We start from the raw sequence: 252,011 nt of genomic DNA, 5'->3' as shown, positions 1-252,011 counted from the left end.
AGGCTCTTTCTCCCGGCCAATCTCTGGCTATTGCCAAGGCCTGATTCAATCTGATCATTTAGGATAAAGTCACGAGTCTCCTCATTACAGTTCAGGTTGATTTGTATAAATTTCTCTGCAGCTTCAGGGCTGTGGACTGCAAAGGAATCATAGAATCATTGAATGGTTTGGGTTGGAAGGGACCTTAAAGATCATCCAGTTCCAACCTCCCTGCCATGGGCAGGGACACCTTCCACTAGACCAGGATGCTCCAAGCCCTGTCCAACCTGGCCTTGAACACGTCCAGGGATGGGGCATCCACAACTGCTTTGGGTAACCGGTACCAGGACCTCACCAGCATCACAGTAAAGAATTTTTTCCTAATATCTAACCCAAACCTACCTATTTTTAGCTTGAATCCATTCCCCCTTATCCTGTCACTACACGTTCTTGTAAAAAGTCCCTCTCCCTCTTTCTTGTAGACTTCCTTCAGGTACTGGAAGGCCACGATTAGGTCAACCCTAAGCCATCTCTTTTCCAGGCTGAACAAACCCAATTGTCTCAGCCATTCCTCCTAGGAGAGGTGCTCCATCCCTCTAATCATCTTGGTGGTCCTCCTTTGGACTCATTCAAACAGGTTGATTTCCTTCAAGGGCTGGATGGTCTTTAAAGATCCTTTCCAACTCAAACTATTCTATGACTCTATGAAAGAAGAGGAACAGCAGGATTGAGAATTGATGACTGAATGGCATCAACGTAAAGAGTAGAACCTTCTCTGTGCAAAATGTTTCTAAGAACACAGTCTTTAAAGCTGCCCTCCACTTAGTGCTTGGGTCATCTCAGTCAGATTAGTCCAGTCTTCAGGGGACAGGCTCATTAGTGTGGTGCTGCATGCAAGACTCATGCTGATAAGCAAACAAATGTAGGTCAGAGGGGCTGAGGATAAGCAAATATTATCCAAACATGAGTCCAGACCAGTCATTCAATGTTTCTTCCCTAGGCTGAGTGCGGGAAGGCCTGACACATCTTCATAGGGTCTGTATTTTCAAATGTCAACACTAAACATTCATCTTTCCTAGCCCAGGTCCAGCTTAGTGGCTTTGGATTCCAGGAGGAGGTGCTGTGGCTGCTCGGAGTGAACTCTGATTAGCCCAACAAGCAAGCCACCAACTCCACTTGTCATAAAGGCCTCATCTGTGTGAAACCGAATTGGTCCTGTAGGTATTTGTAGGTTTGAGTGGAGAAATGATTACCAGAAAGCAGACCAAAGAGGAAATGCATGTGCTGAGGAGGAGCATGAGGGTTTCCCAAGGACCGCTAAATTCCAGAGACCAGTGGTTCCGCTGAATCTGCAAGAGCTGATAAAATCCAGGCGCCGAGTGTCTGCTCAATCTGTGCAAAGCCACAAGTGAATGCTGGGATCAACCACAGCCTGTGTGACTGAGGGGCAGTGGCTCCTACATGCAGGCACAATCTGCAGGAATATGTGTGTATCCATTGAAATAAGTGACTTTGAGGGACTTTCTAAACACCTGTTTGGAAGATGCTGGTGCCAGCACAACCCTCTACCGGTGTTGTCCTCCAGCTGTTTCTCCAACTGGGTAACTGAGTAATTGCATGAGTGAACTATGAGGGAAAAAGTGAATGTTTGTGTATTATCTGCTATTAAAACTAACAGCTTCCTAGAGTGAAAACCTTGAGTGTCTTCTGCCTGTCTCATCCTAAACTCTTGTTGCACAGCCAAAGAATTTTTAAGCAATCAGAGAAATTAATCTCTTATTTCCATTTTCTCCAAGAGTCCCTCTGTCTTCCTTTGATTTCTGCATAGGATCTGCTGTCTTCTTTTCCTCGACAGTCTCTCTCACAGCTGCAGTAGTCATAGATCCAAAAATGGAGGCCGGTCTGAAGACTCCCCCAAAGGTGTGAACCTTAGTAAGGTAAAAGCCAAAAAGTGCCAGTACTCTTAGATATCTGTATTTGCCTCCAGTGGCCTCAGTCTTAGCCATCTCTACGTGGTTAAGCCACTATTTCTAGCAAAGTTTTCTGTCTTCCCCCTCAGGTTCCAGACCAGATTTTCCTGCTTCTTTCCTGGCTGACTGAATAGAGACATCAGTACACTCTTCCAACACCACTTCTGTTTGTTTCTCACAGCTCTCTGCTAGTCTCCTACACAGCTGGTAGAGCTGTAGTAGTTCACTCGGTAGCAAAGGTTATTTCGGGTACTTTCTCTGAAGCAAATAGTAGGAGTGGTAGTCAGCATAAATGTTTAATAGGCCCTGAGAGCTAAGACTTTTAGATGAAGCTCCTTTTGAAGCTACATTTACAGCCTCTGCTCTCCCAGGCTTTGTATAATGAAAGCACCCCGGGCCACTGTGGTGTGGTTTTGGCATGCGCTGAAGTTCCCCCCAAGCACCTTGGATGGTTGTAAGCCTCAGAACCCCTTGACTCTCACTTCAAACACAGCCTTTGCCTCACCTTCTCTACCTTCTTAATTTCCTGTAAATCCAGAGCTCCATGCAGGAGCATCTGGCTCTGATCTTTGATACCCTCCCTCAAACACGGCCCCTCCCTCATTTTTTTTCTCTGCCAAATCAAGCCTAAACACCCACAAATTTACTTTCATCATGTTCCATGTGCCCGGAGTGGAAAATCACTTGGCTATAAATCTGGTGTCCTTGTTTTACATATTCAACATAGGTTAGAAGAAGGGTGCTTGGGAAAGAGTTTGGTTCTCCAAGCTGGTTGTAAGACCGAATTAAAGAAAACATGCTTCCTGCGTCTTGAGTTTTCTCTCAGAGTTGTGGTCTGGCTTTTCTAATTGCTACTATCTGCTTGTGCAGCGGTGCCAGTGGGGGCTGTGCTCCTTTAATTCGTCCTTTTGTACTAAAAGGAAGCCCTAGGTTTTCTGAACTCCTCAAATAACGGTGAATATTTCGTATGAAGGATGGCCATCTCAGTGGAGAGAGGAAGGACGATGCACAGGCTCCTGAGGTTCAAAACCTGTGGTTGACTTTACCAGGGCTTCTGGGGCTGGGTCCAGCCTTTCCCATAAGAAGCCACACAGCTTCTGGAGAGTCAAGATTGCTTCCTGATGGTGAGATCCTTGTGGAGCTTCTTCTCCCTTTGGCTCTGAGCTGCATCCCATAACGTGTGTCCTGTGGAGGTGTTGGACTGCGGCTGTCAGGATTCAGGAAAGATGGCACCATCTGCAGTACGTGGCTTGGGGATGTTTGGTATTGAATATTCAATTATTTCATGCAAAGGAGGGGAATTATGAAACTGTTACAGCAACTGGAGCACCGCAGGGAAGTACAGTGCCAGCATATGACACCCAGTAAGGGCTGGGGTCATGAATGGAGGCTCAGACTAAGATCCTCCAGGGTCTGCAGAACTGCTGGGTTGGACCGGGCAACAAAAGTGCAGGAGATCCCAGAGCTGGGTCTTGATGAAACTCCGTTTGAGTCTGCCAGTGAAGTCAGTAACCCAGCCCTCAACCCAGCCTGAGGATTTGTGAAGGCAATGGAAACAACAGAGGTTCCAAGAAACAGCGGGACAGGCATCTGTAGCTCAAATCCAAGGTCAAAGTTTAAGTAGTTGTGCATGCTGTGTGAGCAAAACAAACCAACTACATCTGGTGCTTCAGAGAAGATGCAAGAACTGCAGCAGTTTCATCCCTTGAGGGATTTGTATGTTCCAGAGGATTCCTGTGCTCATGACAGCGATGACAGTATTATAAAGAATTTTTCATACTGGCAACAGAGTGTAGCAGCCCCAAAGGGGAAGAAGGATATCCATTTACTGTGAACTGTATGTGTAAGTACATGTATAAACATGGGACCAGGAACATATTTAATTTTTATTTGTGCCCCTTAAAAGGGGAACAGGCAAATCCACCTTTCTTGGAGGAGTTAAGAAAATGCAGGACTCTCGCACAGAAGGACAAACTGCGGGACTAAAATTCATCAACACCGCTGCTACCAATAACAAATTTGTAATGGTGGAGCATGGGGGGATCTTCAGAAAGTAAAAAGCCCTTTGTCTCATCAAGAGGATATATCCAATTTTTGTACCCATTTGCCTTTGCATTTGAGTCGCAGGGCACCACCACAAGCTGAAATTGAGCACATTCCTATAGAAAAAGCCTTGGCGTTAGGCCACGGCTGTAACGACTTCTAAAAATCTGTTTGAGAGGCCATGTTAACTAAAACTGATCATAAATCACTCTTTGCCATTGCCAGTGGGGATCTGGCAAACACCTTCCTGCAAACAGAACGTCTCTTTCTCTAGCTACAGTTGTATAACTTGCAAATTGAATGCGAACCTGAGAAAGATTTAGTAGTTGCAGGCATACTCTCTAGAGCCTTTGACAAAAATTCTGTGGAACAGAGTCCCAGGCTAGATTATGGATATGTCAATTGGGAAAAACAAAACAGAAAAACCCAGCCTTGTCGGTTCTCAAATGAAATGCAGAATTTTATTGCTGGTGGTTTGCTGAGGACGAGACACTGCAGGATGTAATTAAGGTTCTAGTAGAAAATGATTTGCACAGCTTATTCTGTCCCTGTTTCAGTTTAAAACGATTTAGATACCACTTCTCCGAGGCACGAAGAAAACTGATCCTTGAAGTGTTGCAGGAAAATAAAGACACAGAAAGCCATTTAGAGCCTGAAGGCAGCGCAAGACATCTCTGCCTCCCTCAACAGTCAGAAATACAAGTGATGTGAAATGGAGGAGTGTGTGCTGGTAGAAAACACTCACCCTCTGGAAGGAAGTTAAGGCAGTAGGCTGGCATCAGCTCGGTGTGGGAATCCCGAGCAACCATTTTCATACTGCAGGGTAGTCTTGGAGGGAAGGCACTACGGCTTTGTAAGGGAGCAGGTCACCTGTATCTGCTAACAGTGGATTTCATGTACATAACAATATGTCTGTCAATGGGCTGCAGTTCAGTACAAGCTTATGCATATGGCAGCTAATCTCAGGTGCCTAAATTTACAATGCTGGTGGAAAATGATGCCGACATACTGCCAGGAAGGGGGCAGTGTCAATCTGTTGCACTCCTGGCACTACTTAGTTGCAGTGGATTGTCACGTCTGTGCCGGCAGAAACTGATATTACAGTAAGGGTGGGTTGGTTGAGATAAAAAACTACCAGAAAAAGCGGAACAAAAATGTGGTATGGTTTTGTAGCCTGGGATTGGCAGTGTTTCACAAGCGATATAGATGCATAGTAACAGCGAGAAACAAAAGTTACAGATGGGGCTTGCTCCGTGGAGACTTTGTGATCACGTGAAGGGGTTGTTGTAGGCAGTGTGTGCTGTGCAGAAATAGATTCAGGTTTCCCAAATTCCAGAGGGCGATGGGAGCATGTAAATTGCTGCCTTTCACGGTGGTGGTGTCGTCTCAGAGCGGCTGTAGTGCAGAAAGGCAATCAGCTAGAAATAGTGGGCTGTTTCCTAAGCATGGTATGGGTTTTCCAGAGGACGGCGTCCATTAGTTGGGTGTAGTTGAACTTGTCTCCCCAGGGAAGCTTTGGGGATCTCAGAAGCTCTCAAAGGAGGTGCCATTGTGCAGAGGCTCACACTGAACAGCACCGATCAGCTAGAGCTCAGATAGTGACCAATGCAGAGCTCTTTGTGGTTCCTGGTTAGGAGTAATTCCTGAACAACACAGAACGCGGGAGTTCTCACTCGCTTTTCCAATTGGCAACAAATGGCGTGTTCATGTACCAAGTGCTGAGTGGTGAGAGGGCTCAAGTTCCTCCTAAAGTCCCAGAACTTGTCACTACCAGTGTCACTGCTGCAGCTACTCTGTTTCCTGAAGACCATCCTCACTGGAGAATTCCTAGATGTTTGTGACTCCGTAGACGTTAAGCCATTGAAGTTGTTAAATCAGTGAAGCGTGGAACTGTAATTGTGAACATCTTTGTTACAACTACTTTTTTTGCAGAGCTACACAAAATTCGTGCTTTTCTGTATCTTAGCATTGCTTGAATGTAATAGAATTTCCTCCTGCTAATAAACTGAGGCATTAAGATTCTAATTTAGGGATGGGATAAAATGAGTTGTGCTGTGATTTCTAATCATGGGAGAACTCTTCTAATGTGCACATGTTCAGTGTTTGTCGTATAAAAATGGTTTCTTAACAATGCCCATTGCAGCTAATTTGTAACTACACAGTGTAAACATTGATTTCTAAAGTTTTTTTAATAGATCCCCAAGCTACTTAATTATCACTTACTGACCCTTGTTTTCTAATGGTGATTAGTTTAGTTTCCTCAAACTTTATAAGAGCTGGGTCTCAAGTGGCAGTAATATGGACAACTTCTTATTCCATATTTAATAGGATTGGAAGGTCTCCAAAACATTACTAGCTCATGTCTTCCCAGGAGCAGGCTCTTACCTTCACAGTGATACCCCTCTTAGCTGGACATCTTGAATGTTCTTCCTGGTTCAGCTAAAGCTCGTATTAAAATTGGAGAGAAGCAAATTCAAATCAGAACTTCTCCAGGGTTTAAAACCCACTAAGTCTCTTGCCTGTAGTAGGTTTCTTTCAGGTCTGGCACATCTTTCGGTCTACGAACTTGGATTCTGCAGTACCTGTGTCTACATGAATTGAGGGGAGAGAGCAACCTGGATTCTGACAACGATTTGCCCTATGGAAGGTCTGCAGGGTAACTTAATCCCCATCACAGTTTCACTGACCTGAACAGTCAGCAGAGCTGAACTTCTCTTGGACACTGAGTCTTCCACTCTGCATCCCCCTACACTATTTAAATGACGTTGGCTGTAAGGTCAGAGCATCACTTCTCACTCTGATGTTCTCATAGAGCAGAGGGTTAAAGAGCAGTTCAGGGTTACTTTGGTTACTTTGAATGAGCTGTCACCAACCGGGAAGCAGATGATTGTAGAAAAAGTTGATCAGCCTCTATCTGCATTTGGAAAAAGTAAAAGGTGAGACATGTGAAGGGAGATTGGAAGGGGATAAGGAAATTATAGAAGGGTGACCACAGACACCAGAAACTTCTAGGGCTTTCAAGGCTGTTGCAGAACTGTAAGGTACATTCCTTACTACCTTTGTTTTGCTGTAAAGTGTATCAGGCACTAAGCTGCAACTCAAACAAATGAACTCGGAGTTCCCCAGTCACTACCTTCCTACAAAAATAATAGCTGTACTTTACCTGTCAGTCAGGTAAACTGTACTGCTACTACAGCTTATATTTTTATGTTATTTACAGGTGAACAATTAACAGCTATTGAAGATCCGAGGAGCAAGAGATGCATGCATTCAAAAGAGATTTGAAACAATTGGCACAGAGTTCAACAGACAGCTTGTACTCCTCTACAGCACTCTGGGACATCTTGTAACAGGACTGTGAAGAACATCCTTGGACTAGGAATCCACGCCCTTGGACCTTGTGCTGCAAGCAGCTGTGTTTAGTATAGAGCATCCACAAGGTTAAAAGCATTTGACTTAGTCCTCAAAGCAAGGTAAATCCTATCCTGATAGGCATATGTTGAGATTAGGAGAGAAGTAGGAAGCATAAGGAAAAGTGCTAATTAAAGTAAGGGGCATAAAAGAGAAAAGGCAGAGACTGACTTTTACTCTATAGGGGTAGCAAATTCGAGAAAGGCTTTTACTGATCAGAAAGAAGAGCTTCTGGAAAAGACTTCCAAAAGCAGTAGTTAGTTTTCTTGTCACCTCCCATTGTCAGTGAACCAGATCTGCCTTAAAAGGGATACTGGTTCAGACACACTCACCAGTCTGAAACAAGCAGTGAAACTTCTCTTCTTATCAAATACAATATCACTGAAAAGTCAGAAAATAGGACTGAAAGATGCATTGGCATGCCTTCTACTCCATCCTTCTATCAGGTAGCATGGCTGTATCTGTCATTCTTGGCCAACATTTGCCCTTTTTCTTAAAGACATGCAGTGATGGAGCCTTCTCAGACTTGTAGCAACTTTTGGCTCATTTTGTGCTTGCTTCCCTTGCAAGTTCAAGTCCTGCTCTCCAATGCTGACCTTGTAACTCCCGTGTAGCCAGTCCTACCCCTGTCTACCACATTTGAATAGCTGATTTTTCCTAAGTAACTGTAGAATTTTGCATGTCTTTTTTGAAGAATATCTTTTTTTTTTCCCCTCAGACTTTCTCAGATAATCAAAGATGTTTTGAATACAAGTCTGTTTTCAAGCGTATTTTCAGCCCCTCCCAAAAAGGTGCCATCTGAAAGTTTAATAAGCTCAGCCTCTGTTTTCCTTTGCTCTTTTCATTAACAAAAATATTGAATAATACAAGTTCTGGGAGAGTTTTCTACGAAAATCTCACTTGATGCGCCTTTCCTGTTTGATGAAGAAGTAGCAGTCACTTCACTGGATGTGAAATTTCCCTCTCCTCCCACTGACAGTCAAGAACAATAATTTTCACAGATTGTGAAACATTCCAAGTTTAAAATATTTTACAAAGAAAAGTCTCCAAAGGCTGGGGAAGCATACAATATGCCTAACAGCAGAATTTATTCATAGATTGTAGAAGATCCATGCTCTAGCCATAAAATCCATAAACATTTAAAGGGAGATGATCTGCTCAAGGAAATTCTTTAAGTATTTATGGTACCCTGCCAGACATCCACCAGGCCAAGACACCTCCTGGCCTTAAAGCTGGAGTGTTACAGAAATAGTCTCAGCAGATTGCTGGAAAAAAGATTTCTTTTCCGACAAAACCCAAACCTGTGGATCTAAGCATTTTGGAACAGGTACGACCTCTACAGAAAGCCTGGAAATTCCTTAAAGGTTTTATTTCTTTGAGAACAGCTCTCGTGGTTTGCCACCTTTGACTTTTGAGTCACACAGTGATCTCATAACTGGTGGTACATCAATCTGCACGTAGTTAAGTCCTTCTCAGTCATGCTTCCAGGGGTGCTTAGACATTCAAATGACCAACAGGAGTGCTTGAATTTTTCAGGGGAATCATGTCTTGAACCTTCAGGATTTAAGCCAACCTCTAACTTCTTGGTATCAGAGAGAGTGCTCTGCAGAAGGCAGATTATTCCAAATGGTTCTGCTGCTGTTCGAAGAGACCTCAACAGCTTGGAGAAATGGGTCAAAGGGAGTCTCATGAAGCTCTACAAAGGGAATTGCCAAGCTCTGTCCCTGGGCAGGCACAACCCTGAGTCACCAGAACACACCAGAGACTGAGAGGCCGGAAAGCAGCTTTGCAGAGAAGGACCTGTGGGTCCTGGTGGACACCAAGTTGAACGCAAGCCAGGAGTGTGTCCTTGTGGCAATGAAAGCCAACATTCTGGAAAAAACATCACCAGCAGGCCAAGGGGGCGGTGGTCCTTCCCCTCTGCTCAGCACTGATGAGGCACATCTGGAGTGGTGCCCAGTCCTTGGCTCCTCAGTACAAAACATACATGGGCTACTGGAACAATTCCAGCAAAAAAGTAGTTACAGGCTTGGAGCACTTCTTACATGGGGAAAGGCTGAGAGGGCTGGGCCTGCCCAGCCTGGAGAACAGAAGGCTCGAGGGGATCTTATCAATGTGTGTAAACGCCTGATGGCAACAAAGAGGACAGAGCCAGACTCTTCTCCATGGTACAGAGTGAAAGGACAAGAGGCAACAGGCACAAGCTGAAACACAAAAATTTTTGTCTGAACATGAGAGGAAAACAATTATCTTTTTTTTATTGTGATGAGGGGTTGAATACTGGAACAGGTTGTCCAGAGAGGTTACAGAGAAGTCTCTGTCTGTGAAGATGTTAAAAGATCTGACTGGATACAGCCCTAAGCAACCTGCTCTAGTTGATGCTGCTTTGACCAGGGTTGAACCAAGCAATTTTCAGAGGTCTCTTGCCACCCCAATGATTTTGTGATTCTTGGGGACAGTTACACGTTCCTCCAGAGCACTCATGTGTGGCATCATAAGCAAAGCACTGAATTGAGCCCCAGCTTGCACAGAAGTCCAAAGAAGGGAATTTACATTTTGATGTAAGGGAATGAGAGAAAGGTGTCTGTTCCTTGAGTCTCTCACACTTAGCAGAGACACTTCTATGTGTGCCAACTGATGCCAAATTAGCATTTTACGCATAACTCACTCTGGAAAGGCAAAAGGAGGCAGTGAAGAAAGCCCTGTGTGATATAAGTACAGACCTTTCCATACATACAGGTCTGGATACATAATCAAGAAAGCTCTCACTCCGTTATACACTTCATCCTTTATTATCCTAGTTAGTGTTTTCCTATCATTATGGTTTTAATTACAGGCATAGATGGGTATGTAAATCATCCCCCATCTGACCTAATGAGGAAGCAAATGCATTTTCTTTCCCATAGTGGGAAAGGACACAGATGAAGCTACTGCCCCAAGCCACAGCCCTGACACAAGGTGCCATTAATTCAAACGACCTGTTTGAAAAACAGGGCATGGGGAGCTGTGGAGCTGTCACCTGGAAGGTCCATGGGAAGAGCTGGGAACACTGCCTAGTGAGGAACACGAGACAGAGCTTGCTCCAAAAGGCAGACTCCTATTTCCATACAGGGAAACCACCTGTGCATTCCCACAGCGTGTAGTGAAACGGGACTGGAACAGAAGACAGAAGCTGCGTATCAAGAAACACTTTGCTAGTGCAACTGATTTCTTCTCCCCATAGAAACAACCCAGCAGAGCCTCAAAAGCTAGGTAATGAGCAAAGAGCATGCTGGATTTTTCTGTGAGGTGCATGAACATTGTGTATTTTGCTCAGCTTCTCAGGTCAGCCTTTCCCTGTTCTGTCCGTATCTTTTTTCCAAAGTTGTACAGTCTTTGCATGCACTGCAGTGACACTTCTGTGGATACAGTCTGTCAGATAGGCCCCAGTATGTGGTTAAAGGCTGTTTTCCCAAGGCACCTATAGGCTCCTTAAAAAGAAATATTTATTTAGTTCACAACTAGATCAGAGGGCATTGCCTATTGCTCAAATATAGGATTCCTCTCCTACTGTGGGGTGCAGAACCTGGTGCTCTGTATTCAGGTTGTTTTGTGACAGAACTGCTTGGGTTGCCCTGTGACAAAAGGAGGGGCATTTTAACGTGCACATACAGTCTGATCAGTATTTCCATACTGCTTCTCTGTATCTCAGAGCAGTAATGGTCCAGTCTTTCCACACTAACATCCAGTAATTCTGGACTGAGTTTGAGGGCTGGCCTGTTCCTGGGATGTAACTGGTGCTGTGTGAGGGAGAGCAGCAAAACTGGCCATTGTATCACAGCATCTGGACGCCGTATAAGGTTCCTGTTGTCAACACCTGGCCTGTGTAACCAGGTGGTTTGGACTGGGATTGCAAAGAGCTGCCATGATGTTGGTGTCTGCAAGTTCTGGCTGCACAGGTATCAGGCTCTGAGTGCCACCTTCTGTGGAGCTCAACTGGCTTTCTGTGAGGGCTTTTCCAGCAGAATCCAAGACGTGGTGACAGCAGCTGCCTGCCACCGTGGCACACAGACAGCTCTCTCCCTGGTACACCCGGCTGCTGAGCTCTCTGAATCCCAGCCCTGCCATCCCCACAGGACCTCTGCAGTAAAATAAAATGGCCTGCAGGTCTGGGGTGAGGCTGCTGGAGCTTCTGTTATCCCAGATCTGAGACTCCAGGAAGAAGGAAGAATTTCTGCTTCCCAGCACAGTGTTTCTAATTAGTCTAGTCTCAGGCAAATAATTTTTGGATGAACTGACATCCTTCAGCAGGACAATAATATGTTAAATGTGCTCCTTTTGGGCCCCTGTGCTTTGAGCATTAGTCCCTCCTGCCTTGAAAGAAGAGATGTCTGTATTTACAGGTTTATCTAGACAGCATGGTATCCACGTGGAATAGCCTACACTGAAACTCTAAAATGTGCCAAACTCCCTGCCTTTTTTCCCCCTTAAGCCATAGGGTGTTTCTGATTTGTTCTTTACTGCACCCTCTTTGAGAGGGGGGAATGTTGTGCTGCTGAAGTGGCAGCCTTGGGCAAGATGTGGTATGTTATTTCTCTTACTAGCTCTGGGGTTCAGTGCCAGCATCAGTGTACTTTGCCTTACTCTCCTCCCCTGCCCTTTTCTCCCTCCCAAAAAGTGAGGAGAAAACGCTGCCCCTGTCATTAACCCACATCCATTCAGGACAGTGGGGGTCCTGCCTCAGTCTCCAGCAGAAGTGGGAGCAAGCCCCTGCTGTTGGAGCATCTTCAGCTGAAGCCCTACTGAGGTGCCCCTCCTGCTGCTGAAGTGTAAATCCCCAGTAGCTCTTTTAACCACCCTTCTCATGCTACTTGAAAAATAACATTCTCTTGTCATTAACGCTGATCTATAGCCGCATTAATGTGTGAAATCACTGGGTGTGAAAATAGTGTACTAACCACTACTTAATGTAATATTACCACAGTAATGTCTCTAAAAATATCTTGTCCACTTGATTGCTTTCATTGTGAACTAGAGATAATGTACCACTTACAGCTGATGATTAAAATTCATAAAGCTTTGGTTCTTAATTACAGCAACTTGCAATCAAAGTGAAATGTCAGATCCTGAATGTTGTTTATCTGTATACAAATTCTCAAAACCAAGAAAATATAAGGATCGTCTACACAACAAAGCTGAGCTGCTTTGCTTTAAGGTTAAGTGAAATAAATACGCATGTGAGTATTACACTGAGACGGGCTGGAATCAGTGAGTGTGAGATCTTTGACAGTGGCAGAGCTAACCTCGTATGAAACACACATCTTTGGAAAATATATTGATGGAGATGGGAATGTAAACTTCATGGAAAACTCTTGTGGGTGGATGGAAGTAACTGTTCGATGCGCCGCGAATAGAAATTTTGCAATTCGGGCTCAAGGTTAAACCGAAGACAGAGACATCTGAAAATGCAGAGGTGGATTCCCACTGCCATGGGGAACTGCTGTGGTGGCTGACAGGAGAGGGTAGGGTCCTTGGTTTCCAATGTCAAAATGACCTAACTCTAATCATGCTCTTGGTCAACAGAGAGCACTGCACAACAAAATCACATTCTTCTGGGTGCCCTTAGCACTGCATTTCCAGAGCTATGTTGGTTTTCTTTTTCTTTTAAAGTTAATGCTAAACCCTAAGGGTTTACAGTGCTCTGAGATGTATCTTACCCTAAATTTACTAACATACACTCTCAGCCCTAACTCCATATCAACATAGCTCCTTCCCTTGCATTTTTGTTGTTGTTGTTGTTGTTTGTTTGCTTGGGTTTTTTTGTACTGGTATGTGAGATACAGGCACAGCTAAGTGTAGAAACTACAGTTCTATTCCATTTATAGTCCTGCTGGCATTCTTCATTTGTTGTATCTGTCCTGTGCCAGTCTGGAAAAATCCAAAGCAGAGGGAGCCAATTTCTCATCATTTTCCAATGCCAGTAAAACATAACATTAAAACAATAGGATCACTTCCTTTCTTAATCAGAGTAGCTCCATGTCTTTCTTTTGATTAAATGTCACTTTGAAGGAGATCTGACCCATTGTTTGTAAACTTCTTTAGAAAAGCTAAATTGTTTTTTTTTTCCCCACAGGGCACTCCCACTATCTACACACTGATTATTGTTTTTGCCAGTAGATTAAAAAAAGAAATATTTGCATAAAGGGGAAATCAAACCTTGACAATGCTATTCAATTTCCCAAGGCTTTTCCTACCACCTGTCCCTTCGGGTGTTACTCTTCCTGGTGGTTTGGTCATCTTTGTAGTGACACTGATGAGGAAAGTGCTCGATTTTAGAGCTGATCCACTGCACCCAAGTGTTATTGCCTTGCCAGTTTTTCTCATAGACATTTGCTGTTTGCCTACCTCTGTTCCAGCTGCACTGGTGAATGTTTTAGAAACACCAACACCATTTTCCCACACTGGCCGCATCACGCAGCTCTGATTCACTGTGACTTGTCCTGGCACGGAGTTGTCCTGCTGACTCTCGTGGCTCGTGACAATTTTGTGGCTGCCTGCTGGTGTTTACACCGCTTGCACATCTTGAACAGCACGGTGAGTTTGCAGTGGGAAGGATTTCTATGGCTATGTGGCTTGGTGAGTTCCTTGGTGCGTCCTCTCTAGTGCCTCAGCCATCAGCAATTCCTGACAGCTCCACACTTCTGGAGTGTCCCGCTGCTACCAAAGCTCTCCTGATGGACTGCTGCTACAACAAAAGCTGTTCTCCACATGCTCCTGCTCCTCTGCTCCTGTTTCATGGGTGCCATTCAGAAGACAGGCTCAGCCACAAGCAAAGCAGAAGCCTCTGACCAAGCAGAGGCAACCTAAGTCCCCTTCCCTCCCCACTTCTGCCCCTTCCCAGCTTCAGGCTAACCCCTTTGCCTAGGGCATGGTGTGAGCTTGCTGGGAGGTTGGTTCTTTGTGGCAGCTTCAAAAGGCCTCACACCAAGTCATGCTTGGAGCTCTCCCCTACTTAGTACCTGATCCCCTTTTCAGTGTTTCAGGTGTATGTGGCACAGTCCAGGACAAAAAAAGGAACATTCTCATAATGAAAAAAAATGCTGTCTTGTTCCTCCTCTTGACATCTTAGACAGAAAAACAGCAGGAAATTTGATGCAAGGGTCCTGTTGGTCTTTATGTTGCAGGTAACTTGGCCCCTCGCATCTCAAGCAATGGGTTTGCAATATATTACTCCCTGCAAAATGTGTAAGACAGTTACGCATACATTGTAGTGCCAGTGTCTAGTGGTTTATGTTAAGTGGCTTGCAGCTGCAGGCAGCCTCTGTAGGTACCTCCTAGTCTGCTTCCAGAGCTCCCAGTTTGCTTCCAGAGCCTGAACAAGCTCATTTGCAGGCAACTGAGGCATCCCTCCCTTCCGTGGCACTGTATCCCTCTCAGCTTACTTTTCAGTCCCACTGTTGGGACTGCTGACGGTCCCTGGGAGGGTTAGATGCTTCTCTTGGGAGCTCACAGCTCACAGTGAGGATGTGAAAGGAGATGCCCTTAGCTAAACTGTGTCTGTGTGGAGCGCAGAGGTACAGATGAATGCCCCAGTTTTCACGGTGCAGTTGCAGCAGGCAGAACGTGGCACAGCAGTGCAGAGACAGGTAACCAGGAGCTGCCTGGCTTGGGGGAGGAATCCAGGATTTTCTGAGCAGCCCAAGCCCACTGGGGAATGTGTCCTCAAGAGACAATGTCTGACAGCTATCCCACTCGCACGAAACATGTCGAGGAACTCAACGCGAGCACAGTGGGCTCGGTTTGCATTTCGCCTGTTGCCTCCTCACACTTCCCAAATGCTGCAAAAAAGGCCCAAGCATCAAAGGGAAGGCAGCCCCTGGCAGCCGTGCTCTGTGCCACTGGAAGTCCTGCAGGTTCCTGCTGCCATATGCTGCAGGTTGCTCGGGGAGGGAAGGCTCTCTTGTGCCTCTCACATTAGCCTTTTATTCCGTGTAACAGGTTCGGGGCTGGTAATGACAACTTTGCACCTACGGGTGAGACAGTTAATTTAGACTGGGCACCTGTTGCTCCCTTGTCCTCTTTGGCTGAGGATAAATCTCCTTTAAATACTGCATTTGTTGCCTGCTCTGTGAGCAAGAAATCAGACTGTGCAAAGGAGGCGAAGAGGTACAACATGTAAAAAACATGTCCTCCCACTCTCCCTTTTCCACAGGATAGGCGATGTTTGACTTCGCACTCGAGGAAGCAGCTGAGAAATCCTTCAGATGGTTAAACACTTCAAATGGTTTGGATGGGTAAACGTCCTAGATTTTAAAAATTTCATGGAAGTGCTTGAGTTACAAAGTGGACCATGAAATGTTTATGGAAATGTTCTTACCCTCCTGCTACTGACATCAGAACAAAATAATGTAGTAAGGAAGAGGAGGTGAGAATTTTAGGGTAACTGGAAAGTAAATGGGTGATGCTAGGTTTCAAAATGAACTCCTCATCCTTAGAAAGGAGATGCTACACTTGCCTGGTTTCCCTTGTTTCAGAGAATATCTAATTTCTGTGAAAATTTGCCCTTTTGATTAGAAAGCATTTATATTTCGAGTGATGCTTTCTCTCTCAGAGGGCTGCAGTTCTGGTGACCCTGAGCTGAGGCTTGGGCTAATCAACAGTCACCAAGGAATCCAAAGGGAATATTGCCAGTGCTGGTAAATTACCACTTAGTAAAAGGAAAATGTGTATTCTGGAATGCACAGTGCTGCTCCTCAGTGATGTTTGGCTTCAGCTTCTCATTCAGCAGCATGAAGCGAGCAATTCTTCTTTCACTCTGCAGTGAATATGATGTTGGTGAAAGGTCCTGGCCCGAGCGCCCTGGGAATTGAGCCCTGTGCAAGCCCTCAGCAGAGAGGGAAAGGATCCTGGCTACAGGCTGTTCTTCTCATCCGGTTTCAATGATGGAAGAGGAAACAGAGTTTACACAAAACCCAGCCCAACCCCCAGAAACATCTTGCTTTGTTTATGTTCCGAGCTAAGCCTGCGACTCTCGCTGTTTGGAAGAGCTATCCAGACATTTCTCCATCTGACTGACTTCACATCTATTCCTTGATCTCATCGAGAGATCTGGCTTTTAGCTCCCGCTCATGACGTCCCACTTTTCTCTCTCTCTCTCTCTCTCTCCCCCTCGCTCTGCTCTCCAGCGTCTGAAAGATCCCTGTATAACGTGATTATGCAACCATGCAAATGGACACGGTTCTTTTCATTTACTGCTAACCCCGCTTTGGGTCTCCTGTTACGAAAATAAAATTGTCTGTGAGGGACACGCCGTAGAAGGTAGAGGGGAAGGGAGTTTTATGAGTCTGGGTTTGAATGCTTGAAGGTGGTATGAGAGATGGAAACAGACTATTTGAAGTAAACCAGTGTGCCACCATCTCTCCACAGGAACCACCATCAGTTAATAGACTCAGACAGCTCTCCTCTGAATCCTTTCCCCCTAGGAAATGGCAGATACCCGCTTTCCTGGTTGTTTTCCTCAGCTGGAGGTCTCCCCCCCCACTCCAGCCCAACCCGGGCTGCAGGGAAATCAGCGGTGCTGCTCTCCCCGAAGGCCAATTTGCACCCTCCCACTGTAAACAGGCAGCTGCTTCTCCACTTCGCACCCAGGCGGGAGGGCCTCGGGGGGCTGTTAAACACACTCTGCTACCGCTGCCGCTGCCGCTGCTGCTGTGCCCGGCGCTTGGCCAAGTGCTTCCAGGACCTGGCCAAGGGCGACTGAGGAGGAGGAGGAGGAAGAGGAAGAGGAGTGTGGGAGTCCCTTACACGGGGAGGAAGTAAAAAAATGCCCAAAGCTTGTACTACTTGGTTAAAGATTCAAGACACCTCGGTCACTCCGTGTTATCCCTGTTAGTGAACTCTCTCCACTGCGGTAGGAGTACGACCTGTTCAGTTCTGGTGGCCTTTTTTATCACGGCACCCCAGCCCCCTGCCAGGGCTTCATGGCCCTTCCCCACGGGATGATCCCATGGATTGTCCCTGCACTACAAGCGCTAAGAGCAAAGGTATGGGGCAGGCTGAGGTCTGCCACTGATTCGGGCTGCGAGCTTCTGTCCGTCCTCCCCCATCAGCCCCTTCCTCACTGCCTGGCGCTGGTGCCGGGGATACACTATCTCCCTCCGAGTCTCTCCTGAACAGCTGTTTCTCCATCTCACTGCCCCTGGAGAAGGGTCTCATCTACCCAGAAAACTCGCCTTATGGAGTAGACAGGGCTCTCTCCCACAATGGGGCAGCACTTTGCAGCTACCGGGTTCTGGGAAGCAGCGGGAGGGAGGGAAGGAGGGAAGGCGGGACGAAATCCGTGATCCCGCAGCGGCGCTGCAGGGCGGGGGTGGGGACGGCAGACACAGAGAGGGCACAGAGCAGGGGTCCCCGGGCACGGCGGGGCACAGGGGTCCCGGAGGGATTTTGGGATGGGGGTGCTGGGCGGTGCCCGCCCGGACGGCAGAGGGCGGGCGCGGGCCCGGCGGCGCTGCCCGCGGGACCGGGAGCGCCTCGTCCTTCCCTCCCTTTTCCCACCTTTCCCCCCCCCCTTTCCTTTTTTTTGTTTTCCTTTTTTCTTAAAAAAATTTTTTTTTTCCTCCCAGTTTTTCCCTTTTTTATTCCTTTCCTTCGGGGGTACGCGCCGTTGTCGCTGCCTCTCCCCTCGAGTTGCATCCCTCTCCCTCTGCCCTCCTCTCCCATCTCCTCCCGCTCCCTCCATCAGCCTTGTGTAGCCTGGCGTGTTTCTCTGTTCCTCTCGGCGCCACGCAGCCCTCCCCCTGTGCAGCTCTCTCCATGAAATGGAGCTAAACAATTGCACCGGAGCAGCTTTTTTTTCTGTTCCTGCCCAACGCCTGTGTGCCGAGGCGCTACTGCTCTTGCGGTATTTCGGGTGCGTTCGTGCTGGAAATGCTAGGACAATAACAAAACTGTGGATTTCTGCCTGTGCCTTTTTGGATCATAATGAGATTTGAAATCCAGCGTGAACGAGATGTGATGGATGGCTGTGCTGATATTTTGAGCCGGTTTAGTTCAGAGTCATCCAGAGATGCCCAGGCCGAATAAAGGAGAGCATGGCCCTGAATGTTACCTGCCATCTAAGCCCCAAGAGGACATACCAAAGTGGCTGAAGCGACAGCACCATTTCTATTGGTTTTTTTTTTTTTCCTTTTCAGAGATAAATACGGTTCTGCAAGCACAGAACCTCTAGCAATTGAATCCCCATTCCTGAAATACAAAAAGAAGATGCATGTCTTCATCTGCAGGGTACCTGAAATGATGGTATCTGTGATCCGTGCACACTGCCCCATTACTGTGGTTTTAGCTGAGGCTGCCTCTGTCTCCCCTTGTCCCCTGATCTGCCCCCTTGAAATCCCTGCTTGAGCACCTTTAGGTCCAACCCCTGTCACACACGGGGGGCGGGGGGGATGCACAGCCCTGCTCCCTTCTCCTGGTAAAAAGGACCTTTGAGACTGGGAGCTGTGCTGCCCTGTAATTAATGTACACTCAGCCTCAAATATGCAGTGACAACAACTTAAATGTCGACATTCCTAGTTAATCCCTTGCTAACAAAATGTGCCTGGAAAGAGATGGTTCTGCATAATCTCCAGTGAACAAGATCTTATTTTAGCAGTACAAGCACTTGGGAGATTTCCCCAGTTTGACCAATGAAACCAAAAGATTGGCTTTGATAATCACAGCTGTAAATGATGCGTTTGATCCTCTCAGTGAGGAAAACGGGCTGCATGTGGCAGAGCATACAAACCCTCCTCTGCCTGAGCCCTCCTCCAGAGCAGCAGCAGGCTGGTCTTCCTGGGTGGTGCCTGTATGACAAGGGATGTGATTTCTGCTCTCTGATGTTCCCTGCTCTCCTCTCTGTTCAGCGAGATGTCCACAGACTCTTCCCGAGACACGTTTTTCAGACCGAACAGGGAGCAGCGTTAATAAGGATGTTATAGGGAAAATTTTACTTTAATACCCTTGTAGGAGGATTGGAGCAGGGACCATAGACATGTGGTGTTTGGATTCCTCTCTTTCTGTGTTGAGGCCAGCCTCACACTTATCCTGGGGAGCTCAGGCAGACCCGGAGCGGTGTTCCTGTTGTCTCCCTGTGGCTATTTTAAGCCTTCAGCGTAGGCGAAAGGCAGAGCACCCAAGGTGAGGAGATGAACCTCCCCACTGTTCAAAGCAGTCTGATGTTTCCAGCACCCTGGCTCCCTGCAGGCAGGATTCCTGCACTTCCAAGGCTGGCATCCTCAGACACAGGCCAGTAGCTTCCTCCCCAGCAGGCTGTGGAACCCGGGGGGCACCAACACAGGGTTTCTTGCCTAGGGTGGATCAGTGCCTGAGCTCTAGGCCCAGCACAGAAACACAGCAGGAAAGGTGGTGGGCTGTTCTCCTGGGAATCATCCCAATATAACACACAGTCCTTGCATCCCCAGGTTACTTGTGCCTGTGGTGTGCAAGCATGTGTTGGGGAATTTACCATTCTGCCTGTGCTTTTAAATCACTGGGTTCCTGCACACCAGCACCACCTTACACTCAGTGATAAAATTAGATCCACTTCTTCCTTTTGCATTTTATGGGGTCTTTTCCTTTTTAAGTCCTTGCCACTTGCTTTCTGAAGGGTGTCTGAGGGGTGCTCTCCCCACCATTATTTCGGTCTCTCATTTCAGCCCGACCGTGTTCACGCTCTCATCCTCACACCACCTCTCTTTCATTCTGCTTTGTTCTTCCACCACCACCTGTCACCTTCCCTACTCTGCTATCTTCTAGAGACCTATCTATCTCTTTGTGCTCTGTTCCTAATCAATCCCTTCCATTATTGTCTAGAACATCTTCCTCTCCCTCTTTTCCACTGCCCAGCACTTGCCCATGCCTCAGCCATCCCTCCCCAGCTCCCCACCACGGAAACACCCCTCACCGAGGTCGCAGTTGCTCTGTGCCTGTTGCACACCACAGCTGGGCAGCAACACCCCCTTTTGCAGCACTGTGGCGCTGCTCATGTTCCCGTGGTGACCTGAGTGGACAGGCTGTGCACTCACAGCCACCCCTGTGCAGCCACAGCTCAGGATAAGAGGATAGTCCGCGGGAAGGCTGCTCACCCAACCCTGTACTTGCTTGTCCTCCAGCATCTCCTGCTCGTGGCACTTGGAGACAGGCTACAGAGCTGGCCTGAGCTGTGATCTGGCCAGCACAGCTGTGCTGATGGGTGGAGCTGCCTGCTTTTCTGAGCATCCCTCATGCAACCTCTCTTTCCCTGAAAGGAGTCCTTCCTCATGGATGTATCTGCCCTGGTATTCCCTACTGCTACTCCATAGGTGCTCCTGGGGGCTGTAGTTGTTGCCCCTCCCCACTGCCCCTACTCACAGCTGCTTCCTCTGCCTTGTCTGCTCAGGGGCCCTGAGCACTGCTGGAGCTGCCACGCTGCTGGTCCCCTGGATCCCGCTGGGATGGAAATGCAAGGGCCTTCTTCAGCTTAAGCCAACGTGGAAAGGTGTGACTTCTGGGCTAGGATGGGCTCCCTAATTATTTAGTAACGAGTCTAAGATGTTTGAATCCAAATAACTGCTGGAGATGGCTTTGTGTAGCCCTGAGCCACCCCCTTTACCAACTTGCTGCGCCGAAACAAGTGTGCAGCACACAGATCCTGGAGATGATTGGATGTTTATTGAACCCTCCATTCTTCTTCAGAACCTGTAATGTTTCCATCTTTCCCTTATTCTCGTCTCCCTTCCCATCTACTTGTGACTGTTTCCTATTTTTACTCTTGACAAAGGGTTGTGGGCTTAGAGGCTGCTCTTGTTGCTGCAGATGTAAAATGCCTGCTGTGTGGTGTTTGCAATGGAAGAACCGCTCCTGGAAATTAACTACTTCACAGACCTGACTAATTAACTCTGCAGCCGCAGAGCTGTGGAGGAGTGTCAGTGTAGCTTCACTGCGGAGGGTGCTGGGCTGGGGGAGAGGGAGGGAAGGGAGGGAGAGAGACCTCTGTCTGTGATCCCAGCTCTCCATGCCACGGGAAGCAAGTAATTTCCCGCCTCTGTCCCTCTCTTCCCATGCCCTTGCTCTGTTCTTCAGTTCATTTGCTCAGGGCAGGAGCTGTTTCTCATTTCGCCTGTTCAGTGCCTTGTACAGGGAGGCCTTGACCTTGGTGGGGGCACTAATGGCTCCTGTTGTGGAAACAGTAAGTACTGGAGGGACAAAGAGTTATGGAGTCAGACAGCTCCAGGTGTCAGTTTGTTCCCTTCTGGGTGTTCTCCCTGTGCTATCCCTGCCTCCAGGAGAACTGCTGCATGGCTTTCAGAAGCACAGGTTGATTCCTCCATGGCAGCACCACATTCCATCTCTTCTCCTTCCCTCAGGCCCAAATCCAGACCTCCCTGGAACTAGTAAAGAGATTCCTGCAGAAACACACTGGAAGTGGACCAGGCTCTTACACCCTACAGAGCATAGTTTTGACATCAACCCACGTCTTTGGAGTATGTATGTGAGGTCACCTATACTATTTCAAGGCTAGATTTTTGATAGAAAAGGTTTCCCTCCATGCATCCTCCCATGGAGGTTTGGTGGGTCCACACTACCTGCCCTGGCTCACTCTTCCTTCTGTGCATGTCTCTGGAGCTCCTCAGGGAGCTCTGCTGGGCATCTGTGCATCTGTGGATGGGATGAGCCCTCTGCCCAGGGGCCTGCTGAGAGACTGCCAGGAGCCTCCCTGACCCACGGGAGGGCCACCTCCTCTTTCTGCCAGCTGCCAGCCCCCAAGCAGGCAGCACAGTAACCACGGCTTTTCCTTGCTGGGATGGTGGTTAGGATTGGGGATTGCTGAGTAATGCACAGCTCGGGTGGGTTTCTGAGGCTTGGGGCAGGCAGAGTGTGCAAACTAGAAAAACCCCGTTCCACCAAGCCCCAGTGGGTTGAAGTGGTGACAGCTGGTGCTGTTTGGGATCAGGGATCATGCCTGATGTTGTGGCTGTGTGTGCTCCCAGCTGACACTCAGGATTGAGCAGTGCTGGGACCGCATCCAGTGTGCGCCGAGGCAGAGGCACTCAGGCTGCAGACCTAGAATGAGGAAAGGAAGCAGAATAATTGCTGGACGAGGAAGGAGATATATTCAGCTCCTCGATTTAGGCATGCCTTCCCGCAGGATTGCCGGGCTGTGCTTGCCAAATGTAAGCTCTGGCCACCAGGGACAACAGAGAAGGAGCTTTTCTGGCAGCTCATGGAAACTCGAGGAGAAGGCTCAGAGCCAGGCAGTGCCCACTGAGGGGAGCAGTGACTGCCAGGCTGGGATTATGTGGGTGTGAGTGCTGAGGCATACCTGGCCCTGGGGCAGGTGACAAAGCACACCTGGAATCACTTTGGGATGAACTCTCTGCATTCCCTGGTCAGAAGCAAATCTCCTGGTGTCACTCAATTCCTCCTTTTGCTCCCCCTGGATACTGCAAACATTGTCACACAGGGATGCAAAAGGTGATGCAAGGATGTCCCAGCAGTGAAGACCCAAGTCACTGTGCCCATGCAGCATCATGGAGCCCTGTAGGTTTCAGAGCTCTGGCTTTGATCCCACAAGGCCGTGGCACCTTTTTGAAGCTGTGCACAAAGTAATGAGGGTAAGGTTGTTACAGAAGTCACACTGCTGAGCTGAGGAAGCAGGACTAGCGCTGAACCCAAGCCAGCTCATGTCCCACCAGCTCTGCTGTGCCTGTGTGCTCTCTTACAGATTTAGTGGCAGCAGAGCTCTGTGCTCTGTACTGCACAGGTTGTCAGGGTCACCAAGGCAGCAAACACTGTGGGACCATGCAGATTGGCTCTTCAGGGCATTGGCTGACCTGCCACATGCATGAGGTGCAGCTTTCATAAGGACTGCCTTGTCACCCGGTGTCATCCCCATCACTGTAGAGCTGTATCCAACCGTGATTCCCGAGTACCTTCAGATCTGCCCCTGGTTTGGCAGTCCTGCCTTGCTTCATAAGGATCACTCTGGTTATTGCTGTGATTGGTGTCTGTGAACTTGCAGAGAACCCAAAGACAAATGAAAGTTATGGAGTGTTGAAAGTCTCCTCTTTGTAACTTCATCCTGCAAGAATGTAAGTGTTTGTCAGAGCAGATGATCAGAGGTCAACTATGAGGGCAGAGCCAGAGCTGAGGAGATTTAAGGATTAACCTAGCAAAACCACTATCTGTGGTTCAAAACTTGTGCTTTCAAGTTCTGCCAGGATACCAAGGCTGGAGGTGATGTCAGTCTCCTGTACCTGGCTCACACATGACTTGGAGGCTGCACTCCTCTCCACACCAGATCTGCCAGAGGTCTGGAGAACCAGCTACTGCACTGGTCCTTACCATGCCCATGCAGCCAAGCTCTTTCTATTGTCCAGAGCTCAGAACCGTGCATTATGCCAGTCTGAGCTTACCCCACAGCACCTCTGCAGCCACCTAGATGGTCTGGATACCAGCTCATGCTGAATCTGGAGCAGGCAGCTCAGAAGAACAACAGCAGAGAGCCACTACTGCAGCAGGTTGGGTTTTTTTCCCCAGCAACTGCAATTGTTAATTTGCTTGATAATAGCAACAGATATTGGGCAGGGGAAAATCGGCAATCAAACACCAATTAGCAGTTCAAACTTTCAGCTCCCCCACTGTCCCTCAGTGATGGCACCCACCCTCTATGTCCTCTTTCTCTGGGTCCTGTATGGACCACAGCTGTATGCCCCATCTTTGCTAAGTTTCTTTGGACCAACACACAGGTACATGCCAGTCCTCTGCCTCATCCCAGTCCCTGATCTGTTGTGCTGGGCTGATTTGTGCCCCTGAGCTCACCCTGCAGCACTGTAATGTCTCGGGCTCCTGGGTGGAAGGTTGGGCTGGGGATCATTGGGGCTGGTGAGAGGGGACACAAGGGACCCTCCTACAGCACAAATTTCACTTGCAGGTGACTTGAGCACTCTACCCCAGCTCTGAGAACAGCTGGCTTAGTGTTTGAGCGTGACTGCTGGAAAAGTAGTGTCTGCCTACCAGGTGTAATTCAGGTTCATCCACCTGAACCCAAGGTGAACCTCTGCCTGCTGTGCACGACAAGCAGCCAGAATGCTGCAAGCACCGGGACACCACATCCCAAACCCCCAGGACACCACACCCGAGACCCCCAGGACACCCCTGCCTTGCAGAGCCAGGCTCAGGCAGCTGTGTCAGTGCTGGGTGCAGGCAGGGGAAGGCAGCCAGCTGTGCCCCCGGGCTGAGGGCTGGGAGGGGAGCACTGTCAGCTCCAGCCCTGGCTCCACCAGCAGCAGCGAGAGGGGTGTGTGTGCAGCTGCAGCGTTGGGCAAGAGATGCTAATGGGAAACAGAAACAATTCAAACTGCACAGTGGTGGGAGAAACACTAACAACGTTATGGCTTGGAGCTTTTAACAGCCCTGCTAGTGAAATAACTGCCGGTGAAATTACAGTTTTTTTCCCTTTTCTTTTTTTCATTAGGACACAGAAGTTTTCCAGCTTGTTATACCAGGGCCAACAATATCCTTCAGTGTCAACAGGGGCTTGGGTGAGCCAACATTTTTTCTGCTAAGCAAGAAGAGCAGCACGTTGTATCCCTTCCCACTGAGCTAGTCACTAGGAGCACCGCCTGTCTCAGTCCACGGGCAGGCAGAGGTTCAGGGTTGTCCCTGGCATGGCAGCAGCAGCTCCCAGGGCAGCGCTGTCCCCCTTTCCCTGCAGAAGTCCTCAAGGCAAGCACATTGCAAATGTCACCCTTTGGAGAGAGAGGCTGTGAGGGCTGGGGCGAGTCTTTTCTTTCCTCTGGGAGGTGGCAGAGCACATTCTGGATAATCATTTCATGCTGCTTGGGAGTGGTGCATAGTTTGGTTTCTCTTTGGTTGTGTTAATTGTGTGGTAAGGTGCCTAGAGCCTTCTATTGGCATCTTTATTTATTTAAATACAAATGAAGAAGGCATTAAATCAATTGTTCTTTTTTTCTTTGCTCTCTCTTGCCTTATCATTGTTTCTATCACGTACTCTTAGCTGTGCTGGGCTTTTGCTTTTTCAGCTGAATCAGTGAGATCACTAAGTGAGAGTCCCAGGCTGAATTTCCTGCAGACTCAGGCAGGGTGCCCTGAGCAAGCACACCTTATGGCTCTGGCTTTCCCCTACTGCTATTTCACTCACATTTCAGGGCACTTCCTAACCTTACTTACTGGCCAAAACTTTGGTCTGTGACCCCTTGCACGCCCAACCCTCCTGCAATGCAAAAATTAAAAAAAAAGCTGCACAGTATGGCATTCATTGAGAGTAGAATACATTCCTGTTACTCCTTCAGTTACTCTTCCTTTCATCTGGACGAGCTAAATCTATGTGACTCTGTCAACCCCTCTACTGTTTTAACCTCTAAGTCCTATAGCTAGGAGCAAAAGCCAGTATTCCTGGATTAGATAATTCTCTTGCTACTTAGCAAGTAGTTTTTAACCAAATGGTGAACTAGGAGTTGAGGCCCTCTCTCCTCGCCAAACTCCATAAAATATAATTACTCCTGGAGTTCAAGTGGTGGCATGTTTTGTGAGAGATCTGGAAGCCTAGTATGCAGCTTTCAGATAGACGCTGTAATTGTGCTCATGATTACCCCCCCTCCTTTTTTGTTCCCAACGATTTATTAAATTTGAAAATTTAATATTGAAAATCTGCTGGGAAACTACGGTGTCTGTCGAACAATCTGCTCACCGTGGTCTGCCATAGACCAAAACACCTGTGGCACTGATTTTGGGGCACTCGCTGTGTCTGTGGGCTGGTGAAATCAGAAACGAAACCAGAACCGAGGGCTGAGGTGTCTGCATCTCTCCTCGCGTGGCAGTAGCAGGAAGAAGGCAGACTAGAAGGTCCTCCCCAGAGGTACAGCTCAGTCTGCACCACGCAGAGATCAGAGCAAGGGACACTTCACCAGGGACTGTGTTCCCTCTGCTCCAAGTCTTGTTTTCTTTTAAACTTTGACTCTTCTTTGTCTCTGGCAATATCTACTGCAGAGGGATGCTGGCCTCATTGCTTGCCCTAAATTCTGTTGTACTTACCTCATTACTCTCCTAATGACAAGCTGACAAATGCTTTTGCTTGATTTACTGGCGGTGTTACAGGTGTGTGGAACACTTGTCAGTACCTTGCTACTACATGCCTAATTTTTCAAACGGCTGGGTGTGCTAGCTTCCTTTGCAAAATGTCCCTGCACATTTACCTGGTGTTATTCCTCTCTGCTGTGGGCTTCATCACATACCTGCACCCACAGCTATGCCCTAGAATTGGACAGAATCATAGAATCTTAGTTTGAGTCGTAAGGGAGCTTAAAGATCTAGTTCCAAACCCTCCTGCTGTGGGCAGGGACACCTTCCACTAGATCAGGTTGCTCAAAGTCCCATCCAACCTGGCCTTGAACACTTCCAGGGATGGGGCATCCACAGCCCCTCTGGGCAATCTGTTCCAGTGCCTCACCAGCCTCACTCTACCCCTCCAAAAAAATAAATCACGCCCTACATGCAGGTATTGATGTAACTGGATTCCAATAAGGAGAAGTGAACAGAGAAATGGCAGGATGCAGCAGCCCTCCAGCTGGTTGTGGGTTCACTGGACCAAGGAGAGCCTGGCACCCGCCCTGGGGCAGGCAGCAGGGCAAGGGGTGTCCCCGCTCACACCCTTGCCAGGTGCGTGTTTCCACCCCACCTTTCACCTCTCAGCTCTTGGTGGTTTTAAGGACATTTTCACTGATCAAACCCCAGGAAACAGACCCTTCCACCACTCACAGCAGCGCATCCCTGAGATCAAACAAGATTTTTGGGGGGCGCGGGAGCGCGGCAGGTGAGAGGTCTCCAGGCACCGCACAGCGATGGAGCGGGAACCGCTCGGGAAGGGAGGAACTCCCAACATTTTGCGCGCACATTTCTCCACCAGTTGGGCAGAGCTCTCCTGCTCTTCTCCTGGCTGTGTTGCTAGGAGAGGAGCGCTCTGCCCTCCTCATGGCTATGAATAGCTCTCGGTTGTTTATCCAGCTCAGCTCCGCCTGCTGGTTACAACCACAGCCGGCACCACCTCACGGCATGACACCACCGGGAAACAATGCAACTGCCAGGGAACAGCCCCCTCCGGCTCAGGACGCTTCAGGATACCTCTGGTGCACCGCTCCAGAGCCACCCTTCTCCTGCTCTTACCACACTCCTCGGCGCATCCTCTGCCTCCAGCAGAGCGGGCTAAGCCCAGCGGGACGGTGCAGTGTCACCCCCAGAGAGCAATGCCGAGAGCCAGGACCCGAAAATCAGGGCAGCAGCTCAGAAATCCGGCTTCAACACATACACACGGATCACTCCAGGGTCCTGTTCTGCTGTTCCAGTGTTGGAGCCTTTCACGAGCTGGAAAAGTTACTTTTCCTTTTTTAGTGAAGGCTGAGATTCTTGCATAAGCCCATGAATCTAAGACCAGGGACTTCAAAAAAAGTAACAGATGGCTTGAAAATTGGCAATAATGGGATTCCTGAGATTTTCTTGAGAATATTTTGTCTGAGGTCTGACCAGGAATGAAACATCTATAGCAATGAAATTAGATGGGCTGTATTGACAATGGGAAATACTACTGGGGTTGAGCAAAAGTCTCTCCAGAGTGCTGCAAAATGTGCCCAAGCACAGCATTTCGGAACACTTACTCCAAGGCACAGGGGGACAGGCAGCAAGCACAGGCAGCAAGCACAACCAGTCTGCACATTATGAGGCAGGATGTGCGTGTACAAGCAACCAGAGAGAGCCGTGCAAGTTCAGAGCAGCAGAGCAGACACAAAACCGCAGCTTTCGGAGCAGCCTGGGCACTCAACTGAGAAGAATAAATACTGGGCAAGACACAGCAACATAGGTCAGAAGAGATATGGATGGCTGCTGCCCAGGTACAGATGAACCACCTCTCCTTTTCCAGCATCGTGAGCTTCCACATGTGCCTGCTTACTTGGACATCTCGTCTTTTTCCACCTTGGAATTTTGTTGGGATGAAACCTTGATACTGCATATGCTTTTCCACGTGCCCAGCAGGCCTTTCAGATAGTTGGGCTGCTGAACATCCAGAAATTCAGGATAGGTTGACTGCACACTGGGGAGGTGAACTGTATAGCATTCATGTACTATGTCTAATGAATCCCAAAATTGTCAGACCTGCTGTGCATATGCTGTGCAGGTGATTTGCATATGTAGAGTTTGCCCAGCCTGCTCTAAAGGTGTCTGCTCTGCGCTGCCCATGTAGAACATCTATATGGTGCAGATGTATGTACTCCCACTTGGGAAACAGGACAAACACAGAGGGGGTTCTTGCACATTCTTGATGTATTTGTAAAGGAGGGAAGAGCGTCAGTGCAGCAGGCAAGGAAACTTATGTATATTGGGATGTATGGAGACTAGACTGTCCTATCCCATGCTGCCTATTTTACAGCAGTCACCTGTATATAAGTGGAGTTGGGCTCCTGTTATTTAAGGAATCATGCAGGCACACAGTGAAAAGATGTTATTTTTTTCTGCTGGCCCTCCAACTGCCCCCACCCCAGAATCCAAACTAACAGAAGTGCAAGAAAGGAGCATTGCAGTTCTTACTTGAGAGACGATGAGACAAATAAAAGGAAGCTCCTCCTACAGCAGGACACAGGTGAATTTTAGACTCGTGAGTGCAAAATATGATCCTGCAAATCCTTGTTCAGCTCATGCCTGGTGCTGGGGATGCCCAGACCCCTCAGGCCCACCAGATGAGGACCCAGCTCTGCTCCACACCTACCTCTTTACAAGGTTAAGCACAGCAGCAGCAGCAGGAAAAGCTGGACAGGAAATGCCTCCCTGCCCAGGGGAGCATAACTCCAGGATGGGCTCTGTGCAAGCTCCCACAGAGGATGACACTTCCTTTTAAGGTGCAGTGTCCAAAGGGGTTAAAGCACCCACTGAGGATATATGGAAGCCCCAGACTGTGCTGCCTCCTTTCCCCCAGGGCTTTCCTGTCTGCATCTCCCATGGATGTGCTCCAGCTCCCAAGGTGCCTGCTGTTTTGGAGAGAGAGGGCATGCTCACCTCTTCTGCCAAAGGCATCATGATTTTCTTAAAAGAGTTGTGGCTTCCCTGGGCACACATACACACCCAGGAGAGGAAGCATCTGCAGGAATCACCAGCCTGGCTGCTTGGGGTCTTGGCAGAGAGGAGGGGGAGGTCCACACTCCAGTCCACTCTCTAGTGACCACTTCTGACTTTCACCTAATGTCTCTTTAACACAAAATTCATAAACAGGAGTTGGGCAAAGGGACTCGTGTTTTCCCTCATACATGAAGTGCCATGAGATCAATGAGATTAAACATGTGCTTACATGCTGTCCTGAAGTGGGGCCATGAGGAGAGCAATGGGAAAGTAAACAGAAGGGAAACGTTATGGAAATGAAGAAAGAGGGAAAATCCACTCTGCCAAGAGCAGCAGCTCTCAGCAGTTGCAAGAAGATATGGCCTCAGCCAGAGCTGATTAGCCATTAGGAAGTCCAGGGACTGGAAAAGAAGACCAAGCCATCTTCATCAAGGTTGAAAAGCATCCCAAAAGAGTGAGATTTGGAGCAGTGAAGAAAGGCTATCCATTTGGTGCAGCCATTCCCAGAGGAAGTTAAGTTTCGCTCAGGTTGGTTTACCCCATTAAGAGAATGTGGATCCCTGAGATGATCAGGATTCAACTTGTGACAATACAGGTCTGAAACTCTGAGCTGGATGTCAGGCTCAGGAGATGTGTCAGAGCCTTTCTGCAGAACCCTGTACACCAGTGGGCATGGCTGCAGCCCTACATCCCATTGCGGAGGCTGTGGGAGGTGAAGCTGGATGTGATGACCACTCTGTGCATAACCTGGCTTTGCTTTCAACAGGCTGAGTGTGACAGGCATCCTCTTTTGAGGACCTGCAGTGGCAGCTCCCAGCACTTTCCAAGGCAGGGGTTCACCGACACCTTGGCCAAAGCTTTGGTGAGAGTGCACTCGACCAAATCCCAAGTGCGTGAATGGCACAAATGGCTTGATTCGGTTTTTCTGCCTGTCAAATTCTAGACTACATTCTTCCAGCTTTTCACATTCTCCACATTGCCTTTGGACCTTTCACATGGGTCTCTTGGTGCTACCCTGCTCTTCCAGCTGGAAAATTTGTAGGTATATCGCTGGTTTTCCAGCCTTCTCTTCTGGCTTTGCTCTTCCACTTCTCCTTTCTCCCTAGTCAATCTTGGTTGCAGTCTCCCTTCGCTGCTTGACCTTTATTTCTCTTTCCTGGGAAGCACCACCTCATTTGCATCTGTCCTAGTATCCCAGCTACAAATGAGACCTGATTAAGACTTCCTATAGCGAAACTGTGACTTGTATAAAATTTTTGAGTTTTGGGGGAATTGTAGTAGCTCTATTTTTGGGAAGTGGCTTTTCTGTTGAGCACTTGAGTTAAAAAATGTGCATTCTCCCTTCTGCTACATGTTCAGAAGACGACCTCGAGTAGGTCACTTCATCTGCCTGAATCTGTTTTACCAGTTGTTAAATTTAGATAAAAATACTTGCCTGGGTTAGTAAAATATCTTTGAGATCATCGGACAACAAAAGCTATGCGAGTGGTGATTATTACGATTATTGTAATTGCTTTTATTAAATGAAACCAGCTGATGCTTGTGCAACACTCTTCTGGACTCCGCAGACCTTTTTGGTTGAGACTCAGAGAAAAAAAACCAACAAACTTTTGTTGTGCCTGGACAGGGATGTGTTTTTTGAGACTGAGTTTTGTGGTTTCGTTACGAAACGTATGACAGCGGGTCATGTGGTTTGCTTTCTGGGCCGACTGAACCCTGCTGAACCCGTACGTAAGGCAGCACAGTTTAATGATTCACGCCGGCTATGTTTTGGTTTAGCTTTTGCTGGATGGACGCCACGCAAACCTGCATGGCCAGGGAACCCTTTCGGATGAAGTCACTGAAAAAAACTAAAGCTCAAATCTCTGCAAGCCTGGGCCCAACATGGCCCTGCTGTTGGGCAAGACCCTTTCTGGGTGTCTTGGGTTGTAAGAGCCTTTCATACCTTGGGAACAGCTACACTTTCCCACTGGAGAACTGGGCTCTCCAGATGTTTACAGCAATGGGGGGGGGTGTGCTGCAAAAATTTTTGGGAGGCCACGAGGGCTTGGGGTTGTTTTTTTTTTGTGATTCTTCCCTCGCCCTTCTCCCCTGCCTCCCGCCACCGTGTTGCTGCGAAGTGGGCTCACGGCCGCAGGGTGAAGCTGACCCCGAGGCCCTTGGCGCTGGGTGCCCACCATGCGGCTATCTGCACGCCCTTGGAGCGGGGGAAGTGGGGCGAATTCCCGGCTGGCTCCCGGGGGAGCCGGCGCGCCGGGGAAGCCATGGCGAGGGTGGGACGCGGCGGGACCCGTGCTCTTCGCCAGGCGGGCTCGGCGCTCGCCTCCCTGCCAGAGGCAAGGCTGGAATGCCCCGATCCCTCCCGGCGAGGGGGAAAGCGGGGCGCTTTCCACGCTGCCGGGGAGGCGGCGGCGGGAGCCCTTCTCCCTGCCCCGCGCCTGTCACCGGAGTTGGGAGTTCGCATGGAGGAGGCCGGCGGAGGAGGAGGAGGGAGGCGGGAGGCGGGAGGAGGAGGAGGAGGGAGGGGGCCGCCTTGTTTGTGGCTTGTCAGCAGCCGCTGGAGACAAGCCTCCATGTGTGAAAGCCGCTTGGCATGAATGCCTGGGCCGTACCAAGCGCCGCGGCGCCCGCGGGGGGAGGCGGCCCCGCCGCCCCGCCGCCCCGCGCAGACAAAAGGCCCGGCACGGCGCTCCCGTGAGTTGCCCCGGTGCTGCCGTAGCGCCCGCCCGGCGCAGCGCCCGCTCCCCGCCGCCCCCGCCATGCCGCCCCGCAACCTCGCCGCCTGAGGCAGGTAAAGCGCCGGCCCGCGGGGCGGGGGGGACGGCGGGGCGAGGGGACGGGAGGACGTGGCCGCTCCCCCCGGCGGGGCTCTCGGCGTGTGCGGGGCGGGGGCGGGCGGTGGGTGCTGCCCGGCGTCCCCCCGGAGCGGGGGCGCGCAAAGTTTCGCGGCGGCCGTGCCTCAGTTTCTCTCTCCCACCCACCCCCCTTCTCCCTCGCCTCAGTTTCCCCCCGGGAGTAACCGCGGTGGGATCCCGGGACCGAGCGCGGAAGGGACAAAAAAAAAGCGCTTTCTTCCACCTGTTGGCTTCTGTCCCGGCGGGTTTTGCGGGGTGGCGGGTTTTTGGCTGGGGGGGGGGAAGGAGCCGCTGCCCCGCGCCGGGGTGAAGCCCCGCGGGGAGGGTGGGAAGCCGAGGTCTTTTGTGATCCCTCCATCCCGCTCCCTCCGGAGCGCCGCGGGGATGGGAGATGGGTTTTTTTTTTTTCCCCCTCCTGGATGTCGGGAGATTAGATGAGATGTATTTACAGTTGCCGTTTATCAGCAAGTAAATACCGAGCTCGGCGTGAGAGCAGCAGTGTGAAGGCTGCTTGCTCGCTCGCTTGCCGGAGGTTTTGTAGCTGTTAACCTAGTGTTGGTGAGGTGATAACGTGCAAGAGCAAAAAAAATAAATAAAAATAAAAGGCAGAGGGGAGAGAAGCGCTGATCCTCATTCCCGGGCTCGTCACAGCATCGGCATTGGGTTTGGTTAAAATTTGGGGGATATTTTTTTCCTTTAGGCTTGAGGCACAGAAAGCCTCCTGAAACGCTAGGTGTATCCTCACGAGGTCTTTTAAGTTTGTCGTGTGCCATCATTCAGGTTTCATTGATTCTTGTTGTTTTTTAAAAAAAGAATAACCTACAAGAATCTGAGCTGCACAAATGTTCGTCATCCTAATGTCCTGACACAACCTATGCGAGGCAAGAGCCGAAAGAGGGGGAGAGAGTGAGGATATGTGCTTTCCCAGTCAAGGCTGGGAGGAGAGCATCATGTGTTGAAGAATATGAGCAGGAATGGGAGATGGGGGAGGGAGTCTAAATTGTCCTGAGACCCTATTCAATCCAGCAAGGAAGATGGAGGATCTTGCTGCTGCAAAAAAATGTACAGCAGAAATCTCAGCCAGCTTCTCTCCGACTTGTTACCTCCCTTCAAAAAATAAATAAATAAGCAGAAAAAGAATCAAAGCAAACCCCTATGATTTGCTGTAACATTTTCCATGATACCTTTATCCTGCATGCTTTACAGTCAGAGAGTCCAGTGATGGAGGTATGCGAGAAGCAGGGAGAGAGACTCTGAGGTTTATAGTCACAGGAGGGGGAGAAGTATCAGATCATGTTTGAAAGGAGACTTGTCAGGCAGTGAGGTAGGGACGAAAAATGCCTGTTCCAGGCAGCTGGACCTGGGGAGGAGAAGGAGGCGGCTCCAGTAGCTAAGGTTCTGATGCTGGGTGGAAAACCTGCGGAAAGGGGATGTAGACAGATGAGGGAGTGGGGAGGAAGGATGTCCAAGGAAGACCTTGGACCGTCTCCTTGGAGGGCTTTGAAAAGAGGGGGAATTTTGAACTGAATCAGGACACGAGCAAGGCTGAGTGTGGTAGCTCAGCTGAGTGTGATGTAGCAGGACTTTTCTGCATGGAAGAAGGCAGAGGTTGAGTTTTCTGACCTGACAGTGTTTGGGGCATTTGGTAGGGGGAGGAGATTTTTGTAGCCAGCTCCAGGGGTGTACGCGACTTGGGCAAGGATTGCAGCTGAGGGATGGGGAGAGAACATGTGGTTTGACTTTTCCATAGGTGGTTTCTCTGGTAAAGGGGCCTTCTGTTAAATTGTCTTTGTAAGTTTCTGTTAATTTTGCTGGAATCTGACAATAGCAAGGAGAAAATATGTGAAATTGTGAACATAAGTGTGGGGATGAAAAAACCCTTCATCATGGATACTTCCACGCGCCCAGCACCTCCACACGTGTGGAAACAGCAAGTTTGAGCAAACACACCTGCCTGTGTAGCACATCCTTCCTCCCGAGGGGGAACGTGCACATGTTGTAAACGTGGTTCCTGCACAGACACGACCCAATCCTGGTGTTTTCCTCAGTTTACAGAAGAGCTTGTTCCATCAGCCCGGTGGCGGTGGTGTTTGACAGCCAACTTTGCGATGGCGCGAGTTGCAACGTGAGGTTGCTACAACTGGAAACCAGTGTGTGTGCGCGCCATGTTTTAGTTTTCCCGTCCACGGCAGTGTTCCCATGATGGAGCAGGCACATACCACAGGTGTCGCGTGCACAAGTGACACCACAAAAATGCTACACACGTGCAGAGGATGGATCTCGGGTCAGACGTGCTCCCAGTTGCTCTCTTTGAGAAGGAGCTGAAGCAGCACCAGCTCGTTGCAGACAGAGCTCACACGCTGCTCCCACACACGCAGATCACACACGTGCATGCTCCACCTTTCCTCTCCAGGATCACCTGTTTGAATTCCAGCTGGGCTGGCAGCACAGGGAAGTTTTGCACTCCCGTGGTTGGGGATTCGATGGCCTTTCTGTTCCAGCTTGGCGCTGGATGGGCTTGAGCCACAAAAGCTTAACAACAGGGAACACTAATGAGCCCCTGCTTGGCATGCTGAGAAGAAAGCCCAAGGGCTGAGTGGGCATAAAAACAGTGGCGTGGAGCCCCTTGGCCAGAGCCTGAGCCTCAGCATGAAGGCTGGGGAGGGAGCAGAGTCTCTGGAGTCGGGAACAAGACGGCAGTGCTGCAGCAAAGGCATGAGAGGAGACCATGTTGGGGGGAGGAGAGCAGGCTGCTGTTTCCACATCATCTGAAAACTCAACCTGCTGTCAGGACAGAAGGAAGGCTTGTGCATATTTTATGTCACTTTCCTCCTTCTAGGACAAGCTGCTGATCTGATCAGCTACACGCTTTAAAATCCTTCAACGCGCCGCTCAGCAAGTATGACTCGAGGCCAATAACCAGCCTTGGCCTCCTGCCTCCGCTCCTTTGTGGCCGTCCCATGCCGCCCTTCCCCGGAGAACGTGCGCACAATTAAACCCTGCGTGCCACTTCTCAACTACGGCATGGGATGTGACTGGCTGCATGGAGACGGGGACAGAAAATGGCAACGTGTCAGGGCCGGGGGGGGGGGTGGAGGAGGGGAGGGGAGTTGGCCATTTCTTGCGCTGTTTGCTGATGTCTAGAAGGAGGCTAAGTGGGTAAATTGGTTTTCCTTTGAGCTGGTGGTGCGTTGCTCCAGTCAGCTGCTCTCGCCTCTGAGGTCTTCAGTGGCAGCACGGGAGTTGGTGGGGCCGGCAGTAAACAAAACGTATTTCACTCCTTCAGCCTGAATATCCTAGGGGGTTGTCAGGAAAGAGGATTTCTCCTCAGTACTGAATAATGCTTCTGCGTGGCAGAGCCACTCGAGCCACTGGCATTGCCCCTACCCTCTGGAGGTGTGAGCACCACCAGTGCTCCCTGCCCTGCACCTGAGGGTGCAGGCAGCTTGGGCACCGTAGTTCTGACAACAGTCTCACACACACAAACACGTTATTCCTGTGTCCTGTAAGCAAACTGACTGCCCTAAACACCATTTTGGGACACATGGGGAAGCAAATATTTTTGTGTGTGATACAGAGTTATGCACCTGAGTTAATGTGCTTTATCCTTCGCTGGTCCCATTTGAGAAATGGCCATCTCGGACACGGAGGTCTCACAGAACCTGAGATCCTGACACTGATTTGACGGCCCGAGGCAAATTGCTTTAAGGCTCAGCTTGATCTTCCTGCTGAAATCTTTGGTGGGGGTTACGCCTGCCCAGCTCCCTGGAAAGGAGCAGCACACGGGATGGGTTGGGTACGTCTGTGCTCCTGTGCAGACACTCCGGCGGGCTCGCACACCATCCCACGAACAAAGCGTGTGGTTTTGCGCTGAGCGTGACTCATGCCACGATAAATTTTGCTGGAAGTATGCGCACACTCGGTGCTCTGTTGGACAGTGGATTGTGTTTTGTCCTTCCAGCAGAAAACAGTGGAACTTGCCAGTGACATGGGCTGTACATGTATTCCCATAACAACAATATTATAAACATATGGTAAACCTGGTGTAACAACTGCCGTCCGCGTCTCCACGCAAAACAAGGAGCCGGTGAACAAAAACTCGAGGCTGTCTGGGGCTGTGTCTCCCCAGACTCTGATCTCATCAGCTTTCCCAAGCTAACCTCAACCTGGTCACTTCTTGGATTGTAAACTTGGGAGGGGGGAGGAGGGGGAGTGTGAGACCAGTTTGCAGGAATGGCTGTTTGTGATTCAGTCCACTTCCCTGTGACTCAGAACTGAACCATCCCTTGGTAGGGTATTTGGGGATAGAAAGCTTCAGATGTCGCCCATTAGTCTAGTTCTTAGAAGAAGTTCTGCAGTACCAGGTCTTGCTTACAACTGGATTTTTCCTCAGCATCTTTTGTGAAAACAAGAGCCTAAAAACTACTTCTGACTACTAAAGACGCCATGGTAAATTTTTGCCAAAAGAAGAAGGGGGAGTGGTCTTAGCCCTGGGCACTTTGCCAGATTTGAGCTCAGGAAATTGCAGTCTATCTAGGTAGAACTCCCTATAGTTTAAATGAAAAAAAGTATTCATCTCTTACTGTCTTAAAGGGTAAGTGCTGTGTTTCTCTGGGAGCTTTAAACAGGCAGCACATTCTGGCTGGAGAGGTGGTTACAGTTGCTTGCTGGGAGAAGAATTTTTTTATGCAAAAAAACTGGGGCCTTTTTTGCATTTTTGGGATGCTTCTAATTGCAAAATGCTGCATACATTTTAGGTTATTGCAAAGCTCGAGTGAGTATGCGGATCAACATATAAATGTGAGTCCAAGGGAATAATGCTGGTGTGGTGTTTGCACAGGGAGCAGGCGCAGCCAGCAAATACACACGTCTTTTCTGTGGCAGAAAATAAGGACCAGTTTTCCAGTCTTGCGCGTGTGCATCTGGGGGCTGGATTTTGTATGTTTAGCAGCAATTGCTTTTGTAAGCTGCTGCTAAGGCACGTAACTGGCTGTGTGCAATTGCAGTAATGGAATGTGAAAATGCAACTACACACGGACCTGTAATCTTGCATGCAAAATACTGCTGGTCTAGTTCTCCAGGTACAAAAAACGGCCTCATGTTGTACTTGCCTTTCCATTTAGCTGTGTTCACCTGCGTTTTTCAGGTGGAAGCTGTGTGTCTGGGGTGCTGAATGATTATCCTTTCTATTTTTGTTCCAAGAAGGGGGAAATTAAATCATTACTAGTTATCGTGGTAGTGCGTGTGTCGTGATAAGCACAGGGTGGAGTTGGTCAGGGGGTTGCAATGAAAATTCCATAACTCTTTGAAATCCTGGGGAAATGCATGGGCAAAGAAGGAGAGCAAAGAGGTGACCTTCTGTTCCCCCTACAGATGTGTATTGAACCATTTAGTTGGTCAATGGTGTCAGGACATGGCCTTACCTTACCTCCAGTACTTTCAGAGCCCCCCAAAACAGACCATGCGTTTGGGCACAGGTGGATGCAGGGCTGAATATCAACACTGGGAAGGGTCTCTTTGGATATTCCAGTCCAGAGCTGCGCAAACCCCTGAAGTGTGAAACAGGTTTCCTCCTCTTCCTCACTCAGTGGATGTGCCTCAGCCCTGCCCTGGCAAGGCAAGGGCAGCTGGGGGGGACATGGGAGAATAGCTCACTTTCTCTGCCACTTCACTCTCCAGCTTCTCTGGTGACAGTGATAACAAAGGGCTGCTCAGCATTAGGTGATATGGATCTCTCTCAGCCCACTAAACCTGAGTCCTGCAGGCTTCTCACTAGCCCTTGGGGCTTGGGTGTCACTGCACACTTGAAGCCTCCAGGGTGGCCTGAGACAGTTGCCCTGGAGACTGAAGGCTGAACCTTCTCCGCAAGCTCCGGAAGCGTGGATTTCTTCTTACCGAAGACCGTGATTTGATTTTTTTGTTTTGGGGTTGTTTCTCGCCGTCCTGGGTCCTTGACTGCAGTCACTTCCATCTTGCGTGCTGCTCTTTGTAATCGAATCTACCGATGTATATTTAATCCACTTGGCACCATGGCTGGTAACCAGGCACTGCTTCCCAGCCTTCTGTCGCTTGTTTTCACAATTGCCGTCTGAAGTTGGGGTGGGTGCCTGTCGCTCAGCTCCGTGCCCAATCGCTAGACTGTCTTGGAAGACCTGTGCCTGACAGTCAGGCCCGCAGCTGGTGCAGCTCCCGTCCTGCAGTCTGGACGTCAGCCAGGTGTGTAGGACTTGGGTCATGGAAGCTAAGCCTGTTGGGTTTAATTCTCCTCTCTGCCGCTGATTCGCGTTGTGTGATCACGGGCGAGTCCTTTAACCTCAGATGGCCTCGGCTGAGTTATCTGCTACAGAAAGGTGTTGTAATGCTTAATTATTGCCAGCTCCTCAGAAACCTCCCGGCGGGGAAAAAATGCATTTTATTCAGAAATGTCTCTGACCTTCCTGGCCTTTCTAAGCAGCCTTGGTGGTGCTAGGAAATATTCTTTTTCCTCTCTCGGTAATGTTTCTTCAATTTTTCATCTGTACATTCATCCACTCTCTCAGCTGCATGTAAAAATGCCAAGCTGTCTGAAATCATGGAAATATTTTTATAAACTTGACAGCCGTGACAAACATTCCTCCTTGGCAATAAACAAACAAGGTACACAACCTACCATTAACATCAGTTTATAGCAGAGAGACCTTCGTCACTCATTGATGAGGGAATCCTAGACAATTCCTGTGCTAGCAAGCCATAAAGTAGTGTTGTCTGAGATTAGGAAAATACTGGATCCTTTGGGTTCCTGTGTGCAGTGAGTAACTGGGAAGCTCTTGTTTGCCCAGGTGTATGTGTGAGTTCAAGCAGGCACCAGGTATTTGGTTTATTCAGGGCTCTTACAAACTATGTTTGGCTTGGGTGTACGTGTTGTTGGGGTCTTGGTGTTTGTTTGTACGCACAAAAAGCTTGTTTTTCGTAGTGGCATTTGAAACATAAAGGTGGCACAAATTGAACTAGGTAAATATTAGACACCTAAAAAAAAAGAAAAAAGCTGCAAGTGAAAGGCGTTAGTGAGCACTGCAGGAGCGGAGCCCCCGTTGTGCAGCCTCCCACACACCCCCCTTCCATTTTCTTTACAGCTGAATCTGAGCTGGTAGGGGTGGCAAGTACCTGAACCCACACTGTAACATCTTCTCCCTGCGGGCAGTTCTCCACATAAGCACTCAGACAGTGCTTGTTTTGGTGTGTTCTAGGTTAATTTACTTTGAGCACCTCTAAACCCAGATCTCCAGAGACATTGGTGGTGATGTCAAAAAAGAGTAGGTACCCCTCTTTTTCTCGTGTTACTTTGGGTTATCTCTTGTTCTTCTAGCAGGCTGTCTTTCTACCATGTTTGGGTAGTGGATTCTCTCTGGTGTGCTCAGGAGAAGAAAGTCTAGACTGTTCTTCACCTGTATCTTTGATGGAAGACTTAAATCAGGGAGCTAAGCTTCTTTATACCACCTCGCTCATTCATTCACTGCCTCTCTCAGTCTCTGTGCCTTAGTTCCTTCCTTCTTAAAATGAGGATGACAACCTTCACACTGCTTCCACAAAACCTTTGAAAACTAAGGAGAAAAACATGCAAGGCATTTGTCTTCCTTCTCCAGGAAACCATAAATCCCTCCTCTCCTCTCTTCCCTCTCCCTTCTCCCTTTCCCCCTTCCTTCCCTCTCCTCTTTCCCCTTTTCCTCTCATTTTAAGAGTTATTATTATGTTCTGTCCCTCTAGGTCTCCTCTACTTCCACCGCTCTTGCAATCTGTCTCTCTCTGCTGTTTCCATATCCCCTTCTATTTGCAGCTCTCTTCCTTCTGTTCATGTCATTTTCTTCTCTCACCCTGTATCTCCTACCCTCCCCCACTATTCATGCGCCGCACACTCTATCTCTGGTTTATCCTCCAAATTCCTCCCTTAGCGGGTCTCTCCCCTTTTTATTGTCCCCGGCTGCGTGTCCCTGCGGCCGGGCTGGCTGGCCGTGGCCCGAGGGAGAAGGACAGGGCGTGGGATCAGCCGGACAGCCCCCCGCTGCCAGGCGGGGTTGAGCCTGCCCTCCGAGCACCAAGGTGAGACTCCCCCCGCCTGTGTGCCGCCGGCTTCGGATGGAGCCGCCTGGAGCCTTGTTGGGAGCTACAGCACGGTTGTCACTTCAATGTCTGAGTACTTCGTTTCTGCCTGGAAGCTTGATGAAGTCTGTAGTCTCAGATTTTATCTCCTGACGTCACCTCACCTCCGTGGACATGACCTTGCGACTTATCCTGGTCCTGGCCCATTGTCCTAGTCCCGTTCTCCCAACTTCCCCGTGGCTTTATACACTCTGTCCTGAAAACATGGATTGTGTTGTGCCTGCCTGCGTGGTGATATCTGTGGTTGTTGAGAGGAGGGTGACGTCCCACTGTGTCACTTCCAGCTGAGTTCAGGGAAAGCCGTGGTGAAGGAAGGAGAGGACTAGCACCAAAGGTTTGGGGAGGCCTTTGCATCTTGTTGGAGAGTTGCACTGAGCCTGCAAGCCAGTGCCCAGCAGGTCAGGACAGCTGTGCTGTGTTCCTGGGAGACCTGTGCTTAGCAGGGGAAGAGAGTTGCTGTTGCAGGGTCACTGTGTTAGGGAGAACCCCTCTCTCATCTGCCTAGAGAGCCACCTGATCCCATGAAGAGGCTATCCCACTGTCTGATGTGGGATAGAGTTTCATCCAAGTCAACCAGAGTGGATGGAGTGTATTTAACCACCTCTCTTCGGGGACAGGATTTTGGCTGCAAGGATCGTGGCCAACAGTGACAACTGAAAGGTGGGGTTTTTTGTGTCCCTTCACGGAGTCTGTTCCCTTCCCACAATGGGGACATGTGGCATGGAGAAGGTCATTCCTCAGGGCAGGGAGAGGTGGCTGCATCTAGGCTGATTGGAGAGACAGCCCAATCAAGGCTCCTCAGGTGTTCCTGGCAGCAAGGCAACAAAGAGGTCACGCAGGTGGCCACATGCTGAAGTTCATCCAGTGTCCTACAGGACAGGGCATAGTGACTCTCTGACCTCCAGTGGAGTTTAGCTCTGTTCCTTCCACGTTTGCCCCTACCAGGCATCACTCAATCCCAGGCTCATTAAAGTCATGAGCCTCAGCTCTCCTGACCAGACAGTTCCTGATTTCTCCCTTCTGTCTCTGCAACAGACTGACCCTTCCTTGGTGTGCTGAGATGGTATCCCTTGTGCTCCATGCAAGGTGCCGTACACCTTTTCCCATTTTTCCCACAGCCGTTTCTCTCCCTCTCCATACCTGCTTCACCTGTTTTACCTGCTTTTTGCCTCCTGCTCTGCCTCTGGGCTAGGTCTCTCTCCAGACTGTCTAAAACCCTCTGCTTCGTTTGCCTTCCCATCTGGCTTCCTTGTCTCTCTGGTCATGTGTGAGTTGTCAGCAGCCAGGGGAGAAAGACCATTTCAAGAGCAGGGCAGAGACTGGAGGGTATCAGGGAGAGCAGAGGGGGAAGGCAGATTCCTAAATCAGGGTCCATCCTTTGCTGGTGCCTTTGGCCTCTCCCAGCTGTGTGCTGTTAGCTACAGTGGCAGAAGTCCCCTTTTCCCAGAAGTGTGATTTTCCCATTGCTTCTACTTCACTATTGGCAAGCTCCTGAAAGGTTAATGAAGTCATTCACTGCAAAAGGAAAAAGCACATCTTCCCATATTTTGCATAAATTAATCTTGGAGATTATGGAGCAGCCCGTGCAGAGGGCACAGGACGTGCAGCTGTGTCCTTGAATCTTGTCACCCAAAATGCAGCTCTGGGATTATCACGTAGGTGATACTGTCCACTCCAGTCCTTGAGATCAGCTTAGGCTAAAACTTAGGTAAAAAGCTGTGGCCTCCCCAGTCATCTTTATTCATGTTTCATTGTGTGTAACAGGGACTGGGGAGGAGGTACCCAGGAATGCCCACAAGCCCTTCCTCCCATTGCGGTGGATCCTTTTTTTCCCACAGATCCTCTTTAGAAAATGCCCTGTATCAGGTTTCATTCCCCCTGGATTTTTTTCTGTCTGGGAAGTATGCAGAAAATCATTCAATTGGTTTTGAACCACATGAGTGGGAGCAGGAACCAACCCCAGAAGATAAGTGTTCTGACCTTTACCGCACTCAGATAACTGAAAATAATAACAAATACATACATCTTGTTTCTAAACCTCAGACTTAGGGATGTGTCCCTGCCTTATGCAACAAGAGCCTGAGCCAGGGCTCTTGGGAGGGTTGAGGATACAAACCTGGCAGCTGCCTGCAATAAGCAGCAGCCCCTTTACTGTCCTTTTGGAATTAGAGCTGGTACCAGTCCAGATATTCAGGATGTGAGGGGACAGGGCCAACATCCCCACACTCCTGCCATCTTGCTGCTGGGACCCTGCATGTTTTCCCATGGCTAGTGCTCTGGGAGAATGAGAGTTTGATTATTTCTGGCCCGTGTGTGTTTCTTTGCGCTTTTCTGCCTCTTGTTTTCACATAGTGTTGACCATTTAGGGCCATGCAGGGCTGGCCACTGTCTGGACCTCTGCACGTAGGATAGAAGTATGGAATTTGCTCTGGAAAAAAAAAAAAGTGTTAAACCCCCCATATCAGTGAGTGTTTGAAAATAACTGAGGGAACCTGTCTGGAAGGAACATGCTGCACTGTGACTCACAAAGAGCTCCCCAGGTCTGGGTCTTAGGTCACTGACTCAGACCTCCATCATCCCTGCAGATGCCCCTGGGGAGGTCCATCTGAGACAGCCTCTCTCTGCAGGCCTCTGGTGACAGTAAATATTTGTACACTGCATGCTGAAGTGCTGATACGGGGCTGGATTCCTGCTGTCCAGACCCCGGAAAGAGACGGTCCCTGTCCTGAAGGACTTACTGCAGTCCCAGATTAGAGCATTCATGGTGCTTTCTGTAGTGGCTGTGACTTGATGTTCCTTCACCAGGATGTTGCTTCCCTTCCCTCCTCTCTTACATAGGGAGCTTGACACAGAGAGCTTGTCTGCTTGGCTTCTGCCCTCTGCCTGTGTGCAGACCATGGGGAGGATGTTAGGAGATTTCTGGCACTCTGTCAGTGTAAAGCACCTTATTTAGTAGAGTCTAATGCCTGTCTGGGATGCACTTCTGATCTAAAGCTCCTGAATTCCTCCCTTTTAATGCTAAAGATGCCATTCAGAGGCCCCCTGGGCCCAATGTGTTCTTCTGCCCAACACCGTCCTGATCATATATCTACCACTGTCTTGCCCAAACTTTGGATTCAGCAATTTTGTTTTTATCAGAAGATCTCCTCCAACTCACCTCTTCCTAGAGGGGTTCCAGCAGATACCCAAATAAATATGATACTCAGTGAGCCATGCACATTTCCATGTGCTATTGCAGTGTATGAAAATGTGCATTTTCAGCATGCAACCTGATATGAGTCCGGGTGTTTGCATTTGTGTTGTATGGACGCTTGCATTCATGTCTGATGGTGTATTTGGGCTGGAGGAGGTAGCAAGGAAGGCCCTGGCAGCTGGGAAGAAAGGAATGACAGGCTTGCTAGGGGAGGGAGGAGAGAGTTTGGTAGCTAAGAAGAGCATTGGGTAACAACTGGAGGGGGGAGATCAGATTTAGGATCCATGTTGCTCACTTAAGAAAATAGGAGAAGAAGCAGTACATTGTTTATTGGGGATTGTGTTATTCCTGTGCATTATTTATTAGTCTTCTGCTAATGGTACTGCATAAAGTAATGGCACTTCTACAGAAATTTCACAGACAGCTGGAGGATCAGTTCCAGGAGGTATTGTAACCAGGTCAGGTTGGTGTAGGGAATCCTGCTGGGCTCAGTTTTGACAGGCTTTGGAAAAGAGAAGATTGTTCAGGAGGCATTTGGAGGGGAGAAGGGGGGGGGGTGTCTGTGACTCACCAGGGAACAATGATTGCTGTGAGGATAAAGGGGCAAGCTGGAAGAAGACCTGGAGACAATGGTGAATTCCTGAGTTCAGCAGCTTCAGGATTCCAGCCTGAAGTACAAGGAAGCGTGAGAAAAAGAAGTGTTTAGGAGGAAGCTTTAGGAGTAATAAAAGCAACTGGTGAGAGAAAGCCAGAAGTAAAGAGAAAGCAGGTTTTACTACATGCTGCACCTCGAAGCCGGTCCTGGAAGGCTTGAATTTGAGGCAGGAGTTGGAAGAAGGGATGTGCAGAGAGAGGTGGCCTGTGCAGTGAGTGTGACTGAACCCTTCTTGACTTACCTGTGTTGTCTGATAGCACAGACCCACTGGTTTGCAGCCTCTGCAGACATGACAGGCAAAGCAGAGGTGCTGAGGTGCTCTGACCACCCAGGGACAGGAGACCACGTAGGTTTGTGAATTTTGTAGCACAGGCAGCTATGTGCCAGGATGGGTGCTCCCAGCCAGTTCTTGGGTACTAGCCCTTCCTTGCATTTGAAAGATGTCCAGTCCCTTTGAGAGGTGGGACAGGTATTTTGGTAGATGGCATTCTTCTTTCACTCATCCAGGAATCTGAAAGTGGCAAATGCTGCAGGGAGGAAATCATACCACTGGTGCAAACCATCTTTGGGTGAGAAGCTAACTCACACTCCCCCAAATACCCAGACAAAAATGCAAAGGTTTTGTTTTTCAGGTTTATTTTACCCCACTCAGTTCAACCATTAGGTGGGGAACACCCTACTTGCTGCTTGTGACTCTTTCCATAAGCTAAGAGCAGGTCTAAATGGAAGTTGCCTTGGTGTCTCTTCAACCTGAGAATCTCATTGCTGAGCTGGTTCAGAATTTTGGGATTGGAGGGGAGGAGGAGAAGCTGCAACATAAACACAGCTTCACGGGCTGTCCTTTATTTTCCTGCCTGCAGTGTGAAGCCAACTTTGTTAGATGCAGTCAGACTGTGAGCACGAGGAGCCTTGTAGCACAGATGGGCTTTGCAAGGAGCTCCATCAGCTGGAGTCAGCCCCTGCCCTCAGCCATCCCATACAGCACAGCTGGGCCACCGTTACCGAATGGTGTTGGGATGCCATTTCTAATTATACACAGCATTGATGCAGATCATTCAACAAGTACATGTGGCTGTCTGCATGTTTAAGAGTTGTTTTGGGGTTTTTTTACAGTTATTGCCTTAACACTGCACAGCACTCTACAGCAAACCTTATTCTGTGCAGCAGTCACGGCGGTGTGGGTAGTGCTAAGTGCACTGAGAGCTGTGACCATAACGGTGTGAGCACAGCCTGTGGGTTTGGAATGAACCAGGCCGTGATGGGACATGACTCTGTGTCGATTGGAGTAGAAGGTGATTTGGGCCAACCCAGTGAAACACCTTCAGAGACCGTTTCTCCGCCTTGGAAGAGTGTGAGATCATCTGAGATCTGGGACTTCAGTTCTAGCAGGGATTATGCGTTGGGAAGGGACAGTCCATTTCAAAAGTGAAGTGCAGATGAGTCCAGGAATGATAAAATCACCCTTGGATTTTTTTTTTTTTTTGGTGTGTGAACTCCTAGAAGTCATCTATGTTGGTATAAATGAGATCATTTGGCCTAATTAGTTCCAAGCTTAATTAGCAGTAATTATCCCAACATGGGAGTAATACTCGAGTAGGAAGTACTGAGTTCTCGATTAGATAGATCTCTAATTGTTGTTACAATATTGTAATTAAAGCGTGCTTGTACGCCTCTGCCTCTGCAAGTGATTTGTTTTATGTCTGATTAAACAGGGAGTCCGGCAGCCTCAAGGAGGCCAGGATATCACCACTGATTGAAACAGTGTATTATTCTTTGTTATAGGAAAGAAATGATGAATCACATATACTAGGAAACACTGTGGGCCAAATTAGTCCTTTGAGTAATTGCTACTGGAGTTAGGGAAATTACAACAGGGGTAAATTTGGCCTCAAGTGCATAAGCTCTATCTGTGTATCACACAGTTAAACAAATACTCATTTGAATGTGCAGTCTGGCAATTACACCATCAGACAAATACAAGTAAGTTAATCTGCATTTGCGATCAGTGGATTGCAGGGGTGAGTTTGGCTGCTGGGTGGTGGTGATTAGGCTGCACATTCTGCTCAGATTTTGCAGGAGGTGGTGCCATGCACCCCGGGATGCGCTGCACCCCGAAGCAGAAGGCAGAGTTTCAGATGGCCACTGCTGGCTGCAGTGTCCTCTCCTTGTTGGGGTGAGACCTGAAAGGTACCACTATGGTCACCAGGAGCAACTGGAGGAGATGATAAAGTGTCCTCTTCTCTTCCAACACTGTCACCTTTAATCTAGGCAGTTTGACCCTCCCCAGCAGAATACACTTCAGAAGAGCAGGTAAACAGTTTTTGAAGAAGTTTAAGATCAAGAGAGTGAAACGGGAACTTTCTGAAATTAGTCAGCATCAATACATAAAAGCTTCCTATGTCTTTTTAAGAAACCACCTCCTTAGGAGTTGGCAAGTGTGCTGCTTTATTACTTATCTGTTTGCTACATGAGTGGGCGACTGTACTTCCTGATTTGGTTCTCCAGTATAGAGATCATCAGCATAGGTCTGTAGAGGACAGTAACTCCTCGCCTACAGAAAGTAACAAATAGGAATAAGGATGCATGTATCTTCTGGCTGTCACAAAGGGTTTCAAAGCACATCCAAGTCATATCCGAAGTAAAATGTCATCGTATTTCCATTTTACAGCTGCAGAAACTGAGGCACAAATCCGTCACTTCTCTTGCTGTAGCTCAAGGAGCTGGTGTATATGGCAGCACCAGGAATGCGGTGCAGGTCTCATTACCTTCTGCTTCACCCACAGAAACATCCTCCTTTTCCAAGGGGGAGAGTCCTCCCAGGAAGAGGGAGATGACTTGAGCAAGGAAATAAAGTACCCAAAATTCTGTTAAAGCAATATTAGGGACAGGAATTTAAACACCCCATATACGGGAATTCAGAGCAAGGGTTTCCATAGCAGCATTGCTTGGCCATATTGTATATATACTGTTTTGCATTGTGCTCATGATGTCGAAGGCATATTCTAATATCTGTGTGTGCAATATGTCTGAATCTGAGTTGCTATGAAACTTAAGGCTGAATTGCACCACGGAGGCATATTCTTGTGTGGCGTTGGGAGGAAATAATAGATCTAGGTTTTGTTCAGATTTTTCTCCAGAGATAATTTTTCTCAGAAAATTGCTGATTTGCCAGAACTGTTGCTATTTTCAGGAAAAGTTGATTCCAGTTTTGTGTTTCATCTTGAAAAAAAAAAAAGGAGAAAAGTTTTGAAGCTGTCAAAATGGAGTGTTTCAAGAAGGTAAAATGAAATCTCGCATTTAATTAATTTGGTTGTAGTTTCTAGGTATAATTTTTGAAGACTAATTTTTTTTAACCTGATCATATATAGAAATTTGAAATTTCTGAAAACCTTGAAGGAATAAAAGGCATTTCCTTTCACATTACATAGTTCTGAAGTGTCCTGGGAGTGGCAGGTGACAAGGGAGTGACTGCATCACCTGATACCATGTGTGGCTGCCCGGAGTGTTGCAGTGGGAGCAGTGGGAGAGGTTTCCCCCTGAGTAATTCTCTGTCTACCTGGTACAGGCAGTTTTAAGGTAGCAAAAAACTCCTGTGGTCAAAAAACTGCTCAAACCTTTCACAAGGCTTAACTTTCTCTGAAACACCCCAGTATCACCTGGGTACGATAAGGTTAAGCCTTTGGATCAGGAGGGTTTGGGGTGGGAGCCTCTGTCTCTCACATGCTTAAAAATACCTTCAGCAGATGATGGGATCTCAGGGGAGAGCCAGCAGTGCCTCTCCTTAATTGATGCCCCCCACTATGGATGATGGGATCTGCCCTTCTCACCTCCTCATGCACAGGGCCTCCTGAGCAGCAGCACAGCTCCTCCCTGTGCTCACCTCCCTCTGCCCCTCGCTTCCAGCACCTCATCCATGTTCTGAAGCTCTCTGGGGGAGAAGAAGGAACGTTGGACCCCGGGCTGGGAAGGAGTGCTTGCGCTCATGGAAAAGCCCTGTGAGTTATTTTGGCATCGCTCTTCCTGCTGGCAGCAGTGTTTCCTCACTGCCAGCATTCCCAAATGTTGGTGTAGCCTGTATGCCAACGTCTCCTTTTTCCCTGCCCCCTCATGTTGCAATTGCTAATTTCTGTGCCTGTGCCTGAAGAGCTGTAGTTTAGACTTGCTTTGCCATGCATTGAAGCCATTCTTGTTTAGGGAAGAAACTGCAAAAGGGGTGTGGGAGAGAGGAAAAAAAGAAGAGAGCTGTTGTTTTTTTCCCTATGTGGCAGTGACGGATGCTGGGTATTAGAGAGAGACAAGCTGACAAACATCTGAATGAGTGGAAGAGACTTCTAACCCAAAGGGAGGAGTTGTGGTTTAGGTTAAAGCCACAAAGGAAGTGAAGGAGGTTACCACTTTCCTGTCTGTGGGCAGGAGGTTCTCCTTGTGCTCATTTGAAGGCTTAGCTCTAGCTCATTCTTCCCTAGGAACATACTCATGTGTGTACTTCTTGAAAGGCATTTGAGCTGGTGTCTGATCTTGGGAGTGACAAACATCCCCTTTATACTCAGAAATCAGCAGGAGCTGGGAGCTAAAGAACTGGGAATCACAGTCTAATTTGTGGAGCCAGATATTCTAAAGCATCTTGTTAAGCCACGTGTCTTGTTTGGTGCTAGATCATGTAGTGTATTTCTCTGTGCTTCTTCCTCTTGCTGACTCCACTCAGATTTTTTGTTGTAAATATCTGTACCTCCAGGGCCTGTTGGCTCCCCGCAGGTCTCACTTCTCTCTTGTTCCCCCAGTGATTGGCAAATTGCATAGCCATCCTGCCTGGATCTGGCAGTCTCCTGTGCTGATGCAGGACAGATTCTGAATGTCATCAGGTTCCTACCAGCATGGCTGCGATCAGGATTTTCCTTCATTTTTTCAGCGTGTGCTTTTCTCTTAATGGCGCAGAGGCTCGAGCTGTGTGCGATCGAAAAGTTTGTTGTCTCGGCTCTTCATCTGCGAGGAGAGAGCCAGTGGTTAACCCTGGTGTGCTGCAGAAGGCATGCCAGGAGGGAGATGAAAGAGTACAGAAAGAGAGTGAGCCTTCTCCTGAGTCAGAGGAGCACGGGTGTGCCAGCCAGTATCTTAATCCAGGCTATCAACTGGTGACTGCACAGTTAGAACCACTGTCAGCGACAGTGACTTCAGTATGTGCTGCCAGTGCCTTCTGATTACTGTGCAACTGCTGGACATGAAAAGAGCATCTGAAAGGTGCTCCCCGAAGAGCTGTTTCGTGGTCTCTAACCTTCCATTAACAGCTCACCTTAGCCCCTAACCCTGGCCTTGGGATGCAGCAGAGTCATTTCATTTACCAGGTGTGAAAATCATATTTTGCCATGTGAGGATGATTGCTCTCTCAGGTGTATTACAGCGACTGGGGTTGGTTTTTTTGTTTGTTTGGGTTTTTCAATGCTTTGTTAAAACTACAAGGTACCATTAAAGATTTATATGTGGCAAATGTGTTCTTTTTTGCAGAGTGTTTCCTTTTAGAGACCTCCACAGTATTGATTTCAAGTAGATTTTCCTCCTCTGTTTTAAAACATTTCCTTTGCCTATGGATTTTCAGCATTACTCACTGGAGCTGTGTGCAGTAGATTCCCCAGACTATATTATCAAGCCAAAGTCCCTTACTGATGCTCTTCAGGGGCCACTTCTAAAGCTGGAAAGACCATTCATTTGCTGTGTTCACTCAGTCCTGAGCAACTATCCAGCACTGCATCCTTATTATTCCAGGATGTATGCTGTCATCTAACTGAGCCATGGGTCTGCTTCCAGCATGTGCCAGTGGATCCCAGACCTAATCTGGCAACAGCCTTGAGCCATCCCGTCCTTGGAGCGAGCGGCGTTTGTTTGGATGTCTTAAATGTAAAGGAAAACAAGCTGTAGGATGGGAAGGTGAAGAAGAAACTGGAGTGGTAAACAGCTGAAATTGTAAGGTCATTTGGGTTTGGTATAAGCATTTTATTTGTCAAACTCATCCTTGTGGTTATTAGAGTAGGGAATGGGAGAGTTTCTTTTTGGAGGGGGCAGAGGACTCAGCAGGGAGGCTGGGAATGCTGGCACAGCACAGATCCTAGAGGAGAGAGGTACCACTGCCCTTTCAAGGAGCAGGCTGATGTCCACCAGCCATTGCTGTGCCCCAGGATGAGGCCCTGGGGTCCGTGTTCTGCTGGTGGGTGACAGAGCTTGGTGACAGCCAGCTGAAGGTGTGGGTTCAGTCATCTACTGGTGGATCATATGTGTAAGATGTTGAAGACTTGGATTCAGACCTTAAAGCATCTGGCTTATGGAATTTGGCTTTGTTTACTGTAGTGTTATAGCCTTAGGGCCACAGAAAGTGCAGCTTTATTGAAATCATTGGAGTTGTTCTTGCTTATGGCAGCAGGGAGCTGGGGACATGTTTTTTTGGAACGTGTTGCCAGGAACATAAACCCTTTTCTTTGGGAGATGCTTTGTAAAGATGACTAAAGTAAGTGCCTGGGAAACATTGTCTCAATGGAAACAAGACATGGAAATGATCAGGTCTGGGAACGATCTTATTTCTTCCCCACATCTGTGACTTTCAGAGTCCACCATCCTAAGGCTCAGTCCTTCTCTCCTTCCTCATTACCATCAGATATTAGGTTTTAACATCATGTACACCACCAAGAGCAGGAACACCGTGGGAGACACTGCAGTTGCTGCACATGGGGGAAATAGGGACTTGGAAGAGGAAGCCAGCTGATCTGCATGGGACCCAGGCAGGCTGAAGTTGTGTCACTGGACAGAGCAGCAGCAGTCTTTGTTATCTGATTCTTAAGTAGAAGGTATCTGTGCCTCAGCATTTAAATGTTTACATGAGATTCTTGCTACAGTCTTTGATGCTGGATCCTCATATAAAAGCAATGACCAAAAATACAAGTGGTTCTTAAAGACTGTACACAGAGTATTAACTGCATTTCTTGCATGCTGCTCGATGGACTGCTGGCATTCATTTTGTCTTGGTTTGACAGAGAGGACAGGCAAAAGGTGCAGGCTGTGGGTAGGGAACAGCCTGTGTTGTAAGCAAGGCAAGGCACAGGGAGTGTCCCATCAGAGTTACGTTACCGAGGCAGGTCCCCTAAACAGCACCATCTCACATGTTAAATGGATGCTCTGAAATATAATGGAAATATAGATGGAAAAGAAGCATGCTGCCCTAGGTGTCTCTCAGGATCTGCAAGGCAGGTATTGTCAGCAGATGTATTCATGCTGGGGAGTAAAATGGTGTGATTTAAAATAAGCTGGCAGATTTTGTGCTCAGATGGACTAGGAACATTCACACAGTCTGTTATTGCAGTTCAGCTGTGAGAGGCCAACACCGTTAGTGGAGAGGGACTAGCAAAATGTTTGGGCAGAAGTATGTCCAGTCGTGACATCTGTTGCTAAAGTTGTTCACAGTTTGCACCATAAAAGTGCATAAGTAAAAATGCAGAAGACGAAGCATTTATACAGCTAGGCCAAAACTGCTGAGTGCCCTGTAATGATGAAGAGTCCTGTTTTCGTTGATATCATCCTCTCTCATCTGGGACCCTGCAGATCTGAAAGCCAACGATGATTACTGCAGAAGAAAGTCAGCACCACACTGATGATAAGCCAAAGTCTAAACTAAGAAGCAAGGGGTGAGATCTGCTTGTTTTCTGTGGAGGGATCTCACTGTTTTATGTAATCTTTGCATAGCACCTGTAAATCAGTGACTGGTACTTTTGAAATGTATTTCTTTCATCAAAAGCTATTTGAAACAACAGGTAGCACCTATCCATTCAGTCTAAACTCCCTTGACATTTTTAAATGACAGATAATGAAAACTGTCTTCATTATAACTCAGGCAATTTCATCAGACTGTCACTGGCAAACAATGGCAAACTAGAGACTGAACAACCCTCAACTCTACTCTCCCGGGTACCTGTGTGAGAGTACCGGGTGTCTTTTCCACAGCTTCTAGGAAAACAAAAGGTGATTTGTCAGCTGGGAAGGGTTCTGCTATGCGAGGCACTAGAGGTCAACAGGAACATGTTAAAACCTGTCTGAAAGCCAGTGGTCAGATGGCATAAAAATGGAGCACAAATGCGAGAATGATCATGAGTGAGAGACATGGCTTTTCTAACCGAGCGCTGAGTTCTGCACTGCCTTCAGTTTATGAATGGATTTGAAGCGTGGTGCCAAACAGACCATATTGCAGTTGTCTAATCCTTAGGTGACAGAGGCAGGCATGAGCGTAGGCAGAGCTGCATCCAAGAGGACTCATCAGAACAGCCCAGTCAGCCTGGCATTATTGCTACCTGATCTGTGGGAATTGGTCCAGGCCCTGGATCTGAGCTGCCGCAGGGAAACCTGGTTGAAGGAGCAGCTGTTGGGGTATGGTGCTGGCTTATCTTACCCTAACTGTCTCTTCCCAGCCAACTTTGCTGAAGGGTTGCCTGGGCTGAGCATCAGTCACCCAGGTCCTTTCCCCCTTGCCCCCCTTCCTCCCCCCAAATGGATAGCCTTAACCAAGCTACCCCCCACAGTTAAATTAAAGGGAGAGTGAGAGCAGAAGGGGCATTCCACAATAAAACATCATTTACACGAGATGGCCACAGTATGGAAGAGGCTAGCGGGGAGTGAATTATAGGGGTCCAGAGAAGAGAGAGGCTGTGGCAGAGAGAGGGTCATTATTGGAGAACACAGGGAGCAAAATGATGGAGGTGAGGGTGTAGATAAACAGTTAGAAATGGCTGCAGTGGTGCGATTTGGGAGGAAAATCAGTCACTACTTCAGTCACCAGTTTAGGGAGCTGAGTGGTAAATTACAGGCAGGTTAGGACTCCAAGAACATCCGTGACCCTGTGAAATGCTGGAGACAGAAAAGTTGCAGTAACAGTGAGTAAGACTCAGATCTCATCTAACTGAGCATGAGTATCTCAAGGTGAAATAACAGAAGGAGAGGAGGCGGGAATATTGATTTCTGCCTCACAAAACAGACAACAACGCCTACTTTTTCATAGCAAGAGTTTAACCATTCGCTTTAATGGGCTAGTCTGTGGTACAGTGGGGGCTTGGTTTCTTTGTGCTCAGTCTAGAGGGAAATTCATGCTGAAGTTGGTTTTATTTTATTATAGCCTTGAAGGAGACACACGAGCAAAATGTTGCTCCCCAACACCTCTCTGCTGGCTGTAGGGGCAGCTGTAGCCCGTGAGCGTGACCCGCCTGTGTCGCTGCCCTGTTGTGCAGCAGGCGGGTACCCGGAGCAGCCGGATGCTGGAGGAGCAGCACTGGAAGGCACAAAAAGCCCGTTATGCCAAGAGAGCTGTTATGTGTGTTGGCAACAGATGATTTCTTCTGTCTGTCTGAGGGCAGACTTAGCTTCCTTCTATTTATTCTGTGAGAAGGATGCTCCTAATGAGAGGTGCTTTCTTCATCTGGTTATGTCTTTCTCAGAAATATTGCTTTGGGAATGGAATTTTGTTTGCTCGGTTTTACACCATGGAAGTACAAACATGTGTGCCCTGGCACTGTGGGGCAGGCAGTGCAGAGAATGTGGCTGTGTGGCTATCCAATGGGGCTTGTTGTCTTGTACCAGGCTCAGCAGGTGGCTGAGTGGAAGCAGGAGGTGAGTTTGGGAATTTTGTGAGCTGCTGCCATGTCTGTTCTCATTGATGTTAAAGATGGCCATACACATACAAAGGGAGTGTAAAGTCATGGCTGAGAATCTTAAAAGGCTGAAGGGTCAGGCATTTCCACAGACAAATCTCCTGGCAGGACCACAGCACTCAGTGTGTGTTAGCAGTTCCCTGTAAAACATGGGGACAGTGTGGTGGAAGCAGTGTTTCTGGGCAATCACTGATTTGGGAGTCTTCTGCATGCCAAAATTTTCCACCTTTGTTTAGTATGAATTCATATTTTTTCATGTGTTGCATGAGCATATGTTTCCCCAGATTCTGTTTACCTGATTTCCCTTCTGAATCAGTATCTGTTCTCTCCTTCTTTTTCTCCCTTTTTTTTTAATCATAGGAGATAGAGCTGAGCATTTATCTCTGTGGCTGCATGGTATTTGCCTCATACCTGCTTATTGACTTGAGAGATGACTTTCTAAATAGGGCAAGAGCTTCCGGCAACTGGAATGTTATATATAATACGTGGGATTTGTTCATCACCCCAGAGTTTTGATGGGGCATAACGTCTTGAAGGGTGGCAGATGAACAGTAGGGCTCTCTGGAGATCCAGAAGAGATCCATAGGCACACTCCCATGCTCCAGCCCAAGCTTGATTAAGGCTCAGATTGTTTGGATGTTCATGTGAACAGGAAAACGCAACATCAACTGTTTCTCTCTCTCCAGTGCAGACAGGAAAGTGAGAGAAAGGCCTTTCTTGCCCGGGTGAGTTTGCCATCATCTGTACACTGTTGCCTTAGGGTGATGCTGTGCAGCCAGTGCTGGTCTGATCCATCAGCCAGTCTCTTTCCCAACACAGCTCTGTGCCCTGTGCAGCCAGCTGGGCAGTAGTCATTGCTGTAGGTGAGCTACAGGTTGTCTTGTGCCAGCAGTGGTGGGGGTTTGTGTATGTGTTTTTGAGAGGGATGTGTGTGAGTGTGGATCCTGACATTGATATGGAAATACGTGCATTTCCCTCCTCTGTGAAGTCCCACACATGTTGGGGTGCAGAGGGACTGTTCACCCGAACCATGTTAAGAATGTTCTCTGGTGGTTTTTGCAGGACTGAGGTTCAGCAAAACTGAGGAGACTCAGGATAATGTCTAATACCAAAAGACGCCGAACAAGAAAGCCACAACAATCTCTCCCCCTCCCCCAGGCCTGATTTCCTAATCTTTTAGGAATGATTTACAATAAATAAAAGACTTTCTGAAAGAAGGTTTTTTTTTCCAAGTTAACAATGGATGTTAAACTACCCCTCCCTGTGGCCCTTTCCCATCTCTTTCACATTGTCCAGCTTTAGACTTCATCCTGCAGCAAGATTCATGAAGGCAGCTCCCCCGTGCCCATGCAGAGAGATCACGGCGGTATGCAAACCATAATCACCTGGATTCCTTACAGAAATGGGTTGTTTCCTTTCGAGAAGGCTCATTAGAGCATGCAGCCCTGTAAAACTCAAAGCCGGTAAGAAAATGGTTTCATACAGCCTGATCTCTCTCTTGTCCTGCAGCTTCTCTGATTGTCTACACCAGAGCAAAAAAACCCAAAGCCTAAAGCAAACAAACAAAGCAAAACATCCTCCTAATGGTGTGTGTGCTTCACTTCCAACAGTGACGGTGTTTTACACCCACTTTGCTCAGGTGTACATGAATGCAGTTTGGGAGGCACTATAGAGAGCAAAGCTCTTAAGGAGTTAGTGGAGCTTCCCTGCTGGAAGGTTATAATTGCACTGAAAGAGGGAAATCTTGCCTCAGCAGACAGGAAATATGTGGTGCAATTTAAGCACAGAGTTGCTGGAGATAAAATAGCCCATAAACTGGAAAAAAAAAATAACGTAGGGAACATTTTGCATGGCCCAAATGTGCCATGTCAAAGCTAATAGCGAGGGATCCTGTGACTGCAGGAGCAGCAACGTACTGGCTACAGATGCACATGGTGATGACAGCCTTTACCTGCAAGGAGGAGTGCACGTCCCTGATCCTGGGTAAAACACTCTTCTTACTGGTGACGGCTTTTCTCGAGGCAAGGTTTTTAAGTTTTAATGACTGAAAAGGCCCAATCTGCTGTTTCATTTGGGGTGAAACTTGTTTCATGTGGAATGACTGTGTGGTTGGAGAAGGTTCCGCTTCAGAGAGTGGATGCTGAGGAGCAGGGTGTAACTTCAGAAGAGGGTAATGCCTCCAGCCTTCACAAGCTAAGGCTCCGTGTCGCCATTTCGCCTTCCCTCAATCCCATCTTCAAAATTCCTGTTCCTCAGATGTTTCCACCTCCTCCAGTTGTGCCAGTTCAGGCGCTTGTGGGGATGAAATCTGCATCAGAGCTGGTCTGGCCTTAAGGATTTGTCCTTCTTAGTAGGGCTTTTAAAAAAGAGTTGGATTGTTTAAGCAGCTCACCTGTGAGTGTAGCTACACGAATAGTTTAGCTGGCACAAGTGAGCGGCAATAACTGAGAGAGCATGGCAGGATCCTCTAAAACTGGGTCTGCTGCAGATGGAATAGTGAAACAGAGCCACAGCCCTACACGCTCTCAGTGTTATTTGCATGAGTAGCTCCATTATGCTTCAGTGGGACTCTACTTACACATGTAAAATTAAGTGTTTGCAGGGCTGGGCCCTTAAAGAGAATAAAAGCTGCGATTGGGGTGTGCCATTCTCTGAACCATGTGCAGAAAGTGTCATGCAAATCTATTTAGCTGGCTGGGCTATCTTGTCTGCTCCACAGCACTGGAGCTCCTGTGGCAACTTTCCTTAGGATTGGTTTGCTCTAATGGAAGAGGACCCTGCTTTTGAATAGACGGGCCGATCTCCTGTCCTTGCTGCAGACAGGGAAGTTGTGAGGAGAGCGCACACAGTGTGGTGAGAGCTGTAATGTTTCCAAGATGTTCTTGGATTTGCCAGAGTGCTCTAAAGAGCCGGGACAGCTGGCTTCTCTGGGGCAGCTTTTATGAGGTTGGACAAGGGAGGGCAAGGCCCCAAAACGGGGGGCTGCTCTCGAGGCTGGCACTGACCGTCCCACCGTCTGGGGGGGCTCTGCTACCTGAAATGCTGACTTACAACCTGTCTTGGCAGTTAAGATCATTTGGGAGCCTCTTGTTGTCAGTTCCCATGGTAAAACCCTTCAAGAACAGCAGGAGGGAGGGATTTCTCAGCTGAGAATTCCTGCCTAGGGAATTCACTGCCGTGGCGGATTCCCAAAGGTGGTGGGTGAAGTAGCGACTTAACTATGGAGAGTGAAGCAAAACACCTTGATAGCTGCTCTCCGGAGCCCCAAAGAGAGGAAGGAAGAGACTTAAAGCCGTTGGAGGGGAGAGGCTTGGTGTGGTTATTTGAGACCGCTGCCTGCAGAGTTGCACAGTCATTTATAACTGTTTGAAATGTGGGGGGATGGGGTCGGGGGGATGGGAGGGGAGTCGGAGGAACCGCAGCATCTGCAAACTAGTAGCATTTTGTGCTCCTTTTCCCCGGTCTGACTCCTCAAGGGACAAGACAGCGAAGTACTGGTCAGAGGAGAGAGGAGAACAAAAAAGGCAGTCCCGCTATCACCTCGTATTTTATCGCTGCTGTCGCATGTGTTGGGATCGAAGGACGGGGTAGGATTTTCAAAGGTACCTTTGGAAAATGGAAGTTGGGTTGCCTGGCTTCCTTAGGCTCTCCCTAGAAAAGTCCCAGCCTCTACTGCCCAGGTGAAACAAACCTCCTTTTAAGCAAAGCACGACGGGTTCCTGGTGTCGAGGAGAGCCAGACCGGGTCTTCTGTCTGAGGCACTGTGAGGCACATCTCTTCCTTACACCTTGCTGGTCTGCTCTGCAGTGCTGCAGCCTTTCCTGGCCTCATCCCACTAGGAGGGGAGCAATAGTGGGTGTTACATTTTGTGGGGCATATCAGTGTAAAAACAGAGGGGGTTTGTACGTCAGGTATGAAAGGGTTTGTGGAACCGATGGCAGCAAAGGTGGTGGTTCCAGTGGAGCCGATCAGTTGGGTTTCACAGCCAACACTTCAGCTGAAGAAGGTGCTGCCGGGATCACTGGAAAGGTGCAGGTGGGGCTGGTGTCAGTAGGGGAGGTGGAAAGACTCGTCAGAGACCACAGGTTTTCACCTTCGGGGGTAGTGGATCCTGGGAACTTGTAGCCCCAGGGACTTGTCTGGAAAAGGTGTGAGTGGGCTGAAAGTCTTTTCAGCGGGAACTGCTTCGTGTCTCCGATCTGCAAATCAGAAGGGACTGAAACCCCACTCTTAGGGAGTATCCCCCTCAAGGAAAAGTATCTGAGGAAGAGGTGATAATTCCTACTCAGGGAGCTGTAAAGAGTTCTTTAACAGTGTTTCCATGCGGGCATGGACAAGGGGAGGAGAAGAGCAGGGCAAAAAGTGTAAAAGCCCCTTAGGGGTGGGAAGCTGAGCAGAGAGAGGAGGTGCTTTTATCTGCCAGAGCAACGCCCAGTGTGAACGGTTGCGCTGAAAGGGTCTTCTTCCGAAGAGCTGGGTTATTTAAAAGTGGGAGTTGGGCAGGGTGGGAGTCGGACAAAGAATGGGTCGTTTGAGGATAAAGGGAGAGGGAGGACACACTGCATTTCTGTTCACTGGTGGTGTATTGGGCAAACAGGTTATTCAGGCATCGCGGATATGCAAAGCTGATCAGCTGGCTCTCTCTGCTCGGTGGGTCCCTGCATCGGTGTGCTTGGAAAGGCTCTTCCTCGCAGCCCGCGAGATCGCCCATTTTAAGAACATTTTTGTGGAGGTGAAGGAGGGAGGATTAGTGGATGTTGAAAGCCCTCTTTTCACAGAGTAAATCTCGGTCTGAAAAGGGCGGGGGATTGCTGCAAATCTTCAAAACTCCTCGCTGCCAGTTCGAAACCGAACCACATTTGATGTCTAATCCCCCGAAGACACGGAGCGTTTGTCCAGGATGGGGCCCTTGAGCGTTTTTAGGAGTTGATAGGTTGTGTCTGTTTGCCATTACTGCCTGGTCCCTCCCTGCTCAGCTCCGGGCTGCTGCTTAACCCGGTGCTTTCTCCCACCAGAGAAAACAGCCCAGGGATCTCCCCGCCGGTGGGTGCTCTGAGCCGGGGGGTTGCTCAGCAAGGAGCTGCTTCTCCTCCCTCACGCTCTCATCCCGCCTCCCTCACGGACGTGTGTGGAGAGGGGACATGTGCCAGCGGCACCTCCGGCCGGTTTCTCCCCGCGATTCCCGGGGCGTGGAACCCCCCCCGCACGGGCGGCAGGCGGAGGCTGGCGGGGTGGGGGTGCGGGGGGAGCCGGTGCCGCGGAGGAGGGCGGGCCGGGGCACCCGCCATCCCTCATCCCAAATCCCCACATCCCGCATCCCCCCGGCGGTGGGGGGGGCCGGGAGGGGGGAGCACGCGCCGCCCCTCAGGGGCCCCGCGCGCCGTTTCCGTTACGGGGGTGCCGCCGCCGGTGGGGGGGGGGGGCAGGGCGGGCCCCCGCGCGCGCCGCCTCAGGGGGTGGGGGGAGCGCGGGGAGGGAGGAGGGTCCGTCCCCGGCCCGCACCGGGGGGCGCCTCCCCTGCGGCACCGGGGCGGGCACCGGGGGCACGGGGAACGGGGAGGGGGGGAGGGCGACTCTCGCTGAGGGGAGTTGTGGGGGGGGGGGCCTTTAAGAAGTGCCTGGGGCGCGCGGTCTCTTTAAAAGGGGAGAGGGGGCGTGGCCGCCGCGGGGCGGGAGGACGGGCTATGCTAATGAGCGGGGCGGGGCCTCGCTGCCTCCCCGGGAGAGGAGGGGGGTCCTGTCCCTTTAAGGGCCCGGCTGGTACCACCGGGCGGGCGGAGGGGGAAGGGACAGAGGCCCCGCCCACCGGCCGGGGCTGGGCTGTGGGGGGGTGCCGGGCGATACCAAGTGCGCGGCGCGGGGAGTGAGAGGCGGTCCCGCCGCCGACCGAGGGAGTAGCGGACGGTACCATTGCCGGGGCGGGGCGCGCGCGACGGGCGGTACCATTCCCCTCTCCGCGGGTTGCGGGACGCGGCGGGAGCGGGGGGGGGAGCGAGAGGGGCGGGAGGGGGGGGAAGAACCGGTGAAGGCGGGGGGGGGGAGCGGGGAGGGGGGAGCGGGCGCGAGGGGCTGCGCTGGGCGGTACCAAGTGCGCGGGGCGCGGGGGGGGAGGCGCCGCCGCCGGCGGACAATGGAGCCTGTGTGTGTGTGCGGGAGGGGGACGGAGCCGCCGCGCCGCCCCCGCCGGCCCCGCGCTGAGCGCCGTGAGTGCGGGCAGGGAGCCCGGCACCGGCACCCGCACCGAGCGCGGGAGTTACGGGGGGCGGAGGGCAGGGGGGGACGGAGGTGCCCCGGAGGAGCGGGAGAGGAGGGATCGGGGGTGCCCGGGGGATGCGCTGCGTGGAGGGATGTGTGGGGAGCAGGGAATGTGCTCCATGGGATGTGTGGGGAGCGTGGGATGTGCTGGGAGCTGTGCCCCGTGGAGGGGTCTGTGGGGAGCGGGGGATGTGCTCCATGGAGGGATCTGTGGGGAGCAGGGGATGCTCCAGGAGCTGTGCCCCATGAGGTGTGTGGGGAGCAGGGAACGTGCTCCATGGGAGGTGTGGGGAGCACGGTGTGCTCTAGGAGCCGTGTTCCATGGGGTGTGTGGGGAGCAGGGAATGTGCTCCATGGAGGGATCTGTGGGGAGCAGGGAATGTGCTCCATGGAGGGATCTGTGGGGAGCAGGGAATGTGCTCCATGGAGGGATCTGTGGGGAGCAGGGAATGTGCTCCATGGAGGGATGTGTGAGGAGCATGGAATGTGCTCCATGGAGGGATGGATGTGTGGGGAACAGGGAATGTGTTCTATGGGATCTGTGTTCCATGGAGGGATGTGTGGGGAGCAGGGAATGTGCTCCATGGAGGGATGTGTGGAGAGCAGGGAATGTGCTCCATGGAGGGATGTGTGGAGAGCAGGGAATGTGCTCCATGGGATGTGTGGGGAGCAGGGGCTGTGCTCCATGAGATCTGTGGGGAGCAGGGGCTGTGCTCCATGGGATGTGTGGGGAGCATGGGACTCTCTAGGAGCTGTGTTCCATGGGGTGTGTGGGGAGCAGGGAATGTGCTCCATGGGATGTGTGGGGAGCAGGAGATGTGTCCCGTGGAGGGATCGGTGGGGAGCAGGGAATGCTCCAGGAGGTGTGCCCCATGAGGTGTGTGGGGAGCATGGGATGTGCTGAGAGCTGTGCTCCGTGGAGGGAAGTGTGGGGTGCAGGGGATGTGTTCCATGGGACTCCCTTCCTTTTCCTCCACCCCCCCTGCGCCCCTGGAGCAAGGGATGTGCTCCATGGAGGGATGGGTGGAAAGCAGGGAGTGCTCCAGGAGCTGTGTCCCATGAGATGTGTGGGGAGCAGGGGATGCTCTGGGAGCTGTGCTCCATGGAGGGATCTGTGGGGGAGCAGGGGATGTGCTCCATGGGATGTGTGTGGCACAGGGGATGCCCTGGGAACTGTGCTTCACGGTGGGATGTGTGAGGTGCAGGGGAAGTGCTCCATTGGATGTGCTCCATAGGATGTATGGGGAGCTCAGGATACCTGGGAGCTGTGCTCCATGGAGGGATGTGTGGGGCACAGGGAATGCTCTTGGAGCTGTGCTCCATGGGATGATTGAGGTGCAGAGGATGCCCTGGGAGCTGTGCTCCATGGAATGATGTGTGGGGCACAGGGAATGCTCTTGGAGCTGTGCTCCATGGGATGATTAGGGTGCTTTGGCATGCACAGGCAGCCCTGGAGGCTGTGCCCTGTGGAGGGGCACATGGAATGCTCTGCCCTGCATTGTGCAGGGGATGCCCTGGGGGCTGTGCTGTATGGAGGAATGTGTGGGATGCTCCTACTTGCAGGGGATGCCAGAGGGGATTTGACGTGGGAAGGGGTGTGTGGGTTGTCCTGGGTTGCTGTGTGGTGCATGGGATGCCCCAAGAGCTGTGCTTCGTGGAGGGATGTGTGGGGTGCTCGGGGGTGCACTGGGTGCCCATGTGGCTGGGCTGTGCTGGGGGCACTGGGTGTCCCCATGGCTGTGGGGTGGCACTGGGGTGTGCTCTGGAGGCCAGGCTGGTGTGTGGGGTGCTCTGAGGTTTGTGGGATGCCCTCAGGGCCGTGCCGTGGAAAAGGACGGTGTTGGGTGGATTAGAGAGGTGACTCTGGGGTTCCAATCCCAGTGAGGGGCTGGGACATGGGATGGGAGGGGCTGCAGCACCAGGGCAGGGCTGTTGGGCTGGGAGTGAGAAGTGTCCTAGGAGAAAGAAGGTGGAGTAAATGGGGTGTTAGCTGCAGGTGTGAACTCTGCAGTGGAGCTGGAGCGAGGGACTGGGGCACAGAGGTCTGTGGAAGGGATGTAGGGATTGGAATAAAAGGTGGAACAGGCAGTGATGGGGTGGGAGATAGTGTGTGGGACATCAGATCATCTGGGATGTGTTGTGAGGAAGGGATGGGGGGCTTTGCAGGAAATACTGGGTGTCTGCAGGAAAAGAGGAAGAGGTGGATGAAGCAATGTGGAGTATGAGGTCTGCTGGGGAGAACTGGGTTGATACATGAGGGGATGGATGTGGTGATGAAAGGATGTGAGGAGCTGGGACTTGAGTCACTGGGAGAAAGGGATATGGGAGTGGGATTGTGGTATGGGGAGGCATTGGGAGCCAGAATATGGGGTGGGCAGGAAGTGCTTTCAGCATGGGGGAGGTGGTGCAAGTGGTCACGAGGGAAACTGTAGGGCTCCAGAGCTGGGAAAGCAGTGTAGGTAGTTCAGGAGAGCAGGAATCCAGGGAAGCTGAGCATGTAGTGTTGGACTGGTATGTGGGATAGCTGTGCAAGAGGAGTTTGTGGGATACCAGGAGTGTGGGAGGGGATCTTGTATATAGGGATTGTGGGGAGGAGCAGTATCTGACAAGGCAGGGGCAGTGTGTTTATTTGGAAGTATTCCTGCTAGGTAGAGGAGAGGCATTTTGTGTGTGTGTGTGTGAGAGAGAGGCAGTCTGTGCCATGGCTGGCTGCAGAGGGGGATGAGAAAGGCTAAATCTGTAGAAACACTGCAAGTTCATGAGGCCAAGGGTTGGATGATGAGGAGAAACGAACACTGAAGACCCCAAATGCTCAGGGAAATGATGGGACAGGCAGATGCAGGAAGGAAACAAGGCTCCACCTCTACGATGAGCGAGAGCACCCTGGTCTTCTGTGTAGTCCAACTTTCTGTTGCTGAGGTCTCAGTGTAGGTGGTGGAATGATGGGACTGGAAAGGCCTCTGCTGATGGAGTGTTTGGGATGTGGAAGGTGGATGTTGCTTGTGGAGGGGAGACGAAGCGCGAGGACACAGATGGGAGGAATCCGATGTGACAGTCAACTGTGGGTTGCTATTTGGATATAAAAAAATTAGGGTGGGATGATGACATGATTAGTGGCTTGATAGTAAACTACATGAGAAATCAGGAAATTGTCATGCAGCAAAGAAAGAAAGTAAGTAAAAAAGAAGTGTTAGTAGGGAGGTGCTTGTGGAAGGGTTCAAAGCCACCGATGTGAAAGGGAAGATGCTTTTACTCTCCAGATGCCAAACCTAACTTGGACTCTGAAACTGGTCTGGAAATGACCATGAACCTCAGTTTTGGGGGAGAGGAACATCAAGTCTTGTAGCTCTAACCTGGTAAAGTAACACCACCTTGGTCTGGGCAGAGAAGAAAGGGTTGTGCCAGGTCGAGTTTGTCTCACAAAGCCTCCCTGTTAGTGACTGGTTGTTCTACTGTCAAAACACAGTTTGAGGAAGTGGGGGAGACAGTTATTCCAGTTTTTAGGGGTTCCAGTAACATTTTTTTCCTTGAAAGTGTTTTGTCCTCGATTTCTCTGTGAAAAGCCCACACAGACATCATAGGATGCTCTAAGCATCCTTAAGTGCATCAAGCTTTAAAAGCATGAGGAGAAAAAGTGATGTAGATTTTTTTTCTTCTGTTTTGTTGGGTTATTTGGTCAGTGATTGCTCAAAACATTTTAAAAACAAATGTTGGAAAGCTAGGCAAGGCATTACATCGAATAAAAGGGTATGGAATGAAAGAATTAACATACCTAAACAGCTTTATTCCCACTTCTTTTTGTTTACCCCTCCGCTGCTTCGTATGAGGTCTTGTCGTGCCTGATTTCTGCCTGCAGTGGGGTGTTACAGGTGTTGGACTGGTGAAGTTAAACAGGGGCACACACAGTCGTGGTGTGTTCATCCTGTGGCAGTGGAGCTGTGCATCCCATAGCAGAGGCATCTGCTTTCTCCCCTGAATTACAAGGGTTGCTTTGGTGAGGTTTTATAGCCATTTTGGACAAGCTGGCATGATGACTCTGTTGTGCGGTGTGGATTTTTTTTTTCTTTTAACAGTGATCTCCAAAGAGATTATTTTTAATGAATGTGTCCTTTTTTTTCTTACTCAGAGCATAAAAATGGCTCAAGGGCTCATATTCTTTCCCTTTCTCCCTTGCTGGCCTCTCCTCAAACAACAAAAGAAAGGCATCTTTCTTTTTTTAACTTGAAGTTAGCAACGATGTCAGTTTTGGGATTTGGTAATTTTCTCAGTGGGGCGAGTACGGTTTTGTTTTGTTGGGTTTTGTTTTTTTTTTTTTTTTAATCTGGGTTTTTTTGGGTCGGGTTTTTATTGTGGAGAGGGGTCTGGGGATCTTGGGTCTCACTGCACTTGCGTGAACTCTTAACACCTTAATTGAAGGGGTGGAGATGCTGAATCACTAACAAAGACCTCCTTTATCCAAAATGTTAATCAATCATTGACGTTAAATAAGTGTGAACAAAACCAAGCAAAAAAACCCCCCACCCTAAACAAGTTTTTGTGTAAGTTCCACTCCCATTCAGCTGCTCATCTTTGGTCAGGTTAACATTCTTTTGGGGAACGTGTACTTGATTTTTGCAATGTTTGGTAAAAGTGCTGTTGCTGACTTCCCAGTGTGGTTTTCCCAATACAGATTATGAGCTCAGAGATCTAGTAAAGATGTTTTGGGAGAAATCGTGATCTGCTCTGGTGTGAGGGAGTAGCTGGGCTATGACAGTACCTTTGTGACCATCTTTTTGTAGCTGTTTGTTTTGGGAAGTTGTTTTGCTTTCCTCTCTTGTGATAAGTTAATTTGTTTATTGGTCAACACAGTCTTCTAAGCTAGGCAGGAACTGAATATTAATGTGAAAGAAAATAAATAGTTTCTGTTCATACAACCAGAAACTTTGTAGATCTCTTCTGTATATTGTGAGTACAAAGAGTGTGGACTCTTTCTTCCCTGTGTTTCCCCCTTCCAACCCCCCCATCTTGCATTTCATCTTTACAGTTCATGGCTTGGATTGTTTTCAGTTAGGGTCAGTCCACAGCCAGAGAAACTACATTTGTCACAAAATATCCAAATATAGAAACTAAGGCAACTATGAGCCACAAGGCCAAAATGTTCATATACAGCAGCTTTTCTAAGCAGTTTATACATTTGAGGTGGATAAGAATGGAGTGCCTTTGATCCATATTTGATAGCCATTCAGGCTTGTTGCTCTGTAACATGTTGTCTTCCCATACCTATTTCTACATGTTTCTTTCTAGATGTTTTTTTCCTCTGAGTTCCTGACGTGCTCTGTTGACTCTCTGGCCTTACAAACTGTGCCTTTGGCTTAGGAATTTTGTTGATCTTTTATAAATTCAATAGGAAAAGAAATCAAAACCTGACCAACAACAGCTTTATCCTGTGGAGCAATTTACACCCAAGTGAGTATTCAAACTAATTTCTGTCTTAAGTGTGAGCTGTGCTGTCTCACAGGGCTTCATCTCTGGTTTCTAGAAGTTTACCAGAATTTTTTCAGAGCAATGCAGGCAGCCTTCATAAAATCCTTCTAACTAGCTCGCGTGGCCTTGGACTTCACAGAAATCCCTGTACCTCGCTAAGTTCTGTGCTCTGTTTACATAGATATGAAGGCCTTTAACCCAGCAAGTTTTGCTGTGGGCTTGGATTTCCTGCTTACAAGCTCTGCTGGAGTCCCTGTAGTCTTCCTGCTGGCAAAGTCAAGGTGTTAACTCAGGTTTTCAGGGCAATTTGTGAATGGAAGGAGATTTCATTGCTGAGTTTTTGTCCAAGCACTGCTCTGCCTATTGGATTTAAAATAGCTTTCCCTCACACACCCTTACTTGTCTGATAGGGTTTTTTTTTGTTGTGTTTTAAAAGTTTAATCATTTTGGAGCTCGATCTCCTTTGTGGTAGGGACTACACAAGTCCAGAAGAACAGGAACCTTGTTTATGATTAGGAATTCCTGATAATGCCAAAGAACTTGAACAAAAAAAAAAAAAATCTATCTGTTGGGACATTTGTGAAGGGTTGCCTTTAAGACCCCTCCGGCTCACAATCGCTACTTAGCAAAAGTAGGTGACATTTTAATGTGCTGAATCCAAGTGAACTGTTGCAGTGTTGACTTTTAATTTATATCTTTGAAGAAGCAGGGCTGTGCTTTGTGGCTGCACCCTTACCTGTAGGGGCCTAGCACTTCTTTCAGTGCTAGAGCTGGCTTGTGAGGAGTCCCTGGTGCTTGCCCATTTTGACTCTGTGCCACCCTGCTGGTGCTGCTGCTGGAGCAGCTGGATGCTGAAAGGATCCAGGAATTGATCTGGATTATAAGTACCCTGGCAAAAAAAAAAAAAAAGATTATACTTAGCCTGCATCAGTTTGCCAAACTGGTTCACTGTTTGGCCACACAAGCAGTTGTATGGGCACATCAGACAGTGTGGTGCAGGGGTGGAAGTAAATATTGGTAGCAGCAGTTCTTTAAGCTGGCATTGCTGCCAAAAGGAGTGCTCATCTAGCTATACCCCAAGAGCCTGCTAAACTTGCTAAGTGTTTTTTTTACACCTGTTTGTTACAGCTTCCCTTGCCTGAGAACAGTTCCCTTCAGCTTACCTTGTTCTTTTTGCCAAAAATCATCTCTGAACATATAGGCAAGGTATCAAAAGAGAAACCCCTTTAAGGAGCTTTAAGCAGGGCAAAAAGAAGAGTATGGTGGTTTAGCTATGGAAAAGTTTCTGCTGTGTCAAGACTGCCTGATGATACAGAACATGCACTGTAAATTGACTATAGACTATTTAGTGTGGTTGCAATTAAGCAGTGAAACTCATGCTGTGAGAATCATCAGGAGCAAGAATTCAACAAGAGTTAAAAAGCATCAGATGTCTGTAGGAATATGAAGAATATTCAATTATCGTAATCAGTGACAGTAGAAATTTTGGAAGAGGTATTAAGCCTGTGGTCTAAACCTTGTTTTTTATTCTGCTCTGACAGATGTGCTTCTATATTGGGAAAGAGAGGGAGGGAATAGCTTGTTGTGCCTGGGTTTGCTGCAGGGTTCTCACACACTTCTCTGGAAACTTGATTGAGACCAGTGTCTGAGATGCGCCTTTCAGCTGCACAGGCTTCTGGTTGGATCGTGGTGAGCCATCCTGAAACCTGATCTGAGCTACCAGAGTGTGGCTATGGAGAGGTGAACTGCTGCTACCCAACTTTTCACATTTGCTTTGCTCCTCCTCCTGGGGTTGTTCTTACCTGCTCTTCGGCGGGGTCGGATCTGAGCGCTCTGGTTTTGATCTGCTTTGGCAACGCTCATTGAATTTATTTAAAGACTGTTATGAAATTTTTACTGTATCTGAAGAATGAATGTTATCTGTTTAGAACAGATAGACTTGCTCCAAGATTCCTTTGTTTTCGGACAGACTTAAAAGGAGAGGTGAGATTTTCCTTGTTTGGCCTCTGAGAAGGAGCTTGTGGAAAAGGGAAGGGAGATGAACAGTGGACTGTTTTTTAAAGCCTAGGTAGAATCAATGAAATCCTTTTGAAGGAAGGAATCTGGAAAGTATGCTTTATCAGTGACATGATTTCTCTCAGCAAAGCAGGGCTGAGAGGTGGTAGAGCAGTGTTCTCTGGGAGCTCACTGAAAATTGGGTGCTGTAGTCTTGAAAACAGTGTTGGTTTTAGGTGCTCCTTAGTGGTACAGTCTATGACAAAAAGAGTGCATGATATACACAATAATTTAGCTGCATATGGAATTGAGGGAGAGCTTAGTGTTTTCTGTTTTGAGTTCAGAGCAGTTGTTCAGGCACAGGTAACCACACAGCTGCCTGTCCAGCTCCTAGCATTTGCAGTTACTCTGAGCTGGTTGTCATTTTCTCATGCTCTCATGGCTGTTTGGCCTCTTAAGAAGGCAGAGCCACTGTGGTTTTGCTCCTTGGCTTTCTGGTGGGGCTGTCTGCATAGCAGCAGGGCAAGGGAGCTTTAAATCACTGACCCATCTTGTCACCTGATGGTCCCCGTGTGCCTGTTGTTGTCCTCTGTGCCTTCTGAACAAAGGGTGCAGATATCTGTTTTACCTTATCAGGGGGCAGCTGGGGCCCATGGGCTCTTTTATAACCAGGTTAGGTTGGATTTGGTGACGAACTTAAGGACAGAGCCTGTGATTTATCTACTTGACCATGTTACATATGCTCTACAAATTGCTTTAGGTCTGTGAGTCTGCTTGTGTATGCCGTGTCAGGCTATCTTTGCTACCTTTGCAGTGTGTACAGAGTTGTGAAGACCTGAACAAAAACTCTGGTTTAGTGGTTCATTGATAAAAACACTGGGTAGGAGCAGCACCAGACCATTTTTCAGGTGGCTCAGAGCTCTGCTTTCTGCATTTTCTGAACGGACTTCTTCAGGTGTCTTGATATCGCTGTTCCACTGCCTGTGAAATGGCAGTGTTTTATCTGTGTACCAATCTGGATTTGTTTGAGGGTTGATTAGAAATGTATTTGCAGTATAATATAAAACCAAGCCGTAGCCTGTTGAGGTGAGCGGCTGCAGCTTCAACAGTGGGAGCTGTTACAGTGGAGAGTTCAGGCAGTCCTGTGTATGGAGAAACTCCTCTCGGAACTTCTCCTAGTGGAATGGAAGTTTTCCACCACATTTGATATGTACGTGTGAGAAAGGAGTAAAGAACTTCAGGCCAAAATGACTTGACAGCTTGTTAGCAAGAAAACACTTTCTTCTGTCTCTTAAAAAAATATACATATGTATATATATATATATATATAAATTTTAACCTTCTTGTGGTTGGGGATAGAAGGTTGAAAGTGTCAGGCAGATAGCCACCATCCAGCAGAAATGCTCCTGAATGCTCTGGTGGAAGCTGGCTTTGATTTGACAGTTATGAGTCTTTGAAAGTAGCGCTCTGTTTATACAGCACAGTAAATACTTTGAAGTGCGTTAGGCTCTGCTGTACATGCGTGGCTAACTAGAAGAATATTAAATGCCTACATCTCGTGTCGAAGTGAGGGAGGATCCCGCAGCAATTGGAATTGCGTGCTCCTCGTGCTTTTATAAGATCGTGTCAAAGCAGCAGATTTGATAATAGACCTGATTATACAATTGCTTAATTTCTTGTCAAAATAACATTTTTTTTTTTTTTACGTGCGGTGTTCTGAGATCTTTGAGGTGACCTCATGTTATTTATCAAATGTCAGTTTTTCATCCCGGCAGCTTTGATACAATCATGTAGCATCGTGGAGTACTGTGTACATGCAGTCTTTGCTTGCTGGAGTTCTTTGAAGTGCCTCACTCCTTAGAAGAGTCGTTGCTGTGTGGAAGATCCTACATTTAACGACAAGGAAACCAGTATGGAAGCGCTGCACTGTGGGGCTAAAGGTCGTGCTACATCTCACACGCCTAATGTGGGCCTAAAAGCAAAGAAGTGAGAGGTTCCCTGCACCCCCTGACACTCATCTTACCCAGCAGTAAGCTGCAGGGGGTATAGTAACCCTCCAACTCTGTCCCTGTGGGAATGGCAGGTTTGTGGTGCTGAGCTCCCCGGGTGCTAAAGAACCGCAGGAGGAGAAGAGCAGAAGGATGGCTGGTGGTGACAGTCCTGAAGGAAAACTGGTCGGACAGGCAGTGCTGGAAGGTAGTGATACTCAGGGGAGCCTTGAAAAACTGCTCGTTTGGGATGAGAGAGACCAAATGCCTGTAGAGGTGAAGGTTAAAAGGGAGGAAGGTGTGTGGGTCTCCCCCAGTGATTCGGATGGGCGCTGTGTCCCCTTGCAGCATACCAGGGAATTACTACTCGCTACATGTAGCACTGGGTTTTCCTCAGAGGAGCTCTGTCCTGTGCTGACCCATCCCAGCCTCACTTAGCTCATGAAAACTGACAAGATTGCAGCCCAGGGAGTTATGCCTGAGGATTGCTTCTTATCTTTCATTCTGGAAGCCCGTTGAAGGGATGCTGAAAGGAAAGGGAAAAGCCCTTTTTTTCCCCCCAGGCTGAACTGATAGGTGACTTGTTTCTCCCAAGCCTTCTGCTTAAGTGGTGTGACGTTACTACTTGTTGAAGAACAAACTGGTGTCTCCTCGGTCCTGTCTTCCCATCCATTATTTCAGCATATTTTCCCCCCACTCCCTTCCCACAGATTAGTTTCTAGATAATGGCCTGCTGGCAAGCTTGATACAGGTGTCTTTTACCCATGGTTGTTCATGCAGATGTCCCTATTTAAATTTTTGAAAAAACAAACCCAGAGAAGTAAGGGGGAGAAGACTGCCTCTGCCTCTGAACATGTTGCCTAACTCCTGAAAAGTAGAAGAAATTTTGACAGAAGCCAAAGCAGTGAAAACAACCTGTGGAAAACTCTTATCATTGTCCACTGGACTCCTGCATGCAATGCTGACTGATGCTGGGGCTGTTAACTGCTAATACGATGTGGGAAGCCTGTCATATATTAGGGAAATACTGTTAAAACATTTCTTGAAAAAATCCCTTATTGCTCGAGCTGCTGATCCTTACCGGTGTCAACAATAGTAGGAACGGCAGGGCAGAGGGGCTGCTGCTCAGGCAAGTGACATCCCACTTAAGGTGCTTAAAACTCCAGCTGTAAAGTACATAGGCTGCTCCCAGCCTTGCTAACAGAGGTGGAGCTGAGCTGGTGCTGGCAGCTGTGCAGGGCTGCTGGGCTGAGGTCAGTGTGACGCTGTGACGCGCTGTGGGGTGCGTGACGGTGTCCCCAGAGCCCTGGCAGCAGCCTGGCTGACCTGCAAATGCCACTGCTGCTGGAGAGGCTGGCGTGGCATGGACATCAAGGGGAAGTGCTCATAACGTTCCTGTACCCAAGCAGATAGTTGTAGCTTAGGCTTTGAGGTGTTGTTTTTTTTTTTTTTTTTTTAGGGGTTTTTCTTCTTGGCGTTTTCCCCCAGACTGATTTCTGGAACTGTGTCAGAATCTGCCAAGAGCTTGTTTGAGTCCCAGGTGGACCAAGTAGTTGGAGTGTTGTCTACATAATAGCAGCTGGGAAATTAAAAGGCTCTTCGTGTCTGTCTCTGTACACCTTGGATCTGCTCACCAACATCCATAAGTGTCTGTCTCCTCCATTACTTTGGGGAAGGAGTCGTACAGAGTCAGAAGCTGTCTAGGACAGTCATTCTTCCCCACTGGATTAATAATGCACTGAAGTGTTGTTTGATGCACTGAAAAAAGGTTTAATGGGCAAGTAGTTGTCTGTTTGACAAAAAGTGTTAGTGCTACTCACAGCTTTCAAAAGTGGTGCTTATGAGAGTGGGGGGTAATGTGTTTGTTGCAAAAGACTATTTCAGAATGATTTTTTTTAAAGTACCTAAAAATACTAATTACTTATATAGTAATACTAATTACTTAGGCTTTGTGGCTACTGTTGGTTATCCATGTGCTTGCCAGCAGAAGGAAGGAAGTGAATAGTTGCTAGAGATACCATTTTCTGAGAGAAGGGGATGGTTGCACGAGAAATGTCATAAAACGCTTAGTGCCCCGAGCCTTTGGGTTTGTATTGTGCTTTGTCAGTGATTGTTTTGACTTTACATTTTAAGGATGGAGACCAAAAGGTTGAATTTTCTGTGGCCATTGCTGTTCTGGATGGACTTTAGGACAGATTGATTCTTTAGGAGATGTCCATGTGTGTGGTGATAAGAGTTGGGGGGGAATTATGGGAGGAAGGGTATCTGTACTGTCTGACTTGAGATATGGGCAGGCACAGGTAGGCTCAGCAGAGCTACTTTGTATGACCACACATACTTCGTTTGCACAGGGGTGATTAAATATGTTCCTACAGTTTCTGTGAGGCTTATTCCTGTGGTCCTGAATTCTTACATTAAGTTGAGCAAGTCAGAGGAGCTCCTCTCCCATGTAATGGCATAGAATCTTGCGTGCTCTTTCCATGTCAATGTGCTCGTAGGTCTTCAAGGTGCTAATTTTAAGTGAGCTTGTCTTTGCTCAAACCCTTTCTCTGTGCTTCGGGGCTGGAGGTAACTGAAGGCAATAACCAACTCATTTGGAGTTCAACAGAGAGGTGTGTACTCACCGTGTGTACAGGAGAAGGTGTTTTCTCTATGGAGGTTGTGTAGTCCCCACAGTCATGTAGCAAAATAACTTCAGGTGTCAAGTTCTTGATTATTCTGTTGCTTGAGAGTCATTTCCAGTGCAAGACTGTGAGCAGAGAGGTAATACTGTGCAGACTTTGGGTTAGCAGTGATTTCTCTGACGGGGATAAGTGGAATATTTTGTGAAACTGAAGACTTTGTGTATGCCATAACTTTTTATTGGCAAGACATAAACATAGGAAAGTCCACACTACTTCAGAACAAGTTAGGGCCATCTGGAAACTGATGACTGGCTGTGAGTTGCTGTCTGCTCAGCTTAGGTGGACAAGTTATCTCTTGATGTTGAGAAAATATTTTATAAGTAAGGGGGATTTGTGGCTTACTAGGGAATGATAGAACATGGTATTTTTCACAAATCATCAGCTGTTTTGGGTGGAATATGGTCCACGTACCATATGAGGTGACCCTCGTGCGAGTGGCCCCTGCCTTTCTGGTAGAAGGTGCACGTGGAGCGTGTCAGCTGAAAGTCTGATGTGTGATACTTTGTGTAGTTTGGTTGAGGGCTGAGGTCTGCAAACCCTGCAGTGGAAAGAGCCAGGACAGTGTAGGTAGTCAGGGCGTCTACTGATGGCAGAGCAGAGTTGTGTGGTGTTCAGGTGGCATGTGAATTTATGTGCACATGTGACACTATGTCTTTAGCCCCAGCAGTTCTTTAGGTACCCCATGTATTTTCTGCCCTTGTTTAGGAAAAAGGGCAGAGGAACCTGCCATCCAGGAGATGGATGCAAGTCTATTTTAACAAGCACAGGTCTGTCCATGCCTGTGACATCAGTCACTGCTGCCTCCTTTGTGACAAGTGAGCATGTGGCCACCTGGCTGGACGAAACATGAAAGTTGTCTCCTGAAAATGATTCCTGTCTTATCTGGAGCCAGCTTTCAGCTGGATCACAAGTGCTAGCAATGGAAGGGATAGAGTTGGGTTGGCTTGGGCTGGTGGAAGTTGCTTTCCTGGGTCCAGCACAGCAGTTGCTGTACAGGAGGTTAAGGCTGCATTTTTGACAGACCTGTTTGAATGCTGGTGGCTCCAGTCCTAGTTGTGTTACAAGCACGTGCTTTATGCATTCCTGGGAAAGGATGAGGAGGGCAGCGTTTGCTAAGAGGTAGAGGCAGATTTAAAGGTGTATTTAATAGCCCATGGTAGGGAGCCATATCTAGAAATTGGGGCTGGTTCAAGGGATTGAAGAGTGTCCTGTGTCCCTCCATCCTCCAATGCCATGGGGAGATGTGTGGGGTGTAGAATACTCATGTCAATTTATCTGTTTGCTTTTACATGATCTTAAGGAAGTCTGACAGCTCAATAAAAGCGTTAAATAACCCTTCCTGAGTCCTCTTGTTTCCCACTTGCTCTCCTTATCAATGAGGTGTGTAATCAAGTACTTCATTAAACAGCAGCTTATTAAAAAGTAATGTGCAGTTCAGCTGCAAGTATGTAAAATAAGCAAATGCTTGACAAAACTGGTAAGTGCAGCACGTGATGAAAACCAGTGGTAGCTCTTGGGTGTAGGGGATTCACCTTTTGCCAGTGCAGCTGTTCTCCCTGTTATGTGGTTGAATGAGGGTCGGAGAAATAGGATGTGCCCTTCCCAGTAAAATTGTGCTGAAGGAGCGTGTTGGCTGATTCATTGCCTTACCCCACCTCTCAGGTCACACGGGGAATCCACTGGTGGATGCTCATGCAGAGGTTTGCTTCCTGGTGGCTGTCAGGATGAGGGGTGGCTCAAATACCTCCTACTGCTGCTGGTTTTGGTCCCTCCTAAAGCTGCTGCTCTTCCCAGAGCAGTCTCCTACTCCGCGCTCTCTCCTTCCTTGCCCACTCCACTGTCACAGATACAATTCAGGGTGCAGGCTCAGCTTCCATTCAAAGTTATCTTTTGTTTTCTGTAGCAGCAGGTCTCTAGCCTTTTTTCTTCTTCCATGCTGATTTTTGGCTCTCACCAGCCTCAGTCCAGCACAGACTGACAGTCTCAGAAAGGCCACGGGGAAAATAGCAGCGTGCTCTTTCTTGTACACAGAGAAAGGTTTCTTGCCTTTAATGCTTCATGTCACAGTAAGGCCACAAGTCTGATACTTTTATCTGCTTGGTATGCCTTTATTTCATCTCTCCACATTCTCCTTCTCAAAGAGGGGGAGAAAAGACTGAAGTGAATCAGTGATGTCTGCAGCTGTTCCTGCTGGAGCAGCCATAATGCTGTACACCTCCAGGTACTTGACCACTTATCACTACCAAGCTTCTGCAGTTTAAAGACCTAAAGTAGGAATGAGTTAGTTTAGATGGTTTTTTTTCACCTTCTGTTTGCAGTGCAGTAGTATGGTACCTGGATTGTAGAAGTACAGGGGTGGTTCACAAATACTTAACCAAAAGGTAAACTGAGATGTGCATTTGCATCTTGTTGGTTACTCTGTGGTAGCTGCTTGTGTACGTCCTCTCAGCCTTGTGCTCTCAAAATCACTGTGGAGAGCAAGCTGTCTCGTGCTGACTGGGGACTAAGACCATGCAGGTGAGCAGCAGAGATGGGACACTGGGGGATGGAATTACATTGCCCGACTGGGTAACCTAAAAGATGGATGGTGCCCCTCTAGCGGGCCTGAGCTGTGGTCTGTAATGCGGTTTTTTGCCAAGTTGGGATTGAGTGTTTCAAGCAGTAGAGCTCTGGCCGTTGTTTGTGGTAGATTCTGCCCATCCTGCTGTGTGCTGGTGTTCACATGTTTTCCTCTTCAAGGGAAAAAGTGATTTCTGTCGCCGCTTTGGTAGAGGTGTGTCAGTATTGGCACTGGCATGGCTTACCTGTATTGTTTCATTGGGTGGGGTGGGGGAAAGGGGAGAGGAGATATTACTGGGTAATTGGATTCAGGGATGATTGTGCTGCTGTGGTAGGTTTTACTGGATGAAGCAGCTTGTTGCGATAGGTGTTTGTTTCAGCTTCTGTCTGCAGGTGTGACTTGGCCAGATAAGGATGGTCTATCACGCTGATGATTTCATTGTTTGATTTGGCTGGACTGGGTGGAGAATGTAGCTGCATTGTTTGGGCCTAGCTTTGTAGTTTGGTTTTGTGAAGTGGATTACATGGCAGTGCATTGCTACATTACTAAGGTGAAGCTGCAGTAGATAATAGTTGGAGAATGTTGGAGGGAAGAGAATATGCACAGGGTTTCACAATGTGTAACTAATTGAGCCTCCAGCTCCTGCGTTTCTGTTGGGAGATCTGGTCAGCAGAATGCATTGGGATTACACAGAAAACCTCGGGTAGTGATTTCAGTTTGCAGTCATACTTTACTGCAGGGCTGTCTGTGTTGTGTAAATAGCTGAGAGTGCTCTGAGAGACCGTGCTGGCCCTGACAGTGTGTGTGTTGTCTGGATTCATACTGTTCTTGCAGCCTCTACAGTTTTCACAGTGGGTGAGGGAGAAGCTGGCTCCTTTTTTACTGACTTCAGTTTTACCATTAAACTGTTCCTCAAAGTCTGTGTTCCCTTATATTACCAAACTTTCAGGCACTTAAACTTGCTTTAACATGTGAGTGAGCATTAATTGATGCAGGGCTGTCTGTATTACTGAAAATGTGGCTGATGGGTTCTTGGGCTATGGACTCTTTTGACCTTATAGGAAATAACCATAGGACAGGGTGGGGTTGGCCCCTCTATCTTGAGCAGACTTGCAGTATGCCTTACTTAGGAAGGGTTGCCATTGGATTCCCTTCTCCCTGTAGTGTGTACAGTGACGTAAAGAAGGAGCTGTCAGAACAGTAGGTAGTGCCTCCTCCTCCTAAAACCTGCCTGGTTTTCCCCTAGATGTGACTGCCTGGCTCTACCTGGTGCTTGATGTTTTTATTTAAACATGTTGGGCTGTGGAGGAGGTTGTATATGTGAAGCACAGGGGTTTGGCAGGAGTTGCTGAGCACATAGTGAGGGGAAGGTGAGCCTTTGAAGAGAGATGGGTGCAGAGAAGGGAAGGTGACATGTCCAGGCTTTGTGTCAGCTTCTCTAAGCACAGATGAGCTCATGGGAATTGAGCTGGCTGAAATGTGGGAGTGCTAAAGCAGGTTTGACCTATTTCTCCTCCATGGGCAGCTCTTCAGATTCTTCCAGTCTGATGGTGGCTTTTTGGGTGCTGACAAATCTTGCCAGTCTGAGCAGAGGCTTCCCCTTGTCGGTGGTTCAGAGCAAGCTTTGATTCCTCTGCTTCTGTGTCTGGGTGCATGGAAGGGGTGCACAGCTTGGCTTTGGCTGTGTTCTTGTTGGTGAAACTTTTCCTCTCTCTTGTTTTCCAGGTGATCGTTTCTTGTGAGACAAGTGGTTTGCAACTCATGGCCTCCACGATGAGTACTGCCGTGTCGTGACACCGGGGTCTTGGTAAGCTACTTGTTGGAAAGGAGAGCACCTGTCCCATCTCCACCAGTGCAGATCCATCTCTTTTTTTGTCTCTGCAACTGAGATTTGAAGTCATTTTAAGCCATCCAAATTGCAGGCTGCAGCCGAGAGGGGTGAGGCTACATTTTCACCTGTTCTCACCTCCTCCTTTGAGCTTGCAATGGCACTGATGTGGTTGCATGATCAACCAGATCAGGGGGCCAATCCAGCTGAATAGGGATTTCTGTTGTTTCCCTTGGGTTAGTTCCCATTCACATCTTTCCCTGATGTGGTCAGGAGAGAGGTGGTGAGAACGAGTAGCCAATTGAACCATCCCCTTTCCCTGCAGACATTGCCTGGCATACCTTAAAGCAATGCCCAAAATACAGCCTTGTAGCTTGCCAAAACATCTTGAAAAGTGGTTTGACCATTCACTGTCAGTGACCTTAATTTTAGAGCAATGGTAAAGGCTTTGCTATGGCAGGCAGACTCCAGCTGCAAAAATACATTTCTCTAGAGCTTTTCCATTATTGAACCCTGGATTCCCAGACATACATATGTTAGAAGTGCATTGAGAAAAATCATGAGGCATTCCACTTCACATTATAAAAGATGGTACGTTCCCAGTGTGCAGAAATAAGAACCTGGGGAAGTTGAGTTGCTGTTGTTCCACCAATGAATATATTGATGTGTCCTTTATAGCTCTCTCTGGTAAGAAGAAATTTAAACTGAGATTGGAAAATACAGTTCCCTTGCAGAGAGCATCAGTTCTAATAGATGGAAGATGTGTGTATATAGAATAAAAAAGTAGGGTTAAAAAAATGGAAGGTTCCCCCCCCCCCGCCCCCGGGTGAAGTACTTGAAAGTTTGTTGATGTCAGAAGTATCATGTAGCCAGCGTGATCCTGATTCTTCAGTTCGTGTTTTCTCATTGCACTGTGCAAGACTGGGAGTCTGAGGCAATTCTCCTCTTGTAATAAAAGGTAACATAATGCATAAATATCCAAATGGAAAAGCAGAGGATGAAACAACTGGAATACTTAAGTTCATCATGCAGGCATCTATGTCCTCCTGTAAACATCAAGCTCTGCTCCCTTTAATGCTGTTATGCCTTTTTTCTTTTTTTTTTTCTCTTTTTGTTTTTATCCTGGAATTCACTGTATTTTCAGTCACACCTTCACCTCAAGTGAGGACCCTGCAGTATCACCGAGTTCCACTGACTTTTACAGACGTATCAATCTCTTGAAAAGCGGGGTTGGATGCTGTTGATGTTTCACTTTTGTTGTCAAAACAGACGTAGGAGCCAAATTTGCATGCAAAGATGATACAATTTAGATATGTGTGAAGAGGTTCTCTCTCATCTTTAGTGTGTCTGTATAGCACCAGCTCCAATTGTAGCATGATAGCAATAACAATAGTGATAGGATAAAGCCAACATTGCTCTCAAAATCAGTGGGATAACCAGCTAATAGTCCTGGAGAAGGATGTGGGTCCTTTGGATTGTGTGGCTCAGACTGGAGTTCATCTGATTATGCCTAGTAGGAGGTGTTTAAAATGAGATATTTATTGCAGAAACATTCCCTGTATTAATAGGCTTGTGCAGCACAGTGGAGGTGAGAATGGGGAGCAGGGTGACTTCTCTGGCTCATGAGGGAGGCATGTGGTGGAGAGGAGAATTTTTGGAGATGATGCAGAGCTTTGTGGAACTGCTGCAGTTTGGATCACTATCATGTTAAAGTACAGCAGTGCAAAGTCACTAAAATGTGTAATGGCACAGCCTCAGAACTCTATAAATTTGGGGAACTGGAAAACCATGGTGCTCATTACTATGAGTTGCTGATAAATCTCCTTGGCCAGAGGTGGTCAGGTGTTTCTTAATCTTCTGGTGTCATCACATAAACAAGGCAATTTTTGTTTCTGAAATGCAGCTTTGAACAGTAATTTCTTCATAAAATTCAAGACATTCCTGTTCTGGTAAGATTTATTTTGTTTCATTTGACATACACAGGAAGAAACTACTTCTTTGGTGCTGAGAAGGAATATCGGGAATATTTACATTTGAATAATATTTAACTAGCAATGCTTAATACATTAACAATAAATCTTGGTTAGATTCTAAATTAAGTGGATTTGCATCTGAGTAGGTGAGATGAACAGGAGAGATTTTGTTGAAACATAAACAAGACAGAAATTTGTTCCAAAATAATTTAGCCCAAAGCATGTCAACAGTGATGTTCAATAGTTTCCTCCTCCAGAAACAGTTTTAGGTGCCTTGTTGCCCGTGTCATGCATATTGTCTCTAAAAAAGAAGCTGAAAAAGTGTCTTTTTTTGGGGGAGGGTGGTGTTTTTTGGTGTTTTTTTTTTTTTTTTTAAAGCCTCAATGGTCTGTAGAGTGTTGCTGAGCAAATTTAGATGGGTACTTCTCTAGTGCTTTTTGGCCTTTCTAAGTAGACATGATGAGTGACTAACCCCTGGTGTTTTCAGACTAATCACACATAGCTGGTAGCTTACAGGTGGCCAGGAAGGTGTTTTATTTTATTTTTCTCCCTTTGTGTAACCCTTAGCACACATCATTGAGCATATGTCTTGGTATATTGGACCAAGGAGACAAAAGATTTAAGCAGAGTTTATGTTCTTAAGAAATATCATGTTACAGCCATTCAAAGGGGAATTCTGGATAGCTAACTCATATTGGGGATTTGCAGTTTTGACTTTCTGCTGACGTGCTATGAAGTGTCTTTAAGCTGAGCACAGATGTGGAATCAAAGTGTTCAGATACAAGGTGCTTCCCTGCTTTATTGACTCCAGAATGATGTGCTTTGGACAAAGGGAAGATGGCCTCAGTGCCTGTAAACTGAATGGCCAGCCAGGGCTGCCTCTGGTCTGGAAATACCCATCCACCTGAAAGCTCTTCTCCCGTGTCTTCTTGGGAATGGGGGAAGAATTGCCATGTACTGCCTCACACCGGCCACGTCTGCTCGGGAAGTTCCTCACTGGTTTTCTGTTCTCTTCTCGTGGGGTGGTTTGCAGGGTGCCCTGGAGATGCGAGACTTCCCCTGGGCGGCAGGAGGCACGCGTCTAGAGAATGCTGGAGCTGCAGGAGGGAAGTGCCCAGTGCAAAACCAGCGAGGAGCCAAGAGAAAAAAGGCAAGCAGACAGCCAGCACTGAGAGGAGCGGGTGGCAGGAAGCGCTTCGACGCTGCCTCTGGCGGCACGATCCCCAGGGGAACTTGACGAGAGCCCATCTGCGTGTGTGTGAGACTGTGAGCTCAGGATTTCTGTCAATGCATTCCAGTAACCCCAAAGTGAGGAACTCCCCGTCAGGCAACACACAGAGGTAAGGGGAAGAGCCTGCACTCAGCTGCCCTGGGTTGGTGGGTGTTGCCATCCCTGCTGTGCTGCTGGATTGGCTCCACTGGCCCTCCTTCGTGCTCCCATCAGACCTACTGAGGGCCTGAGCAGTGGCTGCACAGTGCTGATGGGTCTCCATGTTTGCAAGGCTCAGGATGAGCTGAAAGCTGTGGATTTTCTATTCCATGTGCCCTCCTCCCTTCCCATCAGGTGCTTGAACAGGCTGTTGGAGAGTAAACATGCTTTTTCTGTCTTGATTCCCCCCCCTCCTCCTCTTCTAATTATCTGTTTCCCGAGGGGTAGTTGGGCAGCAGAAGGTCTCTCTGCCTGTATTTTCACACAAAATGCTTCCTCTGTATTATTGGCCTGAGCAGCCTGGAGAACTGATCTGCTGAGCACTGGGATCCTCTGCGTCAGTCACCTGCCAGTGCAGCAGGTCAGCATCTCTCCTCCACTAATCTGGAAGGGGAAGAATATGGAAGCAAAGCGGCGCCCAGGGACTTAGAGTGGTCTGATTGACAGCATTCTTGGGTTTGATTATTTACTCCTAGAGGTCATCTGGAACTTGGGAGTATTTCAGAGGGAATGCTTCTGAGTCAGATGTCTTTCCTAAGGAGGAAACAGCTTGTGCGAGTCCCACAGTGAGGATGCTAGCAAGCACTGCCTGTTGGAAGTGATAGTGATGATGGGAAAACACAATGCAGAAGATCCAATTGCAGTGGAGTAAGTGGAGGGTGAGGAGAAAGGGGTGGCTAATCTGTCTGTAAAACCCAGAGGAGCAAAATATTTTTAGGATGCAGTTTACTGGATGGAAGAAGAAAGGAAAGACTCTGAATCTGCTTTGGCAAATTAAGGAAGCTCCATCTGCCCCATTTTGCAGGAGTGTGCTTGGAGATGGTATCCTTCCTTCTCTTTCCTTATTCAGAGGCAGGTTGTAGCTGGTTTAATTGTTTTCACGGTCAGAGGTTTGTGTTTTCCTGGCAGCTCGCCCCGGTGTATGACGAATGCTGCAGCAATGCTGGGTTTTCCTTGTGCTCCCTGTAGAACTGGATAGGGAGGTGCAAGGGAGGGGGGTGGGGGTCTTCTCTGGTCGGAGCTGTAGCATGTAGTTGGGGTCCAGGAGAGTGGTGAGGTGAACTTTATTGTGCCTTGTTTGTTTACTCTGAGCTGGTCTTGGTGTGAGGCGCTCCTCTGTGCACATAGAAACCGTTGTCTTTATTGACAGAAGCTTCAGAGGTGGGTCCTCATGTGACAGCAGTTTCTGGGATCTGGCAGGTCTGTGGTTTGCCTTGGTGCCTTCTTGAGCAATGAGATCCCATCTTGGATAATAACCCTTTCAGGGCATGTTCAGAAAAGCACCTGCATGACTCTAAGCTTGCAGGCATTTTTTATGTGTCAGCAATTGTCTTAGCTTGCTAGGTGACAGTGGTTGTTTCTGCTTCACTCTAATCTGTTCCTACAGGGCTGAATGAATCAATGGTGTGATTTGTCACTTTTTTTGTCTTTTTTTTTTTCTCCTCTGTCCCCTGTAGCCCCAAATCAAAGCAGGAGGTGATGGTCCGCCCCCCTACAGTGATGTCCCCGTCTGGCAACCCTCAGCTGGATTCCAAATTTTCCAACCAAGGCAAACAAGGGGGCTCCACCAGCCAATCCCAGCCCTCTCCCTGTGACCCCAAAAGTGGAGGTCACACCCCCAAAGTGCTCCCTGGCCCAGGTGGGAGCATGGGGCTGAAGAATGGGGCTGGAAATGGTGCCAAGGGGAAAGGGAAGAGAGAGAGGAGCATTTCAGCAGACTCCTTTGAACAGAGGGAATCTGGGACTCCTAATGATGACCCTGAAATCAAAGGTATGCTTGCTAGGATTCATGTGCAGACAATTAGTCTGAATTCTCTGTGAGATGGAGAATTGCTATGCAAATGTTATTTGTCTGAGATTCTGTAAGTTCCCTCCAACGAAGTCTAAAGGTCTGGAGAGCAGGGGAAGAGGAAAGGTTGTCATAGCTGGCATTGGCAAATGTCTTGTTCCCTCTCAGAGAGCAGGCCTGACTCTGGTGGGAAAGTTCCTTTGTAACTCTGAAACTCCCCCAGAGGATTTGAAAGTACAAATGCAACCTGTTGGTTTCCTTCTGGCCTTTGGCCTTTCAGGAACTGCTCTGTTGTAACAGGTTTTGAACAATATGCAAGTCTGTTTTGTCAACACAGATACGTAACCTGTAGTACCCTGGCTGGTAACACAAGCCAGAGAGTTGATATTTCTGTGTTCTGTTCCTGGCTCCAGCGTTGCCTCTGTGAGGCAGTGCAAAACCACACTAGATGTGCAGTGGTCTGTCTTTCCTTTGTTGTCCATCTGCTGGGTCACCTGGCTAAGGTGGCTGAAGGGGAAAAAAATGAATTGAAATTTTACAAGCGTTCTCCTTGGAAGCAGACGTATTTATATTTGTTCATTTTAGTGTGTAATTTTCCTGCTTTTCTGTGTGGCCATGAGAGAATTCAAAGGGATCAGCTCTGGGAACTGCCACAGGCCTTGAAAAGGGACAAGATGAGCTTTCTCCCAGTGGTGCCTGAAGGGCAGCGTGGCATTGGAGGAAAGATGCATGGTGTAATAGGAGAATTGCCTTTAGTGTTGCTTGAGGAAGAAGCAGGAAAATTCTGAGGAGAAAAAGCTCTGATCAGTTTCCAGAAATGGTTTCCAAAGTGCTCCCAAGGTAGTAATTCCTTTCTTTTCCTCTTTCTCCCCTTCCAGACTGCAATTCTGCTGATCATGTGAAGTCCCAGGAGTCTCAGCACACACCACACTCCATGACTCCTTCAAATACTTCAGCCCCAAGGTCTTCCACACCTTCCCATGGTCTGACTGCCACTTTGGAGCCAGCAAGTGGGCAGAAGACTCCATCCAAAGTGGTTTACGTCTTTTCTACTGAGATGGCCAACAAGTAAGTAGGTAGATGCTTGAATGTCTTCAGGGAGCAGGAGTTCTGTTTGTGCTCGCTTTTTAAGAGACTGTCAAGGGCACTTTCTGCATCAAGTAGCAAAAACTCATTACTTGTTTTGGGGTCGTTGGAGGGGCTGTAGAGGAGAATGTGCCTACTTTTTTCCCTCTGGGAAATGATTGCTTATTCCTCTAAGGAATGAAGATTTTTATGTTTCTTGCCAATGGTGGTAGATGTTGTTTTGCAATCTGTGCAGGATGGGCTAAACTGAGACGTGAACCCTGAATGCTGATGAGTTTGTAGATGTAAGCATTTTTCTGCTGCTACTCCTCTAGAGTGAAATATGTGTGGTTGAGCCTTTCTGCCTTGTGCCAGCTGAAAGATAGGAGGGAGGCCAGTTGAGAAAAATTGATTCTTAGCTTCAACTGGATATGTGCATCTGCCTGTCTGTCTTTGCAGGGCTGCAGAAGCTGTGCTGAAGGGACAAGTGGAAACCATTGTGTCCTTTCATATCCAGAACATCTCAAACAGCAAGGCGGAACGAAACACTGTACCCTTGGTAGGGAATACCTGCGTGTGGGTGGGAAGGGGAAACGGTCACTGTGCTCGTGTGTGATTCAGAGTGATGGACGGTTGTTTACGCTCTGAAATAAGTTTCAGGAAGACAGTTTTTGTTCAAACCTTCTGCACACAAATGTCTCGGATCATCCAAAGAAGAGTTTGAGTCTTGCAATATTTGGGTAGTGTGTTTCCAACCCATTGCTCATGCAGAGCTAGCACAGAAGAAAGAGGTTCCTGCAGTAATGTCTTGAGCAAAAGAGGTGCTGTTCTGTAATGGCTGCATGAAGGCTACCCTTCCCTGCAAAGTTTGGGCTGGTGGGGTTGAGACTGGGCATTTTGTTTGCACTGCTGCTTGTGTGCTAGGGCTGTAGGAAGAACAGGTGACAACGTGTGGCTTTCTCTTGCAGAACCCCCAGATCACTGCACTTCGGACTGAACCCAAGCCCCTGCCGCAGCCCCAGCCCCCCGCTGCCCAGGACCAGAACCCTCCCCAGAACGCCAAAATGCAGCCGACCCCACCCGTGTCAGCGCCGGTGTCCAAGTCCACTGGCCCCCCATGTCCCATAGATCAGGACAGTCCCAGCGTGGAAAGCAAAGTGATGTCCGTGGGCAGCCCTGCCAACTCTACCCCATTGCAGACGGAAGGATTTGGGCAGAGTTCGACCCCCAATAACCGAGCGGTTAGCCCCGTTTCCCAAGGTAGCAATAGCTCAGCTGCAGACCCCAAAGGTCCTCCCCAGCAGGTGTCTGGTGGGGACCCATCCAGTTTGGGTGAGAATCCAGATGGACTGTCACAGGAGCAGCTGGAGCACCGAGAGCGCTCACTGCAGACCCTGCGAGACATACAGCGCATGCTCTTCCCTGATGAGAAGGAGTTTGCTGGAGGGCAAAGTGGGGGGCCTCCCCCAAATGCTGGGGTGCTGGATGGTCCCCAAAAGAAACCCGAAGGGCCGATACAGGCTATGATGGCTCAATCCCAAAGTTTAGGCAAAGGGTCAGGGTCTCGGACAGATGGAGGGGCTCCATTTGGCCCTCAAGGACACAGGGACATGCCTTTTTCCCCAGATGAAATGGGGCCACCACCAATGAACTCCCAGTCAGGACCCATAGGCCCAGACCACCTGGACCATATGACTCCTGAGCAGGTGGCCTGGCTCAAGCTGCAGCAGGAGTTCTACGAGGAGAAGAGGAGAAAGCAAGAGCAGGTGGTTGTGCAGCAGTGTTCCCTGCAGGACATGATGGTCCACCAGCACGGGCCTCGTGGGGTGGTCCGGGGTCCTCCTCCTCCCTACCAGATGACCCCTGGTGAGGGCTGGGGACCTGGGGGCCCAGAGCCCTTCCCTGAAGGCATGAACATGTCACACTCTCTGCCCCCCAGGGGCATGGCCCCTCATCCCAACGTGCCCGGGAGCCAGATGCGCCTGCCTGGTTTTGCAGGAATGATGAACCCTGAGATGGAGGGCCCCAGTGTCCCGAATCCCGCCTCACGGCCTGGGCTTTCAGGAGTTAGTTGGCCAGATGATGTGCCAAAAATCCCAGATGGCCGAAACTTCCCTCCTGGCCAGGGTGTCTTCAGTGGCCCTGGCCGAGGGGAGCGGTTTCCCAATCCACAGGGCCTGCCCGAAGAGCTCTACCAGCAGCAGCTGGCTGAGAAACAGATGGGCCTTCCTCCTGGTCTGAACATGGAAGGCATCAGGCCCGGCATGGAGATAAACAGAATGATGCCCTCCCAGAGGCACATGGAACCTGGGAACAACCCCATCTTCCCTCGCATGCCGGTAGAAGGACCGATGAGCCCTTCCAGGGGGGACTTCCCAAAAGGAATACCCCCGCAAATGGCTTCTAGCAGGGAGCTGGAGTTTGGGATGGGCCCTGGCAGCATGAAGGGGGACATGGGCATGAATGTCAGCATGGGCTCCAATCCACCCCTGGTCCCTCAGAAGCTGAGGGAGGCAGGAGTCGGGCCGGAAGAGATGATGAAGCTGCGCCCTGGCGTCTCAGAGATGCTCTCTTCTCAGCAGAAAATGGTGCCGCTGCCGTTCGGGGAGCACCCGCAGCAGGAGTATGGCATGGGTCCCAGGCCTTTCCTCCCCATGTCTCAGGGCCCAGGAGTTGGTCTCCGGAATCTCAGAGAACAGATCGGGCCTGACCAAAGGACTAACAACCGGCTCAGCCACATGCCGCCACTACCTCTCAATCCCACCAGTAACCCCAATAGCCTCAACACTGCTCCCCCCGCGCAGCGCAGCCTCGGCCGCAAGCCCTTGGATATCTCTGCAGCTGGTCAGGTGCATTCACCAGGAATCAACCCCCTGAAGTCCCCCACGATGCGCCAGGTCCAGTCTCCCATGATGGGGTCTCCCTCGGGGAACCTCAAGTCCCCCCAGACGCCCTCCCAGCTGGCAGGAATGCTCGCGGGCCCCACTGCCGCAGCCGCTGCTGCCTCCATTAAGTCCCCCCCTGTCTTGGGGTCTGCTGCTGCTTCTCCTGTCCACCTCAAGTCTCCGTCTCTCCCCGCACCTTCTCCTGGATGGACTTCATCTCCAAAGCCTCCTTTGCAGAGCCCCGGGATTCCCCCGAACCACAAGGCATCTCTGACCATGTCTTCTCCAGCCATGCTGGGGAACGTGGAGTCGGGTGAGTGCCCTTCTGGCAGCTGGATCCGGCACTTTGGTTCGCGTCGGGTCACCCAACGTGTGCAGCAAGGGAGGGAGAAGGGTTCTCTCAGCAGGGCAGGGACTGGATGGCTGTTTGCCTCTCTGAGGGGGGCTGTGTGAGTGAAGGGCAAGGGCTTTTCCTCCTCTTGTATTTGTGGGTGAGTACTGTGCCTCCCAAGTGTCCAGCTGAGGGCTGATCACTCAGAGGACATAAAAGCAAAAGCATGGGGTCAGGAGGTGTGAAAAGATGTAGAGGATTGATGGGAGAAATCTCTCCTTGTAGGGGTCTGGCTGTTGTAGCTCATGGTGATCGTAGCTTTGTGGAGAAGATCCTGCTTATGTTATGAAAACTCTTTGAGATAAAAAGCTCCTACAAAGACATGCTGAGCACACTTAGCCAGCCCTGTGTCTAGGCATGGTTCAGGTGTGGTTGGTGCTTTTCAGGTTTACACTGCAGACGGGAAGTTGTGCTTCAGTTTTTCAGGCTTCAAAGGTTCTGGAGTGATCTAATCACCATAGCATTCAGTTGTGTGCCGAGCCGTGCCGTGCTTGGGACCGCAGGCTCCAGGTGCTGGCATGCCTCTGTCCTCACCTTACCGGAGCTCTCCCTGCGGCACACTCACCCCTCAGGGCTGTCCTTCCCGCCCGGGAAATTCTTCCGGCTGGGAGAGAGAGAGGAGCCCTTTGCCCACGTTGCCCTCTAGTGCTGCCGCGGGTAACGGCGCGGCGGCGGCCGGGACCGGGATGGGGATTGGGATAGGGATATGCCTGCGGGGCTGCTGGCAAGGGTAACCCTGGGATTGCGGGCTGGGTCTGTGCTCGGGAAAGCAGACTGGGTGTTAGTGTCTGCTGAGGCCAGGCCCGGCGTGAGCCCAGGTGCCTACAAGTCAGAACCTAGTGCTTTCGTCTGTGCCTTGTGGGTCCCTTCCAACCCAGAATAATCTGTGCAATCTGTGTGAAGTGTTGCTTGATGAGTGCTTTTACACACAGCTCTTCCAAAGCATGATTGTTTTGGCATTACAGAATTTTAGTGTTATCTATTCTACCTTCCTTTTTTTGGTTGGGAGTGGCTGAGAAATGTGCAGTGAATTTTCAGTGAGAGTACAACTTCAGTTTAGCATCTTTCCTTCACAGCGGTGTGAGTTTCATGGAATTTATCAGTGGAAGAACAAAGGAGATGGGCAGTGCAGTTACTTCTGGTTTTGGGAGAGCGAAGGATGATGTTAAGATAATAAGTACAGAGAATGCTTCTTTAACTGGAATAGGCAGCTAATATGTATGCATGAAATATGTAATGAAACATAAAACAGAGAGTTGTAGCTCCTCATGCAGTTTGTCAGAAATATCTGCCACAGTTTTCCTTGTGCTGCCTGTGTCTTTTGTGCTTGCTTGATGCCTCCTAAAGAAAAGGGAAAAGGAATTACAGTTGACATTTGGTGGATGCAGGAACAACTAAATGATTATAGATTTTGATTTCTATGGCTAACCCCTGTACCTAAGTCTGTCTTCGGTGTATGGAAATTGAATAGTAAGATTTTCAGAGTAAACTGGTAATTCTTCATGTACATTTGTAGAGGCTCAAGATAGTTCCAGTAGAAGTGTTTTCCAGTAGGATAACAGATATTAACCAGCTTGACCAGTAGTTGGTCTGTTCTGGTTACCTTTCACAGGCGTTGATTACATTAGTCATGTAAAGTTTTGCAGTAAAAAAGATTTCTAGTGTTTGAGATTTTTAGAGGAAAAGAGTTGGAGTTAAGGAAAAGGGATGAAAAATTATACTTTCTTTCTGTCTTTTCCTTTTTTCCTAAGGTGGTCCACCTCCTTCCACAGTCAGCCAGTCTGCTCCTGTGACTCTCCCTGGAAATCTTCCCTCTAGCAGTCCTTACACAATGCCTCCAGAGCCAACCCTCTCCCAGAATCCCCTCTCCATTATGATGTCCAGGATGTCCAAATTTGCCATGCCGAGCTCTACACCGCTCTATCACGATGCCATCAAAACTGTGGCCAGCTCGGATGATGACTCCCCTCCAGCCCGCTCCCCAAACTTGCCACCTATGAACAGTGTACCAGGTAAGAAAATCAAAGAAACATTAAGCACAAAGTATCAGGCAGTACAGTGAGGGTGATTTTTACGGAAGCTTCATCAAATGAAAATGGTGAGAGGGGAAAAAACTCGAGGAATATATAGCCATGTGTTGTTTTTGAGAAGGCACTTGCAATTCTCTGAAATGCAGAGCTGGAAATTCTCCTTGGAGCTGTGGTTTTTTTTTTCTGTCCAGAAACTGTCTGATCTGGAAAACCTTTATGTATGGAGGAGATTTCCACTCAGGCAGACTGGAATTAATTGTGTGAGTGAAGGCTGCTCATGGGAATAAGGGTCAGACTCTTACCCAGAGGAAACCATACCTCCCCTGTCTTAAGGCAGTGTCATAGAAGCTTCACTGTTTTTTTGGGGTTGGTTTGGGGTTTTTTTTTTTTGACACTGAATCATCAGGTCTAATCTGGAGCTTTTTTAATTGTGGATTGCCTTTTTAATGAAAGAGAGTGTTGGAGCACTTTTTGAAAACATAAATCTTCCCATACAGGGAATATGTAATGGCAGGTGACCTCAGCCAGGACTGAGGGAAACTGTCCAGGTCCCTACCTGAAAGAGTTAAAGGAAAAGTAAAATAAAACATTCTCCTTTTGGGCTGTCGTGTGTGTGAGCATGTTTATATGAGAAATCTAGACCCTGCTGATAGCTTAATTCTCATGGGTACCTGTTTAATACAAAAATAGGCTGTAGTCCCTCCACCCAATTGAATTGACAGCTGAAAGGAGGAATGGGTGGGTGTTTCATGGGAGTGGCAATTGTTAATGAGCTCTTGCTGAGTTTACCTGTAGCTTTGCCATGTGTTTCACGCAGTAATGATCGGGGTGGCTGAATGTATCTGGGGAAGCTGGCTAATTGAATAAGTTCATGATGATAACTCATTAACCTCATTGATCGCTGCCTCCTAGTCTTACAAGGGTTACCTGATTTATCACTGCTTGAGTTTTGAGAGGAGATTCTGTCACTTCCCAGTAGACAAGTGCCCCTGTGCTGATAATCTGTCACAGACACGTTTGTTACTGCCTGCGTCATGTGGACTGCCAGGGAGGTAGTAAAGGTGTGGGTTGGATCGAGATCCTCCTTATGGAGCAGGCTTTAGTCAGTGTTTAATAGGGCAGTGAGAAACTTAGGGAAGCAGCTATTCAGGTGCCATCGAATTTCTGGTTAAAATAACACTTTTCAGAGCCACGGCTGATGTTTTATTACTAGGGCTGATTTTTTTTTTTGGTGTGTGTGTGCGGACTTGATAACCTTGCAGAAAGCTCTCTGATAGCTTTATTGATTATTACTGGCTGCTGTCTAAATGTGATTCCTTATTTCTTCCCTAGGAATGGGCATTAATTCTCAGAATCCTCGAATTTCAGGTCCAAACCCAGTGGGTCCAATGCCAACCCTTAGCCCAATGGGAATGACCCAGCCTCTTTCCCATAACAACCAGATGCCCTCTCCAAATGCTATGGGACCCAATATACCTCCTCATGGGGTCCCCGTGGGACCCGGCCTGATGTCACACAACCCAATGATGGGGCACGGTTCCCAGGAGTCTCCAATGGTACCTCAAGGACGCCTGGGCTTCCCACAGGGGTTTCCCCCTGTACAGTCCCCTCCACAGCAGGTGCCATTTCCACACAACGGGCCCAGCGGTGGACAAGGCAACTTCCCAGCGGGAATGGGCTTCCACGGAGAAGGACCTCTGGGGCGTCCCACCAACCTGCCCCAAAGTTCGACAGATCCAGCACTTTGCAAGACTGGAGGCCCTGGCGGTCCAGACTCCTTCACTGTTCTTGGAAACAATATGCCTTCGGTTTTCACTGATCCAGAGCTGCAGGAGGTGATCCGCCCTGGAGCCACGGGAATACCCGAGTTTGACCTGTCCAGGATTATCCCGTCGGAGAAGCCCAGCCAGACACTACAGTATTTCCCTCGTGGGGAGGTGCCAGGCCGCAAGCAGCCGCAGGGTCCCGGGCCTGGCTTCTCCCACATGCAGGGGATGATAGGAGAGCAGACCCCGAGGATGGGACTAACGTTGCCTGGCATGGGGGGCCCCGGGCCGGTGGGAACTCCGGATATCCCCCTCGGGACGGCTCCGTCCATGCCGGGCCACAACCCGATGAGGCCGCCGGCCTTCCTGCAGCAGGGCATGATGGGGCCGCACCACCGCATGATGTCACCAGCACAGCCGGCCATGCCCGGCCAGCCCGCCCTCATGAGCAACCCCGTGGCCGCCGTGGGCATGATCCCGGGCAAGGACCGAGCCCCCGCGGGGCTGTACAGCCACCCGGGCCCCGTGGGGTCGCCCGGGATGATGATGTCAATGCAGGGCATGATGGGACCCCAACAAAACATCATGATTCCCCCCCAGATGAGGCCCCGAGGTATGGCTGCTGACGTTGGCATGGGAGGATTTAGCCAAGGCCCTGGAAACCCAGGGAACATGATGTTTTAAGCTGCTACCATAAGACTGGATGTTCTGATCCTTGTCAAGATGAGATTCCAAGTCCTGAGGGCTTTTTTGGGAGCTTCAGGAGTACAGTTTGGCCATGCAATAGGTGAAAAGAGACCAGAGGACGCTTTGGGAAATCTCGAATGTATGGAATTACCTGAAAAAAAAAAAATTATTCATTTAAACAGGTTGTTTTTTTTTTAAGATTTATTTTTTAAAAATTATTTTTGTGGACTTGGGTATCCCGTGACGGCACCTGCTTTGAGAATCTGTAGCTGTATTTTGAGAATTGCCATTTGTCACAAGTTGCACCATTCTCTGTATGTTTACGTCCTTCGGACTGGCTTCTCCCAGGACTCTCGGTTATTTTTGGGGTTTTTTGTGTACTGTACTATATTGTAAAAGGGATTTTAGCAGAGACTTTTAGTCTTTGGGGTGAGAGGAGAATGGGATTCTAGGCTGTTTACTTTAGGTGGAGAATCCATCTTCAGAACTTCGGACTATTTTCCTTCAACACCCAATGTATAGAAAAACCAAACTACGACCTCAGAGCAGAGTATTAATGAAAAGCACAAAAAGGAACTTAAGTTCAGTGAGGGGAATCTTTTAAAAGAAATAAATAATAAGTTAAGGACATATTTTTCAAATTATGGCGTGCTGTCCAGCACCTTCTGTCTCTCCCTCCCACTCTTTATTAAATAGGCTTCTCTCTCTCCGTCCCCTTCTGTCTCCTCCTATGGCAGCTGCAATACATTGTGTTATTTTGGGGAGTAAATCTAGGAGAGCCTCTCCTCACGTGGGGACTCTTCCCACTTCTAGGAAGGGGCTGGACTTGGACACTGTTACATCCTACAGTAGTCTCTCTCACTGTTTCCTATTCTCCTTTTCTTAGAAACCCCAAGTGATTTTATTAATGTGGGAGTGGAACAGACACTAAAAGTTACCCAGGATTTTTTTTTGTGGTTATTTTTTTTTTTCCTCCCCAGCGTAAAACGTTCTGTGTAACCTCCATTAAATTTGGTACAAAACCACTCGCCAGGGCTGTGGTGTCAGAAAAATAAAATATATTGTTTCTTACAAAAATGAACTGTCTTCTTTATCCAGCCCAGTTCTCCCTGTGTACATCAAACAGCTGGCCAGATGACTGTTTGCTCTTCCTTATGATCACAGTGAGACAGACTAGAGGCCAGGTGGGTTAAGCTTTGGCAGCTCCTAAAAGTCCTGTCTGTAGGCAGCTGCGTGCTGCTTGCAGGGCAGTTCTGTTCACTTAATCCTGAGCTTGTTTCCTCTTGGAGAGAGAGGTCTTATTTCAGAACACCCCAGGGACAACAGTTACAGACTTCCTCAATTTGTTGAGGGTCAAGGAATAGATGAAACTTGTTGTCTCCGTCACTTCCTCACGGGGAGTGTTTGCAGCACTACAAGGTGTGTGGTTTTGAGCTCTCCCTAAGCACAGCGGTGTCTGGCTGCTGAGCTCTGGAGTCCAGTGCTATGGAGGGCACTGGGACTGTGTGTCTCTCTGGGGGCTTTGCACTGGGTCAGGTCTCTGACTGCCAGCACTGAGAGCCTGAGACAGTGGGGAAAGGATGAACTTAAATAACAGAGGTGAGATAGAAATTGTCAGTGAGCAGATTTTTATCGAGACAACCCTGCTGAGTAAATTGTTGCTTTGCTGCAGTTCTCATCGATTGCTTCCTAATCCCCTGTCTTTTCAAACTTGCCTTTTGAGGTGATTTCAGAAAGAAGGTTTTATGGTCTTGCCTATGAGGAGTGAAAGGCTGGATGACAAAACCTGGACTGGGAATTGAGATTTGCTCCTGGAGAAGACCAGGATGAGCCAGATGTGGATCTGCAGGGCAGGGCGTGGGCTCTGTGTCTGTCTGTTCTCTGGTCCCCCAGCGCTGTATATGGAGTGTGTAATCTGTTCTTCCTTCCACTTGCCATTACTTGAAATTATTTCAATGAGTAGTTTCCTCAGAGGGCTGGCCATAAGTGTGAAACGTCACGTGGGGAATGAGTATTTTTAACATGATCGTGTGTAAGAATTTTTTAGAGTTAACTGAACAGGTTTTAGAGTTCACTTAACAGGTGAAAAAAGAATTCCTCTCGGTGGCCGATTTACCAAAGTTTTGTTGCTGGTGTTATAAAATGAGTGGAGCCGTGCACTGTTGGCGGCACGCAAGCCTCAGAGCCTTCTGTTGCCTGCTTCCAAATTCACCTTTGTGCTGTCATGCAAATTTACTATGATTTTGGGTGAGAATTACTCTTTTGACAAAGTGTAGGATGTGTGTTGTGGTGCTTCCCTCTGACAAGACAGGCAGCCGTGCCTGAAGCACGGGCTTGTCAAGATTTTAGAAGGAGCTGACAATGACACAGTAAGTGTTATTTCTGTAGAGCGGAATTACCTCTTCCTTAAGTGGTTGCACAGCTCCTTTTGAGGACCTTGCACGGGAATTGTCACAATGCAACCTTTTTAAGTGTTGCCACTCCTGCCACCACTCCTGGCTGCTTTTAACCATGTTGAACAAAGCAAAGTTCTTGATCGACGTAGAAATAACCCAGAAGGTTTTGTTTGGTTGGTTGGTTTTTGTAACACTCTTTCTCAGTGCCTCCTATGCCTGTTGAGGTATTTTGAATAGCAAAGGATTTGAGGTGGCTGTGACTTATTCTAGGAGAATTAGCATAGGGGATTCACTGTTTCAAAGCCACTGATAGGGAAGGGATACATTTTATGGATGCTTTGTCATTACAGTTCCTTCTGTATCTGTCTGACTTACGATGCTGGCATTTGGTATCTTAATGAGATTTTTCCTACAGAAAATGCAGAAGGTGTAGATACTCTTGAGTCCACGTAGGTGCACTTAACCTCGGTGATGTTGCCTGCTTTGCACCAGCAGATGGACAAGAGATGCTAATCTCAGTCTGTAGATGTAGACTGAACTTCATTGTTTTGCTTTGATTCTACTTCTTCCCTTTTTGCTTTGCAAATGAAAAACCTTTCTAGCTGCCAGCCTTGCAGATTCACCTTAGGATCTGTAAGTCAGGCTCTGTTCTCTCCTGCTTATCAATAGTAACTTTGACTCAGCTCTGGTAGTCATGGTGCAGTTGAAGATGGAAAGTGGGGTTGCCATTTTTAGTTTTCTTCCCCTCCCCCCCCCTCTTTTTTTTTTTTTAACTTTCAAATCATCCTCCTCCACCTTTGTTTGAAAGAATGAAATAGACTTTATTCATACATGCTTGGCTGCTCTTCCTCTCTAGTAACATGGGAGGAAACAGTCTGCTGTTCAAATTATCTCATCCCAGATGGCTGCGCAGCCGGAGTGTGGAGAGACTTAAAAGGTAAACCCAGCAGATGGTGAACTTCTGAGACGCGAAGTAATGCGCCTGCTAAATCAAAAGTTTAAAATATTTGAAATCTGTTTGTTTTAAATTAGTAGACTTGCAGTCAGGTCATCTGTGAAGTACACTGCCAGTTTTAAGCACTGTCCAAATAAACTTAGGCTTTGTCTCTGTGTCATGGGCTAGCTTAATCTACCAAAGAAGATGACAAGCAGGTAGCCAGCCCTGTGAGAGTTTAGTCCTGACCTCCTAGTGGTGTCTAATGGGTCGCATTTCGGAAGACAGACCAGTTCGTGGGGATCTAATCTGCAGCACTCTTGGCTGGGATTCCAGTGCTGGTGGTGCTTCTGGTACAATACACGTGTCCTGACTCAGAGTAGATGTGGGTGCCCGACTCTTCCCGAGGGGTAAGTTGCAATGCAGCATTTTTTGTGCCAGACCGTTGGGACTATTACAAATACAGTATATGCAGGGCTTAATTTTGTGGAGCTCGATACGCTGCCTGTCTGCTCTGCTGGTTTTCACTCGGATCACAGGAAAGGCTTCCTCTCGTTGGTGGTGCCCTTCTGCACTCGTGATGGTGAATGCTTTCCCTGTGCAGCCTCGGCAGGCTGCTGGCTGAAACCTGTTCCCTGTTGTGAAACTCCTCGAGGAGAAATGATCCGTGTTTGATACAGGCCTGTATTTAGCAGAGTGTACTTCACTGTGTTAATGGGTAGTAATTCTTAACCTAAAAATGGTTAATGATGCAGGAAAAAAAGCGAGGCGTGTTTTTTTTTCTGGGATACTGGGAAATAGTTGATTTCTGGGAATTTTTATTCCACATTCTCAGAAATGCCTCAGCTTTTCCATGCCATGTTGGCAGTTCAGCACTTCCCACTCACCTGTGCCCTTTGGTATTAAAACTCTTCCACTGTCCAACCAATCCTGTTCTGAAATGATTATTTACACTAGTTGTGATCAGAAATAAATCCTCTTACATGCTGTGGGCCACAACTACCGTGGAATTGCTCAGTGGGATGGACCAATGCATGGCCCAACCACTCCCACACTGAGGGGAAGGGTAAGGCTGGAGCAGGGCAGAGAGGGCACTGGAGAAACTCTGTAAGAGACAGTGATGAAGCAGCCTGTTCCCAGCAGTGCCTTCTTCCTAGCCACTGCCAGGGAGCTGGCCTGCTTTCCTGAGGTCTTCTGCTCTTACTGAAATGTATGTTACTCTGCCTAGAGCGATAGGAGTATTTTAACAGTGTGAATGCAGTGTCCTGTAACAATCTTACCTGCACTAGGACAACTGGCCATGCCGGGTGCTGTGGGTCTTGGCTGTGTTGCAGTTTTTAACCTGGTTGCTGGTCAGTTTTGCTGGGAGATGCTCCTAGTTATATTTTAACAGAAGGTGTGTGAATTCCCCCTTTGTTTACTGGTATGGCCAAAGCTTCTGGATGCCTTTTTCTAAGCAGTCCGTGCCTTAGAAATAACTTGCCATCATATTGCCTAATATTTTCATCACTGTTGTCCAAACACTTGAAACTGTGCATAAGAGAGAGCCTGATTAGAGCAGAACACACCGTTCTTAAGCAAGGGTAGGGCCATTGATTTTTATATAATGGCATTATGGTTTTAGGCTGTGTAAAAAACTTGATGGAAAATAACAATGTTTTGTTTGCCTTTTTGACAGCTTCTAATGGCAGTTCAGTGAGACCTCCAGCAATGTATTTAAGTATTCAAATTATTCTGTTCACTGTGCGTGGTGTCAACATGTAATTGTGGTGGGGGCAGGCTAATGAAAGAGTAGAGGTAAATTCAGCCCACGCTTCTCGGGGAGAAGGTGCTGTAGTGCCTCCAGTCACATATCTGTCAATGATTACATTAACATCACTGCAGTCTGCCTTCACTAAGTGGGAAGGGGTAACACAGAACCAAAATTGCAGGGCCATTTCAATCAGTGGTCCCTCTATTTTAGCCTTTACCTATGCCAAAGAAAGTAGGTCAGTATCCAAGTTTTATTTACTGATTGAAAAACCGAGATCTTTGTCACTAAATAGGGCTTATAAAAAAGAGGGGGAGTGACTTTTTACATGGACAGATAGTGATAGGACAAGGGGGAACGGTTCTAAACTAAAAGAGGAGACATGTAAGCTGGATATTAGGAAGAATTCTTTACTGTGGGGATGGTGAGGGACTGGAACAGGTTGCCCAGAGAAGCTGTGGATGCCTCATCCCTGGAAGTGTTCAAGGCTATGCTGGATGGAGCTCTGAGCAATCTGATCTAGTGGATCAGATGGCAGGGTGGATCAGGTGGCACCCATGGCAGGGGTGTTGGAACTAGGTGATCTTTAAGATCCCTTCCAACCCAAACCATTTTATGATTTTGGCAACCTAGTGATCCCTAGTATTGCCTTACAGGAGAAAGTGTCATCATCTCAGCTAGAAGTACTTCTGCTGGCTATTCTGTTGTATTCCTCTTTCAGCAAGTGCAAAATAGATGCAATGCTGCCCAAAGCTGAACTCGACAGCAGCTCCCCAGACTTCCTTGTTTAAAGCATATTAAGCAGAGTTCACCAAGAGTGTGCGTTCTTGTACTTGGCCCACTGTGGCTGTTCTGCATGTTCACAGCACAATTTCCATAATTACAGGAGTGCAGGGAGGAGGTTTGGAGGCCTGCTGTCCCATTGGAGATGTTTTTTGTGCACAAAAACGCCCTCAAGAAGATGGGGTAGCTCAGTGCTACAGGATTTGCTTGGTTCATCTGTCTGCAGAGAGCAACCCTCCAACATGACAAAAAAAAGGGAAAGGCACAATGGCTTCTGCAGTTTGGCAAACATAAAATCAATTGTTATGTCAAAGCTTTCAAGTCTGGTAGCACACAGCACGCTGGGCTTCATCCCACAGTCCCAGCATATGGAAGAGGTATGTTTTCTCTCGTATTCCTGAAGCAGCAGGACAATTTGAAATGGTCTGTTGTGTCCCTTGCTGCTTTAGCCTCTCTGTGCTTTTGTGTGGCTACCTCAGAAGTGAACTTGAGCCATTCTGTCACGTGGCTTCTTTCATCTTGTTGCTAACAGTGTGAAGTGACACTGTGCCACCCTGTGTCTGGTAGGAAAAAGTCCCCTCATCTAAAGTGCCTCTGGAATAGGGAAGGCTGGCAAGAACATAAAGAAAAATAGTCAAAGATTGTGGCAATAAAATAATTTTAATTTAAAATTAAAATTTTAATTTTAAAAGCTTAATCATCAGTCAGTTTGCTGGTTCCCCTATGTTTTGGAGCACAGGTTATTGTACTCCTGTGGAGTGACCGAATACTGTGAAAGAGCTTTTAGAAATTCTTCAAGTGGGCAGAGACCCGCTTTACATCCTTTCACCACTTTCTCCTGCAAAAGCAAAGAGACAGAATCACGGAGTTTGCGGATTGCCAAAGCCCCTTTTTTTGCTGCATGGTAAATCCAAAAGCCCAAGATTTTTACGAGGGGCCTCCCAGGGGATCTTACCTCTCCACGGTAAGACACGCGAACGAACCACTCTTTGGTCCGACGGTGCTGGTACAGCTCCAGGGTCACGTCTGCAGCATAAGGTGGCCACTTGCGATCAAAGGTGCCCAGTGCCAACAGGAGAGGTATAAGAGCAGAGTCATGAGAAGCGTAGAGGATGAGCTTTCTGGAAAAAAAACCCAAAACCAAACACAGAGTGTCTCAGCTGTGTTCCTCCATGGAGAGCCAGTAGCACTCATGCTTTGTCTACCAGATGAGCACTCATTCTCATTATCCCACACATTCAATATCTTTATGAACCAGGTTCACACTGACATCAAGTCAGAATTGATACCAGTTGGAGTTTTGCCCTGTACCTGGCTTTTTCAGATGGAGTCGAGGGATTTATTGCTGCTTTAATGTTCTTCTGTAAGGCACTGAGAAGGAGACCAACACTCATCTTAATAACTTCTCTAGAAAAGAAGCAGAAACAAATCTACTAGTTTTTAAACTTTCAAACAATCACATATGAACACCTGGGAACCTCTTTTCTATTATAAATTGATAACATGTATGGAGTGTAGCTGCAAACTGTTCAGGGCAATTAATATGGTTAATTTTTAGTTCAGAGGTTGTGTAGTCACCACTCTAATGTGATTGCAGATTGGGAGGGGAGAGGCATTAGCAAGCAGTATCATGAGGTGTGGCCCACACAAAGGGAAATCTAGAAACTCATTGATTGTTTTCTACACTGTTTTGTTTCCCTGGTTGTGATTTTTGGATGCATGGGTTTCAGCCAGGGAAGATGACAGTAGCTGACTGCAAAACAGCAACTGAAGTGGTTGAGGTCTTTGCTGGGGAGGGGCGGGATTCAAGAAGGTGGTGGCTATCCATTATAATAATAATTTATACATTAGTTTTTATCCTTGTACTGAACAAAGAGATGATTTTTATACAACTTCTGGTGGGAAGAAACTCCCTCTACCGAAATGAGTATGACAGTGGAAATGGAAGATGAGTGGGACTGGCTCTCCTGGGTGTTGTAGGAATCAGTCTTTCAGTACCTGAGATCTCTAATATGTGTTAAAGAAAAGACTAAGGGCAGCTACCCTACTAGAAAAGTGCCATACCATCACCTGATTGGAGCTGGTGAATGTGGCAGCTGCAAATGAATCTGAAAGGAAGATGACTGCTAGGCTGGCAACTCAGCCAACCTTTACAAACAACTGTGCAGGAGGCAATTAACTGCATGTAGCAGCACATTCTTTTGCAAGTAGTTACCTGCGTGCAGGGCCTGGCATCACCTTTTCCGCTAGCACTAGCACTTCTCAGCCCAGCTGTGCAGGTACCACCCCTGGGATAAACTTCCCAAGTTGGAATTCACATTGTACTTGTGCATCTGCAAGGGCTGTTGCAGCCTCAGGGCCTGGGCTGGAAGTATTTCCTCTTCTGTTCTGCTTTTGCCTTTGACACAGGTTCACTTAAACACTGTGGCAACTGAGGCCTTAAACCTTGGTGGATTAGCGCTGCTCCTCAGAGACTATCAACAAAACAGTGTGTAAGGCCACATCTTGGCCTCCTCAGTGTGGACTCCTTTTCCCGAGCTCATGTTACTGACTGAAGGCACTGGACTTTACCGAAATGGCTGGGGCACAAACTTCATGAGGCGGGCAGTAGCCTCTGGTGGGGGAATGCAGCAGATTGGAAAGGGCTCCTGTCCGCTGCAGAAGCTGGTGTAGCACATCCACCCCTGGGTGAGACAACCCCTGAGGCTGGAGGCATGGGTGCAGGCAATCACCTTGAACTTTCTTCCAGAAGGAAGAGCATGGAGTCAACGGATCGGCGCTCAACCGTCTGCTGGAACTTCTTCAGCACCGGGGAGCTTGGCAGATTGTGCACCTGGAGGGAGAAGACACAGCACAGCCACAGGGTTTGACCTTTTCTGAACCCAGCCTGAAGACACGTGGGTGACTGCCCACAGAAAACTGCTGTTCATGTCCCACCATTTGTACTGTGGGATTTTTAGGATGGTTTTAGACATACAGCCTTGCTCTGTGTACCAAAAGGATGGATGTTTGATACACTGCTGTGTGAAGGGAGTGTAACACACCGGGCCATTCAACTGGCAGCCACATCAATTACCATTAGCCCCAGCAAAAAAGAGGTACTAAAGGGGGGTAAAAATATGCCCAGCTTCCTTCCAGTAGCAGAAGCACTGTGGGTCACGGTTACTATGCTGGAACTAGGATTAGGAGGACTGTCAGGTGCTGAGTGCCAAAAAAGGGAAAGCACTTTCTAAATGGGGCAAGGCAGGCCCAGCTGCTCTCTTAGCTCTATATTGCAGTTGAAAGAAATACTGGATTTCCAGGTAAGAACATAAATACTGGAGACGAGTCTTTATCCATCCTACAGCAAGGCTGACTCCACATCTTGCTTTTTAAAAAGGCCATGCTATTCCTATAAACTTTCTGGATTGCATAGAAAGTTGCAAACCCCCCCCCCACGCATGGGGCGGGTACCCGTTGCTATCCATGGGTGTTGGCACTCTGTGATTTCCTCCATGTGCATGGTAAGGGGATGTTCTTCCCGTGACAGTGCAACAGAACTGCTTGGCTCACCTGCTCAGCAAAAATGTTATCGAGGAGGACAAAAAAATCCACAGACTCATCACCATCAATACCCATCATCTTCTTAATTTTTTTCAAGTCATCAGAGATACCTGGCTGATGCAGAGCATCCTTACCCTTCTGCCTGCAAGGGAATTAAAACAAAAAACTTTTCACACACCAGGCTTCCTATCTTTTCTGTCAGGCTTTTCTGACCCAGCCCTGTGGAGTTGTCTCACATCAGTGAGGGGTAGAAGAGAAGCACTGCAGTATACTGAGGGATTCCTGATGTTGGGAGTCTGAGTTGCAGGAAGGACAGATAATGTATCCAGATGTCAAGGATCAGAGCTGGCTCTCTGCTTTCACAGAGGCAGGGGGAAAAATTAAAATGTGAACACCTCAGAAGTGGTTCCCATAAGCAAGGGCTGTGTATCAGTTAAGAGATCTGGTCATACTGGAACTGTACATGTCTGTGTCTTCAGGGAGCAGCCTTTAACTGCCTCATGAAAGAAGAAAGGGTAGAAGCTTTGAACTGATCGCTGTGTGGTGTGGGAAAAAGGGAACACCTAGTAATTCACTTGCAGATTAAATTCACCTTTTGCTTTGCTAGAAGCCATTTGCATCTTTACGCTGTTTTAAACTGTATTTTAAAAAATTTAGCTGAGAATACCCATGCTGGCTGTGTATTTCCTAGGCAGCCTGTAAGCTGAGGCAGTGCTTCTTCCTGCAGCTCAAAAAGTCTACCTTGACATGGTCACCAAATGTGCTCAGTTAGTGGGCAGAGAGCAGAAGACCCTGCAGTTTCCTCCCTTTATGGACAGCTGATGTTACTCGAGGAGGCTGAATGTACTGGTTCTGTGGGCTGTCACCTCACCACTGTCTAGAACAATTCTTTGTCTGCAGAGTCAAGCATTATATAGTGAGCTTTTGCAAGTGAATTCTGACAACTCCTGAATTTTGGACAAAAATATGGTAATGGATAATCCAGGCAAGCTGTAATACATCTGCCTCTCTTCAGTTTCCACCCCATGCCCAACCTGGCACAGGCATTTTAGAGTACTTGACTCTGCAAACATGAGTGTTCTTTCTGTGTAGGATGTTCCTTATTTTACTTCATTAGTCTTTGTTAAATGTATCAAGGCTGAGTATATTTCAGTTTCTTCAAGGTATAAATGTGACCGGAATGTTGAAATAACTCCCAAACCAGAAGCTGAATATAAAAAGGAGGCCCAATATGTTCACACTTGAAAGGCTTGTTAAGGAATGTAGATGACATTAATTCTGCCCTGCAGCAATGCCACAGACTAGCTGTACATTAGCTAGTAATGAGCATTTGCTAGACACAGACTAAATTAAATTGGTCTTTCAAGAAAAAGTCTCTACTTTATTTTCTTCTGGTGCCACTGCTTGGTGCGTAACTCCGCTTTACCAAGTGTTTTATACAACTACCTAAGCATTCCCAAAGAACTGTAAGTGGCAGGGGAAGAAATTGGGAAGTGGGAAGAAAGTGTGCTGTTTTAAATGACTACTGCTGAAATGAGAGAGAAGTGAAATCATACGGGGAGGTATTGCCGGCAATTACCTGGTCAGGCATTTCAGGCGCTGGCAGTTGTGCATGTTGGGGTAGAGTATTTCAGAGCTGGCTTCATCAGTGACAATGACGACAGATCCTGTGGAACAAGGAGGAAGTTCCTGTGATCAGCAGTGCATCTGCGTTTCTTTGGACCCCTTTAATCCCTTTCACAGCCCTTGTGCTCAAGTGCATTGTTGTCAACTAGCAATTTCCCCTGAGGCATCACCTGCAACACAAGCCACTGTGCTTGTTTCTGTGAATTGAATTCCACAGGGATGCCTGCTGTGAACCTCCCAAAGCTTTCTAATTGTGTGCTCATTTTTCTTAGTGTTTTTAAGTGCCAAAAATTAGTCTCTGTGTCATCAGGTGTAAGGAGCTCTGGCAAGTCACTTCGGCTTGTTTGCGGAACTGAATATGGAAGGAGCAGAGGTGAGATCTTCAGAATGCAGAGTGCATTTCCAGGGCATACAAGTAGTTACCAACTGTAAGATACAGGTGGAAGTTACTCCAGATACTGAACCTGTGAAGGATCTTGGCCGAGATACTCAGGTTTCTCTGAGAAACCGTTCTCAGATGTGCATCTCATGAACATTGGACCTAGAACTTTTTGCCCTCTTGATTCCCCAGCAGGTCTGAAACTGCAGCAGAAAGACACACAAAGAGAGCAAGGAAGTGACAAGCTGGTGAAGAACCCAAAGAGCCAGGAGAGTACGGGAAAGGGGGCCAAGTGCAAGGAACCAGGGAAGAAGTAACAACTAGGAGCCAGGGAGAGCTGGGGTGCGCAAGATGCGTGCATCTAGGGAAGACTGAGCAAAGAAAGGAAGGCACTGTTCAAAAGTCTCCCCAACCTTCTTTCTGCTGTTGGTACAGCCCAGCCAGCACGCACCGTGTGGACTCCAGGTTCCGGAAAATATTAGTGGAACGGATGCTGAAAGAGAGAAAGCAGTTTGTGAAGTGGCATCTTCTCCTTCCTGTCAGCACGGCTGCAGCTGGGGAGGGCTGGCTGGAACTGAGGGTTCTGCTTCCACTGGGACTTTGGAAACCCGTGGTGGGATTCATCTTTTGTCACTGTAGCTATCTTAAGTAGACACCTGCATCTGAACTGCCCTTCAGAAATAGTGGAGATAACAAACTGGCACTTCTCTGGTGTAACTTTAATCTCATCCTAAGCCAGACACTCCCAGCATTAGTGATGTGAGCAACCAGGGGTTGCTTCATCTCACTGAACTTCAGCTGTTGACAGTGAGTTCAAGTGTGCTCCAGAAATGCCTGTTTCTCTTTTATTAACCATACAGGTGCATAAGACCACTGCCAATGGCTAAACCTGGATGAGATGAACCTGTCCCTGGCATCACTCTCAGCACTGCTGGGGAATTGGATGCTTTGTGTCACAAGAGAGTTTTAGTACCAGGCTTTACAGGCTGAACAAAGATGAAGGCCCAGGGGCCAGCCAGTCTGCTGTGGGGTGGAGAAGGGTATGCTAGTCAGAGTTTCCCTAGCACAGGGCTACTTGTTAGGAGAGAGGAAGCAAGAGAAGGCCAAGGAGGGAACTGAGAGACTCACAAGACCTCAGCAGGCTTAAATGTTGGTGAAAGAAAGTTGGCTTCTTCCACATAGCTTCTCCTCAGCCTTTCCCCCAGGGCATATGTCTGCTGCATGCCCAGTGTTGTCAGCTGTCCTGCAATGGCACCACCCTAAAAGCAAAGAAGAGGAAGGGTCTCCAGTGGACTATGGAAACAAACAAGTCTACAGAGGGAACATGAACCCACCAGGAAAGAGAGCCTCACCTTGAATGTGGTCTTTCTGTATTGCTCCTCAAGGGGTGAGTGAGGTTGAGGTCCTCCATTTAGGTTAGTCACCTTGTAATCAAACTTAGTCTTAGCAGGTACATCTATAAGAGTGGGACGCCATTCCACCTGCTTCAAAATAAACAAACAAGCAGTGCTTCAGTGGAAAACTTTCAAGAGCATTAAACCAAGGGCTTTTAAGAGCATTAAACCAATGCTGGAGTGTTATGCTGTGCTGCCTTGCCATAGAGATCTCTTCAGACAGCTCACAGAGAAATGAGAGCAGTGCTGCACTCTGGATTTGCAGATCTGATCTTCAGGAAATGCAGTACTTGCTTTCCTCCCCTTACAGGAGAAAGATCTGTAGGAAATCACAATTGCTGCTCATTGTTGCACACTGAAAAGCTGCTGTAGCAAACTACCTGAACAGCTCCCAAGGCTGCCTCAGTGGAGGCTGGGAGAGTCGTATCAGTTGTGGTAAAACCAAGGCAGGAGCTGCACATTTGCCAAGCACTATCTGGAAGGTGGGTGCTCAGCCCTGGAGCAAAGTCCATGGGCACTGCAGTACTGAGTGTTATCCCCCATCCCTGCATCCTGCCCCTGAGGGCTCCTGGCAGCCGAAGCAGTTGTTCACAGAATCAGTTAGGTTGGAAAAGACCTCTGAGATCATTAAGTCCAACCTATGATCGAACACCTCCATGGCAACTGGACCATACCACTAAGTGCCACAACCAGTCTATCCTTAAACACCTGCAGGGACCAGTCTGTTCAAATGTCTAATCACCCTTTCCATCAGGAAATTCCTCCTTATGTCCAACCCAGTCCTCCCCTGCCATAACTTGAGGCCATTTCCTCTTGGAGTTGCCTGGGAGAAGAGCCCAACCCCACCTGGCTACAACCTCCTTTCAGAGAGATGGAGAAAGTGATCAGGTCACCCCTGAGCCTCCTTTTCTCCAGGTTAAACACCCCCAGCTCCCTCAACTGCTCCTCACAGGACTTGTGCTCCAGACCCTTCCCCAGCTCCACTGCCCTTCTCTGGACACGCTCCAGCACCTCAGTGTCTTTCCTGGAGTGAGGGGCCCAGAACTGGACACAGCGCTCGAGGTGCGGCCTCACCAGTGCCGAGTACAGGGGGAGCTGATCCAGCTGGTCCCAGTGTTCCTGATACAGGCCAGGATGCCATTGGCCTTGGCCCCCTGGGCACACGCTGGCTCGTGTCCAGCTGCTGTGGACCAGCACCCCCAGGCCCTTCCCCGCTAGGCCGCTTTCCAAGGCGGAGAAGGCCTCTTCCCCAAGCCTGTCGGGATGCGTGGGGGTCCACGCTCCCAAATTCCCACGTTTCCCCCCACATTTACTCTGGGGGGAGTAAATTTATCGATTCCCCTGCCATCAGGGAAGCAAAGGCAGCAGCTCCGCCGCGGGGCAGCCACCGCCGCCCCCGTCCCGTCCCAGTCCCAGTCCCGTGCCGTGCCGTGCCGTGCTCACCATCGCGGCCCCCGGCAGCGGCTGCAGCGGGGTGCGCGCCCCGTGCCGGAACACCACCTGCACCAGCCTCAGCTCCAGCTCCCGCCGCTCGCCGCCATCCCGGCCCGCCGCCGCCGCCCGCCGCCGCTGCGCCCAGGCGGCCAGGCCGCCCAGCACGACCAGCCGCGACCCCCAGCCCATGTCGGCACGGCCGGGGCGCGGGGGCCGGCGGGAAGGAACCGAGGCCCCCCGCGGGCTCCGGGGTGCTGAGGCGGCCCGGCGCGGACTGCGGCTCCCGGCGGGCGCCGCGCCGGGGAATCCCGGGCAGGGCGGGGCGGGACCGGCGGCTCCCCCGCCCCGGGGCCGCCCCTGGCACCGGCACCGGCACCGCCTCCGGTGGGGCAGCGCTGGCGCCCCGTGGCCGGTGCGGGCCTTGTCACGTCTCCCCGTGTTTAGTTCTTTTCCCTGTGGGATTCACGGTGTCATAGAATGATAGAATCGGCTGAGTTGGAAGGGACCTCCGAGATCACCAAGTCCAACCCTTGATCCACTACCACCGCGGTTACCAGACCATGGCACAAAGTGCCACATCCAGTCCCATCTGAAAAACCTCCAGAGACCGAGAATCCACCACTTCCCTGGGCAGCCCATTCCAATGCCTGATTACCCTCTCTGGAAAGAATTTCTTCCTAATATCCAACCTAAACCTCCCCTGGCACGACTTGAGACCATGCTCTCTTGTCTTGCTGATAGTTGCCTGGGAGAAGAGGCCAACCCCCACCTGGCTACAACCTCCTGTCAGGGAGTTGTAGAGTGATGAAGTCTCCCCTGAGCCTCCTCTTCTCCAGGCTGAACAACCCCAGCTCCCTCAGCCTCTCCTCATACCACTTGTGCTCCAGTCCCTTCTCCAGCCTTGTTGCTCTCCTCTGGACCTGCTCCAGGATCTCAATATCCTTCCTGAATTGAGGGGCCCAGAACTGGACACAGTAACCCCAATACAGCACTACAGGCTTGGGGAAGAGTGGCTGGAAAACAATCCAGCTGCTGGACATGAGCCAACGTATGCACAGGGGGCCAAGAAGGCCAGTGGCATCCTGGCCTGTACCAGGAATAGTGTGGCCAGCAGGATCAGGGCAGGGATTGTCCCCCTGTACCTGGCACTGGTGAGGGTCCAGCTCTGGGCCCTCACTCCAGGAAAGACACTGAGGTGTTGGAGCACAGTGTCCAGAGAAGGGCAGTGGAGCTGGGGAAGGGACTCGAGCACAAGTGTTAAGAAGAGTGGCTGAGGGAGCTGGAGCTGTTCAGCCTGGAGAAAAGGAGGCTCAGGGGTGACCTTATCACTCTCTGCAACTCCTGAGAGGAGGTTGTAGCCAAGTGGGGTCGGTCTCTTCTCCCAGATAACAAGTGACAGGACACAAGGAAACAACTTCAAGGTATGGCAGAGGAGATTTAGTTGGACATTAGGAGGAATTTCTTCAGAGGAAGGGTCATTGGACATTGGAATGGACTGCCCAGGGAAGTGTCACCATTCCTGGAGCTGTTTAAGGAAAGTACTGGATGTGGCACTCAGTGCCATGGTCTAGTTGCCATGATGGTGCTTGGTCATAGGCTGGACTCGATGATCTTAGAGGTCTTTTCCAGCCTGATTGAATCTGTGATTCTGTGCAGCTTCCCGGATGGGAAAAACCCTTTTGGGCTGGGATTTATTTTTTTTTTAAACCCCCAATTTCCCCCCTCTCCCCAGAGGCTCCCAGGGCCGTGGGAGTGGTGTGCTCAGGCAGAAGAGCCGTGCTGGTGCTTTACAGGTGGATTGGATCCAGTACTGAGGGAAGAGCCTGCAAGGAGGAAGAGAGTCCCCTGGTTCCTCCCCATCTGGTTGCTTGTGCCCTCCTGTCAGCAGTGATTGGTGGGGAGGGGAGCTTTGGGAAGGGGAGAGTGTTTCTTTTGGCTCAGATCTCACATGCACCAGTCATCTGTGCAGTGCTTTGATCTTTAATTGGCCTGGGTGGATGTAGCATCAGCAGTGGGAGAAATTTCCCTCTCCTAGTTCTCTCTAGTTCAAGTGTTAATGGCAGTGTTTTGCTGAGAGAGGGAACAGCTCTGCTTCAACCTGTAACTTGTCTATCTCCCTGCCTGTACTTGCTCACCCCATTAACCTCACCCGCAAAGCTTTGCAGCTGGTGCTAAATGTGGAAATGACAATTTGTTTGTTGCTCTTGTTTAGATGAAAGCTTTTTTCCACTGCCAGTTTGCTAAACAAGGTCTTTTTCAGTTTGGATGCCCAAGTGCAGACAGTCTGGGAACGGAGCAGTGGGCATGAGCTAGTCTTGTTTGGCTTCTCATTCCCACCATGGCTTTGGGAGCCAACACAGTGCTGGCATTGCCATTGGAGATGAGATGCAACAGTGAGGCAGGTAAAGTCAAGGCCCTGCCATGTAACCTGAGGTACCTGGAGGGCTTCAGGGTTGTTTGTTGGCATCCCCCAGCAGCACTTGGCCAAGCTGTCCAGGGTGAATGTGAAACCAGTGTCTGGAGGTGCGTGTTCCAATCCTTGTCTTGTCAAACCATTGTTTCTTCTCTCCTGGCAGTGATGTGGAGGACCAGTGAGTCTGTACAAATTAACTCTTCAATTCTATTCAGCACCTTTTTAGCACAGTAGCTAATAGATTCATAGAATCACAGCATGGTTTGAGTTGGAAAGGACCTTAAAGATCACCTAGTTCCAACCCCCCCTGCCATCAGCAGGGATGCCACCTCGTACACAAGGTTGCTTAGAGTCCCATCCAACCTGGCCTTGAACACTTCCAGGGATGGGGCATCCACATGTTCTGTGGGTGACCTGCTCCAGTGCCTCACCACCCTCACAGTAACTGATCTATGTGAAAGCTGGAGAGCTGTGCATTCTTGGGCTTTTATAGGACACTATAAAGCAATCAACAGGTTACTGTCACCTTGGTTCCTATGAACCTTCTGGTTCAAGGCTTTGTGGTGAAGTCACTGGCATAAGTAATATTTCTATCAGGGAATAGTCAGTTCCCTTGTTTCTTAGGCCACATCTGCTTGATTTAGATTTACTAGGGATTTCTGTGTCCCCCCCTTGTTTGCCATCCTGCCTCCTTATGTATGCTATAGACTCCAGTAGATTTGGATTTCTGTGTTGCCCAGGACCTGTTTTATTCCTCTCTTTCTTCTTACTTGTGCTGATGGAAGCTATCAAACAGTTATTTTACTGTCTGTAAAGATCAGTTCTTTAACTTGGCTACAGACAATTGCAGACCTGACTACACTACTCTCACTATCTCCCTCCTTCCTGTTTTTCCCACCTGGAAGCAGGCACTGTCTGTTGGGAGCTGAAGCATTCCTTGAAACCCTGGAACTGGTGGATTGTGTCTTTGAAAGGTAGCACACCAGAAAAATGTCGTGAAGATTGGGCAAAAGAGCATGTCTGCAGTAAAAGATGTCTTCAGGAAAGCTGCTGAGTGGAGATTGCTGCAGTGAGGCAGTGGTGTCTCTGAGGCCTCATGAAGTGCCCACCAGTTTGTTACACAGGTAAAGGAGTCTCCTCTGTCCTCTGGGGCAGGTCTTGCCTTTGTTTCTAGGATTTTGATTTTCTGCTTGGTCTGAAATGTGTGGGCCTGGACTCTCAGCTTTCTGGTATCCGTGTGCTTCCTGCTGCTTTTCCTTTGGTCTGTTGCCAGCGGTGTGCTGTGGGTGATGCAGAGACCCTAAAGCCATACCAAACACTTAACACTAGGGCTGCCATCATGGCTGCTGGTGTGGCATCGACAGCAAAAGAGACCAGAAAAGGTTTTGGCCCCACTGAATTCAAATGCTCGGCACCTGCAGTGAGTGCTGGCAGCCTCACTGCTGCAGGAGGGCTGCCTGAGCTGCCTGGGGCCAGCCGGGACAGTGAGGAGCAGAGAACATGGTGTCCCTGTTCCCAGTGTACCCTCCTATCCCATCTACCTCTCCCTAGTTCCCAGCTGTCCCGCTTTCCATTTTTACCACTGCAGGCAATTAAAAGAAATCCTGAAAAGAGTTGCAAGATTGTTTCCCATAAGGTTGCCCCTGAAAAAAGATGAGCCCCACGTGGACACACGAGGCACGAGCGCCAAGTGGATATCTAGGCTGGGAAAGAAGCTCAATGCAGGCTGAATGCACGTGCCTGTAAATGTCTTCTTGACAGACCCAGAATCTCCTGCTCCCAGGGGAACCCACTGGAAACTCATTTATGACCTGTGTCACCAGAATGACTCAGTGCTTGCCAGACTTTAAAGGCAAGTGTCCTCAAACCATTCCTTGGAGTACAAATGCCATAGAAACACATGGCAAAGACAACGGAATAATTTCTGTTGTGTTTGGGAGGAAGACCTGGGTGTAGAAACCAAGTTCCTTGAGTGTCAGTTCTAAGAATGCCTTTGTCTCTCAGGAGCAATGCCCAGCATTGATTCAAGCAGAACTCACAGGACCTGGCTGGAGGCACCAGAAGGGTCACAGGCAGCAGATGCCTGCAGGGAGCAGGGTGAGGGCGAAGGAAGGAGAGGATGGTGACCTGCACAAAGGCCAGAGGGAGGAGCTGCTGCAGGTGGTGAGAGGTTGGCACAGACACCAGCACGTGCAGATGGGGGAATCTGGTGATCTCCTCGTGTCTCTCAAAGCCATGCAGTTCTGAAAGGGTTACCTCAGTTTTCTGAGCTTAGAGCATGTGAAACGCAGAGGCACAACAAGAGCAGAGAGAGAGAAGGAAAAATGATATTTCGGAAGCCAAGAAAATAACAAATGGAGGAATCAAGCCTAAGCCTTGTGTTGTGAGAGGGGCAAGAATGCTGGGAGGAGAGGGAATAGGAAAATGTACTTAAGAAGAGGGAGGGGGGAAGAGAGAGAGGTGATGTGACAGAAATGAGCAGAGATGAAACAGGGAGGGAGGCTCACAGTGAATTTATTTGAATTTCCATTCAAATGTTACCCTGGAAGAAAACCCCAGTTCCTGTGAAGTTGTGAAGACTGGGACTGTGGGGGCCCTCCAGGGTGGCCTTGGCTGCTGCCAAGAAGCATTTCTGTTGAGATATATTTTAGAATATACCACGCCACAGCAGGTGTGGGCAATTAGAGGAGAGATCTCCAAAATAGCAGGCGGCTGTCAATTTTTTAGCAAATGGTGTTGCCCTGGTTTTTTTTCTTTGTCCAACTGTGTAGAAATTTATTCTAAGATGCACCATCTTTTACAGAAACATTTTCGAAGGACCTGTTATTTTTTACCCTTCTGTTGCATTTTGTGACCAGACCAGGAGCAGAAGGCTAATCCAAGGGCCAGCCAGGGTGAGTTTTTTTTCCACCGAAAGAAGTTAATGAACTCTAATGAACAACCAAGTTTCAGGAAACTTTCCCCTTTGAAAGCAGAGGGCAAGCTTCCTCTTGGTTGGAATTTAACCAAATTACACTGATTACTATCTTTGGGAAATATCACCATTGCTCTCATTTGCCTTTTTATAGTGCTTCACAAATGTATCACGCCTCAGGACACACTAATTTGACAAGTTTGCATTTATGTCCTCCTTTTCTTGGGAGAGGAAACTGAGTCATAGTGGATTTCATAGTTTGAACGAGTCACGCAGTTATCTTGTGGCTGATACATTGATAAGGTGTGAGATAAACTATCATGATTAGATTATTTTGTTCCGTGACGTGGATTGAAATTAAATAGTGCTTAAAAAATACCCCCCAAAGAAACAATTTAGCCTCGTGAGTTTGAGTGGTTTATTGTTTCTTGGACCAAGTGAACACCTTGTCCCTGAACAAAGGTAAAAGATGTCCAGGTTGGATGGGGCTCTGAACAACCTGGTCTGGTTGAAGGTGTCCCTGCCCATGGGCAGGGAAGTTGGAACTAGTTGATCTTCAAGGTCCTCTTCCAACCCAAACCATTCTATAATTTTATGATCCTATGAAAAGTCTACAGGTCTCTGTGGTGTAAATCACAGATTAACTGTTAAATGCTTGTGGGGCAGAGACACAAATAACATTTGGATACCCTTGGTTAGGTGGGTCTGTTTCCCTCAGATTGGTTTGGGTCAGAAAACAGGCATATTGCCTTGGCTTCTTTCATTCCTTTCCCAAGTGCTTTTTTGCTCAGCAAAGAGGGTGAACTGGAAATGTTCTTCCACAGTTCTTCATGACACAGGCTGGGCTGGGAGCCTGGCAGTGATGCTGTGGCAGAACCAGCCTTGTGTGACTGCCCAAAGTGAGCCATGAGCAGCTCATGACAAACATATCTCTGTGTCCCAGCCTTGAGGGGCACGTGCCTGTTTCAGAGCAGCTCTGTGGACTGCATGGAGTGCATGGAATATGTCTTAATGGCCAAGTGCTTTGCTTGCTAGATCCACTCCTGGGTGGAGCATCTGCTGCTCTGCTTTAGCACAAAGTGTTTTCCCGCCCTTCCAAGTGCTTCTTCCAGCCCAAAATGTTCCCATGACTGACTCTCTGGGTACAATGAAGGTGTTTTCACTCTGGCCCCTTGAGGTGATTGTGGCTGCTGAAATCTCAGGTGCAAAATGAACAAGAACTGGCACAGTATTCATGTTCAGAATCACAGGCTGCTGCATCCTGCGGCCAAAAGAGCTTTGGCCATTCCCAGTTGCAGAGCTAATGATGATGTCTTTGTGTCCTGCAAGGATGGGTGACCACAGTGGCTATTATAAACTAGCCAGCCTGGGCACAGAAGCTGTACTGTGCTCATAAAGAGCAGAAATTTGTTTATAAGTTGTTCGAGTGTGCTCTGTGGCTTCCTGTGGAGCTGTATTGCTCTTGTCTGCTCTGGTCTGTCTGTCGTGGTGAACCTTGTAGCCAGCTGCTTTGTGAGCAAGGCGCCTGGGCAAATGGAAGGAGTGTTTCCACTCCTAGTTTCTGTGATCCTTTTGGGGTGGAATTGGCAAAAATAAACTCCTAAGTGCCACCACAGACCAAGCCCTCCCTGCAGAACACCATTCATGGTCCACTGTACAGATCTACACATTTTTCTGCGTGCTTTCACATCAGTGATTTGTCTTCCAGCAGTGAAATGGTGTGTTGATTCTTGCAGGTCATAATTGAATTTCTACATTCCTGCAGGTTATGTGTGAGAGTCCTGGAAGTTGGAGTTGTTGCGTTTAGGGCTGGTGCCACGAGGCACATTTCGCGAGATTTTCTTCTGTGGATTTTAGAAACAGGTTATCAGCCAGCCAGTTGTTTCCTGTCCCTTTTTCCTGGGCACACGTGTTTTTTTCCCCTTACTTTTCTTTTTAATTTAGAGACCTGTGCATTTGGTCACTGTCAGTGTGGCGGCAGGAGCGCTGGAGGCCGGCTGTGCACTGGGCTGCGCACCCACTGTGCAAAGGTTCATCCCCTGCCCTGTAACCCAGCGCAGAAGATGTGCTCCCCGCCTTCTGTTTTTCTTTTGTTCCAACTTTGTCATCCTAAACTGGATGATGCCCACAGCCATCTGCTGCATTCGGGAGTCTGCGGCACCACGCCGGCTCAATTATGCGCCTCTCTGGGAGAGCAGCAGGGCAGTTTTCTCTTCAGCTTTGAGAGAGTGTTTTCCCCATGCACAGAAGCGAGCTGGATCAGCTGTTCCCATCCACATCAGGTGGACTTTCTGTGTCCGTGCAGTGGAGCTGTCCAGGTGTGGTGGGAGAGCTGCCAGTCTTTCACTGTGCTGAGATGCTGATGCTCTGATATGGTGGCAGATGTGCTCCCCCGTGGCAGCACTTTAACCATTTGGCCCTTTCAATCTTTACCACCTCATTTACTTCTTGTGACTATACGTTTAAACCAAATGTTTTGGGATGATATGAAATTTAAAGGAGATGGTGCAAATGTAAATTACATTTGCTTTCTTTTGAAATGCCCAGGAGAGAAGGGCTACAAAGGGATAACCTTGAGCCTTAAAGTGGATTCCTAGCAAAGTTGTTTCATTATGCTTTCATACCCAGGGAGAATTACTAGTTTCATACTCAAGGAGTAAGGATTTATGTGTGTGATACACCCTGTGACATCAGTCTTCTTCCTGTGGTGTGCAGGGGAGACATAACTTAAATCTGGGCCAAAATGTTATCTTTTCTTTTTCTGCAGGCTTAGATAAATTTTGAGACTCCAGGGCTGCTTCAGGTTTTCTTCTTTGCCTTTTCTGAAGTTAGTGAAGTACCTGGTGGGTTTCAACGTGCAGCCATCCAGGCTTGCTGTTTGAGTCCTCCTGGGCTGTCCATAGTGCCCTGATCCTTTTTCCCCTTCAGCAAATACTTCAGTAAACATGAGGATAGGGGTCAGATCAAGTGGTGGAGAGCTAGAATAGAGGACTCATCTCAGGGACCTGTGCTATTTACATTTAAGACATTTCTGGCCCCACCAGCTGTTCCATGTGTGTTATTTTCAGAAGGGCAATAATCCACGAGAGGTCAGGAGGGTGGAATTGTGTGAATACGTCGGGTGAGGGAGATCAAGACGCTTGGAAGTCCTCAGACCTTGTCATGACAGAGAGTCACGATCCCAGATGATTATGGCTTGCAGACTGGGAGAACCCCAGGAGAGCTCTGGAAGTGCTGCTTGCGTGGTGAGGAAAGGCTGCTCAGCTGGGTGTTTGTGAGCTGTTTTCAGGAGTCATCTGTGTTTACACTGCTGGCAGGACCACCTGTTCTTTTTTGAACAATAATATATATGTGTGTGTGTATGTGTGTATGTGTGTGTGTATTGCTGCATTTCTGCATTTATTTTTAGCCCTTCCTAAAAACCCCCGACAGGTTTGAAGGATGCTGTGGATTGTGAGAGGTGCCTGGCGGCATTGCTCGCATTGATGGTTGTCAGAATTTCCATGCTAAATCTCTGCTTTGGAAAGGCTTATAACTCATCCTTCTATTCTTGGTCCTGCAGCTCTTGTATCCTGGAAAAAATAAAAAAAACAAAAACCCAAACAACTTTTTTAAAAACCGCTCGGTTTTCTCACAGGTTTGTGAAAATCAGGCTTGGCCTAAACCAGAGCTTCTTCAAAGCAGACGTTGAGTCTTGTCACCTTATTTTTACAGTGCCTATTTGCAAATGTATGTCAGGTCTCTTTAATATGTTTCATATGGGCAAATGGAAAAACGGTTTTGCTTAGCAGGCTGATACAGACATTGGATGGTGCAAAACGTCAGGGAGCCGACAGCAGTCAGGTCCCCCCCACCAGCTGCGAGGAAGCACAAAGCCAGCTGAATTCTGGCAGAGGCTGGGCAGTCTCCACATCTGGAGCGATACCAGTTGCAGAATTATAGGGTGAATGCTCCTTGTGTCAAGAGCTAGCAGAGATATGAGACATACCATGGTTTTTTACGTTTATCAACGAAGGACATGCGTGTTGCTGTTACCTGCAGTCAGTGAGAAAAATCCAGTGCAAAGCAGCAGCCGATAACTTTAATTAAGAAACACATAGTTATCCCTAATTAACTTTATGGCTTATATTTCCATGATATCTTCCATCCATGCAGAGCAAAGCAGGTCACAGCCACATCATTCTGATTCCCAGTGCCCACCCAGGAGAGACTGTGCTGGGAGGAGATTTAACAGTGTGCCCTGGTGGTGCTGTGAATCCATGGCAAAACAGGGAACAGCACACAGGAGCCCAAGTCATGCAACTGTGCTGGGGGGACTGAGCTGCATCTCTTCTGAGAGTTTTCCCACGTTTTGAGAGCCGTTGAAATTTTAGCTGCAAATAGTGCATTTGTATGCAGACGGTAGGTGCTAATTCAAAACGTGAAGGCAATGAACTCGAAACTGGGTCCTGATGCACAGTGAGAATCGTGGAGGGAGCACTGGGAACTTGAGCTGAATCAAAGTCAGTGTAATTTCTCATGCAGCGTTCAGTAGGCCATTCAAACTCAGATTATCTTTTGGCAGATGGGAATAACACTTATTCCCTGTCTCTCCAGGAAGGCTGTGAGGTAGCAAAGTATGTGCAGAAGGCTTTGTATATGCAAGAGCTCAGCTGCTTCTCAAAATATATTAGTAGCTGTTTGAATGACAGATACAACCTTTCCTTCAGGTCTTTCCTGACAGCTCTGGACCCTTATGGTTATGAAAACACAGCTATTACAAAATGGAAATGGTCCTGTTGCTTTCGTGCATGTTACATGGGCGCACACACGGTGCCATATCTGTTTCACTGGCAGCTCAAGACACGGGCTTTAAACTCTTTTATCCTAATTTCTCTTCCTCTGTAACAGATTTTTCTTAGGACAAAAAAAGGTTTTTTGTTCTGGTTCCCCTGTACACCTGCTGTCTATCTCAGGGCATTGCATTCCTATTGGATCTCAGCACCTCCCTAGTGGGAGGCAAGGGCCACTGTATTATTTCTCCAGGTGGGAATTTCAGGCAAGCAAAGGTGACTCGCCTGTTGTCAGACGCAAAAGCCGCTGGGGTTGGAACCTGAGGGCACTCTCCAAATTTTCAGACTGGTGCCAGAACTGCTTGTCCAGGCTCAGTGTTATCTTTTGCTGCTGTTCTGATCCCATCTGGCTGTCAGCTGTACCAACCAGTGCTCCGTGGGTATTCATGCTGCTGCCAGTTCTCATGTCTCAACTGGGAGTCATTTAATGCGGGTGACTGAGATTCCTCGAGAGGAAGAATTTGAAGTATCCCAGACAATGGTATGGTTAACATTGGTTTTGTCCTAAGTCTGTGTTTTAGTATTTATTTTAAGGATGGTTGACACAAACGGGTTTTTCTAGAGGCTTTAGTATCTGTGGTTTCGGCCATGAAAAAGGTTCAGAGGCAAAATAGCCTTAGATTTGGAGTTTAATATTCTTCCCTCATAAGATAATAGAATAAATGGGAAGAGAAACATGTGATTTAAAATCTTCAGTGACAGTAAGCCTGTAAGAAAGGGAAAGCACAACGTTTTTCACGATGCATCTGACATTTTTGGAGAAAGATCCCTGGTAAAGCATGACTGCAAGTCAACAGGGTCAACACATGAGTTGGAGAAAGGAATGGGGCACGTTTCCCTTAGTAAAAAACTTTCGTGCGTGTTCTCTTACTCTCAATTACCCTAATTTGAAGTGGGGAGCTGATGAATGTTGCTAAATGGACTGAAACAAACAACAGCACTGTGGACAAAAAGTAGTCCTTATGAACTGCAGTGTATCAACCACAGTGAATGTCTCACAGATTTGTAGGTTTTAATGCTGGGGTGGCTGCTCTGACTGTCTGCTCCATGTAGGGGAGAGGACCTTAACCAATAATTTCCAGTGGGGTCAGTAACTTCTGTTAGTACCAGTGCACACCTTTATAGACCCCTTAACCTATTTGCACCATAGACAGCAGACTGTTCACCTTACCCCCAGATGTGCACCAGGAGAGGGAAAGGGCTGAAGTGTCTCAGTGTGTTTTTGCTTTGGTGATCTCGAGCTCTGAGGTACCTCACTGTGCTGGGAGCTGTGATGTGCTTGACTGGTCAGAGATCTCCATCAGTGGTCAGTGAGGATTGTTCTGAGTTCTCTTTCATTTAATGAATGTCTTTATTGTTGATTTAGGACTGGGCACTTCAATGAACTTCTCAGGAAGTCCTCGAATTTGGCGTTTCTCTGGAAATGTCAGAGATAAAAGGAATCTGGAGAAGCTGGAAATATGGAGAGCAAACTGTAGCTATGTCCTAACAAAATACAAGACCACAGAAGGGAAAAACAATCCAAAGCATAATTTCAGGGGGGAAAACAGGTGAGAAAAGAGTTCTCGTGATCTGTAAAGATTGAAAAAAATTAATTGAATGGGCTGTGAAAAATGAATATGAATTGGAAAAAAAAGCACATTTTTCTGTAAATAGCAGCTACCACCTGTATTTTTGGGTCAACAGTCCCTGTTATGTAGCAAAGATGATGGTAATTTCTGCTATGCATGTGTACCTAAGTGCTTTTTCGAATCTGGGCTGAAGTGGAAGAAAAGAAAGGTGGGAAGAAAACGTGGTTTTGTTGGACTATATGATTTAGCAATGGCTAATTTTAGGCACTTGTTTCTGAAAAGTCTTGCCTGTAGCCTGGCACCCATCAAACTGGTTCTGTCAGAAGCACTTTTCAACCTCAAACTTTGTTCCCAGGCTGAAGAGCTGGCACGGCATTTACTTAAAAAACAAACCCAAACAAATAGCAGCAAGTTTCTGACCTCAGGCTTGCCTCTTGCTGCTAATCTGATTCCTTTTAAGGGTAGGAGCTGATGGTTAACATGATTTCTAGTGAAACCCCGCATGCAACTGAATATGAGAGTGTTGGGTTTTGCTGGGGCCGTTGTTAAAAATGTCATGGCCTACCCACCCATATCCAATTTCTAGGAAAATCTTTCGATGTGTCTTTTGCATTCTTTGTATTGTCATATAGCTGACCATCATCGACATGCCTTCTTAAGATTAGGTCCATGTCCGACACCAGCATGAAATTTAACTCTCTGGTGAGATTTTGATCTCTAGCTTGGCCCCATCTGTTTTACCCCTTCCTGTCTAAAATAACTTTATGATAAAGAGGAGCTTTCGCGTATGAATAGTGAGTCACAAGCCCCAGCTCTGAGTAATCCCAGAGCTACTCCCCGCTGTGATCCAGCTCCAGGAGATGGAGATGTCCTCTCAGAAAATAACAGTGCTCTGCAGGGGACTTGGTTTTGCAGTCCTACAGGTCTCTGTCCAGAAATAATTCCAAAGGAACATGTAAATATTGCAGTTTTTCTGAGTTTTGCTTCCTGACTTGCTCTGGGGAAATATTTTTTTCCAGCAAATGTGGAATAATTGCTTTTGTTCATCCAGAGACTGCTGGATTCGTGTTAGTAGGTTGGCTGTGAAGCCTGGTGTGGCAAACTGCATTAGAGGAAGGGGAATGTGTTTTATGCCGATGCCAGAGTATGTTCATGGAATCACAGAAAATGCTAAGTTGGAAGGGACCCACAAGGATCATCGAGTCCCACTCCTGGCCCTGCACAGGACACCCCAAGAGTCACACCACGTGCCTGAGAGTGTTGTCCAAATGCTTCTTGAACTCAGACAGGCTTGGTGCTGTGACCATTGCCCCAGAGAGTGTGCTTCAGTGCCCAACCACCCTATGTGTGAAGAACTTTTTCCTGATGTCCAACCTAAACCTCCCCCACCTCAGCTTCACGCCCTTTCCTCAAGTCCTGTCACCGGTCACCACAGAGCAGAGATCAGTCCCCACCCCTCCTCTTCCCCTCACAAGGAAGTTGTAACTGCAAAGAGGTCTTTAAAATGTCTTTTGGTGAGAATTTCTTGCATGTAGTCTCCAGCAGAGGTGCTTGGTTTGGTTTGGGATTGGCAGGATTGGTTACACAACACTGTTTGTGCTTCTTGACGGCTGGAGGAACACAGAGCTGCCTCTGGGGTGGATATTGGCCCGTATGAATCTAAAATTTAGTGTCCTTGACTGACATTTACTTTCTGAGAACTCTGTTGCCCGTCAAACTCAATTGCTCAAACGTCTGTGGGAAACCAGTGGTGGTATGTGAATGTGGTCTCAGTAAATTCATTTTTCAAAATGTGAACCAATGTTCACAGAAGGAAAAATGAAGCATTTCTGCATTATTTGGCTGGAGTGAGTGTTACAAGCTCATTTGATCCTCTTTCTTTTTCTGTCATCACATTTTCATGACAATGTTATATATGTATGATATTGCAATTCCCGTGCTCCCCAGAAAGATCTTTAATCATCTAGACCATATAAGCAATGAACACTTCAGGCAAAAGCAAAGCTATTAATTTTGCACTTCAAAGTCACAGTTTTTCCCCCCGCAAAGTGTATCTTACAAAGCTGCCACTCTCCATCCTCATTCTCAGTCCATCCACACTTCTGCTGCAGCTGGTAACCCAAATCACTGAAACGTTGCACTTTTGTTCACAGATGTGTGCAAAAACTGGCATCAGCCCTGTGCAGGATCCCCTTCTCTAATAACCCCTGCTGGGATGAGGTGTTGGAATCCCCTGGGGGCAGTCAGAGCCTGTGCATCCCTCTGGTCAGACTGTGTGGTTGCTGAGAGCCTCCCAAGGGAGCAGAGGCAGAGGGAGCTCCCCTGGGAGCAGCAGTTCCCCTCGTGCCTGTGTTAGTCCCAGCCTTCCCGGCAGGCAGCAGCGTTGTCTGTGCTATGCTGACTTTTTGAATTGTGAATTTTTGGTTCTTTGGCTGTTTGCAGTCCAGTCAAGCATGTTCCCATTCCTATGGACACACAGTGCTTTTATTCTTTGGGTTTTGGGTCTTCCTAATTCCTTGGCCTCAGCGATATTTCATGGAGGAGTGTTTGAGGGGAGATTGTGTAGTCTATCATCTTTTTACCTATTCCCTTTTAACTGTCTGAAGTGTTACCACCACAGAGTTTGTTTGAGTTTTGCCTTGCTCACATATTCTGAAATAAGATACAACTTGCTTGACCCATGTGCCATTATTTTAAGTATCTCTCTCAATTTCTCCCTCGTTTGTCTCTTGGCCTGCTCAGCTGTCCCAGTGTGCTGTTCATGGAGAGGAACTCAGAGGCATGGCCTTGTCTCAATTCATTACTTTATTAGTTTTGGCATTCTATGTATTTTTAAATATAGATTTTCCTTTTATAGCATTAAGTATTTCTGTTTTGAGGGCTTGTTGAAATGCATGTTTCCCTATCCTGCTATCTCAGACTCAGCAGCTGATCAACACAAGCTGTAGATCAGAACTGACTTCTGACTCCTTCAAACACCAGTTAGAGAAGGAAATGATTTGAGGTGTGCTGACCAAGGAGATGACTGGGGATGGTGTTTCTGTCAAATGTTGGTTCCAGCTGCTGCTGGAGAATTCAGAGTTCTGACTGTCTGAGCAGACTGAGCAGGTAAGACCCTGGAGAAAAGAGGGACAAGAGCAGAATGAAAAGCTCTCATGCTTTCTCTTGTCTACCTCTCAGAGCATTGTCTTTGTAATGCTGCTATTTAAAGATTGAGTGCCTATCCAAGGACTGAACTTAATATATAATGTTGATTCAGGTCACAACTATAAGGTTGTCCACCCATCCATCTGGTACAGAGCAATACATACTAAATCTGTCTGAAAGGACAGGCCAACCTGGGGTAAATGTGCTCCTGTTATGGTGTGATAGCCTGGCCAGCCTTGACAGTGGATTCCAAGAATCACAAGTTTGTGGTCTGTCAGCCAGTGCAAACATCAACCCATCAAATATTCCCCACTTGTTATACCTAGAGGACAGAACCATGAGAATAAATGGCATTAAGAAATGAGTGGCAGAGGGAAATCACCTGCTTGGATACATGCCATCTCTAGTATGGGAAACAGAGAGCTGCGATGGTTGTATTCCTGTGGTCACAAAAATCACCAAAATGCCACCTGTGAATGTGCTTGGATCATAGAGGTCTGACATGGCACAGAGGACATCCCTATCCTCTTTTTCCCTCTTACTCCCCAGCAGAGACTGTAGCTCAGAGTTTTTAAAGTTTGGGCTACTGCTTGTTTTAAACAAAGAACAGTTTATTAAACAAGGCCTGGGTTCATGCTTGAGTGGCCCTACTAAACAGCAATATCACTCAATAGCCAAGTTTTCCAAGGGGAGTGCTCCTTGACTTCCTCATTGCATGTCTCTCCCATCAAGGTGGCACCCTATGGGATAGGCATGCTCAGGGCCGTGCAAATGCCAATTAAACACCCAAGGCCTGCAGCCTAATCCTGCCTTCTCGTGGCGTTTTGTGGCTGTGGGAGCTCAGATGGTATCCTCACTTCTGGGCTGAAAATCCCCAGACCAGTCTCAAAGGGTCCCTGTAGTTTCTAACACAGTTAAAGATCCTTGTCTCAGTGTTCTCACTGAATTCTGAATTCATTCTTTATACCCCCTCTCAGGCTCCTTCCTGGGACCCAGTACCTTACTGGTCTCCAGCTTCCCAGCCTGTAGAGTCCCAAGGGGTGGGAGGTCGTGTGGAGAAAGGGAGGAAAGGCACTTCCTTTGGGTGGACGGGGGGATGCAAGGTCAGAAGGAAAGAGCCTGTGAAAGTTGCAAAGTGGGAGCAAAGGATGAAGTTCAGAGAAGAGGCATAGCTGGGGGAAGAAAGGGATTTTCTGTGGGCTGGGCAACTGTCTCTTAAGAGATTTGAGTACCCACAGGAACGCTGCAGAGATGGTTAGCAGTGGATTTTCAATGTCTCTCATGACCTTGTCTCTTAAAAAGACATCAGGGCTCTGTTACTTCATGGAAAAGCAATCAGATGCTTGGGGCACAGGTTTTGCTGCCCTCTCCCTGCTGAGTTGGCCTCCCATCACAGGTGACCTCTCTGGGTGCAGAGATGTGCCAAGAGATGCAAGGGTCGAGCGTTTCCATTGCTAGAGGATGGAAGCTCTGCCCTCTGACCAGCTCTTCCCAGTCTTCCTTGGTGATGCAAAGGCAGGCAGGGGAGCTGGAGGGGGTTTCTGTTAGCCAGTCAATCAATCATTTCCCAATGTTTATTATTTATCCCCCTGGCCAAACCCTCCCCTCATTCCTGCCACTCTGGGCGATGGGAATTTTTGTGATCTCTGAGCAGCAGAGGCTGGCGGGCAGCCTGATCGATGCTAGAGCTCGTTCTCAGCCACATGAGAGGAGAAACATCAACAAGGAGAGATGGAGTTAGAACTTTATTAGGAGAAATCTAGACACGATTGACTAAAAACACATGTTAAGGAGAACACACGGGCCTTTTCAGGATTAAAAAATACAAATATATAAAAACTTACAAACAGAAAAAAAAATGGTTTTCCCCCCTCTGAGTGTGTGAGCATGTATGTATGTGTACAGGGAACTGTACCAAAGCTAACTATGTATCAGGAGCAATGACTCACAATGCCTTTCAGTGGCCCTAAGAGAGGGAATGGCTCGGTCCCCTCCTAAGCTGGTCCCTGGCCACTGGCTCGTGCAGTCCAGTGTTGGGAACCCTGCTGTGGCCCGTGCCTGAAAGGGTAAACAGCAGGGAGCAGCTTAACTCTGTTTAGCAGGTAGCTTTACCAGAGGGATGTCAGCTCTGGTAAAACCTATCTCGTATATCGAATGGGAGCTGCCTACAGACCTCCCACCCCAGACTCACTGCGCAGTGCTGGGCCCCAGTGGTTGCCCTGAGAGGCAACAGTGGTGGAAAGACCCAGCCCATGGGTGATTTCTTATGCCACGTGTGCTAGGGATGGAGTGGAGATGATGACCAGATAGCAGAGCAGGGACTTGCTGTGAGGACAAATGACTCGTGCTGACTGGCTTGGGAGAGCAGCCAAGACGACGATGTGCATGATGTGCAGGACCTGGAGAAGCCTCTTGCTCCTTGCAAAAGATGATGAAGTGTTTTGGTAGGTTGGTGAGAAGACACAGGCCGTACCAGATAAACAGAGGATGCTTTTCTCTCAAGTGGGCAGCTGGCAGCACCCTTTCAGCAGCATTCAGGTTGCTTGAAAGATGAGTTTAAAAAGGGGGAACTCACTTTGTTTCCACATGGTAATTCCTCTTTTCTACTAGGAAGATATCTGTTCTCACAGGAGAGTCTGTCTTTCTGTTAATGCATGTCTTGCTTAGAATTGATGACATAAGTATCTTGGGAAAATTCCCTGGTCTTCATCAACTGGTCATCTAAGTGATTTCCCTGGGGCCAGTCTGCTGCCCTGACTTGGGAATGAGGAAGGGATTCCAATGTTAGGCATGAGGCAGCTGTGCTGGGGGGAGCACAGATGTCTTTATTAATGGTGAAGAGTTGCTATATACACAGTGTCAAAAAATTCAAGTAGGATTTATCGTGTAAGGTAAACTGGTATAAAATATCTGGGCTCAGGTAGAGAAAGGGAAGGTTAGAAAGGGCCAGAAAAAAGCAGATGAGAAAGTCTTTCTTTCAGAAAGCCGACTGGTGTGTTTCTGCTCCCTGCAGGTGAGAGAAGCTTCAACTCAGTATAATTGCCAAGCTGATGTTGCAAATGTTGACTAGAGACCAAAGAAGATGTGAGGGGTTTGAGGTCCAGTCAGTCTGTTGAATACAGTGTCTGGGTGGATACCCACTGGGCAGCTCAGGAGGCTGCTGGCCTGTGCTCTACCAGGCTAAGGATGGGAACCTCTCATCCCTGTGGGTCCCATGACAAAAATACGTCTGAGGGCTTCCCATCCCGAGATTGGTGCCTCTCTTCAGTGCCTGTATCCCAGTGGCTGTCCCTGCCTTAAGCTGTGAGAGGTGCTGTCTGCAGTGTAACGATGATGTTCGCTGGAAAGGAGCGAGAGGGTGTTAACACAGAGAGGTTAGTGGCAAGAGTTTGGAGTCCACTTTGCAGAAGTTCTGCTGGGGGCTGAGGCTGCCCCTTCTCCTCACCCCTGCTGGAGACAGGTCACACAGACAAATCATCCGACCTTGCCTTGCTGCTGGCACGGCTGGCCTTGCTGAACCGGCGCTTCTCGTTGAAGTAGTTCTCGGGGAAGGAGGGCGCTGCGCTTTCACTGGCCACCTCCGGACTCTCCACGTAGCTGGACTTCATGAAAGGCCCTTCACCAGCAGCATCCTCCTGGCCGTGGACCCTCTCGGTGGCGAAGTTGGCGGTGTTCTGCTGGGAGGCCACCTTGTTGCTGAAGGGGCTGATGAACTTCCCGTTGGCACCTGACAAGCACTGGTTAAAATCCGGCGGGGGAGTGTACATCTGGGCCCTTTCTGCCTGTGGGGCAGACTCCAGCCTGGCGGGGGTGCTGGGGCTGGGTTTGTAGGAGCGGGAGCACCTCTCCTTGGCTTTCTTCCAGCCCAAGTGGTAGAGCTCGGCCAGGCTGAGGAACAGGGAGAGCACGGCCACAGCCAGCATGAAGACGATGAACACGTTCTTCTCCGTGGGACGGGACACGTAGCAGTTGACGGGGTGGGGGCAAGGTGCCCGCTGGCAGATGTACAGGGTCTCCAGGAAGATCCCGTACAGGACGTACTGTCCCACAATGAAGGCCACTTCCATGGCAGTCCGGATCAAAATGCTGTAGACGTAGGTGTTCAGCAGGCTGCCCCTGAGTATGATTTTGCCTCCTGATTCATCCCAGCAAGACAGCTCAGCCTTCTCTGGCACGGAGCACTTCTGCTGGTAGTATGTGTCACCACTGTTCTTCATCTCTCGGGCCTCCATTTCTGCCTCCTTCATCTTCCTCTTCTCCTCCATGCGCACCGTGTGCATCGCGTGGCCCATGTACACCAGGCTCGGGGTGGAGACAAAGATGATCTGGAGGACCCAAAAGCGGACGTGGGAGATGGGGAAAGCCTTGTCGTAGCAGACGTTCTCGCAGCCAGGCTGCTGGGTGTCACACATGAAGTCAGACTGCTCGTCCCCCCAGGAGGACTCGGCCGCCGTGCCCAGCACCAGCATCCGGAAGATGAAGAGCACGGTCAACCAGACCTTCCCCACCACTGTGGAGTGTTTGTGGACCTCCTCGAGGAACTCTCCCAGGAAACTCCAGTCCCCCATTTCTGCTCACCGGGAGGGGTGAGAAGTCTTGAGAATTGGACACAGCCTCTGTGGGAGCAAACAGAAGAGAGTGGTTCTAAGGAGGGTTAGGGACTGCCCAGCTGATAATGCATGGAGTGAAATGGTTTGTTTTGTGTCACAAGAAATGTTTTCATTTGACCTGAAATGAATGAGGTCTGGTTTGCTGAAAACTCTGTTTCATACCCACTGAAAACAACGTGTTGGGTTTGTTTGTTTGTTTTTTAATTCAGCTACTGCGACAAAAAGTGATCTTTTTTTTGCAAAGCACAGCTGCAACCTAATAAATGGGCTGCCAAAACCTTGAGGGTGAGCCAGATGTATTCTTGGTTCAGAAAGTCCTTTCACTGTGGTCTGCATGTTGCATCCTCTGTGGACTGCGTAGTTAAAGCAGCACTCATTTGTCTGCAAACTGTGCTCTGGGGAATCCTTAGTGGGCTGATCCCCTGGGAGTTAGGAGTGGAGTCTACAGCTTGGGCTGAGCAGTGCCTTGGCACTTTCATATGTTGCCTTTGTGTAATGCCTGCACCAACAGCTGGAATGTGAAGTGCTCACAGCTCTGAGCTTCACCTATGAGCTCGATGCCACCACTGAGAGAAATGCAGAGAAAACCTTTCTGTTGCCCACCTGCCCCTGTCCATGGGTTTTGCTTTGGTTTTGCAGTGTCTCCAGCTGCAAGTGTTTAGTTTTCAATTTTCAGATGTTTTGGGGAGCTGTGTCAGTCCTGCAAACCTAATCCTCTGCCACCCTCTCGTGCCTCTCTGAGAGGGAACTACTGCAAAATCTAAATGGTTGGTCTCACTCCTTCCTCTCTTCTGAAGTTCTGAGGCAAAATTCACAGTTCAATTGACACAGACAAAGGAAAAAAAAAACCTCCTTTGAAGTGCCTCCCAAGGATCAGCAACTCCTGGGAAGTGCTGTTGGTAGGCGGTCTGATGAGAGGAAAGGTTTGGTGGACTGGCAGTAAGATTGCAAAGTGAAGATGCAGGACAGCCTGCTCCAGGTTTGTTTCTGACTCTGACAGACTGTTTTTGGACAAGTTACTTAACCTCATGCATAAAAAGGTAGCAATGGGTTTAATCCATCTTCTGTGGGGCTCTGTGGGAGTGCTTGAGCAATCATTTGATCCAGTTATACTCCCCATACTTGCCTTCCCAGGGCACTGCAAAGCTCTCCCTTGTGCTTTAAGGGCTAGGTGCTATAAAATGTTCAGTATTACCTTGGAGATCATGTTCTCTCACAGTCAGTCTTTTGGAAAACAGCATTTTAATAAGTAAATGTAAAAATAATCATCATAATGAAATATTAAAAGCTCTAGTCAAGGTAAAACCCGAAGCCGTAGGGACCAAATTGTTAACTCTCCTTCTTTATTGTCCCTTGTCCTGCCTTTAAGAGCCAATTATTTTTATGGTGCAAAGAACGTCTGTGGAGAGTAGACACTGTTAAAAGCTGAAAATTTACTGCAGCAATACTGTGTAGATTTCCCTGTGAGCAAAAGCTGAAGAACAGAGAGACAGACTTTTTGGGGAAGCAACATTCCCTCCTCTGGTTGTGTGAGTGATGTCATTTAATGTAGCAGCACACATGGTGATTTATGCCATTGCTTGTTCATGTGCTGTGTGTCCATCTGCAAGGATGGATGGGGCAAAAGATCAAAAGTTGAATCCTTAAATTCCTGGTGCTTCTGAGGGCTGCCTTGTGGAAAGGTGAGAGTTGCCCGGGTAAGGAGACAGGGAGGTGGCCACTTGCTGCCCCACCAGCTGTCAGAAGCTGTGTGAGGAGGGAGAAGGGACATACCAGAAAGCAAAGGATGGGCTTTGGCTCTGTCCTGCTCTGGCAGGCGTGCTGCAATCATGCTGATGCAGATCCTGGTGGCTCCTTGGCGTATGAAGAATGTTTCATCTGCTGCCAGCCCAGAGCTGGAGGAGCAGTAACACAGAAAATCAGCTGGTCTTTCTGGCTCCTCTTGTCTGCACTGGTGAAAACTGGTGAGTGAGTGGGTCTGTCTTACCTTCTGAAATAGCTTTAGTGCAGTAACTGCATTCTGGAGAAATTAGCATATGGCTCCATTCCAGGAGCACCAGGGGATTCAATACAGGCAGATAAATCAGTGATGGGAAATATTTACAGCCTGTGGTGCTGAAATCAGTATGTTTGGTCTTTTTCCCCCAGAGTGCAGACAAGGCAACCAGCTACCTACAGTTCAATATATAGGTGTGTCCAATCAATGTCTTTATGCTGTAGCACAACTGTATGCATGGAATATTCCTTACAAGACAGCATGGACAGTGGTGGGTGTCCTCATTTATCCAGGTGAATTTATGTTGTTTTCAGGTGCCCCTAGTGCTCCTGCTGTTGTTAGCTGGCAGCTGCCTTTTCTTGTCTCACCTCGCTGTTTAGCACAAAAATGAACACAGTTTTTAGCACAAAAATGAGCAAAAAATGGCTTTGCAAAGGCTGAGTGTTCCTTCCTGCCACAGGGATGTACAGTCACAAACTAAGCCCCTCTTCCCATCAGTTCTACTGTGTGCAGGTTGTTTGGGGTTTTACTATGGCTTGTGTTCCTCAGGGAAGGCCACTAAACCTAGGCACTTGCAAATTGTAAAAATCAGAATGTGCAGAACACAAAGTAAAGCAAAAGTAAGCGCAGGAGGAGTCCAGAAATAAAAAATGTTAATGAATGAGAGAAGAACAGTAATTCACCTGTCTCACACACGCACAGAATTTTTTAAGAGGCTGTAAATCAGAAGGATCCAAAGCTGACAGTCATGAGGCTTAGGCTAGACAATAGGGACATTTCCTCTGTCTTCCCCTCCACAGACTGTCTAAAGGAGGGACTGCCCAGAGATGCCTCCTGATCATCCTGCTACAGCCCCAGAGAGAGCTGAGGTGGCTGCTGCAAGGGAGTGGGTGGCCACAGGAGAATGGGTTTTGGAAACCAAGAGAAGGACGTTCCTTCCTAGAGCAGTGTTTTTGGCTTAGATATTTGATAGTTATTGCCGAGCTATTCTTGGAGTGCCAGACCAAGGGTCTTCTAGAACATCTATCTCTCTGCTGCCAGCAAGAAAAGAAGGGATCGTTGTCACCTTCCTGACAGCTTTTCCTGGCTATGCAGAGCTACCACTGACCCAGCCTTTCTCCTCAGGGCTTTACTATTCTTGGGAATTTTCCATATAGTTCTCTTTCCTCATTCCCAGACTACTGTTGCCCTCGAATGCTTTGACCTCTCAGTGTCTGAGCATCTGCAGCCTTTTATATTCCTAGTTTGGGCTCGGTTGGGTAAATCTGGTCGCGCTCTGGTGTGACTCGGCAAAAAATACCTCTGGGTATCTTTGTGGGGTCTCAGCACCTGATAGAAGAGAGCCTTGACAGCAGGGCCATGCATATTCATGTACAGTTGTGGGCTGTGCCGCTGCTCTGCCATGCTTCTGGCTGACAGCTTCCTGCTGGATCAACACCGGAGCTGTGCTCAGTCATGGGATCTTGGCACCGGGAAACGCGCGTGCGACAAAGACCAGTGCAGCTTGGCACAGACCCAGCTTAATCATCACCTGGAATGCTACTAAAGCTGGGGAAAACTGAGTATCACACCACAGGCCAAGCCTGGAGTCTGCTCAGCTCCGGGCTGCCTTGTGACTGCCAAATTCCACGATAAAAATACCCCAGTGGGGACAGCACCTGCTGGTACGCCGGGCTGGCTCACACTGCTCACAGCCACTGCCTGCTCTCTGCCATTCCTGTTTTTGCACCACATTTATCTGTGGGAAGAGAAGTGTCCGTTGCCCCCTGAGCAGCTTTTCCCATCCTCTTGGTGTGATGCCACATGCTCTGAAGGACAGGCAAGCACTTCACATCACTGCTGCTTGCCCCAGCCAGCACACTTACTCTGGTTGGAACTAGCCAGGGCTTGATGAACAGCTAGGAAATTCACACCAGAGAGCCAGGAGGGCTGTTCCTGTGCAATCATTTTTATATGAGTTTATTTCCCTAGGGGTTGTTAGGGAGAAAGTTTCTCCCCCTTTAGAAGACAGGCGAGACTATCAGCGGTGATATAAATAGCTGAGCTCAACACTTCACGCTAGCTTTTCCCACAAGGAAGGTGACAGGAGGTCGCCATCTCTGCAGGATGTTTCTAAAATAAAGTGGAGAGTCTGATTATAACACTGTTTCTGCTCTCCCTCGCTGGGCTCACCTCTTCCCCTTGGCAGGTCCCAGGGGCACGTGGAGAGGCTCTCCGAGGAAGGCTCCTTTGTGTGAGGCAAGCACAGTTCCCAGGGAGGGGGAAAGTATCGAATTCAAAGCCATTTTAATTCTGCCCAGTCTCTGTGCATGATTTGCTCGATAGGATACAAATGCGTGTCTCTGATAGCTACTGAGATTTCCCAACACGCTGGAGGGCTGGGGCCCTGGATGTTTTAAGAGGCTCACACTCAGGACACGCAGCTGTGTGTGGAGACCCTGCAATAAGTGCATCCCCTCCAAGCTGCCAAATGGGGAGGCAGCCGTCCTCTTTGGGTGCTGGGCACGTGAGCAGTGACAGCCCTTTGCAGTAGAGCATCCAGGCCAGCTGTGGCATGGGCAGTGCCTAGGAACTGCTTGTGGCTTTCCCTCCTCCAGCTGTGTTATCTCACAGGAGGTCCAGGCCAGCACATGGCACAATGGATGTCCACCCTGGGGGTATGTGGGCAGAGATCTTTTCCCCTGTGTGACAGGCTTCACCTGTCAGGCTGGAGCCATACATGAGCAGAGCCCACACTACAAAACTGTCCTTTCACACCTGTAGACGCTTAGGAAGAACACTTTCAGCTCTGAACTGGAGGTTGGTTAATGCTACTTCACTTAAGGGTCTCCAGCCCTCTGTCAGCAGTAGTCCAGCCTCACAGCATCCCATGCAGTGCAGATGCTGTCCTCTCTATCTTGCAGATGATGGTCACTGCAACAGAAAGGACGAACTGCTTTTTCGAGGTCACTGTGCTAGAGACAGTCTGGGGACAGAGATCAGGAGTTGTCACTTGCAAACTTGTGCCCTTTTTTCTATGCAGCACTGCCTCTTAAACCTCGTGACAGCAACACAACGTTGCTTTTACATCTGCTTTTTACATCTGCTTCTACAGACCACATCCGCTTCTATAGACCACATCCCTTCTCTGCTGTGCCCCAGGACAGCACTGGCTTGGTTACCTGAAAGAAAACCCTCTCGTGCTGCCTGTCTATAGCAGGTACACCTGGCAGAACCAGGGGGCTTTTTGTTTTGATTTGTTGTTTTTGTGGGAGTTGGTTTTGGTACTTTTTGAATAGGCAAACATTTTGTTATTTCTGGCAGAGCCCACAGCCATGGTCAGTGCCCAAAAAGGAAGTAGCAGCCTTTACAATGTATGTACACAGAGTTCCTTTGTTGCCAGGACCTGGTCAGGAAGCATTTTGGGGACATGTGGCTTACAGCATTAAAAGATGAATAAAGTTAGAAATGCAATGTCCAGTGTGGGTGTGATGCTTTGAATTCCAAAGGCTTTTCATAGTTTTGTGACACAGATTGATGCTAAAGCCCACCTCAGCAGGTATCTTTTTGTTCACTGTTTGGCTTTTTCATATGGGTGTACAATAGACAAGCAATGACCTATTAGGCATTTTTGTCCAAGTACCATCCCTCTGGCTTCATATATTCATACATGTTCTTATCGTAAGTGTCTGCCTGAAACAGGCCAGTTCTTTAGCCAAATTTGATCTGCACATGAATCTGGACTAAATAGTTCTGTACTTATTTATGCTTTTAAAAGAAAAAGAAAAAAAAGACATGTCTGGATAGGTTCCTTTCTAGTTCCTTGGGTTCAAAGTCCTGTGCTGAACCAGTATCAGGGAGAGTGATTTTGACCCCAGTGCTCGAATCTCACCAGAGAGGAACAACTCTGTGTTAACAGCTCCTGTCCTAGAGGACAGACATCCAACATTGCTTATCTTTCTGCTCCTCCCGAGTTCACTGCAGTTTCTGGGAGGGTCACACTGGTATCCAGACCACTGGCCCTACTTGTAGCTGCAGACAGCTTGTTATTCCCTGACAGGGTGTGCTTTCCCCCTCCTCTCCAAATGTGGAAAATCTCGGAGTTCACAAAAAACAGAGTGGGTGAGAAGATAAGGGAGCTGAGTGACCTGTCACCTCCCACACACAACCCTGACGCACACAGGGACACAAGCACGGGGAAGTCACTCATCACCTTCACGTGTGTACACCAGGGATGTGTTACACACACGGGTGATAATAATATGTAGAATATTTTCATCTCAAGTGGTGGTGGAAGCTGCAGACTCCCGGTCAGTTGAATTTTTATTAGTTGTCTATCCAGGACATCTAATGCTGTTCCCCCACTGTACTTTCAAATATCCAAATATTAGGGCCAAACTCTGCCTGATACAATCACGGGAGACCAAGAACAGAAAAGACCTTGAACTCAGTTGAGTCAAGCTGAGGAATGAATCTATCCCCCTGTCTTTGAAAAGCCTGCATCAAATAGTTGCATGATAGTGGTATCCAGGCTTACACAGAGCATGCAGAGAGCACCTTCTGACTCTCTTGGGATTCTCTCCCTTTGCCTTAGAGAAATGTGGGGCCTTAGAGACCCCAACACATATGACAAAACTGGACTTGGGATAAGATAAATGTGCTTTTTGCTAGAAAAATACCTCATAAATTCTCTCTCTAATGTAAATGCTGCAAACTTGGTGCTCTTTCCAGTGTCTTTGTGTTTGCAGAGAGAAGCAAACCCATATGAATTTGCAGATCATGCTAAATTGGGCAGGCTAAACCAGGCTAAATACGGGTGAGGGGACAGCCAAACAGGGCATAGGGAGCTCTGGAAAACAGAAACATGCAGAGAAATTTGGGGAGCTGCTGTAGTAAAGCTGTTCCTGAGCTCTGCTGAGAGGAGCTGATCTGAAGCACTGCTTAGTCAGTGGGTACAAGGAGACGTGCAGTGATGGCAGGCACCACACTGGGTGCAACATGGCAGCAGTGAAACCTGCCCATGTGAATTTAGGCTGGTTCAGAGACTGCGTGAGACACAACTTGTTATAGTGTTGAAATAAAACAGACCGGAGAGGTAGTGGGAAAAGGAGAGAGCTCTCATTCAGACTGTTCCCATCCTTTCTTCCTTCCTTCCTCTTACCCCAGTGAGAGACCCTGTCTGTCAGTTCTCCATTGCTCTCCTACAGTCAAGCTTTCCCCCTGGGGAGAGCCTTGCCTCAGTTTTTTGGCAGTTTTGACCAGTTAACTCTCTTCAGCACCCAAGTTGCTAACGCTTTCAAGCCTCAGAAAGGGGAAATTTTCAGTGACTATCTATTTTCCACTTATTACTACCTTGTCAAATCTCATTTCTTCCTTCTTTCCAAAAATCTGTAGGGTTCTTTTCACACTCCAGCCTCATTGCTGCATCCTTGCCTCAAGTATTTAACTTCACGTTCAGGGTGAAGTCTCACTATAGCTTGTGAGTGGATTATTTTTTGTACTCAGTGTATGTACGTACACATATATGTGCACACATATACACACAACCTTTGAAACTAACTAGTATTAAATTGGCAAGGCCCAGCAGTAGGGAGTTAGGGAGTGCAGGGTTACTGTTCTCAGTAATCTTAATTCAATCTCTTTGTGCCTGTGCCTCTTAGCTACGAGTCTCTAACCACATCCTCACATTGTCACCTCATTCTTTGCACAGGATGCTTGCCTTGTTCTGTGCCAGCCTGACTGGGGCTTTCTTGAACAGCAGCTATTCAATGTTTTGTTTTCTCCTCATTGTTCAGTGGGTGGCCTGTGCCTCATTTACTGTACATTATTCAAGTCCAGTTCTAAAGACAGAATTATTAGTTTCCTCATGGGTTTTCCTATGGCTTTCAGCACAACAGTATCTGATTGCTTCACAAATATAAATCTACTTATTTTCATTACCACCCAGAGGTGAGGAGATGGCATTAGATCTACTTTCCAGCTGAGGAACTAAGGCAGTGAGAGATTAAGATAAAAACTGTTCATTAGTTTTGGAAGCTGTTTGGTGATATTGCTAATCTGTTTTTTCTTTCCAATGTACTTAGCACTATATAATGTGTATTCAAAGCAGAGCTCTGTCTGGTTTATGCTGGACTGGGAGAGTTTATCACTTCCACCAGTTGCACCACATCTAGAAGTCAGATATCCAGAAGTCAGGAGAAACCACTGAGGGCACATTGGTGTAGCTTAAGTGATTTGACCCGTCGTGACAGAGGAAACTGGAGTAAGAAGCAGGAATTAACCCCAGTCCTCTTGGATAGCTTTATCTGATTATAAACTGGAGACAGTTTTTCTCCCATCTCACTATTCTCTCCCTTCTTCAGCAGACACCTGAATGCATCTGGAGACCCTGGACTCTGCAGCGGTCACCCTTGCCAGGCTGCTTCACTTCCTGAGCACCCCTGTGCCCTGACCAAAGCACCCCTCAGCTTTTCTGCTTCTAAGGGACAGGAGTTCCATATGGAAATTCTCAACCATTCCCAAGGCACGTCCACAGTGACATAAAAAATAAAGAAAGACTGAAACGTAAGTGTAAACCCCTTCATTCTTATGTTAAAATCCCCTGACCTCCCTTTGAAGATGCACTAGAGAGACTTAGGGGTGTGCATCTCTCTGCTCATTATGTACTGTGTGGCAGGAATATTCCTTTGTTTCAGGGAAGAGTTGAGTATTGTCCATGGAGATCTCTGAGTTGCTTATAGATAGCAGTAAAATTGATTTCTCCCCCACCTCCTCTTTATGAGTTCTTAGCCCTAAGACTGAAAAATCTCTGATGCCTCCCGGGAACTATTTCTAATTTTAAGCGACAGCACCCTATGTATGGAGCAGCCTCCAAAATGTGCTCCCTAATGACCTGGTACAGTGCTGAATTACTTGTTCCTCCTTGTCTATTTTCAATGCTGGAAGATAAGTCAGAAAACGGGCAAACGTTCGGAATGTGTGAAATCTGCCTGAAGGTCAAAAAGAGAAGAGGGGCTAAGGTATGAAGTTCTGTGTTTTTCTGTCAAGGTTTAAGTTTTTAGTGCCCATAATACTAAAATGTTGTGATACTACATACTGCTGAGTGGAAAAAAAACAACAACCCCAAATACTTATAGTAGCAGGAATACTTAACATAGTTCCCAAGCGACCGGGAGCCTGATGAGTATTTTAAACCCTGAAGCCTCGGGAATTCTCCTAAACTACTGTTCTGCTCCCAAGGAAAAGGGGAACAAAGTTAGAAATGTGTGCTCTTCTCAGAGTAGATTTTGAAAAATACCAGGAAATGCAGAGTTTTTTAGCCTGTGAGGCTTCTGAATAGCTGTTTAACCCACTCCTAGCTGCACACACATATGCACACATATGTTACATGCATTAAGTTCTTTAAACAGAGGATCACATAGACAGCAGCAGGGAAAAACTCTCACACACACTGCTTCACCAAGGAATTTTGGTGGGTTTATTAGCACAGAAAAAGAGTTCAATGCTTAAGGTTCATGCAGCCCGTGACTTTTTTAGCTGAGATTTGTCCAGAAAAGCTACTTATATGGTCCTCTAAAGATTTTTTACAGTACTTCAGGGATAGAGGCACTGCCTCAGTATACCTGAGATGTAAAAACCAGAGTGCCACAAAGCTCATTACACATGACAAATGGACAGTCAAATAACCCTTTAGGAAATCAAAGGAGACACCACAATCAGAAGAGGCAATTAGCAGGCAACCTTTACAGTATTTGAGGTTGCTTCTTTCCAGGTGAGTGTATAGAGGTACCATATTTTCAAGCTGGGCTGTTCTTTGAAATCTTCGGTGGCAACGCTAGCAGTGTCAAATCATGGAAATGTAACTGAACAACTACTGCAAGTACAAAAAGGGGGGGAAAAAGTTAGGAAGGCAAATAAAAAGAAGCAGCAGCTGCTAGTGTGAGAGAGGACATTTGTCCCTTTAGGTCTGCGTGCCTCTTTGCTGAGGCTGCCATGGGCAGTGTCGGGATGGAGAAGAAAGGCATTCCCCTCGCGGCGCGCGCGGTACGGGTGGCTGGGAGATACGAGCAAGGCACTTCTCTACATTTGAGTTACATTCCCAGACTTGGTGTCACAGACCAGCCAGGACACAGTATTCTCAAGCAAAAGAGACGGCAACATTTTGACACCGTCCTGCGCGCTTCAGAATACGGGCGGTTCGTGCAGACACTTGATAAAGTGTTTTTACCCTGAGAGCCTCTCTTAGGTAAGAGTTCCCTTCACCACCGTCCCCTGAGCAGGTTGACAGCATGCTGAAATGGGATCTGACAGAAACTGCAGTTTGTCTGAGGATATTTGGGGCTCTTATGCTGTTTTCCTGTACATTGAAATCTGTTGGTATCCATGTTCATCACAGGGAGGTTACTCGTCATTTCTGTAGCTGCCTGTGGCAAACACAGTTTAATTTTTAAAATGTCCCAAATCTAGCTAGTAGTGGGAATGTTCTGAGGAGAAAATTAAAGGAAAAGTAAATTTCTTAAGTTATTTTTGGCCAACCTTCTTTTCCTGCCTCTCCAAATCCATCTCTTCCCTTACGCTGCTTTCCCCTTGAGTTTAATAACTTGATCTGCCATCGACACTTCTACAGTTCTATTATTTCCCCCTCCTGGTTACTTACCTGATTTCCAGTATCTTGTCTTCAGTCTCCTTCCCTTGCTTTAACACTTTCCCTTTTTGTAGTTAAGTTGGACTCCTTGTTCTTCTCAGTTGCTTCGTTTTATTCCTTTAATGTGGTTCTCTCTCTCTTCCTCTCTTTTTCTCCACCCCCTTTCTGTGTCACTTTCTGTCTTCCCCACTGCCTCTCTGCCTTTCCCCCTCTTCTTTCTTCACCTACTTTTCTCGTCTCTCCCACCCCCTCCAGCTTAATCTTTCTATTTTCAAACCTGCTTTCCCGTTGTTTTTCCTTTAAAGACCATGGATCTCATTCCTCCCTCTCCATTCTCAGCCTCTCCCCGTGCCACCCTCCCCATGCCGACAGGATGCATTCGCTGCCGGCTTCGCACAGTCCCTTCCAGTTGCTGCTACTACTGTTCCTCCACACGTCCTCCCACAGATAACATACTACGGTATAAGCCTCCCCTAAACAAAAAGAGACAGGGTTGCCCCACAGTTACACCAGCCAGACCCTGAAAAGCTTTTTCCATGCAAGATGCTGACGAAGGACATTTTTCTGACTTGTTCAAGCTTAATCCAGAAAAAAAGCAGAACTCGTGTAGAGCAGGGTCTTCCACCTCTTCAAAGAACACAGAACTTGCTCTGCTGGCTCGGACCAGGGGCCCAGCACAGCTGCAACCATGTCCCAAAGGGCACCAAATGCTCCCCAGGGGGATTTTACATGCCCCCTTACTGATAAATAGAGAATAACCTGCCTGTCAAGAGAGGTTTTTTTTTTTAAGGCTACCCTGCCACCACCTCCCTCCACACACACAGTCAGATGCACAAGCATTTGGGCCTTTCTCAAAACTGCTTTTGACGTATCAAGTGTCTGAAAGTCTTGTATTTCATGTATGTGTTTAGCTGAGCCTCTGATTCCTGCAGACTGGGAATGCCCCAGCGAGGAGGGGGAATCAGAGATGCCTCGTGGCTTTGATAAAGGCTGGTCTCAAAGAACCAGTGGCAGGAGAGTGAGGTTTGCACAGAAACTCTGCTAATCTGAGACCTGGCTTGCTGCACACAGGCTTTGGTGGGTATCCCTCCTGGAATCCTTCCTAGGCTGGATATCTCCCACCCAGAACATAACTGCCCAGTGGTCCCTGTGCATCGGCAAATGCAGATCGTGACACGATAGCAGTCCAGGGACTAAAACACAGCGCTGGCAACTCTTTCTAATCCAATCATTCTTCTCCCACTGATTTAGTTCCCCCTTCAGTCACAAGACTGAAAGCCAGTCTACACAGGGACAGTGCTGTGCAGAGGCTACCTCTGGAGGCGTGTCCTGTGTGGACACTCTCATTCTGAAGTTAAGAGGGCAATCCTTTTCCAAGAGGCCTGAATCCTCAACGGTGGTTAGTGCAGGATGCAGGACATGCAGTGCACAGTAAATATCCACAGCAGCTCAGTAACCTTCTGGTATATTTCTAACTTTATTGAAAGGCCTTCTGTGAAACTGGAAATGTTTCTGGAGTTGTTTCTCCCTCTCCTGCCTGGCAGTATTATATCTGTGATGGAATTTCATCCGAGGGAGAATATCACTTTGTGTTTGGTTTTTTTTTTTCTTTCTGGAGTAATTTCCATGAAGCATTATTATGTAAAGTCATGTTGATTTTATGCCAGTGAAATTGTCAAGGACTTCATCATAGAAGTGTCCAAAAAAAGGTGTTAATAATACAGGTCTAGCTCACAGATGGCTTTGGGATAGGCTAGGGATAAGGCTTGTCAAGTGTTTCTCACATGCTATAGAGAGAGAGGTCCTGTGAGAGAGCTGTCTGAAATGCATTCCCCTCCCTGTGTGGCTGACACTTTGCTGTACACTGAGGGTGATCAGGTCTGATTCTCCCTGCTCACTCCTTCGTGTTTCCTGTCCCAGTATTGTTCCTGAATGGCACACAGAGGTAATCTCTGAATCCAGCAGGCACAGTCTAGTTCTGCTGAGTGAATGAGGGAGGGAGAACGTTTCTGCCCCACACATTCATCATGCACATGTAGCTCCTATGAGCACTTTTTGTGCTGCTGGTAACTATTTGGATTTTAATGCACAGAAAGGAAATGGAGAAAGGCAAAAACCAGGAAGGTGGTGATGTACAGATACCTCAGCCAGCCCCTCAGTGTGTCATCCCTTCCCTACTGCACCCACTTCAAGGGAAAACAGAGGTGTTGTGTCCAGCTCCTCAGCTGCGGAAATAGCTGGTTTTCCCACTGTTAAGCCAGGAAGAAGGATTTTTCCTCCCCTCCCCAAGAGCCTGCTATGCAAAACTTGTATGACTTGAGTAAGGAGAGCAAGTGGAAGAGAATGCTCTCCCAGACAGTGGGAATGAGGAGAACAGCTGACAGCTTGCCATGTGCAGCTTGTGAATCTCAGCAGTTTGTGGTGCTGGGGAATGGATTTTGAAGGAAAGGAGAAATAAAGGCAGGATGTAAAGGGAAAATAAGATGACATGTACCATCTTCTGATCAAAGGTAAAGAGGTTTCTTGGATTAAGATTCCTGATCTCCTAGGTAAAAGAAACATAGCAGACCTTATCTACCTGGAGTTTGGTGAGCTGTATGATGTGGTGTCCCAGAAGAAGCAAATTAGTAGAGAGGCTTCAGCTGAAGAAGACAGGGATTAATAGAGAAATCCTCAAGTGGGTAAAAGACTGACAGAATTGAGACACTGGTTCCCTAATAGGTTGAAGGGAAATTATCTGTGAGGCTGCCTGAAGATTGCTCTTAGGACTGATCTTTTTTTAATATTTCTGTTAATTACCTTGGCACCGAAAGTAGAAATGCTAATGAAATCTGCTGATGAAACAAAGCTGGGAGGTATCATCAGGGCAGAGGTGGATTCCAGCACTAGGAGGGCTCTTTGTGAGTGGAAGGACAGAGGTGAGGTTTAATGAGAGAGTGCAAAGTCACACACCAGGAACCTGTTGCTTGAAGAGTAGCAGGATTGTTTCTTAGCAGAGAGATCTTCCCCAAGATAGGGAAAGTCTCGGGTCAAGGTCACCAAAGGAGGAGGAACCAGCGATGCTATGTAGGGGTGAAAAAGGCCAGTGAGCTCTGAGGATGTAGCAGTATTTCCAGTTGCACCGAGTGAGACTGATGCCAGGGGCTTTACATCCCAGAGGATGTGAGACTCCTCCAGGATAGTGTGTGCAGCACTGCTCACCCACACAAGGAGGATGTTCAGCCTGAAGCAGGTGCAAAGAAAGGCAGTGGGGTGATCAGAGGGACGGAGGGTGTCTCTTGTCTGAGAGTATGTTTACTTATCAGTCACAGAAGTGACTGCAGAGAGACATTTGAGCTGATTTGAAAATAGATGTGGCACCAGTTCGAGCTTTTCAGCATTAATTATTTTGCACTGAATTTCATGCTACTGCAGCTACACAAAGTAATTAAACCACGGTGTGATGTGCCTGCAGGGTGAATACTATAAGGGAGCTCAGTTACTCAGTCTGGCAGAACAAAGGTTAAGAGAGGAGAGATTTGCTGCCTATAAATACTTTTAGGAATTGGGGGTTGGGAAAGTAAGTGCTAGGGAGAGAGGAGAGCTGCATAAGCTAAAGGACAATGTGGCACAAGAATAAATAGATATAAATTGGCCATGAATGAATTTAGGTTGGAAATCAGAAGGTTTCTAAGCAACAGAGCAGGGAAGGAGGTGCTGGAACAGCATTCTAGTAGCACAAGTTAGGGCGGAAACCTAATGAGATTTAGGGCAGAGCTTAGTAAGTTTAGAAAAGACCATTTGTTTTTTACTTGCCTGTTATTCAAAGGGATTGAACCTGATAAGCCAAGAGGTCCCTTTTTCATTTTATTTCCTGTGCCTGCCTTATTGCCTTATCAGAGCTGCACCCTTGCAAACAAAAGCCAGGTAAATCCTGAACAGAGCTTATGTTATGAGTTTTTCGGCACTGATCCCATGGATGTTTAAGGAGGATTCATTCTGTGTCAGGGATTTAAACAAACAAAAAGGAAGCCAAGACAATGCGTGGAGAAGGTCTGCAAATATGCAGTAGTATAGATGAGAGCTCACATATGAAAGAGCTTCTTCATATAAAACAGATGTTCTCAGAGCACCTGGCTTTGATGGAAAGCTGCTTCAAATGCAGGTAGGTGCTCTCCTGAGATGTCAGAACTTAAAGGGATTGTCTGAAGGAAAAATGTCTCATATATTCCTGTCATTACTGAGGACTCTGTGCCTGGGGAGGATATCAGATTTGCTGCACTGGGAAATTCAAGAAAAAGCCACCACCCAACAGCAGTTGAGTTCATCTCTGATGCCTGGCCACAGCACTGCACTTACTCTGATCCTTCACAATGTTCCATGCTGGACAGGCACCTCTACTGCCTCCTCTAAAGCACCAATGGATGGTGATGGTGCCTTCCTGGTGAAATACTTATCTAAAATCCCCATGCATGGATATGATTGAAAGAGAAGGCAGGAGAGGGAAGTTCTCTGTTATACATTAGACCTCTGGAGACAGTTTGAAGGCATCCTCCAGCAGGAGGCAAATTCCCAAGGACAGGCTGGGCCCAAGGGAACAGGAGTAACATGTAATGAAAGGCCCCTGAATGAGGAGAACAGTTTTATAATCACAGTTCCTTATCTAGTAAAAAGTCCCAGATTATTCCAGTATAGGTGGATGTTTTCCCCTTCCCAGCCCAGAGTACCATACCAGCACAGAATGAGAAAAGAAGAAGAAACAGTAAGGCTTGAAATGTCACTACGTGTCAGCCTCATTTGCCAGTAGAAAGAAAAACTGGAAGAGGTTTTCCTCTCACTGAGGAGAAATTACCATCTATCCTGACGTAAATGCTTAGTTGTCAGCTTTATGTTACTGGAAACAAAGCATGGTACTCTCCCAGCTACTGCTTCTGCTTCTGAACTCTGCAACATCTCTGAGTAGCTGAGAAGTGCTTTGCAAATGATAATGTAATTACAGCTCCTATAAACATTCTCCTTGCTTTACAGGTGGAGGAACCAAACCATGGAGAGCATAAAGGATTTGCCCAAAGGATCAGCAATTCATTTTAAAGCAAGGAGTCCTCATCTACCTATCCACCAGACATTCATCTTGTCCTGTGAACTTCCATCTAGATGAATTGCTGCTTTACAAAATTATATGTGTCTATACAAATATACATATATATGTTTCCCAAAGTAAGAAGAAAAGAAAGAACAGACCTTTACCTCTTTTTGCTGAACCTGGGCAGGTAGAGAGAGGAACAGGTAAAGTTGACTGAAGGGTGGGTGAGCTTTAGCACAGCTCTTTGGTCTTGCTAGAGCCCACCTCTGTGTCAGTGTTGGGCTCCCAGAAGAGATCCGTGTCTGAGGGAGGACACTCTGGACAGGGTGAGCAAACCCCAGGCAGCTCCCAGGAGCTCAGCCTCCTGCTGTGGTCTGACACTGGCTCACTGGCTGGAGATCCCCTCGAGCCTGGAGGACTGATGCTGGGGGAGACCAGCTCCTGAGCTGTTCCTGACATGCACTGGCAGCTGTCTGCCTGCTACTCTTTTAAAGGGTCTTTGTGAATCAGGATAAAAATGTGACCTTACGCAGGCGGCATTGTGAGCGCAGCTTGGCTCAGGTTCAGCTCTTCCTCTGGCTCCCAGCTACTCTATTTTTATTGAAGGAATTTTGAGGCTATCAGAAAGGAAGTCAAATTGTTTTAGGAAAACAATAGAAAAGCAACTTGAAGTTTATTAGCTTCCTGCCCAGGGTCTGGGACCAACTTGTCAAACTTATTAGAGCGATGGTGAGACTATTTATTTAAAAGGGCTAGCGACAAGACTCACAATTTCATTCCTGTTTAGGCCTTGGTGGAAACAAAGGAAGGCCATAAAATAATATCTGAAGGGAGCAGATGGCTAACTGGTAAATGGTGCGAATAAGGTTGGCCTGTGAGACACTGGTGGTGGTCACCAGTGCAGTGGCTTTTGTGGGACTTTGTCATCGACCGAATGCCCAGGCTTGCATTCATAGGCCAGTCCCATCACCCCAAATTCCTTACTGTGGCTCGAATTTTCAGATGGAAGCCTCACACCTAAGAAAACAAATTTGGCAGGAAAAGGTCTGTGTTTTAGAGCTACTGAAAGGAGCAAGACAATGCAGCAGGTCTGCAGAAGAGACAGGAATAGAGCCCAGGTGTCCCTGATCCCGTTGGACTGCTGAAGCCCCCCGACTGCAAAAAATATTTATATCCTTCAGAAGCAGCTGCAGTCTGCTTCCCCATCCAGCTACCCCAAAGTAGCAGCACCATTAGGTCATTGCATACATGCTGGCATGTGGCTGGTGAGAAGAATGGACAGCCAAACCATCAGACTCACGAGCAGAAAGTGTCTGTGCTGCCCAAGCCCTTCTAAGGAGTTTCATCGTTTGCAAGGAAACAAGAAGAGAATAAAACAGGTAACCAAGAAGCACTTAACAAACTCTGCTTAATGCAAAGCCATATCCCTTTTTCAGAGAGCTCTCTGCTAACTGAGTGTTTAACCTGCTTCCAGGGAGGACTGGGGAGGAACTCACCTCTCCTTTCAGCGGTGCAGTTGTAGTCTCTAGGAAGTCAGGTGCTGAGAGGTACTGAGCCCGCAGAGCTGTGCACACAGGCTTTGAAAGCTCAGTAACTGCTTTTCAGATGAAAGGAAGAAGAGCCCACCTCAAAAATTCTCTTCCTTCTTCTCCTCATTAGCTTAACTAAAAGCGGGAATGCAAAGCTCCTGTTTTTTCTGAGGCCTAATAATACATCTTGTATTGGCAAGTGACAGAAGATCTTGGTTTATGTGTTCCTTTTAATTTGCCTGGGTTAGGTGTTTATAAGAGTCAAAGTGAGTGCATGGTCTCTGCAAAGGCCTTAGAAACTGGGTCTTAAACTTGGTAATTTTAATGTTAATGCAACAGTCTTCCACTCATTTAAGTAATTCTTGCAGCTTTTAGAAGGTTTTTGTAATTTCTGTCCCTCTGAGATACTGCCTTGGTAAACAAGTCAGCCGAAGAAGTGCACTGAGCAGTGCAGCATCCCTAGTTCATCACAGTCAGTAGGTGTTTACTTAATTTTAAGTACATTCTTGAGCTGCACTGATTTCAGTGGGATTTAATAGCCTGCAAGTTAAGCACCCTACATTGCCAGGCAGCTTTGCTGGGGGAATTCCAAGGCAGACAGCAGCCAGTCAATATATTCTCAATGGCCTCTGCTGCAAGGGATGCCATGTGCAAATCACATGATGGTGATTTCTGGTAACAGAAAATAATTTATTTGCACTGACTTGGCATCTGCGTCATCTGGACTGGTATCACTTAATTCGTGCTTTGATCTAGCAAGTAAGTGTTTTGCCCTCGAATGTGTGCTGTGAGAATCTCTCTGTCAGTCACTCAGGACCTCTGGACTCTCGGTAGCCCCTGAGGCTGAGATCCTGCAAAGGCTTGGTCATGTGAGTGACTCGATATAGTTACGGCTCAGGGCCATTCCTGTGGGTACAGTCCTTCTGTCTGCAGATGTCATAGACTGGAAAATGTTGTAGATTGCTGAAACTCCTGGTTTGTTTTGGTTTTGTTTTTTTTCTACCAGGAGCCAATATGGTTTCTCAGAAACTTCTGGAATGATAGAGTGTACCAGCCCACTGGACATGTGGATGCTGGGGGTTTTCTCACCCCCAGAAGGCTGTGTCATATAACCGTGTGGTGCCAATGTTCCTGGGATGTGGGGTTTAAGAAGTTGTGCTGCTGCAGGAGCTCCCAGCTCTAAATCTTGAGGCTTTAGGATAAGGCTGCTTAAACAATATTGCCAGTGTGGAAAGAATCACAGGTACATGCCTCTTCATAAAGCAAGTTGAGGAGTAGAAGGACCTCAGCCTGCTCCATACATTCTCTGCAGGGGGAAGAGAAATCAGGACCTGAATCTACTCTGAAGGCCAAGATCTCTTGAGCTTTCCCTGGAAGTCGGCTTCAAAGGAAGAAACAGTTAAAAGGATTTGAGAAAAGAGAGACATGTACCTGAATGGAGGTGGTGAGTAGAGCTGGAAGTAAACAGCCTGAGTTATGGGGAGCATTCTCAGATGGTGCTTATTGCTCACAGCCAGTCTGTTCTCTTTTGTGATGGCCTGAAAGAATTTCAAAGCATGACGTCCTGAGTAAAATTAAGAACTTGGTTAATTGCAAAAATCTATGAGTAATGGTTCTTACTATCAATTTTGTGATGTGTGCTGGCTGGATTCTGAAACCTTCTGTAAGAAAATTACAGCGAATGGAGGGGGCAGGAGGACACTGCTGGCCCAAGCAGACTAGAAGGGGGCATTTTATTTTAGAAGAACAAACATCCATGTGTGTGGGAGACCTCACAAAGTGGCTTAACGCCCAGCAATGTTGTGGTGCACAGCATGCAGGGAAGGTACCTTGGAAGTGGCTTCCCTTTCCAGAGTGTGTGCCACGAGGTGAGCAGTGCCAGGGAAGCAGGCAGCCCTGCTCCCTCATGCTGCACCTCCTGTGTGGCTGCATGGAGGGAAACCACCTCACCTCACCTCACAGGGATGCGTCAGGTACCCATCCTTGTCAGCCTGGTGTCCCGAGGATTTATTAGAGGAACACCTGGAAAAGGAATGTATCCAGTTTTGTTTTCTGGAAGGGTGAAGGATTTGGTCGATTCGATTATCCTTAATTGTTTTTCTGGACACCTGGGTTTTCTGGTAAAACACTGTTTGGCTTTCAAACAGCCAAAGAAGAGGTGACAGGCTGCAGAGGAAACAGGTGTGAGTGTTAGTCACCTACAGCCACAAGGCAAGGAAATGAGTGCCTTGCCTCCTCCTTGCAGCCAAGCAGTGAGCCAGGCTGGCTCTCCAGGTGGCCACAAGCAATGCTCATGTTTAAAGCTACAAGGAGTGGGGAGAAGGCTAGGAAATTCCCTGAGCACTGAAGTCCTGCCTAATGTAGAGCTTTCCCCACTGAGCTTCCCATTTAATTTAATTTAAATTCTCTCCCCTTGGTGCTCGTGCGTAGTGCAATGCACTCTGCTCTGATCCTAATTGCTGGATGCTCCACATAAATCCAGGCACTGCATCCTCACTGGGTCCTTTGCATGCTGCAGCTTCTTGTTTTGAATGCTAAGTGGAGGCAAAGATGAAGTGTGACCATGTGAGGGAGAGGCACACAAAATTGCTGCCTGTATACTAAGATGTTTCGTTTGTGGGTTGCTGTTTTTTCATGTCTCTTTGAGATGTGATTGACAGAGGTTTGATGATTGACAGATGGTTGGTGATTGGCTGAGGTTTTGTGATTGGGCAGATGATATCCAAGCGGGCTTGCAATGTGCTAAGACCCCCTCTATGAGCTCATGCAGAAGCCTGGTGGTAAAATCTGATGATTTAGTGATGTCAGACAGCATTGTGTTTGTTTGTTGATGTTTATGGTTTTCCTTAAAATGGTGGAAAAAGAAGAGAGACTTAAACTTGATTGAAGCAAATTGAAATATAAATTCAAAGCCATACATTCGTTGGTTTTGAATTGAATCTTGAGGTTCTGTACTCAAAATACAGAGTTTGGCTTCTTGGTGAGTAAAGTGAAATTTAGCTTCCTTAAAAACTACCTCTCACCCCCAACTGGGATATGAAGAAATAGCTATTTACATAATAAGCAATTTTTTTCCTGGTTGGGGGTGATGAGTTTCCGCCCTCTGTGTGTCTGAGAAACAGAGATGCCTCAGCAACACACATCAGTAGAATAGATGGTCTTTGCATGTGATACCCACGTGGTATGATGTGGGGGCTTCCTATAATTACCCTCTGCCTGTTGAAGGGGAATGGTAAATTGGTCCTTTCAGACCCAGAAGAACCCAAGACTGATTTTTTGACAATGCCCTCAGTATTTAGGAGTGTTGTCACCGAACCAGAGGCACCACAGGATGTGCCCACTGAAAGAGAGCTTCAGAAAACCAACGGCGGTGGTCAAAAGCCATGCAGGATTGCTCATGGGAAGCTGAGAACAGGGAAATGGGGATCCTTGATGTTGTCTGCTTTTCCCACACTCTTTCCCCACTTTCCTCTCAGGCCAGCTTTGTGAAGAACCACATTTCTCCCTCAGGGAAAGTAACAATTTAGCACAGCGGGGAAGAAAGAGTTTTCGCGATGTGCTGCATGAAATGATGCAGTATCGCTCAGCCAACATCTGGTAAAACGTTCTTAAACAGCCTCATCTTCCTGTATCAGCATTTCTAACATCAATAATTTTATTGGTAATAACCAGTAAGGCCTGAGATTTGTTGGAGGAGGATGGATGGCTGCATTTGGGGAGAGAATCTAAAGGGCTTTGAAGGATGCTGATAGAAAAATGCTGAGGCAACTTCACAATTACTGAGCTGAGAAATCTGCACCGATTTGCACTTCCCAAATTGTTTGGAAAACATGAGAAAAGCTGCCTTGAGAGTATTTGCTGGTGCTTTAATGCCATCAGATTCCTGAGAGCTGGAGAGCTCCCCAAGTGCCACAACGTAGGGTAAATATAAACCTGGCTTAAATGTTCCTCCTGAAGCTCCTGTGGCTGTCTGTGCTGGTGACATGAGGTGCTTTCTCTTGCACTCCCTACAGCCCTATCTCTTTGAGAGAAGCTCTTCTCCCATTCCTATGTGGAAGCTCTGAACAAATCCAAGCCAGTCTTCAGTCAAATTCTTCCCAATCCAGATCACACACCTTTCCTTCCACCTGAGCAAACCTTTTCATTTTTCCTCCTCGGCTCAGAACTTTGATTGTCCTTGCATTAAAAAAAAGACACCTTGATAAATCACTTCATAGAGTTAAAAAAAAAACTATTTTCACCCCGGAAAGTGGACCCATGTGGAAACTTCAGCGCAGCAATGACATGAGATCATCTTTCAGCTACCAGAGTGATGTGAAATAGCAGCCTGCAGCTGTGTAAGCAAATAGAGCAGCATTACAGGAATCCATGCAGAGGTCAGTGGTGACCTGTGGAGTGGTTTCTGGCCTGCTCTGTCCAGGCAATCTGCTCAGTGCTGAACTGGATGGGAACTCTGGTTCTGTTTCCAAGAGCAACAAAGCTGTGAGATGGTTCAGATGCAAAAAAGAAGATGATGGAGGTGAAGAAACTTAACGTGATGCCAACATTAATATCATCTGGCCTTGGTAATTGCCAGAGTTCTCCAAAGATGAAAGCCTTCTGCTTCCTTCAGTCTCCGGCTGTGACCTCCTGTCCAAGTTGCTGGACTCAACTGGTGATGGTCAGAAATGTCCTGCAGCATCTCCAGCCGTGGGAACAGGTGGTGACGTAGCCAGTGTGGTTAATATGGAGAAATTAATTCTGGACTGGGTTGTAAGATGCAGTGAAGGAGAATGGAGACACAGCAGAGAAGACCCACCACTTCTGTACCTTAAGCCATCTTAAATCCCTCAGAGTTCTGGGACTGTTTGAGGTTTCCTGTGTTACACAGAGCAGCCTCCAAGCTACTCTATCTAATAATAAGCTGTCCTCTGAGCTATACCCCTCCTTAACTTCACCACCATCCAGGCTAGACTCCCAGTCTGTCTAGTACTGGTAATAAGGATGGACTGCTGGGAAAACTGGTGTCAAAAAGGAAGGCTGGTCTCAGCTGATGAAATTAAAGAACAAGAAGCTCAAGCCTCTTGACATCCCTTCCCACCTGAATTGATTATAAGTTGTTGGGAGCAGATGGTCTGCAGCAGGTTGAGGTCAGTGCAGCAGCTTCTATACAGGTAAATCGTACAAGTGTACAGAAGTTCTTCAGCATGTCAGGAGAAGCAGTAAAAGGAGAAATTATTTATGTTATTTTTCAAAAAATTCTTCAGATGAAGCTATGCAGGAGGCCTAGTGGCCTTGGTTTGAGGAGAAAGCTAAGTTATAGATCATCAATAAGTAAAAAGAAGGAAATCAATGAAGTAGTTTGTCAGTCTAAGACAGGAAAAAAAATAATAAAGAGACATATCCCAAAGCACATTGTAGCACAGGTACTGTTTAAAAAGTATTGTAGTGACCTGGATAGGGACAAGAACATGACCAAATTCATAACTAGTACAGGTGTTTCTACCTACTTATGTGTGTATCTGGTAAATAATATACATCAGCACATATGCCCCATGGCATCAATAACATTCCTAATTTGGGGGGTCAGGTGGTCTCTTCTATGTTTTAACATACATGTTGTTTACTTTTCTAGGTGGAGATCTGTCAGAGTAGATTTTTTTGCTTTGATTCCTTGAGTTTTCCCAGTTAGAAGTAAGTGTATCAACTTAAAAGTGTATCTTTTTTTTTCATGGCCAGCTTTTCTTGATAAGAAAGAGTCCTGAAAAGTGGGTACATGAATTCTGGATTTGTTTGCTTCCTCTGGAACATTGTTCTGTCATTGAGACTCCTTTGGCAGAGGAGGTTTTTTGTCCCCAGATTTCACAGAGACTATTCTGAGTTCCCATTCCATTTAGGGAAGAATTGTTGAAGTGCTTCATAGACTGTCTTTCTTTTCATGTGCCAGGGGATTTCTGAGGCAGTCCTGCTCTCTCCTGCTCTGTGAGACACCATGCCACAAGTCCTGTGGGCGTTGTAGCCTGGACTCATGTGATGGAATAATCTAAAAAGACCAGGAGATGAAGTAATTTGGTAGCAGCTGAAATTCCTGATAGGAGTATGAGCTGCTGCATTGGCACTGGAAGTGTAATGATCTTTAAGTGCTCCAGGACCCTGAGTAACCTTAACTCCTCATAAAAAAAGCATTCTGGTGACCAGTTCCATGACAAGAGAGGCATGATTGCCCAAACATGGGGCTTATTGCTGAAGGCAGAGGTTCTGGGGACTAAAAGACAGTGTCTTAATATTGATGAGAGACTGCTCCGTTGGTCTGGAGAGTAAGTCATAAGGCACAGCTTATGTTTGTTTGGCCTTCCTCTCCCTCCCTCCCTCCCTCCCTCCCTCCCCCAGACCCCAAACAGGGTGCTTTTGTCCATGCTGCCTTGTGGGAGCTGTTATTCATCAGGCCCTCATCTGAACCATCCTGGGAAAGCATCACTGGCCTGTGAATAAATTGTCAGGGAGCACGGTGACCATTGAACAGTACTGGTGATAGTGGGGTCATACTGGAACCTGTGCCTTGGCCCTGGTAATTTGTGAGTCACAGATGGACCTTCACTGTCTGAGAGTAAGCAAGGTTTGTAAGAGGAAGAAGGTCATAAAATAAGCAGTGACCACACCACTGAGCTCAGAAAAGAGAGAAGCTGTCCCATAAATCTCAACCTGCTGCATTTATTGCATTGCTTTTTTGGAGTAATGGATAGAGTGATGGATTTCTCAAGTCCTGATCTCCCAAATATGAGGATAAGTGCATAATCAACATCTCTGTTAAACTTGTGAGCTCATGCAGTAGCTACTTTGTGTAGCTCTGCAGTAATATGGAGCAGGGTTTGTTTTCACAGAGCCAAGTGACTCCAACTTGTTGTGTTTATGGTGCCTCTACGGGCGAAGTGAGCCAAGCTCTGGGACTCAGCTTCCCAGTCTGTGCATGGGCAGTGAGTACAAGCTGGCAGTGAGTACAAGCTGGCAGGGAGGCAGTCAGTCTTGAGATAACATGCCCATCATCTTTTTAAAACAGTATTTGTACACTAACACTGTTTTTTGACGAAGGGGGGCTATCAGCTATTAAACATCTAAGTTTAGCTTTGTTGTCCGTTTGTCACAGAAGTTTCTTTTCTATTCTTCTTTTCTTTTCTTTTCTTTTCTTTTCTTTTCTTTTCTTTTCTTTTCTTTTCTTTTCTTTTCTTTTCTTTTCTTTTCTTTTCTTTTCTTTTCTTTTCTTTTCTTTTCTTCTCTTCTCTTCTCTTCTCTTCTCTTCTCTTCTCTTCTCTTCTCTTCTCTTCTCTTCTCTTCTCTTCTCTTCTCTTCTCTTCTCTTCTCTTCTCTTCTCTTCTCTTCTCTTCTCTTCTCTTCTCTTCTCTTCTCTTCTCTTCTCTTCTCTTCTCTTCTCTTCTCTTCTCTCTCTTCTCTTCTCTTCTCTTCTCTTCTCTTCTCTTCTCTTCTCTTCTCTTCTCTTCTCTTTTTTCACATTTCTTTGGAGGAGGAGAACCTTGGCTGAGTCTTCACTGCTTCTCAGTTTTGGGAAGGTGAAAAATCGTGGCAAGAATGCAACAGAAGCATGAAAGCCTGCAGAAAAAGGTGGTACAGTCCCACTGTTACCAAACTGTGTATTCTTACACAGACATGTGAAGCTGTATTGCAAAGCATTTTTAGATGCTGGAATAAATATCTAGTGCTGACAGAGAGCCTGCCCTGTGTCTGGAGATCCACTCTCCAGTGCACTGTGCTCTTTCATTTGGGGTGTCTTTGAAGTGAATTCATGTGGTGGTGTTTGTCCAGCCAGTACCTGAAGGACTTCCATTTTTTTATTTTATCTTAAGAGTAGGTGGAAACAAAGAGCGCCATATGCACATATAAGGTGGTTACATATAAGATTTTGTTGCAAACCTTCAGAGAATATAAAATCAGGAGCCCGCTGCACAGCCCTGAGGGCAGCCAGGAATATTTTGGCTGGCTGAAAACCTGGTTCTTGGTCACTGTTTGCCCTCTGCTCAGTCAAATCAGAAGTGTTCAGGTACTGAAGCGTGTTGGTTTTCAATACACTGAGAATGACCAAGAAACCAAAGATTTTCTTTATTCCTGCCTGAAGCATCCAGGTAGCTGTGTGACTGTCTGTCAGTTCTCTTGGTAGAGACTTGTGTTGGCTTGTTGAGAGGCTGCAGGCACCTGGATAGTTTAAGTGGCAGTGAAGTGTAACACCCTACAGTTGTTTGGTGTTGTTGAATATGAAGGAGATGCCCTCACCCACTGACATCATTGTGGTAGCTGCTGCAGGCTGGAGCCCAGCCTGGGTAAAAAACCTGCTCAAGAGGAGAGAGAAGGACGTGGGTGGTGAGCCTGTTCTCTGTGCTGTGCCACGTGGTTTGCAGAACACAGTCTGGCTTTTTTAAAACCAAGGTGAGTATGTCTGTAGGAACAGCCATCACAGCAGCTACTGGAGCTCAAGAAATCTAAGAATTTTTAGCAGGCAGAGATGTTTTCTTTCTGCACCTCTCTGAACTCACCTGAGTACAGCTCAGTAGGAATGCTGGACTGGGCATGTGCTGCATTGTGTTGGTGTGCTTCAGAGTTGCTAGCAGGACCTCAGAGACCCCAGAATAAGGTTCTCAGTTTGAATGCATTCCCTTGACTATCAGACACGACCATCTTTGGTTCCCAGAGACCCCTCTGCTCCACTCAGTGATAAAAGCACTTTTTAACACCAAAGCTGCTGTGTTCCCACGCCTGTTGCTGTCATGAGGGAGGCTGGTCTCAAACAATAGCAGAGGAATAAAGAATGGCCTCTCTAATCGATATCCTGCCTAGACGCTGAGTCAGGTGGCTCTTTAAAATTCCTGCATTGTTCCTGATTTTTCATTTGACTGGAGTAAGTTTTTATCTTTAAGGAAAGAAAACACATGGGACCAACTGTCTCTGCCTGCTCCACCATTCCCTTCCCATCCACCCCCACTCAGCTCTGGTGTCTTTGTTCCATGGTAGTCTCCAGCAGTGAGGGATATAGATATGGCTTGCTAGTTTGGACTTGGAGCCCAGTGTGATGTGCTGTAGTTAGAACAAGGTGACTGGTGGTCTGAGCAGGGCTCCCTAAGTCACATTCATCTGCAAGGCTTTAGAGAATGCAACCTTTCACAACTGCATTTCCACATGGGCTTCTGTTTATGTTATTGGTCTTAAAATGGTCAGAAGGCAAGGCAGGGATGCAGGCACAGGTTTCTGGAAAATTTCTCCATAGCTGAGCGTTTGGAGCCCTGGCAGGATGCTGAGGCAGTCTGTGCATGAACAGATATTTGGAAAATTGACAGAAGTGATATTTGCTTAAACAAACTGTAAGATCCTGTAGCTCAAGCTCTTGAATCCACCTCAGCTGCACTAAAAGCACTTTCCAGAAGGAGAATGGGGCCAGAGGGGCTTTCTGAAATCTCTGAATCTCACGGGGCTTGTGAGATCCTTGCAGAATTCTGTTTGGGGTTTTCATTCAGCTCCTGTCATCCCTGAGCATCACCCCAGGGTTGCTCTCAACAACTTGGACCAGGGCAGGGGCAACTTTGGCTTTGCTCCTTCACATAACCATGAGCCCTGCACCAAAGGCTGCAGAGAAGAAAGGTCAGAGACATCCCCAGGATTTTCCTCAAGGCTGCAGGGTCCCTAGGAAATCTTTATGGCTCTTTGGCACTGCTTGTCTCCTGCTGAAAGGCCTCAGCAGAGGGGGAAAACATGGTCCTCACTGTGCCACTGGGCAGGAACTCTTGGAGCTGGGAAGGGAACTGGTGAGGGTTACGTTTGCGCGTGTAGATACGAGATAAGAGCTGACCTACCCTTCACCCCAAACTGAACTCTCTGAAGCTCAAACAAGGTAGACAAGCACTTGTGAAAGTGCTGGGGGGGAAGCCTGCCAGACTGGTGAGTGTGCTGGTCTTGCCTGGGGCTGGGAGCACACAATGAATGGCTGTCCATGGAGTACTTGTTAGGTCCGTGAGGAACTTGCTAGGCTCTCGACTAAAATGCTGGAGGACTGGTGCCACAGAGGAATCAGCAACCAGGGGTGCCTGTCAGGTGCCAGCATGAGGAGATTTTTTTGTTCTTTACCTTTCCAGAAGTGCTGAAGTTCTGGAAGAATTCTGCGTTTCTAGTGGCGAAGAGAAGGAAAAAGTCTGCTCAGCAAAGGCTCATTTCACTGGCTGTGGAGCACCATCAGCAAGGGAGGAAGGCCAGCTGGTGGCAGGATCACAGGTGGAGGATGCTCCCCTCACTCCTACAGGCCTGCTCATGTCTGGAGCTGGGGTGGATGGAGGGCCCAGCAGTTGTGTGCCCTGCAGAGAGGGCACCAGGAGAACCTGGCAGCTGAGCTGCCTTCTCTTATAGGTTAAAGCATCTGTGGCTGTTCAGAGCCACCAAGGATGTGCTGGCATGAAGGCCCTCATGATACACATCTGGCCCACCTCTGTGGGCGCCTCCTGCCCATTTGTTCTTCAGCCACTTTTGGTTCAGGGATTGCATTTTTTCCCCTGACTGGGGGCAGGGCTGTGTTTAAAAAGTAATATAACAGAAAAGAATCCAAAGCAGGACAGACCCCCAAGGTTCTCAGCGTGGTACTTGGCAGAGGCACATTCCTGTCTTCGGACAAAGCCTTTGTCCTGAGGGGTGAGGGTGGAGGGAGAAATAGAAATTACAGACAATGGAGAAGTCATTTCAGATGAAATACAAGATATTTGAGCATAACCTCTGACTGTTGCTTTCAGACATCCCTACAGCAATGCACATAACACACACTGTCAAAGGCTCTTCCCACTGTGTGAGTATAAACAGCGCAACATCCACATCCAAGTGTCCTTAGACAGAGTTCCTGTACTGGAAATCTCTTTCTTCTGGGAAAGAAACATCTCCCTTTAACGACATCCCTGAGTGTTTTAGTCTCCTGGGAGCCTCAGATGTGTTTTGCACAGCACAGGAAGCAGCGCCTGCCAAAGCAAGCACAGCACGGCATGAGGAGGGCTGGCCTGGCCCTAACACTGAGATCTCACCCCTGAATCCTACGTGCCTGCTCTCCCAGGAGCAAGCAGGAGGCTCTGCCTGTGCAAGGTGCATTGGTGGGATGTGTTTTTGTATGGGATCTCAAGGAGCTGGGACAGGCTCTCTTTGCCCTGGTGTCTTTATGAAGGCTCAGAAACAGTAGTCATGGATACCTCAGGAGATGTTTTTCAGCAAGCACACACCAAGAAGAAGTGACTCTTCTCTCTCTATGAGTGTAAATTCAGGGTGCCAGAGGACTGGCAAGATGCAGCTTGCCTGGTTGGACACAACCTCACACAGACAGGGACTCTCTGCAGGTGAACTGAGCATTTCTTTCAGACCTGGGCTTCTGTGCTGAGTCTGCTGGTAAGGACTTCATTGGCATCAACTGGGAAAGGGCACAATTGAGACAAACACACCTGCCCCATGGGAATATAAAGGAGTCCTTTAGCTCACTGCAGTGGTTGTGGGGAGTTGCTGTGTGTCAGAGCTTGTTAGGAGTGCTCTGGCTCTCCAGAGCAGCGTTGCTGGAGCCACCAGGCCTCAGCTGTGGAAGCCCAGGCAGTGGGAGCATCCTTGGTACATGTGTGGATCCTTGTGATGGAGGTTGTGGAGGAGGTTCCTGAGTTTCAGGTTGTTTTGAAACACTCTGGTCAGCCTGTGGCCACTTGGGCTATCTCTGCTGTTGCCATGTGGAGTTAGTGATCACCAATGGCAAGGATGGAGCCAGGATGTTTTGGCTCTAACAGCATGTGATGTGGCTCAGGCTGCACTGCTTCTGTGGTTCCAGCTCAGGTACTGTGGCTGCACAAAAGAAACAAATTTCTTACCAGCTTCTTCACCTTCCTCTGGAAACTTGGTGAAGGTAAAGAAGACTGAAGTCCTAATCAAGCTGTTAGTCACAGCAGGTTTCCCAAGCCTTGGGGCTTGCCTTTTGCAGGGGGCCAATCTCTGTGGGGTGTATGCCTGGCATGCTGCTGGGGGCTCTGCTCTGCTCCAGGCAGCATGTGCAGATACTTGCCTGGAAAAGCCATCACTTCAGGCAGCAGATCTTTCCTCTCTGGGAGGGACTGGTGGGGAGGAACGAAACAACCAGGGTACACCTCCATCAGCGTGTTTGAGCAGCAAAAAATCTCTTTAGTGCTCACTAGGGAACCCGGTGTGTGTGGGGGGGTTTCCATAAGAAAAAATTCGTTCCCTGCAGGCCTGAAGCTGCAGCAGCTTCCAGCAGAGATGAGCTGGGCTGCGCAGCCGGGAGGCTGTGCCCTGCTGGGAGAGGGTGAGAGGTGCTGCCTTCCAGGGCAGCAGCTGGTGGGAAGGTATCTGGGCTGCTCAGTGTCACGGACACGCGGTCGGTGGGGACGCGAGGGCCCGGCTTCGGCCCTTGTCAGCGGCACCTCGTTGACTTTTTAGCGCTCCCTTATCGTGTCCGCGCTCACCTCGCGGCAGCGGCGCCGATAAAATGCCATCGCCGCCCTAATCTGCCCGGGCAGCTCCGCAGAAAAACTGCTGCAGAGCACGGGGGGCTGAGCCTCCTGCAGGCAGAGGCCAGCGTGGGACTCCGGTCCTGAGCGAGGTAACAAAGGACCAGCCCCAAGCCGGGGCGAGGCGAGGGTGGGATGATGTCCACGGTGCGTGGAACACCGGGCGTGTCGGCGTGACCGGCACGGCAGCACGTGAGTTCTGTGTTGGAATGGGGCTTTTCCTTGGGAATGTAAGCCACGTGAAGTGCTTGCAGGATGTTAGTTCCCAGAGCCATAAACAACAGAGGTAAGGTAATGGGAAGGATTCCACAGGTTTTTTTGTTGTCTTTCTTTTTTTTTTTTTTTTTTTCCCCCAGTAATAACTGATATCTCTGTCTTGTTTCTTAAGCACCTAAGTAGTTCTGGTACAAACCTTAATTATCTTTAAAAAAGGCTATTATTTTTCAACATATAACTTTTACCTACCTGTAGGCCCATGGCAATTTTTAAAGCTGGTTTTAATTTTTTTTATTTTTTTTTTTAATAGGCAAGCAACTTGCAGAGAAACACTTGGAAGAGTCCTCTTTATGGGTTTGAACTCTAAGGATCCCTGAATATAAAACAATAAGCAACAATTGAGCAGGTATGTAATTTTTGGAAACTGTAGCTGGTGCCAAACTGGTGGACAGTATCTTGCCACTACAGGAGAATAAGGAAACCTGACATGGAATTGGCTGGAAAGAATTACAAACATTTTTTTGTGGAGGGCTTAGAAGTGACACTTCTCAAAGCGTGGCCTATTGGGGTGGTAGACAGTAGGACTGTGCTTCCATTATGTCCCTTTGGTAATCTGCCCATGGAAGATGAAGACTTTACATTCATGCTTTATCTAGCAGTCTGGTTATTGTTCTTTAAAATTTTAAAGAGCTTCCTTGTCGGGTTTGAGTGAATTTCGTTCTAGAATTTGCTCCATCCTGAAGGGCAGAGCTATTTGCCCCAGACACTTGAGGTCAAACAGAGAAAGTGTTGAACTTGACTTTTTTCTTATTTCTTTCCCACATTCTAGTGAAATATCCTAATTAGTGACCTACTGGGCCACATCACCACTGTCTTGACTTACTATTTTTTTTTGCCTTTTGTGTGTGTGTGTATTTTTTTTTTCTTTTCCTGGAGTGCTTTATGATAACCCCCTCTCCCTGCATTAAGTACTTAGACCAGGAAAGACAGCAAGGTGGTAAGTCCCATTTTCAGGTGGATCCACGTGCTACAGATTGGTGTGAATTATCAATGTCCTTCTGAAGTCGTGCTCCTGGCCACTGTTTTCCCATGGATATCCTGTGTGGCATCCCTTTAGGGGGCTGGTATTTGCTGGTGTTATTCTAAGGCACCCAGTGCCAGCCACCTCCACTCTCTGCCCAGTGGGCAGCAATGAGGGGATGTGACCTACCAGCTCAGCTGTTCCTGCACTCCAGCAGCTCCTGTTTGCTGCTGACCCAGGGAAACAGTTGACCATGCCAGCAAAACAGAAAGGAGGAGAGGGAAAAACAAATAGAGAAAACAACAAAAAAAAAAGAGCATGGAGTTAATGAAAGTGGGGGAACACTTCTGGTGTTATGATGTTACCAGACTTAGATTTCTGCAGCACCTGCTGTGCTTTGCTAAAAATGAGGCTAGTTAGCAGCAGCAGATGTGAATGTAACAACTGTACAGCTGTCAGGGGAATGAGAGAAGCTATGAGAAATCCATGAGTTAAGTAGATTCTATCACCTTTTTTTTTGTTGTTGTTGTTTTGTGGAGGGCTTAGAAGTGGCAGTTCTCAAAGCGTGGCCTATTGGTTGTTCATGTCAAATGACTGGAATGCTGTGGAGGGGGAGGGAAGGGTGCAGCAAGCAAGATGCATGATATGTTCCCAATCAGGAAAAGGAGAGAATCTGGGGAATGGGTTACTGGAACTGTTGAGGGATGATGGAGTAGCTGGGGGGAAAGATGCAGCTTAGGAGTAGATGCTAGCGTTGCAGAAGTGGGGATGGGAATTCATGTAGCTAAGAGTAAATGGGTTTATTTTATGGAAAGGATACTGGTGGTTATTTGGTAACCAGGAGCTTAAAGGATCAAAGAGTGTTTAGTAAGCCTTTCTGACTTTGCCTTGCCCTTCCAAAAATATATCCCGACTGTGTGGAAATCACCTCCCGTCCATTCCTAGACTTTAATCACCCCCTCCCATATAGGTGACCTCTCGGGTTGCACCGGCTGGGTGAACTCTGGGATATATGATAGCACATTTGCTGAGCTGCAGGATCTAAAGGTAAGGCCAGTATCTGGAATGCCAAGATATTTGTGAGGGGAGGCAGGATTCCTGGTCTCTTCAGCTGCCTGCCCTCAAAATGGAAGGAGAAGGCATTTCGAATTCCATAAGTCTTTGCAAGCTCCAGGCTATAAACAGGCCCTTCCTGTAGGAACAATAAAGATCTAATGGTAGTCAGGAGATGTCTGCTTTTCTCTGCAGGCCTAATACTACTGGGAGATGCTTTTGTGAGGAGGATGAAGCCCATCAGTCAGGGGGACAGAAGTGTCCAGTGCTACTGGTGTAGATCATTCAGGAAGATGGTATGGAAGACAGACATGGGGTAAAGAAATGAAAGCCTTGTCAAGCTGAAGCAGAGGGAGACAGAAAGGGGAAGGAGTCAAAACAAAAAGAAAGCAGGAAAAAGGAAGAATGAAAGAACTATTGCCATTGTTTTGTACAGTGGAGAAGTGGCTCAACCATTGAATACACTCCATAAACACTGTATTTTTTCAGCAAGCCAGGCTGAGGACCTCTGTGGGGGCAAGTACACAAATGGTGGGTCCCCAAGTCCTGCTGCTCTCTACAAAGTCAGTGAGAGCAGAATTTATCACCCATATAACTGAATTCTAGGGGGAGGTGCTGTGGCTCTAGCATGGTCTGGCTCCTCTGTATCAGATTTCTGAGTAAGCCTGTATTCCCAAAAGTAAAGTGAAGGTTGATATGACCAAAGGAATGTATTTGCTATTTTACTTCGTGGATCACAGGGCAAGTGCCACATGCAGTAGTCATGGATGCTGTGTTTATCCTCTCCTCTCTTGCTGTCTTGAACACAACACTACAGCAGCTTGTGTCTCTGAAGCTGTTCTTGGCATTTAGACTCTTTGCACTAAAAATCTTCATGGATCTCTCACCACAGCCCACAGCCTGGGGTGCAGAGCATGCAGGGTGTGGATGTTTTGGAAGTACTTGTAAGACACTCCTCTGTACTGCCTGGTCCTAGCCAGGGGACAGAAGTTACAGTTACTAAAATTTCATATCTGGTAGTACATTGCAAAGGCTGGTGTTTCCCAGCAACAGTGACTACTGCCTCACCCTATAACCACATCTCTGCCTCCAATCAGAAACACCAAACCCGAGCAGCCTGGAGTGTGCCACCTTCTCCCTCTCTGGTGTGTGGTCTGTCAAGGATGGGCAAACTGCTTGGGTGATGCAGGGAACCCTCAGGGTTAAAGTGAAATCTTCTAGGAGGTAGGTTGTTCTCACATTCATCAGCTGTGACAGTGGGGGGAAGTGCTGTCCCATTTCCTGTCCCAGGAGAGTGCCTGGACCCATTGTTTACAGTGAGCAAAGCCACTGGACTTCACACCTCCTCGTACAGTGATGCTACAGTAAAATGTGAAAGTTCGGACATGCCCATAGATACAGACTGTGGGACTCTGTCCCAAATGGGAGATCTGCACAGTAAGATGCCAGATCCATGAGCCCTTCTCCCTCCTGGGATGAAATAACCCACCTTTGTTTTCATTATGAATCTTACCAGCCGAGTGTGTTGCCTCACCTCATTCATTAGCCAGCCAGTGTCTGTATAATTAGAGGTTAAGTAGTTAATCTTCAAAAATCCCTTGGAAGTCAAGGAATCCATATATTTGCTTATTTGTAATTTGTATACTGCCCCTGAGGCAACCAAGCATGGGAATGCAATCCCATGTCTGTGTGCTTAACAACTGAAAAGAAGATGTGGGGAGAGGTTTGAGTTTTTACAAGAGTGTAAAGAAAAGCTTTGGCTGTTTAACCTCCTGCTTCACCTCCCTTGTTGCACATTTTGCATCTTCCTGGTGCCCAGGAAGCACAAGGAACAAGCCTGTATTTTAGTGTGCATTGAGACTGGCTCTTCTGACACAGGATGAAGCTAAGTGTGTGCTTAAGCTTGGTTTTGTCCCAGCCAGAGGAGAAGACTCCTGTTTTTTAATCAGGGGCCTGCTTGTGGTAAGGCCCACAGAAACATGTATCAAATGTTAAGTTTACTTAAAGCTGTTACAATCAAATTACTCAAGGTAGGCTGAGCCAGGAGTACATGGTGCTGGTATAGTGCTTCTAGAGATTTTTGTTGTTGCTGCTTTTTGCAATGCAGACATTAGAACTTTACAGGGAATGTGTCTGTCCTCCAAATGGATGGAGATGTGTAGCTGGAAGGGGGAACAAACATAAAGTTGGTCATTTGTGGCTGTATACTCTTGAACTCTACCATCAGTGGTCTGAAAGACAGCAAAATGGTAAATGACCAGTAGGAGTGACTCAAAAATCAGTGGGCTGCAAAAAAAACCAACCAAGGAAAACACAAAACAAAAACAAAAGACCCAAAGCAAACAACCCCCCCCCCCCACATTACTGCAATAGTCCAGATCACTCAGACAGATGGGGCCAAGTATAACATTAGCTGCTCTAAGGCACATGTCAAAGAATAAGGAATACAGGCTGTGCTTATCAGCTGGCAAGTTTTTCTCGGGAAGCGGTGGTGGGAAAAAGTGGGGGCTGGTACAGCTCACTGGCTGACTGTACAAAATTCCAGGATGATGCTGTAGCTGAGGGAACTCACGCAGCTTTCAGTAAATAAGTTTAAACTGAATAGCTCTGGGAAGGGCTAAGTGTGTGTGTCACTTAGTACTAACACAGTCATTTCCCATGTGCTCTATTTAGTGCTTTTGTTGGTGACTCCTGGATGGAAGAGGTTCCAGGGACAATGCCTGAGGGTATTAAAGAATTGGAAATGTGCCTTCCAGTGAAAGAGGTTGAAGAGCTAGAGTGAAAAGGGAAAGCTGAAGGCTAACTTTTTTCTGTGTCTGGGTATGCTTACATGGGGAACAAACTTTCTGTGGTCTAGCTGGAGGGCACTAAGATCCAAAAGCTGGAATGTGAAACTGGGTAAAAAGCCCAAACAATTATATGAGGAAAAGCATTATTTTTTAACATCATCTGTAACTAACCACTGGAAAAACTCAGTGAGGGTTTTGGAGGATCCTCCACAGGAGGCTTTTAAGTTGTGGCTGGATTCTTGTCAGAAAGTGGACCCTTGTAGAGATGGGAAGGATTTCTGACTCAGGTTTTCAAGGATGTGGGTCTAGATGATCAGGCCAGTTCTTTCTGGCATTACAGTCAAATGTTGGCTCATAGCTTTTTGGTAACTATGAGGCTGAGAATTGTACAGGGTGGGAGAACCAAGATTTTCCCTGGTAGGACCAACCAGGCACAATCTTTGCTGTGAGAAGAGGGCATGGGCTAGATGCAGTGCTCTCACCTGAACTCCGAGTGTTTGGTTCACCTTTTTGTTGGATTGTGCTTCAGTGATATCCTCAAGTAAATGAGGCTTCATTGGTTGTCCACTGAGGTGCTCAGAGATAAGAGATAGTAAATCATAATTTATCATGCTTTAATTCTCCTCTGGCCAAGGCAAGACATTCATTGTACATACCATCACCCATGGCTTTTTCATCTATTTCAAACTTTAAACCTTGAACAGTTACTACCCTATATTTCTGAACCAAACTAGAAAGAGTTTTTCTTTCCGCTACCTCAAGGAACTGTTTTTTTTTTTTTTTTTTGTGGAAAAGCTAAATTCCTTTGATGCTGGGGTTTTGCTTCATTTCTTACCTTATTCCCCACAGACTTCAGGTTTGACAGAGGCCGAGACTGTGCATGTGGAAGAATCTGAGGCGCAATGAAACTTCCTGAGAACAGCCCTGGAAGGATGAGCACTGGTGCAGATGGAGGCTGGGACATCAAGAGGTGCCAGCAGAGGCTCTGAGCCTTTGCACACAGCCAGAGTGACCAGGTACTTGCTGTAACAGCACTTCCTAGGAAACACAATGGCCACTTGTGAGCCAGCCCTGCCCCGACACAGTGGAAGAAAGCCAGGCAGGGCAGCGTGTCCCCTGTGGCCAGGAGGGCTGGCTGGGTGGAGCGTGGTGAGGGAGGGCAAGCAGGCGAGGATCTGTGGATGTGGCTGCTGAGGCTGTGCCGGGTGGGAAGCTTTTCCTCTTGTGACTTCACCTGGACTGTGTGCCAACCTCAGCACACAATGTTATCACTGCAAGCCAGCACACGGTCGGGGTGGCCGGGCTCGCACACTCGGGCCCCAGGAGACCTCCCAGTCCTCATAGCTCTTGGCTTTGATGGCTCTTGCCAGAAATATGCCATGACCACATTCCCTGGGTTTGTTTCCACTGGTACCAGCACTGCCTGTGCTCATGGGTGACCTGTGCCACTGAGGTGGGTATCTAGTTGTGAGGAGTAAGTGAGAGGTTTTGTCAGGAACCAAAGCAGCGACCTCTGCTCTACCCCACCCCTCTCTGGCAGTCTGAGCTGCTCTTGGCTACTTCCTTATCTAGGGTTTATTGCTGTGCAAAACAGCTGAGTTAATGAGTTAAAAAGAACTCTCGGTTCCTGTTACATTAAGGCCTTGCTGCCTGGATAAAAATCGTTCCCAAGAAGTGTTTTCCATGGGTCAGGGATGTGTGGTCTGCCTACAACCATCTTTACTTTTGCTAAATACCTTGTCTAAAAGGAATAGTCGGGCCTGGATCATCAGAAGCTCTTGGCAGTTTCACAGATCTCCTCCCGTGGTGGTCTTAGAGTCTTCTCTCTAAGGCACATAGTCCAGGTTAAATGCTGCCTCTAGAAGTCTCAGCCTGAGCCTGTCCTATTCCCTGCACTATCAGAAAACCTACATTATTTATTTTGTTCTGTTGTTCCATGAATAAGACCTTTCTGCCCAGGCAAGCCCAGGCATCCTTTCTTGAAAAGAAGAAATAAAGAACCTTCCCTTCATTCCTAGGCAGCCTTTCATTTTCCCAGGACAGATGTTTCTAAGGCAGTTCCAGGTATTCCATGCTTTGGCAGGATAGGCAATACATTCAAAGGTGGAGCAACAGCACTGGACTTGTTTGCAGGAAATGGAATGGTTCCAACCTATCATATCTAAGACTCACCAGGGACTTAAGTCTTTGGTGTCAGGGAGACCTGTTCATGCAAGTGTCTGTTTCCAGCTGAATTAAAATCTACAGTGACATGGCTTTTGGCAGGCATGACCATGTATGCAACAAATAGAATTTTTCAGGAGTCTCTCTATTTTTGGGTGTCTTTTTCAAGTACGTGTTTGGTGGATGATTGTTCATAAGTCTTGGTAGTTTCACCACCTGTGTTAAGCTCAAAGGAGGCAGGATCTGTGTTCGTCTGTGGGCTGTCCTTTGGCATGTGGATTGTGCTCTGGCAGTTTCTTTATTCCTTTGTTTTCTCCTGAATGTTCTTTGCTATTCTCATTCTAGCCTTCTCACTTCACATTTCCTCTCATGGTCTTGCCTGTGTCCTTCAAACTTCTTCCCTTACATGGACAGCAAAGATAGGCACTATCTTTCCAGGACTCGAGGGATGAGGCATTGCTCATAGATGGGACCAGCTTTTGAAATGCACGAGCAAGAATCCTCAGGATGATGCAGTACATTGCCACTCGTGACACTGCTTTCTGGGCCACCTCACAGATCATAAATCATTTTTGGCAGCTGGACTAGAAATGGGCAGATTTAAGTCCTTCAAATTGCGTACTAGCAGCCCATGTGTAGACCTAAGATCTTATATGATATGTACAAGGTGAGAAGACAGTTCTGGGGGGGTACTTTCTTACCTTCTTCGTTCAAACTGGCAGGTGGTCATTAAGGTAAGCTGGCTTTTGAACCAGAGAATAAGCACTCTTTTTCTAATTTGATGATTTATGGGTCATGGAGAGCACATAATTAGGGAGCTTTTGACAGTAGAGAAGGGCTTTCATGAAAACTGGAGAATAAACCAGGCAGGACTGACGTCTCTACCTGTCACCCCTAAGATGCCAAACACCCTCCAGGATCTTGGTACAAACATGCTATAAAAAAACCCAGTCACTTCTAGTTCTCAATTGTGTTTTGGAACCAGACTGATAGGTCATTTATAGCCTGTTTAATGGCTGCTATCTTATTTTTATGTCAAGCAAGTTCTTAATCATAATGCCATGTAACTCCAATGCCTTCCTGGAAGGGAAACTGCCTTCCAGGATCTCAAGTATATATATTGTACCAGCTTTGTTTTATTTAACAATGGTTAAATTTCCTCAGAGAAAAGTTTTAACACCGTTCAATGGGGTGAATTTTCTATAAACCCACACTGATTGCCCCTAGTTATATTTCCCTCCTTTTATTCCCTGTGTTCTGTGATAGCCACCTAATTACTTAGTTGAAGTCTGAGATCCTATCACAGGTCTGTAGTTACCTGTGAGTAATTACAGTTAGGAGATAATTATAAAGTAATTATGCCCTTCTACATAGTCTTTATAAAAAAGGCCAGACTATGAGTTTTCTTCTTCTCCGCCAGGACTTCCTCATTGCACCAAGAAGTACAGCAGATCAACATGAATAGTGCAGCTTATTTAATAAACCAAGTTTTTAGTGCAAGGTATCCAGTCCTGCTGATTTAAAATGCCTGGTTTTAGTAGGTGGTATTTAACTCCTCTGAGGTACAACAAGAATAGATATGTCACAAACAAAGTCTTTATCAACCTTTTTTTCCCCAGCAGTAGGATAGAAGTATTTATTGATTTATTTTTTTGTTGTCTGCATTATTATTGAATAATCTAAGATTTCTATCCTATAACAGATCAATACCATGATTAGGACTAATTTTGTCCTTATTTTACTTTTAAAAAAAATAGCTTTGTCAGTTTTTTTTCCCTTTTCACTTCCATAGTATCTTTTTTATAATTTCTATCTCCTAATTTATATTCAGCATCTCTCTTACTATTTGTTAAATGTGTTTTACTTACTTAAGCCACCCCCATTTCAATTTTTAATTTGGTTGGTTTTTTACAATTGCACTATTCTTTCTTTACTGGGGAGTTGTGTATTTTTGGTTCCTAGTAAACAATTTTTAAGCAGTTCTCAATGATTATTTATATTTTCTTATTTAAATCCTTTATTTGTGTTGATTTTGCTCAGAATTCTACTCAAGGCTGGGAAACAAGGCTTCTTAAAGCATCATGCCTTTCAAAGCATTACCAGTTTGGACCTCCTTCTGCTTTCATGTAACAGTGGAGTTGGGTGGGGATCAGTAAACCTGCTACCAGCCTCTCATTTCTGCTACCAGTTTACCCATCCAGAGAAGGTAAAACACAGGTTTTGTTCGTTTTGGATTTAAGATTTGAAAAATGAGGAAGCCGTTTAGAACACTTAAAAATCTCCAAGGCTGTTTTTGAGTCAGCAACGTCACTGTGTGTTAAATTAAGCAATAACTGGTGTTTGTTTTTTCCCTTGGTGAGTGCTCAAATAACCAGTGCTGCCATATTCCAGTGTTGCTTGGTTATCCACTGCAGACCCAAATCATCAATCCAGTTGCTGGAACGCTGACTCACAAAGCTTGAATATTGATAACCAGGAAATTACGATTCAAAGTTACAAACAAGCCAGTAAGTAAAACTTCAGTTGTACAAACCATCCCAGCATCTTTTCCAATGTCTTACAGCTGTGGTCCCCTGGGCAGGCAAAGCCTTGTTGAATATAAAATAGAAAGGAATGCCACAGCTGTGTATGGCTAAGGAGGATGTGTTGGAATGGACTTGACTTCTGTACTGTCCTTCTGTAAAAGAGGGCACCCTTTTTTTGAAAGACAAAGCCAGGGCTGCCACAGCATAAACCCAGCGCTGGTCAGGGGGAGTAGAAACCCACCAAACCTGCTGCACACTGGGCCAAAGCAGGGGTGGAAACAGAAATATTAGAGCTCATGTCCTCACTTCAGAGCTTCAGGGACTAGAGAGATGCAGGCCATTAAAATACGTGCCTGTATTTTTCTGAGAAATTACCTATAATAATAGCTGCCTTCATTGTAGTGGTATTTAACCATCAGACAAGAACTGGGCCTCGTAGCACAAGGCAAGTGGAAGACTATTCATGAGTCGCTACGCCAAGGTGGAACTTGCCACAGAAGCAGCTGCTGAAAGTTCTGCCAGGTCTGACAGAGAACCCCCAAAGACTCTTAATGCTTTTTTTTTAAAAGGATCTTGAAATGCTTTAAACCATGTTGATCTTAAGAATATCATATTCACTGAACAGTAACAGGACTGCAGGGAATTGAAGTTTGCTGGAAATAATGAACAAAAAACCCAACACAGGCCTCTCCAAACTGGAGAAGCCCTTCCACCCTATGACCTGGCAGGTTTGTACATAAATAATCCCTGACTCCCTTCACCTGGCTGTTTCCTAGTTTGAGGCCAGGTTGTCTCAGTGAATGCTGAAGACCTTTGGATGGATGATTTATCTATGGACAGGTTATCTTCTTGATCAGGAAAAGAGAACGACTGGCTCAACAGCTTCCAAGTTCAATAACCTCCTTTTCTTCTCAATAAATTGTTGAGGCATGAGAGGCTTCCGTTCCTTGCTGGCATCTTTTACACTGTGCCCAAAGAAACAATCGTATCAGGCTCAGGAAGACAAGTGGCTGAAAGGGCAGGGAAACAGGAACCGTCCCCACAGATGTCCTTCCCAGAGGAGCTGGGAACAGGCTTTGCTGTGGGAAATGGGAAGCTGAGGTCAGCCAAAGTGCACGGCAGGTACGTGCATCTCTGGGGACTGGAAGAGCAAATAACGGCCTGCTTTGCCTCCCTATCCCTGCCCTGTCCTGCCTGTGAGCTCTCCTGGGCCACCTTCTCACCTGGTGTGCACAGCACACCTCCAGTGTGTCATTCCACGGTGTGGAAATGCAGGCAGGGAGATAAAGGTGGAGAGTGGGTGGTGACAATGCTCCTGAGAGCCCTGAGCCTACCACTCAGCAAGGCAGGCCTTGGGGGTGTGAGGAGAGCCCAGAAGAAGGGAGAAAGGAGTAGGGAATGAGTCTCCCTCAGAAGCTGGAAGGCAACAAACCTCATAGACAGTGAGGTAACACGGGATGCTTCCACATGTACCCACTTGTTTGGATCTTTCAGAAGCTTTGTCCTTTCCAACTTCTTGTTGCCTGGGGATGTTAAGAGATTGTACAAGAAGTCTTGATAAAACAAACACATGGAGATCCCCTCAAGAGGCTGGAAGATATTATTAGCTCCTCTTCTACTGGCAGGCCTGGAGCAATTAATTATTACCAGAAGTATTATCAGGTGCTTGTCACTGCTTTCCCTGGATCCACTTCAGATAGTCCAGACTGGCTGTAAGCAACATGTTCCCTGACTGGCCTGATACCTCACAACTCCTGATACCAGTTCATGTGGTTCTCTGAGGAGAATCTCAATAGTGGTGGGGGGGCCATAACCTAGAATATATGCTGAGATAAATTTGAGTCCACGGACCACTTAAGTTTGTAGCATAACTACATTTTTGTGTCTTGGTGATGTCCTCCAGCTGATGTGCTCCACCTCTGTGACTGACCAGGTGGTAGGCTCTAGGCAGGGGGCAGAGAAAGGGACAGGTAAGAGGAAGGTATATGGGGACCTAGGAAGGGCATTTTATATGTGATGGCTCCATAGTGCATGTTGAGCACCTTGCCTACGAGCTCTGTGCCCTGTCCCAGTGCTGCTCCTCAGAAATAGCACCTGCACTGGCACAAGAACGTAGGATTTCTAACCAAGGCACTGTTGTAAAGAAATAACCTGGTCAAGTTTTAAGTGAAATCATGCTCACCCATGAAATCATGTGTCTAAAAGAGTACTCCTCTGTCTCCTGTCTCTAACCCTGGTTGTGCAGAGCACCTACCTTTGACACGTGAGAGTTCATCTCCTTTTCCTTAAGTGTTCTTTGTACTTTTAGTGAAGTTTTTATTATTAACCATGTTGTTAAGGAAAAATCATGCAAGTCAGCTGGTATACTTGAGAAGTACTTACTGGAAAAGGGATGCAGGTTCAGGTGAAAATACAGATTATACTAGTAAATAGAGTCAACAAAGTTTACAGTGATTCTGCAGGTTAAATTATAGACATCAAAACGATCCTCACATCAGTTTAACTCCAATCTATTCAACCACTGTGAAAGTACCATAAAAAAAATCACGTTCACAATAGGTATAACTGCATCACCGCGAGTTTCCTGTGTTTGCTTGGCCTTATTTTTGTGCTTGCAGGAAAAGTTTAAGGAACGAGGGATGAGGGAAGAGAAAGGCCGGGTTTTAGATACAGCGTAATGGACGCGCTGCACCTTCTCCTTTCTCGTTCACAGCGAACCTCGGCATCCCGGCGCTGCCGGCCCATGAATGAGAAAACATCGCCCGCTAGTGGCTCGGGCCGCGGGAGATGCTGCTCTGCTGATGCTGCTCCAGCAACTGTGCTGGGACAAGGGACAAGGCGGGTGGCTCTCCTTCCTCCTGCCCTCGGGTAAAATCAGCATCTCTCTGGAAAAGGTGGTCTCTGAGCTGAGCGAGAAAAGAGGTTCTGAATGGAAGCGCTGTGAGTCGCCTGCAGGCTGTTTGTTACGTTTAGTGTCAATGTCCAGGAGAAACACTCTGGATAAGCCACGACATCCAATCTTACGCTTAATACAGTAGCAGAACAAATTGGTTGAAATGTGGCTGTGGTGAGCAAACACCTCTAAAGCTGCAGCACATTCAGAGCTGTCACTGAAGCCACAGAACAAAGCTGTGAACACTCCTGAAGGTTCCCTGAGGACAGACCTCCTTACAGGGCTTTGAAGGTACAGCACCACCGTGCTCCACACTGCCCCAGCTAATTAGGCCCACTCCAGAGGAGATAATTAACTCAAGTGGAATTCTTCACTGGCACAGCCAACTTACTCCCAGACCTAAGCTGGTATCTCCCCACTTCAGCATTGCACTGGATGGTGCAGACAACCTGTGATGTCCAGGCTGAGTTTTCAGGACCGGTGGCAAGATATTGTTTTTTTTTTTCCCAACTGAAAATATTTTTCTGAGATTTCTCTAGGTCTTTGGCCCTATATGAAACTGTAGAGACCAAAGACCTCAGCCTCCCTCTCCCCCCAGTTGTTTTTCTGCTTACGAGGTAAGATCATCCTTAACAGATGTTTGTTTACCTCTTCATAAAAACCTCCTGTGATTCTGCAGCCTCCCCAAGCAGTGTGCTGCAGTGCTTTGCTATTCTTGCCATTGCAAAGTGTTTTTCTAATGTTTAGCTATATCATTTTTATTGCAAATTAAGCTGATTATTTCCTCTTCTACTTTTGGTGAATGTAGGGGACAACTGTTTAGTCTCTCCACCCATTATAACAAATGTTTATGTGCTGGAAGACTGTTATCATGCCTCCCCTCCTGTTGTTCTTTTCCTAGAGAAAACAAACTCGGTTATTTTATCCATTCCTTATAAGTCATGGGTTTTTTTTCACATCTCTTATCATTTTGTTGTTCTTTTTTTGGACTCTCTCCAGTGTGTCTGTATCTCCTGTAAAATGTAGAGCCTGGAACCGGACACACTGTTCCTGCTGAGAGCTCAGCAGTATCAAGTAAATGCACAAAATAATTGCTTCCTTTGCCTTATACAAAAAATTCCCATTAAAGCATCTCAGAATGAGATTTATCTTCTTCTGTGGGAATCTCACTTAACAGACTCATATTGGGTCAAACCTCATCTCTTCTCTGCTGCGCTGCTGCCAAAACGGTTACGGTTTAGTTTGGACCAGCACATTTGGTGTCTGTGCAGTCACCTTTCCTGAACTGTTCCTTGGTGCAGTCACCTCTGCAGAGGGCAGAGCACAGCTCTCCAGTGTCTCACCTTCCTCTCAAATTCTGACTGCTCCAGCCCCCTGTCTTCAGGAGGGAGTGCTGCCCCGCCAGCCCAGCTGTCATCCTCTTGGTTTTGTCCTCTAGGCTGTTGTCCAAAACACTCAAGGAAATACTGAGAAGCCCTGGAGGCAAAACTTCAGGGACATGAACCTCCCAGCTGGAAAAGTGAAGCCCTGATAATTACCCTTGATAATGGTACTTCAACCTGTGTAGCCTCTGTATGGTGGCTTTTCTTGCTGCTCTGGGAGCCTATGATCTAGATATTTTCTAAAGGCTCACAAAAGTCAAGGTATTTTATACCTAACCATTTCCTCCTCATCTACCAAGCCCGTTAGTCAAAGAAGAAAATTAGCTTGGTTTGACAGGATTTGTTCTTCAAAATTCCCTGCTGGATGTTTCTTATCAGCTTATTGTCCTTTAGCTACTTATAAATTGATTGTTTCATAATTGGTTCCAGTATCTCTCTAGGTATCACAGTTAGGCTGACTGGCCTGTAATTCCCCAGGTTCTCTTAGAACAGTAATTTTCAGAGAAGAACTGCATTTAGGTGAAACAGCTATAGAAAGACATTCCACTTTTACCCTGCTTATCTTTATTCACTGTCTAGTTTTGTTCCATCCCTTAAATTACAAGCACGTTTCCCATAAGTATTCATCCTCCACTTGAGGCTCAGCACAATCTGGCCCTATCTCCACCTCTTCTGTGTTCCTGCCCAAACTCTCCTGTTACACACTTCCCCAATTCCCCTCCTCCTCAATGATTTATATCTTCCTCCCCCTCTTTATGGTTTGTTTGCAGTTCCCTAGCAAAATATATTCCTCAGCAATTTATCTCCCCCAGTGCCTGTAGGGCTCTGAAGAGAGTCCTGGAAAAATCTGAGAGCCTTGCCCTTAAAATATGGGCAGTGACCCTTGCCAGTCTTGCAGGGACGTGGCAATGCCTGCCTAAAATTTTATCCAGGGCTGGCCACATTTAAATGATTTCTGAGGCCAGTAGGTGGCAGAGAGATGATGAAATCTGGGAGACTGGTCCTGGTGATCAGAGTGGCAGATCCCTCTGGCTCTAGGATGGACAGGGACACCTGTTGCTGCACAGCAGGTATATGCTAAGTTGGGTGGTGCCTGGCAAACAGGAGTGTTGGGTGACGCTCCCAGCTTCTTGCAGGGAGGCTGGATGTGTCCAGTGTTCAGCCTCAGCCAGGAGCAAAAGGTTTGTGTGTTCAGCAGAAGAACAGGAAGCATGTGCCACTTTCTAGCTAAGCAGATCGGGAGAAGATAACTTTGTTTGAGGGAGGGGTATCGTTATCCAGGGTTGTGCGCTATATAATTGCACAATCTGCTATCATGCATGAACAGAGCTGTTCAATAGCATGGCCCTGCCTTGTCCTGACATCATGTCTGTGTTGGAAATCCGTTTGGAATGAAAAAATCCCACATTCCCCAAGTGACCTCGTAGGCTCTGAGCAAAAGGCTGAGTTGCAGTGGAGACTTCACAGACTCAGTGGTGCCAGAGGCAGGAGCTCAGTCACCAGCCTCAAAGCAGCTAAAGGATGAGAAGTCAGCCACGAAGCAAAATTCTTTCCAAAGAAAATAACATTTTAAAAGTGCAGGAGATGTCCGTGGTTCTTTGAAGGCAAGAAAAGTCCCGAAGGCAAGGAAAAGTCACTGTGAGTAACAGTGTTACTCTCACTAGCTGCTACTCTTTTTAGCACCGTTTTTTGGAGAGGAAAGTACTCAGCACATCAACAGGTTGCCTAATGAGAGCTTAAATGCTGGGCGAGGTTCACAGGTTGGAAGTGTTGGCCATTATCAGTCTGGTACTGTCAGTATGCAGTTCTTTTGCAGGCTCAGTGAATGTCATGTGTTGCATGTGAGGTCCAGTCTTCTAGACCTTTGGCTTTATGGTCTGCACTCCTTTCTTTCACAGCCACAGGTTTTCACAGCCTAAGAGAATCAAGTCTCCTTCTTGCTCTTCTCGTGTTCTGCCTTCTCTTCATCGCCACCTTAACCAGCCACTTCCCTGCATAACCCCAGCACAAGAGGAATTCCCCACTGCCCATCCTCATCTTAATTTAGGCCCTTTTCTTCAGGGGGAGGAGGCCTTAGCGAGCTGGAGAATCTGTCCCAGAGCTCAGTGGTGCCTTTTTAAAAAGGCATCCAGGTGAACTGACTGTGTGGTTTTTCCACAAACCAGAAATGTCCTGTTAAAATCAGTGTGCCCTATGCTAATGGCTCTGCACCCTAATGACAGCAAAGAAAGTCAACCTGATCATTCAGATAAAAGTAACATTTACCCAAATAATAAGAGACTGGAATATAATTTCTGCATCAGCTGCATCTTGCAAGCTGTTCTGCAGCTTGCCAGACAGTGTTTGATATTTGGATAGTGTTTGTGAAAGGCAGATAAAAGGTTAATGGGAAATATCTCTGACAGTTGCTGGATGTGATTTAGAGATGGACTACAGCCATGTACCAGATTTGGGGTTTGGCTCCTTATATTAGAGAGATAAGGCCCAGGAAGGGATACACACATTCAAACAGAGATGAGTTTTCCAAAAAGACAGTTTCAGTCTGAAAAGGAACAGGCAGTTTGACATCTGAACCACCTGCTCTCTTTGATGCACCACCTTCCAGGCACTCTTTAAAGGTGTTGGGTGCTGGTGGTACCACTTAGTCCTCCCTCTCTTCCTACTTCCCAGAGAGGGGTTGAGGGTGGCAGTGATGACCAGTTACTCATGTCTTAGTCCTTGTTTATCTCAGTAGTATGTAGCAAAAGAAAACAACAAAGGTGTTCCTTACTCTTCCTTACTGTTCTCATTCCTCTTGTTGATCAAACTGTGCCTTTTCTTATTCACTTCATGTTCCTGGGACTTGTGTCTTCCCACACACCAGCTTTACGTAGCACAGGCTGAAAAATGTTCTGCTACAGCTTCTGTATTAAGAGAGTGATTAATTAAGGTGTTCAGAATATGACTTTCATTTCAACTAGATCCACTGAGGTTGATTTTTTTCTTTTGTGTCTCCAAACTGATTCCTCTTGCAAAATATGAATTTTTTTCTCCATCTCTGACTTATCCTTTAGCTCTTTTGAAATCTTTTTTGAAAAACATCATCTCAGCCTCCAATTGTGCTTTGAACTTTGGGGCTGTGCAAAAAAGCTGTTTGGGAAGGCAACTGCTAAGGTGAGGCTCTGAACTTACAGGAGCACAAATGCCCAGAAACACTGAAGAGAGGCCTGAAACCACTGGTTTGAAGGTACAAACTTTTGTGGCCCTCGTATTATATGTAATAAATGACAGCTTTTCTAGAGACAGAATGTCTCCCAGTGCCATTCTGGGAAATTAAATTCAGTGTTGAGTTTGCATAAAGAGAGGAGAGCTACTTGCTGCTTCATCACTTTATGAGCCTGGCATCTGTACCATTGCTTAGCAAATTTTGCTTCCAGTAATCCTCTATTTCTTCAGAGCTGACCACCAAGAGCACACTCCAAGCAATTCCTACAGAAAGACCACAAAACCAACACCTCAGAATAAAGTTATCACCTTTGGCTTATAATTAAAACTCCCAGGGCAATTGGTGGTACTTGCAGATGCATTACTGAGCCTGTGATTCTTCTCTCCAGCACTTTTGCAGGTGGCTGAGGGCAGGCGAGTGTGCCTGGGGTAACATTCCTGTTTGCTGGGCTGCTGGAATTCAGCTGCCCTCCTTAACAAAACAGTTTGGTTTAGACATTTTTAATGCATGTGCCATGGTGTAAGATGCATTTGGAGGAAAAACTAAGCAGAACTAAGGCACTGAAAGGTGAGGTTGTAAAATTGGTGTTTCTCAGCTTTGATTAATATTGACTGTTAATGTTGTTTTCTTGTGCCACTGCTTTTTCCAGGTAAAAGATGTTGAAGAGCAGCCCAAAGCATCTGACAATGCCAAATACAGACGTAGTACCTCAGTATATGCCTGTGCTGGAAATCAGCAATGCAGTTTACCAACTGTCAGAGTTGGGTGTAGGGTAACAATTTAATTCAATTAATTCTGCCAGAGATATTGGCATTCTCTTTTCACCTGTCATACCACAACACCTAAAGACTGGTGAGTGTGGGCACACAGCTGTGCTGAACCATAGCAGAATTGCAGAGATGCTTTGGTCCCTGCTTAACTGAGCAAACTCCCATTTATGCATGTATTAGGTTTTCACTGCCTGTCGCCTGTTCCTCTCCCCCCTCTGCTTTTTCATGTTCAGTGGACTCTCCTCTCTGTGTCTCTGCCTCTCTCTCTATTTTTTTTCCTCCCTATTGTTCCCCACGTCACTAACTGTCACTCACTTCATAAAGCCGTCTGGCTCGGAGCTTAAATATTGCAGGGCAACTAAAACCCACCATCAGAGCCAATTCAGTCATATCTGCTCAGTCGTGCGACAAGATTGGGGCTTTTAGGGTAGGGAAGAAGAGAGACAAAAGTTCACTCTTCCCTGCAGAGTGCCAAGAGAGGAGGGGGACACATTTCTTCGGTGGAGCCTTTCACAGCGGCAAGTTGCTTGCTCAACATCCTTAACCTGTACGGTCTTTTTTGCCGGTAGCGTGCTCAGGAAGCACAGGGTGGGGGTCTGCAACGAGCCCACGAGAGTTGAGAACATGAATGTGTTGACTCTTGAGTGGGCTGAGGCAGTGCCCTGCTCTTTCCTCACGACAGGCAGTTTTTAAGGGAGAAGGCGAAGTGCATAAGTACATTGCTCGCACCTTTTCCTGAGGCTCGAGGGGCTGGCTGCTCGCGGGTGGAATCCTGAACATCCGAGCTGGTCGTGCCACTCGTCATCAGTCCACCCAATATTGTTGCTTGCAGTTGGGCAACCTCGAACCACTTCACTCGCAGAAAACGGAGAGGGTGGTCATGGCAGAGTTTTAAAAAAAACGTGGCCGGTTCGGAAGTTGTCTCAGGAAGAGTTCAGCCAAATGTAGCAAGCTGTGAGCAAGACAATTGGTGGAGTTAGCCAGGGAACATTTTTCCTTCTCCTGTGCAGTGAGTTTTCTGTATGATAAGGTTTATCACATCTAGAATGTTGCTCTTGTGTGCTGCAGTGCTAATGTTCGAAAGGTAGCGTGGCTTATCAGCGGGACTCACAAAGGAAGAGAGGGATGGAGTTAACTGAGGTGCCTGGGGGACAGTGAAGTTTATACTGCGTGTAGTCATGTTTTTTACAGAGTTGCACATGATTGGTAACTGTTGGGTGTACTTTGCTCTGTGAATTTGCAGAAAGAGGATGTTTAAATCAGTTTAGATAATGTATGTAAACAGCATAATCTTCTGCTAGACTTGTTAATGTAAGCGCTGACATTAACACACTCCTTTACACAACTTTAATGACTGAGAAAGTAGCAATTTTCTTCGGTGATTAAATTATACGTTTGCTGCTTCCTCCTGAGAGGTGTTTGTGCAAGCTGAAGGGCTGCGTTCTGTTTTTCCTTTTCTAACACGGGTGCCTGGGGTTAAAAGAATGTTATGAGGTTCAAGGGCGAGGAATATGAGTCCATCTTGTTTGAGCAAAATGCCATCGTAAGCGTTTTTTTTTTGACTGAAAATTGGTGAAATTCCCCAGAGCTGCAGAGCTCTCAGTATTGTGTGTGTTTGTGTGTGTGTGAATATGTACACACAGTAGTTGAGGCAGACTAGTATGCGTTGGTGTGTCATAACATATGGCATTACAAATATATCCCAGCGGTATCTGAAGGAGGAGGGAAGTTTAGATGCTCAGATTTCCATGCTCTTGGCTGTACCTTCTTTTTCCCGGTGCTTGTGTATGTGTGTGTGCATTTAGGAGACTATAGATGGAGGCAGTATCTAAGAGGTGAACTTCTAGTTCCCTGTGAAGAGCTATTTTATAAATAATGTTCCCTGTTTCACTTGTTGTGGTCCACCACTCGGTCTTTCTGGACCACTTTAATACTCTGCATTCCTCAGAGACTTCAGACTGCTGTGGTGTGTTTAAACCAGCACATCCAAAATACCTCTCCTTTCTATTTCCCTCATACACAGGTTTTCCCTTGCTTGCAATGATATAGTGGGAAGTTCAGGATATGCAGGATGAACTCCTGACCTAGGGGTAATTTCTTAGCATGCAAAAATAATGACAAAAATAATGTAATATTTGACTTGCATCACTTGAAAATGGACTACTTTCTTAGCTTTCCAGTAGGATATCTACAGCTGGCTTCCAGCTCTATGTCAGCTTGAGATAGCAGCACTGACATTTCAGAGACAGTGAGGAGTATTTTAGGTCCCAGTTAGAGACCTTTGTGTTTTTCCTCGGGTTGGAGGAAAAGTCAGTGTGGCAACTGACTTCAGAAGAGGATGCAAAGAATAGCCCCAATAACTGTATTCTATATAATGTATTCTGTGAAGCAAAACTAGTCTATGCAGTAGTTATTAAGCTTATACAGTATTACTAACAAAGTAATGGTGTTGTAATTGCTGTTCTTACCTAACAGAGTGGTTGCTAATGTAGAATTAATATATGCAGTCTAGAGAGAATCCGGGTTTACTGTAGGTGGAAGATGGGTGCCAACGTGAGATCTGTTTGACCCCTGTGTGGTGTTCTGGTGCAGGAGAGCTTGGGTGCTTGAAAGCTGCACTCTCTTTTCTAACCACTGCAGCTGCATGCTGATAAATCTGTTCCACTGTATTGCTGGTGAGTGTTTGTACGTGTATGAAATCCAAGCAGGCTCACGCAACTAAGCCTACAAGGCACCACAGAAGACTCTCACCTGGAAAAGGAGATAAATATACTCCCTGGCTGAAAAGTAATTGCCCATTTAGTGCCATGAAAGAAAGAATTTAGCAAGCAGCTTGCTCTGGCTTCCCAGCCCTTCTCCTGCTAATAAATCATTGTGATCAGGCAAATAAGCAAACGACCATCTTTCTGTTCTCAAAGCATATTAGGGAAATACTGATTGAAAGCAGCAAAAGATATCAGCGGGAAAACCTAAATCTTTTAAATTTAGCGTAATTTGTGGTCTTTCTCTTTCTTTTTTCTTCCCTTAGACAGTAAGAAATGGGTGACTGGAGTTTCTTGGGGAACATTTTAGAGCAGGTGAATGAGCAATCCACTGTCATCGGGAGAGTTTGGCTCACAGTGCTCTTCATTTTCCGCATCCTGATCCTGGGAACGGCGGCCGAGCTGGTGTGGGGAGACGAACAGTCAGACTTTGTGTGCAACACCCAGCAACCTGGTTGTGAGAACGTCTGCTATGACGAGGCCTTCCCCATCTCCCACATCCGGCTCTGGGTCCTGCAGATCATTTTTGTATCCACGCCTTCGCTGATGTACTTTGGGCATGCTGTGCACCACGTCCGCATGGAGGAGAAGAGGAAAGAGAGGGAGGAAGCTGAGCGGCGCCAGCAGGCCGAGGTGGACGAAGAGAAGCTGCCCCTGGCTCCAAACCAAAACAAAGGCAACAACCCTGATGCAACCAAGAAGTTTCGCCTGGAAGGTACTCTCCTGAGAACGTATATCTTCCACATCATTTTCAAAACCCTCTTTGAGGTGGGATTCATAGTAGGTCAGTACTTCCTGTATGGCTTCCGGATTCTCCCCCTTTACCGCTGCGGGCGGTGGCCCTGTCCCAATCTTGTGGACTGTTTTGTCTCCAGGCCCACGGAGAAGACCATCTTTATTATGTTCATGTTGGTGGTGGCTGCCGTATCCCTCTTCCTCAACCTGGTGGAGATCAGTCACTTGATCCTGAAAAGAATCCGGAGGGCTCTGAGAAGACCAGCAGAGGAACCGCTTGGAGAGGTCCCGGAGAAGCCTCTCCCTGCCATCACGGTCCCCACCATCCCAAAGGCCAAAGGCTACAAGCTGCTGGAAGAAGAGAAGCCGGTGTCCCTCTATTTCCCTCTCACGGAAGTAGGGGTTGAGCCCAGCCCCCTTCCATCAGCCTACAATGAGTTTGAGGAGAAGATTGGGGTGGCTCCACTGGAAGATCTCTCCAGGGCATTTGATGAGAGGTTGCCATCGTACGCACCAGCTAAGGAACCAGAGGAGGAGAAAGTAAGAGCAGAGGAGGAGGAGGAGCTAGAAGAGCAGCCTGAGGAGCCAGGGGTGAAGAAAGCAGAAGAGGAGGTGGTGAGCGATGAAGTGGAAGGGCCTTCAGCACCTGCTGAACTCGCCACCGATATGAGACCCCTCAGCAGGCTAAGTAAAGCCAGCAGCCGGGCCAGGTCAGATGATTTGACTGTATGAAGGTGCAGGATACAGGGAGCACATGAAAAGGAAAAAGTTGAAGAGAAAAGGAGAGATAGAGAAAGAATCAAAAGATATTTTTAAGCAAAGCGCTAAAGTGGCCATTTGAATATTATTTCCTTTCATGATTCCCAACTGGAAAGGTACTACCATGGTAACTGTGCCTTATTTGCCCTGTATGTCCCTGTATTTCCCTGTTTCCACATGCCAGCTCACTCCTTACAGTAATATCTACACTGTACACATAACTGATGTATTTTAAAACCTAACATGGCAGTGATACTCAAATGTTGCCACTGTGAACGTATTTACTGAAAGCCTTGTGTTCCACATTTGTCTGGGAATGTGGGGAGGATCTGTCTTTCAGCCAGCAAGGGGGAAGACTGATCAACAACTGTATCTAGTCTTTCTGTTTCCACCTATGGCTCGCTGAGCAGATCTCCCCTTTGCTGTTGGCATGGAATTGCAGTTAAATTTAATCCACAAAGTGAATTCTGTGCTTAGCATCAACACACTAAAATAGTAAGCCCAACTTCCCTTCTCTATCCAGAAAATAAAATCCAAAAATGTTCCCAGTTTCTCTGTGAATGCATATCTGACTTAGGTAAAAATATTTTCCCTTTGTCAAAAATATTTCTGCCCTTCAAGTGAGATTGACAGTGGGCAAGGTTAACAGTGGCTCCCTACTAGGATTTAGCAGATGCCCAGAGAAGGATTATTTGTTCCCAAGAGGGTCACCCAGCCCTGAGACTATTTCAGTATACTGGAAAGAATAAATTCAAGTGATATTTTTTACTTGTAGCCTTGTGACTTAAAGATCTGAAGCTTGATTTAGCCAAGCAAGCGTGGGAAGGCTTCTGAGAAAGGAGGGAACAGCTACAGCCCCCAGAGCATGAAACCAAATACAAGCCTTCATGGTATGATCCTGACATGTGCTCAGTTCCTGGAGCTTGCAGGCTTCCAGGCACTCAGCAAATCTCAGGTACAGAGTCCTGAAGGCACCTGTAGACGTACACCAGGGGTCTGGGTAACTATGTGACTTCTTAAACCTCTAAATACAAAACTGGTTGGTCAAGTTTGAAAAGACTGGTATGGTAATAGTCTTCTTTGACATCTTTTGTTTTTAATTTGACAGATAGGAGCTGTTCAGTGGGCTACTTCTCTATTAAATGCCAAAGTCTCACTCAAGTAAGACAAGGCCTTTCAAAAGATGATTTAGACCTTTTGTGCCAACAGGTCTGTACAGAACTCTGAGACTCAGAAAAATATTTTTTACGGAAGGCAGAAAATCACGTGCTTGCAATGTTTAGATGTCTAATATAGATTTCTAAGTTTAGGACTACAGCAGCACCTTTTGGCTGGGACAGTGCAGCAATGTGTTGAAAAGCTTCAGGTTAGCAGCCGTGTCCCCCCAAAACTGAGCCTCATGCCAAAAAAGTGCAGGTATGCACTCTCATCTGCTCTGCTCTGCAAACCTCAGACCCTGCCATCTCAGCAAATTCTTTCTGCTGGGCTGCAGCCTATCCCATTGTTCCCGGGGCAGGCTTTAATCCAGGTCAGGGAAAAAAGGTCTTTGGCACAATGAGTAAAAACTCATCCCAGCCATCAGCTAGAAAAGACCCCCTGCGGCCTCCCATTGTAGCAGGTTTGACTCAAAGCCCCTGGGAGTCAAACGGGGCGTCTGCGAGAGCTCTGGGCAGGCTCGGCTCACACCTCCAGTCCCAGCCCAGGCAGCCCCCGGTGCAGTCACTCCTGTCACTCGCTGGTCTAATCCAGTTTCCCTGCCCAGGTAACTCAGCTGCCCCTGGTGAGCGCAGAGGTGGCTGGACTTCACTGCCAAGTGACGTTAAGCTGTACATATGTAGAAAGTTTGTGGGGTGCACTGGGGTTCTTCAGCACCACAGCGGTGCCACGTATTTTATTATTTTTTACACTATTAATCCTTTTGCTCCTCTTGAGCCCATGTATTTTCCCCAAGGTGTGCAGCCTGAGGTCGAAACTTTTGCTCCTTAGACAAAGGCTGTTAGGTTGTCCTTCCTTGTGAAGGAAGACTGGAAGGTACCTCCTCAGTTTCGGGAAGGAATAGGACAAAGCAAAAGGACATGCAGAGAGAGAGTGTCTGTAGATTACAATTTATCCACGCTCCTAATACAGGAACAGGAGAACAGTTGTCACAGAAGAAAGGCAACTGAGGAAAGAGAATGTTTTTCAGAAGGAAAAGAGTCCACTGTGCCCAATTCAAGATACTAGAATTCAAGAAAGGGCAAAGATTTAGACGAACAAGAAAATCACCATATTTATACTAGATGGGATCTATTACTTCTTTATTTTTCCCACAGAAAGATAGAGTTTTAATAGTTCAGAGGATCGACCAGCCTACTTGTTGAAGGGGCTTGGAAACATACTTTCCTGTAGGTAAAAACCAAAACCCTGTAAAGGTTTAGTATGAGGGGTCTTCTGCCTTCTTCAGAGCATCTGACCTTTCCAGATAACAGTGTACTGGACTAGATGAATCACTAGGTGAATCACGCCCACCCTAGTTGCTTTCTAATTGACAATTCCACTCCTGCTCTCAACCTCTGACACTCATACCTTCGTTAGACCCCGGAGCTACTTAAAGATGAGTGCTTACACTCATCAGGAGTGTATGGTTCACAACAGGGCTGTCAGGCAGGCCAGTCTTTAATCACCACATGGTGGGTACGTCATTCTTTCTCACTGGAGAGCCTCTGTAAAATGCACTATATGCACTCAATGGACACTGGAGTTCTTCCACAGCCGCCGCAGGAACGCTTGTTTCTTCCTCCGGGTCACGACTGCGCAGTGAGACAAGCCAGCGTCTTCCTCCTGCATCCAGTCAACTTCTTGATTTTTTTTTTTTTAAAGCCAGTTTTCAAGTACCCTGCCAGGCTGCTGGTGAATCTGTAGCCACCAAGGACGGGCCATGGCATCAGGACATGGGCAGGGAACTGATAGTCCGGTCTTCCGGCATTCAGCCTCATCTCTGCGATGAAATCACTGTGGGACTGTCAGCAAGTCACTCTTCCTTCTTGTGCAACTGGGAATAATTTTCTACCTTACAGTGATGATGTGAGGCTTGATATATTGTGTTAGTAATGGAAAGGGAGGTCCTTGGATGGAAGGCCCTACAGATGAGCAAAGGATTATTGCTATTTCTGGATGTGATAGCATATAAATGTGTTTTATTCCCTCTCAATGAGACAAATTTAAATGTTTATTCAAGAAATTCCTAGCGAAGTTGCATAACAGCCTCAGAGCTGTGGATTCACTGTATGATTCTACTTACAAATAATTATGCAAAACATACATATATATATGAAGAACAGGGAAAATTATCTCCTTGGGAAGGGGGAAGTCACTGGACAATTAGAGCCATGCCTGGATCATTTAAAGGTGTGTTTACCCCCTTGGCTCCCTGTGCAAAGAAATTACTAACTGATCACATGGCTCTCTGCAAGGAGCATAAAATGCAAGTGTCAAAATCACCAAAGGAGGTGATAGTAGAAGAGAAAGGTAGTCTCTTAGCTTACAATAGCATGTGGAGGTTGGTGTTCTCTAGTGTCTAGAGCAGTGGACCTAGGATAATAATCTTAGATTTATTTCCAGCTCTGCTTCTGACTTGCTGTGATAATCACTTTACCTCTCAGTGCCTGTTTTCTCCACCTGTAAAATGGGTTGTAAGAATTTCCACCTACCTCACAGGGATGTTGTGAGGCTTCCTTAATTCTGTTTGTAAAGTAAGTAGGAATGATCTGATGAAAAGCACTGCTGAAATGCATGGTATCCTTGTTATTTCCTGGCAGAACTGCTAACTTGGTTAATTTATGACTCCTCGACCAGAAGGGCAGTAGTTTGGAAATGTGAACACTGCACTGCACTGACGACATTAACACGGATGTGGATTTGCCATGGGTAAAAAAGACTTGGTTGATTACCTCATCCTTCTCTCCCACCTTAGCCTTGGCCTTGCCAGATATGAAGCTGTGGTGACAGTGTGGTTACATGGACCCCTCTTCATCCCCAGCATCCATTCTGGGGCAGAATTTGTGCTTAAATAAGGCGGTTCCTGGAGTGCCGGGTTCGGGTTGGTGGAGCTCTGACAGTTTTAAAGTCCTTGCACGGGAGAGGGCTGTATCACACAGTACATTGCTGGGCTTCTGTTTCAAACCACTCAGTGTCATAGACACCAACAATCTCTTAGTGCTGAAACAAAATGATGTACAGATTCCTCCTCCTGTAGGAGGGGAGAGATTTGGGGGGGGGGATCTCTGCTCTCTAGGTCTGTGTGGGCATGAAATCTACTTGCTGAGGGGGGAAGTCCCATCTCTCCTGCCACTCAGTAACTCACTGACTGTGCAGTTTTACATTTAAAGAGCGGCTGTGTCACACAATGATGAAAAAAGGTGGCAGTTTGCTGTTTTGTATAGAAAATGGCTTTTCAGGCTGACAACTGAAAGTAATCCTAGCCTAGGCGTAGTTTTGTTTAGTAAAGGCAGGAACATCCATGAGAACTAGGCTAAAGCCTTCCTGTAAGCCCAAGGCAGTTGTTATAAAACAGGATATGGTGCCAGATTTCCTGAGGGCCAGGGTTGGGTAAACGTACCAAAATCGGGGGACTTGTCTAAGTGTTGGAATAAGTTTTTTCCCCAAAAGAATGACACCACCATTTTTTAGGCTCTGTGTGTGCTAAACCTTTTAACATGGCTCAGGAAAGGCTTTTTGCCAACACCAAGTATGATTATACAGCTGAGTAGTAACCATGGCAAACGAATGTGTGTCGGTTTGCCAAGACATAGCCTGGCACACAATCCTTTCCTGGCAACCAGCTTGGCAAGCACCTATTTCAGTAGAAGAGGCAAGACTCATGTATCTGTCAACAATTCAAGCTTTTCTCTCAGCAGCCTGATGTACAAAGAGACACTGAAGGTTTGTGCAGCCTAGAGAGGAGGGGGCTAGGGGTATGGGGTCAGGTACCTAATGGGGAGTTCCAGAGGAGATGGAGGCAGACTCTCAATGGAAGGGAGTTCCAGAGAAGATGGAGGCAGACTCTCAACAGAGGTGCACAGCAAAAGACCAGAGGCAACAATCACAATGAGCAGTGAAGGAAAATTTTGACTAAAAAATTCTGATGAGTGAAAAAATTGTTCAAGTGGAGACTGGGTCAGCACTAAAGCGGGTGCCCAGAGGAGGGGTGGGATCTTCATCCTTGGGGGATGAAGCTTGACTGGGAAAAGCCTTGTGCACCCTAGTCTGACTTTGCATTGAGCTGAAGGTTGGGCCAGCTGGTCCCTTCCAGCCTGAACTACCTATCCCATGAAAAGCTGAAAGCTCAGTGCAGCCACTGCATGGTGGGATGACGTGTAGGGCACTTTCTGCCTCTCCAGGGTGTTCTGGTAGAGCTGGTTTAGACTGTCCCAAACCAACTAACCAGGCACTGCATACACAGAATAAACTGTGCAAGGTTCAAGGCCAGGTTGGACGGGGCTTTGAGCAACCTGGTCTGGTGGAATATGTGCCTGCCCATGGCAGGGGGGTTGGAATGAGATGATCCTTAAGGATCCCTTCCAACCTAAACCATTCTATGATTCTGTGATTCTATGAACTGATGTTTGGTAGCTACAGAAGCTGCTTGAGACCAGAATCGTGTTGTGTAACTGGTTTGGAAAAAGCATCACAAATAAAAAAAAAAAAAAAAAAGAAAGAATAAAAAAAGAGAGTATGCTTGTCAACAGATAAAATCATGGAACTGTAAGAGGCTTAGGTCTTTCCAGCTCCCTTTAATTTCAGTGTCAAGTGTGCCTTTAAATCCATCTGAAAGTGCAGAGGACTGCATTTTAACATTCTGTCAACAAAAACCTGTGTGTTTTAAAGCTTGCTGATCTGGGATGAAGCAGCACTGAATAGAAATGGTGATTACAGAGCTACTGACAGAACATTTTGAAAAAAAACAAAGACTGCTGGCCTCCGCCTTGCTAGGTCCAGCCTGGCATAGTAAAAGCAAACCAGGCATTTATTGGTTTCCAAGGTGGAAAGGCTGCCTTGGTTGGAAAATCATGGAGTATCCCATCAAAAATCTTTTAAAACAAGGTAGAAAAGAATTTATGATGAAACTTTAAATGGCGAAACTGGCTCCTATGGTGCTTCCCTGAAGCTCAGGGGACAGTTGGATTGAAGGGTGATGGGGGTAAGGAAAGCCAGTTACAGATGAGCGTACCAGAAAATCCTGGCTTACAGGCAGCTGCAGGGCAGAGGCTGTGCAGGAGGGCAGCAGGGAATTCCAGCTCCTGGCACAGCATGCTGGCTGACAGGCAGGCTGCAGGCAGAGGCTGAAGTGGGGAGACCTGCAAGCTCATCGGCTGGGTACCTCACTGAAAGGACAAGGCAGGCCAACTTGAGACATGAATTAAACCCAGCCTGCCACCAAATCTGGTGTCTCTGGATTTTAAGAAGGTCAGCAACTTTAAAGTATTTTAACTGAACTTCCATGTGCTGGTTCCTCTATTTACCTGGTATAACAAGGAACCAGAACTATCGTAGGCAATGCTTTTTTTTTTCCCCTCAATCTTCTACTTAACTATATGAAGAATTACTGGGACAAAAATGTCCAGGTAACTTACTCAATACATATATGTTAGTTCAAAGAAGAATCATAGACAACCCTGTGAAGGAGTCCATCTATTGCCAGTGAATGTCATCATCTGAACTCATCACAAATAAATTCCAAAGAAACGCAGAAATCAGAGCGATGTGGGAATACTTCCAGCTTCAGAGTTCTTGTTTATGAAAACCTCTGGAGAGAAGAGAAAAGAAAATGGATGGCTGGCTGCCAGCTAAGCCTATTTGTCATAAATATGCCCTGTAGCATCTTCTGGAAACCTGTGCTGTTTCTAAATATACTCTTGGCCAAAACCCATGACTTAATTCAGTATGCTGCACCTTTCCGCTTTACTTGAAAGTCTTGATTTTAGTTCTCTCTACAAACTGAACATAAAACAGCCACATTCGCTTTAATATATGGAAGAATAAAATATGGAACTGAGCGGAAATCTGTCACTGTACCGGTCAGCCCTCCTTCCTCACGCGCTGCCTCTCCTCACATGCAAAGAACAAAGTTTAAGACCTATGACCAAACTCTGCCTTGTTTTTTAACCTTGTGTTGAAGTGAGTGGAGTTGCCAAGGCGTAAACAAGAGCAGAATTTGGCTTTGTATGATTTATTTTTCAAAGGATTTCCTGTTAACTTATGGCTTTAAACAGGAACCAACAGCTAACACTGCCCCACGACCTGCCAACGCAGAACAAAACAACCACAAATGCCTCCAAACTCAGGAATCTCGTCAGTTTAGAAAAGAACAGTTTCTAAGTAGCAGATAGAGAAAGGCAGAACAGGGAAGGCCTGATCTCGGCTCTGCACTGACAGCTGTAAAGTAAAAGGCCTCAGATCAGATACCCTGATAATCTCCTCCCTCAGTTCATTTCTCCGTGAAATCTGAATGATTTTTTTCTCTTTGCAATGCTGTAGACAAGGAGACAAATTTCAAACCAAGATGACTGAGGGCAAGACAGAAAGCCAAACAATCAAAGAGACTGTGGGACTAATCTGGTGACTTGGCACAACCAAACATAGATTTGTTTTCCTAGTGGAATGAGTTGTAACGAATAAAGGTTCCTGATTTTCAATCAGCAGGGACTCCTTGCTTTGTTAAACTCCCAACTTGATTCTTCCCTTCCCATATGGTTTCCTGCTCCAGATACAGATTGTTTTGAGTGGCAATGGTGAGAATCATGGAATCATAGAATCGTTAAAGCTGGAAAAGACCTCTAAGATCATCAAGTCCAACTATCAACTCAGCACCATTAAATCATGTCCTCAAGCACCAAATCCACGTTTTTTTGAATACTTCCAGGGATCATGACTCCACCACTCCCCTGTGCAGTCTGTTCCAATGTTTTACAACCTTTTCCTCGAAAAAATGTTTCCTGGTATCTAATATAAATCTCCCCTGATGCAACTTGAGGCTATTTCCTCAAGATGTGTTTTTAAGAGAGAAAAAAAAAGATTCAGACGCCCTTGAGTTCAAGCAGGGACATGATTGTGACATGAAGGATTAGATCTCACACCGATAGGCATCAGGAAATCCCCTGTCTGAGCTTTTACTTCCCTTCTGGCCCCATTCCTTGATATATTATGATTGCAAATCCTGAAAGGCATCTGCAGCCCTGCTGTCAGGGTGGAGGGAAGATGGAGAGGGCCCCACATGGGAGATCTGTCTCCTTTTGGGTGGGAAGATGGGCCTGGAACAGCCATGGAGCATCACGGTCCACTGCTGACCCACTCCTGCACAGGAGTCACAGCGTGGGGAAAGGGCAACTCATAGAACCACAGGACGGTTTGGGTTGGAAGGGGCCTTAAAGATCACCCAGTTCCAACCCCTCTGCCATGGGCAGGGACACCTTCCACTAGACCAGGTTGCTCAGAGCTCCACCCAGCCTGGCTTTGAACACCTCCAGGGATGGGGTATCCACAACTTCCCCGCGTAACCTGTTCCAGTACCTCACCACTCTCACAAGGAAGATTTTTTTCGTAATATTTAATCTAAGCCTGTTCTATTTTAGTCTAAATCCATTCCCCCTTGTCCTGTCACTACATGCCCATGTAGATAGTCCCTCTCCATGTTTCCTGTGGGCTCCCTTCAGGTACTGGAAGGCTGCAATTAGGTCACCCCTAAGCCTTCTTTTTTTCCAGGCTGAGCAATCCAAATTCTGTCATAGCAGAGCTGCTCCATCCCTCTAATCATCTCGGTGTCCCTCCTCTGGACTCGCTCCAACAGCTCCATGTCCTTCCCGTGCTAGGGACCCCAGAGAATGGTGTTTGTCCCTCCAGGAGCCCACCTCGATCCCGGGACACCTCTATCCCCGGGACACCTCGATCCCGGGACACCTCCATTCCCGGGACAGCTCCATCCCGGGACACCTTCATCCCCGGGACAGCTCCATCCCGGGACATCTCCATCCCTGGGACACCTCCATCCCCGGGACACCTCCATCCCCGGGACACCTCCATCCCGGGACACCTCCATCCTCGGGACACCTCCATCCCGGGACATCTCCATCCCTGGGACACCTCCATTCCCGGGACAGCTCCATCCCGGGACACCTCCATCCCCGGCACAGCTCCATCCCTGGGACACCTCCATCCCGGGACATCTCCAACCCGGGACATCTCCATCCCTAGGAAACCTCCATCCCCGGGACACCTCCATCCCGGGACACCTCTTTCCGTCCCCCGGCTGGCAGGGGGTGGCTTTTGAGGGGCACCCGCAGCGCTGAGTCTTGGCAGGGGCCAGGAGCAGGGCTCAGACTCCCACATTCCCGCCGCAGGGATCACTCCCGTTTCCCCTCGGGGGCCGTCTCGCCCCGTCAGGGGGCGGAGCTTTCCCGCACTGGCCCCGCCCCTTGCACTGGCCCCGCCCCCCGGGCAGGCCCCCGCGCGCCTGCGCACCGCGCGCGGTGCCGGGAGCGGGGCGGGCGCCGCCATGAGCTTCCTCATCGACTCCGGCATCATGTTCACCTCGCAGGTAACACCCGCCGCCCCCACCGCCGCCGGTGCTGCTGCGCGGGGAGGCCACCCCCGGCCGGCAGAAGGGCGAGGGAACGGGAGGGTCCCGCTTCGCCCCGGGGTTCCCGCCTCGGCCGCCGCCCCTCCGGGAGCGTGAGGGGCGGTGCCTGCGGGTGCGCATGCGCAGCGCCCGGCTCACGCGGGCCTCCCGTTCCCCCGTGTGTGTCGCGCTGTCGCTGTGTCGCGACATGGAGACCCCCGAGCTCCTGCCCCGTCCCGGGGCTGCTCCCGCACGTGTCGCGGTGACCCCCGCGCTCCTGCGGCGGCCAGGTCAGGGCTTCGCTGCGTAAGAAAAGGTTCAGCCGATAAAGGTCGTAATGGAGCTTTTTTGCGTGAGTGGAGCTTTTCCTGCGATACCGCTCCACTTCTTGAGCCCGAGTGTAGCTTTGGTACTGTTAGCAATTCACCCAGCGCAAACATTTTTCTGTTTTTTTTTTCTTTTTTTTTCTTTTCCTTTGAATTCCGAGTTCTGACTTATCTAATTAGCTTTTCTTTCATTTCTGGTGGCGGCTTTTCAACTTCTCATCACTGTATACATTTCACATCGATGTGCACTTCCGTGTGTTTAAAGTTACCCAGTTGGATCAGGCAGGGGAGTTCATCTTGCTGTTCTCTCTTTAGGGCTTGGTTTGTTTCTGGTGCTCCTTAAGAAGATTGGATGTAGGCAGTTGGACCAGATGATGGCTGTGAGTCTCTTCCAGCTGAAAGCCTATTCCATCGCATTCCAGTCCATTCTTCTGTTCCAGGTTTACCCCCGAGGAATCTGCTTGTTTACAGCTTTGGAAGGTTTTTCGTTGTCTGCTTCCAGGAATTTAAAAGGACGCCGCTGTTTTATCCCAAGTGCCTCCTTCTCCACTGGTCTGTCTGTGGTTCAGCACTTCCTTCAGTTTTCTCTTTCTGCTGCCATCTTTCCATTAATCCTTGTTTTACCCCAGCTGAACTCACATAGGAGCCCTTTAAAGCTTTTCATGTCATCCTGCCTTTATCATTATGAAGTGGGTTGTGGTCTTGGCATACTTGAAACTGTCCTGTTGTTCTGTGTGAGGAAACAGTACCTTCTTCCTTAGCCTCCTTTGCTAGGAATTTATCTTGCCACTGTGTTTTCTTTTACCTTCCACTCCTGCTCCTCCTGAGTGAGCATCTAAATGCCTCTTCTTCCTGGCTGCCTCTTTGGCAACTGAGGTGGTCCAGCTGTTTGTTTCTGCCAAAGGGGCAAGGTCCTGCTCCCTCTTTGCTTCCACAATCACACTCTCTTTGTGCTCCCACCAGTGTTTGGTAAGATGAGTTTAAGTGGATCACAGAGGGATCTGAGCTGCTGAGCTGGTGTGAAATTTTTGTTCTGTAGTGAGGAGGGATGAGCTGAGGAAAGAGAACCTTTCACCTCTCAGCTGGGAAAAGCTGGTTGTCCTTTACAGGCTTTAATGCACAACCCTAATTCCTGACAGTTTGCAGGACAGGTCTTGGTTGTTTCTTAGAAGTGCAGTGTTCTCCTACTTGATAATGCTTTGATTTTTACTCATAAAATGCTTTTCCACTGCTTTGATACTGTTAACAATTCACCCAGAACAAAAACTTTCCCCTTTTTTTTCCTTTGAATTCTGAGATCTAACTTACCTAATAGCTTTTCTTTAATATCTGATGGCAGCTTCTCATCTTCTCATCATCTTCAACAGTATCAAGTGAGGTGTTTAAATCACTGCACGTGTCAAATGCTCAAGATTTTGCTGACTTTATACATCACTTTAACCTGATTAGATTGTGAACAGTTACATGTCTTTCTGTGCTTTTGTACAGTCCCTAACACAAGGGAAACCTAATCTTCTTCTATAATTTTCTCTGTTATTATTGCACTTATCTCCTCATCTTTTTCTTTTACTCATTTCTTTTTGAAGAGTTCGACTCTACCTTTTCCCTCCTTTCCAGTGTAAAACGTGGAATTACTTTGTGTAAATCTCATTTGCTTATCATGCTTCTTTAACTTATGACCTGTAGATAGGAGGCTTGTGGAATATCTTTCCTTTTTACAAGCAGCTGCTTTAAAGTCTGAAGTCCTCCTCCAACAAGTCTTACCAGCTGTTGCCAATCATTAGACCTCATTTGACCTTATTCCTATTTCAGTTCCTCTTTCAAGGCACCTGTGTTTGATCTTCCTTGCCCAGCATTCCAGGTATTCCTTGTCTGTAAACCATGTTAGTCTGTTACCTTTGCCACTGTGGTAACTCCTGATGTGCAGGGAAATAATCCACAGGCGTTTCTTTGGTTTTGTCTTTGAAAGTTTCCCATCTCCACCAGAACACTCTGGCCTTTTCCATGTGCTCTGGGGAGATAAACTGACTTTATTCCATGATGTCTGACATATTCTGCTCTTTGCCTTGGTCAGAGCTACTTCTGTAAAAAATACTGAATATCTTCTGAATTCTCTTTTTGCTTGGGTTCTTTTAAATCGTTACACTCCCTTTTTCAGTGTTGTGAGGAGTAGATGGAGCTGCCCACAGGGGGCCTGACAGCACACTCCCCTTTTGCTCTCTGCAGCTGTGTAATTGCAGTTTTGGCCACCTTGCTCAATTTGGTTTTGTTTCGTTTATCTGCAAAATACTGTGATGTTAAATTGGTTTCTTCAGGCATGTACTGAAACTCAAAGCAAATTTTGTGAAGTGCTCTGACAGCCGCAGAAATGCAAAGTTTTATTGGTTTTTCCTGCTTCACCTGCGTTGTCCATGTGGCTTTCTGCAGCTCCAGACTGTGGTTTGAGGCATTCAACGCTGCCTTTTCCCTGCCTTACAGATGCTTGTAACACTTTTCACTCACTTTTGTGTCAGGGAGTGACAGCTTTGCTGTGAAGACCCCTCCAGAAAAATCAAATGCTCTTCTAGTCTTAAGGAAACAGCAGATATCTTTATAAAATTTACTCATTTCTAGAAGATGTGTATGTGTTGGACATTCAGGTGTTTGCTTTGCCTCCATTACTGTGTTTCCTGTAAAAAAACTGTGGGCTTTAATTCCGTAGATTAGAAGAGTGAAACAAGAATCAACAGTGCAAGGGATCCTGGCAGGCCAGGAACTAAGGAATTCTGAGAATTTAGGAATGCAGAACTGGGTTGTCTTGACTGAATCCTCCATAAGGCCATAGCCTTCTGTATCTGCTGCACTTGGATATGTAAAATACACTTTCTTCCATGGTACTGTGGCAAGTTTTAGTCTTTTGTGGATCTTGGGTACTTTGGCCCAGCTCTTTTCCTTCCCTGTGTTTCATGTACAACCAGTAGGGAAGGGGCTTTGTGTTCTGCAGGTGTTCAGTGCTTCGTCTCTTCTGCAGGTGCTGTTCTTTGGATTTGGGTGGCTGTTCTTCATGCGTAAGCTCTTCAAGGATTACGAGGTGAGAAGGAACCTTTCGTTACAAGTCTGTATCTTCAAAATTACTCCCAATTATAGAAATACTTTTAAAACTGCATTTAGCCTTATTCCTCTCTTTAATCTCCTTTTTTCTTGTTTTGAATTGTGTCTGCAGTTGCTTTCTTTTGAATTTCCTCTTGTGCTTCTGTTTGAAAGACTCCCAGATATCTGAGGAAGCGGCTTCCTCTGGGGCCAGTGAAAGTTTCCACGTTGGCTACTGTTAAATAAAAAGAAATATGCAGGGTATGCAGGGGTAATAGGAGACTGGTTTGCTTTTTGCTTGAGCAGGCCTATTTTGTACAATTGTAAAATTTTTGAGACAAAATGAAGTTCAGTGGTTAACTTAAAACTGAGATGTGTTCATTGGGGCTAAATTAGTTGTGAGGATGGGATGGGATAAAAATGCCACGTTCTCTTATTCCTAGACCAGGATGTGAGTGTGTTCTAGGTCAGAGATGGCTTAAGTGTGAGCCAGATTCAGACCCAACAGTTTATCTGATGTGGATTTTGTTTTTAAATCTCAGGTTAATGTCTAAGAGCTCTGTTAGCTTATGAGTTTTCCCTCTGGTTTCCAAGAGGATTTTGGTTTCTCCCTAATTAGATAAAAGGAAGGGTGCAAGAGACCTGGTTGTGGGCCATCATCATGCCTTGTGATTTGTGTTTGCTACCTGAGGGATATCAGAAAGCCATTCCAGGAATGGAAATGCCTGATGTCTCTGGATTGTTTTCTGCATTGCAGGTTCGACAGTATGTGGTCCAGGTGATCTTCTCTGTGACTTTTGCCTTCTCTTGTACCATGTTTGAGCTCATCATCTTTGAGATTTTGGGAGTGCTGAACAGCAGGTGAGTCTGGGAGTCCCCTCAGGGACTAGCCTATCTTGTGTTCTACACCATCTTCAGGCTAACTTCTGAACTAATGGATTCGTCTTGGATTGGGGAAAACATGTGAGGAAACTGCCAACAACTCAATGAAGGTGTCTGTGCAGCAACATTTATTAATTTGGCAGAACATGAGACTAGAATCCATAAGCTTCTGATTTTCTATGCAATCACTATTAGTGTGGTCTAGATCCTTAGTGCAAGGTTTTAGTCTTTGACTTTCTCCATTTGTGAAGTTAAAAGGAACAGTTTCTTTTATGGGAGTATTGTGGAGCTTTAGATCATTGCTGAAGAGCACTTTTTACAGATGTTAAAGGACTACAGAAACTTTAAGCACTAGTTTTTCTGTGCTGGTCAGAGCAGGGAATAAGATGTGAAGTGGACTGTGGAGTGAAAGCAAGGTCTGTAACAACAGAGGATTTGTGAATCAAAGGTGCATCCTCCCTGGACCATAGGGCGAGAACTTCTATGTAAAGAGGATGTTAAAGACTGTCTGCTTTGGAAGTCAGTAGGAAAGAGGAGATAGAACAGTAACATGTAGAGGCTAAGCTGGTTTTCTGCTTATTCTCTCATCATACTAGTATAAGAGAGCAGTCAAAGGAGTTGAAAGGCAAGAAATACAGAGCTGAAAAAAGGTAATGTTAGTTCTGACTGTATGTTATTAGTATGTAGACCTTGCAACCAGAGAGGTCACTTAGGAGAATGTTTTTATAAGCTTCACTAAAGGGATAGATGAAAATGTTTGCCTCTGAATTAGTTAGGAAAAAAGTGACAAGGATCCTCATAATTTCTTCTTCCCTGAGGCACAAAGAGGATATGAGTTAATGCTGGGAATGGGACATGTGTTTTTCTATTCAAGCAAAGTGAAAAGTTAGTTCAGCCCAAATGAATCTCATCTGCATTTGACCAATCTCATTTGATCAAAATGATCAATACTCCTTAAAAATTTTGCTTTGCAAAGTCTTGAAGATGAGACAACTCACTCCGAAGGGAAACATGTTGAATTATCAACATTAAATATTTTTAATCTTTTCAATATTTAGCCCTGTTTTGACTCAGCCATTCATTAGAGTATTAATGACTGCTTATACTTAGTTTTGATTTACTGTTCAACTAGATGAGCAGTCAGTCACATGAATCATGCTGCAACCAGCATTAGTCACCACAGAAAATATAGTATTTGATAAAGTAGCCCAGTGTGTTTTTCTGGATAGTTGTTAATTTTGAAATACACATCCTTGAGCTCTGTATTTAAAATTAAAACCGAACAAAACCCCAAAACAAACAAACCTCCCTCCCCAACCCTAAAAAATGCAAAAAAATCCACTATATTCTGTGTGCTAGGCTAATATTATTCCATGCATGATGTAGTTGAAAGGATTGTTTGACATGTGATTTTCTTTGAGGGATGTGTTGTATTATGATATCATGCTAATCAGTATTTTGGCTTTATTTCAGCTCTCGATATTTTCACTGGAAGCTGAACCTGTGTGTCATTTTGCTCATCCTGGTCTTCATGGTGCCCTTCTACATTGGTTACTTTGTTGTGAGCAATATCAGATTGTGTGAGTATTTGGTTTGTGACAGTGGCACTGAGAACTTGGGACTGGGGATACAAGTGAGAAATAACTTTTCTGGGACAGAGAGATATGTTGGTCACTGTCCTCATTGCTCCCTCCTTCCTCTGGCTTTCTTCTACCTCTATAGCTTCTCTTTGGAACTTTATGCTTTAGCATGAACTGTTCATTGAACAGTCAGGAAATGCTTTACATGACTCCAACAAATGTTACTTTTCTTCATGGGTTTAGACAAAGTTGGGCACTGTAGGGTGGTATTACTGGAATTTGTTCCTTTGCAATTTTAAGCTTGCAACCAGGCTCTGGAACTCATGGCAAGGCTGTGTTGTTCTGCTAGGGGGCAAAAGAAATGAGGCAGAGAAGCTAAATAAATCAGTCTTGAGGCAGAAAAGCTCAATAAATTACCTTTTTTTTTTTTGTTGGCTTCTACTGTCTGGATGAGTGTTCTTCCATGCTCTAATGGACACTTAACCCTTGAGCTATTGATATTCATTGCTCTTTTGTGTTAAGCTTTGGCATGGAGGGTGGTATTAGATGTGTAGTTTTGCCATGAAGATGAAATATTTAAGTTTCACGTCACACAGCATCAGAAAGACTGTGGGAAGTGAAGGGGTGCACACCGTGAGCTGTAGCTCTGTCAGTTCTCACCTGCTTTGTCCACCTGTGCTCAAAGTAGCCTTTAGACCAGTGTGGCAATTTTGCAAGCTAGGAAAAGCCCTAAAGGGAAAACCTCTTTTAAATGCTGGTTTTTTTCCCCTCTCCATTAGTGCACAGACAGAAACTCCTTTTTGCGTGTGTTCTGTGGTTGACGTTCATGTATTTCTTCTGGAAGTTGGGGGATCCGTTTCCTATCCTCAGCCCAAAACATGGTGAGTTTCATTTTCTTGCTGATTCCTTCCCTCCTGCAAATAGCCTTTGCTATCTCTTTTATCTTGGAGCTATAATTATCTCATCTCTACAGCTGGGACTGTAGAAAGTAGCTCTTGAAACTGAGGGGTCTGCTCTGCTTTGAAATCTGCAGCCTGAGGGTTGTCAGACTGACAGAAATGGGTGGATACACCTGGATTATTTGCATGAGTTTTCTTTCATTATCACAGGAAAACCTGAGGGAAGTGAGTGAGTCCTTACTGAACCTAGACTATGAAAGGACACTTTGAGGACACAAAAATCTCCACAGAAAGTTGATCACAATTTTTGTTCACTTATTTCTTTTATTGTGGACACCAAAGCTAGTTTATTTAAGAAGTGAATCATCAACCAACCCTTCACCTGACTTTTTTTTCTGTCAGATTATTGTTTCTTGTGACTGAAATCAGATCAGTTTAGCATGGGTGGCTGTCCAGTTGACAAAACATGTCAGGGGGAGCCTAAACACCAGACTGTGGCCAGCAACAGGCCTGGCAGCATGTGCTGGCTTTGGTACAGATCTATGCACTGCCTGAGCCCAGTGCAGCTGCCTGGTGTTAGAGGGTGAGTTGGTGAGTCCTGCTGGGTGCCAGAGCTATTTATGTGCAGAATTAGCTTGGGCATAGTTTTGTAGCAGTCATGGAACCAATGCAGTGTGAAGATACTGTGTACTCTTGGGCTTGTTTGGGTCCAGCAGAGCTTGTTAGCATGTGCCTGGCTGTGCTGAGAATCCTTGAGGCACCCAAGTGTGCTGAAGGACTGTAACACTGTAGAACCACACTATTTGTCACCCAGGTTTCCTGTGGAACTTACTTTGCCCTTAAAACCTGTGTTGGAAAATCGTCTGTGTGTTGTTCTCAACAGGTGAATTTCACCCAGTTTCCCTCAAATTGGTGAATTCTGTCTGCATACATCATGGTCAGCTTAGTCTTTCTGTTCTCTAGGAAGCTGCTTCATTCTGTACTAATGTGTAAGAGAAAAAATCGAAGGACGCCAGTTGCTGTAGGGGCTGCTCACCCTTTCATCTGTCATCGTAAAACTTTTCTGAGAGGGAGTGTGTATCTGTGTTTTGTAATTGTATCATTTGCCTCAGAAGTACAGCAGGCAGTGTACAGTGCAGATCCCTCTGCCCAGTGTTCCATTGCCAAGGAAAAGGTGCATCCACTGTGCGCTGCAGAAGGTGCTTGAGTTGGCAGAATGGGATAACCCAGTGGGAACTTAGCCACGGGGTCTAGGTAATCCTTTTCAGGTCTCTGAGAAGGTTCTGAGAGGCTACCCAGCATGTGAAGATTTGCAGAACTGGTAGTGGGGTGTTTTCTGTTTTTAACTTCTTTCTGGGATGATAACACAAACAGTTGCACAGTGCCTTATCCTACCAGGTGTAGACATAAGGTTAGACAAAGGATTCCCTGCTTCACTGCTGTGGTGCTGCTGTCCTACCTGTACAGACAGGGCTGCTGCAGGGTTTCATCCTGACTTTGGGAGCTCATAGTAGAAGGAAGGTTATGCTTAATTACATAATAGTATTCTGATAAAGCTCTTACCTTTATCTGAGTTGATAAAACATTCACTTTATCTGGCCTGATCACAAGAGGGCTGCTGTGAGTGTTGTGGGGAAGCATTGCTCTAACCAGTGGAATGTCATGTCATTTTGAAGGCACCTCTCTTTTAGCTGCTGCGGTCTGACAGTGTGTGGGGCAAAAGGCCAGTGTATTGTAGCACATTCTGTAGCTCGTGTAAATCTCTGTGCAGCTGCACATGACTGTGTGTCTCGGTTTCCCTTTGTGAAGTCTTTTTGCCTTGTTTTCATCATTTATTCCACTTCTCTGAAGCATGAAATGTGGCTTGGCGCTTGGCCATCTCAGCTTTGCAGTCGTATAAGCTCCAAATGTGCTGTGTGTGGCAGCTGCTCTGTAACTACCTCCCTCAAAAGTGACTGCTGTTTACTAGGACGTGGCACCATATCCTGAGAAGACAGGTTGAGATCTGTGTTTAAGAATAAATGCAGCTTCAGTGCTTGGTGTTGGTTACAGCACAGGCTTGATGTTCATGCTGAATTACATGTTCCAGAGTCCACTTGGTGCTCAGGTGGAATACCTTGTTGGCGTTCACCTCAACAATTGTGTGTGTCAGCCAGATGAATGCTGAACAGCCAGGAGCAGCTTAAGCTTCCCATACTGTCATACCTCCACTCTGCTACAAGCACAACTTGGATCTGATGTGGAGGGGTCACTTCTAAAGACAATTCACAGAATAGGGATTCCTCTCTGTCTCCAGGCATTTTTAGGCCAGTTTGCCGGGACCAACTGGTTTGGTGACTCTAATCCTGATAATTGCAGAAGTGTCTGTGGAGGATGTCTCCTTTGTAGTGTCTGGTGGATGATCCATGTTCCCACCTCAGCAAAGGGCAATCATAATGTTTTATTAATTTGGAACCGAAATTTTGACTGTTACTCCTCTCCTTGTATCTGTCTTAAGTTTCTCCATAGCCAGGGTTTCCCATCCCTGTTTCTAAGCATGGTAACATGATTTCTGAGAGAGACTTCCTTTCTTTTCACAGTCCCTGTCTGTCCTTCCCGTTACCTGTGGTGATTGCAGGGAGAAGGCAGTTGGATTAATTAAGGAGCTCTGTACTGTGTTGGGAAGGCACCAAGTGTGGAGCAGAGTGAAGAGAGCAAGGTTACTAATGCCATGTTTTCCCTCTCTCAGGAATCCTGTCTATAGAACAGCTCATCAGCCGCGTTGGTGTGATTGGGGTGACACTCATGGCTTTGCTGTCAGGATTTGGGGCTGTCAACTGTCCATACACTTACATGTCCTACTTTCTCAGGTAACTGCAGCCTTATGAAATATTTGTCTAGCTTTTTGAGATTATTCTTCTGCTTTTCCTGTGTCATTGTTTCAAGTTCCTTTGTTGCTTTTTTTTTCTGAACCTAGCTATCGCCATGTCTGTGTGCTAGAACCATCTCCACTGCTGAAGGATATTCTCCTTATACAGGCTTCTCCCTTCTTTGTTTCGTGGGCATGTGCACATCTCCTCTGAAATGGGATAGCAGACCTAATTGGGTGTCTTCATTTTGCAGGAATGTGACAGATGCAGATATTCTGGCTCTGGAGCGACGACTCCTTCAGACTATGGACATGATTGTTAGCAAGAAAAAAAGGTGAGAAGGCAGCAGTAGCACGAAATTATTTATTTCAAGGACTTTCAGTCAGTGTGGTTCTTGAAATGACCAAAATTATTAGTCCTGTCAGGGCTGTGTGTTCCAGTGAAACAGGTGACTGAATTGGGGTGAGCTGCGTGTGGCGTCTTGTTCTGGCCTGATGCATGACTTTGGTTTTTTCCCAGACGTGCACAAAATAGTGTCCTTTGTGAGTGCAGTGGCACAGATTAGGCTTCCAAGACAATTTGTAACTGGTGGCAGCATAACTAGTCTGTAGGGTGGGCAGCTTTCTCTCTGCTGAGTCAGAACCCTGAGGCCACTGCAACTGGCTCTTACTGGTGGTGTCAGGACAGAAATGGTTTATACGTAGGGGACACTTCTCTGCTGTGTGGATCTGGTGGTTCTGGTCAAAACTGAAGCAGGGCAGTGAGCTGCTGTGGACACAACTGTATTCTTGCAAATGGCAAGGTTTACATTAGTTAAGTTTTGCAGAATTGCAAAATATTGCTAATGTGAGTATAGTGTAGTACATAAGTGTGCCATCAGAACTCTGCCTGTGCTGGTTTGGCTTATTCCAGGTACCCCAAGCTAAAAAACTGCTTTGGAAACAGTGCCATTTCATTTACACTGAAAAGGTTTTTGACTGCCATTACAAATTATGTGCTGCATGCCTTACTAATTGTGCAGAATAAATACAATTGCCATAGTCAATTCAAAGGTTTGACTGTCTGACACTGAATTCTCACAGCAGTCCCCATAAACTTTACTTTTGGTGCCCTGTTGTTTTAATGGAACCTTTTAAAATAAGCAAGGGAGCTTTTAGGTAGTCTAACCTTGCTGAATTTATCACCAGCATGTTTATCTGCTAAACAGTATTAGCAGCTGAAAGTGTAGTTAAAGCATAACTTCCTTCTTCCCCTTGGAAAATGTTAAGTGGTGAACAACTCTTAACTGCATATTTGTGGTCATGTGTGAGATGGTAAGTAGTGAGAGAATTTAATTACTCGGGTTCAATTGATTTAATTGACTGGAAGCCTACTAAAATACCAACTTTGGACTTAAAAGAGATTGTACTCTTTTGTTTTGTACAGAGTTTTTGGACCTCTGGTCCAGGGAGAGTGATATTGGAGTAAAAGTAAGGATGTCTGGGACTTTCAACTTTCTTGCCTTTCTATGGCCATGAAATATTCTGCATATAGCAATTTTCTAACCATTATGAAGAGCCGTGTTAACATGTATTAATCACTTGGGAATTATACTGAAGTTCATGTATATGTGTTTAAAAACACCCAGACAAACCCCAAACAAGCCCCAAAACTATGTAGTCTCAGAAATGTGGAAGAAATAGCAGAAACTTGAATTCTGTAGATTTTATTCTCTTTTTGCTTTTACAGGGAGCAGTGGCTTGCATAATTGGACTGCTCATATAAAGCAGAATTTGAGAAGTTAGCTATCTACCAGTCTAAATGCATTGCAAATCATTTGCAGAACAAGTGGGAATAGCAGTATTTTACAGTGTAGGGTAAATGCTACAGTACCATAAACTCTCAGTTACTTGCTGACCACCTTCTCAGTGCCACTGACAGTTCAGAACTTACCAGTGCACACAACAGTTGTAAAGCAACAGAACATAAAACTTTTTTGATCTTTTTGCTGATCTTGACATTATGGAAACTCACCTCTAGGGCTGTCAGGTTCTTTATACTCATCCTTGCAGGTATGACATAACTTAGCCTCAGGTTAGAACTGCCTAGATTCTGTGACACCATTGCTTCATTGGGCTTCATGTTAGAGTCAGATCAGCTGCTCTGACATAGATGCATCACAAATCTGCACTGACAAAGTGTGTGGGTTTTACCTGTGGATCCTTTCTGTGAAGTCTCCAAGACTCCTGACAACTGGGTGGGTACAGAGATCCCTGCCACCTCTCAAAAGAAAAGATTTGCCTTTGTATATCTGTAGCCTTGTGCTTCACCTTGACATTGCTGCATTTTTGCTGCAGTGCTGTGGATCATGTGGGATGGAACATGTGACTCGGGTTCTGGGAAGAAAGCAAGGATTAAAAATGCATTCCTTACATTTGGCAGCTTTTGGGAGGAATTGGATTGTTCTGAGATCTCTGTTATTTGTGGTCTGTGGCCATGTGTGCTTTTATGTGTGTCAAGTTGGGTGCCCCAAGGGTGTTTCTTCTGCTGGATGTGAAAGAGAAATGATGAAACAATTTTTTTTAAATTTTTTTTTATTACACTGCTTATCAACCTTGAAGCTCAGCACCAAATGTAGCAACACTGGCTGCAGCTGCAGGAAAGGGCCCGAACGCTGTTCCATCACGGATCACCTTGACAATCCTTTGCATAGTTTTCAGCTTAGGAGTGGATAGCTGGCTCACAAATTTCCGTGGGAAGAAATGCAAGGGAACGAGACCAGAAGCCAGCAGTGCTGGTGGGGATCACGCTGTGGTGCACAGGGGAGTGTGAGGGAGTGTGACATTCCAACTGTGCTGTTGGAATGAGGTTCAGGAGTCACGTTCGGATTGCCTGTAGTTCAGTCCAATAGTGGATTTGTGTATTTCTGCTTCATAACAGCTTGTCATGCAGCCCAGTAGTGAGTGACAGCATATCAGAGAGTGCTGTGCACACCATCCAGTGCTTACAGGTCCGTGGAGAAGGTGGATGTGATAAAGAAGAGGTGTCCAAAGGGAGAGAGGAACATGAGAGGTCTTCCAGTTCCTGAACTTGAGATAACACAGTCATGTGTTTGAGGAAAGGAAAGAAACTAATCATATGACTGAGAAATCCATTTGAATTCTTATTTTTAACTGGGTTTAAATCCCCTTAGGGATTGAAACAGGATCCTGAATGGAAGACTTGGGAAGCGTCTCATTGAATCTTGCTTGATTAGATCTGGGCTCAAATCCAGAGCTAATCAGGATAATTTTATGTGGCAAGGTTGGTGCTTAGAGGGAAAAAAAGAGGGCATCTGTTTGCAGTGAATTTAGTTTAGCACTGTCTTTTAAGAAACTGGGGAATTTTTTTCTTTTTTTTCTTGTTTTGATTTTTCATAAGAATACTTTATTCCTAAGGACTTGTGTTTTCTGTTCTTTCAGGATAGCAGTGGCTCACAGGACAATGTTCCAGAGAGGAGAAGTGCATAACAAACCCACTGGTTTCTGGGGAATGATAAAGAGTGTTACAACATCTGTTCCAGGCAGTGAAAGTATCCTTCATCTGCATGCTGGCACCTGCCTTGGGAGGCGAATCCAGCTTGCTTTGTTTTGAAAGGTAGAAGGCTAGTTGGGACAGTCACAAAGCATTTGTGTTTCAACACATTTCAAGCCTGATGTCTCCTGGGAGGTTTGCTCTGTAGCACTGGGCTGTCTGACCTTTTGGCCTGGGCTTCTTGGACACGGTTTTACTTAGACACAGGCAGAAGTTGTGTGTTTCTGCCCTGCCCTATGAATGTGCTGTTGCATGACCATGACTGAGGTGTACAGCAGATCAGAGGGCAGATGTGCACCCTTACAGAATCATGGAATGGCCTGGGTTGGAAGGGACCCCAAAGATCACCTGGTTTCAGCCCCCCTAGTGACAGGGACACCTTCCACTAGACCAGCTTGCTCAGAGCCCCATCCAACCTGGCCTTGAACACTGCCAGGGATGGGGCATCCAGAACTTCTCTGGGCAAAGTGCCTCACCACTGTCACAGTGAAGAATTTCTCCCTAATATCCGGTCTAGACTTGCCCTCTTTCAGTTTGAAGCCATTCTCCCTTGTCCTATCACTATATGCCCTTGTCAAAAGTCCCATCAAAAGACCCTCTCCAGCTCTCTTGAAGCCCCTTTAGGTACTGAAAGGCTGCTATATGGTCTCCCTGGAGCTTTCCATTTTCAATGCTGAGCAACCCCAGCTTTCTCAGCCTGTCTTCTAGGAGGTTCTTCAACCCTCTGATCATCTCTGTGGTGTGACACTGTAGCCATCTGCCCCATCACATCACTGATGTGAGAGTCAGCTTTCTGTTCTGCTGCATCCTGTGCTGGATAGGAACAGGTGAATGGAAGTTGTTCTACCCAGGAGAAAGGAGTAGAAGGAGAAAAGGGAATAGACAAGTGGCTGTATTTATCTAACTTAGTTACTTACCAATGATTTCTGTCAGATCACTTGAAGTGTGCAGTTTGCATATTTAAGACTGAGGATTCTTCTTCCTCTTCTTTCCCACTAGCTGTTAAAATCAGAATTTGGCTCTTTGTAGTAACCACTAATCTCTTGGGGCAGTTACTCAGCAGTTCTGTTTATGAAGCTGATGTGAGTGTGACATATTGTGAGATGCACTTCAGTGACAAGGGACACTGAGCAGCACCCTTTGAGAGCTCTGGTTCTATTCTGTGATGTGTTCCCCAGGCAGGGAGATAAAGAGTTTGTTGCATGACTGCCTAAATAGTGTGTACTGCCTACCTCCTTAAACTGGAGCAGTGTGCAGTATGTACATCCTTGGGCTTTCTTTGGGTGCTGTGTTAACAAGGAACATGAAGACTGAATCAAAAAGCTGATTTGGATCAAAAAAGTGATCAAACCTTTAGATGTGGCCCTTGGTCTGAAGGTGGAGAATGTTCTGTTTTTAGCTAAGAATATGTGATGTGTTCTAGCCTTGACTATGCTGGTTTGCCAGATCTGTCCCTTATCCAGCAAGAAGTGGATGCCCTGGAAGAATTGAGTCGGCAGCTTTTTCTGGAAACTGCTGACTTGCATGCAACAAAGGTACACAGCAAATAACTACCCAGATGGGTGTTGGGAGGTCAGAGTAGTTTGAAAGAGAATGTGTGCTACAGAAATTGAAGTCTGTTCAACAGGTAAATGTTGAAATGTAATGCAGTGGAATGAGGATATGTTTCTTTAGCTTTGGGTCTAGAGGACAGTTTCCTTCCAGTTCTGATACATCCTGGAGTCTGCCCCATGTCCCTAGTAGCCATTCAGAAGCTTCTGAATTAACACTTATGAGTTCAGAAACATTTGAATTAAAGGTGTAGAAGGTAGGGCTATGTTTGCTACTATCAGTGCTCCATTAGAATTTTATGTTTTGAGTGATTGTGAAAATGATGGGGTTTTTTGTGTTCTGTTCCCCTCCCCCCTTTTGTGTTTTCCAGGAGAGAATAGAGTATTCCAAAACTTTCCAGGGAAAATACTTTAACTTTATGGGTTATTTTTTCTCCATCTATTGTGTCTGGAAAATCTTCATGGTATGTAAACGTTTTATTGCATTTTATGTGGGCTTATGTCATACCCTGCATAGCTTGTGCGATACGTGCAGTTCGTTAAGTAATGCTCTTAGTTTCCTTAAAATTGGGCTTCTGGAAGTTCTGAAAGAAACTAGCCCTTGGCTGAAATAAAGCTCTGGATCTGTCTTTTTGTGCAGACATTTGGCATTAGACAAGCAAGTCTTACAAGTGTGCATTTTGCACCTTCTTAGACAATCCGACCACGCCCTGCCCCTTTCCTCAGTGATACAACCTAAGCCATGAATTTGTCTCACTGTGACAGAGAGAAATGCTTTTGTCTTTTTGTTTGAAGGTAAATCCATCTCTTTCTCACAGGCAACCATCAATATTGTGTTTGACCGTGTGGGGAAGACTGATCCAGTCACAAGAGGAATTGAGATCACTGTAAATTACCTGGGAATCCAGTTTGATGTGAGTCTTTACTAATTCTGACAGCCTTTTCAGCAGTTCATATCTTATCCAAATAAAATCATACTGCTGACAGGGAGAAGGTGATGGACCCTGGGAATGTGTCTTTGGCTTTTGACTTATTGAGGAGGAAGGGAAAATGCACCATGAACGTTCCTTTCACACTGACTCTATGCTGAGATGGTGATGTGGTCTTGCCAGAGAGGCATTGATTAGCTTTTTATGTTTTGGGGAAATGGAATCACTTTAGACAACTTGCTTAGATTAATACATACCAGCTACAGAGTAATTTTGATTGCTTATGCAAACGGGTGTTCTGTCATTTACACTTTTTAAATATCTCCCTATGAGAATGGGGTTCTTTGTGGTTGGTGTAAGCTAAATCTGTTTTTCTTGTATGTTTGGAGTAAACAGTTGCTAATAGGTTTGTGAAAATGTCTGTTATGTAAACCTGTCTACAATGGATATCTGTACATTAGGAAATACAAAGACCCTGAAGAATTGGCAGCTATACAATGTGGTGTCAATGGGGTTAGCTCTAAAGTTTTAACTGTATTCTTCTTTTTGATACAGGTCAAATTCTGGTCTCAGCACATCTCCTTTATTCTTGTTGGGATAATCATTGTTACCTCTATTAGAGGGTTGTTAATCACACTTACAAAGGTAAGAACCAGGGTTCTTAAGTGGTTTTAGACCTGGAAATCCATTATCAGATCTCTACCTGTAGGTGGGACAAATACTGTGTAAACTTAGAAAATACATTTATATTTAAATGTCTGAATATAAGTACTTGCAGAAGGAGGAAGGTAGGAAAAATACCTTTTGCAGTAAATTTCCCCACTCAGTCTCAGTTACGACTGTCAGGAAGAGATATGTAAATGTTAAATAAGATGTTAAATGTAAGCAAGGGTTCAAAATGCTGCTGTAACCAAGACTTATCAGTAAGGTTGATGAGATAGTGATTAAAAGCATTTGGATTACTTAATTTGAGGTGCTGGAAAGGGATTAACTCAAGAAACATGTGACTCAATGTCTTGACCTGGCCTTTGATATCTAAGCTTAAACTTCTCTATATATTGTGCTGTGACTTCTACCACATGGCACAGCTGGCTTTGGGAGATGTTTAAGACTTAACACTACAGGTTTATGAAAGTAAAATACAGGTAGCCTTCTAGAATGTATGGTTTTTCTTGGGTTTTTTTTTCCTAGTGAAAAGGTATTGAATGGTATGTACCTTTCATGCTGTCCTAAGGCATGTCAGATTTATCTGACTGCTTATTTCCAGTATTTTGTTTTTTTTTTTCCTAGTTCTTCTATGCCATTTCCAGCAGCAAGTCCTCCAATGTCATTGTTCTGCTTTTAGCACAGATAATGGTGAGTACGCAGAGCCGCGGGCACACCCGTGTGCATTTATGCATTTTTATATGTGTGCATATACATGTCATAAGGTCTTTGTGTGCTGACCCCTTTTAGCCACATAGCCTGTTGTGAAGCAGTAGCTGCTTTCCCTGTGTTAATTAGCTGTGTTAACTTGCAGGGTATGTACTTTGTGTCGTCGGTGCTCCTGATCCGGATGAGCATGCCCCCGGAGTACCGCACCATCATCACAGAAGTCCTGGGAGAGCTCCAGTTCAACTTCTACCATCGTTGGTTTGATGTCATATTCCTAGTTAGTGCCCTCTCCAGTATCCTCTTTCTCTATTTAGCTCACAAACAAGCCCCAGAAAAGCACATGGCCCTCTGAGTGAGAACTGCAGTCACGCACTGCTCTCTGTCCTTTCAGCTGCACTGCTGCAACTCCTGTGGACTGCTCAACGTGAAGAGAGCCAGGACTCTTTTGTGTGTTCCAGCAGCATAACTGGCTCTTTGAACTTCCATCCATGTCACCATCAAGCTCTGTGGCTGGTTTTGTTCAGGTGCTACAGCTGGAGGGGAAGAGGGTGCACGTATTGAACGTGAGACAGTTCATTGCCAAGCAATAAGGGCACTCCCTGGTGCACCACTGCCCAGGGACATCAGAACTTGCATGATAGGCTGTCTGGGGGAACACCTCTAGATGTTGGAACAACATCTTCATAGAAGGCACCAAGGAAATGTGATTTTTCTTTTGGAAATCGGTTCATAATTGGGATTCAGAGGACGGCAATCCTGGAATTGAATGTTTGAGTCTGTGGAATTAAATAAGCTTTTGTAATATCTCACGCAAGCATGAGCATTGGTTTTTTTGTCAGTCCCTAAGATTTGGCTGGATGCCAGCTAGAAAGTGGTTAGGATTTACTGCCTGGCAGAAGTGGAGAGGATTTCACTCCATTTCTGTCTGGAGTGTGTGCTGGTGTGTATCATTAGTGCCTGCTGTCCTTAGGAGCTGGAGATCAGCTTTCTCTTGCTGAGTCTCAACTTTCTTTCCTCTCTCTGCATAAATGTAACTGAGGCTCTGGATTCCTCTTTGCTGCAGTTCAGTGTGAAGTCAAAGACCACAGCCATGTCTTATTTATGTTGTATGTTACAAATTTTATCCATGTGACTTAAACTTGTAGGTTCCCACAGCCACTCTCCTGGGCTTTGTTTGTTTTGTAATTGTTCTGGAACATAAATCATAGGGGGTAAGAGTAAGATCTGGAGAGGGAAAAAATAACCACTCTAAACAGTTTATTTCTGTATTGTCTTTGGTGTACAGCAAGGAAGCAAAGTATAACAGCAGCAGTGTTACAGAGCCATATGTGTCACATCCAAGTCAGTGTGGTGTTGACTTGGGGTTAGACAAACCTGCACAACTGAATTATGTTGTACTCTTCTAACCACCATGATCCACAGCAGAGGAGAGAGAACTGTGCTTAACCATCTTGAGTTATGAATTACAAAGTGAGCTTAGTGTTTGAAAGGAATTTCTGCAGTGTTAGCAGGAAAAAGGAGCATAATGCATGGAGTACATTGGCTTGTGCCGCTTCACAGCAGTTGTGCTGCTGGAAGTACAGCAAAGAGTTGCCACTGAGATTGAGTTGATGGACTTGGATTAGGGGGAGAGCTGCCTCTCCTGGGAGCTGGGGAGAAATCAGTTGCTCTTTATTAAGAGCTTATCTTTAAAAGGCTGAGATACTTACAAATCTATAAAACGTTTCCGTCTTCTTCTGCAGTCCTTAATTATATCCTTGTAGTTATTTAAGCCTTTTTATCACTAAGTGAGTAACTGCCCACTTTACAGGGCAGAAAGCCAATGAAGTACAATTGCAGGGTGTTAAATGGATGCAAGTTACACTGAAGTGTTTATTTCAGGAAGAGACTTCAGTCCTTTACAGGCATGGCACTCCTTGGAATAGCCGAGTTCTGGGAGGTGTAGTAGCAAAAAATTACTGAAGAAAGATTCAGGTGGTTTCTTTTTTGTTGTTGCTGTCTCCTCACAACTTTGTGTCGTCCTCGTTGTTACTGGCAGCTCTTGTGGAGGCAGCTGATTGTGAAGAGGAGGATGAGTCTGCCTGCAGAGGAGTAACAAATGTGTTCTGATTATTTTCAGTTTGTAAACATGGTTGATAGTCTGCAGTGCTCTGAAGGACTCCTCTGTTTTCATTTGCACTAATCACATATTTGTTTAGATGGCAGAATGAGCCAACAAATATAATTTTTGTTGTTGAAGGGCTTTTTTGGTTAAGTACATTTAGAGGGAAATTTGGAGGATTCTTGTTGAATCCCTGTATCTGCTGAATTTGAACACAAAAGTGGTGCTAACTTCAGATCTGCAAAATGCAGCTTGGGGACTAAGAAATTCTTGAAAAAACATGTAGCTGGACACTTGCAGACAGGGCTAATGAAAAATGAACGGGTAACAGTATTGGTCTTATTCTTCCTTGTCTGTCCCTTCTTCATGATCAGAAAACAAGCATTTAAATATTTAAGACTGACCACACGGAGGGTTAAAAGCGACTACTTGGAGAAGAAATACCTTCCTGCTTTCCTGACTTCTGTCATGCTTCAGATTCTTTCTAACGGCATGAAATGGGTAAAATAATTGCAAATCAGCACATTCCCTAGAAAATGTCATCATAACCTATCAGTTGCTGTTTCTTCTCCAAAATGATCAACTTTGAAATATTCTACCTGATTTTCACAAAAAGTTGCTAATGTTTTTGGTGTATTTAAGCACTTCTTCCTGCACTTCCACAATTGTATTGCCTGTTTCCCGTCATCGTTAAGGATTACCATGTTTGGATTATCTTGTTCCATAAAATTTCTTGTATGTGCATTCTTTGTGTGATTTAGTCTTCCATTAAAGATACTCACCTGTATTATGTGTGGGGAAGGGAAGAGTTGTTTATGATAATTAGCAGTTTCTCTTTTAACAACTTGCAAAAATCCAGGCTCCAGTTAAAATTCCTAGCTCAGGAAAAATACACTACCCGAAAAAAGCTGTTTTCCTATCCCCTGTGTGATCCCTCAGCATCTGCTTAATGCAGTATCACTCACCCTTTCCCTTGGTTCAGGTGAGTTTCTCTCTGGCTCTGACAGATGGTTTTCTGTGTAAGCAGGAGGTTCGGGAGTGTCATGGGCTGGCTCTGCCATCGAGGCTGTGATGGGAATGTTCTGGCCCTGGAAGTACCTGTAAGCATCTTTGCTGCACACCAGCAGTGTTAGTCTGTCACCACTGTTTTGGATTCTTGCCACCACTTCGTCGTAGGGGTCACTGATCACATTCACTCCGTTCACTTCCACCAAGAAGTCGTTGTTTTCTACCCCTGCCCTGTCAGCTGGCCCGTGGTTTTTTACCTGCAGAGGCAAGTTCAAAGCATAAAACTTGGAAAGATGCATTAACAACTGAGGGTTAGCTACACTGCTGTGCTGCTGCTTTCCTTACAGGATGGTGAAATAAGCATGGGGAAGGGGAGATTCGCGGGGCAGGAATGAATTTGGAGGGGCAATGGGCCTAGACATAATAAACATGGAGTCCTCAGTTTGAGATTTTAGGATGCATCTTGATTTTGATAGATTTACATTATAGAAATGTGACATGGTAGAACCATGAAGACGAGTGGAAAAACAGTTTTCTTACTGTTTGCAGGTCTCTGTCCAATAACTTTGAAATTAACTTTACTACATTTCACAGATTCCTTAGTGATGAGTGGAACTCCAAGTCACAGATGTAATTTGAGACTGCAGAATTTTGACTTTCACCAGCTGTGGAATTCAGAGAAGGTGGGCGGGGGGGGCAAAGGTGTCTCTGCTATAATTAAGATGTTCTACAGTCAGAAATACTAATTTTAGTGTGCCTGCCTCATGAATAAAAGCAAAAAATTATGCAAAAGCAAAAGCTGGATTCCCCTTCCCTCTAGATGTCTAGAATGAGGAATCTCCTGGTGCTTATTTTTTATATTAGGCCAACAATGTCACTGTGACTTAAGGAAGTATAGCTCTTATCTGAGAGCACTGCAGAAGAGATTTTTGTGGCTTTTCTTATATTTATCTGCAGGATGGAAGGGAGGAAGCTGTCTGACAGACTACTCGAGCTTTTCCTTGCGCCTCCTTCTTCATTAGTACCTCACTGATGAACAGTCCAGGCTTGTTCTTGATCATGTTTAAGCTGAAGCCAAATCCACTAGGCCCTTTCACCATCTTGCAGATTCTTGGCTTGTGGTTCACTCTGTGCTCAGTGTGCAACTCCACTCTTTCTTCCACTTTAGCTGGAGTTGAATCTTGTGCTTTGTAGTAGTACAGGAAGGGGGAAATTTGAGCCTGAAAAAAGTGACAAATAAAACTAAACATAAAACCTTCTGTTGTGAAATCTGTTTCAGGCTCTCATGCTCAACAGGTTTTGTTTGAAACTGTTTGAAACTCAGCTGTGCTGAAGAACTCTTCCCTATTGATTTCTGGCAGAATGGGAAGCTACAGTGCTGATCTATGTGGGAAGGGAATTTTGTTACTCATTTATAAATATACAGCCATGTAGCTCTGAATTTGCTGTCTTAACAGCAAACTAACTTTTTTTGTGGTGTGTTTGAATTTAGAATTGTCCCAGTAGTGTCTATAAAAATTGTGAAGAGGCCAAAAATTTGGCTATTTAGTTAGACTTCCTGTATAATACTAGGAGAGTTGCTGAAATATGGGGTATATCTTAGAGACTTCCTGCAAGTTGAAGAAGTGTCTGTCAGAGCAGGTTGGCTGTTTCATTGTTGCATGTGTCTCTCGATGATGATAAATTACCAATTCTTAGCAGTAGTTTGCATTTTCTTACCAGTTTATACATGGCATCAGTTTCCTTATCCACGACCAGCAGTGTGGTTTTTGCCTCAGACTGCTTGATTTTTCCCACTACACTCTCGTGGTCCAGGCCATCCACTTGCTCTCCGTTGACGGCCACTAAGATGTCGTCATCTTTGAGACCCGCCACGGCTGCTGGGCTCCCTGGATTTACATCCTTGATGACGTGGTCTAAGAGCAGAGATGGGAAGAAAGATTGATGTGAAGGTGCAGCTTGGTGAGTTGGAAGACATTAAAAGGCATGGTAAAGGCAAATTGTCAGAAAGGCGCTTCGGGTTGAGACCAGTTCCCTGGTGCAGCCCTGTGGAACGTGTCCGTGGGGGATTTCTGCCGGGCGACCAGTCTGAAACCAAAGAAAATGAAGCCTGCAAGCACTGTACAGGAAGAAGCTGTGTATCAAATGTCACGGTCTGTGTGTTAACTTGGTTCTTACCACCAGTGTTTTGTTCCATCCGTAGGTAAAATCCGTAACCGCTTTTCCCCTTCTGGATCTCGATGAGCCGTGGTCTGAGGGGAAGCAGTCCTAGGCTGGCACTCTCTTTGCTCAGTACCTTCTTCTGGCTTGTGAAATAGCGGTCTGTTTCTTCATTTGAAAGTAGAAACATAACATGATTTTCAGACTTCTTTACCTGTGATAGTACATGTACAGTCTCAGATGTCACCCCTTCGACAGCATGTGGGAACTGTAGGTACTTTGGTGCTCTGACACATGGTGTGTGGGGGTGCTGCTGATGAATGAGCTGTAAGGGGTAGGCCATGCTACTATAAGTTGATTTTTAACCCCCCCCCCCACTTCCAGTCAGAAATTTGGGCCATGATGAGACCCTGGACATGTAATACATGAGGAAATTTTCTGTATTTCATACTGTATTCATGACCTACAGGGACCAGTAGAGGGCCATGAGGGTGGCATACAGTGCTGTAGAATCCAGTGAGCCTCAGGAGATAGTGCTTGGCTATGTGAAACTCTACAATATACACTTATCATAACACCTATACCGCTGTTTTAGATTACAGTGACAAGAGTCAAGTTTCTGTCACTTTTAGTCCTTTTCTGTCTCCTTTACTGATTCTGAGGTTTGGATTTTTTATATATATATATATTTTTTTTTATCTGTTCAACCTCTCCAAGTCCATCCTTCTCCTAATCCTTTCTACTCTAACGGATGCCCTTTTTACTCATCTTAACCGAGGTCAGTCTGCTGCTGATGTTGCAATAGCTCAACAAAACTTGGGTGTTGCACAGTTCCATGAGTTGTGTGCACTGAATGATGCTGGAATGCCAGAGTATGTGCTGCCTGTCTCATGGCTCTCTGAAATCTCTTCAGCTCCAGCTGTGTTTTGGCAGTGCCAATAGTGGAAAGCTGGAAGCTTCATTAGCAACGTTCTTTGCAGCTGAGGCCGGTTATTGAAGGCTGTTGCACAGTAATTTTCATTAGTTTTTGGACTTCTTAACAGGAGAAAGGAGCTACTGTCTAAAATTATGAATTTTTCCCTGTTCCATGCTGACTGCATCACCAGAGAGTTTCCTTCTTCCTGCCCTGAAAACCACACTGCCCTCTTGCCATTGGAAGCATTTCCAGGACTTCTAGGAACAGAGCATGATTTATTTAACAGGGTTCCTGGCAGCGGTGTGGTTCTGTTATTTGAAATTCTTTGGCCTGTCTTGATGGCAGTATTCACTGAGAAGCAGTTTGAGAGGCTGCTTGATGACAGAGCCAAAGCCAGAGCTGCGCTGCTGCATTGATGATACAGGAACAGCAGCTCCCAAGATGTGCTGTGAAGCGTTCAAATGGGCCAGAGCTGCCTCCGCAGTAGCCCTGATAGGTTGCTGTGAAAGTAGGCCAGAACAGAAGATGAATCAATACCTTTTCCACCACTTCCTCGTGTGTGTAATTTTCCACGTTTTCCCCATTGATTTCAATCAGGCGATCGTTATTTTGGACACCAGCCTTTGCAGCTGCTCCTTCTGGTGAAAGCTCCACTATGAACAACCCCTTCTGTCCTAAAATAGATGAAAACTCATTACACAGAGTAAGTCACTGCAATATGCCTGAATTTAATGGTTAAGGAAACTCAGCACTGATGTCCTCAGAGACTCTTGGTCTCTGCTTACACGTTGATCACAGTGGCACCACAAACATTCCACACAGATACATCCCTGTCTCTTACTCTGTCTTGGAAAAATCACTTCCATTGGAGGGAGGGAGACGTTTGTTCACTATTTGCAGCCCAAGCAGTTGTTTATTTCCCTACCAAGAGTGCAGGCGGGCTGATTGAGATACCTGAAAGGTATCTGATTCCTGCCCCCACCCAAGTCCCTCATAATTTTGGAGAGAGGAGCTGCTTTTAGGTCTTTCAGTTAGACTGCATTCCAAAACATGCTCTTTAGAGGTGATACTTTCCAGAGGACTTCCCCATTCTGTTGACTGGCCTTGGAAGAAAGGCTTATGTGGAAGAGGTTCAAAAACCTTTTCTTTCTTAATGAAATAACTTCCAAATCAGGAAAAGTGTTTCTTGCAGCTGCCTAGAACCTTGTCTGAGGCGATTTGAGGGAAAGGAAGAGGACTTAGCATAGCATGTTAAGTATGTATCTGGTATTTCAGCAGGGACTGCAAACTTGGTTTTGTTAAGTGGGCTTAAATAACAAGCAGAAAATAGCTTATTATTTCTATCTCTCTTTTTTTCATCTTTTCTTCACCCGGTAAGAAGCACGGTCCTCCAAAAACCTTTCACTGCATATGCTGTACAGAGATGGATCTGAACTCATCTTGCAGCTTCTCACTTGCTTTCTGGTAGTAAGAACAGTTTGTGTGTCCCTATTAGCCCTCCTGTGTTAATTGTGTTTGCTTCTGTCCCTGCTGCCAAATATGTCTGTCTGCCTATCTATCTATCTATCTACCTACCTATCTATCTCTATCTCCCATTTCTTATCCCAAGGCTCTCACCTTCTGTGGTTTTCAGGGAGAAGCCATAGCCTTTCTCCTCCTTCGCTAGGTAGCAGAGCCGGGGTTGTGGCACTGCAGTGGTTCCTCTGTTGGCCGTGGATGGTGGGGACTGCTCCTGCTGCTGTCCTGTTGATGCCTTTTGACCCAGCTCTTCCAAGTTCACTCCCTCCTTTTGTGCCTTGTGATAGGATGCGTCATCCAGAACGAGAAGTACAACGGAATTCCCACTGTTTTTTATTAACTCCACCACCTGTAGTGGACAAGGGGAAATGACAAGCAGGCACTAGAGTGGTTGAACTGAAAGTTGTCCCCAGGAAGGGCTGCACTGTCTGCTGTTTTTGTTGTCTTATCCCCCGGCTTATGCACTGTGGAGGCCCCCCAGAGACATTTCATGGCCGTGGTGAGTAGTGAGTGATGCAGGGAGATCCTCAGAGCAGTTGACTCAGCTCTTGGATTTCCTACCCAAAGAAGGCATAAAAACTGGAAGAGAAAGCTTCACAGAAGTGGCCGTGAGCCTGGGTGACGGGGGCAGCGTGGATCCCAGGGATGTACCTGTGCATGTTCCTCCTTGTCTACAAACACACCATTGACCCTGAGAACTCTGTCTCCATCCTTCAGGCCAGCCTGTTCAGCTGGACTGTTCTGTTCCACGTTGCGGATGATGTGCCCCGCCGTGTCTCTCTCAAGGCGCAGGAAGAATCCGTAGATCTTCTGGGGCTTTTTGGTCACTTTGCATTCTCGGGGCTGGAGCACAGAAGTCATCTCTGCCAGACATGGTGGAAAAGATATGTGTAAGCAAAAACAGTAAGCTTACCTATATATTCCCTCTAAATATGCATTGAGAGAGTTTGCTTCAGAATTCTTGGGATTTTGTTTCCCAAGAAATCCAGCTGTGCGAAGTTGAAGTTAGTTAACAAGGCCTGGGAGAAGAAACCAATCCCTTTTCCCTCTCCCTCTTCTTTTCTTGTCTCCCTATATCAAATGAAGTTAAGCAAGTTGCCTAATTGAAAAACAAGAAGTCTGCCTGTGAAAACATAGTGAAAATTGAGGTGAGGATTTAGTACCTGCATTAAGTGTTACAAATACCAGACCACTGTAGGAAATTTATGTGGCAAAATGGAATTTCACAGAATTGCAGACTGGTCAAGCTTGGAAGGGAGCTCTGGAGGATGTGTGGTCTGACCTCCCAGCTCAAACAGGGCCACCTACAGCCAGTTCCCAAGGACAAAGTCCAGACAATCCAGACAACTTTGAATATCTCCCAAGGAGGGAGGCTCCACTACCTCTCTGGGCAACCTTTGCCAGTGCTCAGTCACTCTCATAGTAAAAATAGTGTCCTTACATTCATTCAGGGGGAGCTTCCTGTGTTGCAGTTTGTGCCCATCACCTCTTATCCTGGGCACCACTGAAAAAATCCCAGCTCCATAATCTTTGCACCCTCCTTCAGGTACTTTTGTGCATTAGGAAACTTCCCCTGAGCCTTCCCCTCTCCGGGCTGAATGGGCCCAGCTCTCTTTTGTAAGTCTTCAAGGACTGAGACTCCACAACTTCTCCAGGCAACCCCTGCAGATGGATGAGCAGGTGGGATCAAGGAAGGGCCTCCTTGTCGTAACCAGGCTTTCCTGTTCTTAGTTATGCCAGCTAAACAAACTCAGGTTTCAAGAAAAGGCCTTGCAACTGGAGCGTTACTGTTAATGTGTGCAGGGTTTGCATCCGAGGGTGGATGTGCTGATTTTTATGATACCTGATGACCTTGATAACTTTACATGAGGAATGGACTGGCTCTGTGACAGGTAAAAAAGAGAAATAAATCCATATCTGGACCGTGCACAGCTGTCTGCTCACAAGCAGCTGGCTGTGTGCTGGCTGACCAGAAGGCAGCATTGCTGGACAGCACCCAAGTGCCTGAGTTGGACATGAGTCCGTGGTGACCCTTTGAAGAGCATGATCTTTGCACTGAGTGGTGTCAGAATGTAGCCAGCAGGTCAATGGAAGGGACTGTTCCCTTCTCTTTGGCACCTGGGAGACCACATGTGGGTACTGTCTCCAGTTTTGGTCTCCCCAGGTTATTGACATATTGGAACTAGTCCTGAGGAAGGAATTAGGTTTTGGATCACACCATGTTTAAGGAGACTGAGACAGCTGAGTTTGTTCAGTCTTGGGAAGAGAAAGTAAAGTAAAGATCTTACTGCCCCCCTCCAGCTGCCTAATGGGATTGAGTAGAGAACACAGCCAGACTCTTCTGGGAAGTTAACAGTGGTGGGATGAGAGGCAGCAGACACAGGCTGCAGCAAGAGAAATTCCAACTAGATAGACATGAGGACAGCCTTTCCTCTTAGGGGCTGTCAGGTACTGCTAGAACAGGTGCCCACAGAGGCTGTGAAATCTTTGTCCTTGAGATACCTGGATTGGACCCTGAGCAGCCTGATCTATGGGCCTGTTTTCTATGGGGCATTGGACCAGACAACCTGCAAAACTCCCTTCCCACCTAAAATCTGGCATGGTTTTATGTTGTAATGAAACTCTGTTTTGGGTGAAATGTATCATGCAGGAATACCTCGTGCTGAAAGTAAACAACAGGTGTGACCAGGGACACCTCCAAAAATAGTTGTCTTAGGAACTCCTCCCAAAGACCCACGAGGACAGGAGAATGAGACAAACGAAGACAACTTCTTCCAGTTGGAAAGTCCAGGTAATTAACAAAGTTGGTTTGTATTTTACTGGAAAGATTTTTTTTTTCTGCCTCTCTTTACTGACAGAAGTCAGTTTTTTAGATGTGCTGGCAGTCAAATCATTCTGTGATAGAAACTCCATAAAGGGGTGAACTACCCTATTATTTGAACATTGTTTGGAACACATCAGACTGTATTGATTGCAAGTACAATTCAAAGCAGTTTTTCTTGATAAATACTGGGAATCTGTGCTAATTTCTGAAATTAACATGCAAAACCAGTGCTACACAAAGCTGAAGAAACAGTAGGCTTTTATGGGAAAGATTATTTCTCCATATTTAGGAAGGAAGGGAAGGTTACAGTGCACTGCATACTACTCCTTTTAACCCACAAAAGCTTTACATGCAAAGTTATTTGGATTGTAAGAAGGAGGTTTCTAAGGGAAGAGGGATTTAGGCAAAAAGAAATTTCTTACCTGTATATCTGGGTAAAGTAGCCTTCCCAGGAGTTCTCTTTTAGTGTTTCTCCCGTGGCTGTACCTATAAGTAAGACTGGACTTTGATTGGGCAAAGGTTGATTTAAAAGATTATTTATTTAACCAAGTTTCACTGAATGTGTTCAACACCTTGATAGGTTGTCTTGTCCTTGCAGGCAGAAGTGCTAATCACGTGCATTTCTCAGCAGCTTTGCATTTTGTTCTGCTGATGTTACAGTCAAAAACTCAGTCAAGAGGTCACCTGAGGCAAGCCTGGCCTTTGCTCTGGGCAAAAGCCTCCTCCAGCTATGAGAAATGTCTTAAAGGTTCGGGTCGTGCTGGATTGACCTGAGCCAGCAGCACTTGACTGCAGATTGGGGTGTTACTGGTTAAAATCTCCCTACTCCATGTTGGGTGCCAAAAAAAAGGACTGCGGTGGGTTAACCTTGCCCAGCAGCCAGATGCCCTCTGAGCCACTTTCACCTCCCTCCTCTATAGGACATGGGGAAGAAATAGGATGAAAGTGCTTGAAGAATTCAAGATAAGGACCATAACTGGGAGAGTTACAATGAAAAAATGGCCCTGTGATTGAGGGGTGGGCCCTGACTGTTGAGGCCCTTACACTGCAGCCAAGTGACCCACGTGGATAAAGTCTCCCTGGAACAGAGGGAGGGAGCTCTCTGGGATATCAATATGGTGAGGCCTGGCAGATTGACTGTTCTGGATCACGGCTCTGAACCGGCCAAGGCAAGTGCTAGGTGTTTGCTGTGGTGGAAGCATCTATTGGGTGGCTGGAGCCACACCCTTTAAACCATTCTGTTGCTTCTAATGCCATCCTGAGCCTTGACAGTCAAGTCCTGTGTCGGGGTATTGAGCCCGTGTTCCTGGGCCAAGAAACACGGCACTGATTTGGTGCTTCACATGTTCTCTCACATGTCCTGTCCCAAACCTTAGGAAGAATTGTATGATACTGTTGTATGGCTGTTATAGTCTATGCTCAGAGCATAGGGCACTGGGGAATGGATGCAGTGAAACCTAAACTTTTGATATCAGAACATTCACTAACTGCCCTGGTTCTGCCCAAAATAGGCCCCTACACACTGTGGGTGGAGATGAGGCCCCCATAGTACAGGTAAGTGACTGGGAAAGGCAGAGTGGGTTGCTCTACCCTGGGGAAAAGGAAAGTGCATTTGTGGTGTTGTTTTCACTCAGGGACCCGGGTGCCCTTGGTGGGCAATGCAGGAAAAAGCAGAAATCTGCTGTGTACCTCAGGGAGGTTTATCCCTGGGGCAAGATAATCCATTTTTTGACTTGTATGGTACAGTAAATAATACAGCAGGAATTATCTGAACCAACAGAGAAGGAGCCCCCCACAAGGAACCATGAGAGTGCGGTGCTGACCCACCCCAAGTGGTCTTGGTGCTCAACAATCCAAATTGCTGCTTCTCCTTTACTGAGTGATCTCCTTGACAGATAGGACCAAAGTCATCAACTGTTCTTATGGAGCTTTGGGGGAGGGGGAGCATGGAATGGGGGAATAATATCTGATATATATACGTATGTCAAGGGACAATGTACAATGTTCACAGAGGATGTATAAGCCTTACTATGGGATATAAAGATGTTTTGGGTATGTAGTGTAAGGTGTAAGTGTTGGTAAGAAGGAATTTCAGGAAAGAGAAATAGATAACATGAAAAGGTTTGAGTAGGGTGTAGAAATTAAATAATGTATGAATGGGACAGAGGATACTTTGATAGATCATGCTGAGGTCACACATGATGTGAATGGCATGGAACAGGGCATTGAGATTGTACTGGGTCTGGCTGGGTTGGATTTAACTTTCTTCAGGGAAACCCTGATGTTTTTTTCCCCATCCTGCAGGAAAGGAGTGAGAGGAGTCAGGGTGAAGGTTTGACTGTTGTTATGACCTGTCACAAGATCATATCTTATCCACTATCCATAAGCACGTGCAGGATTTGCTTATAGACAAGGACTTTCTAATGCAAGGGGAAGCCTCCAAATCCAAGATCCCAGAACACCAAGACAATTAATGAACTGACCCATGCGAAGTTCTTGTTAAAAAACCTAATTCAATTTTAGAAAGCTTTTAAACTACTTATTTCTCTCATTAACTGGCTGTGGAATTGGATTATTAGAAATAACACCTGTGTTTTCCTTGGCTGTCTGCTCCAACTGTGTAATTCAAAGGAGAGGTAATAGAAATAAGAATAACCTAAATGTGCTGCCATGTAACAGTCATTGATGTTATAAAAGCCTTGCTGTAATCCACTTACTCTAAGTGGATTTGCAAGCCCGTTGTGACTAGGAGTTGTTCCTCTTTGTATAACATACAAAAAGCCCCTCAGTGAGCCACCATGTTGTAAAGCACCAGAGAATCATGGAATAGAATCACACAGTGGTTTGGGTTGGGAGGGACTTCAAAGATCATTTAGTTCCAACCCCTCTGCCATGGGCAGGGACACCATGAAGCCAGACCAAGCCCTGTCCTCAGCTTGTAATCTTTCAGATAAGTAAGACAACGACTGGATAAGGAGAGACATCACAGAGGTTCTCAATTTTGTGGCCAAGCGCAGTGCAGATGGGAATTCACCTTGTAGTGCCACTGTGATAGTCACTTGAGGTGATCTTGGGCCCCGTCAAGATTTTTCAAGAGTAAGATGCCACACAAATGTAAAATGCTAGTGAAACACTAGAAACATTTTGTGTTTCTAGAAGGGAAAGTATGGTCACGTTCCGAATGGGAAGGAGGGGGAGGCTGTGCAGCAGTTTCAAAAGGCTTTGAAAAGAAAGTTGAGGGGGACAGGTCTAGTAGTCAACAGACTACTTAAACTTCTGGTGTGGTGAATTATGACATGTTAGTAAATACAAATTTTGAGGGAGAGGTTCTTTGAGATGAGGCTGGAGGCTTGTCCTAGGGCTGTGACAGGAGGCTGAAGGGGATGCTCAGTGCAAGGATGTGTCTCCAAGGCCCTGCATTTCTTAGGGCTGATCTTTGCATCTGTGGGGCTGAGATGTAAGTTGTATGGAAGGTGTACTAATGCATCCAACGCTTACACGACCTAGATGCCAAAAGCTCAAAAATTCTCCTATCCTTCCACCAGTAGAATGAAAATTATTTAAGAATCTATCAGAGTAAAGGCAGCTTGCAATATTTCCTCTTCTGTTTTTCGAGCCTTTTGGAAGAGTGTTCTCAAGCATAATCATACAACTGCAAAAATGAGGAACCTAACTGAGGAAGACATTTTACCTTTTAACAATTGATGAAAAGTGATAAAACCTGAAAAAAACTCTCAATTCCCAGTATTCTTATATTGCAGGAGTTGACCATGGTGAGTAACTTCTGTTAACACAGGGAGTAGACTTAAGGGGTCCTGGTTTCTCCGAAGTGTATCCCTTTTCATCTATAGGCTGGTTGTAGAAATATGTGGGCCTTTGTTCCTGTTGTGATTGCATTCTTCTGTGGGTTAACACTTATGAAATTTTCTGTAATTCTTTTTTTTCCCAAAGCTTTGCCGATTTTTGGTTAGAAAAATTCCTGTGAAACTCACCTGGATTAAAAAAATATGGTCAGAAAAAGAATTTTCCAGTAGCCGTAAATGTTCACATGGTTTCCTCAGTGAGTGAATGGAGGGAAGTACCTGTGTTTTTTACTTTGGCACTGGCTAAAATTCAGTAAATTCACAGATTTTGGCAAGTCCTAGCCTCTGCTTCCCAGAGCAAACCACTGAGCCACACCTGGCACAGTTGGTGGTGTGCCAGGGCATAGTTTCAGTAAGTGCCATTTACCAAATTCTTACTCTTTCCCAGGAAGTCTGTGGCTCAGGTCAGCTCCTGGCCCTGTTCTGAACACAGAAATGAGAAGAATGTGTGCCCAGTGGTGCCAGGATGATGGCACTCATGAAGCTTATTCACATCTGAAAAGTTTATCCAGCTTCAAGTCTCAGGTTTGTTGTTCATTTGTTTTTTTTTTTTTTCCCTTAAAAAAGATAGGGGAAAAAAAATGTACCTAGCCTATGGATCACTTCTGTTTGTTTTAAATTAGTAGGTTTTTAGAAAAAATTTTACTCACCAAGGTGGTGTTGAGAAGTGCTGAAGAAACTGCTTTCATGGCCATTCCACTGAGAGGAGTAGAAAACAGAGCTGTTAATGACAGATTGGTGAAGTGGATCTTTTAATGTTTCTAAAACAAGTCTGAAGATACAAAGTTCAGTCGACTGAAAGGTGCCTTTTGTTATTAACACAGTTGCACAAGGAGTCCAACCCTAAAAATGAATGTTCATATATTTTGTCCTGCAAACGAAGTGCTCAAATAACCTGTAACGCTGCCAGCATTGTTCTGCTGACAGAAGGTTTATGTGGTTATTTTGGTGTAAAAATGTTCCCTCTTCGTGATAGCTACTAACTTTCTTGCCTGGGAGCACGCACATCCCTTCAAAATTGAGGTAATAAGGGTTTCTAAGTAGTTCTTGCTTGCCTGTATTGCTCACTGTACACTTGCTGACCAGGAGCTTGCTGCTGTCCTTGCAGTGCCCGTTTCTGGCCCCATCCAAGGGGGCAGCAGCCTCTTCAGTGAAGCCTTTCCTTCCACTGCCAAGTCTGACAGGGACTGGGAATCAGAGCCTTGGAGCGTTTTAAGGTCTCCTTCAGCAAAGTAATGTGAAAGCACATTTTCTTTGTTCCTGTACTTAAGCTGTTCAAGATCAGTACAGCCCTTCCCCTTTACCCCTTCTTTTGCAAGTGATGGTTTTTCCACTCTGGCTTGGCAAGTGTTACATAAAGCACCATGTGATTTGGTAATAGGACTGCTTGGTTCACTGAAGTCCTCCTTAATCGTGAGGCAAAGTCCATTTGAGCTACCAAATGAATATTCATCAGTCATCCTGCACAAAACCAAGTGGTAATTAATTCTTTCTCTTCTGGTGACCACATGCTCCTGACACGGTAAAGAGAGAGGAAAAAAAATTGCAGGGAAGCAAACAAGAATGACTTGGCAATCCTGCTGGTTTGCAGACTTCCAGAGGAAGGGGAGAATAACCCTCCTTCTAGCATTTTGGGCTTAGGTCTTCCTGAAAAACAGGGAAGGAAAAGAAATCATTTGCTGTCCCCGTGTTTGCAGCAAAGGAAGGTATTCTGTCCCCTGGACCTGTCAGTAAGGAATTATAATGGCAGTCCTCTTGCCTCAGGCTTTGCTCTTTGTGCTTTAAATATTGAATTGTTTTCCCCAACGACCTTTTTGCTGGAGAATATAAGCTATAAGCAATGCTTTCTTCTTTGGCTACTCAACAAATATTCCGTACTGATCATGAATTTGGGGTTTTGGGTGCAGAATTTTTTACTGAGTTAGCTATGAGGTGTTCTGTGCAGCTTCTTTCGCTGTCGCATCAGGCTGAAATCGGTGTTAAAACCCTGAAAATTTCTGTTCAAGCAAGAATTTAAAGGACTTAAAAATGAGGAATTATGTGAACTAAGAAGCCTTTTTGGTGGAGCTATGTGTTTGTTAGTAGTATTTGGCTGTAGCCACACGTATATATGCACATGCATGCACAGCAATCAGGCTCTCTGCAGGACTGTTTGGATAACTGCAGCTGATGTTGGTTTGATTAATGCTTTTCAAATGGCAATGCCTTTGGACTTCTTGCCTTCCCTCTGGCACTGGTAACACGTGGGAAGACTTTTCATTCCAGCTCATCCTGTTGGGCATTTTCTGGATGTGTTTCAGTTCTACCTTTCAACTGCTCTATCATTCAGTACTCTTTGGACATGCAAGATGCTGAGACATAAAAAATAATATCCTAAATCTACAAGTCTGGCTTTTTCCATCTAGCACCTGGAGCTTTCTTTTTTACTAAGGTATGTACCCTTATAAAACTGGTTTTTATTCTTGACCTATGAAAGAACAGAGTAAGTTCCTTACATCTTGGTTGTATGTGCAATTCTTGCCCTCTGGAGACAGATTCTGAATTTGACAGTAGACCGTGTTCCTTTTCTTTTAAGACTTTGAAATGTATAAATAATAACTACTATGCCTACTTCACTATTTTCCTCAAGGAGCAGGATGAAAAGATGCTTGTACAATCACCAGGGAAAGCATGTACTCTTCCTCAAAAAAGTACAGCTCAGTGAGACAGGAAGTATCCAGGCCTAAGGCGGCAGCAGCAGCAACAAGCAAGAATCTCTTTCTCTTCCCACCTTCCATTCCTCTTCCTGCTGCCTGTCCCACCTCGTCCCCCCCACCCCCCAGCCTGTAATCCACCCTGGAAATGTCCCTAATTTCTGACTTAACCTCTGTATTACTGAGTTTTTAATTTTACTTTGTCAATAAAGACACTATTCTGAAAATTTTTCTTACTGCAAGATGAGGCTGAACTGGTGTTTGGAGGGGTAAGGTGCACTATCCTCAGTTAATTAGGACCAAACTTTTGCTTCAGATTTCTTATTGTGTGCATCCACTCTTGCTGCAAGGGGGATTTAAATTGGAATAGCATTCATTTACCTTTCTGAGATTAGTGAACACGATAGAAAGTCTGAATGTAGCCTGGAAGGCAAAGAGAAATACAAAATTTCTGCAGAAGTTTCCATCTTCTTGGTCACTGCCTATTTGCTTTTGTGTTGGAGAAAAACTGTTTTGTTCTGCTCTGATGAGGCTTATGTGATGCTTATAGAACTTTTAATGGAAACACGAGGGTGGATAACACCCAGTCTTTATTAGGTCTTGTCACTTTGTGGCATTGACAGTCTCGTTATCTGTTATCACAAAAAGGAAATGGCTACTGCTATGTTTGGCACTGCAAAAATGCAGAATGCAGCCCTTTTCCTGTATAACTATTGAAAACTAGTATTAGAAGCTTTGGGAGGGATATATATCTATACCCTATTTGAACCCAAGATTACTTTAGTATGAGGAAAAAAATTGTGTAAAATTAAATTATTTTAATATAGTGTAAAAACCAGTAGAGTGTGTATGGGCTTATATTTAGCCTTTTAAAATTCCCTCCAAACAAGGAACAGATCCTACCAGGAAATCACACGTAAGTACAAAGGACAGGATAAATTTCCATAAAATGGATACCTGGAAATAAGGCTGGTTTGGTTTGTAGGAGTAAAACTGGTTTTGGTGACAGCAGACCCTGATTTAACTGGAAGATGACACAAACTTTCTAGAAAATATGCACTTGCATCGTAGCTTATTGCCTGTCTTGAAAATCGTCCTGATTGCCCTGACATGGCTATATCTGGGCCTAAAAAACGAAATGATCCTGAAATCCTGAAGGGGATCCAGAGCTGGAACGAGCAGGACATGCCTTCCCAAGGAGTAAAGACCAGAGAAGGAAGAAGAAAAATCCTGTTATCCACAGACATAGCTGAAGTTACATTAAGCTTCTTCCTTGGGCAGGTCACCCAGCAGAAGAATTTAAAGGTCTATGTGACTGGGGGGAGCCAGCATAAGCCTGAATGGAACTTGTGTGTGTGGCAGTAAGTTCCACAGTGGCTGAGTCTATATAACCAGTGACAAGGTCCCAAGAAGTCAAGCAGCAAGCAATTTATCCTAATCTCTTGTTTTTTTTGTTTTGTTTTGTTTTGTTTTGCCTTTGCAGGGGGGAATTACACTGTTATCTCTTGGTTTTCACTTGTCTGTGCACATGAGAGATTCCCAACAGAATTCTTTAATGATTTCCTAAACTTATACCACATTTTCTCACTGACTCAGGTTCTCTCACGTTAATGGTTGTATTTTAAGCTGCTGCTATGAGATTTAACTATCATACCTTCTTTAAAGCCCATTGTGTCCTTTTGAAGAAGGGAATGATAGAATACGATCCCTCTGTAATTATGTTTAGTGACAGTAAGGTGTAAGGGAAAAGTAGCTGGTGGACAATTAAGAGGCATTTATGTTAAGTAAGGAAGTGGAATTTGAAGGATATTGTCATTGTCTGAAATTCTCCTAGGGTTAACTTAGTGAGTGGCAATAATCTATTTTATCAGTTTAAGGGGTTTGATCACTTGACTACGTTAATCTGTTGATTCACTGTAATACTGTGAAGTTATACATTCAATTAGCTTAGATAACAGTGGAGTGTTGATTTCTGAAGGTTTGCTTACTTTTGTGTTATTCGAGTGGCAGTATTAATTTTATTATATTGATTAAAAAAAAAAAAGGCATCTTTTCACTAATTGGTACCTGGACCTTTTCTCTTTAGAGTTACAGAATACATATATCTTGAGGTACAAAATTTGCTAACTCTTTGTGTTCTCTTCAATTTTTCTTTGATTATCATGAATATATATGTGGGATGCTGATAGTCCAAAACAGCAGTCTCAGGACATGGGTTTTATTTTGGGTATGTATTTTTCCCATGATGCTTTTCTTTTATTTTTTTTTTTTTTGTGAAGCAAAGTAGGATAAAAATATCAGGATTTCAATAGCTGAATTTTATCACTTTTTTAATCTTTTGATTTAATATAAACACACACCAGAGCTAAAAACATCCTTTTTTTTTCATGAGGAAGGTAGATTCTTAAAGCAGGAAATGCATAGAATACAGGAGGACACTGGAGAACATACTGTGTGATCTTGTGATCTCTGTTTTTCCTAGTCCTGATTGCCTTGTAATGAAAATTTTTTTAACTGTTGTATTGAATCTGATGGATTTACTAAAGCTGAGCCACCTGAGGAGATCTTGCTTGCCTTAAAACAAATGGGCACATGTTCAGATTTACTCAGAAAGAGGGACTTTGCTACTTGCTTTTATTTTGTCTTTTTTTCCTTTTGTATGGTTGAAATAGGGGCTTTTTCTCTTCTTTCAAGCCCTATTTTCAGTAACACAGTGGGTGTGCCGGGAGTGCTCCACTGCACCCTCAGTGTTCTCCTGTGTCACTCATCTCCAGTGCCTGTTGAGAAGGTACATGCAGCTCACAGTGCTGGCTTCAAGCCTCCCTAGTTCTTTCTCAAGTGAAAAGGCTGTTCACTGCCCTGTTCCTGAGGAAGAATCCTCAGAGGCATGTCCAGTCTCGTTTGCTCGTGAACATGTATCCATGGGCTTCACTGTGAAGGCCGGGTAACAAGGATTACACTCCACTGACAGGCCCAATGCTCAATGGACTTCAAAGAACATGTTGCTTGCTCTGCAGAAGTGATTGCTTTGGGATTGGCATGAGAAAGTGGAAGGAGAAGAGAAAAAAAACCCTAATCTTGCTCTCTGAACTGTGCATACTTTGTGAGTGGCTGGTACATGTGTCTGAGCTCTCAAGCCAGTACCTTTCCCAGATGCGGTGTCTTCTTAAGGAAGTTTGGAAGCAGCTCTGGAAGCTGATGTCTTTTCTCACACAGAGTGTGTACATTTTCAGTAAATATATCTGGGACACTGAACCTTTTGCCAATAGTAAAGGTTTGGATTCCTTCAATGAGCTACAGAGACTGAACTGGCAGCATCAATTATTCCCCTATGCTCTGTGCGCCTCTGAAGCTCTTGAAAGAGCCACTGAACTCATGTTTGTTGTCTGCACTCTGAAAATGAAACCTCTTCTGAGTCTGAGAAGTGTCTGAAAATTACTGGGTCATCAGAAGAGGAAATGTTAGCTAAGCTAACACTGCCTTAGTCATCATGACTGGGCTTCGCAAATGAAGATTTGGGAAAGGTCTCTACCCACGTTTGACACAAGCATGCAGGTGGCTAAAAAGGCCAATACGAGACAGGCATGTCCGATTGCAAAAGGCACAGCAGAAAGACTCCTTAGGTGGTAAATTCTGCAAGGCAGGATTCTTTCTGCATTGTCTTTTCTCCTCAAGGGTGATGCTGCGTGTGTTCTCAAAGGCATCAGCAGCGTTATAGATGGTGTGTCTCCAGGCCTCCTGATTGGAGGCCAGAGTAGACCAGTTATGATGATCAATATGGCCAAGGCTGAGATGTTGTTTCAGGGAGTCCTTGTATCTCCTCTTTGGGGCTCCTCTCTTGCGGCAGCCAGTGGCAACTTCTCCATAGGGCAGGATCTTAGGGAGGCCGTGGTTGGTCCTTCATCCTTGAGATGTGCCCTGCCCAATGCAGCTGTGTTCTCAGCAACATGGCCTCAATACTTGTGGCTGCTGCTTGTTCTAGAACAGATGTATTGGTCACATAATCTGACCAGTGGATGTTTAGGATTGTGCAGAGGCAGCATTGATGGAAGTGTTCTAGGAGACGCAGGTGGTGGTGGTAGATGACCCATGATTCAGATCCATATAAGAGAGTAGACAGCACTATGGCTTTGTAAACACTGATCTTGGTGCTTTTCTTCAAGTGTTTATTTTGCCAAACTCTTTTATGAAGCTTTCTGAAGGCACTATATGCCTTTGCTAACCTGTTGTCTATCTCCCCGTCAATCTTACCGTCTGAGTAGATGAGGCTCCCTAGGTAATTAAACTGCTGGACTGACTTGAGCTCTGATTCGCCAGTGGTAATATGGGGATGATGGAAGACTTCCTGAGGTGCAGGTTGATAGAGAATTTCTGTTTTCTTCAAACTGACTTCCAGCCCAAAGAGCTCAGCAGCATCAGCAAAGCAGGATGTTAAACGCTGCAGAGCTGCTTCTGTGTGGGCCACAAGGGCGACGTCATCAGCATAGAGCAGCTCCCAGACAAGATGATTTAAGGTCTTAGTGTGGGCCTTCAGTTGTCTTAGGTTGAAAAGGCTTCCATCAGTATGATATCGAATGTAGATCCCGTCCTGATCCTTGAGGTCTGCTGTGGCCCTTTGGAGCATCATGCTGAAAAAGACTGTGAATAGGGTGGGAGTGAGAACACAGCCTTGTTTCACACCATTAGATATTAGAAAGGGCTCAGAAAGTGCATCACCATATCTGACTTGGCCGTGCTGATCCTCATGGAGCGAGATGATCATTTTGAGGAACTTGGGGGGACAACCTAAACGTTCCAAAATCTGCCACAGACCTTTCCTGTTCACAGTATCGAAAGCCTTGGTGAGGTCAACAAAGGTTACACAGAGACCTTTGTTCTGTTCCCTACACTTCTCTTGCAGTTGTCTGAGAACAAACACCATGTCCGTGGTACTCCTGTTGGCTCTGAAACCACATTGGCTTTCAGGTAGAATTACTGGGTCTTCAGGAGAGGAAATGTTAGCTCAGCTAACACTGCCTTAGTAAAAGCCAACAAAATCTCCTGGTCCTGGGTAGCTGACCCATAACTGAAAGTTTCACACCAGAAAGTGTGTGGGGACTCTTTTAGGACACCAATGAAGAGATGAAAGATAAGAATGCATGAAGAATAGATATTGTAGTTAAAATAACACAGAAACCAACCATACATTCAACTTCCTGCAAATGCAGCCTACGCAGGAATTCCTATGAAGTAAAGTACAGATAAATGCTTGGTTGCCATTTTCAATCCCCCCACTTTGCTGTCCTTCCCTGCCAACAAGAAGATCAGATCATACCCAAAAGAACTGATTGAGCTCACACAAGTACACAGGACACAAGCACATAGATTACAAGCACTGGGCAATGTGGAACAAGCAGAAGTCCTTCCCTGGCTAAATTGAGGGGGGGGAAACATCAATCCCCAAGAAAACAAAATTCAAATTGTTTTTTTTTTTTATTTTTAACTATTTTTTGAATCTCAGAATCTCTCAAGGCACCTACCCTTTTGGAAAATGGAGGCCCAGCAAACCCCTCTCGATTTTCTCCTTCCCAGCAGCGTGCCATTTTCCACTTGCTGTCCTGGCACTTAGAGGTGTTACTGGGAAAAAAGGAAAATCTATATTTTGAAGGAAAGAATGAAGCTCTCCTGCCTCTAATGTTGGTCTGAAAGAGGAAGATATTGTGGTAAGCACTGTTTTTTTTTTTCTTTCAGATTTTCTCTATTTTTTTCCTAACACAGTTTTCTGGGAGTCAGGCTCTTGGCCTGTGCTAGCCAAATAATTTGATACAGGTGCCCTCTTGAGGAGGAGAAACGATTACAAAGGAATTTTGCTAGCTTTTAGGAATTTGTTGGCAGCTGTTCAATTCACTGTAGGCTGCAGCAATAACTAACTGTGTGATTGTGTCCAAGTCCTAAACTTCAGCTGTGTTAGCTGGTGCCCTCTGAGCCTCAATTAGCCTGTTGCTGCAACTTGAGTTTACTCATAGCGTGTGGATGTAGGTGTTCTGGCTTGTGACATCTGTTGTCTTGTTGTTTTTTTTTGCTTGGTTTCTTTATTTTTTGTGGTTTTTCTTTTAAAGACCTCTGTGCTTTCCTGTCGGTGTCCTGTTTAAGTGCAGTGGGTTACTTTGCCATTTGTGAGATCGCTCCAGGGGAAGGTCTGTGCATGTTTTACTGCTCTGTAAGTGCTAGGGCAGCTTTTGCAGCACCAGGTTGAATGTTAGTGGCTCTTCTCAGTTCCATGACAAGAACTCACGGGTAATGGTCTCTGTTTTTTTTTTCCATTTTTAGTGCAGAAGATGACTCTGATCCCAGAGTTCCTCGCCAGGGCGGGAGGCAGTCCTGTCCTCGTGTTCCAAATGGCAGCTCTGGCAATGCTGGTATCAGGTAAGGAGCAGCCCTGGCAAGGCAGAGCACACTGTTGGCATTTTTTCAGTCCAGTTTTAGGAGTTACTTGGTGTGGCCAAGAGATGCTGCCTGGATTATGGAAAATAAAGAACATCTGTTGTGATGAGCTTTCACTGAGCCACTGAGCTCTGCAGGATGAATTTCAGTCTTTTGTTTTCTCTGTGGTGATTTTTGACTAGGGAGCTGGGAGGTGAAACCTGATCCCAACAAAAAGCAGTATTTTGAGCCAATCGGTATTTTTAGGTTTTCTTTCCATGGAACAGTTCAATATTTGAAGAAAGCACAAACCTCCAAGTTGAAGAGGTAAAAACAACAGCCCACCCAAATATCCCTCTCCTCTGATGCTTTCACCTTCTCTTTTTTGAAGAGAGGATGCTCTTCTTGTCTTCCATTTTTATAAAATTAGTGAAGATTATAGAGGATATTCTGTTTCATAATGCCTTTTCTGCAAGATCCATGATAAGAAACAGATTTTTCTTTCTTTCTTGCAAGGAAATTAATATTGTTTTCATTGTAGTACCTGTTATCCTGGCTGCTCTATGCACACCTGAAGCATAAGATAGCCCCTGCTTTCACAGTGCAGAAACAAGTGGACAAATATGGGGATGGAGGAGGAGTTGACCTGGTATGAAAGTCAGTTCAGCTAATGTCTGCTCTCTCCCACCACAGAACACAGCATGCTGGAAATCATTTATGCACCTACCACGGAGTACCTGGAGGAAGGCAAGACCCTGAATTTGAACTGCCTCATCAGGCACCAGCAGAATGAATCGTCACAAATTGAGGCTCACTGGTATAAAAGAGCAGATAAGCAAAATGAGACTGGGTTTGGGGAGGAGGTGGAAAGCTTGCACCTTTCACAAAACTCGGACCCCAGGGCGAAAGTCACGTCCTCGCTGCTGCTGCAGATTCAGAAAGTCAACCAGTCAGACAGCGGCCGCTACCAGTGCAGGGCCAAAATAAAGAACACTGTCCTCACTGCTGTGGGCCACTTCATCAGGGTGAATGTAACAGGTAGGAGCTTGTCTACAGAGGGAGCTGGGAGATGACATAGTTGTGTCTCAAGCAAAATTTCTGCATGTGTTTCTCCATGAGCTCTGTTCGTGGAGATGTATCCTCTCCTCCCAGGGCGTGAAACTAGAATTGATCACTGCCATGCTGTGACATGTGGAATAAGCTTCATGCTCCTCTGTCTCTTCATCTGTGCATGCTAAATGCAAGACTGACACGTGAAAAGTGCTGGGGATTTGTATTAGATTGGCTGTGGGTCTCTCTGAGCTAATGGGAATAGTTTGCCCATGGGATTTCTACTCTGGGCACCGTTACCAGAGCTGAAAGGAACTGGGTGGAAAAAGCAGCGTGGGAAAATGTGTGTTAGTCTCGGGTTAGGTGCAGGTCTGCCCCTGTTCACCTGGCATCTGTTCTGGGTTTATAGCCATAGCTGCATTCACAGGCAGCAAAGACATTTTCTCTAAAATGGAGATCTATGCGTTTCCTTAAATGGAGAATTTTGTGTATGTAAACAGCCTGGCCTTATTGCCTCCTGAATTCACTGCAGCATACACAGACCTCAGGGAGGATTGGTGCTTAGGGGGAATGGGACTTGAAATACAGCAGCCACCACTGTGAATTACTTTGTTCTTATTGAGGCGACTTTTATTCTCTTGCTTCGTTGCTTAGAATAGAAAAAATACTGTGCAGAAAGACTGAGAAGGCTGAAACACAAAGTGGCAGTGCCCCTGTGCAATCATTTCTATGTGGGTCTTAACTGATCATATGGTGTGGTGCCCTCCACTTGTGCCTAGTGACTTCAGCTCCACGCCTCCAGAAGAAGGGAATATCTATTTGGCCTCATTAGCCAAGGTGGTGAGCTCCTAGAGCTTTGTGGGTTGCTTCTGATCTGGGCTAGGCTGGGAAACCAGTTCATATTCCCTCCAAGCTGTTCCCAAGCTTTGTTAAAATGTAGGGATTACAGTAATTTTTTGCCTTCTTTTTCTCTGAAATATTTTGACTAAAAAATGAAATAAAAATTATGCCTTTTTGGCGGCAATTTTTATGTGAGGAAAGATGCAGTTCTGCAGACCTTTATTTGCATGTTGGTCATCATTATACCAGGTGTGAACATTGTCAATTCCACAGAGAGGACAGAGGTTGACCTGGAAGAGAACAACGCTCTAAGGGTGGATTCTGGGCTGGAGAAAATGTGGGCTGTGGTTACAATATCCTGGATAATTGTGTGTGTCAAAGGTAAGAATATATGCATTTATATTTTTGCTGAGAATAGGTTTTATGATTGATTTTATGCAATTACAAGTTACTTGGGTGGATTTCTGGCATGGACCTCATATCTAATGACACCCCTTTTCCCTTGTAATAATCCCATAGAGGTTAACAGGGTCAAACTCCCCAGGCAGGAAGGTGAAGTGATCCCAACTAAATTGCACTGGTGTTAGTTTTGAGGGATTCTGCGGAAGGTGCAGCTGAGCTGGATTCCAGCCAACATCCACAGAGTTGCCTGGCTCACTGTCCTGTTCTTAGTTGTGCCAAAACAGAGAGCACTGAATGAGCCCAGGAACATTGTTTCATGGACTTCAGGTGCCTCCTGTATGGCCCTAGGGGAATGTGGAGTCGTGTGCTAATTTGACATAAGGTATCTTGCAAATTAAATACCGAGCCTCTGAGCAGTCAGTTGATTTAGATGTGTGAAAATCTTCCTCCTTGGCCAGATGATGCCTCAGTATAAACTCTGAGATATGATCTTCCATTACTAATTTTTTGAACAAGCTTGTGCTTTATTAATTTGGACTGGTCAATTAATTTAATTTGGTTTTGCTCCTGAACACCAGTAATTTTTTTTTTCCTCCTTTATGTGTGTGTCTTTTTTTTTTTCCCCACCCAAGGACTGTGAAGACCCTGTGAAGTCTGAGCTGCTTTGCTTAAACAAGCTGATGTTCCTGAGATGCTGTAAGAGCAACTTCGTTTCATTGCACGTGATTTGTCTGGGGTTCACGGGGTGTTTCATGGACACTTCAAAGTTCTGGGGGATTTATTTCTGGACTTCCTCGTACTGGTTCATTGGGATTATTAATTTTACCTGTTAACCCCATCTACCTCCTAGGGAAAGAAGAATAATTTCTACATGACTTTTCTAATCCTAGTATTGAAATTTTCTGACATCAGTGTCAGTTCTTCCAGGTTTTGCCTTCATTGAGGCAACAGATTTCTCAGCATTGTGCTCTTTGAAATGAAGAGATGGTTTCTTTCCAGCTGTAATTCCTGGGACCTGCCTCCCATTCAGGGAGGTTTTTCCTTTCTTCTACAGCTCTCTATGCAAAGAAGGATATCCTGTGTTCCTTTTTCTTCTTAAACATCTCCTCACATCTTTCTAGTCCATTCTCTGTGCTCTTCAGTTTGCTCTGAGAAAGATGCAAATATTCTCACTGGTATGAGCTTAAGGCAGGGGAGAAGGAATCAAGTCAGTGTCAAACTCACTGTTCTGAAAACAGAAACCAAAATCAGTTGTGATGTTTTACCCTAACTCTGAGATGTTTTGAAAGGTTATTTTGTCTCCAGCCTTTTAGCAGTGCTGTGTCCCTCTCCTCTTTTCCAAGTATTTATATAAATTTGCCTTTTGTCAAAGGACTTCTCTCCCAGGACTTAAAATTTGGCACCAAATGACAAAGGGAAGATTGTGACATCTGTATCTGTTTCAGTGGTGACTAAAGCTTGTCTGATGAGCACTTCTGATCTCTGCCATGTTTTTCATACTTGGACATGTTTGTAACATTTTTGAATGTCAAAGCAGACACATATCTTTTAAATAAATAAGTCAAGTGAAGATTTATCTCCTCATCACTTTACCAGATATCTGCTCAGTTCTGAAGGGCTGCGATAGCTGCTGCTGCATGAGCTTTTCTGTCAAAGCCAGCCTGATTTCGGATTCTTGTTGGAATAATTGTGTATGTCACATCTGACAGAAGCAGCTGCTTAGAAAGGCATCTGTAACAAGCCGTTAAGATTTCTTACTGGCTGGGGGAAGGGGGACCTGGAAGGGCTCAGGAAGAGCATTCTGTGATCCTATGTTTTGGGCTCCAATGAGCCAATTCAGACTGCAGATATTTTTAGCACTATTCTTCAGCAGAGGCAGCGTTGCTGCACAATTGCACACCGACACGGTGCTTCTCCTGCAGGTCGGTGTAGCTATGTTTCCACCTCCTGGCAACTATAAGGAATAGCTCAGGAGAGACCAAGGAGAGAGCATTTCTGTTTTCACGAGGTGCTGGAATACGAAGCAGGAATTTTAAAGAGATGCTTCTCTTGAGCTCAGAGAGATTTTTAACTCTTCAGAGTTCTTTATTCTATGCTATGTATAAGCATAGAAGCTGTTTCCAAATAGCTTGCTTTGCAACTACATGTGAAAATGAGTGCTCGAGCTGAAAGGTCGTAAATACAAGGTGCTTGCAGCAAGTCTGTAAGTAATAAGACACCAGAGAGACATTTCACATTGAGGGAGGGAGAATCTGTGTATATCCATGGTAACTGGGGACATGAACACACCTAGGGAAATTCCAGCTCAAAATACCCACACATCCTATCTATTAAGGACAACTGTTGTCACAGAGGTACATACAGTTATGGAGGACACACAGTCAAGGCTAGGCATTCTGTGAGGTAAGTGCCCTTCAGTAATAAGAAAATGCTAATTTTCTGTCAGGAATGAGTGTTTTAGCTTGCTCAAAGAATCAGCAGCAAAGGAATCAGCAGAAGCAGGTTTAATATTAAAGTGAAAGTGCGATAAAATTCATTGGCAAAGCTCACTTTGCTACTTACTAGATGGCTAAAGCACACAGAGAAAAATCATAGTAAAATGCAAAATCAGTCAATCTAAAACTAAAATCAGCAACAAATGGTCTACATCGAGGTGGACGATGGAACAATCTAATTTTCCCAAATAAAAAACTCTTTTACATGTCAGGATGAACTCTCCCTGTCCTCCACAACAGTGTAGCCAGAGCTGGGTTTTCTCTCAGGACCTGCTCAGTAACCTATAGTGCCCATTTCCTGCTCTTTGCCAGGCCAATGCCATCTGCCTGTTTCACAGGAAAGAACAAAAGTTCTTTTGGTAGTCGTCTCAGAACTGCATTGTGTGAACAGGAAAAAGGCATTTGAGGAGATCACAAAATGCATATTTCTAGAACCTATAAAGAACTACAAACTGCTAGCCTGAATATTCCAGATGAAAATATCTTTTTCAGTGAAAATGGATTTTCAAGCAGACTGTCCTGGTGTGCATTCAACCAGGATCCCCTATGGGCAGAATGAGATCACTGTTCCCTGTGCCCTTGTTAACCACATCAAAGCTAGGTTAGAGAAGTTTCATAGCCTCTGTGCATAACCCTGGTTGAGGTGCTGGACTTTAAATGAGGTTGTTTTCTCCATTGTTCAGTTGCAGGTACCCAGTTATCCATGGCTTGTCTTCTTCTATGTGAGGAAAAATTCACCCTTTTGCCTTACTCGGGAAAATCACTCTGTGCAAAGGGCCTTGTTGGAAGCCTATATAGTTCTAAGGTGCTTCTGGTGTATGCCTGTGAATGCATTTTTAAAATCCTTTAACCAGGGTCTCTGTGTCGTTACAGAAGTCATAAACTAGCTCTGACAATAAACCATGTGGAAAACGGTGTGTGATCGATGATGCAACGTCATCAGCTGAGCATCCCTGCATATCTTGTCACTTAAATGCAGCAGCTCTTGAAGTGTGTGCATAATGTTGTACCTATATATTGATTTTTAAAAATACACATACAGGTAGCAACGTGGCCACAGCACAGACACTTTTAGCAAATTAAGACGTTTCATATGTGTTTTATTTAGCTATGCATGGACATAGCCATATGTACATAGCCTGTACAGGCCTGAGGCCAGGGGGTGGGAAGAAGGCTGTGGCCTGTGTCATGAATATATGCAGCCAAGTCCTTGTGGTGGGGAGTGAGAGGCTTCCTGTGTCCCCTCCTGACACTTCTGCACACTCTGTGCTAGTTGACTTTTTTTTTTTTAATTTTATTTTCCTTTATCTCATTTGTTTTGTAGTGCTGTGCCTCAGCTTTTCACACAGCACCTTTGGACACTGAATAAGGAGCCCAAAGTCCTGGTGTGCATGCTCTCCCAGCCTGGAGAAGCTCTGCCAGCCCACCTTCAGGAGCTTCCCCGCTGGGCTCTATTTTAAGCCACGCTGGGGAGGTGAGAAAATGAAGATCTTTTATCAGCAAGCCCACGGTCCCACGACAGCATTAACTTTTGTAGGAGATGACCCAACTTCGAGGTGTGTTTTCCACCTGCAGAACACTCGTCTATAACAAAGTGGGGGCAGTTTGGGCAGCACAAACCCGAACGAGGACGTGTCGTAGGACTTCCCCTGGCAACTCCACTCCTCTGCATCATCCTCCCTTGTGTCGAGAGTAAAATCTGCCACTAGTGCTGGTAACCAGGAGAGAAAGGAGGTGAGAAGTTTCGCTGGAAACCACTGTGGGGAATATTTCTAAACCACTGACTGACGCAGAGTGTTAACTGGCTCGTGAGAAAGGGAGCTTGTGACAGCAAAGAAGACTGCATGGGGAGGAAGGAAACAGGTAAAGCACAAGCATCCCCTTACGTTTATTACACTGCACCAAAAGAGTGTAGGCAGTGCTAAAGGGCGTCCTGACTCTGGTGTCATGACTTTAGTTGGCATTTGAGAGGTGGGATGTGTAGCTTTTTCCAGTATAGATGTGGGTTTCTATTTCAGGTATGCTTTGTTACACAACCAATTTGTTCAGCTTACCAAAAAAAAAACCCCCAAAAATAAAAAAAAAAATTACAGAAATGGAAGCCACTGAAGGAAAACTATTGATTGAGCCTTGTCCTTTGCCATATGGTAACAGTATGTATTTCATATTTGGAAGTGTTGATCTAGCTGCGCTATAAACACAGGAGACAAGATTTTCCCTTCCTTAAAAAAATATTTGAAAAAATCGCCTTCTGTGTGATGACTCTGGAGCAGAAGGCCTACAAGGGGTAGGGATTAAGGTAGTTAAGGCCACAAACATCTGTGTGGTAGATAGGTTTGGTTGCTGGAGTATTGGGGTAGGGTGAGAAGCCCCTGAGGTTAATGTCTCATGAGTGGTAAGGGGATTCTCTGGGCCAGGAGCAGAAGCTACTGAGCATGACCATGCTGGCCCAGTGACTGTGTAATTAGGGGAAAATCAGCTACTCCAAAAAAGGAGTACTTTTTCTTCACCTCTGAAATCTATAATCTCTGAAAAGAAAAATCTCTGAAATCTATCTCTGCAATATAATTATCTCAGCAATATAATTGTCTCTGGATATTTTAACCTGGAAGTGTCTGGTTTTAAAGGTTCCATTATCCTCAGGCTTTCCCCCATCTGTTTGCTGACACTGGTGAGTGCCACAGATGGTTTATACCAGGGAAAGTCAAGCTGTTAGGTACAAGAATTATTCCCCCCCCCCCCCCCATATAATGGAAAATGTAAAGCAAATGTCTTTTGTCTTTCTGAAAGGAGGAGAACAGGCTACCAGGGGGGTGGTGTTCTCGTTCATCCTTTGCTCCTATTCCCCATTCCCAACACTGGGTGCCTTCTGAGGGAGTGAGGTGTACGCCTTGGCCTATGGAATAACTTCATGGGACTAATTTACTTTCTAGATGGACTGGTGTTAAAAAGGTAAATATCTCAGAGAAGAGAGGAGATCCCCATCTGTTTTCTTGAATTACAGCTACTAAAGATGAGGGGAAAAAAAGCAGGACAAAATACTCATCTTCTGTATGGCAAATACTTTTTCCCCTGGGGAAAAAACCCACACTTTGTAATGTTAATATTGGTATTATTCTAAATATTGATATCTTGATGAATTCAGTAGACAGACACCACAAGCCTCTGCCTTACTGTGGAGGAAATTTCAAACCTATTTTCCTTCAGGTATGCAATAGCAAAACACTGTAATTTTACAGTTGTTTTGTGGAACTTGTTCATAATTGAAGCTGACACAGATGTGTGCAACTGCTTCCTCTTCTTGCCATCCCTTCCAGCCCTTCCTTACCCAAAGACACAGGTCTTACAGATAACAGACTTCTGAGACTGGGTCTTTTCTACCTTTTAAAATGTGCTTCCACTGCAAAACAACCATATTTTGCTGAGTTAATAATGGGAATGGCTATGTGACATATGTGACATACATGCTTTAGAAAGTTGTGGTGATGACCACTGCACTGCTGCACTGATTGATCCCTGACTTTCTCCTCTTTCGTACTGTGTTAACATATATTTTAATTGTGTTGGACTTAGCTTTTATTTGTGCTTTAAGTTGTTGCCTTGCATAGCTCAAGGCTTGTAGCTCGTGTTTGGTGTGTAAGAGCAGGCAGCTGAGGTTGTGATTTGTTCTTTGTGTCAGAAGTTCGTCTCCCTCAATTTAACTATGCCACATCCTCCTCAGGGGAGGGCACAACTCGGCTCTTTTGGAGGGCGTGGAGGCTGTGTCTGTCTGTGAGACAAGTCAGCTGCATGTCAAGATCTCAGGAGCAACAGTGAGAAGAAATCAATGAACTGGACAGCTGAAAACAGGGATTACCTGGGATGGATGGTCCTAAACTGGGATAGTTCTCACTTCTTTGCAGTTATATCTGGATCCCTAGTGAGGACAGAGAGGGAGAGGAACTCCAGGTACATCTCTGCAATTCCCTGCTGTACAGGAGCTGCCTTGTGAGCAGTCACTGGGACCAGCATCCACGCTGGAGCAGTATCCACATTGGACCAGTATCCACATCCACGCTGGCCCGGCTGTGTATGCTGGCATCTCCCTACTCATTCCCTCATACAGCGAGGGTCGGACGCCTGGAGCACACTGGCACTGTTGTTGAATTCCTGTGCTCCCGAGGCTGGAGGGCTCCCCTGCAGGCTGATAACTGGGTAACTTTCCTCCAGCATCAGTACTCCCTGGGTTGAATCCGAGCGTGAGCGGTGCCGTTCTCCAGCTGGAAGGCTGAGGCTAATGGAAGAGTGATGCACACGTTGCATGGTCTTGTGCCAACCACCACCATCGAGGCTGAGTAAAAATTCTAATTTGTTTTAAATGCAGTTGTTGAGGCATTTTAATTCCATCAAAGCGAACAACACGAGACAAGCTACAAATATTCATTTGCTGCTTTTAAATGAATTTGATTCAGCTGTGCTTGGTTTTTCTTTTCTGGGTTTTACTCTGAGACTTCTTTCCCGCTCTCAGGCACAAGTGTTCAAGGATTGTGAACCTTAAAATCTGCAGACTAAATTCTGTGTTTCACACATGAATATTTAAACAGAGTAATACACTCTGTTCTTTCTGTGAGGTCCCATTTTTAATCATTAAAGCCTGTTCTTTTGAGTAAATAAGCCTCCTATATATGAGACTTGTATGCATTTAAAAAAAAGATAGTTCTCTGGGACAAGTTCCAATATGACAATATATGCTGTTGTGAATATTTATAGATCCATCAAAATTGATGAATACTGAATTTGCTGATAAACACTGTGGAGGGTTTGGGGGTTTTTTAACTTTTCTTTTGAAAGAGACTGAGAAATTATTTGCAAATTGGGTCAAACTCAGTACATAATTCTGGGCAAAATGTGTCTTTTTTTTGGTTAAAAAAGTTCAACTTTCAAAGTTTCAAACTTCTTTGATTGAAAGCAACTTTTGCAGGCATAATGTATCCAAAATGCAAAAAAAAAAAAAAAATCCCAAAACTTCTGACAACATTGAATAAAATGAAACAAAACAAAATATTTCCTTAGTGGAAAAGATTTTATGTGAATGAAAATTAAATTTGAGATTTTTTGCATCTATGAGTTACACTGTCTATTGTTCATTAGTAGCAGAATACGGATCAATGTGGCTGTGTTGGTGTTTTTTCCACATTGTAATGTAAGCTTTTCATTCAGTTGTATTACTCTGTTGTTAGAATTGTGAACAACACAATTCTTTGAGGAAAACAATTCTGTTGAGGGTGGTGAGTTGCTGGCACAGGTTGCCCAGAGAAGTTGTGAATGCCCCATTCCTGGAAGTGTTCAAGGCCAGGTTGGTTGGAGCTCTGAGGAACCTGGTCCAGTGGAAGGTGTCCCCTCCCATGGCAGGGGGATGGAACTAAATGATCTTTAAGGTCCCTTCCAACCCAAACCATTCTGTGATTCTGTGATTCTGTGTCTAAATGTACATACATACTGCATTGTGTTTAAGGAAATACTGCCTTCCCTTGCATTTAGCTCATGACTGTGGCAGCCTTTGTTCTTCCTGTGCCACAAGCGTGGCAGTGTTGTGGTTTTTCTTGTGTACTACAGGCATCCTCATCCGATATGTTTCACATTTAAAATGAAATTGTTAGTGCCCCACAATTGGAGCTGGTTATTTTTATAGCAGTTGACACCAGATGAGGATTTAGGTCTCTGTGTGCACAGCGAGCCTTGGCTGCCTTTCCTTCTCCTCTCAGCACACGCTGAGAACCATCCCTGTGTTTGAATACAGGTGTAAACACTGTGTGAGCTAAATAACTCAGAAGTAAAGTCCTCTTGTGATTGCACAAAGATATTTGCCTGTCTGGTGCATATTGGGTTTTGACTTGGGGATGAAAACAGCATATCAGTATTTCCCTTGGGATGGAAACATGATTTTCCAATCGTCTCCAGCTGTGGGTGACTGATTGAGAAAGTAAAATATTAAAGAGATAGAAATGGCAGCAAGAAGGGGAGATGACAAAAGGTCTACAAAGAAGACAATTAGAGGGAATGCGGAGGGGAGTGATGGAAAATGAGCCAGCCTCATGGGCAGGCTGCAGGGAGCCCCAGGACAAAAGTGCAGCCACTGATTTCTGACAGTAACATCAGAAAACTGAAGTCAGGCTGTGGCTACTGTAGTGCTGTGGGAACAGGCATACACTCCCAGGCCTGGGCTTTATCCCCCAGCTGGCTGGGAATACATATGTGTGTTGTTCAGTACAGAGTAGTGGAACTTTACCGTGCCAAGCTGGGGTCACTTCTGTATGGTATCTGACCACAGGAAAATATCAGTGATGTTCTTAATCAAATCCACGTTCAAGAAACAGCTGAATGAGTTTACATCAAAACTCTCCACTGAGAACCATGTATATTTTGTTTGGAAAGCTTTTGGGTAACACAGAGTTCTGCTTTCTTGTGTGAACCAGCAAACAAAGTGTTGGGATGACAACACTGCCTCAGTCTTACCAAAGAACCAGTGCCATTTTGCCAAAAAGGAGCTAGAAATTTGCAAGATATGGTTTGTTGAAAAGGTACATACAGTTGTAGAACAGCATGAGTTACTGGATGCCTCTTTGGTTCACCGTGTCTACGAAGGCAGGAAACAAACTCACATGTTTTTTATCTCTTGCAATAGGAAGGTTGCTCTTTTTGTTCTACTGCAGAAGGAGAGTTAACTTTCAAGAAATTAAAAGCCTGTAAGGGTTAGGAATAATACCTTTGCCCAACAGTTGATGAAGTCTAGATCCTGAGTGGTACAAGAGATCCTGGATTTTTAAAAAAATTTGTAAACAGTAGTGGGTGACTTGTGTTTTGTTGTTGTTGTTTTTAATTTTCAATCCCCTTTTTGCCTTACTTTCCTCAGTACAAGAAGGATATTTGACATGGCATCTTATTCACAACTTATGTTTTCAAAGGAAACAGAGGTTTTACTATAGGTACTCTTTGAAGAGATTTGCACAACAATTTGTGGCTCCATTTGTGGCTCTTTGTCTTCACTTTCTGCAGTGCTGACTCCTTCTCCTGAAGATGTCTCAGAAATGGGCAGTCCTGGCTGTGCTCTTTTTCTTGCCAATCAATCTGACTGAAGGTAAGTGAGAACGATCCAAGCACTCCCTATTTCTAACTTGCAAGTACACCAAAACTTTGTAGTTCACCAGAGCAAATTTTGCTTATTGTTTGACGTGAATGCAAAGAGTGATGTCACCTCAGCTGGCAAAATAATCGTGTGCCCTGCAGAGTGGCACAGGATGATATGTCTGACAGGAATCCAACACAAATCATCTGAAGACACATCTGCTGTTCAACTGGTAGAAAAGGGATCTACATGCCCCCCTTACTAACCACCTGCACCAAGTGATCCTGGGTTTTGACTGTGTCACAGGTGTACATCCCACAGCTGTCCCTGGTTTTACCTGCACTTTAAGAAAGGCACCAAACTCAGTAACACAATGAAATTTTTAAAAAAGTGGTTTCCTTTCCCCCCAGAGGGAATTTCACCCCCCATCACCAGTCTCTCAAAGACTATGTTAAAGTGATAGAAACTTGTTGCCTACAATAAGATGGAGGACTTGCAGCTCCTTTGCATTCATCACATGCCTGCAGAAAGGTACCATCTCCACTGCATTTCCAGACTTCAGGAAGCTGGACCTGGAAAGTGAAAACTAATACGTGCCCACACACAGCAATTTGTCCCCAGGGCTGCCAGTACAGTGAGGGAGTAGAAATTTTTAATGGTGTGATGAAGCCAACAGTTTCCTGTGCTTTGATGGTGGTGCAGCATCTTTCTTTATGTCTTTTTTTCTTCTTGTGTAGCTTCCAACACGGTGAGTGTGGAGGCTGGTCATGAGGCTGTGCTGAGCTGCCCTTACATCTTCAACGTGTCTTTGCTGATGGTGACATGGAAGAAGAAATGCAGCAGTTGCTGCGTGTTGGCCTACAGAAGTGATCACAGCAAGACAGGGAAGACAAACTGCACTGAGAGGATCATGTGGAAATATTCACCTGACAGTGACCCTGCCCTTCGTATTTACCCCGTGAACCTTAGTGATGAGGGAAATTACAGCTGTGAAATTGTCAACAGCGAAGGGAATTTTTATTTTTCCTCTTCTCTGACTGTCATGGGTAAGACTGTATCGTTAAAATAAAAATTATTAAAAAATTTAAATTATTAAAAAAAGTTATAAAAAAAGTTAGCCTATTTTCAACATAGGCAGGAACAAAAGAATATTAGGAAACATAATGAATACATTAAAACATCTTTTTCAGATGGTGAGGTAAACTATCCATAGGTTTCCATAAGTTAAAAAAAAAACCAACAAAACATTGGAGAAGATTTTATGTTCTGGACATTTTAGCTAAGCCTTCTGAATATAACTAAAAATCATGGGAAATTAATTTTGGAACTCTACAATTGCTACTATTAATTTTAGTCACTTGATTTTTTGATTTTTTGGGGGGTATTTTTTTGGTTGGTTGGAGGTTTTTTTATTATTTCAGTTTGGTTTTGGTTTGCTTTTATTTTGTTCTCCCTACAGAGTCTTACCTTTCAGATAAAGGCTTAGGTGGTGTGTGAGCCCTTCCCTGTTCTGTCAAATGCACAGTACGAGTTGTTGGACTTCAAGCAGAACAGTTTTGCCCGATTCCTCTTTTATTTCCCTGCTATCAAATTTTTGATTCTACATATCCAATCTCCTAAATGTTTTACCTGGAGCTTCAGCAAGCTGCATTTTTTTCAGAGTGTGCACTGCTGTACTTATAAATCTTGATTTAATCCACCCCTCTGTGTCATCTCATCTCCTGTTAGTCTGGAAAACGGGAGGAAGCAGTATTTTAGATCCGGGTAGCTAGTATTCACCTTGAACTTTTTTTTCCTCTGAAGATAGCTCGTCCTAATATTTCAAATTATTTTAAAATCTCACGAATTGGTCACACAAACAAACAAAAAGAAAAATACCTCTCGCTTTTCAGCTTCAGTTGGCGATTTCATACCGAACTAGAAATAATGACTGTGGCTTTTTTTTTTTTTTTTTTTTTGTTAAATTATTTATTCCTTCTGTAGTCCCTCCTAGAGCGACTCTGACCTACGACAAGAGCAGGGGGGCCGTCTGCCGGGCGTCTGCGGGAAAGCCGGCTGCTGACATCTCCTGGATCCCGGCAAGCAACGCCAGCACTGAGGAAGAAATCCAGCACGCCAACGGGACGGTGACCAGGGTGAGCTACACAGGCTGGGCCAACAGCACGCTGCCCACTGCCACCTGCCTGGTGACCCACCCAGCCTCAAACCACACCCTGTCCATAGACCTGACGAGTAAGTGCTGTCATAAACGCCCTTCATCCTGCCCTTGGGCTCCTCTGTGCTGCTCTGTGCAGCTGTTCCCACAGAAGGAAAGCCGAGGCTCTGTGGTTTGCTTAGTTGTAAGCCGGAGTTCCAGTGCACGCTGGGAGAGAAATTAATAATTTTGAGTTAGTTGAAACCCAATGTTTTGTGGCACCGTGTGGAGAAGTTTTCAGTGCGTGCTTCTTTCTATCCCTGTTCTGTTTTACAAGAATTCCTCATTCTGTCTCTAGACAGTAGACCTTGGCTGGCTGGCTGCCAGGTGTCTGCCAAGCTGCTTGATTACTCCCACTTCTCAACAAGACAGGGAAAAAAAAGTACTATGGAAAGCTCATGGGTTGAGATAAGGACAGGAAGAGATCACTCCCAATTAATGTCGCAGGCAAAATGGACTTGAGAGAAATTAATTTAATTTATGGATAATCAGATCAGAGTAGGGTAGTGAGAAACAAGAACAAATATAAAAAAAACCTTCCTCACAACCCTCCCCTTCTTCCCAGGCTCAGCTTCACTTCCAACTTCTCTGTCTCCTCCCCCTGAGTTGTATAGGGGGATGCAGGCTGTGGTCAGTTCTTAACACTTCATCTCTGCTGCTGCTTCCTCCTTGTGCTTTTCCCCTGCTCCAGTGTGGGGTCCCACCCACAGCAGGCAGTCCATGAACTTCTCCAACATGAGTCCTTCCCGTGGGCTGCAGTTCTTCACAAACTGAAGCTGAATTTTGTCCAGTGTAATAGTTTGGAGAAAATTTCCTTGAAGAATGTCTGTCTGTGACTTTCAAATATTCTTTCTGAGGGCCAGAGGTAGTAAAGGGTAAAATTCAGCTTCTCAACTGGCTGTTCTGGAGCTATTTGAAGTCTCTATTGCATGAGGATTTTAAGAACAGCTAAATAAGTGCTCATATCACCAAAATATCTCAATAGAGGCACGAAGGACAGAAGTCAGCATAGACAAGTCATTAATAACAGCATTTACCAGGGACAGCTGGTCAGTTCTTTTGCTGCAGGGCTACTAATAGTTGAAGAAAAGGAGACCTTGAAGGCAGATGAGTTGAAAATGAAAACGTGTTTGCACACACAAATGACTGGGTGTGTGGGGCAGCTTCCTATTGCTGGTTGGCAGCCAGAGAGCTCATCTGTTTCTCTCTGCTCCCTTTGAGCTGTGGAGGCAGAGGATAAGCTTTTTCCTGGGGTTAAGGTGGATGGTAACAGCGTGTAGTCAGTGGATGCTGATGCCTAGCTCTGTAACTTGCTCTCATCTCTCATCTCCCAGATGCTTCCCCCAGCCTTCCCTATCTCCTGATAGGAGGATCTGCAAGTGTTGCTGCTGTCACTGGTGTGACTTTATGCTTGATTTTCTGGTGCAGAGGTAAGTCCTTTGATGAACCTGAAGCGTGTTACAATTCCATTGCTGACTTGGTGCAGGTACAAGGACTTGTGCTTTGTCACATGAGAGTGGGGTGGGAGGCAAGCCTTGAGGAAAATGTCCATATATGATGCATTGTCCTTTTGGAAAAGTTCTAATAAAATAAGGGCTGGAACCTTAAAACAAGTTTTGTAAGAGCCATAGGTGTTATGATATTGATGTGTTACATATATGTCAGAGAGTCATCCAGGATGAAAAGGGTTCTTTCTGAGAGTAGGGTGAGTTTTGAGTTTTTAGAATTATCTTGATCTGCGTTTACTGGCATAAAATTCTGCACATAAGAATGGCAGTTCACCAACTAGACACAAAGAAGTTCTGTTTACACCAGCAAGTGTAAGAATAGGCCAAATGTAGCTGCTTCAGTATCTTTCAGATGATTCCCCCTGCACAGGGCATGTTACATAGCAGATTTATTTCATGAACCAGGCCTGAACAAATATGGTGAAAGAGGGCTGGCAAGAGAGGACAGTGATTGGAGGTGTGCACTAAAAGAGAAAAAAAGGGAAGGTGAGAAAAATGAAGACAGGAGAAGAAAACAGAGGGGCAGTTGTCATCAACAGTGGCAGAACTTTGATGGGAGCCCGTCCCCGCCACAGGGTGATGTGTGTGTCTTTGGAGCAGGTGAGGGGAAGAAAAAACATGCTCAGATGGGTTCCTTGGCCCACTGTATCTCTGCAGAGCTGAGGAAAAGTGCACTTAACAGAGTCAAACCTGTCATGTGTCCCAGTGCTGTGGTTTAACAACTAAGTGCCCTGCAGCCCCTCACTCACTCCTCCCCACCCCACCACGGTGGAGAGGAGAACCAGAGGAGAAAAAGTAAACCCCATGGACTGAGATAAGAAGGGTTTAATAAAATAAATAAATAAATAAATAAATAAATAAATAAATCAAAATCAAATATAACAGTACTACTAATACTAATGATGATACTAATGATAATCGTAGCAATATTAATAAAAGCTGTGGTGAAAATGAGAGAGAGAGAGAAGGAAAGAAAACCTGAGAGAAACAAGAAGTGTATGATGTAGCCTCATAATCCACTGATGGATGCCCAGTCCACCCCTGAGCAGTGATTGGTGGCTCCTGGCCAGCTCTCCCTGGTTTATGTACTGAGCGTGGCTTTCTGTGGAGTGGAATATCCCTTTGGCCAGTTCAGGTCAGCTGTCCTGGCCATGCTCCCTCCCAGCTTCTTGTGACCCTCCACGCTGGCATTGCATGGGAAGCTGAAAAGTCCTTGGCTTGGGGTAAGCACAACTTAGTAACAACTAAAACACCAGTGTGCTATCAACACATTTAGTACCAGCTACTAAAAAGAAAACGAACGCTATTCTGGTAGAAACCGGGACACCCAGAGTGACTAGAAGTTTCTATGAAGGGAAAAATGAAACAACAGTGTGTTCAAGAGCAGGATACAAAAAATAAGAACTTAACCTATGAGTATATTTTGAAGAAAGTCTTTCAACAGCCTAGGACAGCTAGAGGAGAACCCCTGATAGAGCAGCCTGTGTACCTGGCACCATCAAACCACTTTAATTTCCTGACATTCTTCTTTCAGCTTCCCGGTTACGACAATTGGCACAGGGGCCAGCAGAACCATCTGCAGTAAGTGGCCTTCTTGTGTGTGTGTGTGTGTGTGTGCTTTGCTGTTTTTGGTGTATTCTTCACTAAAATGTGTCAATTAATCGCAATGTGTCTACTCTGACAAGACTCCCATTTGTGTCTGTGTGCACTTTGAGGGGGAGGATGAGGAACACTGCATCTGGGAGGATGTTTGTTGCTTGGATGGCCCTGTCTTCATGTATAATCAGGGTATCTGAGTGATTGTTTGAGCACTAGGTGTAGTGCATTTCCTGCCTATAGACTACATTTACTGTGCTGAATGTCAGCTGTCCCAAAACTTAGTGTTTTCATACTTCTGCTTCACAGAGTAACCTTAACTTAAGAATGTGTGTTTACTCTTGACAGCAGAAACCTGCTTGATTAAAGATCAGATGAAACCAGACATGCATTTTACAATGAGGGAAAAGGGTCCACTTCGTTTTGCTGTGCTAGAGACAAACACAGTTATGAAACTTTTACTTTTTGAAGTTGCAGTTCAAATACCCAGGAGCTAGGAAACAGCAGTGATAAGTTTGCCACTGCAAATTTTCCTTTCTCTCTAATTCCAGTGTGTCATGATACATATTTAACAGAATATGCTGCTCTTTCCTCAGGGCTTCTGCCTCACTTAATGCACATTGAAAGAGCAATTATTTCATATTTTGTTTTCTGTGCACGGTTTAATTAATGGTCGTGTGCCTTGTTTGTTGCAAACAAGTCAGAGTGCTCTGAAGTTGGAATTAACTTCCTGATAAGCTCTTCTGTGGCTTTCAGGACAATTTGACTGATGGGAGTGGGAGTTATAGAAATCAAAGTCAAAGGCTTATAGTAATTTTAGTTGCCTAAATTGGATTGCTTTGTGGTCTGCCTGGTTGGTTGGTTGGTTTGTTGTTTGGTTGGTTTTTTTTGCCAGAGAAGCTGGCATTGCTCATTATCATCTATTTTGGTAAAGATACCAACATTTCAAAATTTGTTTTCGATCACATTAAGAAAACAATTTTCAAAGGCTGTCCTGTCTAGGCTTTGTGAAGGCTGTTCTTGCATCTCTCTGCCAGTTCAGGTTTCACCCTTAGTTCCCTACCTTTTGGCTCAGAGAGTTCAGAGAAGTAACTTCACAGTTCTTTTGCAAAAATAACATTACCTACCAGGTTTCTTCAGCTCTTGTTTTTTTTTGTTTTGTTTGGACTCCATAGGAATGATGATTCCACAAAATCCTACAGTGTAATGTAATGGTACATGTTCTTCTTTCTATTGCAGACTAGAAACTTCAAGTCCACACCCTCAGATTTCTTACCAGAGAGTACCTACGAGAACTACTATCCAGGATCCATATATATGAACCAATACCAGTGCAGGCACAAGTAGTCTGATTCCAGCTCAGCTAGTAATGATACCCAGCTACTTGAACTTCAACTAATAAACCTCAGACCTTACCCACAAAGGAAAGCCTTTGTCTTTCCTGACGGTGGGGGAGAAAAAGCCATTTTAGCACGTTGTTTTTCTCTTTCTCAATGTATCAGTACAGCTGTTGAAACAGATGAAACTTTTAAAGACTGACTTGGGAAAACACCTACCTGAATTTTGTTTGAAAATGGACTCTGAGGTACGTGCTGCCTTTCCTCAAAACAATAACTGATGTGTATCTGTGCCAGAGGAACAGTGTGCTGGTGAAAATATAGCACTATGTTTCCATTTTAGCAACTGGATTCTCTTTGCACTTTTGTGTTGGAAACCAACACAAAGAGACACGGGGGACCCTAAAACATAGAAGGTCAAAGAAACACATGCAGAAGAACCACAGAAATAAGAGAGTTTATGATTTGTTTTGAGGGCATTTTTGGTTTGTCTTTTTTTTTTTTTTTTTTTTTTTTCAGAGTAGATAGTTGCATGTGGCAGATGACAATCTGATATTTGTCATCTCTGTTTATTTTTTAATGTATTTCTTTTTCAATTAAGCTTTCTGTTTGCATTGCTAATTGATGGGGAAAAAACCAATTTGAAACGCTACTGGATATGGAAATGAGAAATAATGATGGACAATTTTTGAAGATTCTTTTTAAAGGAAATGTGCAAATACTTACCTAAAGGATTTCTGTGGCTATTTGGGTGAACCTTTTTTGACAGTTTCTGAGAAGCTGAGATCACACCACGGTTTTACTGAGAACAAGGGTGTTAAGTTGGGTAAAATGCAGGTGGTGTGCATGTTTAAAACAAAGGAAAAACCCCCCAGCCCTAACCAAACCATTTATTTCTTCTCATCCTCGTGTCCCCAAGCTGAAAAAAACCCACACAGACTGGTTGTTTATTTCAGTTTTCGTCGGTCAGATTTGTCAAACCTTCCAAACACTAATGCACCAGTAACTGTGCTCAGATGTGTGCTTTGCAGTGCCTTTGCCTTGCTCATTGCTGCAGGAAGTCACCTCTGTGTCCTCAGGCTTGAAGATCTCCCAGTACCTTTTGATTGCATTTCACTTTATCACTTCTAAATAGCTATGGGTGGGCACCTACTGGCATCATTCCAGCCTTTCCCTCTAGTCAGAAAGGTGTGAAGAAATGACTGTCTGCCTTAAGGAAAAAGAGCCTGGAGAAGGCAAGCTGGGTACTGTGCCTGGTAACCAAGTGAAACCTTCCTTGTGGTGTTAAATGCCAGTGATGGGCCACTCTCAGAGCATTGTCCTGCTCCCTTGAGCCTTCCATGGGGAAAGAGGAGCACCTTTTCATGTGTAAAACCTCTGGGAGAAATAAGTGACAGATGGCTTGGAATTAGTGGAAACATGTTTTCAGTGATTCTAGGTAGAAAAAGCGTTTCGGAACTCTAGTGAAATCCACAGCAGTACCTTTGTCCAAGGAAGTGGTTTCCCAGTTCTGCTGGCCCACTGCTGGCCCAGTGCATTGTGAGCATGATCCAGCATCCTCTTCTGTCTTCCCTTTCAGCTGGGATCTTTCACAGTCAGGGTGCTGTCAAGGGTTCTGTTGTGACTGGAAGCTTCTGAAATCGGGGGAAGATCTCTTGTTGCTTAGGGCATTGCCCAGTTGGGTCCAAAACTGGGTTCCTAAGCTGGTGCTGTTCAGTGTGGCAAGTGAGCAAAGGATTGTTCTTGCAGACAACTACAGCAATTTGGGCCTGTCTCATTTGGAAGCTGGACCATTGCAGCCAGACCAAAGGATGACAGGGTTGTTAAAATGAAGAGAATTAGGCAGAACTAGGCTGTGTAGCAGTCTGATTTTGGCAATCAAGGTGCATGTGTGTTGTGATTATTAGGGTGTAATGCAAGAAGTTTTCATAATTCCTTTGCTCCAAGTGAAATGTTGAAGAGGCAGAAAAAATAGGGAGATGATGGTGTGTGTGGGGAAAGCCCTCTGGAGAAGCATCCCTGTCACAAACGGCCCTGGCTGAAAATTACGGTTTCCATGCTATGAGAAATAAAATAATCTGGTTTTATTATAAGTAAAGTTATGTAAGTGGGAAACGGGGTGTTGGGACTTCCTTCTTACCTCCCATTTAATTTTATTTCAGGCGTCTCGCGAAGATTGTAAGGTGAAAGGCCCCGTCAGGGCTGTACACCAAGGGAATATTGCGGCCGAGGTAGGATACAATATCAGCCACGTGTCTTTTTGTACAGGGGGGTCCCCCCCTGTACATGTACAGAGGGGTACGTCACCAATCAATCAAACTGTACAGGGGGTATGCCCTGAGCCAATCAGGTGGGAGGGTGACACCCACCCGCCAGTTTGAAAAGTACCCTTTTAAGGTAAAATACTTGTTACCTGCTGAATATTCAAGATATTGGGTAACTGAAGAGTATAAGAAAGACACGGGCTCGGGGAGGGGCGTGCTTTTCCAGGCGGGCGGCTTGGGACTGCACCCAGCGCTGCAAATAAAGGATCCTTTTCTGTAAGTTTCCTTGTCCTGCGAAAGTTTTTTTGCCGTTTCTATAAATTGATAGAAGAGAATTTTCTCACAATGCTCATGACTTCCCCCCCCCTTTTATTTTGTATTTGGTGGAATTTGTCCAGTCACCTGCAATGTGTCAGCATTTCCATTAAGCTAGAAATTCTGAGCAGACAGTTTGCTGAAACGAGGTGCTCTGGCAATGAGAGAGGTCCATTTGTGCAGCAGGTGCTTGGTGAAATGGGCTTTGCTGGTGGTTCCACAGCTCTTAACAGCCATGTGGACTACTGTTTGCCTGATTTCTTATTTCTGGGATGGCCCAAGAGCCAGTCCTGCTGCAACTTCTCAGAAAATTAGCTCGCAACGTCGTAGTCAGACTTTGATTATAACCAGTTTACTGCCAACAAAAAGCTCGAGTTATCAACCCAGAGCTCAGGCAAACCCACATGTCAAAGGTTTCAGCTGTCTAATTGTTGTATCTTCCTTCTGCAATAAAATTTGCCCTCATCCTTTTCAAGCTTGTTGCGCATGATTAATAAAACCTATTAGGCCAAAGAGAACAATGTGGCTAGTGGGGGTGGTTTTAAGAAAGGCTGGGACATGAACAAGGCTTCTAGGCAGAGCCTAGTCATTGAACAAGCTCACTTAATTTTCTGCTCACCTTTTGTATGTGTTATAACACCAGCACAAGTGGCAGTTGGTTCAGACACAGAGTTGGCTTCTTTTTCAGCTGTCTGCAATTCACTGGAGCTGCTGACCACAGGAGTATGTATTACATTCAAGCTGCCAACAGGTGATAACAATTCTAGTGGGTCTGTCAGCCCTGCTGACAGCCTTTGGAAGGAGGAAAAGAGGATTAGCTGAGCAGGGGCCCATGTATTTACTTGGAAGGGAAGGCCTTGGTGCTTGGGATAAGACAGATATTTCTGAGTTGAATGATTTTGCACAGAAGCAGAGAGAGGAAAAAAGGAGAGACTGGCAAAAGGGGCTGACAGAGAAAACAAGACTAAGAGAGCAAGCAAGATGTTGGGTCATTGCAGCTTAATACTTAAAAGTGTGACTAATTACTGTTTCCATTCTCACTGCCAGTCAGTGGGCACCTTCACTGTTGGCAGTGACAGGTGAAGGACAGGTTTTTGTCACACGGTGAGCTCTTGGTGTGGGCTTTGGTGGTTTCCTCTCTGCCTGCCAGCGCCAGAGCAGCGATGTTCTGCTTCTTGGTCTGATGAGCTGCACGCCACAGGGCTGAAAATTGTGCCACACACACTTCAGGGGGATGAGAGAAGGCAGGGAAAGACCTGGCAGTGCCCCAGTGGCTCACCAGGGCTTTAGCTCCTTCTCTGTCAGAGAGGCTCGAGCTGGGTTTGCAGCTACATCTGCTTCTACCAACTCCCTGTCTCCTTCCCAGGAGCAGGACTGTGGGCCAGGGCAGCAGGGTGGGTGCTGCAGCCCCCCCTGCACTGCCTCAAAGCTGCCTACAGGCACTGGTGGCTGCCAGCTCCTGCCCCAGATGGGTTCTCCCACACTGGTTGTTGGGAAAGTGCCCTTTTCCCCACCTGGATGTAATTTTGCAGCTCATCTGTTGAGTCTATCACTGAAGCATTTTCTGTCATGCTGCTTTTGTATGGGATAGGAATCTTGGTGTAACCCAAAGAACAATTCAAATTTTGTGATTGGTCTTGGATAGGAACTTGGTCTGGAAAGTAAGTAACTTGAGGATGTTTTTATGAGTATATTTACTGTGCTTTTTCCCCCTTAATTGCAAGAACAATTTTGGTGACCCTATGCTGTTTTTATTTGCACTGAAAGCAAATTTAAGCAAGGCAAGTTTTTTAGTCTGCAAACTTCTCCACATTCTTCTGTGGCCTTGTCAAAATGTCTAGGAAAATGCTGACTGTTTGTTGAATAATCATTGTGAGAGTTACTAAAAGGCAATGGGAATTGGACTGAGTTATTTGCACATTGTCACAAAAAAAAAATTAAAAAAAAGGCTGGGAGCATGACACTGCTGTTTCAGATTGACTATTTAGTGAAATGCACAGTTGACTGAATGTCACTTGAGCTTTTTAGCACCAGATGTGATTATAGATGAAAACGCTCCTGTTTATTGTGTGGATTTTCACTCACAATGTTCATAGGGCAGTCTCTGTAATAATGATGATGTCTGCTTTCTGATTAATCTGGCAACAATTTATCTTCTGGAAATAGCAGGTGTTGTGATGCCACTGAACAGTTCTTTATTCTCTTTCTCTTCACTGAATATGGAAAAAAAAGGTGACAAATAGTTATGTTTAGAGCCTCATAAATTGGAATGTAACTTCAGAATATGAACAATATTTGTTTAAAATTTCACATTTCAACAGCAGGATTGAAATGAAGAAAGTAAACAATTTTACTACAGACTTTGGAAATGGGGCAAATATCCAGAGGGTATTTTCCAGTTCAGTGAAAGCTCGGTTTCCTAACTTGGAAATTGTAATTCTTGGTCTACGCTTCTTGACATCAGTTTGTCATAGCTTTTCTTCTCTGATGAGAAGATAATGCTTTCCTTGGTTCTCCTCTAATAGCTGTAACACCTGTGATATCTTTGTGACTTGCTCTTTCTGACTTTGTGAAATCTTTGATGTTGATGATAACTTTCCTCAGCTATTTGACTTGGTATCCACAATCTGTATGTCCCTGTCATGTGCTGGAGGAAGTGAAGAGCTCATGATTTATCCCAGTGGGACTTATATTACATTTTCTATCACTTCTCTGTCATGGAATAGTTCGTGTTTTTACTCTTAATGGTGCTTCTTTAGGCAATATCCATTTTTCTTTTCTATTTTTCCTTAAAAGTTGTCTCCCCAGACCTCTCATGCACTGGTTTTCTCAGTTTATTGATTTTTATCTTCTCCAAGTCTTTTTTTATCCAGTTCTTTTTCCTTCTCTTTTTGGCATCAAACGCAATTTTATTCTTCATTCAGTTGCCTTATTTTATTGTTTTGGGGTTGGATTTTTTTTTTGTGTGTGTGTGTGTGTAACTTCTCCTTAGAAACATATTTACTCCAGGTCTCCTTCACTTTTTTTTTTTTTTTTTTGCCAACACATAATGGAAAATTAATCACTCTTTGCTATAAGCCTCTTCTGTGCTTCACAAATCTAAGCTCACCTACAAAATCCAAATGCAAATTATGCAGCATTTTATTTGTTGTTGGCTGACACCCGTCTTACAGAACCATGGAATTGTTAAGGTTGAAAAAGACTTCCAAGACCAACAGGTCCAACTGCTAACCCAGCACTATCGTGTTCACCCTGTCCTCAAGTGCCACATTTACATGGACTATGAACATATTCAGGGATGGTGATTCCAGCACTTCCCTGGGCAGCCTGTTCCAACGCTTGACCACCCTCTCAGTGAAGGAATTTTTTCTGAATATCTAATGTAAAACTCCCCTGGTGCAACTTCAGGCCATTGCCTCTTGGTGTTGGCGCTTTGGGATGAGAATATTGTAAGGGACTGTAATGCCTTGCAAACAAGATTCAAAATCTCAGGAGTTATCAGCTGAAGTAGCAACTCCTCTGAGAATTCAGTGGCCCTTGGCTTGAACACTGACTTCTGCTTGTGAAGTGCTCTGTCAGTGCTGCACAGAGGGACACACTCCTCTGCTGTGTTCCTGGGTGCCATGGGATGTGCTGCAGGATAGGATTAGCAATCAGTGTCTGCAGATTTAGGGTTGTGCAATACCCTCCAAGCCACAGTCAGGTTATTTCCTCGTAACTGAGCCTTTCTTTCCATGTGTTTTAAGTCACAAAATTGTACAGACACTCCTCGTCCTTGCTTTAGCTGAGTGTGTCTCAGTAGCGCCTCAGCTGAGCAGGAATTCCACATTATTTTTGAGAAGACGTCAGGATAGGAAGATACCTGGACTTCAAAAACATTTACAACTTTTACCTATTACTGAAACTTTTAGAAAGAAACAAAGCTTAAAAGAATGAGAAAGTGTATTGGGCTTACATGGCAAATTTTGGTAGTGGGAGAGCTGAAGTGGTGGCTTCTGTGAGAAGGACAGCACCGCATGGAAAGGACCCATGCTGGAATGGTTCATGAAGAGCTGCAGCCTGTCAGAAGGCCCCACACTGGAGCAGTTTGTGAAGGACTGTATCCCATGGAAAGGAACTCACTGGAGCAGGAGGGCAGAGTGAAGAAGGAGCAGCAGAGATGAAGTGTTATGAACTGACCCCCGTTCCCCATCTCCCTCACTGCTGGGGGACCAGGGGTTATAGGTAAATCTGGGAAGAAGAGGGAGTGGGGGCAAGGTTGTTTTTAA

At 46.4% G+C, this 252,011-nt stretch overlaps 9 protein-coding genes across 24 annotated transcripts; 6 read left to right on the top strand and 3 right to left on the bottom strand.

Annotated features, from left to right (window-relative positions):
* The first annotated feature begins 32,060 nt into the window (after positions 1–32,060).
* On the top strand, positions 32,061–91,768 carry BCL9 (BCL9 transcription coactivator). Of its 4 annotated transcripts, none has more exons than XM_051778635.1 (9): positions 32,061–32,316; positions 76,712–76,793; positions 79,821–80,127; positions 81,674–81,987; positions 82,884–83,073; positions 83,530–83,629; positions 84,039–86,268; positions 88,098–88,358; positions 89,745–91,768. In XM_051778635.1, exons 3-9 carry the CDS (start codon positions 80,075–80,077, stop codon positions 90,824–90,826), a joined length of 4,230 nt encoding a protein of 1,409 aa, XP_051634595.1. In that variant the 5' UTR covers positions 32,061–32,316; positions 76,712–76,793; positions 79,821–80,074; the 3' UTR covers positions 90,827–91,768. The 4 variants fall into 4 exon arrangements, with proteins under 4 accessions (XP_051634595.1, XP_051634593.1, XP_051634597.1 ...); XM_051778633.1 differs by having other exon boundaries at positions 89,709–91,768; XM_051778637.1 differs by lacking the exon at positions 32,061–32,316 and adding an exon at positions 39,607–39,676 and having other exon boundaries at positions 89,709–91,768.
* Positions 60,294–61,606, top strand: LOC127467097 (uncharacterized). Its single transcript, XM_051778640.1, has 2 exons — positions 60,294–60,823; positions 61,046–61,606. The coding sequence occupies exons 1-2, from the start codon at positions 60,389–60,391 to the stop codon at positions 61,529–61,531; spliced, it is 921 nt and encodes a 306-aa protein (XP_051634600.1). The 5' UTR covers positions 60,294–60,388; the 3' UTR covers positions 61,532–61,606.
* A 5,565-nt stretch (positions 91,769–97,333) lies between the features above and the next one.
* On the bottom strand, positions 97,334–105,317 carry ACP6 (acid phosphatase 6, lysophosphatidic). Of its 2 annotated transcripts, none has more exons than XM_051778639.1 (10): positions 105,078–105,317; positions 103,593–103,721; positions 103,369–103,499; positions 102,654–102,733; positions 101,815–101,902; positions 100,245–100,377; positions 99,425–99,525; positions 98,004–98,099; positions 97,648–97,813; positions 97,334–97,530 (listed from the first exon to the last, which is right to left on the bottom strand). In XM_051778639.1, exons 1-10 carry the CDS (start codon positions 105,255–105,257, stop codon positions 97,414–97,416), a joined length of 1,221 nt encoding a protein of 406 aa, XP_051634599.1. In that variant the 5' UTR covers positions 105,258–105,317; the 3' UTR covers positions 97,334–97,413. The 2 variants fall into 2 exon arrangements, with proteins under 2 accessions (XP_051634599.1, XP_051634598.1); XM_051778638.1 differs by having other exon boundaries at positions 103,593–103,724; positions 105,078–105,315.
* A 16,360-nt stretch (positions 105,318–121,677) lies between these two features.
* GJA5 (gap junction protein alpha 5) lies at positions 121,678–141,129 on the bottom strand. Of its 3 annotated transcripts, none has more exons than XM_051779355.1 (2): positions 140,395–141,129; positions 121,678–124,561 (listed from the first exon to the last, which is right to left on the bottom strand). In XM_051779355.1, the coding sequence occupies exon 2, from the start codon at positions 124,511–124,513 to the stop codon at positions 123,407–123,409; it is 1,107 nt and encodes a 368-aa protein (XP_051635315.1). In that variant the 5' UTR covers positions 124,514–124,561; positions 140,395–141,129; the 3' UTR covers positions 121,678–123,406. The 3 variants fall into 3 exon arrangements, with proteins under 3 accessions (XP_051635315.1, XP_051635314.1, XP_051635313.1); XM_051779354.1 differs by having other exon boundaries at positions 140,401–141,129; XM_051779353.1 differs by lacking the exon at positions 140,395–141,129 and adding an exon at positions 135,187–135,767.
* Positions 141,130–154,405: 13,276 nt separating this feature from the next.
* Positions 154,406–178,301, top strand: GJA8 (gap junction protein alpha 8). Of its 6 annotated transcripts, XM_051779563.1 has the most exons (5): positions 154,492–154,563; positions 154,804–154,899; positions 156,485–156,561; positions 160,206–160,372; positions 175,323–178,301. In XM_051779563.1, exon 5 carries the CDS (start codon positions 175,333–175,335, stop codon positions 176,521–176,523), a length of 1,191 nt encoding a protein of 396 aa, XP_051635523.1. In that variant the 5' UTR covers positions 154,492–154,563; positions 154,804–154,899; positions 156,485–156,561; positions 160,206–160,372; positions 175,323–175,332; the 3' UTR covers positions 176,524–178,301. The 6 variants fall into 6 exon arrangements, with proteins under 6 accessions (XP_051635522.1, XP_051635523.1, XP_051635524.1 ...); XM_051779562.1 differs by lacking the exons at positions 154,492–154,563; positions 156,485–156,561 and adding an exon at positions 154,406–154,469; XM_051779564.1 differs by lacking the exon at positions 156,485–156,561 and having other exon boundaries at positions 175,327–178,301.
* Positions 178,302–186,006: 7,705 nt separating this feature from the next.
* On the top strand, positions 186,007–203,961 carry GPR89B (G protein-coupled receptor 89B). Of its 3 annotated transcripts, none has more exons than XM_051778780.1 (14): positions 186,007–186,121; positions 189,479–189,538; positions 190,295–190,398; positions 191,893–191,999; positions 192,779–192,880; positions 195,627–195,747; positions 196,001–196,081; positions 199,188–199,297; positions 200,746–200,834; positions 201,221–201,313; positions 201,668–201,763; positions 202,334–202,423; positions 203,069–203,134; positions 203,298–203,961. In XM_051778780.1, exons 1-14 carry the CDS (start codon positions 186,080–186,082, stop codon positions 203,502–203,504), a joined length of 1,368 nt encoding a protein of 455 aa, XP_051634740.1. In that variant the 5' UTR covers positions 186,007–186,079; the 3' UTR covers positions 203,505–203,961. The 3 variants fall into 3 exon arrangements, with proteins under 3 accessions (XP_051634740.1, XP_051634742.1, XP_051634741.1); XM_051778782.1 differs by lacking the exon at positions 186,007–186,121 and adding an exon at positions 186,282–186,432; XM_051778781.1 differs by lacking the exon at positions 186,007–186,121 and adding an exon at positions 186,282–186,494.
* A 431-nt stretch (positions 203,962–204,392) lies between these two features.
* On the bottom strand, positions 204,393–218,263 carry PDZK1 (PDZ domain containing 1). Of its 3 annotated transcripts, none has more exons than XM_051778778.1 (10): positions 218,193–218,263; positions 214,102–214,159; positions 211,507–211,718; positions 210,955–211,204; positions 209,875–210,011; positions 208,440–208,635; positions 207,981–208,177; positions 207,287–207,481; positions 206,352–206,518; positions 204,393–205,233 (listed from the first exon to the last, which is right to left on the bottom strand). In XM_051778778.1, the coding sequence occupies exons 3-10, from the start codon at positions 211,714–211,716 to the stop codon at positions 205,011–205,013; spliced, it is 1,575 nt and encodes a 524-aa protein (XP_051634738.1). In that variant the 5' UTR covers positions 211,717–211,718; positions 214,102–214,159; positions 218,193–218,263; the 3' UTR covers positions 204,393–205,010. The 3 variants fall into 3 exon arrangements, with proteins under 3 accessions (XP_051634738.1, XP_051634737.1, XP_051634739.1); XM_051778777.1 differs by having other exon boundaries at positions 214,102–214,165; positions 218,193–218,249; XM_051778779.1 differs by having other exon boundaries at positions 205,015–205,233; positions 206,219–206,518; positions 214,102–214,165; positions 218,193–218,207.
* An 821-nt stretch (positions 218,264–219,084) lies between these two features.
* Positions 219,085–228,747, top strand: LOC127467160 (CD160 antigen-like). The gene is made up of 4 exons (XM_051778786.1): positions 219,085–219,973; positions 225,736–225,937; positions 226,545–226,640; positions 227,331–228,747. Exons 3-4 carry the CDS (start codon positions 226,553–226,555, stop codon positions 227,708–227,710), a joined length of 468 nt encoding a protein of 155 aa, XP_051634746.1. The 5' UTR covers positions 219,085–219,973; positions 225,736–225,937; positions 226,545–226,552; the 3' UTR covers positions 227,711–228,747.
* Positions 227,538–245,542, top strand: LOC127467159 (cell surface glycoprotein CD200 receptor 1-B-like). Its single transcript, XM_051778785.1, has 11 exons — positions 227,538–227,675; positions 228,801–228,908; positions 229,562–229,625; positions 232,749–232,898; positions 233,000–233,287; positions 238,460–238,541; positions 239,267–239,575; positions 240,513–240,761; positions 242,058–242,153; positions 243,766–243,812; positions 245,067–245,542. The coding sequence occupies exons 6-11, from the start codon at positions 238,481–238,483 to the stop codon at positions 245,172–245,174; spliced, it is 870 nt and encodes a 289-aa protein (XP_051634745.1). The 5' UTR covers positions 227,538–227,675; positions 228,801–228,908; positions 229,562–229,625; positions 232,749–232,898; positions 233,000–233,287; positions 238,460–238,480; the 3' UTR covers positions 245,175–245,542.
* The last annotated feature ends 6,469 nt before the right edge of the window (positions 245,543–252,011 follow it).

This window comes from Manacus candei, unplaced genomic scaffold (assembly GCF_025592945.1).
Source record: "Manacus candei isolate 608988 ecotype Guabito, Panama unplaced genomic scaffold, ASM2559294v1 h1tg000014l, whole genome shotgun sequence".
Lineage (NCBI taxonomy): Eukaryota > Metazoa > Chordata > Aves > Passeriformes > Pipridae > Manacus > Manacus candei.
The sequence above is the reverse complement of the archived record's forward strand: the minus strand, read 5'-3'. Positions and strand labels throughout refer to the sequence as shown.

What these genes read in the sequence shown, in the direction of transcription:
- PDZK1 (XM_051778778.1), bottom strand. Translation starts at nt 211,716, where the DNA reads ATGACTTCTGTGCTCCAGCCCCGAGAATGCAAAGTGACCAAAAAGCCC. An exon ending in CTGGACTGTTCATCAGTGAG is followed by an intron (nt 206,519 to 207,286) that starts GTACTAATGAAG and finishes TTGCCTCTGCAG; the next exon opens with GTAAAAAACCACGGGCCAGC. An exon ending in TGCAGCAAAGATGCTTACAG is followed by an intron (nt 205,234 to 206,351) that starts GTACTTCCAGGG and finishes ACTCCTCTGCAG; the next exon opens with GCAGACTCATCCTCCTCTTC.
- BCL9 (XM_051778633.1), top strand. Translation starts at nt 80,075, where the DNA reads ATGCATTCCAGTAACCCCAAAGTGAGGAACTCCCCGTCAGGCAACACA. An exon ending in TGATGACCCTGAAATCAAAG is followed by an intron (nt 81,988 to 82,883) that starts GTATGCTTGCTA and finishes CTCCCCTTCCAG; the next exon opens with ACTGCAATTCTGCTGATCAT. An exon ending in TCTACTGAGATGGCCAACAA is followed by an intron (nt 83,074 to 83,529) that starts GTAAGTAGGTAG and finishes CTGTCTTTGCAG; the next exon opens with GGCTGCAGAAGCTGTGCTGA.
- LOC127467097 (XM_051778640.1), top strand. Translation starts at nt 60,389, where the DNA reads ATGTGTGGGGAGCAGGGAATGTGCTCCATGGGATGTGTGGGGAGCGTG. An exon ending in GTGTGGGGAACAGGGAATGT is followed by an intron (nt 60,824 to 61,045) that starts GTTCTATGGGAT and finishes GGGACTCTCTAG; the next exon opens with GAGCTGTGTTCCATGGGGTG.
- LOC127467159 (XM_051778785.1), top strand. Translation starts at nt 238,481, where the DNA reads ATGTCTCAGAAATGGGCAGTCCTGGCTGTGCTCTTTTTCTTGCCAATC. An exon ending in CTCTTCTCTGACTGTCATGG is followed by an intron (nt 239,576 to 240,512) that starts GTAAGACTGTAT and finishes TTCCTTCTGTAG; the next exon opens with TCCCTCCTAGAGCGACTCTG. An exon ending in GGCCAGCAGAACCATCTGCA is followed by an intron (nt 243,813 to 245,066) that starts GTAAGTGGCCTT and finishes TTTCTATTGCAG; the next exon opens with ACTAGAAACTTCAAGTCCAC.
- ACP6 (XM_051778638.1), bottom strand. Translation starts at nt 105,257, where the DNA reads ATGGGCTGGGGGTCGCGGCTGGTCGTGCTGGGCGGCCTGGCCGCCTGG. An exon ending in ATAACATTTTTGCTGAGCAG is followed by an intron (nt 99,526 to 100,244) that starts GTGAGCCAAGCA and finishes TTCTCCCTCCAG; the next exon opens with GTGCACAATCTGCCAAGCTC. An exon ending in ACTCCATCTGAAAAAGCCAG is followed by an intron (nt 97,814 to 98,003) that starts GTACAGGGCAAA and finishes TTTTTTTTCCAG; the next exon opens with AAAGCTCATCCTCTACGCTT.
- GPR89B (XM_051778780.1), top strand. Translation starts at nt 186,080, where the DNA reads ATGAGCTTCCTCATCGACTCCGGCATCATGTTCACCTCGCAG. An exon ending in ATTGTTAGCAAGAAAAAAAG is followed by an intron (nt 196,082 to 199,187) that starts GTGAGAAGGCAG and finishes CTGTTCTTTCAG; the next exon opens with GATAGCAGTGGCTCACAGGA. An exon ending in TGTTAATCACACTTACAAAG is followed by an intron (nt 202,424 to 203,068) that starts GTAAGAACCAGG and finishes TTTTTTTCCTAG; the next exon opens with TTCTTCTATGCCATTTCCAG.
- GJA5 (XM_051779355.1), bottom strand. Translation starts at nt 124,513, where the DNA reads ATGGGGGACTGGAGTTTCCTGGGAGAGTTCCTCGAGGAGGTCCACAAA.
- GJA8 (XM_051779562.1), top strand. Translation starts at nt 175,333, where the DNA reads ATGGGTGACTGGAGTTTCTTGGGGAACATTTTAGAGCAGGTGAATGAG.
- LOC127467160 (XM_051778786.1), top strand. Translation starts at nt 226,553, where the DNA reads ATGACTCTGATCCCAGAGTTCCTCGCCAGGGCGGGAGGCAGTCCTGTC. An exon ending in TCTGGCAATGCTGGTATCAG is followed by an intron (nt 226,641 to 227,330) that starts GTAAGGAGCAGC and finishes CTCCCACCACAG; the next exon opens with AACACAGCATGCTGGAAATC.